The sequence below is a fragment of the Pezoporus flaviventris genome, unplaced genomic scaffold (assembly GCF_033815535.1).
Source record: "Pezoporus flaviventris isolate CSIRO_AGI_PZ_B2104156 unplaced genomic scaffold, CSIRO_AGI_Pfla_v1 ptg000001l, whole genome shotgun sequence".
NCBI lineage: Eukaryota > Metazoa > Chordata > Aves > Psittaciformes > Psittacidae > Pezoporus > Pezoporus flaviventris.
The window spans coordinates 53,420,830-53,709,187 of NW_026892549.1; the positions used below are offsets into that span (position 1 = coordinate 53,420,830).

At 39.2% G+C, this 288,358-nt stretch overlaps 1 protein-coding gene across 4 annotated transcripts; it reads right to left on the reverse strand.

The window, feature by feature from the left end:
• Positions 1 to 22,644: 22,644 nt before the first annotated feature.
• ZNF804A (zinc finger protein 804A) lies at positions 22,645 to 193,740 on the reverse strand. 4 transcript variants are annotated; one of them, XR_009744210.1, is made up of 5 exons: positions 193,049 to 193,738; positions 56,153 to 56,296; positions 30,581 to 30,711; positions 25,264 to 28,660; positions 22,645 to 24,253 (listed from the first exon to the last, which is right to left on the reverse strand). XR_009744210.1 is itself a non-coding variant. In XM_061457965.1 (4 exons), the coding sequence occupies exons 1-4, from the start codon at positions 193,157 to 193,159 to the stop codon at positions 25,399 to 25,401; spliced, it is 3,648 nt and encodes a 1,215-aa protein (XP_061313949.1). In that variant the 5' UTR covers positions 193,160 to 193,738; the 3' UTR covers positions 22,645 to 25,398. The 4 variants fall into 4 exon arrangements, 3 of the variants coding, with proteins under 3 accessions (XP_061313949.1, XP_061313965.1, XP_061313975.1); XM_061457965.1 differs by having other exon boundaries at positions 22,645 to 28,660; XM_061457981.1 differs by lacking the exon at positions 193,049 to 193,738 and adding an exon at positions 157,740 to 157,785 and having other exon boundaries at positions 22,645 to 28,660.
• Positions 193,741 to 288,358: the final 94,618 nt, after the last annotated feature.

Genomic DNA, 288,358 nt, shown 5'->3' on the forward strand with positions numbered 1-288,358 from the left:
TGATTTATGTGATCAAGTAAAATTGAGTAAATAGATGATGTCATTCTGATCAGCTCATTCACACCTTTGCATTTAGCACTCTAAGTACAAGGAACTATAGAACTGCATTTTTTTTTCATAGGGGACAAAATTCCTACTATAATTCATTCACCATTAAGACTTTTCATTCATACCATCTTCTTTTTAGGAGATCTCCTTGGAATCTAGTTATTTAACTTCTGTTATTTTAACTTGTTATTAAAAGGAAGATGATCATGCCTTAAACTAGTTGATCACAGGGGCCACAAATCAATATGTTTCTTGAAGATTAATGGAAATACTATCAAAGTCTGTTTTATTTCAAACTGTGAACAAATTCTAAATGGAGGAGCAGAAGGAAGATGCATTAAATGGCTTCACTGGGAAGCAACAATAGTGTAGGAAAAAAACCTGGATAAAGATTTGAAAGAAAAAAGAAGGCAACAGGAGAAAAGTGAGAGACCATAAATAAAATCATTATTTAGTTTACCTTGGGCATGTCCTAAGTTGACCTCTATCTAGTGCAAAATTGTGCTACATTTTAGTAGCTAGTAGTATTTAGTAGCTCTTGTATTTGTAGAAAATAAATGTTTATGAAAAGAAGGAGGTCATTTCATTTTCAAGATAGTTCCTGCAAAAGAATTTATTAAACATCTGCAAAGCCAAGGAGAAATATTTCAGGGCAGCACTGATGGATAAGCTCTGACTGAGAATTTGCAAACCATGTGTGAAACTATTTCAGAGGGGTCTTAATCACTAGCTTAAAAATCAGCAGGCTCTCTGGATGTCACTGGTATCAAGGTGAACATCACACATATTGCAAAAGATTTATTTTTTTTTAAGTGGCAATGCTTGAAATGCATTTGAGAGATTTTGTAAGTTATAATAAAGGTGCAGAAAATATATAAGTGATGAATGCTAATGCTGCACTCATTGCAGAGGTACCCTTTTGCAAAACATTTATTGAAACACTGGAAAATTTGCAGAATATTTTTTAACTGGAGGAGGGTAATAAAAATACTTTCAGAGTCAACCCTCTCCAAATTTGAAAAAAAACAAGTCTCCAAATGAAGAGAGAAAAGACACAGACAAAAAGGAAAAAGGAGACTAGAGCAATTTACAGTATTCTAAGACAATACAATAGAACTGTTTGTGACAGACTCCAAACAACCTCTATATTTCATAGAATACAGGATATAGAATAGCTGGGGCAGCAAGCTGTGTCCAGCCTGACCTTGAATGTTTCCAGGGATGGAGCACCTGGAAGGTGGTCATGATACAGAAGGTAATCCTTTCTGACCTTGAAAAACCTCTGGTGTAGAAGGTCCATCATCCACATTATCCACTGTCCGGCCTTCCACATCCCTTGTACCTGTTGTAGAAAGGCATCTGGGATGGTGACATGGATAAGGAGGAGATTCAGCTGCTGCCCTGAGTGTGGACTTGTCTCTATTCATTCCTTTCCTTTAAGCCGCTACCTTCTGCCTGGTGGGACAGGATACAGGATTCCCTTAAACTTTTGCTTTTTTTCTGGTTGCCATTCCTGTTTCTGCCTCAGGAAGGACAGCATGGTCCCACCAGTCTCTCTCTTTCTGACTCCATGATGCTCTCTAACTTTTCTACTTCCTCTCATAACTCTGCCACCAGGCTGATGATGAGGAGACCATCCACTTGGTTGCACCTCACAGAGTCCTTCCTGCTGCTGCCGGCCATCACCAAAGAAAGGCTCTGGCATGTCCCATGACCAGGATGGCTGCATGTGTTCCTGGGAGTTCTGTTTGGGTTGCCACATCTGTCCTGGTGAGAGCAGAGGATGTGGCTTTCTGCTGGGTTGACACCACCCCTAACTCTGTCTGGGAGAGCGAAGACCATCAGCTGAAGGGGCCTTTGGAGCTGCTGGCTCCTGGCAGATCTCCTGGCTGCTTCAGTGCTTCCTGCCTTGGGGAACCCTGAAGAACATTTCTTTCTCCAATACAAGCATGACAGACAATGGCCATGTTCCATGCCAGCTCAGAATCTCAGCACCTAAACGTATCAATACATTTGAATCAAGCATGGCTACTTCTGTTCAAAACCAGAATATTTCTTAAAATACTCCTGGAGAAGGCTCTGCTGGAATATCCTTATGAGTCTGACTGCTTGCTCCGGTTATAGACCATGAAGGCATCAGCTCTCTCCACGGAGCAGAGAGGCTTGCAGGGACCCAGCTCATATCCTCAAACAGCCACTAGAAGTTCAGTGTGAAATACCTGCTCAAAACAGAATGGCTTTCAAACGAAACAACCACTGATTGCTTTTGAAATAACACCAACTTTCCTTCAAGGACTTCTTACAACAAAAAGAAATCAATAAAATATTAAATGTAATTTCAGTTGTTAGGGTAAGGTGACTGGAGTTTTCTCTCTCCTTTCTTTCTCTTCTTCCTCTCTAAAAAAAAATAACTAGAATACAGAAAACACAAAATCTCAAATGATGTTCCTGTTTTTACAACTCAAAACATGAAAATGTTACCTCAAATACCAAAATGGGCATGATTCCTACTTAATATGTTTCATAGGAGTCCAGAACAGTCTTTGGGAAGAGTAACTAGTTGTATGTACAATTATGTGCAACGTGCAGAGCATTAGGATATCATTTATATTCATTAGACTTTGTGGTGTGCAATAAATCATTGTTTTCATTTGTAGAGCATTATTATAGGAGTGATATAACTGAGGAAATTCTTCCTTGTGGCCTACAGGAGTGAAAGGTTAATGGCATAATGAATTCCTATAAAACAAAGGGTAGACCTTTGTCATCCTTCAGCCAGCAGGTAGTAAATTAGCAGGTAATAAAGAGTGAATGCAATCTACATTCACGGGCCAATAATATCCAGGGGCTAGTTTTATCAGTTTTAGTTGACAGTGCATTACTGGGACTATATAGCTCAATCATGTCAAGGAAAGGTACAGAGAGCAAAAGGGAGCTGATTTTGCAGTAGCCTGACTTTTAGCACTGATATATGTCAGATATTAGCAGAGGCATATCCTGAATATTATAGCAATGCTCAGAAATTCCACATTGCTCTGTAATAAAGTATTGCTTCTACATGTGGCAAATATACATTCCTGTCGTCCCTTCAGCTTGTGACATTTGCTCTGGCATCCCATTAATACTGGTGGCATTTCGTTCTGGTAATGGAATAGCTGAATGAAAAAAACAATATGCAGCATCCTACTGAAGGCTACCCCCCCCCCCCCCAAATAATATGCTAGCTCTTGCTATGAAAGTTAAACATCTTATCAATGTATTTCTATGAATGGGCATTAATTATCCATTTAGTCTACATGACTTGTGCAATGTGTTGATGCTCTCTAGCTACAAGAAATACCGCTACATTGCAATGCAATTAAAATATTATTAAAAAAGGAATTTTATTTTTTTTCCCCTGCTGTGATTGTATTCTTTGCCCTAACCCGTCTCAGATTTCCTTATTCTTTCCAGTACTGGAGAACAGGCCTCCAGTTACTTCCTTGTTGCTGTTATTGATGGTTGCGTACTACACGAGTCAAGACACAAGGCTTGGGTATTGTAGTGAATCCCAATGCTGCGAGTAAACTCAGCAGCTTTGCTAAAGTTTGGTTTTGTTCTGTGTTTCCTGGGGAAAGAAGTATTTTCTGACAGGTAGATGAAGGTTTGGGATAATATCTGAAATCCTTTAAACTCTGAAGTGAAAAAAATAGGTCAGGTGTTTGAGTGTGTTTGGGTGTTGCTCTGTTCAGCCTGAACAGATCATGTAGAGACTTTTGAAAACCTCATTCTGAGTCCCATGTACCCTCTAATGTAACCAGCCTCAGAGACTTGTCTATGCTGTGAAATGAAAACTGCTAAATTAAGCCAAGTGGCACTAATTTTATAAGACTAAGGTCTCCTCAGGGCCCCAGAGTTCTAAAATATAATTACTGTTTGTGTTTTTTTTTCCTGGAAACTACCTGCAACACGAGGCCTGCACAGCAGCAGAGTAGGGCTGCTCTAGTTGCTGGAGGTGGCATAGGGAGCCAAGGCTGCAGGGGCAGCAGTGCTGGGGACCAGTGGGAAGAGCACAATGCCAGTGCTGAGCATCCTAGGGACACTGCCTGCAGTGGGGCACCCCAGAGTGCTCCCCAGAGTTCTTCTGTGTTCCATAAGGTTTATAGGTATCTGCTGAGAGACGACAAATTCATATTTAAGCTCTTAGCATTATCCCAAATGACATTCTTATTTGTGAGCTGATTAAAAAAACCCAAACAACAAAAAAACGCACAACCAACTAAACCAGACCAAAACCCAACATGTAATTAGGACCCCAAGTATGTTATTCCCAGATTTCAGTAAAACTTTGTATTAATAAATTTATATATATATATTAGAATATATATAGTAGAATATATACTGTTATTCTACTTACTATGGTGCTTGATAAGGACATGAAAAATTACATTTCTTGAAGTGACAAAAGCAAATAATGCCACCACAGCACTATCAATCATAAAATCATAGAATAGTTTGGGTTGGAAGGGACCTTTGGAGCTCATCTAGTCCAACCCCCATGCAATGAGCAGGGACATCCTCAACTATCAATGTAATGAAATTGCTGTTTCAGTGAGAATAACAACTGCCCTGTGCGACAACAGGCAGATAAAGGAATGCCTGAAGTTAATCCATACCTTGTTCATTTTCTTCCAATTTTAATTTGATTTTTCCAACACTCCAGCTTCACTTTCACGTTAAGCTTATAGCAGTTTAAGTAACCAAAATAGCTGTATCCAGAGTATGCAATACCTGGAAGTTGATCATGCTTTTTGTAAAGCAATAGTTACCCAAGGAAGTCAGGAGGAATTGTTACCTTCCACTCTCTAGTCTTGTCTTTGAATGGATGTCTCATTGCTTCCATACCCACATCAGTGCAGATACAGAATGAACAGTGGCTTTTTAAAGAGTATTTATCACTTTTAAATAGACAACAAATAGACTCAGCATGGGAGTTCAGGCCTTATATCAGGTGATAAAAAGGGACATTCAGGAGGTTGCTGGGTCACAGATAGGTCAACCATCTGAAAAAGAGGCTTCACTTCCAGTTTAAAAATGCATCATTGTTGTGACTGGTATAAAAACCAGACAGGTAGCTGTGGATTGCAATGCTGCTTTAATCTGGGACACTGCCTTTTCTGACAGGGCCATGCACAAGTTTGGGTGTCTAAATTTTCACGTAATTTGAAATGGTTAGACACCCCAACCCTTGCATTTAGCTTCTGTTTTTCACAACTCTTTGAGGCAGTTTCTAAGTTATCTTTTTTGCTATTGAGTAGTTTCCAGCTGTGTACAAGGCCAGAAAAAACATTTTAGAGAAAAAAAAAACAAAACTAACCAAAACAAAAATCATGGAAAAAAAAGAACACCCAACCTCAAACAACAACATATCCTGTTCATGATTTTCATGATTTTTAGGTAACGTCCACTTATTGTAGCACATGTGCTCCAAAAATATTACACAGATCATAACGGTTATGGTATCACACAGATATTAAGATCATACGTTGTTGGATGCAATTCTAAAACCTTCCTACATAACTATTATTATCCAGGCTGAAAAAAATTTATCAAGAGCAATGTAACTACACCATATTTTGAAACTAGGACTCACATCTTCAAATCTATCACAGAGCCTTTCAAACCAGAGCTGGGAGCTGAGGACAGGGAGCCATTTCGGTGCTGCTGGCTGGAAACCCTGCCCTTAGACACATGCACTTGGTGCTTGGACAAGATTTCCCCCGATAGCTTCCTGCACCCAGCCCATCTGCTGTGATGGCACAGTGCCCACTTGCCCAGGATGGTGCCAGGTTTGTTCCATGCCAAACAAAATGAGTTTAGATGGCCAGCTTGAGAGCACTGTCTCTTCTATAGCAAGTCCCTCCTCTGAAGGCACAGGCACAGAGGTGCCAAATGCCACTTTATACTTTATTGCATCTGCTGGTACTTATATGCCAAGAACAGAGCACCTAAATGGAGATGGTAACAAAGACAGAAATCTGCATTTATGCTTGCCAAAAGACTGCCTAAGCCATTAGAACAACATAGGGCATGAAAAACAATGCTGAATTAGAACATAGCCTGTTAAGGCTAATTCACAACTGATGGTCATATCAGGAAATAAACAAAACAAAAAACCCACAAGGGAGAAAAGGTCCAAACCGTAGTTTTGCACCTAGCTGAAGGACTATAAAGCACTTACATTACATTACATACACTTACAATACATTACATTATACAATCACAGACTGGTTTGGGTTGGAAAGGGCCTTAAAGCTCATCCAGTTCCAAACCCCTGCCATGGTAAGGGACACCTTCCACTAGACCAGGTTGCTCTAAGCCCCATCCAACCTGTCCTTGAACACTGCCAGAGATGGGACAGCCACAGCTTCTCTGGGCAATCTGTGCCAGCACCTCAGCACCCTCACAGGGAAGAATTTCTTCCTAATGTCTAATCTAAATCTCCCATCTTTCAGTTTAAAGCCATTCCCCCTTGTCCTGTCACTACATGCCCTTGTAAAAAGTCCCTCTCCAGATTTCTTGTTTGTTCTCCAATACATTCATGGTGGAAGAATTAAAGATGTTAAGACCAATTCAAATGCAAAGGTGCATTAAAAAATAATAAAATAAAGCAAAGCCTCACTAGAAATTCTTTACCTTGTATTCCATTTACCTGCTAGATGTTTGTGCCCTACTTACCCTTTTAATGGGCCAACATATTAAATTGCTGGCTGTTCCAGACCTCATAAGCAGAAAAACATCACTTTCTTTTTCTTCTAAAGCAGAAGATTCCAATAATTTAGACTCTCTTCAAAAGATGATAACTGTTAATTTTCTCCTGCAGCTTCCTCCTTGTCCTACCTCATTTACTGATAAACTTTTGGCATTTTTTTTTTACCCTCAGAGGCTATAAATCCTAATGGATTATAATTAAATGCTATCTTCTTGTATTGTTTGTACATCAAGAAGAGGTTTCTGTTGCATTAGGAACTGTACATGCACACTCGCATAAAGAGCAAAGCCGTCCTGTCTAGCCAAAGCTCAGAAAGGTGTCCTAGGTGCTGCTTATCAGCTCATTGTTCCCCCCTTCCTGAGATGGGGAAAAAAGACTAAGATGCTGCCTCAAGCTTGCTGCCTATTTACGAGGTCACAAAACCAGGAAATTCTTCTTGTGTTTGTGTGAAGAACAATACACAAAAATTTAATTACACTCAGAACAAACTAATCTCTTTTGGATGATTTGGCTGCAATAATCAAACTCTTCCCAATTCTTTCTCCCTTTCTGGCCCTTCTTGTCCATTTGTCTCTACTCTGTGACCCAGATCATGACGACTGCCGTACTGCATTATGGCAAATGCCCATCAGGTCTCTCTCTACCTGTCCTGGCAGGGCCTAAGCGGGCTCTTGGGGTAAATACAGATCAAGATGCTTTCTACAGTAGCTTACAGATGCTTTTTCTACATTATTAGTAATTAGTGATTCTATAGCTAAATCTTCCACAGAGCTTCAACTCTTTTGCTTCCTGTTTTGCTTGTTTGTTTTGCTGTTTAGGGTTTTTTTCTGTTTGTTAAGCTTTTCAGTCTAATTTTATTTAGCTAAGGTCTTCAAAAGTGATTTTTTAGGGATTTTTTCTGTTTGTTAAGCTTTTCAGTCTAATTTTATTTAGCTAAGGTCTTCAAAAGTGATTTTTCACAGCAACTGTTTTGTTTTAACAGAGGAACTGTATTGTTTTCTTAACACTTTGTAGTTCAAGAAGAAATCTTACTAAAATCTTTTTCCTTTAGGTGTCTGTAATATATCTAAAATATTTGCATCTTGTCTGAAAGAAGTGTTATCCTGTGGCAAGAACCTTATCAGGTGGCAAGAACCCACAGAGGCAACCAGAGCACATTCCTCATCATTTTCTCACCGAAACTGTTTAGGAAATGTGCATCTCAAGGAAGAGTAATCCATCTCCTGATGTTACTGCCAGGACACAGCAGGAGATGCACAGGCCGAAGTTGAACAAAGTCCCTGGCGGGGGTGGTTGGGGTCCCAGCTGTGCTGTTAGTGCCATTTGGGTACATTAGTGCCTCTCCTGGTCTTTTGGTTATGCTTTCTGCTCTGCTAGTACTGAATGCATTAGGCATTCATTCAGGAGAAATGTTTCTATTGCTCAGAGATTTCTGCAGCTTTACTGCCCTTTTCAGCAATTGTCTCAGGCGTTTTCCTGTGCTGATTCTGGAAATTCTTACATACATAAACAACCTTTGCATATCTAAGTAATTCCCCTGACTCCTCATAAATTTATCTTTCTTCTTCACTCTGTAATTAGGTGATTTTTACCCTCTCAACCTCAGGTGCACCCATCATGTTTCCAAAATAGCATTGATCAAGCCTGGTTTTAAAACCGGTTTCCACAACCACATTGCATCCGAGTCAACTGCTGTTCAACTGAATGGGAATAGAAGGAAAGATCTTACTGGTTATACCAGGAAATGAATCTTGTAATTGCTGAAACTCCCACTGCAACTAGCAAATATGTCAGTTCCTGGCAGCCCAGCCACATTTAAGGAATGCTTAAACATCAATCTTCTGCACTTTTATGCAAGTGTAGCAGTCCTATGAGCACATACTTACACTTAAGAATATGCCAAAATACTTTCCTGAGTCAGTAATATATATTACATCTGCTTTTAATTACAATAATTTGTAAATATGTCTTTTGCACTCCACTATCTATCACATGTTGGATTGCCAATAGCTACTAGTATTTTTTTACTTTCAGTATGCCGCTTATTCCATCAGCACAGACGCTTCTGTTATTTTTATACTCCAAAACAGCCTGACTTTATGATTCTATTCATTTCACACCTGGCAACACAGAAAATGCAGAAGTAATAGAGGGGAAATCTTTTAGCAATCAGTGAAAGGACTAGAACTGCAGTGGTGCTGTGTGTTAATTTCTCAAGCAGCAATAAAACGCATGTGAATTTTCAAGGGACTTACAAGTCATTGTTTGCTGTACTGACATGCTGGCATATGTTCCTCCTGTTATCATTTAATAATATGGAAGATAGCACTTACCAGAGCCATCACAGAGCAAAGTACCAGGGAGGTAGATGTTGCAATAAAAAGTAACTCAATGTGAAATATGTGAAACATGCTGTTGATGTTAGAAACTGATTTTATGTAGACATGTATGAAGACAGAAGCTCACAAACATACACAGGAACACAAAAACCATGCTCTTCTATTGTTTATAATAACCCTACCTGAAACATGGTGGAAACTTTAGGCTCTGTAAAAAAAGTCCAGTAATGACTTTGTAGGATTTCTTGTTTGTGGTTTCATGATGTTTACTTGGTCATAGTGTCTTCTACCTTAGTCTTCTCTAGTGATGACCCATTTCTTCCTGAGACTGGAAAGATAAACCGTATGCTTTCCAATAAGTATTAATAAGGAGAGAGGCTACTAAAAATGCTGTATCTGAACAAGACATTTTTTCCAGTATCTTCATCTGAGCAGTGGTTTATGTAGTCATCTTTATTCACTAAAAGTAAACAACCTACAATAGGAACCATGGGTTTGTATCATGAACCCAGATACAACTCATCTTCCTCATCTGTGGATGGCAGAGAAAATGAGAATCCAGAGGATGGGCCACACTCGGCCTCCCCAGGCTGAATTACTGTAAGATATGCAGCAGGAAATACCAGAAAACACATCTGAAACGTGCCAGCCTTTAGCTTAAACAGTCAGATGAAGACACATATGCAGGAAAAAATTCCCTAAGACAGAGCATATGGAATAAGAAGAGCATCACCACAACAGGGACTAGATCCCAGTCCCATGAAGGACAAAGCAAAAGCAACCAATACTTGGAAACTATTGTTCATAACTATTTTACTCACTCCTGACCTTATTTCAAATTAATTTTCTGAACTTTCTTCAAATAAATCTCTGTGTATTTCACTATAAATATACACTTTAAAAAAAACCCCTGGTGATTACAGAATTTGGAAATGTTGCCATTTTACTTATGCAAGCTAACTCTCTTTCTGAAAGTTTCATTTACTGTCGTAGTGAATATTGAGACTGGAATGAAACAGGAGCTCTTTCAGTCAAATACATGCTGAGGGATTGTTTCACAGCTAGTACAGGAAGTGTTAATGTAAAATAATATATAAAGAAGGTATTAAAATGCAGATTAAATGTTTAAGAAAGCATAAATAATAAACATTTAATAAACACCAAACTATGTTCATATATATTTAAGAGATTTTATTAAGCTTTAATAAATTTATTATTCAAATTTGATAATATTAAATAAATTAGTTCCCAAAGGCTCCAAAATCATCACACATATATGCAAGAATATAAAACTTATGGGATAAAATTTTTCGCTGTATTTTTCAAATAACAATCCCTGGCAGTGTTCAAGACCAGGTTGGATCAGGCCTTGGGTGATTTAGCGTAAGGTGTCCCTGCCCATGGCAGGGGGGTTGGAACTAGATGATCTTAAGGTCCTTTCCAACCCTAACTATTCTATGATTCTATGATTCTATGATCCCATTGTTTCTAGTAAAAGCTCTTGATTTAGAAACACCCTTCCAAAAATAGCACATGTAGAGAAAAAATGCATACTTTAATCACTTTATGCCTTATTTTTTTAGGGAAGGGCAAGACTGTAGGGGCCTTAGGGAAAGCAAGGAACAAATGTCATCTATCTTTCATGTGCTTTATGTGATCAAAATGAATACTTCATTTTCTCACATATTTAGCTGGAGGAACAGAAGGAATATGGAAAAAAAAAGCCCGAAGGGCAAATGATCTCAGTCACCTGGAAAAAAATGTGTGTGTTAATAGAATATTTTGTTAATTAAAGATTCTAAGATGTCCACCAAACCCATTTATTTCTGAATTCCCACCTCCTAGAGTTAAACAAGATCCCTGTTAAAATGTAATTAGAAACTCTATTTTTCCTCTGTCTCAGTTGTTCCTAAGTGCAATCAATTTGACAAATATCCCAAGAGTTACCTCAGCAGCAGATGGTCTATGCACCATCCCAAGCAGCACAGCACACCAAGAACAAAAAAGATAAAACAATTTTGTTCCTGTCGCTAGAGCTCCAAAGATACATGTTGCATTGAATTATCTTCAAAGTAAGCTCCTTACAGGCGGTGGAACACGAAACAGAGATTACTGCAGGAGACAAATAAATACTTATTTCTAAGACCTCAAGCACAATGAATTTCTTTTTTTTTTGGGGGGGGGGTGTGGTGGTAACGCTTAAAACATAGGTGATAGGGTTTCAGTTCACAGAATCAAGTAAGAGAAACTGGATGCAAAGATTAGTCCAGCAGTGGATACCTGACACCTGGGAATACTTCCCATTTCAACTATGTGGCAGCCAGTTACAAAACTTTTAGCTGATTATTTTTTCTTTAAAGAAAATAAAAACCTACTGTGTTCCATGTTGAGAAGCCTAATAACTGCTTTGTTTCATTTAAAAAAAGGGAACAAACACAAATGACTACCTTTCACTGACTGTAGTAATATGAAAAAGGGAGATAAGAAATCCACAGGTGGATTCAGGATCCTATTTAGGAAACCCCTGATTTCCAAAGCTTTCCAGGGGCTTTTTATGGTGCTATGGCAGGACAAAGAAAGAATTGTTCTTGTAGGAACCAGTCTGGTTTTGACGACTCCTGCCGCTGGCTGTAGTCCCAGGTTTAGCCTTTGATGCTCCCTGAGGCCAGAACCCTAAAGGATGGAAGTAAATTGTATTGCACAGCACCAGTGGAACTGTGGGTGAATTTTTTTTAAAGTCCACTTCCACATGCAAAATACAGTAGGAAGATAGAGTTAATAGCTTGCTCAGACAGTGAGGAACTGCATACTGCATGGGATGGTTGCTCCTACTGGATTCCTCCTGTATGGAGGAATGTGGCCAAAAACATCCCTCTAGTGAGGAATGTTTCCAGCTAGGGGGTTCTCTATTTTTAATGGAAAGCCATTGATCAAAGTGTTCAAAATGAAAATGTTTGCTTATAGGGTAGTCTCTTTGCAAATCAGAATTAAACTCACAACAGCTGTGACTACAATTACTCTTCTAATCCTCAAAAAACAATTAAGGTTGCTGCAAGGGAAAACTTTAATCACAATGGAGCAAAATTGATGAAGAGGAGAAGGCAATGGGCATGAAAAGCCTGCTCATATCTTATCAACTATGTAGCATGCCCAAACTGACAAGACGCTGCATATATCCTCTAAGAGCAGGTTGCAGCAGAAACATAATGATGCAGATGACCTCTGAGCTAAGCATTTATACACAGCTAGAAAATGTCTTTTCTCAAGGTATGCATTAAAGTGTTTGACACCTTTTCTGCATAAAGCCTATTTGCCTTTTAAGTATTGTACATGAAAGAAACTGGTAATGACAGAAAAAAAAATAAATAAACTCAAATGTACTACTTTCTATTAAGAAGCTTCCCTGTATGTACCATTCGTATGGTAACCATGTGTACTCCAACTCCAGCTGGGACAGCAAGATAAAGTCAAATTATGTATCGCATGATTGAACATACTTTCACATTCTTACAATATGACCTGATACAAATGCATTTACGGTTTTGACTATCATTTTTCAATCTGAAAGAAATTTCTACACAGCAGTGACCTATTGAATACTGTAGAAAATCACTGGTTGTCATGCTCACTAAAAAGTCTTGACCTAGAATCATAGAATCATATAATCATAGAACAGTTAGGGTTGGAAAGGACCTTAAGATCATCTAGTTCCAGCTCCCCTGCCATGGGCAGGGACACCTCACACTAAACTATGTCACCCAAGGCTCTGTTCAACCTAGCCTTGAACACCATCAGGGATGGAGCATTCACAACTTCCCTGAGCAACCCATTCCAGTGCCTCACCACCTTAACAGTAAAGAACTTCCTCCTTATATCCAAACTAAACTTCCCCTGTTTAAGTCTTCATAGCAACACTTTCCATTCAAATAATGTAGAAGTTGGTGGGACATAAATGTGCATTCAAAATTGTGCAATTACTTTCTTATTTGGTACTAGACCAAACAAGAATTAAAAAAAAAAAAAAAAAAAAAAGGTGACTTATCAAAAGCAAGGAACTGATCTTTTTTGTAAGATCAGATGATTCTGATATTTACATTGCCTGTTCAGCAGCAGAATGCAACACAGGTTTATCTCAAAGCCTGTTGTCAGCCTGTCTTCTCCTACACTGCACCTCCAAAAACACAGACTGAAAAGAAGCTATGGGTTACTGACTTCAGCAAAGTCAGTGCTGTCTTGCACACCCATCTTAGATCAATTAGCACTTTCCCAAGCAATTAGCAGTCACAGTTTTGTATTTTGGGCAATCTGAGGATCATCCCTTCCCTGTCTGCCCACACTCACCTTTCCTGGGGCAGTACAAGAGCCTTGCCTCCGGTCCAGCTGGTTTCAGCATCCAGAAACATCTGCAAGCCCATTTATTTCATTATATCCCAGTGAAATAAAATGCTCTGCTTATGAATTCTGCCCGTCTATTAGCTGCAAGGCAGTCTCCCTTGGTTGTTTTATTTTCTTAGTCTCACTAAACAGGATTTAGGATGAATCAACAACTCATCAGTTTTTTTGAATTTCTGCTAAGCAATCACAGACATAATTTAAGAACTAGATTTTGCATGTTTGTTTCCTCATTAAACCTATCATATGTGCATAGGGATCTGATGTTGTCTGATTTTGCTATTTTTTCCAGGTTGTTTTCCCAAACCAGTTTCCCTTGTTCCACTAAGAAAAAAAAAACATGAACTGACTGTAAGATATGGTGAGATCATCTATATACAGAAAAGAGAGTTATTGAGTTATTTACAGTTAGTGAGAGTGGAATAGGCTCTTACTTTGAAAAACTAAAAAATGGTCTTAAGTGTCTTCAGAAAACATATTAGATCAAAATTAAGCATTTTCTATGATAAGTGCATAGGCAAAATGATGACTGAATCATTTAAACACTAACTGAAACACAAGAGAAATACACGGTCCTGGATCATTCTTCAAGTCTTACGTGAAATGAGGAAAGTTTTCACATGTACATCATTTCCTTTCCATATACTTTATTACTCAGAGCAGCAACTAAGACCCAGGTTCTGAAAAACAGAAATACAGTTGGATTAGTAGCACTGGTGTACATTTTCATTCCAAACCTCTGCCATGTTTGTGGACTTTAGCCAGTGTTTATGGTCTCATTGGAATCTGGGACCAAATGGAGCTGTTGTAGGATGCCTCCCTGTTTGGTCCAATTACAAGGGCTATTTTCTGTATTCCTTTCAGAAATTATTTCAGTTTGTAAATTAAATGTAAGTTTGTAAATTCCTGAATACACTAGGGATTTACATCATGAAGTTTTCTGAAATTATTTCTCAATACCGAGTGAATTTGATAGTATTAAAAATACTGTATTTTCTCCTTTCCTAGCTGAAAACTTCATGAATCTTAGAAGTTAATAAAACATATTTCATCTTCTGATTAGCTGTAATAGAAAGTAAGTGTATTCACCCTACCTGAAGGTAATTACAATTGTTCCAGTTTCCCAAAGGAAGCAGAGAGAAATTATTTCTGTCCTAAGTCACACACCATGTTCGTGACTTAGATAAAAATCAAATTTATGACCCTTCATTTCTGTCATGTAGATTCTGCTCCCCACAATATAATAACCATTTCAGGATCTTGCATATGTTCTAGCATGAATACCCTGGGCTGTCTGACAAGAACAGTAATCCCTTCCTAACCCCAGAATGTAACCAAAATGTCATATACAGCAAGCCTCAGATGTATGCCAATAGTAAACAGGAAAGGTTTTCTTTTTCTTCCTCTGCATTTTGCAATGGAAAATCCCCAGAAAGAAAGGTGCGTTTTTAATCTTCCTTTTTGACAGCTCAGGTACCAACAGACAGCTTTAAAACACACTAATGTGACAAGGAACATCACAAGACAGAGAGTTGAGAGGAAACAAGAATTGTGTTTAAACCCTCAGAGAAGCAAAGGTTCTTTTTTTTTAGGATAAACAACAGTCACTCTCTGTTTGCATAACAGAGCAAGAATATCAAAATTCCTGGATGACTTGAAAGAAGAAAACCTATTATTGAATAGAAAATTAGTTCCTTGTGCCAAACAGCAAGAGAAAGGCAGCTCTCAAAATTTTCCCTGCTTGCAAGAGGAGTATGAATGTGCAAATTATTGCATAGAATTTAAAATGAAACGACATAGCCAGTGTTTTTAAAATGACAAAATTCAGTAACTCTAAGCAAAGTTTTGTATGATGAGAGTTTCCAGGAAAATAATTGGATAAGATCCCATTTTTGATTGTTAATACACAAATATGGTATGCTTGGTATGCTAAAAGTCCAACGAAGTGACTGAGTCCATGAGGCTGATGATGAGTGATAGGTTTGTGGGAAGAGCAGCCAGAACAATGTAATGGCTTCAGAAATCCATTGAAGCCACAAAAATGTCAAACGTAGGCCCAATTCAAAAGTATTCCCTGAATATCCCAGATTAAAAATCCAGACCTTGGCTTGAGATTTCTAAACTAAATCCTCATAGAACCAAAACCAGATTGACACAGACTAGTTCAGGCTACAAATACATATTCAGAGCCCCTCAAACAGATGAAGATTTCAAGTTAAACCAGCACCTCTTAATTACTGCTTCAAGTAGGATACTGAAAAGCAAAAGGCCCTTATCCTAGCATCACACAGCTGTTATCACACAGGAAAACTCACACATTGTTTACAAGAATCATTAATTCAGTTCTAGGGTAAGATGCATTTAAAAAATTTGTGAAGGGAAAAGGATTAATCATTAAATAGGGACAAGCAAAAATGATTTTAAGCTCAATTATAGCAGAATGAACACAAATATCTTTATCACAAAAAATAGTCTGACACAATGCTAAACAGAAATAGTTTGCATATATTATAGATATATGAAAACCAGAACTTATGTAAAATGTATCTCGGGACAGTTGGTACCTCAGTTGTTTCGGATGACCAGAAGCAATTGGTTGAAGGGGAGCACACACTGGGAGAGCACCAGTAGGACATGGCACTACCCAGCTGAATGAGCTCTCACTGTCATAAAGAATATTTCAAGTGCTGGGGTTTGAAAAATGAAATTGCAGTCACTATTGAGTCTAACATTATTACCCATTTCTAAGCAGGAAAGAAATTCTATCTTGTATTTTATTTTTAGACATATGAAAATAAACTGCTTAAATTAGCTAACGCGCAAAGGGAACAGATAATTTGCAACATTTCTCTGCAAGACTATTGAAGGTTCAGTCTGTAAGGTCCCATTTTTATTCCTCACCTTTTTTACCACCCCAGCAATGCACTACCAACATCTCCACACCTTGGTGGTCCTCAGTGGCAGTGACACTCTGATGATCATCTCTGATCTTAAACCTCAGAAGCTGCCTTCCATCCCACTCTGCCACCTAAATCCACTGAGGGACCCAACACCCAGCTGAGCAATCCCTAACTCTTTCTCATCTAACAACCAGGTTCAAGCAACCACCACCACAAAACTGAATTTTGATTCCCTATAAATTTAGGCCAGGATGATAACATTAAAATTCAGCCTGAGCGCTTACCTTCACCAGGGCCAGCCTTGAAGCCTATCAGGAATTCCTGATAATGTGAGCACTTGGCATTATGGCTTTGGGATAAAATATGGATCAATTTCGCACATTATTTAAATTACCTTACATTTTTTATTTCCACTGTTATTAAACTGTGATGAATTTATTTGTTTAGGGAAGTGTGCACTGCATGTGTAGTACTGTTCTATACAGCTGGATTTACAGCCAGACTCTGATTTCTATCCTAGACATCATTAAACAATTTATTTTCTGTGATAGGGGAATGTGCTCTTGGGCAAGAGCTCTCCATTAGTATGAATTATTAACAATATGTATATACTTGCATTACAGATTTAAAAGATTAAAAAAAAGGTTGCCAGTTATTCTATGGAGCTTTCTCTGTCTACAAGGCCGCTGAATTTCAGAGAGCTGTCTGCTGAACAGTCACAGACAAGAAATCCCTAATGACCACTATGATTTTGCTTTCCTGTTGCTAAAATTATAGAAAATGTAGAAAAAAATTACCTGGTTGGCAATAACTGCTTAGCCCTCCAGTACTTCTTCCCACCAATGTGAGGTAATTTTATGAACCAGCTGACAGTTCCCATATAGCAACACTCCTCAGAAAGGGGTCTCAGCATTGTTATCAAAATGCATACAGTTTTAATTCAAAATATCCTGCAAAGAAGGATATTTTTGTAACTGCAACATCTGAAAAAAATGTGTCACATTTAGATGCTCCTGCTGACGCATCTGCTTGTGATGTGTCAAATTGCATCTACCAGTGATGTTCAAAACCCTGCATAATGAAAAGCAATGGTAAGAAGCAGCTTTGATACCCACATCATACTGTAACACAGCAGCAGAAAGAGTCTAAAACATTGAAATCTCAAATAAAACCTCTTACATGTGCATCTGCCGTGGTCTCCATGTTTCTGTACAACTCTGTTTCTCTGTGAAAAACACTCCAGTAAGTGTTTACTCCTTCAGCCCTTCCAGGTGATCTGTTGCTGCAGAATTCTTACATCCCACTGCTCATGCTAATGCCACACAATGTTATGTCAGGAAATCCCATTGCTTGGTATCCCTGGGTTAGAAAGTAAAAGTACCCCCAAGGAGAACTGAATAAAAGGACGTAGGGTGTTCTAGAGATAAATTATCACCACTCTTTGCAGGCTCGGATAGAGTTTATTAAAGCTGTCTGTAAAAACCCTTGTAGCAGTGCACCCTCTCACCCAGCCTCCCTTGTCTATCTGCCGTGTCATTCATCTCCACAAATATCGCCAGGTTCAGTCCCTCTCAGCTCCCCTTCTTTTTCCTCCAAAAGTACCTGCATATTTTCCCCTAAACCCACTTTCTATTGTGCTCAAGACATTCTTCAGAGTGGCAAATACTGCTGCTCCTCTGAAGGCTGCTCTGTGTTTCACACTCAATAACCTACTGCCCAGAATCCAGCCATGCTCCCAGTACTGGACTGGTGATTGACAGGACTGATTTACATAGATATTATAGATCTCAGAATATTTTATACTGCATGTAAATAACAACAACAATAATAATTTTATAATTAATATATTTATTATTATGTTATTATTATTATTACTCTTGCTCATAATGAATTTCCCAACTTTGAGAATTCCCTTGTGACAGCTTTGTGATTTACATTCTTTATTTCATCCCAACACTTAAGTTTCTATTTACTCTGCTTTTTACAACCTGAATAGCATTTTGCCCTTTTTATTAACCAAGAACACATTTATTGCCCACATTGCTTTATGGAAAACAAACTATCCTACTATGGAAAAAAAATATCCTACATCCTAAATTAGGCTTCCACTTAATGCTCCAAGCCAGACTTAGTCCCACCACAAGAAGAGAGCCCTGGCTGACCTCTGCCACAAGTGGGCAATTGCTCCCCATTCAACAGACCCAAAGAAACCCAGTCAGAGATCTAAGTCTCCCCGCTAACCAAATACAGAGCTGGCAGACAGCTGGTGGGCACGTAACACATTTGCATCCATCCACTACTGATGGTTCAATGACCCAGTATCTCCTCATGCAGAAAGTGGAACACCAGCAACAGAACACAGGGAAGGTCCTCTATCCCATTCTACCAACCTATCCACTCAAATGGGTATAATCCAATGATTTTCCCTAGGAGCAAAGTGTAATTCACTTCCTTGCCCACCCAACCAGTGCTCAATTTCTTTTGAGAGTTCCCAAATATGGAAGTCTGCAGTGCAGAGAATTCAGCAAGTATAGAGCTGATGGGCATCTACTGAGACACTAAAGCATCTCAGTGAAATGCCTTATTCACTTAAACCACTTTGCCCTAGTGTTTCTCCTCTCATGCTTCTTTTAGCCTGGCTGCAATTCAATCTGAAGTAAGAACTGAAAAATAAATGCCCAGTGCTTGTGACACTCCTTTCACTTACAGTAACACATCTGCTGGGAAGAACATGGATAATCTTCCAACGTGCTCCTCTGCACCCAGTTCTGGGTAAACTGGTGGTGCTAGAAGACCTTCCTTTGTACTTCTTCTGCCTCTGGAGAATGACACATTAAGAGAAGGTGAGGAGTGCAGCCACAGGCAGTGGCAGAGAGAGCAATATCCTTGCTTTGCACACTGAAGGTTCATTCTAGTGAACAATTTCTTCAGAGAGAAAAGGGACTTTCTAAAGATGAAATTACATGCACATCTTCTCTTGCTATCCTGTCTTTTTTTGACACTAATGGACTAACAGACCAGCTGGAAAAGGCTTACTGAGGAAAACAGCACTTGCAATTTAAGTGGTAGAAAGACACAAAATACAGCCAGGTAAAGTAACTGAGCAACTTTCCTCCATCCTGGAGAGAAAAGGATGGGTTCATTATTTAATAATCACACTTTTTAAATAATTATGATTATTATTATTAAATATTTCTCCCTTCAACGGTCTTTTCTACTATGTACATTTCAAACAAGCTTAATTACAGATGCAAAATTACACCTAGAAAAACAGAATCCTCAACTAGTAGCCCATTATGTGCATGGCAACACGCACAGGCACACCTATATACGTACAAACACTAAAATTCAAGTAAACTTCTATGTCCAATTACAATTCCACAGGTAAAAAGTATTATTTAGGCATTGACAGATTCAGGTTTACCTCCTTTCAGTCTTTGCCTCCTTTTCATTTCAACAGGCATTACTCGACATGAGAGAAGAGATTGGATTTTACTGCTGTTCTTGCCAGCACTCCACTGACATAAAAGCCATGTATAAAAGAGCCTGTTACATGCACGAAGGTTTTGGGTCTGAATTACATTGCTAAATCTGAATTACATTGCAAGAAAAAAATTAGCTTTGCTTTCTCCATATTCACCATAGTGCAAATATATTAATTTAAATTAGTTTGATTTCTTACAATATAAAAAAGGATCTTGCCCCTTTGAGGTAGAACTTCCTATGTTTTACCCTAATTCTTCCCAGATTTCACCAGACTAAACCAAGATAAAACTGAACTAGAAATGCAAGATGTTTCTTTAGAAAAAGTGTTTTCTTTGAATGCACAATACTTACTTGCTGTTTCTCATCCCTGATAAAAGGGATGCAGGTTCTACCTATAGCTGATTTTAAAATATGCATTTCCGAAAGTATTTTCCTGTTACCTCCTTCTTTTGAAGAAAAAAAAGGAAAATAATTTATCTCTAAAAATCTCATTCATAGCAAACAAACACCACTACTGATTTAATAGTAACCTCCTTTAATTCACATAAATAATATTATATCCATTGTGGATTCACATTTGAAGCTTAATGTATTATTGTCATATTCTCTACATGAATTTGCACATTCTGATCTTATCCCATTAAAGACTACTGACACTTTATCTAAATACTGTATGAATTTAGTCACACTTACTAAATCTGTTTTTTTCTTTGGTATCAAATAGAAGGTGCATGTATACATTTCAAAACACTGATGATACAGAACAGAAATTTTAAGGACATACCCTTACGGTCATTAATTACAGAAATATTGTTACAATAAAAATAGATCAACAAAAGACTGATGTAAAATGGATCAATTTTTCCTTACTGGTCTGTGCTCCTCCTCATACTTTATGAAATTATTATTCAAGTGAAAGCAGTGAGTATAAGGGAGTTTTAATAAATAAAGTGCCCTAATGCCCCAGGACAAAATAAGTCCTCAGCAACGTTAATGGCAAAACTGTCTTAAGAATTCACTGGTTTCAGAATTTTACCAACAGGTCAAACTTCAGACTCAGAGTAGAAATTCTCCCAACCTTATACAATCCATAAAATGAAACAGAAGCTTGAAGCAAAAATAAGATAATTCTTAAAGTCGGTACACTAATTTTTGCAGTTAGAAGTAATAAAGAAGCCTGGTTCATATTCAGAAATAGATACATTACAATACATTCTGATAATCTTACAGAAAACCAGACAGCTTTATAGTGTTCCTGAAGTAAAGGGGAGAAGGAAGGACATAAAATAATATACAAAACCATGCCTACTGCAAGCATTCAGTGATCTATAAAATAACATACACATTTAGAGAGTAAGCCATGTTAATTTAAAAATATCAAATGATCTTTATACAGTAAAAAGGTCTTTACTTTCAATAGAGTTTAGATAGCTTTGTAAAATTGTACATCTGGAAGGCATATTGCATAAATATGTGCACTGCTACACATACACGAATCTTTAGGCAATGCACAGGAAGGGAAATCAGAAAATGAATGTGCGGTGTTTAGAACTTGTAGACCAGGAGCACCACAGTACAATATCCAGGAGATTAAAATTTACCTCCTTAGATATAAACAAATAACTGCCTTAAAAATACATTCACCTGGTCATAACTTATTGCCTTAACTGAGCAAGTTTACAAAATCCTTAACACTGCAACATGAGCGATTTTGGGTTGGTACAAATCAATGAAATTCCACTGAGGTCAGAAGTTGTGCATTGATTTACACTGATGAAGAGTTTGGCCAAATTATTCTTACAGCTGTATTTTAAATGCAGCACATGAAGTAAATATTATCACAACAAAAAAAAAAAACCAAGTACTTTGAGAAAAATGCACAGTCATAGAAAATTAACTTGACAAAAAAAAAAACTATAGCCATGTCGTGTGTTGTATAAGCAGCATATTATCATGTATAGTAGGATATTAAAGAAAAATGGATGTCCCAATGGCCTTTTAAAGCTTAGCCTGAATACATGAGCTACTACAAAGTTAACATGGCAAGCAAAGAAGATGTTGCTTCATTAATGATTTCATTGCTGTTTGATTACAGCAAATGATAAAAACATTATCACCCTGTAAAAGGTGGGGTTTTTATCAATGATTGTGGTCAACAGTTTCTCCATAAGTGACTACCCATCACTCACTCCTGTAGAATCTGAAATGTGGTGATTGCTCTGCAGTAATTCAAAACTTGCAGAGCTGCTAGTTTGCATACCAATACAAGACATTGTCTTGTATGTTCCTTAATGCCCAAAAGCTTCTCCAGAGCGTGACCCTGTGGGTCACATTACCTGAGCAATGGGACATCCCCAGGAAGATCATGGTCTGGGCAAATTGCAATTTTCAAAGGACCAAACAAAGGTACTCTTCTCACCTCAGCAGAACAGATTAACTTTCCAAGGAATTTCTCTGCAGAGCTGGTCTGGGAAATCACTTAACAAAATCTATAACCTTGTTTAGGTTAAGATCTGAAGGTTTAATTCCTTCCATTCTGTGTACCACTGCCTGTTTACACTAGGAAGACAGGCCAATAGTTCTACAAATTGGAAAACTGGCCGGAAGCATAGACACACTCAATCTGTGTAAATCTGAAAATTCAACCATAAATTCATTAGATTGAAAAAATTTTGTGGAATTTATTTAGACTGATAAAAATTCAGTAATTTAGTATTTGAAATATTCTGCCAAGTTATGGAAGAAAAATACACATTTAATCAAAAATATCAGATAGAACATGAATAAGAAGAGCTACCTTTATATAACTTACTAGAAGTTAGATCTTTAATAATAAAAGAAAAACTCAAAAGAATATTTCATTAGGTCATTTAATCTAGTATGCTCAATTTTAAATTTAACTTGTGATTTATTTTTATATTGGTTTTGCTTTTACAAATGAAGTCATATATATAAACAGCTGTAGCGATCCAAGCAATAGCATATGAGTACACTTGGTTCTTAGAGTTTTTAAGTAGTTTATGCACTTAAAGCAGTTACAGTAGATAACAAATAATTGTGCAATGTCTTCAAAGTTTAACAACTTAAAATAGGAAGAAAATTGTAAGGAATAAAGTAAAATTTAAAGCTATTGGAACATTTTGTTAAAAAAATGTGGACTTCTAAATTTAAAAGATGGGATTTTTCAATGAATATTGCAACTGAAAAACTGAAATTGGTGATTTTTCATCTCCTGCCAGATAAAAATGCATGGATCTGATAACATGCAATCATGATTTTCCTACATGACTTTTTTCAAGTGTACTCATAGAATTAGATGTTTTTTTTGTCTTTGTTGAGACATCAGAACCCAACGGACTGTCTGTGTTGGCTACTACACAGAAGGACAGAAATGCAGAAGTCAGCTAAGGGAGCTGGCATGAACCTTCCCACTTCAGATATTCCTGTGTTTAGCACCTGCTTGGTACCTACATATCACAGGCAGTAGTGGAGACATATAGATTATGTAGGCATGCTTGCAAAATAAAGGTGTATAAAGTCACTTCTATGCTATGTTTTTTCAGGTACCAGATAAATAGAAACAGGCATTCACCTGAAATTGCAAATAGAGAAAATATACCCTCTTTATGGCATTACAGGGACAGCAACATCCTGCTCATTGACACAGCCTCAGTCAGGAGATCCGAGTCGCTCTCCAGACCCTGATATCTCAACTGCTCTTTCTTATCAGCTTTTTGCTTATTGGCATACTTTAGCCCTTTGTAACTGCAAGACAGGGAAAACTCGCATTCCTTGAGTAGCTGACACTGTAATCATAGTGACAAGATGTCATTTGCTATAGTTTTAATGTAATATTATACAAAAACTTGCATTATTGACACAGGTAAGTTCTAATGCTATAGATGCAGGAAGTAATATCCATATATATGTCTTAAGATATAGTATTACTTTTCAAATGATTAATGTCTGTAGCTATTCATATGTAATGAATATTAATAATCTTCCAAAATTACTACTTTTTAAGTTCAACTTTATATAATTTTATTATACTACATAAAAAGGTGAAACTAAGTAATTAATTGGATTGCTAACACCTACCTTCCATTACAGAGGGCCTACTTCTAGCACTAAGGGTCATGCTGCAAATCCTTAGCTTCATTCACATGGTAACACTTCATTTTAACTCAAAAAGATGGTTCTATCTCAGAATGTCTTCGGTTTTGTTGTAGGTGTGGGCCTGATACATCCCAAACTAAAGCAAATGTGGAGATTTCACTGGCTAAAGCTGTTTATAGCTGCTAAAGCAATAAACAGACTGCAGAGGTAGGGAGAAGTCTCTGAAATAGAGTTAGAAGTAATGGCAGCATATTATTATTTTAGCTGATCTCTATTCAATGTTATTCTACTTTGGCAAACTGCTTCAGGAAAGAGAGGGTGAAAGTGAGGTGAGAATCTGTCTCAAACCCTGGTGGGTTTCCCCATGTGAACCTCCTCCTGACATCCCCTTCATACTCATGCATCCTTGTTATTGTCACACACTGCACAGGCAGGAAGGACCTCACCCAAACAGATCTGCCCCATCGAGGGCTGTGCACAGTCAGAGCACAACTGCTTGGTGGAGCCAAGATCTTCCCTGTGCTTCACCATTCCAGTGTAAGCAACATTCCCTTGAAGTCAAACTGGTGTTGATATTCCCCCCAGGCCATCATTGATGTCATTTTTGTTACATCATCATTTTGTGGTTTAGTACAAAAGGGATTAGCTCCAACAGTGAGCAGTTTGTGCACATACTACAAGTAGGCACAATTTGTCATGGTAACTTCAAGCTGCTAACACAAACACATCTATTAATCTTCCTCTCTTGCTCAGTGAGACAATACCTCAAGGTATTAGCCTCTGAGCCTCCTTGATAAATCACTGATGCATAGGAAACCTGATTATTCAAACAGAGTAGGGGCAGAGGATGCTATTCAGCTGCAGAAAACCATGGAAGAGCAACATCCATGAGGCTTATAACGAAAGATTTTTTTTATATACTTAAGTAGTTAACAAAAATTTATTGCAAGAGATAGTTTGTCACCAGATTTACAGTTTCAGAGGACATAGTACAAAACATAGTGCATCAGCTTTGTCTAAACATTAAATAGGTGCAAATACACAAAGATAAAAACAAAAAAGTGAATACAACATGTTATAGAACTATAAATATATTTTATTTATATTGTACATATTCTAAGACATGATTTTCACTTACATATAGAGAGTTCATATTAGCATCAGACTATTTAGTGCTTTTGTTATAGTACAGGTCTGACCTCAACATGAATGTTTGCATTATTGTACTTACAGTAAATGCTTCCCAAGGAACAAGGAATTTTAACCAGTTCATTTCACAGAACCATCCTGCAAAGTCGAGGGGGGGCTGTAGAAGCAGCAGGACCACTGAGCTGAGGGCTCCTTCCCCCAGCTCTGAGAACCCATCCTAAAAGAGGGGCTGCAGGGGGATGACAGTAGGGTGTGGGGACAGCAGGGATGGGAAGACGGTGTGCGGCAGCAGTGGGAATGCCGGCGGGCTTGGTGGCAGGACTGAGGGTGGCAGCAGTGGCAAGTGCGGTGCGGTGACAAAAGCTGTGTGAACCCCTGGGCAAAGCCTTGGTCCTACTGGCACATGAGGTAAAGGAGCTCGGGAAAGAGCCGGGACCTGTGAGAGAAACTGCTGGTGGGGCTGGAGAACCTTCAGTGAAGCAGCGGCATGCTGCTGTAGGACAGTGTGGTGGATGGTGGTGATGGAGGTAGAGCACAATGGCAGCTGCAGGGGTACAGGCTGCAGTGGGGAATTCGGGGGCTGGATTGCTGTGGGAGGGAAGGTGAACTTCACTTTGCTGGCCAGTATGTTCTGTGGCATGATCTGCTGATAGGCCTCAGACGGGAAATCTTTGAATTTGTCGTGTTTATCTGGAGGGAATATCAGTGTCTGATCAGGCGGGGTAAAAGGGGCTAGTAACTGCTCAGTAGTTAAAAAACTGTGACTGTTTACATGTGCTTCCTTGAATGGCAAGGGTGGTGGGCTGCTAAATATATCAGGATTACGCTGTACCCATTCACCAGTCACCTCATTTATTTTCTCATGTGGTAGAGACTCGGCCAATTCATAATGGCAAAGATTGGATCTAGGAGGAGCTTGTTCCAAATGTCTGTTGGGGAGGGGAGGTTTGTAATGAGCCTGATTTTCATGACTGTTGACCTCTTCTGTCTTCTTTTCATCTTGCAGAACACCCTGTGTGCTGGCAGCTGCTGGAGCGCGGTGCTCAGGAAGGGGCACAGTGACAACATCAGAAAATACACCCAGCGTGTTCTCCATCACTGTGCACACCCTTGGTTCATTGTGTTCTAACACGTGTGAAATGTCAGTGTCTAGAGATGACTTGCTTTCCTCCAGTTGTGTCATTTCATCTGTGTCTTTTGCATGATCAGCTTTGGGATCTGCACTAACTTCCTCTAGACTGTCTTGAGTCAAGAGGCCCCTCAAAACATTTAACGTAGAATTTGCAGAACTTTCTGTGGAAGGTCTGGAGTTCTCACTCCTTGCTTTCCTGTCAAGGAATATGCGATGGATTCTGGTTTTTCTTTTCCTTTGTTTCCCTTTTGTCCTGTGACGTGTACCTATAGTTTGAGCTTGCCTCAGATATTCCTCTGCTGATAATGTTTGTGTGTACGAGCTTTCTTCTGATGAAGAGGAACAGGTATGCTCTCTCCACTTGCAGTGGGATTTCTTTGTTTCTTCTGTCAGAACACTGTAACCTCTCTTTATGGACTGTTTTTGACTCAGACTCTTTTCCACACTGCAGTGTCCTAAACATTTATGCTCTGGGCTACAGCTTGACCTCCTGGCTTTCCAGCTACAACATGTTTTAGTGTACCTGAGGCTGTGCCTCCTGGAACTCAGAGCCAGCTGCTTTGCATATGCCTGAGAACTTGCTCTGCTCCTTCTGTGCCATCGCTTACAACCATGGTGTTGGTTATTGGTTGCACTCCAAACATCACACCAGGCTCTGTCTCCATGTACATGATGTGGTGCAGACATGACTCTCTTATGACAATTTTCAATACCAAGTTTTTGATGCGAATGCTGTAGCTCACCTGCATCTAGCCAGATATTCCCCACATCATATCTGCACTTCTCTGGATTATTTTGGAGGTGCTGATATTTGTTTTCATCTTGGTAACTGATTTCTTTTTCACTCATTGAGGACATCTCCATTTCTGCTGCTGTCATGTCCCCACAGTGATGATGATGACGACACAATTTTCTTTTCCTTTTCCATTTTCTACTTTTGTGTAGCCATTTTTCATGGCTTTCTTTGATCCAGATTTTGTTGTATTTCTCATCTATCACAGTGTTTTGTCGTAAGTGATTTTTAGAAAGGCGATACTTTTCTATTTTTCTAATCCTGAATGATTCATCCAAAGACACTTTATTTTGATTTTTTGCAAAATCACAATTTATGAGGAGGGAATTGTCACTTATAAGGGGTATTGTATAGTCACACACATCTTTATTGATTTCTGGTTCATAATCACCACACTCTGAAGTAGGTTTATTTGTAAAATTCAAGACTAAGCTATGGTTGGATTCACTTTTATGGTGCAAATGAGGTATGTTTGGCTGATGCTTGGGCTTTTCTTGGCTGTCAGTTGCTCTTGATAACTTGAAATCAAAATATAAAGGATTGCAGCTGTAAGAAATTGATGGGTCTGTACTTGTGTAAATTAACATTTCCGATGGCCACTGAAGAATATTTGATCCGTGTTTGCTAAGAACAGGAACAAAAGGTTCACAAGGTCTCTTGTGCACGTCCGGTTTGCTTTGTGGGGTTCCACCACTACCTTCTTCAGATGCTGATGGAACTGATACATCTGCAACCAGTCTTTTTATTTCAGTTTCAGTCATGGATGGATCACTGTTGCTATCTGTATTATTTTCCTTGGCAACATCCTGCAGAGATAAAGAGTCCTCCACAATTGCTTGTGCCAGAGCCCTGTTGGCCTGCAGCTCATACCCGCTGCAGTCCAGGGGCAGGACCCGAGCACTGTCCACAGCCATGGGCAGCATTTGGTCCACTACGTCTGCTGCATTCACATCAATGCCATAGCCACCCATGTCCAAGGAAACCAGATGCTTTGAATGGGATGCAGCAGGAGTTAAGATAGGAGACTCCAGCACACCGCTTTCTTCACCAGCTAGTTTTTCTGGCTCCTGAGCTTTAGGAGCTCCTGCTGTGCCTATGCATTTTTCCACCAGTGGGTGAAAACAGTTATGTTTCTCCTCAGGGCACAGGACTATTTCTGCCACTGAAGGAGACTGAATGTTACATGCTCCTGGAACAAACCTACTTCTTCTGCTAAATCCATGCTCTATAGATGTCTCGTCATTATATTCATAGAAAACAGCAGCTGAAGACTCCAGTTTGACCACTGCTTTCTTGGGAAAAGCAAAAGAGAAACCAACTCTATGACCTTGAGCTCCTTGAACCTGATCTCCACATTTGTTAGTGTCGGATTTATTACTACATGCATTTCCAGGAATGGAAGAAGTAACAGAAGCAACATCTTCACCATTCTGTGTATCATGCATTAAATCCTGACTGTTGGAAGAATCTGTGATGGCACTTTGGGGGTTATTACTGCAATGATCTCGCACAGTCACTGTAGTAGATTTGAACATAGGGCCGCTTCCAGGAGCACTAGGAAGGAAAACAAAACTCGGAGTCAGTACCTTTCTGCAGACAGAAATATGGAATTACATGGGTATCTACAACATTTTTTTTTTTTTAACAAAAGACAAAGAATCTGAGGATATGTAGACTTAGAATATGAAAAAAATGTCATCTTTTATACTAAGATCAGCTGACTAGAATAAAAAAAGAAAGTAGACGTTGTGCCTCCAGTTCCTTCATGTGAAGTCAGCAGCTGAAGGGCTCAGATCCCTATGAGGTAGTTCACTTTTCCTAGACACCCTGCCTGTCCCAATAAGAGACTATTCATTTATCTAAAAATGTTGCTTCTCCTCCCAGTAGATCATCATGATTACAAGACTGTTACTACAAACAGCATAAGTTTTACATGCTTTTGTGCTACAAAATTTACTAAACCACAGAGTGCCTCATGCACATGACTTCCACCTTAGTCAACATCCCAGTGACAGCAGCTCTGCCCATCGTCAGTCACCCAGCAGCTCCCATCCTATTCATGTTCACAGACTGAACAATTGCAATCTCAGCAGTTTCTTTCATGGAAAAATAATATCAAGGAGAGTATTTCAGCTGACAATAGTGCAGTAAGTGATTCATTCTTCCCAAGAAAAAAATTATCACTGTCTACTTCTGTTCTTTATTTCATGTCATCTTCCCATCTGTTCTACTTGACTTAATACAAAGCCAAGAGCAGAGCAAAAATTGTTGAAGCTGCCAAGTTTCCAGGATCCACAAGAACTGCTCAGCACTCGGAGTAATGGACCTATCTTACAACATTCTTTTTTTGTTTTTGTAACCAAATTATTCTGTCCTTCAGTGTAGAGCAGTACTAGATAACAAGTCATTGGGGAAACTTTCAAATGTTGTTTAGGACCCCTAGAAGTGCTGAGATAAAGAATGCTTAACTTATTCTACTGAGTCTAGAATTAAGGTAGAGGTTTCACGGAAAAGAATTTCTCATGAGAATTCTTGCCTTGTCCAGTTCTTCATAAATTTAAAATATATACTAAACCCCCCCCACAAATCCTTTCTTTACGCAATAAAATGGTGACTTCTGTAAAGCCAACCTAGAAAATACCAGTTTAAAAAACCCTGTGTGTCTGTCTGTATCACACCTCTAAGAAACATTCTGTTTACTACAAAGTGGCAGTAAACAGCAATTCTTAAATAGAGAAATAAGCTGAGAGATAAACTCTCCTTCATGACATTTGCATTTCAGCAGCTATTTTTTTTGCCTTTTCCCCACTGAGATTCCACTGCGAGAAATTGGTATGTATATTTTCAGTGGCTTGTTGGTGTCATAACTGTCATATTTAAGTGAGAACACAGTCACAATGAGCAAGCTCAATGTTAATTTCAACATTATCCCCAGATGCACCACTAAGATGTATGATTAGAAAGGAGTCACTTTTGTAGAGGGAGGTGAACACTCTGTTGAGCTGGGGAAAAGAAGCACTTACCTTTTAATATCAAAAATCCGGTTACTGAAATTTAATACAAGATTTCTGGATACTTTCCCAGGCGAGCAGTTTGAAAACGAAATGGCAGAGATCTGTTACATCCTAGAAAGACAGACTGTATTCCTCACCTCATCAATGAAGTAGTGTCAGTCTGCAAATGCATGTTCATGCAGCTTTCAACCAACGTGCCTGGTTTCATGAAATATATATGAAACTTTTTTTTTTTAAACTAAAAATACATGCCATTTTAGCTCCACTGAAAAACCAAGGGTAAACATTCATTTCTGCAGTGTGAATCAGATTATTGTATACATACCACTTCAAAAATACCATCCAAACAAATCCATGGGGCTCCAGTCAAGGGACTCCAATAGCCTTGCATCCCACAGCACCAGCTAACAGCAAAGGGTTTATTTGAAAGTATTTTTTGTTTCAGCAGTTATGCACTTACCACGTTCTCTCTTTCCTTAGCTCAGCCAGCTTGTGCAAACGTCGAAGGGCTTTCTCCTGTTTCTTTTCATCTTTCCATGACTTAGATGCTATGTTTCGAGCAAACTCCCTCTGTTTCAGCTCCTTCAGTCTCTGCAAGAAATAGTCATATAATGCACACAAAATAGGGATGATGAAGATTTGTAACAACCGTTATAGTGCTTTCTGGTAAGCACTCATGATATGATTAATTTTTTTTTTTTAACCTAAACAAAGTGACCCATTCAATAGATTTCTACATTTCTCATGAATAACCATAGCTTGTTTCCTGATCCTGCTCATGTCTGATGAAGCAGTTAAGCAAACACCGAGATTCAGTCCAGGATCTCATTCAATTTCATCTCCAGCCTGTTTCTTTGGGGGAAATTAAAATGCATAGCTCTGATGTTCCACACGAAAAGGGGATTTCGTTTTCTTATATCACAGACTGACAATACACAGAGACTTCCCTAATCCTCCATGTCAGCAAGAAGTCCTAAACCCTGTCAGTGTATTGCTCAGTTATTCAGTGGGTCCCCAGTATGGCTTGCAGTCAAATGACATTATTTTATGAGATTATAATCTCACAATTCCGGTAAGAATCCAGTAATTTGCCATTTAGTGGCTGAAGGTTAATGGCCAGCCACAAGCAGGGGCCATGTGGATTTGTAAGAGCAGCAATTCTAACTTCAAATTGTTTTAGCGGTATTGAAATCTCTTCATAACACTGGTGGCACCTAAGAAATACACATGAAGTAGAGTTTGCAGAACTCAGCAACGTTCTGATCCTTCTCAGTTTTTTATTTCACCCCTTTTGTGAACACTCCTCATATACTGTCATTTGCTTCTTCACTGAAAGGATGGTCAGTCACTGGAACAGGCTCCCCAGGGAAGTGGTCATAGCTCAAACCCTGTCAGAGCTGAAGAAGTATCTAGATGATGCTATGGTTTAGTTTCAGGTAGTCCTGCAATGAGCAGGGAGTTGGAACTGATGAGCCTTATGGGTCCTTTCCAACTTGAGATATTCTATAATTCTATGACTCATTTACACACTGAATATGTCTTTGCCATTTTGGGTGATGCTAATGCTACCCTGGCTGTGCATTTAATGCCAAGAGACATACATTTAGAAATATGCTGAGACAGCAAACAAACACATAAAAATGAGCCCCACTCTAAACTTTCGACTTTTGCACTATTTAGCAAATAACTGGATACCCATAATAGATACAGAGAAATAACTTAAAGGTAATTACGTTACTTTCTAGTTATCAAAATCTGTACTAATACTGTATAAGGTAATAAATACACTCAAAACTGGATGCATGGTAATTTTTTTTCCAAGAAAAAACGCTTGAAACATGAAGCATCCTTGTAGAATATTTCCTACCCCTGTTCACTCCTATTTTCCTGAAGATCATATGATTCTGACCCTGCTTCACACCAGTCACTCATGAAACCCAAAGTATTTCATTTCATAGATGACTTCTGAGTACTCAGAATACAAGAGAAGGGATGTAATTTGCTCCTTTCCCTCCACCCCCACCTCTTGACATTTAAAGACAGAATTTCATTCCATTTTGTGGAGCTTAATAATTTTAAAGGGTTTATTTTCCCCTCCAACACATGAAAAGAAGTATGTGGTAAAGCAGGAGAAGAAAAGAGAGATAAAAGGGTGCTTTTTCATAAGATTATAAAAAGAAGCTTGAGTGTACAAAAATCCATAATTAGCCTCCAGCAGCAACACTTTACTGTAATTACCAAGATTATTACAATTTGTGATTGATTCTGAACAGATTTTTGACCCTTTCAGTCTTACTGCTGAAAGTTATTCAGGACTCCCTGCCATCCCAGGATGCTAAAGTGAACACAACTCCATGTTTAAGGGAGTAAATAGGGTCTTGCGTAGAGTGAATTGGGAAAATGCTGTTAGAGGAAGTTTGACATGGTCTTGAAGGCATAGAAGGCACATTTCAAGCCCATCACTGCCAAGCAAACACCATTCTGAGCTTCTCGTCAGCCCCATCAGTCATTATCTGTTTTACACGTACCTGTTACAGAAGAACAATTCCCAATTTTTAAGTAAGTAAATTACTCTCCTTGATTACTACAAGACAGAGAAATCAGGCAGAAGTTTTGTGTGCACAGCCTTCATGTTGGACTGCCTGCTCTTCTCTTCTGGAGAACTTCTCATTTCAGAGCTCCCCTTCTATCAGACCTCCTGCCAAATACACCACCCCTTTGCCATTTGGAAAACTGGTCTTAAAAGAATATGAACTACTTATAAAAGGTGTCTGGTTTTTGTTTTGTTTTCTTACAACTGGTATCTCAGTCTTTTTCATGGAGAGCTTAAGCAATCTGTAAGGTGTGATCTAGTGAAGTGAAAAATGTGTGTTCCCATTTTTTTATAATGTAATTATTTTCCACCTGTCTTTATTTAGCCATCTAATAAACTATCATCACCTGCACTCCCTCACTGTCCTTGGTCATGCTAGCACTGCATTTATACTATGCTATATTTGTATTTTGTTTGTATTATGCAAATGAAAATGGTGTATTACCAAATTACACATAAAATACCATAACTCCATGAATTCTGAACATCACAAGCCCCCTCCTTTAGAATTGTTCAAAGTAAATGGCAGTAATAAAAAGCAAAGTGTGCCTTATTCCTAAAAAGTGTCTTTTTCTTAATGTGGCAGAGCTATTCACTAGTGGTAACTTCAATAGTTAGCTTAATGCCTGTTCCGAACATTTGTTTCCATGTATCAGTAATGTGCTAAACACATCAATGTATTGGCTTTCGCAAATCATAGGTGTGGTTATGTGGATATAACTGTACCAGTTTACAATAACAGAAACAAAGCTCGCTAAAGACACAAGGTTAGACAAGTTAAAAAGGGCTAGAACTCTTGAGCAAAAGAGTCACATAGCAAAAGAATTTGTACAGGTAAAAGAAAGAACGGGGGGGGGGGGGGGGGGGGGGCTTGAGAAAAGCTACTGCCTGAAAAACATAAAGTACTTTTTAGCTTAACTTAGGTTGTAGAAAGAGAACAATGTTTATGTTGTAAGTCTGTGGAATTTAGTGGCCCCACTAAACATGATTTAATTGTTTCACACTACTCTTCTAAAGTATCTTTAGTTTTAAAGAACAATATTTGTGTTGTAAGTCTGTGGTGAGATAACAGGATTTAGTGGCCCTACTAAACATGAATGAGTTATTTCACACCATCCTTCTCATTATCAGTTAGTTTAGAGACAGAGCCTCCCAGACATCTGCTAGCTCGGGATACTCCTTGTCTGCCCATCCTGCAATAAATTTTGCAGGAAGGTCACACTGTTTTAGATCTTTGCTAGTTATCAGAAGAATTACAGATACAGCTGGTTTCAGCTAGTTGTGTGATTACTGGGGCATTCAACTGTGCCAAAGGTGAAAAGTACATTGTGAGGAAGGCTGCTTACTTCATCTTGAAGACCCCTACTCACAAGAGGACGACTGCTTACTTCATCCTCAAGACCCCTGCCCACAATCACCAGAGAGCAGTGCGCAGATGCCAAGAGGAGAAGACTTATGATAATAAGTTCTTGGAGCTAGTTATAATATTCACTGCCTATATGTGGGAATTATGAATATGTATGTAAATAATGTAATAGTGAAAGTACATAAACCTGTAGCAAATACTAATCACTTGCGCCTCTGGCTACGGTCATGCGGCCAGTGCTGTTGCTTTTGCTTTATTGACTTTGTCCCTCAATAAAACCTTGTTATCTCGTTTACAGGAGTGAGTTTGTATTTCACAAGTAAATAATTACCAGGCAGTCACATCATATTTATATGATTGACTCCTTTATTTTGCTCTGCTTATGAACCAGTTCAAAGTATGTAAGTCCTAGGAAGCAGAGTTCAACAAACAGTTCACGATGAATAACTAAATGACCTTTCTCCAAAAGAATTAAATGCCTTCTTCATTATTCTGACACACTGTACTGCTACTTTGAGCATGCAGTACACGTACCACCATTGCTTTGCAAATTATTTCCCCCAGCCCAGAGCAATGGGAAGCCTGACCCTCATTCTCCAGCCTTGAAATAGGATCCTGCAACTGGGCTGCTTTCACTCAGGCAGAAGCTGGAGTATTTTAACAAATCTAACTGTAACACTGGGCCTGAAGCAGAGATATTCCACCTATTTCTAACAAACTGGAGCATAAATCTTACTGCACACCCATTACATCATGCTGAACTGAGGTATGAGAGTCCAGACGAAAAGGAGGACTTTTATCAAGTCCTATGTACCTATGCATAGATGAAACTACACATGAGAAACCCATATGAGGTCTAAAGTCATGTGCGGCTGCATTTCACTCTCAGGCATAGAGTGCAGGTGTCCCCAAGCTTGCCATGGAAGATACCCATCAAAAAAATCAAAGAAATCCTAAATGGACTTCCAACGGGACCCCGTTTCTGGTTACTTCACCCTCGTCTTCATTTCCCCACTTACCACATTCAACAGTTAATTTCAGCATGCCACTTCTTAAAAAGTTCATGAAGAGTTTTCCTAATTCTCTGCTGAATTTTTGTATTTACATTAGTAATACATTTACATTAATAAATACACCCAGGACATCACAAGCACATAGAGGCTGAATAGTGAAACACAATGTACCTGAACACTGTTGATACCAGGTGATAAAATGGGGGGGGGATAACAAAAAACCCACTCCAGACTCATATGACTTTGTACCTTGAAAAGTATAATTTAACGTTATCAGATAGAGCAGAGTCACAGCTATAGGTGTACATTACAGTGAGAAAACTGACACACTGCTGTGTCTATACCACACACAGAAAATACAAATTAACTGGCACAAGGACTCTGCTTTTGCTCCACTGTGCCTGCCAGTGACAGTAGCAGTAGTGTGAGACCATGAAGACATGGGATATTCAGCCCTTCAAAATCAAAAAGCTGATTACTTAAACATGGGGACCATGGGTTGGTAGTTCAGCACTGTTATGGAGGTTGCACAAGAGCGGCATTTGGTTTATTTAATTTTTTAAACATTTCTTCCCTCTGAATCTGTATATGACATAAAATATGTTTTTAATTGTTAATAGAGGTTTTTTTCAGCTTGTATTCAGTTCGTTTTTTTCTTTTCTAAAAATCTGATTATTGCTTAATATAGTGATTAAACGTGAGTATTTCTTGGCTGTTGGTGATTATTCTAGAAGTTGTGCATATTCCCCTTTCTCTGAATACTATATGACTGTTGTCAATATACTCCCTGTTAACTGAGATGGTTTATTGCTTCTTTATGTGAATTATGGTAGACAAACAGCAACAACATACTCATTAGATAAACACTTGTCACACTAAACCAGATTTAGTATTCTTTTCTAAACAGGATTGAGCCTAATCAAGTATAAATAATAACTGAATAGATCAGAGCTTCTGTGACATCTGTAAACACTCAAATGTGGAAACATGTCATTTAAAGCAGAAAAGGTTGCTTACTAAGATGTAAAATACACATAATTTCCTTCTGCCTTTGGTGGCTTGTGTGGGCATATATATTTTGCTGGTTTGCAACTGAAGAACCCTTCATACACAGTAGCATCTCTTCACTTGGGCTCTGGTCTGCAATTCTGCATACTTTTCAGAATGATATCTTTGATATTATTTAAAAAAACCCCAAATCACTCACCCTTTGTAAAGATTACAGAAAAAAATTAAAGCTCGAGGAATAAATACTACAATACAGGGAAAACTTACCCTGTTAGTGCCACAGGCCTTCCCCAGCATTAAACAAGGCAAGCTATTTCTACAGAAAGGAGAAATGTCAAGATTTCTCAATGAAATTGGTAAATCAACTACTCAAATAAGTAGGCCAAGCAAGAAATTAATAGACAATCATTATTTTTTTCCACGCTGCCAGCATGGAATTAATTGCTGTAATATGTTGCTGCAATAGAAGACGAACAGGAGGAATTTAACAACAGCCTACAACTGCTCGACAGTGAGTTGCACAGCAGATGGACTCACTTCTTGCTAGTGTCAGGGAAAACTTCCTGCCTTGGTGCTGCGGCACTGCAAGCAGTTACTAAGAGGGCTGTGGTACATACTATTCCTGTGAGGGTGGTGTGGTGCTGGCACAGGGTGCCCAGAGAAGCTGTGGCTGCCCCACCCCTGGCAGTGTTCAAGGCCAGGTTGGACAGGGCTTGGAGCAACCTGCTCTAGTGGGAGGTGTCCCTGGCCATGGCAGGATGTTGGGACTGGATGAGCTTTAAAAGGTTCCTTCCAAGTCAAACCAGCCTGTGATTTTATGATGTGGCTGAAGAAAGCCCCATTTTACTTGATGATCTCATGTTTCCTCTTGAGAGGAAAGCCAGCGAATCCTTCCAACCACCATTTTTACAACTTCTCTTCTGCAGTGAGTTATCTCCTCACTTTATCAGTATGGACTTCATTGGCCATTCAATTTGTCTTTAAGACACCTTTAATAAATAACATCAATCTCTTGCTGGCTTATGAATGACTTTCAGTTTGTTTCAAGTTATAAACTGCTTCTAACTGCCTCTGCCTATATCTGCATGCATCTTACTTTGAGCTGCAAAATTTAAACCTTTTCTGAAAAACTGAAAGCTTAACAAATTTGCAGCATTTTGTATGACCAGATATTAAGCCCTCCAGATGTTAGGGAACATATAGGTTGTAAATAACTCTTTTCCTCTCCTATTTCTACCATGAATTGCAGTCATACTCTCCTGATGGTCTTTTAATATTAGAAGAGATCTAACACACAGAGATACGTAGGATTTAAAAATAGCAAGTCCTTGGAGCCCACAATATTGCTGGATGGAAGTGAAACTGCGCTGCTTTCCAGCACTGTCATGAGCACTGTCATGAGCACCACCCCAGACCTGGGAGAAAATGGGAATCAATCAAGAGGAAGGGAAGACTGGGATTGTTCTAACTGCCCATCATGAGCCTGAAGGGAGGTGGGTGATAAGAAGCTGAGATTCTTCATGATTTGGAAGATTTTTATTAACATGAAATTAATTGATGCAATGCAAATGTTCACAAACAACTATAATTTGTCATGTGCGTACTTTGGCAATATGTGGTAGTTTGGTTTGTTCTGTAGCCTGCAAAGAAGAACTGTTGAACCAGCTTTTGCATTCAGATTCTAAAAATATATATTAAAGCATGTATTAATTTATACAGCTGAACATTCACTGTGGTACTTTCTATTTTTGTGATACAAAACCTGGAACGATTTTATAATGAAATATAATTAGTTTTTGAGACTATTCCATACTTGTATATGAAGCATCTTGAAAAGCTTCATGAGTTCAGTTTGAGTTTCCTATGCAAATTCATGGCAAAAAAACCCAAACAAACTCTTGACCTTAAAATGAAAACCAAAACCAAATGAAAATTTTACAGTTTTCAAAATCATAAGGAAAATCAGAACATTAAATATTTTGAACACTTGCACCTGTAATATACATGAAAGCTAGTTATGTTTGATGAAGAACTTACTAATTACTCTTGATTAAATGACTGCAAAAGATATGCACTGGAGCAACAGAAATGAAAATAAATCTTTCTTAGCTTTCTTCTTAACACTTTTGTTTCAGAAATTATCTGCCAGAAACAAACGCATTGAATCATAGAATCATAGAATAGTTAGGGTTGGAAAGGACCTTAAGACCATCTAGTTCCAACGCCCTTGCCATGGCCAGGGACACCTCACACTAAACCATGTCACCCAAGGCTCTGTCCAACCTGGCCTTGAACACTGCCAGAGATGGAACATTCACAGCTTCCCTGGGCAACCCATTCCAGTGCCTCACCACCCTTACAGTAAAGAAACTTCCTCCTTATATCCAATCTAAACTTCCCCTGTTTAAATTTTAACCAGTTACCCCTTGTCCTATCACTACAGTCCCTAATAAACAGTCCCTCCCCAGTATCCTTGTATGCCCCCTTCAGATACTGGAAGGCTGCTATGAGGTCTCCACGCAGCCTTCTCTTCTCCAGGCTGAACAGCCCCAACTTCCTCAGCCTGTCTTCATGCAGGAGGTGCTCCAGTCCCCTGATCATCCTCGTGACCCTCCTCTGGACTTGTTCCAACAGTTCCATGTCCTTTTTTATGCTGAGGACACCAGAACTGCACACAACACTCCAAGTGAGGTCTCACGAGAGCAGAGTAGAGGGGCAGGATCACTTCCTTCGACCTGCTGGTCATGCTCCTTTTAATGCAGCCCAGGATCAGCACTGCTGGCTCATGTTCATTTTCTCATCGACCAACAGCCCCAAGCCCTTCTCTGCAGGGCTGCTCTGAATCTCTGCCCAACCTGTAACTGTGCTGGGATTGCTCCAACCCAGGTGTAGGACCTTGCACTTGGCATGGTTAAACTTCATAAGTCTGGCATCAGCCTGTCTCACAAGCATGTCAAGGTCCCTCTGGATGGCATTCCTTCCCTCCAGCATATCAACCGAACCACACAGCTTGGTGCCCTCAGCACTCAATCCCACTGTCCATGTCACAACAAAGATGTTGAACAAGACAGGTCCCAACACCAATCCCTGAGGGACACCACTCATTACTAGTCTCCAGCTGGACATTTATTATGTGGTGATTAATGCCCTTTCAGCATAGTGAGCTCAATGTTTCATATGACATCATTTTAGTGCATACACATCAACTCCTATCCCATATCCCCCACTGTAGGATTCAGATAGCATTATGGCTTATCACTGAACAAGGTTCCAGGACTTTGACAAACAGGTTGTGGAGCATAAATTAAGATGTTTGTTGCTTTTGTTTTAAATAACTATGTTTTCTGAAGTTCACTAAATGGTCACTTGTGCAAAAACATTGTTTTAAGCCTACAGAATTTATGAGTGTTGCATGGTATTTCACTGCAATAGCTACTAACCACATGTATAACAGCCTTGTCTTATTGCAAGCTGTAGGATATTTCTTGTTAGCTTCAGCAAAAATCATCTGAATACTCCGTAAGTATTAAGGACAAGACCAAAGAAAACAGCATAGAAATACAGAATTAGCACCTTTCCTCTCAAATTAATTTTGCCAGATAATGAAAAGAACATAAACCTGACACACACTTGTTCATCCGCAAAGTGGATACATATGCTAGTCGCTAATTTAAAGGTATTTATTTTAGTGAATTCAGGCCTAATTCTGCTTCTCTGGAAGTCAGTGGAGTAACTCCCACTGAGCTTAGGGATAGCAGAGGTTTAAAATTCACCATGGAAATTTTCAGCAGCATTTAAGGAAGCTTCTTCAATCAGAAAGATTAAAGGCAAGATCGGTACCTGTACCTTCTTTAAGGATCACTTTACCTTCCTACCCACTCCTGCACCATTTAGGATTCTAATCCAAAAAAACATAAACAACATCTTAAATCCTGTCCAGAGATGGTTATTCCTGCTGCTATCAGAGGAAAGGGCAATTCTGTAGGGAAAAGGGCTCAAATCCACACCTCAGGAAAGACACAGGAGGTCTCAAATGTGGGGCTGCCCTGAGGCCACAGCTCCTCTTTGCTGCTTCAGAGGGACTGGAACCCAGTAGGAATTGCTTTAGACATCATGTGCCATTCCCTGGTCCCACAGCATTATCCCTACCTTCCTTTTAGTCCAGCAGTGCAGTTTAAGCATGCAGAATAATCTTGCTGAGCAGACACAGTACTTTCATGTTTGACAGTTCTGGTGCAACCAAAATACTGATTCAGGGAGGAACTTTCTCTTGACATTTTCCAGTGGGCACCATTCTCTGAGGGCTAAATGTTGAGTGCTTTATGCATGGGAAATTGTAACTGGCCAGAGAATAAAGTTGTCCCTTGCTCATTTTGGAGACCATTTTAGCTGTTTTCTACATGAATAACACATTTGGCAGCTCTGAGCTCTTTGAGACTTCATCTTTGAGACTTCATCCAACAGCTCTTCGTTCCAGTGCCCGCCAACACCTATTGGTGTCTGCTGTTACCTACCAGTTTTTCACCTGGTCAAGACAGTTCACTGGGTCTCCAGCACTGAAGTTCTCTGTAACATCATGCTGTTATTCTGATTCTTTCTTCTTTGTTAACAAAGGTGGACAAAAAAACCTTTCCACAAGCACATTAAAAAATGCAAGCAGAAACTTTTAGTCTGCTTTCCAGTTTCAGGTTCTTTGGTCACTGACATCTTAGGAAAGACTGACATGGAGACTGATGTGAACCTACCAAATCCTAAATCTTTCCAGTCTCTAAAATGTGCACAATGGCTGAAAATTAGGAATTAGTATTTACAGAATATCCTCTAAAGATTATTTTTCATAATCCTTGAAGGATACACTAACAACTGTGATAGGCTGAAGAAGATACATGAATTCCCACAAAGCAAGATCTTTATTTTAATTCTTTATGTCAGAGTTAAATCACAGTCCCTTTCTTATAAAAGTTTTATATTGGATCACTGAGCTGTTCAAAGCCTCTGCTCACAAATTGCTTCTCACCAGCAGGATCTGGGCCTTGCCAGAGATTATCCCAGGACCATGACAAGCTGCTTCAAAAAATATATAAATCTGACCAATGGAAATTGAGACAAGAATGAGCCTTTGCAAATTTTGATACATATCTCACAGCCTCAGCTAACTGGCACAGACAAAACCTATGTTATCCTTAAGCCGACCTTTAATACTAGTCACACAGACACCTCTGAAAAAAAAACAAGATTACAGAAAAACTTATTAAATATGAAGACTGCATCTCGCAAGGCAAAATTAATTAATACTGTAATTTGACACATTTTCATTTTCAACTATGCAGATGACATGTGTTGTAATTCTGGTAACATACCACTGACATTACCAGGAATAGCAGATGTTGGCAGCAAGCTTTTATGAGAGCATGTATCTGTGTTTATGTGTATCTTCTACTGCATCACTGCTTTTACAGACTGAAATATTAGTAACTCTAGAGCAAGGATGTATGTGTCACTACATTACACTGATAAAGTATTACTGAAGTTATCAGTAAACCACAGCTTGGAGGCTGCTGAGGGATATCAGGACTGTAACAGAGACCCCCAAAAGGACAAGCAAAAGATCAGAGCAGAGGCCTAAAAGTTGCAAAGAACGGAATGACAACAGGGTCCCAGAGCTATAACTTTTAACATAGAATCATAGAATAGTTAGGGCTGAAAAGGACCTTAAACAACACACTGGTGTTCAATTACTGCTTGCTAAAGGAATACAACTTTAAAATACAGATAAAAGTGAGTTTAGGGGTAAAAAGAAATGTGACATATCCATATCCATATCCATATTCAAGATATGTAAAACATACTACATGTACCAAATTTAACTACAATGTTGTGAAATATGAAAGAAAAATCAAATAAGCAAATATTTGTGCTAGTAAATGCATAAAAATGGACTTCAGAGTGAGAAGAAAGAAACCATCAACATTAACTTCACCTTCTTCCTGTCAAAAAGGAGGGGAAAACCATCGGTATCAACTTCATACTCCCCTACTTGAAGAACTCAGTGCTGACAACTTACAACAAAACCTCCCTTCTCCAGGAGGACCATATGACCAGACAAGGATCAGAGCTTGCATACATCAGTATCATTACTAGGAATGAGCTAGTAAAATCAGATAATTTGCATTGTAAGTGCTGGTATCATTATAATTGGCCCAATAATTATTTCAGTAGGCTGTTAGGATTTAAGCTGAGCTAACAACAAATCCTTGGCATTGCATGTTGGGTGTGTTTCTTTCCCCACATACCTGCAGAAGATGTTTGGTCAGAGAGCCCAGCCTCGAGAACTGGCTGAACATAGTATGGCAGAGCTGCAGATTGGTCAAGCAGGTCCAGCTTTCTGTTTTAATATAACCCAGAAGCAATTCACAGTAGCATTCCATTGCCTCAGTTAGATATGAACCTTTCAGGAGATAATTTGCCCTTGATTAAGAATCACTAGGAAATTAATAAAAACAGTAATTAACTAATAACATAAAACTCATTACTGAATGGAAATGTACCCAAATCTCAGTCTACACTCTTAGACACAGAAAGAAGTTCTCCAGGAAAACTGACAACATCCTTTTTTACCTTTCCTTTCCGATAACAACATTCAGGATAGAAATACATCCATTCTCACAACACAGGTTCTGATTAACTGGTGAGCATCCCACAAGGAACACAGCACAGAGCACTGTGCACCTATAGCACTGAACTCTGAAATGTGAACCACTATATGCTCAAGCTTTGATAAAAATAAGAAACAGAAGCCCATAAAAGGCTATCTATCTGACACATAAATAGCAGGGGCAATTAATTAGGTGGACCTGCCGTGTATCTCAGCAGAAGGTAGATTTAAAAGGTCTATACTCCTCATGGATAAAACATTGCCACAGAAAATGGAAAAGAAGAGCAGAAGCTTTATCATCTCAAGGTCAATGCAACTGTGTGTTTAGGGAAGTTAGCAAAAAAAAGTCCCTTCCTGTCTTTTCCTATAGCAAATTCAAAGAAACAAACAAAAGGACTCTGCAACTAAGAACTACCAATGAGACCTATGAAACTCTTGCCCACTCTTCTCACAAAGCCCAGGAAAAATAATTTTCTTCTGAGAACTCCCAGCCCTGCAAACAAACCTCTTTACCATCCTCAAGCACTACACAAGCATTGCTAAAGCACTCTGTAATTAATAACTATTTACAGACTCGATTCTCTACACAATATTTATACTATTTCTGCACAATATTTATACTATTCAGATGAAATGGGTGTCTTTGTTGGTCTTTAGTGCCTCTGGGCTGGGGTAGGAAAAAAAGCTGTAAGAAACTTGTTTTTCCTTGCCATACCCTCTCCTATTCTTATTTTTATTTTTATTTTTTTTTTATTTTTTTTCAAAATTGCCACAGATGATGCTTAGGAAAGGTTAGAAGAACACCTTACACAAGCAGCACTTTTTTTCCCCTTCCACACATCTTGGATATATTGTTGGAATTCTCTCTCTTAATGGCATCAAAGTGACTCATTGTTTATGAAAGTGTGAATCCATTCATCAAATTGCCAGCCCCCAGAACTGTTTCTTGCTTACTTGTGTAGGATGCAACTACATAGTCACAGAAATACTCAGAAAGCTTTAGAAAATTACTCAAGTTCCAAAGCTTAGACAGTTTGTGAACAGAACTTGTGCTCTTACCTCTACCGAATATACACATATTAAAATGTTCTCTAGTTACACGAAAAAGCACAATTCATATGACATTATTTCTATTATGCAGTACACAAGCTGAAAGACTACCATCCTTACCAGTGTGCCACAAAACTAGGCTACAGCAGCAAATGAATAATGGTACACTGGGTGGTGAGCACATTTGTAATTGATGGAAAGGATGACCAAACAGACTTCAAATAAAGACAATCAATCAGGAGACCCATACACCATCTCTAGCTCTGACTCAGAATAACTGTATAGCTCCAATTGCTAAAGAGAACAGCCTGTCCTTCAATCCTTTCCTGTAAAATGCAGTCAGTGTAAAGCAGCTGCCATGAAAAACATTGCACAGTAACAATACCTGATCTGACTTCTGATTTGAGTACATTTAGAAACAGTTGCAATCTGCATGACGAGATTCATGTTGTCTTATTACAGAGGCACAGACATTATTAGCAAAGTCACAGACCAGCACTAACTTAAAGCAGGAGAATGGTTCACAGTTTCATCATTCAAAACATTTCTTCAGATGGAGTGACAAACATGGGACTTTTTTTAGGACTATTTACCATTTTACCATTCTGCAAAGGCAGCACAAGAGCCCAGTTTGTGCTCCAAAACCTGCACCTGGACTTGGTAAGAACTTCCTAAATTTTGAAGAATCAGGTCCCTGGGCAAGCTGCTAGCAAAAACGTGAAGCTGTTTCTTGATCCCACTGCCCAAATTAGAGCTATTCGTATTAAAAGAAAAAACTTGTTAAAAGATCATTGAAGATGGAATTAAAGTCATAGCTACTTGGTTTTAATAAGTTGGTTACAAATTATATAGTGTTTTCCATTCTGATCAAGTTTTGTATCTCAAAGGCAGCAACTCCTGCAACATAATTATATTGCTCCAATCTCAACTCAAAGAAAAAAGTGCCACCTGTTGTAGTACCATCATGTGCTGTAGCACACAAATGTTAATTCCTGGTTTTCTTTTAGAAATTGCTAGATGCTCTAGTCCTCCACAGTGTGAAGTGTAATGAGAGCACCGTGGTATAGCTAATAAATCAGTTTACTGTATAACCTGATTTCCTTAATGAAGAGCAAACACCTGAGCCTTAGCAAAGCAGGAGCCCCAGGCATTCACTGCAGTCTGAAATAGTAGATTTGCTTTTGTGTGCTCTCTCTGAACCAGGGAGCACTGACCCACCACTAGTCATTGGAGACTGCTCCTGTCAGGGGCCAACACTAAGAGTCAGCTTTATGTCAGAGTTCAAAACCACAGAAGAGAGGAGTGGCAAGAGCATTATGGGAGAATAACAAATAGCCAGTAGAGGTATAGTTTTCGTAACGGAATAACTTTTAAAAAATAACAAAAGCTGTCAAGGTGTTAGGCCAGAAAAGCCAGCACAATTAACATACACTAGGCTTCAATCTACTGGGAGGGGAAAAAGCAGGATTTATTCTGACAATTACAAGTTAACAAGTGTAAGCATCAGCTCCTCTGTAAAGCACCTATGAAAGTGTACTGAAGGTCACAACCTCTTACAGCTTCTGTCACAGTAACAACACACTACCATTATTCTATATTTCAAGCAATTTTATTGTCAATGACAGCAGTTACAAATGCACAAGAAAATGTCCCTTAGCAGACTTCTAGGCTGTTTACTTGGCAGAAATCCTCTGTGCCCCAAGAAGTGACTAGTATTTTAGATTCTTATTATGAGCCCCTAATCAGGGCATCTGCCACGGCAGAGAGCCCAGCAGCCTCCTGCATAACTGGCAGCTGCTTCTCGCGGGAAGTGGAGCTCTCCTCTCACTGACCGCAGGGGCAGGCAGGTATCGCTCCCTCCCTGACCTCACTGCCTGCCCTTGTTTTCCTCACTCCGACTCCCCATTAAATCCAGACCTTGCATAGCATGCAGAGCCATTAACTTGCCTGTGTGAGGCTCGCTCCAACAGCTAACAGAGCTTGGAAATGGGCTTCTGCTTTTCTTTCCTTCCACTAAAATGAATAAATATACAGAACAAAAACTGGGTTTGCTTTGCCTTGGACAGGGCTTTGAGCAACCTGGTCTAGTGGAAGGTGTTCCTGCCCATGGCAGGGGGTTGGAACTGGATGAGGTTTAAGGTCTTTTCCAACCCAAACCAGTGATTCTATGATTCAATACGCAGACTACTTGAACCCTGTTATTCTCATCTGCCTACCTAACAATAAATGACAGATCAAATATCTCCAATTCAGATGGCAACTTGAGGGATTTGCAAAGATGTCAGTCTTCTCCATGCACGCCCATATAAGAAGGCACAGAAATCCCTTTGTCATGGTGAATCTCCATCGTACAATGACTAACCACTGAAGCTAAATTAAATGGGGACATAAACCTGGAATTTTACACTTTTCTTATGCTGAGAGAAGAAAAAGTTTCCAAACCCAGCACTTTTTAATACACAAACTTTCCTCTTCACTATTGCTTAATAAAAAGTACATTCATTTAGCCTCATTGATCTTCCTGTTAATTGAAGCAGTGCAATGAGTTGTTAGCTATTCTAGATTCGCTTTGTCCACAGCCAGGCATGTATGCAGAGCCAAAGCAAGACACCCAAACAGTGCTTGAAAAGAAAATCTGCTGCCTGCAGAATTATTTGTGAAGACTAGCTGTGTCCTGGGTTCAGCTGTAGCAGTCATTTTTCTCCTTCTTAGTAGCTGGTGCAGTGCTGTGTTTTCAACGTCAGCCTGAGAACAGTGCTGATAACACACTGATGCTTTGAGTTGTTGCTAAGTAATGCTTACTCTGATAAAGGACTTTTCAGTCTCATGCTTAGCCAGTGAGGAGGGGTATAGGAAGCCGGGAGGAAACAGAGACAGGACACCTGACCCAAAGTAGCCAAAGGGGTATTCCATACCACAGCACATCATGCCCAATATAGAAACTGGGGGGAGTTACCCAGAAGGCCCAGATTGCTGCTCGGGTCAGGCTGGGTATCTGGTGGGTGGTCAGCAACTGTATTCTCTCCCCTTGTTATTTCGCATATCATTATTATTATTGGTGGTAGCAGTAGTAGTTTTGTATTATACCGTAGTTACTGGACTGTTCTTATCTCAACCTGCGTGATTTACATTCTTTCATTTTTCCTCCCCATCCCTCCGGGAGCCAGGGGGGAAGACGAGGGTGGAGTGAGTGAGCAGATGTGTGGTTCTGAGTTACTGGCTGGGCTTAAACCATGACAGTTCTTTTTGGCACCCAATGTGAGGCACGAAAGGGTGAGATAATGACAGATCTGACCGGAGTGTGCCTACTTGTATTTGTCATAAGCATGCATTATTTTGGATTAATAGTCACTCATTATAATGTTGATTTATTTGCTCTCGGAGTTGTTGTACTTGATCTCAGAGTTTCAGCATGTCATACCTTGCTTGCAGTCAGTATGTGCTGTTTTAATGTTTATCGGCTTTGGGGCCTAGGCTAAGGTTCTTGCTTTGCTGTACTTCATGGTAATGACTTGTAATACAGTAGATTCCTTGATCATGGAACTGAGCTGGTATGTATTCTCAGCGTGGTCATCACCTCTATACTACGGGAGGCATGTAATGGGAATTTTTAACAATTACACATCATTTTCCTTCCCTCAGGGTTTCAACCTATGGAGGAGATATTCCCTCCTACCGCTCCCCCACCAGGTCAGTTATAGTAGGAGTCAATTCTGGAAAAGTTAAAGGTCAGTTATAGTAGGAGTCAATTCTGGAAAAGTTAAAGATCTTGAATATTCTTTCAATACCCTCTCTATGTTTTGCCTATGGTGTGACCACCCTGAGAACACTCGATCTTGTCCAATCTCAGAAGTTAAGCAGGGTATGGCTCGGGTGCTGTCTGTGGTTAAACAACTATCTAAGAATACTACCAGGAGATCATCCCCAAGGCAGGACAGTCATGAGGGGCAGGGTGGCTGGGAGCATATGGGAAAGCACTTAAGCCAGTGGGCGACTCCAGTGCTTTGGAGTTTCCCTCCTGAACAAATGAGGAATCCAGAAAAATCAGAACACTTAGACGAGGTGTGCGGTCGTCCCAGCAATACCACAGAGGGACAACTCACTGCAGGGTGCTGGGGCTTGGCCTGCACCTACAGAGCCCTGTTCTGTAAGGAGCAAGAAAAAGATGTCCATGGATCTGATGGCAAAGCAACAGGCAACACAGCTACTCAACCCCCAGTCACACCAACCCTGGCAACAGACACTGGCAGCCACTCCAAACCCAGTGACAGACACTGCAGATAAACCAAAGGACCAATCCATGCCAGTATCAGTTGCCCCTATAAGCAAGGGGAAAAGCAAACAACAGCCACAAAAAGAGCAATCTGTGCAGTGAAGAAAGATGAAGTCTCAATGAATGTACTAGAGGGGATACCATCTGAATGAGAATTATTACTACAGGAATCAGAGGAAGACAAAGAGGTAACTTCACGATCCCGGACCTCGACCAAGCTGCAGAATATGCAAAAAGATTTCAGCTGTCTTCCAGGGGAGCACATCGTCGCATGGTTGCTTTGATGCTGGGAAAATAGGGCTGACTGTCACGAGTTAGACAGTAGGGAAGCTAAGCAGCTGGGATCACTTGCTAGGGAAGGAGGAATTGACAAAGAGACTGCAAAAGAGCAATGAACCCTCAGCCTTTGGAGGTGGCTCCTGGCAGCTGTGAAGGAAAGGTTTCCCTACAAGGGTGATGTTATGTGTCGCTCAGGCACATGGACAGTGATAAAGGCATTCAGTCACTGAGGAAATCAGCCATTCTAGAGATCATCTGTTGTAGGTTGGATGCTGGGAATGGATCCATAGACCCAGGTGAAGTTGAAGGTATAGAAACCATGGGGCAGAAACTCACATGGAGAGCACCATCATCATCTGCCCACTCATTGGCATCAATGACCTGCAGCAAGGTAGCACCACCAACAGTGGATGAATTGTCAGCTCTGGGAATTCAAAGACAATCTCAACCCTTCCACCATTTCAGCTATGGAAAAACTCCTGACCCAGGAGTTCAAACAATTGAGAGATGATCTATCCTATCTATCCAGCTCCACTTGTACCAAGCCCTGTCTCAGCCATGAACAGAAGGCGCCCTGTTATCCAAGAGAGAAGATACAGGAGGTAGATGCCACAGGCCACCCTACAGTTTTATCTGCAGGATCACAGAGAAGACATGAGAAAGTGGGATGGAAAACCTACCTCAGCTCTGGAGGAATGGGTGTGTGAATTGAAGAGGAAAACAATGGTCAAGGATTATCCTCCCAAGAAAGTTGCTGCTCCAGTCTTCAGTGAGCAGCTTCCCAGATGGAGTGGAAGGGCTGATTTTACTCCAACTCCTGTGATAAGGAATTCTAATCCCTTTTATTTAAGATTTTACCTACCATTATTTAAGTAAAATACCCCCCAACTCATTGTCATAAGGCTCACCGTCTTAAGGCTGCCCAGCTCTCACCATTGCAAATCTTATTGCTCATCTGTTAAGACAGCTTTGCTTGGACAGCCTCTCCTTCTCACTCTGTTGGGCTTTTTTTTTATTTAAGAAAGAAAGAAAAAGGATCCCAAAATAGCCTTGGTTATAGCATATATGCCTTGCAGGAATCCTGGCATGGGGTGGATGGACATCTGTTTCAGGCCTGACCTACTTCTAAGCATCTGAACACCAAAATCTCCTTGCAAGTACTCCCTGTAGAGTGGTTTTTTTTTAGATGTTAATCCCCTGCTGATTTTGCCTTCCCCTCAGAAGCCTTCTTTTCTCCCTGAGATCTGAGCTAAACTCAGTTATATTGGGTTTGGCCATTTAAAGATGTTGGCAGTGTCACTAAGGAGTAACTCCAAGTAGAGCTTCTAACTGTGCAAACACCAAGTGCTTAATGAAGAGGATATAGCCTCCGTAGGCAAAGCACATGTGAGACAGGTGAGGAGCATATAACCCTAAGAGGTAGACTATAGTAATTTATCTTGGATAGTACTTTTAATATATGTATCATTATACAATATGTAACTTTTAACCATCCTTACATACTAGACTGATGCTAGGAAAACATACTAATTGGGGTATTTCTTAGAAATGCAGATCTTGTAACTATGGGCAGAAATTAGGGAAGAAAATAAAGCAACCCACATCAGCAGCATGTGTTGTACTAAAATCCAAAAAAAGGAAAACAAGAAAGATTCATTAAGCAAGAAATGAGTCTTGAGAAGCGACAGGAGAGGTGGTAGCAGCCTCTGTCTCATGAAACAGAAGGAAAACCATTCATGTTAGTTCAATGTTTGCTTAGCAAAAGAGAGTGAACACAACTAAGGATGATGCTTCAATCACTTAGTTTTTTTCCTCATTTGTTCCATTTGTGAGCTCATTTTCAAATCAACATAGCCTCTCATTTTTTATTATACCTAGTGACAGCAATGTTTCATACCACCTCTTTTGTCCATGATGCAAAGACTACTGATAAGGTGGAATATAAGGAAGAAAATCTTTATTGTGAGGGTGGTGAGGCACTGAAACAGGTTGTCCAAGGAAGTTGTGAATACTCCATCCCTGGCAGTTTTTAAGGCCAGTTTGGACGGAGTCTTGGGTGACATAGTTTAGTGTGTGGTGTCCCTGCCCATGGCCGGGAAGTTGGAACTAGATGATCTTAAGGTTTCCAACCCAAACTATTCTATGATTCTATTCTATGATTAGAATAACCTCAAGTGTCCTTAAACAAGTGTCCTGCTTTTGCAATGCTCACTGTAACCAGTGTGCCTCCACCAAAGCCCCATTTGACCAGGGGGACAAGTGGCTTTTTTTTCAGCCAGGAGAGGGAGAGCAGTCACTTTAAGGGAGGAAGATGCACACAGTTGAGAAAACCTGATCCTTAAGGGAGTCTAATAACGATCTCTAACCTCTGGTACTGCTGTAACCCTCTGTCAGTGTCCAAGTGGAGAAAACCCTAGTGCCAGACCCTGTTTTGCTCATGATCTCAAGAGTGACATAAAGACGCAAACAAGGTCAAGTACTGTAATCGGTTAGTTGGTTTATTACAGAAAGACAATTATTATAAGAAAGGAAAATTATTGTAGCAAGGATTCGAAGTGCAGAATGAGAGAGACAGTCACCACCACAGAACCAGCAGTGTCCCGGGGATGTGTTGTTGTCAGTGGTAGGAGTCTTTCAGGGTTCGTAGCTGCTATCGGAGCAATTGTCCCCCAGGAGTTCATATTAGAGGTGTTTGTCTTCGTGGAGGTGTCTTTCTGGAGCTGTCCCCTTGAAGGTACCCCTGGAGGTGCTCTGATGGAGATGCCCTCTGGGCAATGTCTCATGGAGGGTCCGTAGTAGTCATCAGTGGAGAGTGTCCTCACGGAGGTGTCCACCTGGGGTCATCCTCATGGCAATGGCTCCCTTCAAGACTACCTTTTCCCCCTTTTATAATGAGTTGGGGGGAGTACCTCTGTTCTTCATGTCACGTAATACACATTCCTGGTGAACCAGTTTCCCTGGTCTTCCAACCAACTCTTCAACTGCATGTGTCTGAAGCAATTTCTGGGATATCGGGCAGAAATTCCTCACACCAGTCCTCGAGGTAACAGATAAAAGAGTCTTATCTCAGCATTTTCTCATGCATCCTCCAGGCAATGGATGGTGGAGTCTCAGTTCAGCTCCTCACACCCTCCTCCCAGGCAGCAGATACTGGAGTCTTAATTCCTCTCACCCATCTCTGAGACAATGGATTGGTGGAATTCCATCTCAGCTTCTCATACAAATCTTTGAAACAGTGGACAGTGGAGTCTGATTTCAGATCAGTCTTTCACACCCTTCTCTTCCATGCTATTGCTGTGAGTCTCTTGTTTTTTCCCTAGCACTAATTAAAAGCAATTTGTAGGCAAATATATCTCTCTTTAGTTATAAATCATGCAATGCGATCCAGTACCAGATGTGAACATACAGCTGGCAGTGAAAGCAAGCACTTAACAGCTTTGCAAAAATTTACAAAAAAAGTTGGTTAAAAATAAACTAATAGAAATCAGAATTAAAGAAGGTGGAGGTTTTAATCTAATACATTTGTTTAATGATCTTGAATTTCAGTACTGGAAAAGGGAACGTAGGGCACAGGTGCAGAGCTAACTTTCTGTGTTCTCTCTTGGTATTATTAGGTATATCAAGACTGTGTATCAAGAAAATAGCAGTAAGTCATATGAGAGAAGTCTGGCATTTAAAAGCAGCAGCACTAATCATGAATTAACTTGAATCAATATTATTTATTTTTTATATTACAGTATACCATGGTTCTAATTTAAGAAAATTAGAAATTGTAGGTTCAAATTTAAGAAAAGATCCAAGATGATGTTGGAACAGAATTCAAGGAACAAGGATGCCTGGAAGAGGGAGTCACCATCACTAGACTGCCAGTATTTATACTACCTTCTGCAGATCGAATCGCATTAAAAAAATATGAAAGAAATCATTCAACCAAAAGACATCAACACTTGTAATCATTTCATGCTGAAGCACTGTATTTCTATCAAACATGGGGACTTTGGAAAGAACTGAAAGGTCCTTTACAGAATAATTCAGGTTTGTCACAAGGATGTTTGCCACAAACAAGCACAAGTGAAAGCTCAGTGAGGAGCTAGGAGGCATTAACAGAATAACAGTGCAAGGCATCCTTGCGGTGAAGGAAAAGGCTCAGCTGAATCCAAAATACAAACAAAAGCTGACCAGCTATAACCACCACAGTTCAAACCCCAGAAGCCAACCACAAACAGAAGGGGCTCTGCAGCTAAATGGTTCCAAGTCTTCATTGGCTGAATGTGGAAAATATCAGAAAACCACGAGTTCATATTTGAGACTGCTGAACGTTCCTAGAGAGCTTTTAGGAACCTGTAGATGTTTCTGTACAAGCTGCTACTGAGCTGCAGTTAAAATTACCGTTTCTAGAGTAGTGTTAGCCTGGGTTAAGAAACCATTGTCCTCTGCTCAAGGCATACTACCTCTCCTTAGACATATCATAAGCTCACCCCTGGCTCTGTAGAGGTCCCAAGGTCCTACTGCATGCAGCTTGAAGAGCCAATTATCTGGAAGAAAAATAGAATCTCTGGAGGGAAACCCACTACCACTTCTATATAGTAGGTATGTCTCATGGCACCTCTTCACAACAGGCAACGCAGATGGCAATGCTGTTTCATCAACAGGGTAAAGCCACCACTAAAAAAAGAACAAGTTTTTTTCTGAAACGAATGAAAGACAGGTTTTGCACTGATCAGCAAAGACTGCAATAATTACCATGAGCTGTACTGGGGCTTGTACTGAAAAGGTTGCACAGTTCTTTCCAGTGAAGAATGAATTCTCACATATAAACCAGCATGCACAAGCTGTAGGGCATAAGATATAATTATAGCATCGCTTCTAAGGAAAAAAAAAAATGCCTTGAAACTTTTTTTTGGTAGCAAATAGGAAGCTGTATGATGATTTTTGCAGCATCAGGCAGGGAGTACTAACCGCTCATATGCACCACTTAATTCTTTTTAGCAAATTAAATGATGCTAATGTCATAAAAAATTATTCACCTTGAGAGGTTAGTTAAATATATTACTAGCAACATATTATTTTCTCCTTTATTTTAAGAAAATATAAAACTTCACTGGAAATACCTTTTTTATTTTTCCCCTATGATCAATGACAGCTCAAAAACATGGATTAACAAAATGCTTTTCGTATTATCCATTAAATTAAGTCTAAGTAAATGACAATTTATATTCTACTTGATTACTTTCAGGACAGCTATGGAACTGCATTTGGAATTTCTGAAAACTATAGGAAAGGTATTCTCTTGATTGGGTTGAACCCTGCAGCAATAATAACACTTAAATTAACTTCATGAGATTGACGCTGTTAAAGAATGACTGATTTCTTCCAGATAACTGTCTAGTTGATCTATAGCCTAATGCAACAAAGATGTTAAAATGTTTAAAGTGTTTTAGTTTTCTTTTTTCCTATTTCAAAGAAGTTAAGAAAGGAAGCACAAAACCTATTGCAATGCTCTGCTTCCAGAACATGTAGTGACAGGAAAAGGGGGAATGGCTTCAAGCTAGAAGAGGGTAGATTTAAATTAGACATTAGGAAGAAGTTCTTCAGTATGAGGGTGGTGAGGCGCTGGCACAGGTTGTCCACAGAAGCTGTGGCTGTCCTGTCCCTGGCAGTTTTCAAGGCCAGGTTGAAGGAGGCTTTGAGCAACTGGGTCTAGTGGGAGGTGTCCCTGCCCATGACAGGGGGTTGGAACTGGATGAGCTTTAAGGTCCCTTCCAACACAAACCAGTCTGTGATTCCATGAACTGCTGGAAAACTTCTGCCACTGAGGTAGGAAGAGCATTCAACAGTAGTACCTGCAGATAGCTTTAGCTCACTCAGTAAAATCAGATTACTAAAAAAAAACCAAAAAAAACCCCATGATATGAAGTTCCCTGAAAAATTAAGCAATTCTGACTGAACACACAGGGCTGCACATGGCACCTACGCCCCTTTTCACCAAAATATGGGAAGAGGAATACTTTTTCTTTATAATATCAGTAGAAACAAACACACACATATAAAAAACCCCAAACCAAAAATCCAGGAGAGTTAAACTTCACGTTTCAATCTCAGGAATCAATAGTTTCATTTGCCAGTAACATTACTGAAAATTATTAGCTTACCCAAACAAGCATCCATTCCATATTTTCTACTGGAAAATTAGAAACTTTTGCATGATTTCCTACCAGGAGATTCGAGTTGTGGAGGTACAACGAGGAAGAGGATGGCTCTTTGTCCTGGGTTCTGAACCCAGGACACTCTTTCACTAAACACTAAACACTAAACACGCAAACATAGACACACTATCCCCTACACAGAAGATGGAGAGGTAGGACTTGGTGCCGTGCTCACCATCTCCTGTCTAAAGGCATCAGAAAACTAGAATAATTATATGAACCACTGGAAACAAGTCCCTGTTCAGTCTCACACCTGACCTCAGTTTCAAAATCAATTTTTCATCAGTATTGAGCAGACGAATGAACACTGCAGTGTTCAGATTCTCATTATTTAAAAGTGCTTCAGAGCAGTTAAAAAATAATAAATTACAATCCTAAGGGAATTCAAGTGCGGAAGACTCTGCCCATCACTTTTTTCTTGCCTTCCAGCAATGAAGTGCTGCTGTGTGAACGTAGCACTTGAAGCATCAGTTCCAGCTGTATTTTAACTAAAAATACTTGCATTTCATAATAAATATCTACAGGATGCAGTGAAGCTAGCTGCTAATTTCTTATCTAACGTATCTTTCCCTCCAGCTTCTCAGAGACTGCTATTGCTGCTAAGGTCCCCATCTCCATAGTTCTCAAAACTAAACGTAACACTCATGCTGACAAGTGTCAATTCTGGGCTAAATAAAACTATCAGTAACAGAGATGGAAGTGTTTCAGTGAAGAGTGCTGAAGGGAAGAAGAGCAGATTATTTGCTTAGATAATAGAGATATAAACACATGGAGCAACTCACCTATGTTCACTCTGAGCAGAGTTACAGGACAAGGGGAGATTCAATTAGAATGAAAAGCAATCAATCCAGACCAAGATTTCAAGAAACAGCATAATTACCAGCTAAGTGGACTAAGTAGAAATTTCCTGTACGCTTATCATGTATCTTTACATTATCATTATGTGTATCTACCTTGGAGTGAAGATGCATTGTCTTTTCTCCTGAATTATCTATATTATACATGGGAGCACTGCTTTCATGTTACCAAAGCAGAAAACACAACTTGGAGGTTGTGTGGCGAGAAAAGTGGTACTAAAACTGTAAATACCAACATTTTAAAGCTAACACTTCTTACTGTGAGCTGATGCAGAAACTTTTTACACCACAGGTTTTTTTAAATGCAATGCATTTATGTAAAATCACAGACCATTTCAGAAGTGTATCTGCACTGAAAGAAAAAGTACCAGAGTATGTCAGATTCCCTATCCACATCTGTCGCAACAAACGCTTCCCAGTAGGTCATCTCTTAAGTGTAACACAGTATTTATGTACATGCAAAATTAAACTGACAATGAAATTGCACATTTATAATTGTAATTTTCATCATGCCCTCTTCCTTTTTGCAACTGAACTGTTTACATTTCTCTTTCTTTCCATCTTAGAATTTTTGACTGTAAAACCTTCACACTGAGATTTGTTCCTAAGAAAACAGTGTGTTTTGCTTCCCAGAGCCTGAAATCTGGGCACAACTCAACTGTAATTTCCAAGTCATGTTACTTCATAATTCTACCTGAAACTAAGTTGGAGTAGTGAGCAGATTCCTCTTACCTGTTTGTGAGCATGATCATAAGAGTTAATGTGATTGTCAAACTCCTGGTGTTTATAGTACTGCTTGTCACAAAGTTCACAGTAGAAGTTGGCTTTAAGATCTTCCAGAGCTTTTGCTATCGTGTTTTTCTTTTCAGCATAATCCTGGAAGGGGATAGGAAAAAGGAATTTTAGTTTTGCCTTTGATGCTGCAAATGGATTTTGTGCTCTGAAGTTAATCATATTTGTCAATATTTACACACCTCTGTAACTAAAAGCCTTCACTATTTGCTGTGTTACACTGCACATATTTACTGTATCTGCTGGGAGGTTGAAGATTTGCACTCTCCAATTTGCTATACAGTTGCCATCTCCCCATACAGGCTCTGTTAGAGGCTAGAAGCATTTTCCCAGATTCTGTCTGCATACAAATATTTATCATGCTGAGGCTATTTTTGAGGTAATTTCTATTCAAGACCTGCTAGGTAATACATCCAAACAGAATAAGCATGAAGATACAAACTGCATTAAATTAGTTCTTAGGCTTTTACAAGAAAGTGCATTTACTAAAAAGAAAACAGAATTCAAGGAACCATCCTGGGTCCTTCTTGAACCCGTGGAGACATGAAAACCTGAGGAACACTTTCAAAGCTGAGACATAATAAGTATCTTCATCACTTTGTCATCAAGTATTAGAAGGACATACAACTCCATTTACCATACATTAGCAAAAGCATCACAACCTTGCTTATCGTTTTGAGCTAATTACATAAAAGTAATATATATTAATTACCTAAATACACTGATGATAACATGGCCTGTTCTGAAAGACTGTGGAAATGGTCTGTCATCTCAAATTAGTTTAATATCAGTTAAACACTGAACATGTATAACTTTAGTGCAACAACCCCTGCTTTTGATGAGTCTGTCTGGGACAGAATCACACCCTCAAACCCTAAATGCAGGAAATACTGTTTAAGAAGATAACACCCCTTTGACTTGTTTCACAAAATTTCATTGCTGCAAGCACTTTGGAACTGACCCCAAATTCTCCTTGTTTCTGTCTTCTTCCTTGTTCAGTTAGATTAAGATAAAATATGAACTCATAATCAGAACACTCAAAACTGAGATAATTTTGGGAAAAAAAGTCCCTATTTGCTAGAAGTTTTCAGAGCTTAGGACTAGTACACTTCCAATATATTCTAGGGAGTTTAACATGGAAAATTCAAGTTTATCAGCTTAGAATGTTTGCAGAACAATGATGTCTGTTAAAAGAAAAAGAGGTATCAATTAGAATTATATTCATCAATTAGAATTATATCAATTCAATATATCAATATATCAATATATCAATTAGAATTATATCCACAAAGCATTCATTTAAAATAGCACAGAGAGACCCTAAGGAGATACACACCCTTTAAACACTTTTAAAGTAATTTTTATAGTCTACAAAGCGATGCCACATGGATTTTTTTAAAACACACAAAAATCTGGATTTTGGTTGATTACCAGAACTCTGAAATATTATATATGACCTCTGTGAAGGACAAGAGCAAATGTGATGTATTCTAAGACAAGAACAGTGAATATTATTTTTTCTTTATATAAAACATCTCACACCATGCTGCTGGTTAATCCTCAAGCAAAACTTTGCAAGACTTACTAATGTAGCATAATGCCTTAAATAAAGTTACTTAACTTCACTGGTGTTCCTCTTGACATAAAGCACCATTTTGGAAGCAATATACTTATTATATAGCAGAACCTAACCTGAACACAAACATATTTGACATGCCAATGCATTCTAATGGAGCAGAGACAGTGAAACCCCAAGAACAACTTTACTGCAAAGTAATAAAATCTTATCATTATCTTGGGATTTCTACCACTAAAATCCTTCAGCTATAGGGCTTTTAGGAGTAGGCTCATTTTACATTACATTATTACATCACAGTTTCAGAGGCAAGTCATCACATAATCTAAATTAGACACAAATAAGGAGGATGAAATATAATAAATAATGTAGCTTGATCATGCATGGGCAAGGGGAAAACCAGGACTTTTAAATAACAAGAACCAAAAGTATTTGAGCTTAGGAACAAATGAATGGTTGTATTGGACCAGATGAACCTTTCAAACCTGCATAAGATTTTATTCTGTAGACCTAAGAGAAGTGACTTGACTTGCTTTGCAGCTGCGTTCTGCTAGTTTCAGTTGCTGCATACTGGAAAAGGTCATTAACACCCACTTTTTATTCCCTTTAACTGACTCATTCATAATTACATACACCCCCTATCACACTGTCTCTTTGGTATCTCTGTCTGAATGATATAGTTCTGGTTCATTCAGGCATTCCTTATATCAAGGCCACTGATCACCTCTGCTTGTTCTTTTCACAGCCTCCCAAAGAAGACATGATAACACAATATTCTATGGTGCCATGCAATAATATGTTAATATTCTCTATTTTGTACCTTATTCCTTTTTGTACTAAGTCTTAACATAGGAATTGTTTAAAATCACAATAAAGCAAAATCAACATTTTTATAGAACTCCTTTATCACATGTATCTTTTGCTGCTGCATAATATTTTGATGGCAGGAGATGTTTTTTTCCAACCACTAAACTTCACCTGACTTCAGAAACTTTATATTTCCTTAGTGGCACAAAGGCCACTAACAAACCTTATGGATAAGGTTTTGGCTTTGGGATCTAAGCAAGGGCAATAGCAATAGCATTTACTTGTGGCAGTGTAGCATTTAATAGCATTTCATTGTGGCAGTGTAGTATTGATCTTGTCAAGAATGTATCCACAGCAAAAATTTCTAAAGAAATAGTAGCAGAAGTGTGTATTTTTCACAAAATTTTGCATTGTACTGCACTTCAACCAATCATGCAAAACCAAACAGTTTCTTCATGTTAGCCCCTAAGACCACCAGATGAGCTGGAACAATTCTAATTTTTATCTTGTGGGAAAAGATACTGAATCACTTCTCCCACCGTCTTTGTTACTCTGTTCTAAAACTTCAGCTTACTGCATAGCACATGTATGCATTAAAAAAAAAACTTTAATAATACCCTTAAAGGAGGGTCTTCAAGAGATTCCCTGCAGCCATCTTCTGGGCTGACCTGGGATTGAAGATAAAGTCCTGTTGCTGGTTGCCATCAGAAGAGGAGGAAAAACTGATTTCAAGGATGAACAGTGAATGGAAATGGGAGAACACAGGCTGCTGCTTTCCTGCCTGCTAGGCTATTTCTATCAATTTTGCAGGGAGGACCACCTTGGAAAAGGAGGATTTATCAATTTTGATGAGGGATAACTGTGCAAAAACTGACAGTAAAAAATTACAGTCCCTGGACCTTGATAGTACTGGGCAATGGACTGCAGATGAAACTGCAGAAACTTACTGGAGAAGAATATTCCTGGAGTAAAGTACGAGTGAAAAAAATCACTTAAACTGGTTAAGCATGATCAAGCTTAGTCTCAATTTCATAAAGATTTGCAAACCATCCTGGAAGTTTTAAAAGAACTTTGAATTACCATTCAGCTTGGTAATGAAACTCGGAACTGAGTGTCACTTAGTTTCATTACTTTTTCCTGAAAGGCTTATTATCTGAAAGTCCACAGCTAATCTCCATAATTTATATGAAAGATCTCTAATAAGTGATCACATCTATCAGTTGGCTTTATTTCTCTAAATCCATCTTCTCCATCCTCCAAAGCTTTAAGCCTGGGAAAATGCCAGCGCAAACATCTGATAAACTGGAACAAGAGAGGGCTTCACCTGCAGAGGGGGTACCTGTCACTGACTAGACTGGACTTTCTCCTCCCAGTATATGAGAGAAAAAGAAAGAAGGAAACAGAAACATTAAACCCTTGGCACAGATGACTGGAGAGGGTTGTCTGTATGCCTCAATCTAGTGGATATTTTCATGGAGTGCACTTTATGCTCATACTTCTACTGTCTGCAGAAAGGCCAGCTAGAAAAAAACAAGTAGGAATATGAGATTAGAATACATTATCTACTCCATGTTGATTGCCAGTGTGAATATTCTTACTTGACAAAAAATGTGAGAAGTAAGCTATTTTGCATTTACTGTAGACTTAAAAGGGTCAGGCCTGCAGTCATTGCAAAGTAAAATGTGTTACAGAAATAAATCACTTCTTCCAGATAATTTATCCCAGAGAGGATTAGACTGTTGTGGTCTGATCCTCCGGATTAGATCCCTTTAGACCTGACAGATGTTCCAGTGAAACCTTGTTTCACAAAAAGCATTTAAAGCATTTTTTTTTCTGTTCCAAAAACCCCCCAAAAACCCAAACAAAAAAAAAACCACCCACCAAAACCCCACCTGACCCCCCTCAAAAATATATTCTGAACATTGTCAAAAACTTCATACTGACTGTACTTACAGAAAAGGATTTGTCTAAAAATATGCTGTTACCAAAAAAGAAAGAAAAAAAACATTATAAACCCCAAACCAAACAAGCCGGGAAAGAATTAGCCATCACTTAAGAGCACCCTTCTCTACAGTCAATTAACTGTGATACCTGTGGACATAATTTACAATAGGTTCCTTAATTTCTGGTATATTTACAGTTATTATAAAAACAGTCCAAAGAAGCAGATTTCACTGAACAAAATGTGCAATTTACAAACATCTCCGCTATTACCCATCTTGGTATTACCTGGCATATATAACTTTTTTTATCATCTTCATATATCACTTTTTTTCTCATGTAAGTGGTCTATGCAATATCCACTGGTGCACTTGAAGGAATAAATGAAAAATAGAACACATTAATAATACTAATGCAGTCTAGTACCAAATCTAATTATTTATAAGGTTCTTGTCCTTATCAGGGCAGTGAGAACAAAGCAAAAGGCAATTAGATACACTGATCAAATTACTCATCGATCTTAACAAATTCATTTCTAGGGAGTGGATAGTGAGTTTCAGTCTAATATCAAGGAGACTGGCTGGGAAAATAAATACCAAGAATACTGTCATACCTTTTTGATTACTATATTTGAAACTTTTGCATTAGCTGTGAGATGTGGCAGCAGCCTAAAATGTACAAGGCCATGAACATCAGATACTATACCCTTAATTTCTTCATCCCTTCTGACATTCTCCTTCCCGGGAAAGGAGCTTTATCCTCAGCAAGGATCCTAGCATTTCACTGCACTGGGTGAGAATAGGCCAAGGAAGTAGTGGTACCCTGAAGAACCCTACATTAATTGAACATTAGAGGCTGAAAAACACCCACCTTCCTTTCTTTTCTCTTTAAGATTACCCACAGACAACTAGTTCCAATCAAAACCACTTATTACATACAAGACAGCTCATCAGTATTCTGCTATGTGCGTACTTGAAAACGCTATCGAAGACATGCAAATTATTATAAAAATGGTTTCTCAGCTTCCTGATAAACACACAGACAGTATTTCACATTCAGATAAACACCATAATATTAGGATAAATAACACAGTGAAATTAGAAAGAAATAGTAAAATTTATTCCAATTAGTGCTGTCTGCTTCCTAATGCCATCCCCATTTTTTTTCAACACCAAATTTGTTAACAATACATCTCCTGATGCAAACAGCTGAATTTTGCACCCCTCTGCACTAAATGGAGTGAGACAGGAGTGAGGAGGAAGAAAGCTGAACTCAGTGGAGAGCAAAGCAATGCAGAACTGTGTCCTGCGATGTTAAGACTGAATTAACTTGAAAGGAAGCTTATGATGAGACAGCAATTTGTTATCAGATTTGTCTTTCTCAGTAAGTTACTTAAAGTACTTATGCTGTATAATTACTTTTAACTTGATTGGGGGTTTCTGCCATTAAAACTAACATGTGCATAGGTCTGCAGAACTCTGTTTATTCTACTGCTTTAAAACCTACTTTAGGGCTCATTTGGAGAGCTTTAAACTAGATTCGAAGGGGGATGGGCTTGTAGCTGGGCTTGCCCCAGTGGGGCAGCGCTCCAGAATTAATGAAGACTGGGAGGCCTCCTACAATCCTAGGGTGAAATCGGTGTGCTCAGCTCGCTCCCTGAAATGCCTGTACACCAATGCGCGCAGCATGGGGAATAAGCAGGAGGAGTTGGAAACCTGTGTTAACTCAGGAGATTATGATCTGGTGGCAATTACAGAGACGTGGTGGGACAGCTCACATGACTGGAATATAGTCATGGAGGGCTATGTCCTTTTCAGAAAAGACAGGCCAGCCAGGCGGGGTGGTGGGGTTGCTCTTTATGTGCGGGAGGAACTACAGTGCACCGAGTTCTGTCCAGGGACAGATGACGAGCGAGTTGAGAGTCTGTGGGTGAGAATTAAGGGGCAGGCTGGCAGGGGGGATACTGTTGTAGGTGTCTGTTACAGACCACCGGATCAGGGTGAGGAAGTTGACGAGGCCTTCTACAGGCAGCTGAGAGCGGCCTCACAGTCACAGGCCGTGGTCGTCGTGGGGGATTTTAACTTCCCTGATGTTTGCTGGAAGGACCACTTGGCAACCCAGCCACAGTCCAGGAGGTTCCTCCAGTGTATGGATGATAACTTCCTCCTGCAAATGGTGGATGAGCCGACCAGGAGAGGAGCGCTGCTGGATCTCATCCTCACTAACAAGGAGGATCTGGTTGAAGCAGTAAGGGTTGAGGGCTGCCTTGGTTGCAGCGACCACGAGATAGTGGAGTTCAGGATCTTGTGTGGCAGGACTAGTAGAATACCAAGTAGAATTGCAACCCTGGACTTTAGCAGGGCAAACTTTGGCCTTTTCAAGCAATTGCTAGGGAAATCCCATGGGCAGGGCTGCTTGAAGGTAAAGGGGCCCAAGATAGTTGGTTGACATTCAAGGACTGCTTTTTCCGTGCTCAAGATCGGAGCATCCCGACACGTAGGAAGTCAAGGAAGAGGGCCAAGAGACCTGCGTGGCTAAATAGGGAACTGCTGGGTATGCTCAAGTGGAAGAGGAGAGTTTACAGGTCATGGAAGGAGGGGCTGGCCACTTGGGAGGAATACAGGGCTGCTGCTAGAGGATGTAGGAAGGCAGCTAGGAGGACTAAGGCATCCTTAGAATTAAACCTGGCAAGAAGGGTCAAGGACAGCAAAAAGAGCTTTTTCAAATACATGGCAGACAAAACTAACACCAGAGGCAATGTAGGCCCACTGATGAACGGGATGGGTGCCCTGGTGACAGAAGATACAGAGATGGCAGAGTTACTGGATGCCTTCTTTGTCTCTGTCTACTCTGCTGCAGGCAGTCCTGAAGAGCCCTGTACCCCTGAGACCTTAGATGAAGTCAGGTCGACGGAGCGGTTTGCCTTAGTCGATGAGGAATGGGTTAGAGACCAGTTGAGCAATCTGGACATCCATAAATCCATGGGTCCAGATGGGATGCACCCGCGGGTGCTGAGGGAACTGGCGGAAGTCATTGCTAGACCACTCTCCATCATCTTTACCAAGTCTTGGGAAACGGGAGAGGTGCCTGAGGACTGGAGGAAAGCAAATGTCACTCCAGTCTTCAAAAAGGGCAAGGAGGACCCGGGTAACTATAGACCGGTCAGCCTCACCTCCATCCCTGGGAAAGTGATGGAACACCTTATCCTTGGTACCATCTTAAGGCATATCAAGGATAAGAAGGTTATGAGGGGCAGTCAACATGGCTTCACCAGGGGGAAATCATGTTTGACCAATCTCTTAGCCTTTTATGAGGAAATAACACGGTGGATGGATGATGGCAGAGCGGTGGATGTGGTCTACCTTGACTTCAGCAAAGCATTTGACACAGTCTCCCACAGCATCCTCGCGGCTAAAATGAGGAAGTGTGGACTGGATGATCAGGTAGTGAGGTGGACTGCGAACTGGCTGAAGGAGAGAGGCCAGAGAGTTGTAGTCTATAGGGCTGAGTCTAGTTGGAGGCCTGTAACTAGTGGAGTGCCTCAAGGGTCAGTACTGGGACCGGTATTATTTAATATATTCATCAATGATTTAGATGAGGGAATTGAGTGTACTATCAGCAAGTTTGCTGATGACACTAAGCTGGGAGGAGTGGCTGATACGCCAGAAGGCTGTGCTGCCATCCAGCGAGACCCGGATAGGCTGGAGAGTTGGGCAGGGAGTACCTTGATGAAATATAACAAGGGAAAGTGTAGAGTCCTGCATCTGGGCAGGAACAACCCCAGGTTCCAGTATAGGTTGGGGAACGACCTGTTAGAGAGCAGTGTAGGGGAGAGGGACCTGGGGGTCCTAGTGGACGACAGGATGACCATGAGCCAACACTGTGCCCTTGTGGCTAAGAAGGCCAATGGCATCCTGGGGTGTATTAGAAGGGGGGTGGTTAGTAGGTCGAGAGAGGTCCTCCTTCCCCTCTACTCTGCCCTGGTGAGACCACATCTAGAGTATTGTGTCCAGTTCTGGGCCCCTCAGTTCAAGAAGGACAGGGAGCTGCTGGAGAGAGTCCAGCGCAGGGCAACGAAGATGATTAAGGGAGTGGAACATCTCCCTTATGAGGAAAGACTGAGGGAGCTGGGTCTCTATAGTTTGGAGAAGAGGAGACTGAGGGGTGACCTTGTAAGTGTCTATAAATATATAAAGGGGGAGTGTCACGAGGACGGAGCCAGGCTCTACTCAGTGGCAAACAATGATAGGACAAGGGGTAATGGGTACAAACTGGAACACAAGAGGTTCCACTTAAACTTGAGAAGAAACTTCTTCTCAGTGAGGGTGACGGAACACTGGAACAGGCTGCCCAGGGAGGTTGTGGAGTCTCCTTCCCTGGAGACATTCAAAACCCGCCTGGACGCATTCCTGTGTAACATTATCTAGGTGTTCCTGCTCCGGCAGGGGGATTGGACTAGATGATCTTTCGAGGTCCCTTCCAATCTCTAACATACTGTGATACTGTGATACTGTGATACTTCAAGGCAGGGCATGCACTTACAAGATGACAGTCCTGGCAACAAATTTTTGATTGGGTATTAGTATTAAAAGGAGTAATTCTCATCACTGCTTGTGAAAAAGCTCAGGTCTGGTCATAACAGAGAAAAAATTACTTACCCGATCTCTACCACTTTTGATGTACAACCTGAAGGTGATTTTGCAGTGGCAAAGAAAGAAGAAAGAAGATTTGACCCTAGATAATATCTTCCTCACTGAATGTTCATCAGTGTTTGATGATAATCAAGGGAAAAAAGAGCCTGGTAGTAATCTTCTTTACTCTTCTACATTAAGTTGTCCAATCAAACACTTCAATTAGATCAGAGTTTTGATTCCAAAACATCCCGGGGTTGATTTTTGGTGTTTAATTTCCTTATAACAGACATGTAGAAATCCAAAATTTTCATGGCTACTTAATGTAATTTAATTGACATGTAAATGTCTAACATAATTAGACTCTTTGAGAAAATCAAGTTTTTCCTCCCAGCAACACACTAAACTAAATGAAGTGCCTTTTAACCGTGCAGAACTTGCAGCTCCAGAGATGGAGTGAAAATCCCTCTTGGGCATGAAAACCAAATGCTGGAACAGACGTCAGTGTTCATCCCCGACAGCCTGCCACCCAAGGGGTATGACCACTTTTTTCATGCAACCTGTCAGGACCGCAGGAAAGGAAAGGACAGGACAAGGGCAAGTTGTTTATTTACTTCACCTCAGGTTAAGCGATTGCCAACTGATCAGTTGCTATTAATTTGCATTAAAAAGTTGCCATAGAGCTCTTCAAGCTTTAAATCATTGGTGAAGTTAATTTTGGGTATAGTAAAAATCAGCAGTAAACTTGGCTGGGCATCAGGGAAACAGAAAACCAGTCCTCATCTGAATAAATACATTTAATTTTTAACATAGTATTGATCTATGGGACAACTTATTTACACAGGAAAATGTGCATACCTCTATTTTCAGCATGAGAGTTCTTGGTGATTCAGTTTCTCTAGCTTTGGCTGCTGTGCTTGACTGTACTATTTTTTTTTTCTGCAAGGTTTTTACGTGATCATCTATAGCGATTTTTTTTTCTAAGTTTCAAAACACTTTTTCTTCTATTTTTGTATTTCTGCTTCTATTTTTTCCAAACATTTTTCTTTTTTAAGGAAAATAAAAGGGAACGTAATAATCTTTGATTTGAAATAAAGATGGTTTTGTCTCACTTCATTCCTCTCAAGGCCACAGCTTCTCCATGACCAGTTAAAATTGCAATTTGTTTCAAACAAATCTGAAAATTTGTTACTTAAATAAAAACCACCATCTCAAAAATGTGAGCAATGTATTTGCCCTATTGAGGAAGTTTCAAGCTGCACTTTAAATTCAATAGGTCCATTGTGCTTTTACAGTTAGGTTCATTAGAAGCAGGGTGCTACTGAACTGTGTGGTGCCTGCTACAGGAAGTGATCCTGGAATCCCCCCTGCTAGGTCAGTGACTTTTGTTTACAGACCCTTTTACTGATTCCATTTTACTATGGATTTCCAGACCATTAAACCTTTTAATGCAAATTTACTAGCTTTTAATAGCTTCAGGAACACATCATGACTAGCCTTACATTATCTGCTTTGAAGTTATGTGCCACAAGCAGTTAAATACCCAGCCACTGAAGAAGAGACATTAGAAATAGGCCAGGTCTGAAATCCTCTTAGGCAGGTTTGTATGCCTGCCCAGTAAGTCCTGGACGCAGGTAGGAAACAATTGCAGCTGCAGACTAGAAGAACAGTCAATTCTGATATGTAGCTGATGGTCTGTATCAGATTATCCTGCTGTAAAGAAGTATCGCCTACATAGATATTTGGTTACTAAATGGACATATTCTGTAGGGCTGGACCAATGCACTTTTAGTTAAAAGAACCCACCATTACTACAAAAAACCCCAAACCCACTGGGAATTACTCTCCTGAGCTCCTTCAGTAGATAAATTGTGAACATGTACAAGCTTAAGATTTGTATCATGATGCAATATAATGCAGTAAAATATTTATTTTCCTAAAACTAATCCTCAGTATTACCAGTCAGAAGACCATCTGAACACACACAGAAAAAGTCTTTTTAAAAAAGCATAATTCCTTTTGGCATCTTTAAATAATGCAAATAAACCTTTTTACTCGGAAGCCCAGAGAAAAGGTTTGTCCTAATGGGAAATGGAATTAAGTTTAAATTTGCCACAGAGGAAACTTCTTGAAAAAGATCTTTCTAAAAATTTCTTCTTCCTCACAAGCAGTAATCAAGTGTGATCAGCCTAAGTGAAATGACAGTCACACTACCTAGACAAACAGAAATGAGACTATACGAACAGTGCTTTGTAAACACACACAGAGGTTTTGAAGATCCTGTTTTTTCATTTTGGAGATTGGTTTGTATGCTGCCAACGTGAGCTGAGTCCCTCAGGAGTCCTGATTTACTTTGGCAGATATGTGACTTCATTGCAGTCTTAAATCCAGACACAGCATCTTTAAGATAAATAAAGTAATCGATGACCCATGGAAAGTATCTTTTTTCCAATTACTTTCAATGATATTTTTCTTATTTTTTTTATTTGTGTGAGAAACAAATGGCAGATGGAGCATTTATCATTGCTATGACACTCAGATATAGAAAAAGTTATTTGAATAGATGCAATTCATAAGAACAGCTACTTTATGTGAATGATAATACTTAAGTTTTGAAGACTTTAGTCCATAAAGCCACATAATTGATTGTCCTGGGTTTAGCAGTAGCAGTCATTTTTCCCCTTCTTAGTAGCTGGTACAGTGCTGTCTTTTTGACTTTCAGCCTGGGAACAATGCTGATAACACTGATGTTTTTAGTTGTTGTTCAGCAATATTTACTCTGACCAAGAACTTTTCAGTCTCATGCTCTGCCAAGGAGGAGGGTAAGCCAGGAGGAAGCAGAGATGGGACACCTGACCCAAAGTAGCCAAAGGGGTATTCCATACCACAGCATGTCATGCCCTGTATAGAAACTGGGGGCAGTTACCCAGGAGGGATAGATCGCTGCTCAGGTCAGGCTGGCTATTGGTCGGTGGATGGTGAGTGGTTGTATTCTCTTCCCTTGTTACTTCCCTTATCATTATTATTATTGGTGGTAACAGTAGTGGTATTTTATTATACCTTAGTTACTGGAGTGTTCTTATCTCAACCTGTGGGAGTTGCATTCTTTTGATTTTCCTCCCCATCCCTTCGGAAGCGGAGGGAGGAAGAAAGGAAGGAGGGAGTGAGCGAGAGGCTGTGTGGTTCTGAGTTACCAGCTGGGCTTAAACCAAGACACTGATGGTCAATAATTTCAATAAAAAGGACAGTCAGAGGAAGCTTAATAAAAATACCACTTAAGGCTCCTAAGTGCATAGAAGCCCGGTTATAACTTCACCTCTTGTCCAGAGAGGAAAAGGAAAGATTTCTGTTGATCCGATACTTTTCACTCTTGTGTTGGAAAATGAGCAGAAAATGAAGGACCGTGGTACAGGCATGTCTCAAGATAGACTGCTGGGCAAATGCTTCTGAGACTGAGAGTGTCAAATATTGAAAAGGCTTGAGAAAGTAGTTTTATCAATCTCTTTGCTGTTTGCCTACCTAGGCATGGTCAGTAACAGCCAGCAAGCAGGACAGCCAAACTTGAATGTCTTATGTCCAGTATCTGTACATGAGCTGATGGAAAATACCTAAAAATGACTGGCCATTACCTCTAATGATACTTCCAAGGACATTCTTAACAGCCAACAGGCTTGGGACTGTGACCGCACCATGCTGCTCGCATGCTGGCAGTACTGCGAGTGACACCTTGCGCTGCGAGATGAACGCACAAAGATGAAGCAATTACTCGGCACTGCCCATGATCATTAACTGTGTTCAAATTGATGCAGAGAAAATGAGCTGCGTCCACAAAATAATTAAAGTTTCCTCAAAAAACATCATACTTACAACTCACATGTTAGCACAGGCGATACATTTAGACTGATCCTTAGCCACACTATTCCACTTCTCTCCCTGTTCTGTCCTGTTTTATGCAAAGCAAATTTTTCTAAAACAATCCCTGAAGTTCAGCAAAAATGCAGAAAATGACATGTTGTCATGCTGTCAGCTAAAGAAATGGGGTTTTAAATCCATTTTCAATATACACTCACAAAAGCTCAGCACCAGACTAGAAAATGAGAGCTAACTGAAATTCGAGGGAATGTTTCTACCGATTTGTCTCACACTGCAGTTTTCAGTCCAGCTTTCAGGGAGGGAGATGCTACATCACAAGCCTGGTGTGAGCAGCACTAATGCACTTGTCCTGACTTTTCCTCAGTAACCCTTCAGGTCCCGTTTGAAACTGGAATGACAAGTATTCCACATATCCCACTCTCCATTCCTATTAGAGCAGTATCTATAAGTTCTCACTGTTTCATGGACTCTGAACAGAATATAAAAGACAGTTTGAGTCCCCACAAGCTGAAGTGGCATCTTACAGATACCTCCTCCTCAATGGTAAGGCTTCTGCTCTATCCCTAGCTATCCTGCTTGGTGCCAGTACATGTGCTGCAGGAGTATGCAAGCTGATTGGAGTAAAAAATACTTCTTCAGAGGAAAAAAAATATGCTTAATTAAACACCAAATCAGTTCACATATCCAGTTAAGATATGTTCAGCTCCATCACTACCATGCCAGAACAAACAACAGGGTGGATGCAGAAGATGTGGAACAAGGGACAGAGCTGGTCAAGACCAATCAACTCCATCACAAGGGGAATCAAAGCTAATACCAAAAGCATAAGGTCCAAAAGAAATTAGTGCAACAAACAAAACTAAAACCAAAACCTCTTAATGTTGTGTACTCTGTCTGTTAAATGTGCACTTTTAGGTTTCCATAAAACTGTAGGCCCAAAGACCTTTTTTTAGTCTTCATGAAGAAATTGCTGCTCGTTTGTGAACAGCTCACCAGTGAGAGAAGCAGCATGACCTTGAGGCTCCAGGATCCTCTGATATAAGAAAAGCTTGGAAGGAGAAAATAATGGCACAGCACACTAGACAGAAATGTATACTGAGGAGATGCCAGGATTAATGGTGAGCTTAAGGCATTTGGTAAAAGAAACAGATTTTTTGCATATAAGTGCTGATTTTTTTTGAAGTCTTCACAGTCTTGGATTATCCAGTTCTTTCCTGGCCCTAAGCCATCCCTGCCCAGGCAAAAGTGTTCCCTTTTTGGCTCAAAGAACTCTAAACGCCTTAAGAAACAAACAACAGATAAATGTCCCACGCCACAGAAAGTGTTGGATGCACAACAGGCCTTTCCAGCAGGAATCATGGGTGGAATGCTTATACAGAATTAGCATTTCTGAACCTGTTAATCATTTTTTATAAAAAGCAACCCTATCTGCAGTATTGCTGATAGAGGAGTCAGATGAACAGGATTCCAGTTTAGCTGCAGTAAACTAATCAAGTTTAATATTGAAATAATATGGATACTTATGAATGAAACCAAAACTGATATTCCTGATACAGAGCTTAGCAAGGCCTACATAAAAAGCCTGATTCTTAAGTAGCAATGAGCATATATATATATATCTGAGTATACATATATATATATACACATTTATATGCACATATATTCCCAAACCTTAAGAAGTCTTTGGATCTTGGACTTTGTTCTTAAACAAAGCAGAGCTCAGCCATCAACTACAGCAGTGTCCTGATTTTCTCTGGACTTGAGTTTCAAGCATGGAACCTACAAGATGTATGAGTAATATCCCCAGGCTGTGGTCCATCTTCCTCTTCCATTATATCCTCCATCACTGCAATATCCATAAACCCTTGAGATCTTTGCTTTGCTGTTAATAATGTCAATTACACTGAAATCAGGGCAAACCAGGCACAGCTACAGGTTGGGCAGAGAAGAGATTCAGAGCAGCCCTGCAGAGAAGAACTTGGGGGTGTTGCTTGATGAGAAACTTAACGTGAGCTGGCTTCAGTGTGAGCTTGAATCCCAGAAAGCCAACTGCATCCTGGGCTGCATCAAAAGAGGCATGACCAGCAGGTCAAAGGAGGTGATCCTGCCCCTCTACTCTGCTCTTGTGAGACCCCACTTGAAGTATTATGTACAGTTCTGGCATCCCCAAAATAAAAAGGACATGGAACTGTTGGAGCAAGTCCAGAGGAGGCCACAAGGATGATCAGTGGACTGGAGCACCTCCTGTATTAAGATAGGCTGAGAAAGTTGGGGCTGTTCAGCCCAGAGTAGAGAAGGCTGCGTGGAGATCTCATAGCAGCCTTCCAGTACCTGAAGGGGGACTACAAGGATGGGGGCGAGGGACTCCTCCTTAGGGACTATAGTGATAGGACAAGGGGTAATGGGTTAAAACTTAAAAAGGGGAGGTTTAGGTTAGATATAAGGAAGAAGTTCTTTACTGTGAGGGTGGTGGGGCACTGGAAAAGGTTGCCCAAGGAAGTTGTGAATGCTCCATCCCTGGCAGTGTTCAAGGCCAGGCTGGATGGAGTCTTGGGTGACATGACTTAGTGTGTGGTCACACACACATGGGCACAGGGGTTGGAACTAGATCTTAAGGTCCTTTCCAACCCTAATTATTCTACGATTCTATGAAATGGGCTTTCCATTTTAATGTACATTAACAAGTATACATACAGATCATAATAGCATAAACCTAGCTTTGGAAAGCAGACTTAAGATATTCTATCTAAAGTGCATACCTGTAGTAACCAAAATGGACTTGGGAAACTATCAAACTAGGTTCAGTCTTACAAAGAAATGACCCATAAACCCCAGGTAAAACCAGTGTTAGAAAAAAATGTCAGCACAGTTGAGAGCCTTAGCCTGAAGTCTAAACTTCAGGTAGTTTTAGTCCTGACCATACCAGACAATCAGGACTGTCTTTCTTGCTTTTGGCTTTTCTGACAAATTCCAAGGCGGCTAGTGAAAAAGAGTAGACAGGTGGTGAGAGCTAGTGATGGTAATGCTGGTCCCAGCACAGCTCACCCTGCTCGCCCACCAACATTCAGCCCTTCACTGTCTCTCAGTGAAGGCGCAGACAGCCCTTTTGGATCAATATTCCTGTGGGATCTTAAAATATATTAATAAAGCAAGGGTTTATCACACAGAAAAAACTACATACTAACATCTTATTTCTTAAAATTGTGTTAACGATTACTTGCAGTTTTCTTGTTTATTATTATTATTACATATTTATTTTATGTATTTTGGGCATCCAGTGGAAAAAAAAAATCAATTTATGCAAACTGAATTCTAGTATATGTTAAAATACCTCTTGATGATTAAGTTAAGTTAAATTCTTTTAACTTTTCCAGACAAGCAATTTGTTTCTTCCAAAGAGGGTGGAAGAGTACTCAGCAGAGGATGATCATGTTGAAGTTTTGTGTAGACATGCTGCCAGGAGGTGTTAAATGAAGACAAAGCACTTCGCTTTCTTCTTCCAATTTCATACACAACAATGCAGATGTAGCTTCTATATATGCATATTTTAACTGCTTAATTTTAACCAGTTGTTTTATCCAAGTTTTTTATGTATATTTTGATCCTTTTGTATGTCATAAAATTCACAAACCAAAGTTTAAAACTGCATGTTTAAATATACACATATGCATACACATTACATCTATAACAATAAAGGAAGTGGTAACATAATTTATCATCATTAACCTTGTTTTTATACACAGCTTTTCAATCTATTTTATCTATACAACCACATTCAATCAAGTACTGATGCCACCCCTGCATACAATAAGACTGTGCCAATAGAAAGGAGCTCAGTCAGCTCTCATATATGAGTCAGCAATTGTTCTGTGATATCTTTAATTTGTTACAAGCTAAATCCTCTTAAGCGTGCCTGATGGAATCTAAAAGGTCAGGCAGGAAAGTGACAGAAAAATCAATACTGACAACTTCTGTCAGCCTGCACAATCTATATAGCTCTTTCTAAGCTAAATTACTTCTTTCTAATCTTTCTGATATTTGACTGCTTGAATCTGGGTTCTGTAACATTAAGAAAAAAAAAAAAAGAAAAAAAAGAAGGAATTACAATTGTGGTTTAACCCCAGCTGCAACGAAGCACCCCACAGCTGCTTGCTTACTTCCCTCCTGGTGGGATGGGGAGAAGAAGCAGAAAAAGGAAAAACCCACATGTTGAAATAAAAACAGTTTAATAATTTAAATAAAGTAAAATATATAAATATATAAATAAATAAAAATAGTTATCATAACGTAAAGGGAGACAAAAGAGGAAGAGAGATAAAACTCAAGAAATCCAAGTGATGCACAATACAGCAGCTCACCACCTGCTGACCCATACGCAGCCCAACCTGAGCAGATAGCAGTCCCTTCCACCTAACTCCCCCCAGTTTATATACTGAGCATGATGAGCTGCAGTATGGAATACCCCTTTGGCTAGTTTGTGTCAGGTGTCCTGTCTCTGCTCCCTCCTGTGTTCTTGTGCCCCTCCTCATGGCAGAGCATGAGACTGAAAAGACCTTGATCAAGGTAAATGCTACTGAGCAACAATGAAAACATTGGTGTGTTATCAGCACTATTCTCAAACTAAAGCCAAAACACAGCACTGCACTAGCTACTAGGAAGAAAATTAACTCTACCCCAGCTGAAGCCAGGACAATTACTTTCCTGAAATTTGTTGCTTTTAGCAACAAAATTCAGAACAAAGCTAGTTCTTGGATGGGGTTTGTGCAGATACTCTTGTGACTGAAGTTCCATTTTTATACAGAGGCTGTCCAAAACCATGACAACTGACTGCACTCAGGTATCAACCAGAACACTTCTGAAGAAGGTTAGCCTAAAATTTGAAAGACAGATTAATAGTAGTTGGGCCCATTAGATTTTCTTACAGCTCTTTAAAAAGTACAGTTCCTCTATTCACATGCCCATAAGGGTTAATATCAAAATAGAGTGAAACAAAAATTCCAGAAGGCTTTAGATCAAGCTTTATAAAGAGTTTTCTTGCCTACTGCATTTTAAATTATGAATAAATACCAGCACAAATAATCAATAAATGCAACACGGAGGAAAACACTCATTTTTCAAGGAAGGGATTTTAATATGAAGCAAAGAAAAGGTCATTCTAATGTAAACCAGATTAAAAGAAAAATAAATTAAACATCCCTTTAACTCTGATATAAAAAAATTAACAATTCCTGCAGCTCTTAGCAATCTTCTCTTATAAAAAAGATGTCTTAACAACAATAACAGAGAAAAACAGATTTTATCAATCAGGAAATGACAATTTCTGTCCTTGAAAAGAAAGCTGAACATGCATAATCAATAATTAATGCTCAGCAGTATCCTGGTTTTATTTGGAGTCTTTCCTTAAGAATGTGAGATATGTCTGATGATTCTGTTATTTTTTCTGCATCCTAAATGTGTGAGGGTTTCCAAACTTTTTTTTTCAGGACTGTGCTCTTGTCATTTTAAAATTGGGTTTTCTAGCTCATAATCACAAGTGAGCAAGTGATGAATGTGGAAAAGTTGTGGTGGTGGCCATTGCTTTGGCTTTTTAAGATAATTCTGTTAAATGTTTTCAAACAAGCTATTTAATTATTTATACTTGTCCTTATTAAAAGAAAAACTCATTGGGCAACTTGATAGCACATCTCTCTTCATGGAAACATAAGCCTTCAACAACTGAAGCAAGCAGAAATGAAGATCAAGCCTGAAATACCAACATCTCATCATATAGAAAAGAGCCCTTCAAGCCCAGGACCAGTGATGCTCCCCAATACTAGCACCAACCAACCAATCACCTGGCCTCCAGGTCACAATCAAACCACCTTGTTGAGCAAATGCCTTTCCAGTAGGAATGGGAGCTGAGATTCCTAGCTGATACAATGCACACAAAGCCCACACATGATGGCATGACACACAGGTAATCTGCATATTTTCCCTGGCTAACTTGCATTAGGAGATACCAAGTATTCAAAAACCTTCACAAACTGAATCTGACACTTTTAAGAGGTTAGTGCTGATGGCACATATATATATATATGCATATATAATTTCTACATATAGATTAATTTCATTTTGGAAATATCTTACCAAAAGATGTGGATCTAAAATTATTGCTGTGAATGACAGCTCCTGGAATAATTGTAGGAAGAAGTAAAAGTTTTCACTCCTTTCTCTTTCTTGGGCTCAGGTGTTCAACTCTACTTTAAATGGCAATTCAGCTGCTTTTAATTTTGACCTTGTAGGCTTAATTTTAAAGGCAACGAGAACATAACAATTTAATAGAAATTCATTGACCTTTTAAAAAGCTTTCCTACACCATTTTTCTCATAAACTGGTAAAATATTTACTAGCATGAAGCTTTTACTTTTTTCATTAACAAATATTTTCCCCGCTGTCTACTTGATTTGACTCATAATATCCTTTACTATATGCCACACAAATAATTATGAAATAAAGTATTTTTAAACTGCATTGAAAAGTAATAGAGTCACAATGAGAAATAGCAGGCAAAATAGTTCAAACAATAAGTGAAAATGCACATTCTGTTAATGTATATTTGAATGGCTATTTGCCTGGTCTCACAGCTCCCTGGTTTTAACACTGCTTGCTTCAGTCTTTATTCTGGGCAGCCAAAAATCCCAACAGATGTCACAGATCCCACACCCAAGTAAGCAACCCCAAGCAGCTCATCCACTATACCTGAGGGCCTAACCATGAATGAAGTAATATCTAATCACTTGCAAACAACTAGGCCACCACTTACGAGAAGACATCGTAACTAGTCATGATAACAGGAATCTAGTAAAGCAAATAAATAATGCTGGGAGAAGTTATCAGCAGAAAGTCAGGACTCGGCTCATCTCCAAAGGTCCATAGCTAGTGCCCATGGCAAGCAAATATTGACCTTAATATTTTTTTTCCTATCCTCTTTTTTTCTCTGTATCATCTGAAATCATGAAACACAAGTTCAAGTATTCATCCCAAACACATCATCCAATTTGAGGCAGCAGGGTCAGGACTGTTCTTGAAGAAAGACTTAAATAACATTTGCTGTCCAACAGAACACAACATTTCCTTCTTCAGTTCAAAAACTTTCTTACATAGAAAAGCTTTCGTCTGGATTTTTTATATTGCTGTTTTGGTTTTGTTCTCTATCTCGGTGTCCTGGGTTCAGCTGTAGCAGTCATTTTTCTCCTTCTTAGTAGCTGGTGCAGTGCTGTGTTTTTGACTTTAGCCTGAGAACAATGCTGACAACATCAATATTTTTAGTTGTTGCTAAGCAATGTTTACTCTGATCAAGGATTTTTTCAGTCTCATGCTCTACCAGTGAGGAGGGTCACAGGAAGCTGGGAGGAAGCAGAGACAGCACACCTGACCCAAAGTAGCCAAGGGGTATTCCATACCACAGCATGTCATGCCCAGTATAGAAACTTGAGGAAGTTACCCAGAAGGCTCAGATGGCTGCTCAGGTCTGGCTATGAGTTGGTGGGTGGTGATCAGTTGTATTTTCTCCCCTTGTTATTTCCCTTATCATTATTCTTACTGATGGTAGCAGTAGTAGATTTTATTATACCTTAGTTACTGGACTGTTCTTATCTCAACCTGTGAGAGTTACATTCTTTCCCCTCTGGGAGTGGGGGAAGGAAGAGGGGAGAGTGATTGAGCGGCTGCATGGTTCTGAGATACTGGCTGGGCTTAAACCATGACACTCTGGAATACTAAAATGATGTGTTAAAAAAATTCTCATTACCCAATACAGTTACACTGATGAAATTTAGGCTTTCAAGTCTTGGTTTTTTTTTCCTCCAAATGCAATACACATATCTATGATATATATATCATATATACATCCCTGGCAGTGTTCAAGGCTAGGTTGGACAGAGCCTTGGGTGGCATGGTTTAGTGGGAGGTGTCCCTGCCCATGGCAGGGGAGTTGGAACTGGATGATCTTAAGGTCCTTTCCAACCCTAATTATTCTATGATTCTATGATTGTACATGTATGTATCTGTATCTCTGGGTTTTAATTTCTATGGTTTGTTTTTTTTTCTACACTCAAACAGGTTGACTTTCGGTGATGAATTTTTGAACAGAGGATCACTGCACAGGTGTGTATTTGTTAATGCCAGAAAAGACCTCACTATTTTCCTGCAGGTTCTCTGTAAACTAACATATATATTTATATGCACATAACCATTGCACAGGAGGATGAGAAGGCAAAGTACTGTTGTACTTATTTTTTCTAGTGAGAAGGGACTAGCTCTTAATCTACTGCTGAATGTATTGACTTCACATATACAGAAATGTGACATCGGTATCATTAGCAGGCAAGATCAATGGAAAGGCGAATAAGTCAAACAATCCCACCTAAATACAAGATGACCACATTAAAGACACTGTAAAATCAAATAACACTTATTTGATTGGTCAGCACAGAGGAGAAAACATGATGTGTTGGGCCAACACTTAACTTGATAAATCAATCTAAAGCCATGCTTTTCAGATTATCAACATGACTGCTTGGAAACACACTTTATCACAAAAAGAGGTGTACAGTATCGCTACATTGCCATTTAATTAAAGCAAACACTGATCACTTGAAGCCAGAACTTCTGTCAAATACAACTTTATTGAACAATAAACTCAATTTCAAATTTGCTTATTATTTTTAAATTAAAGCATGCTGTATTACACACAGAGAGCTACATACTCTGAACACAAGCGGAAAGCATTCATTACAAAAGCAGTCATGCTTCAGTGACAGCAATTATCATCTTGCATTTGTTAAATGCCACGCAAAATGAGACTTGATTCAGATGGTTTAATTTCATCTCACGTGACCTGAATCAGACTAATGATGTACTGCAAAAGCTACACTTACACAGTAGCCAATATCATCAGCTGATTGCCATGTGGTATTTTTATATGCTTTAGCATGAAAACATCAGATACAGACATACAAATAACATCTTTGATTTTATGTTTAAAAAAGAAATCATCCATGCCTGCATTCATCAGGCAAAAGCAGTTTAGAGATGTCATTTCAACTGATGCAGCTTAGCATCATTTTAAGGACTCAGTTTCAGATCGGGCTTACTCCGGGTCTATGATACTGAATTACACATATTAACAGTTGATTATAAGTGGTATCTTTGAGATGAGAACATTTCCATATTTAAAATGTATAAATACCAACCTTACTAGTAACCAGAAAAAGGATTTGAACTTGCGCATATATAAGGACACTTAAAATAACATTTATCAAGTCTCCTGATAGCTTGAAGGCTAAATCATAGAATCATAGAATAGTTAGGGTTGGAAAGAACCTTAAGATCATCTAGTTCCAGCTCCCTACCATGGGCAGGGACACCTCACACTAAACCATCTCACCCAAGGCTCTGTCCAACCTGGACTTGAACCCTGCCAACGATGGAGCATTCACAGCTTCCCTGGGCAACCCATTCCAGTGCCTCACTACCCTTACAGTAAAGAACTTCCTCCTTATATCCAATCTAAACTTCCCCTGTTTAAGTTTCAACCCATTACCCCTTTTCCTATCACTACAGTGCCTAATGAAGTGTCCCACCCCAGCATCCCTATAGGCCCCCTTCAGATACTGGAAGGCTGCTATGAGGTCTCCATGCAGCCTTCTCTTCTCCAGGCCGAACAGCCCCAACTTTTTCAGCCTGTTTTCATGCAGGAGGTGCTCCAGTCCCCTGATCATCCTCATGGCCTCCTCTGGACTTGCTCCAACAGTTCCATGTCCTTTTTATGTTGAGGACACTACAACTGTACACAATACTCCAAGTGAGGTCTCACAAGAGCAAAGTAGAGGGGCAGGATCACCTCCTTCCACCTGCTGGTCACTCTCCTTTTGATGCAGCCCAGGATGCAGTTGGCTTTCTGGGCTGTAAGCATCCACTGACAGCTCACGTTAAGTTTCTCATTAAGCAACACCCCCAAGTTCTTCTCTGCAGGGCTGCTCTGTATCTCTTCCTTGCCCAACCTGTAGTTCTGCCTGGGATTGCTCCGACCCAGGTGTAATGGTTCTGAACATATGAAGCAATGGCTCTGAACAGATCCTTTTGATCTGGTTTAGCTATTTACATTATAGGCTGCAAAATGCTTTTTCCAAAAACAGGGGAAGAGAGTCTGAGGACTATCCTTGCTTGAAACATCAGTCACTTTTTCTGTCAAGGTGTTAGAAAAGCTCCAAGCATGCTACAGATTTCTTAGAAGACAACAAGGGAAAGCAACATGAATGAAAGGCCGATGAGATGACAAAACTCACCTGCAAAACAGCAGCTACCTTCCAGCTAGTTAAACCCCCCCAAACTCGATCTCTTTTCTGAAACACAAACCAACAATCTTTCTTCCCCCATTTCATATGTTTGTACAGCCCATTGAAGCTGATCCTTCCTTCCGATTTATATCCAGGTAATAGGAGAGAGCTAAGGGCTATTCTCTCCACACTACCTTTTACAATACTTTGGCAGAGCACAGGTTTTGCGCATTTTGAAAAGCAAAGCAAAGCTTCCCAAGAGAACAGTCTGAATTAGGGGAATAAAAGTGCTGATGAACTACAGATCCGGACACTTTCTTTAGCGTATGACAAATTTTCTCAAGAATGATAAAATCCATAATAAACAAAACCAAACCCTCTAACCTCTGTATGAGCAGGATGTGTTTGATTATAAAGCTTTTATAATGTTACCATCTTCCGTTCAGCTCTATCTGTTGAAATTCTATTTAGGAGTTTACATAACATGCTGGGAAGCAAGTTTTTTCTAAACGGCATCGACTAACAAAGAATCATGTCTCAGGTAATATTTGTTCTTTGAAGGTAAATACAGACATAATTCTCGTTTTCAAGTTCAATTTGTGGCTCATTTCCTAGTCTACATAAGAAGGAAATATCTGGAGAAAAACATTCCATTTCAAAAAGACTCCTCCAGTCCTAGCATTTTGGCCAGTAATTCTCCACTGCAACATGATGCTTGCAAGGCTCGCAAGACAGGTTAAGACTCTTAGGTGAATTTAGCTTTCTGAAAGCAGCCTTAAGACCCAATACACAGTCCCTTTTGCTGATTAAGATACGATATTACATAACTGGAAAAATAGCTGCTGTTTTGGGACCTTTAAGATTCCATACAAACAGAGCATCAGGCTATACTCTGTCAAAAGTAACAACTGATTTTGTTTCAGCAGATTTCTGTGTAAGCTCCCAGAGGGTCATGGAACCCTCTCAACAGTCTATTTTAAAAGACGTGGCTGTGTTAAAATGGTGGTATTTTTCTGAAATATTTCTGAAAGGGCATTTTGTGTTTCCATAAAAGTTCTGAATGTTTCTATTACTACAACACCAATATTTTTTTCATAAAAATTGCTGAATTAACTCTATTTTAAAAGAGCAAATTTGGACAATAAATGGCAGTTTTGCCATCCATGCCTCCACAGCTCTCCCTGGTCTGGGGATCTCAGATGAATGATCATCAGCTCAGATGAATAATCATCTGGCTAAAAACGTTTCTCTGTTTTTTTTCTTCTGCTCCCCTGACACCATGTGTCTCTTACACCTTAGTTATAATGCAACTAGGAGATTTGATATTAGACCACAATACAGCTAGAAATTGGTGCAGCACGCAATTTAGATCTGGTCATGCTGATGTCCCACTCCATTTGATGTGTTTGGCCTTGGTAAGAAACAAGCCAACTACCTACTGTCTTAACAATGGCATTGATGAAAGAAGGAGGACCTGCCGGATCCAAAATGTGTCAGTGTCAAGGTGTCAGAAGACAGATGCACGTAATCAGCTTTGGGCTATTTGCCTCAGCTACACCCGTGCTTCAGAAACTACTGCTCACCTTGGTCATTTATTCAATATTCAAATTTCTAACTAAAGCTGAAGAAAGACTAAGCAAGCATCTCGAAAGCTAAATCTAAATGAATAATTTACTGTAAGAACACTTTCTGCTCCACAGCAAACATTTTTTGAGATGCTTTGTGGCTGGCAAATTTAAGCTAAATCACAAACTTGGAAAGCAAATGGAAACGTGTAATATCTTCTCTGTCCCTTTCCAACATTTTTAAGAAGCACCATCACAGACAGCAAAGCCAAAGAGCAATGAAACAGATCCCACAGTCAAATGCGTCATCTTGGTTGACAATCAGAATGGCACAGAAAGTCAACAGGCCTTTCAAAGCATAATCCATTTCCTACAAGTGAGACTTAGAAAGGCACTGAGGACCCCAAAAAGAGATACTCTACACCTGTCACATTTTTTCGTGAACCATCAACTCAAAAGTGAATTTGACCTTTTTTTCAATAACTTAAATTAATAGAACCAAGCATGCCATACTAATGAAGTTACATATTTTATTGGCACCACTGCACTGTCTATTGCTTTCTGAACAAGCTTCAACCCCTGCTATTCAGCCAGGCCCTTCTTATCTGCCTTTATTTCACAGAGACAACAAGCTATCCCTGCTGGCTTCAACAGTTTAGGAACAAGCTGAGCAACTAATACATAAAGTGTAATTTGAGGCTAACGAAAAAAACATAGCACATCATCAAAACCTTCAATTTCTTTTTCCTTCATTCCAAGGAATGGATGGGCAAAATTTTTTCAGTTATTTGCTTCTGTAAAATTATAATATGCACATGATTTGTGCATTAAGAATGAAGTTTCATATCTGTTGAGAGACAACCAGAAAACTTTCTTTCTGACAGCTACTACTAGGAGCTGCAAATCAACTTTCTTAAATGAATGTCTTATGGCAAATGTTAAAATGCATTGTGGGCTGACTAGGTCTGCAAATTTTAAAGAAAAGTCTGCTACTTCATTCACTTTAATAATGCTAATAATTTACATTTATATTGATGTAACAACACAAATCCAGTAAGTTACATCCGCTGGGATGAGGAATGTACAATTATACAGGAGAGGACAGTCTGCCTTGAAGAGAGAGGTCTAAACAGACCATGGATTTTCCAGTGAGAAAATGACCTAAATCTTCAAGTACATGATAATGTAACAGTGAAGAATCAGAATAGTTTCTCAAGAAATAAGGGATACAATTAACTAATTCGCAATTTCTAGTCGTGTTTAAAAAATCTAGATAAAAACACTAGAAAAGGTCTGCTGTGCTGTATTATAAGTGATTCAATCAAGCTGTTTTTAAATTGCTTGTGGGTTTGCTGTTTGGTTTTGGGGATTTGGTTTAGTTTGGTTTTTAAATGTAAGTAGCTAAAAAACAACAGCAGTCCACACATAACAGAGGGAAACATCAGTTCCAGGCTGATAAACATCTTATACTCTCTTTTTTATCATTGTCCACAAACACTTCCTAGAGCCAAAACACACAAACAAACTAGGCTTTGTCCTGTAGGGTGTTTGCATTTGAAATTTCAGTCAAAGTATTTTCATCCTCAGAAAAAGCCCAACCACAGATTCTACCTTTGTCTCTGTAGAAAATCTACCTTCCTCTCTGTAGAAAATCTTCCTTTGTAGAAAACTAAGGAGCTTGGAAGCATTCTCCCTGTCTAATTTAAATATCTAAGCACAGAAATCGAAGGGAATTATTATAACTTTGTCATTGCAGTATAGGATTTTGGTCCACAAAGATTGACAGTCGCTTAATATAAAGTGTACGCACAATTGTCACATCAGCAAAGCAAAAGACCAAACAACCCAGGAATCATTCAGTACATCTGGGTGGGATGGGCCACATTCAGTCTTCCAAAAAGCAGTTGAAAAAGGGCTTAAGAAATCAGGACTGAAAGGTCCCACCTGCCAACACAGAATGTGTGTTGTTGGATTTAAGTTTGCTTTCCCTATAGTGCCTGGGATTCTGATACTATAACTGATACCATATAAAAGTCTCTTCACTAAAATATTTGTAAAATATCTAAATAAAAATAAGTTATAAAGTCTTGTCTTTCACTCTGATAGTGTGAAGAACCTAAGTTACATAGCTAAGATTCATCACAATGGCCACTGCTCATTTCCACCTTACACTGTTTCTGAAACGCACAAAAGCGAGTTCCCATTTGATTTTTTGAGATCAGCTTTTCCATACAACCATGTGAAATGAACCAGCCTGTGAATATCTGGCATACACAGAAAGAAGAAGGAATGTTATTCTTTTTCCCTGCAATGCTCACAACCCAGCAGGGAAATAGCCCTGAAATAGTTAAAATGCAAAGATTGTGTCTATGCTTCCCTAAGCATCTGTAAGAGTACAGTCAATGGTTAATGAGGTACAATCAGAATACAGGCTATGTGAAAAAATAAAACAAAAAAATACATATATATCTCTGGAAAAGGACACATCTGTCCCTGAACCGACTGTAAACTTAAGGCTTGAAGTTGTGGCTTTGTTAGGAAGAATTAGGGAAGGAAAAAGAAACCAAACAAATCCCAACAATTTTATTCAGTGTGCAAATGTATCAGCCTGGTGTTGGGGCTTGGGGTTATGTGGGGGAGAGAAGGAGTTGCCAAATAACTTACTTACTTTGAATAAGAACATGATTTTTCCAAATATAAACATTTGTTTGAATTAATTACGGTATCATAGCACAGTAGGTAGAGTATCCAGAATAGCTGAGTGGGTATGTTAATAATTTCTATCCATATGCATTCGCTGGCTTTAAATAGAGACACCAAAAAATTAGATCATAAATTCATATAAGGTTGAAATTCTTCTATGCAAAATGGGATGCATGTTGGTACAATAAATTTACTTGTGGGAACATTACAATTAATAATCACAACAGCTCTATTATAAAGTCTTATGGGAAAAATTAATAAAAAAGAATAGTAGCTCAATAAAAAAAGACATGAAGTACAGACAGAAGGAAGTAGATATTTCTCACTCTATAGGATTCCTAACCTTTAATCTTCTCCCAGATCAACCTACCACCTGGCAAGTAGGAGACATGAAATAAACAATCATGATACTACAGTAGCCAAATACTTCCATACTGGACAGAACCGCACATCTGAATTCCCCAGTGCTCTCCTAACAACATCCCACCATAACAGTGTTAATGAACTCAGTATCAGTTTCCATTCTTCCAAACACTTAACAAATTTACGGATGCATCTGGAGCATACAATGCCAGCCACTTCCATGGTCAGATGGAAGGAAAGGATATGGAACTACACAGATAACGTTTTGCATAATACACCTGGAAAACTTAGTGATTGTTTGAGTCATTTAACCACCTTCAGTGCTCTGGAGAAATCCAAATGCAGTATCGTCAGTTACTATTCAGTGAAGTCACTACAGCCCAAATGAAGAAGGATGCTATTAGTAGATACAGCATCAACAGCCCTGTACAGGACAAGAAAGAAGAAAAATAAATCCCATTTTTGCAGAAATAGAGACAATTCAAGCAAAGTAATTACAACTTTATGGCACTGGTAGAAATTATTGGGTTTCCTCACTTTTCATTTTCTTTTTTTTTTTTTTTTACAGGAACACCACAGAATTTGGGATGAATTTACTCTTCAAAACTAAACGGTTGAGGGTTTATGGTCCTGTATTTTGGAAATTGTCCCTTCCTTGGCTACTTTATGTAGTTACTGTAGCAATGCTATGACTGTTTTATTCCAGAATCGCATTTCAGCCTTTCCACTAACAATTCTCTAGTATGATAATCAAGAGTCAAGTTGTTCCTTAATACAAATACAAACCTGAAGTAACTTCAGTTGAGTTTCTCCAGCTTTACTCCATTTATTTTTTACAAATTACATTTTGAACTAAATATTTTAGACACTAGTTTTGGCTAAACCTGTTCATTTTCATTCAGTCAGCTGATCGGAGCTAGCCTAGCTAGAGCCACAGCCGGCACGCTTCAGCGACGCGAGGGTCAACGGAGATTAGGAAAATCAGAGGGGATAGCGCAGAGACATCGCGATTCCCGACATCTCCCGATCCCCGAAGCCCCAGCAGCCCTTGCGAGAGAGAGGCTGACGTGGAGGGGGGCGTTCCCACGGTGACGGCGACCACTCCCCTGCTGCTTGCCTTGAAAAAGCCTTTGAGAGGGCAGCGACCGGTCGCTGCCCGCCGGGCACAGGGAGGAACAAGCAGGTCGTGTTGCTGGTGTCCCAGACTGCGCACCAATATGGTTGCTTCCAGAAAGAGAGCTTGCAGTAAGGTGACTACAGCAACTCAGACAGAGACCCCGTCCCAGACCGTGGCTGTTCAGGTCTCTGGGTGCAGGGAGTGCCAGAGCCTGCTGCTGCCGGGGGAGGGAGGACAGCATTCCACCTGCGTGAGGTGTGAGCAGGTAGAAGATCTGCTTAGCCTGGTGGCAAGACTTAAGGAGGAGGTTGAGACACTGAGGACCATCAGGGAGTGTGAAAGGGAGATCGACTGGTGGAGTAACTCCCTGGCGGGCCAGTCAAAACGGTTCCAGGGAGATACCCCCCAAAAGGGGAAGGACCCCCTGCCTTCTCACACAGAGGGGGATGGCCTGAGGCAGCCCCTGCCCTGTAGCTGTTGCGCAGAGGTAGGGGACCAAAAAGACGACGAGGGTTGGAAGCGAGTTCCGGGTCGACGTCGTGGGAAACCCTCCCCCCTTCCTGCCCTGCTTCCCCAGGTGTCCCTCCATAATAGGTTCGAGGCCCTGGATCTTGAAGGAGATGTAGGTGAGAATGTGGGGCAAGGCCAGCCCACAAGGCCACATAGGAAAAGGGAGTCGACTTTGCACCTCAAGACTGCCTCTGTTAAGAAAGAAAGAAGGGTCATTGTAGTAGGGGATTCCCTTCTGAGAGGAACAGAGAGCCCGATATGCAGAGTTGACCCTCATCATAGGGAAGTGTGTAGTCTGCCTGGAGCCCGGATCAGGGATATCACCAGGGCGCTCCCCAACCTGGTGCACCCGACAGACTATTACCCGCTGCTGGTCTTCCAGACAGGTGGGGAGGAAGCTGCTTCCCGCAATCTGAGGGGGATGAAGAAAGACTACAGGGCCTTGGGGCGGATGGTGAAAGAGTCTGGGGCTCAAGTGATCTTCTCACTCCTTCCATCTTCCACTGATGATGTGGGAAGGAATGGGAAGATTCAGTTCATGAACAATTGGCTTCGAGACTGGTGCTACAGGCAGGGCTTTGGATTCTTTGATAACGGCTGGTTTTATAGGGCACCAGTCTGGACAATGACAAGTGAGAAAGGTTTGTCTCACAGAGGGAAAAGGATGCTGGGGCACGAATTAGCAGGGCTCATTTGGAGAGCTTTAAACTAGATTCGAAGGGGGATGGGGTTGTAGCTGGGCTTGCCCCAGTGGGGCAGCGCTCCAGAATTAATGAAGACTGGGAGGCCTCCTACAATCCTAGGGTGAAATCGGTGTGCTCAGCTCGCTCCCTGAAATGCCTGTACACCAATGCGCGCAGCATGGGAAATAAGCAGGAGGAGTTGGAAACCTGTGTTAAGTCAGGAGATTATGATCTGGTGGCAATTACAGAGACGTGGTGGGACAGCTCACATGACTGGAATATAGTCATGGAAGGCTATGTCCTTTTCAGGAAAGACAGGCCAGCCAGGCGGGGTGGTGGGGTTGCTCTTTATGTGCGGGAGGAACTACAGTGCAACGAGTTCTGTCCAGGGACAGATGATGAGCGAGTTGAGAGTCTGTGGGTGAGAATTAAGGGGCAGGCTGGCAGGGGGGATACTGTTGTAGGTGTCTGTTACAGACCCCCGGATCAGGGTGAGGAAGTTGACGAGGCCTTCTACAGGCAGCTGAGAGCGGCCTCACAGTCACAGGCCGTGGTCGTCGTGGGGGATTTTAACTTCCCTGATGTTTGCTGGAAGGACCACTCGGCAACCCAGCCGCAGTCCAGGAGGTTCCTCCAGTGTATGGATGATAACTTCCTCCTGCAAATGGTGGATGAGCCGACCAGGAGAGGAGCGCTGCTGGATCTCATCCTCACTAACAAGGAGGATCTGGTTGAAGCAGTAAGGGTTGAGGGCTGCCTTGGTTGCAGCGACCACGAGATGGTGGAGTTCAGGATCTTGTGTGGCAGGACTAGTAGAATACCAAGTAGAATTGCAACCCTGGACTTTAGCAGGGCAAACTTTGGCCTTTTCAAGCAATTGCTAGGGGAAATCCCATGGGCAGGGCTGCTTGAAGGTAAAGGGGCCCAAGATAGTTGGTTGACATTCAAGGACTGCTTTTTCCGTGCTCAAGATCGGAGCATCCCGACACGTAGGAAGTCAAGGAAGAGGGCCAAGAGACCTGCGTGGCTAAATAGGGAATTGCTGGGTATACTCAAGTGGAAGAGGAGAGTTTACAGGTCATGGAAGGAGGGGCTGGCCACTTGGGAGGAATATAAGGCTGCTGCTAGAGGATGTAGGAAGGCAGCTAGGAGGACTAAGGCATCCTTAGAATTAAACCTGGCAAGAAGGGTCAAGGACAGCAAAAAGAGCTTTTTCAAATACATGGCAGACAAAACTAACACCAGAGGCAATGTAGGCCCACTGATGAACGGGATGGGTGCCCTGGTGACAGAAGATAAAGAGATGGCAGAGTTACTGAATGCCTTCTTTGTCTCTGTCTACTCTGCTGCGGGCAGTCCTGAAGAGCCCTGTACCCCTGAGACCTTAGATGAAGTCAGGTCGACGGAGCGGTTTGCCTTAGTCGATGAGGAATGGGTTAGAGACCAGTTGAGCAATCTGGACATCCATAAATCCATGGGTCCAGATGGGATGCACCCGCGGGTGCTGAGGGAACTGGCGGAAGTCATTGCTAGACCACTCTCCATCATCTTTACCAAGTCTTGGGAAACGGGAGAGGTGCCTGAGGACTGGAGGAAAGCAAATGTCACTCCAGTCTTCAAAAAGGGCAAGAAGGAGGACCCGGGTAACTACAGACCGGTCAGCCTCACCTCCATCCCTGGGAAAGTGATGGAACACCTTATCCTTGGTACCATCTTAAGGCATATCAAGGATAAGAAGGTTATGAGGGGCAGTCAACATGGCTTCACCAGGGGGAAATCATGTTTGACCAATCTCTTAGCCTTTTATGAGGAAATAACACGGTGGATGGATGATGGCAGAGCGGTGGATGTGGTCTACCTTGACTTCAGCAAAGCATTTGACACGGTCTCCCACAGCATCCTCACGGCTAAAATGAGGAAGTGTGGACTGGATGATCAGGTAGTGAGGTGGACTGCGAACTGGCTGAAGGAGAGAAGCCAGAGAGTTGTAGTCTATGGGGCTGAGTCTAGTTGGAGGCCTGTAACTAGTGGAGTGCCTCAAGGGTCAGTACTGGGACCGGTATTATTTAATATATTCATCAATGATTTAGATGAGGGAATCGAGTGTACTATCAGCAAGTTTGCTGATGACACTAAGCTGGGAGGAGTGGCTGATACGCCAGAAGGCTGTGCTGCCATCCAGCGAGACCTGGATAGGCTGGAGAGTTGGGCAGGGAGTAACTTGATGAAATATAACAAGGGAAAGTGTAGAGTCCTGCATCTGGGCAGGAACAACCCCAGGTTCCAGTATAGGTTGGGGAATGACCTGTTAGAGAGCAGTGTAGGGGAGAGGGACCTGGGGGTCCTAGTGGACGACAGGATGACCATGAGCCAACACTGTGCCCTTGTGGCTAAGAAGGCCAATGGCATCCTGGGGTGTATTAGAAGGGCGGTGGTTAGTAGGTCGAGAGAGGTCCTCCTTCCCCTCTACTCTGCCCTGGTGAGACCGCATCTGGAGTATTGTGTCCAGTTCTGGGCCCCTCAGTTCAAGAAGGACAGGGAGCTGCTGGAGAGAGTCCAGCGCAGGGCAACTAAGATGATTAAGGGAGTGGAGCATCTCCCTTATGAGGAAAGACTGAGGGAGCTGGGTCTCTATAGTTTGGAGAAGAGGAGACTGAGGGGTGACCTTATCAGTGTCTATAAATATATAAAGGGGGAGTGTCACGAGGACGGAGCCAGGCTCTACTCAGTGGCAAACAATGATAGGACAAGGGGTAATGGGTACAAACTGGAACACAAGAGGTTCCACTTAAACTTGAGAAGAAACTTCTTCTCAGTGAGGGTGACGGAACACTGGAACAGGCTGCCCAGGGAGGTTGTGGAGTCTCCTTCCCTGGAGACATTCAAAACCCGCCTGGACGCATTCCTGTGTAACATTATCTAGGTGTTCCTGCTCCGGCAGGGGGATTGGACTAGATGATCTTTCGAGGTCCCTTCCAATCTCTAACATACTGTGATACTGTGATACTGTGTGATTTTAATCTGATTCCCCAAGAGAAAAGCAGTATCAGTAACATGATTAGAGCTACAAAGCTGTGTCATAGAATCATAGAATCATAGAATCATAGAATAGTTAGGGTTGGAAAGGACCTTAAGATCACCAAGTTCCAACTCCCCTGCCATGAGCAGGGACATTTCACACTAAATCATGCCACCCAAGGCTCTGTCCAACCTGGTCTTGAGCACCACGAGGGATGGAGCATTCACAACTTCCCCGGGCAACCCATTCCAGTGCCTCACTACCCTAACAGTAAATAACTTCTTGCTTATCTCCAATCTAAACTTCCCCTGTTTAAGTTTGAACCCATTACTCCTTGTCCTATCGGTACAGTCCCTAATGAAGAGTCCATTCCCAGCAACCCTATAGCCCCCCTTCAGATACTGGAAGGCTGCTATGAGGTCTCCACACAGCCTTCTCCAGGCTGAACAGCCCCAACTTTCTCAGCCTATCATCTTCATACGGGAGGTGCTCCAGTGTCAACATGCATTATGCTGCATTACTGGAAGATCTCAATAAAACCATTTTTAAACTAAGTAGACAGGCAGGCAGCTGCATTTCTAATAATATATTCTATATGCAAAGATGAAGGTCTTAGTGAACAACATATGCATAATTTACTCCACAGGAAAATAGGTTTTTTAGGTTACCTTGAAAACGCACAATTCTTTCCACTCCTACCTCCCCTTCCCCCTTTCCTTCACTCACTGAAGAATATTGAGCAATTAAGAGGGTTGTTATATTTCGTGTATCTAAACCTCAGAAGCTGATAACATAATGATTTTAATAACTACTTTAAATGTAACATAGTGGCAGGCTGACACTCGAGGTTTGCATCCCGCAATTTTATTTTTCCAGAATTCTTTTGTTATGCCTCTATTATTAGAAAAAAATTCTTGATAGTGCTTCTTAACTATTTTCCCCTTCCTTTTTCCCCATTATAAGCATCACAGATCTACAGTACAGGCTCTCTAGTAGGTATTAGAAGTTGACTCTTCTGCAAAGCTTCTTGCTACTTGCTTTATCGAAAGGAATGAACTAACATTACTAGAGGCATACAAATCACCAGGTAGTCAAACCCTCTGTGAAAATATGACCATTAATACAGGTTCAGTATAATGGTATTGTAGTATTTCAGAGCTATAATATCCATAAGGATCTCAAAAAGCACTTCCAGGAGGATTCTATGAACATCAGATTCTGTCTCCACTTACAACACCCAAAAACTCAGAAGGAAAAGAATTAACATGCCACTTTTTTCTAAGAAGAGCATGAAGCAAAATATTCTTGAGTGCTTTAGCCAACATGGAAGTGTTCAGTAGACCCATGTATATAAACTGGACTCGGACTCATATGCAAGCTGGCCTCATTTCTTGGTCAGGAAGAAGGTAACTACAAAAACAAGGGAAATGGTTCTTAGGAGTATGGAATACTTCATAAAAATACCAATCTCAGATGCTGTATATTGCTACAGCCCTCAAGTATGAATTTTATATATTATTTTTCATTTTTATATTTTACATATTACTTTCCCACAGGTTTTGTGCATTTTAATACAGCTTTGTATTTTGAAAACAGCTCTCAAAATTCTGTACACGTACTGAAAATAACTTTAATTGGAAGTGCAGTCTTCAGAGAATTGGTATTTAGCACATTTCTGTCATCTGCAACGATGTTTACAAAGTGTTTTTCATTGCTGCATTTTAGATAAGAATGAATAGACATAATAAATTCTGTATTTTATGAGTATTTTAGGGGAATCACTAAACAATATTCCCAACACAAACTTTATGTATCCCTCTTTGACATGTTACTGCCTCTGAACAGTGTTTTACAAGTCCTTAAAGCCCACACTCTTAGCTTGGATAACTCAGATGTGGAATTCGGTTTGCTCAAGACAAATCAAAGGAAGTTGAGTACTTTGGAATCACTCAGCACTGTTTAATGAAATGTCTGGTTTGCTATGATTTTATAATACAATTATGACCAAGAATGCTCATCTAGTCATCTATTTTTCAAGATAGATAAATCTTCATGGAATTTACAATGTTAAACTTTCTCACATACCAGATCACTACAATGTCAAGACTGTGTCATAAAAAATGCAGCCCATTCTGAAGGAATACAAATTATAATTAGTGCTTTTATGCCATTTTAATGTTTTATCAATGATTAACCAGGGCTCTTTTATATGCAGTACGTAATCTGAGAAATTACTAACACTCATATCAATTCAAATTACACAGGGAAAGTGCAGTCTCCAAAAAGTAGCATTTTCTAGCTGTGTATGATGAAACAGCTCTCCAGTTTAGATTATCTGCTTTCTCATATATTTTTCACATTTCCAAATAATGGTGGACTAAATTGCTGTACTAAAAATAGTAAGTCAGGCATTAATTATTGCCTTTAAATAGTGTTGTAATGAGGAGCTATGGAAAACACTTCAATAGGTCTTTGCTTCAAGAGAAAACTTAGTATTTTTTAACACATGGTGGGATTCAGTTGCCTAAGCCTAGAGATGAGTCCTTGACTCTCTACCATGTCTGTGACACAACAGGACCTACAATATACCCACAAATTTCTGGAGCAGTAAACTGCCAGCCAGACACAATATGTTAGAGCACTGAACACTTTAGATTTTCTATTTATAGACAACTAGATCTAACCACATTTCTAATTTTCACGTTGGAAATCAGTTAAAGATATTTCTGAAATGCATAAATCTGCTATTGACATACCAACATTAAAAGATTTGGAAGACAACAATTTGTTTCAGTAAAGGAACTGCAGCAAATTGTCCTGAAGTCCCTTGCAAATTAGGGTTATTCTTCTTCAACAGCTTGCTGAGCCTAGATGAATTTTTGCTGATGCTCTAGTAAAACCTCCAACTAGCAAATGCCCAGCCTTGCCAAGGGAAAAGCCTTCATACCTTATTTGAAAATTTTGCTTCAACATGCTCTCCAATTACCTTCTGCAGTAAATATGTTAATGCTCATATACAGAAAATACTTGGAGGTGTGCCTTTTTTTTTTATTTGTATATTTATCTTGGCTTATAAATGCAAAAATAACAACCACCTTCAATGACATTTTTAACAGGGGAAGTCTCAAGTATAAACTCACACCCCATGTTTTTGTCTCAGAACTGCAAATCTTGGCGGCCAGATGAATTTAGACTTTTTGCAGTAGTGTTTGCTTAAAAATGCTAACAATGGTTATGCAGCACTCAGACTGCTCAATGATTTTGCTCCCACAAAAACACAAATGTTCATCTCCTTCCAATGCCCTGCTCCTCACCAAGGTGCTCACCCCAACTGCATGAAAGAATACTCTTTCCATCAGGTAACAGCTACATTTCAAATCCCCATTTTTTGTCCTATTCAACCAGCTCCAGGATAAAACTATCAGATCAAATAAATTTTTCTGTTAGTATAAATAATACATCTAAACACTTAACACTGATTTCTCACCTACTGTAGAAGTGCCACAGGGTAGACTCGCAGCACATTTAAACATTGTGTTGAATTTATATCCAAGCATTTCAATGATATCCACTCTATTATCCATATAGCTAGTAAAATCTAACTGATCTCTCTATGCTTTAAAATGCTGTCACCTCCTTTCCCCAAATGAATAATGCAGGTCTACTATAAAAGTACAGGTTTGTATTAAAATCCCCTGCATGAATCAGAAAGAATGTGGGCTCGGAGTAAAAGTGTGAATGATAGTTCAGCCAAGAGCGTAGTGTTTCTGTGCTTCCCTAAATAGCACAGACTACAGAAACTATTAGGTATCTTGTAATCTCAGAACTCAGTCAGATTGTGCTGTTTGAAAGAAGTACAATATATAAAACCTCTCAATTTCAAACATATGAAAAGCAGATGTAAAGGTACTTAGAAGTATGGTTCTCCAGCTGAAAACCAAAGACCTTTATTTCTGTCCTCAACCAGTGTCCTGGGTTCAGCAGTAGCAGTCATGTTTTTCCTTTGTGTTAACTGGTGCAGTGCTGTGTTTTGACTTCTAGCTTGAGAACAGTGTTGGTGAAGCCGATGTTTTCGGTTGTTGCTAAGTGATGCTTACCCTGACCAAGGACTCTGTGAGGCTCATGCTCTGCCAGGGAGGAGGGGAAGCTGTGAGGAAGCAGAGACGGGGCGCCTGACCCGGGCTAGCCGGGGAGGTATTCCATACCACAGCACGTCATGCCCGGGGTGGGGGGGTAACTGGGAGTTACCCGGAAGGACAGGGGCTTCCGGGTGGAACTCGCTTTCTTGGCCGGTGGTATCGTATTCTCTTCCCTTGTTATTTTCCCTTATCATTGTTTTAGCTGATAGTAGCGGTGGTGATTTGTTGCTGGACTGTTCTTGTCTCAACCCGTAGGAGTTGCACTCTCTCGATCCTCCTCCGCGTTCCTCCGGGAGCGGGGAAGGGGAGAGCCCCGGTGCGGGGGGGGGGGGGGGGGGGTGGGAGACGGACACGGACCTCGATTGTTGTCAGCTCGGCACCACTCACTGGGAGTGAGTGAACAAGTTACCTGACTGGGTTTAAACCACGACAACCAGAATCACACTTGTGTATCTACTGATGTGCAAACACCACCTGCAACTGCATTACAGCCTGTCATAAGTCTGCTATGGATGAAGTAACCATCCACTCCTCTAATGCTCAAAATCATTAAGAGGGTATAAAAGGAGACGAGATACATAGTGGAACACTCAAAACACATGGCTAAAAGCAGTGTTTGGCAGTGCAAAGGAGATGCAAAGCCTCGCAATCGATGTGAAATGTTACAGGCATCCAGGGTTTAAATTAGAGCTCAGAAATTATATGACAGCTGAATTTCATCCAGGTAATCTAGCTGCAGCACTCTGAACTGCAACCTATTCAGACTCACATCATTCTATTTAATAGCAAGAGGCTGTGGCTGTGGCAGAGGTATGGATCAGCACCAGGTTCCTAAGGATTGCAAGACCCCTGGGACTGAGTCCTGCAAACGCCTGGACACCAATCTTAGTAAGATTATTCATGAGGTAGCACCATTTAGACGTTTGCAAGATCAGATCCACGGTGGCTGTAAGAATAGTCTGTGTCTAAAAAGAAATACAGTACCAATACAATTTAAAATACTCTAGGCTGCAGGTCTAATTATTATTTCAAAAGGTTTCAAAAAGAAGTATTTTGTCCTGCACAGCAGGGAGCATGCAGTTCATCTTTTTGCAGCTATGGATGAACACATTCAGCATATCTGGTTGCCACTGTCTATCAAATGTCTCTGTATAAATAAAAGAAATTACCACGCAGAGGAAAGAAATCACTACAAGTAAAAGATCCACCAATTAATTCACTTCCATCAATAAAATCTTGCTTATCTGAGTGCAGTGCAGAGAAATGGCTGAGTCATGGGAGCTTGAGCTTCAGGTGCTTCAGCTGCTTGGAGAACACAGAGATGAACAAATTTTATATATATATATATATATATATGTTAAAAAAAAATCGGCAAGAAGAATAGGTTTTACACTTTTTATATGCATTTATTTTCACCTTGGGCATTCTCCAAAGTGAAAATATGCCTCCTAATGCACAGCTCCAGAGCAGCATGACAGAAAGCCTTGTACTCGTACCACCTTGGCACAGACTTCTAAGGAGGTAGAAAAACACTATGAAATGTAATGTTTTTTTTCTACTGTTAAATCTTTAATTTCAAGGATTTAGAATCATGCAGGAATTAAAGAACATCATTATCACCAAAGACTGGGCCCTTCCCCCAAGCCTGGATTACTTAAAATATGCAAGGGAGGAAATTGTGTTTGCTTTCCTGTGTAAAGCTCATTAATTTGTTAAAAATTCAGGCCTTAAAACTCATCCTCACAAATAAATTTTATGGATAAGAAGAAGACTGCTTACAGAGTTTCTTAAATGCTTTAATTACAATGCTATGCCAAGCAACCAATCACATTAAGCATTTTTAACTAAAGGTACTGTATCTAGATGACAATTTCAAATTATAACTTTTAAAGTGAGCGTTACGTCAAAGGTTTAACTGAACTTTAAAGGAAATTCTGAGGATTTTATTTAGCCTAGACTGCACTGTGTGCAAGCTTTTGCAGAAAAAACAGGGTTTTTTGTTACAACTTCTGCCTTCTAGCATCACTCTCATTCTCTAGAATGCATTCTCGTTAAATGCTTTCTGTTAACAAAACATCCCCCAATTAAATATGAAGGAGTTGTTCAATGCCCAATTCTTCTTCTCAAACATTATATTTCAATAAATCACACCCAGATTTGTTGCTGATTCTAGTATTACTTACAGACACAAAAAGTATGTAATTGAAACTAACAAAACCAGCATAGGATTCAGGATCTACATTAAAAGTATATATTATATATTATAAAGTATATATTTACATATAGTCATACTTAAACTGTTTTACATGAGGCACTTGCAGACAAGATTAACCTGGGCCAACAGCTATGCTTTGAATGTTTAGGCACTCTGTGGGAGGAAAAGGCCATTCATACAACAAAAACAGCCTCATATTTCACCCTATCTTTGTCCCAAGACAAAGCTTCTTTAGTAAGACACTGTCCGGGGTTCAGCAGTAGCAGTCATTTTTCTCCTTCTTGGTAGCTGGTGCAGTGCTGTGTTTTGACTTTTGGCCTGGGAACAGAGCTGATAACAATGATGTTTTGGTTTGGCCAGGGACTTTGTGAGCCTCATGCTCTGCCAGGGAGGGGCGAAAGCCAGGAGGAAGCAGAGACAGGACACCCGACCTAAACTGACCAAAGAGGTATTCCATACCACAGCACATCATGCCCAGGATGTAACTGGGAGTTACCCAGAAGGGCTGGGACTGCAGGGTTGGAGGAGGTATTGGTCAGTGCTTGGTCAGGCTGGAGGGGGGCGAGTTATCGGTTGGCTGGTGGTGAGGTGATTCATTCTCTTCCCTTGTTATTTCCTTTATCATTATTATTATTAGTGGTAGCAGTAGTGATTTGTGTTATACCTTAGTTACTAAACTGTTCTCATCTCAACCCGTGGGAGTTGCATTCTTTTCGATTCTCCTCTCCGTCCCTCTGGGAGTAGGGGGAGGGCAAGAAGCGGCGGAAGTGAGTGAACAAGCTGTCTGTCTGGGTTTAAACCACCACAGACACTATTACTGTGGTGGTCTGCTTTGCATATATGAAGTTGGGTTAGGGACTGGAGAGTCTCTATTAAAGTAAACAGCTACAGAAAATAGTTGGGGAACATGAAAGAAGACACTCAGACCCTCTTTCTTGCATTTATACACTAGAGAAGTCATACCAACATGCCTAGAAACTGTCTGGGAAGCCCCTCCTTTCCTTTGCTGTGTAAGAGTAGAGGAAAACACAGACTGGATGGGACAGAGAATTCAGTCTTGTGCTCTGTCAAAACCAAAGCAATCCATACAGCAATAAAATGAGAAATGCTACGATGGCAGGTACCAGTTTGGTTTCAGAATTCTCAAGCACAATAAAAATAAAAGGATAGAAGACACAAATAGGAATGGGCAGGTTGGAAAAAAAAAAGGTATTACAGAAACAGAGAACAGGTGGAATAACTAACAGCAGAAGCATGGCAAAACACAGGACGCCATAGTCTGAAAGGAAGAAGAGGCAGCACAGTGAGCTTTCTGTTCAGCACTGAAATAGCAAAGGGATTCTCAGGATAAGGACCACTGGATGTTTGATGTATACCAGTAATAGATACAATGCAACCTCCTGTATCCCACACTGGGGCTCCCACACTGCATTTTGGAAAGTTTTCTTCCTTCTTCTCTAACAAAAGTTGACTGATCAAAGGTCTTCAAAACTGTGCAAACAGAAAAGGGAAGGCATCTTTTCTGTCCACTTCATCCTCTTCCAGTTAGCTCACAAATTGATCTGGCTTCCCTGCTTTTTTTTTTTAACAATATTGAGATAGAGAAAACTAGGAAGCTTCCCTGAGCTGAGTTAATGCCTTGGGAATTAGTGTATTTAATATGGACAGTTCAGTGAGTTTAGTAAGTCTCCACATAATTGCCTTCAGCAATGCTTCTAGCTCTTCTCTCCCAAGTCTTTAGCATTAAAAGCATAATTCTGTATTTTGATTTCTAAAGCAGTAGGCTCCTTTTTCTCCTGGTTTCCAGACACACATACGTCATCACTGTACTACTGAAGCAAATCCAAAAATTATAAAGCTAGGTTTGTCTTTTTTAAAAAATTCCAGCCAGCTATTAAAAATACATTAAAAGGTAATAGAAGAAAAAGGCTACATCTCCAAATATTGAGCACTGAATTTTTAATATATCAGTGTATTTTACTCCCTTCACAAACACCTGCAATATCCTTTGTTTTATGTTACAATTCCATATACTAAACCTCATCATTTAGCATGATTATAATTTCTTGCTGATTTATAACCATGACTAAACCAGCTTAGAACATTACATTTTTCTGACAAAAGCAGATGCCTTTCTTTGCATGAACATCCCAATACCGGTGATGTATTTATTTTTGGAAATGCTTTTGAAAACACTTTTCTGAAGAACTGTGTTTTCAGTTACTGTCCTGTAAAATATTTTAATCCATACTGTCCTGTAAAATATTTCCTTATTTGGTGGTCAGAGCCTCTGTAAGTGAAACCCAGAAAAATCTTACTGAATTACACTTAGAATTGCGCCTCAGAAATATCTGAGTTTGATCAGGTTAACATGCTACTAGAATTACATGAAACATGGAATTTTTAAACTCTGTATTTATTTGAAGATGTGTTCCCAGAATCTCTGTCATGACCACAGTATTAGAAAGCACTCTAAAAGCTGCACATTTCTAGTTTATACGTCAATAATCTATATAGGCATTGAGAAGTATTTACTGCACACTCCAAAGTTAAATGCAGGTATCCACCTTTTCTTGGTTGTAATTGCAAATGCTGTGAGATTTATACACTTTTTGACAATCCTCTAATTATCTCCCAAATAAATTAAGGGACAGAAGAATAATCAAATCAAGGCAGAACAAAGACATCTCTAATTTAATAGCTTGTTACTGATACTAACAGATCTTCTCAAAACCATTTCATTAAAGACACTGGAAAACTAACCATTTCTTAACAAAATTTCTTTCTTCTCTTACTCCCTGCCCCCTTCTCCCCCTTCTTTTTTTTTTTTGTAAATTTTGTAAAGAATGAGGGATTCTTGCTCCCTTCCATTTTTACATTTCATCTCCTGTAATTGCAGATCTAAAGAAAGATATGCTCTGATTTTTCTTTAATCATGCTCTTGGCTTCAGTGATATTCTGTCACACTGAATTATCCATGACATCAAGCTCCTTTTCTCGATTTTAGAAGTCATGTCCCTCAGTTTCAATGACTGTTCGCACAGTCATTGCTGGATCTGAACAGCTTTAAATCAGCCCTAATTACTGTAAATTGGAGGGGGGCAGTAGGAGCCCTCTTTATTTATGGTTAAGGGAACAGACTCTTTTGTTCCCTCTGCCTTTAACAAAAAGCACACAAAAGCCTTTTCATATCTAAAATTACTTTCAAACTTTTCTCACCTTGCACACATTTTTTTATAGACTCAAAAACTGTTTGTGAAAACCTTTTAGAGAAACCAGGACTTAAAATAAAACCAATATATGAGCAATGAGTTCAAATAATACACACTTAAAGTTGGTACTGGAGTTTTTACAGCAGTTCCTGCACAGCTGTAAATTTTGAAACTTGCAGAATTTAAAAATCTGTACTTCTGTTCATCTTAATGAGAAAATTACCATGTTTTCAATAAAAGCGTATCAACTTTCTGCATTTCCTTTGCTTATTTCTTCTCACAAACTCATGAAGTTATAAAAATGTTTTCAATATCATGAACCTCCATGAAAATATCTAGAGATCTTGTCCACCATGGGTTGTTTATGCATGTATTTAAACACACCATATCTGAGGATAAGGTACTTCAGAATAACTGATTTGCCCCAGACTGATTTTTACCATGTAACTTCTATTTACTTAGACCTAAAAATCTGCATGTCAATTAGTATAAATTAAAAGTGGGGAGGGGGAGGAATCTAAAAAATAGATGAAGCAAAATCAATTATTCAAAATTAATTAAGCAACTTCCATGTGTTTAGATAAGACCTATTTACAGCTCATTAAGACCTGAACTGACTTCAAAACTTCTTGTGTTTCCCATTTTTGCATAAAGCATTAATAAAAAATGATCAAGATCATGATGAGAAACGAATTGTTCAAAGTAGCTTTTAAGGTGGTTTTTCTAATGGAGAATATCACCTCACTCATATTCCAGTGGAATGCACTTGGACTTCCCATAAAAACTTGTGGGCAAGAAAAACACACAAAAATTTCTTGCAACACTGCCTAGCAACATCTTCATCGATCACAGCAGAGAGAAATTTAGGGGGTTTGCTTCTATTCTCTCCTCTCTCTGAATTCTGAACAGAACAGAAATTAATGTTTCCCGGAAGCTCTAACAACCAGCAAATATAAAGAAAAACTCTGATTTACTTTTAAGGAATGAATCCTTAGTAAGCAAGCCCAATAATTTATATGAGGAGATGGAGAAAACTGCAGTAAAAAGGGTCATTAAATTTTACCTCCATATGCACTAAGTACAAATCGTTATCTTCTAGACTTTGTACATTTATTTTTTTTTTTAATTGTAAAGGCTGCAAGAAAAAAATACTGCATCATGCTGTCAAAAACCACCAATAAAATTACAAAGAAACCATTTCTGAGAATTATGATGTATCACTTGACCATCCTAGATGCTGGACATGTCCATTAACTGGCACACCCAAAGAAATCAATAGAAGGACACAGCAGAGAGAAACACATGAAGAGGAATGAATAAAACCACGATTTTGCTGTCACCAAGCATCCTGACAGCCCTTTAATCTTCACCTATCATGCTGTCATACCTCATATCTGCACCCTTCTTTCTATCAGTAACCTTCGGATCTTAAGGCATTTATGTATATAACTGTGCTCTCAGTTCAACATCTGAACCAGATGTTTTTTAAGTAAATAAATGTTTTTTACCAGTAATCGGTCTTCATTATTTTTAGAAGAATACTGGGATGCATCATGGTCTAAGGAGGCAGTGCTGGGTAGTAAGTGCACAATGTCTCTGGTTCAGTACAAAATAAACCAGTGCCTATTTTCAAGGTGCATTGTTCTTTACTGTACACAGTCAAAAAAAATTAATTATTACACTGCTATCTATAAAGCTCTGAACTTACTAATTTCCTTCTACACAGCAAAATAACCTAGGTTCCTCTAGCTTTTCATCAATACTTTGTACCAAATGAGGCCCTATAGAAGCTCATTACATCAGCCAAATTTGTGGTATTATAGAATATATACCAAGCTAATTTGACAAGATCTGTTTTCCATATTACCCTTGTTTAACTCTTTATTAATTGAGTCCTTTAAAAACCATTCCATTATTTTGCCTGAGATCAATGTCAAGCTGACAGACTCATAATTATCTGGGTCTTTCCATTTAGCCTTTTATTGGCACAACATTAGATTTCTTCCATTGTCCAGAACTTCCCTGATATTTTGTGACTTACTAAAAATCATCAGTAATGACTCAGAGAATGACTCAAGCAGATTTTTTGAAACTCTCAAGAGACTTGTAATTCAAACCTGTTGACTGCAAAATGCCCGGCATTACTATCCACCATTAAGCATCCTTAGTTACTGTTATAATGAAATACTGTATGCTCTTCTGCTTACTTTTCCAAGCACAGAGTATCAGTGCTTCCCAGAGTTTCTGAATTGCTGCATTATCATTTGAAACACTTCTATTTTTCATTTCTATTCTGCTACTTAAAACCTTTCCATTTGCATTACTAATGAAGTAATCATACTCTATGATTACTTATTATTTTTCTATAGAATATTCTAGTGCAATTGAAAAAGAGTATTTTAGCTTTATATATGTTGATTTTACCTTACCGCTTATTTATTTATATACATATACAATAAATGTAACATATAGGTTTATATAAATACACACACACATTCCTCAGTAGCTTTTATGAATTTGTAGGTTCTGGTTTGTAATTGTTAACATTAACTTCCTCTTCATTTCCTTTTTTTTTTTGTTAATTTATTTTAGCTCCTCTCCCTTGCTCTCAGCGAGCTCTCCTTTTGATCACAAGTGTCACAACTGCTCTCAAAAGCTGTCCTCTTCAAGGCATTGAGCACACACACACAGATATACAGATATATAAGATATATATACAGATATATAAGTATATATATGCACACAAAGAGAGATTTTCTGAAGTTATTCTTGTGGCTCAGAATTTAGCTAACTCATGTTCTCTTGTACTTTGGTTAATTGCTCCCTTTGGTACTTAAGCCATCATTAATTTTGTCTTCATCTGTGAAGATAAGGCCAATTACAGAATTCTCTCAAAATCTGTCTTCATAGAAGGAAATTAATTATCTCCATTTATGTATATTAGATATATATATTTCTGCAGCAGTTTGAACAGTACTGTTAGAAGGCAGTATGACTCCAGTAACATCATACAAATGGAAGTCTCCCACACTAGCGAATTTTCCTCCTCCACATTACAAGAGGCTTTTAAGGAGCTGGCCATGTTGCTGTCTGCTGGTGGCCTATTGCACACAGGGAATTAGATCCCCAGTTTGCTAATTATATATTAGAAAGTGAAGCTGTGAGTTATTCATGAGAGTTACTTCATAAATAATTGTGAACACAGAATAATTCCACATATTTCAGTCACCACTTCTCCTTTTCTTCCCTCTCAGTGCTATTTAAGTATGGTTTCAGCGTTTCAATCATTTGAGTTTTCCCATTAGGCTATATTATTAGCAACCTGTTCAAATTTATTATAAATGAGGGATTTCATTACTTTTTATGTATTGCAGACACTTAACATTTGCACAGAGGCAAAGAATTCTTTCTTTTCATCTTCTTTGATGCATTGATTGATGTTGGTTTCCAGTACCTTGATTTTGTGCTAAATTAATGGGCTTTCTCCCTTTGCATACATTCTTTTCAGTGCATCCTTGGCCATATTCTCCCTTCTAAAAGACCAACTCTTCTTATAACAACATGCAGTAAAATAACTTCCACCAGAGACCAGCCCTACCACACACCTCAAACTCCTTATCTTAAAATATCTTAAAAGATTACAGTTCATGTCAAGATTCTCTCTTTACCCATTGTACAAAAGGTCAGTTGGGTGCTCCTTTCCATCATCCTTTTTCCATTTCTATTGTGGATTTGCTTAAGTGAATAATTCACCAACACAGTAAGATAAAGATAGAACACTTTTGGTATAGTAAAAGCCCCAGGAAGACAGAAGTTTAGGAAAGGAGCAGTTAACAGTTTTGAATGTGAATAACCAAGCAAGATAGATGAGGAAGAGAGAGCAGACAAAACAAATCACTGAAAGTGCATCATTAAAAATAATGTAACAACATAGAGAAGGACCAGCTGATGTCAACGGTGTCAGAAATATATTACAAGTGAAAAAAAAAAACCAAAAAAAAACCCAAAAAATCAGTTAGTGATATGTGGAATGGTTCATGGATACAAAATCAAAGGGGAAACTGAAGTTTGATGGAAAAGAGATCTATTTTTTTTTCATATGATGTGATAAGTTGATTGCAATTTCTTTCCCAAAAAAAGTAAAAAGCTAGTGAGTGGCAAAGTACAGGCATGAGACTGGAAGGCAGTAAAGGGGGACGTGGTAATAGTTTGGGCAAACAGAAATCTTAAATAAACTGAAAAGGAACATTAATCAAACTTTCCCTATGCCTGCATTAGTAAATCATGTGGTGCAACAGAAGCAGATTTCAGAAGGTCTTCCTTCAGATTAAAAGCAGTCTTCTCCCACCACTACAGGCTGCATGGTTCATGCAGACTAGGATGCACTCAAAGGGAGGTCACTTGAAAACTGCTCTGTAATGTTAACAGTAGTAGTCTGGCTAGTGGTGATGACCCAGAGATTGACTTCAAAACTGCACTCCTGGTCCATGCTAGAATACCTGACCATGCTGACTGAGCTAAAAGCTTCATATGCACACGTTGCCAAAATAGTCCAAACCTGTTGTGGTCAGGCATGTTTAACACCATCACAACCACGTTAATGTAAATCAATTTGTACTTCATAGATTTTAATTGTATGAAACTACTGAAAATAATAATTTGCATTCAGAGATGCTGACATTTTCGGTCCACTGCTAAGTCTTGCACTTTGACAGTGCAGTCAAGTGAATGATTGGTATTTGCAAGCAGGATACAAATGCCACAAAAAATTTACAGTGCCAGAAAACACATCAGTTTGTACAACACAAATTAAGCTGGATAAATCCACAACAACTCCTTGAACAGAGTTCTGCTACTTAACACCTTAAATGCTCACTATACTACCTTCCTCATCAACAGAGGGGTACCTTAAGGGTATCCATCTCATCTACTTCAAAGACTGCTCCTTTCAGACTAGAAATATATGTATTTATTGGAAAAGAAATAGCTTGAGTTTTCTTTAATACCTTTACAAAGCAAAGTTTATGATGTATGAAGAGATCAATATATGCAGTTTCTCTGCAAATTTCAGATGCTATTACATGACTGTCAAGCAGTCATTACTTATTAAGCAGCGTTGCTGAAAACTGTTTATTGCATTAGTGATCCTTCCTGAGATCTTGCACTTCTCACCAACTGCATCTATTTAAACACTTCATCTTTCCATAGAACATCACATCTTTATTATTGATGATAGTGCCAGATAGATTCCACCTTACAGCATTTTTAAAAAGTGAACATCCTTTAGACCTTTCTTTATACCCTTCTTCTTTACAAGATTTACTTGTTTTTTTTCCATAATTTTGTACAGTTCCATCAAGAACAGTGATAGAGCCACACAGGATTTTACTATTTTTTTCCATCATGCTAAATCATGGCATTGAAAAAGTTACCAAAATACCATGAGAACAAAAACTAGCATTATTCTTGCCTTTTTCCTACAAAACACTTGGTTGATCTGTAGAAAACACGCACACTGTACACAAAAGGAAGTGCAGGAAATTTCAGACATAGGCACAATCGTATCAAAGGACCAATCTCACCGATAATAAAACCAGGAGAGAGATTAGAAAACCAGCCCCAAACATGGCCTGCATTAAGTAAAATATATCTCAATGACTTGCGAAAGTTTTTGTGCTACAGTGTTATAGCTGGCTTTATGCCATGAGTTTCCTACTTTCCCAGCAAGCATAAAGAATAATGCATATATGTGAATTATTCCAATTTGGACAATAAGAGAATTCTAATGCCCAGCAGAAAACAATTATTTGGACATTAGCATAAGAGCAGTATCCTCCTCTCTTGTTATCAGTGTACCTGCTTCAAGCTTTCTCCAGGTATTCCAAAATGCCAGGGAAGCATTTTAATACCACAGAAGTCCATGTCAGAGAAGACGATGTTATCTCATATAACCAATGTTACATCAGATAACCAAAGATAGATTCACCTGCTTCATAAATTATCACATATCAAAGCAGGACGTTACCAAACAATTTTAAATTTAGCATATAGAGAGTAAAAATTATTTAGATAAAACCTAAGGCAGTCATAAATATAGTATTCCTGGGAAACTGGGGAATATTTTTATTAACACAGAGTTAGCCTCCAAGGTGTTGCAAAAGTTGTCTTTCTTCTTACACTGCTTTCTTGGATGCAAGCTAAGGGTATGCTTTGTCTTTCAACAGTTCGAGAAACTGATTACAAAAAAAAACATAAATAAATCTGGATGGCAGATCCTACATACTTCAACAGGAAAACTACACTAATTAATATAGCAACAAGATATTTCCTACAGACATTGCACAAATGCACTTGCTTATCCACTAAAAATAAACAGGATATGAAATCCAACAATTACTTCACTGTAGAAAAAGTCTACTTGGCCTCCAAGCTATACAGGTGTATGTCAAGGAACAAGGAGCAGTCACTCACAGGAACCAGTCATCAGTCAATGGCATTAACATTAGACCATTTTAAGACCAAAAAAAAAAAAGGAGGTAGTTCGCTACACAAGGTGCAGTTAAACCATCAGTGTACAGCTACAGGATGCTTTGGATACGAAGTATTAATGGAAGGAGATTTTAAAAACTGCTGTAAGAGAAATCTGCAAAGGCTTAAAAATCAGTGTGAACCATGTATGGCTTAGGCAGCAGCAGACCTGAAAAGAGTTAAAGTTGGACTTCAAAAATTGCATTGGGCCACTGCTAGGAACAGAATATTGAGCTGTGGATGACCCAGAGTACCCATTTATAGGGCTTTTTGGTGCTTATCCATTTTATGAAGCACTTGAGAAAGTTTATATCAAAACAGTTATGTATATACTATTATTATTATTATTACCCATAAGCAGTGAATAACAGTACATCACAAATGCCATTGATGCATCATCAGAAAAAAATGCCTCATTCAAAAAGATGAGTGGGAACAAACCTGAAGGAATCTTCGTCTTTTCTGATACAAATAGAACACCATAACCTGGGACTTACAAAGAATTATATGACAGCAATCATATATGACAAAATTCTTCTTGCTTCAATCCAGAGAGACATAAGCCTTCACAAACTTCCACAAACAAAGCTGAAAAATTGCAACACTGGTCAGAACTCATCAACAATTTCTCATTTCTTGAGACCTTTGGGACCAACTATTATTATTAATAAATTAATAAAATCTGAATTTTAGCTAAATCTAAATTCCAAGCTGAGACTGATCATTCAAAGCCAAAAAACTAGTAAGAAAAAAAAGGCTAATCTGTGCTTGAGCATTCACAGAATTGCACTACATCATACACCATATGTCATATGCTTTTCTCCGAATAAAAAAGAGGGAAAAATAATTCACTTTTAAATACCAATAGTATGCCAAAATTTACCTGCTTGCAATAAAAAGAAAATTATTCATCTGATTTTTAAATATACTTGATTTTTCTAATTTTTTTTTCAGATTTATTGCTAATCAGACTGTTTCTTCTGTACCAGTAGTGAACTTCACCTCAAATGTTACCTTTATGGAGTGCTGCTCTTTAAACCTCTCCTCCCTCATTGCTCACATGCAAAAATTCTAACAGGATTTAGTTAATACACTTCTGTGTACTTGTTACATATTCTGATTGAATATTGTGCAGTTTTTCTATTGGGCAAAGCTGCTATTACAATCACATTTGACTTTCACAGGTACTGAAAACTTTCATTTCTCCAGGTTAACGCTAACAAGAAAGAAAGTTTCTACATGATGATTCTCAACCAAAACCAAACTAGGTTTTAATTCTTCCCATTTCTGAGCCTTTCCCTGCAGTTAATGAAAAAATGAGACAGTTATCTCTTCTTAATGCATATGGCTGCATTATGTATTCTGAATGCACAAAATATTGAAGTTAATGAGCATAAAAAACTTGTTCTTCACTCAAAGGGTTGTCAAGCACTGCAAGAGGCTGCCAAGGCAGTGGTGGCAGATGTGCAGATGTACAGATGTGGCACTGGGGGACACGGTTTAGTGGTAGACTGGGCAGTGCTGGGTTAACGGTCAGGCCTGATGATCTTAAAGATCCTTTTCAACCTGAAGGATTCTATGATTCTATCACGTCTTACAAAATACAGCTCTCCGGCTTCTGGAGGTGGTAAGGGTTGGGTTTGGGTTTGTCTCAACACACGCCCTTTGCTCCTCTTTTCCTAAGTGACGCAACCAGTGCTCCAACTCCATTTTCAACTGACTAGTGGTAGTCCAGTATTTTGGTAGCTGATCATGACAATTTGGAAGCTCTTAGCTAGACACAAAAATGGCATCTCCATCTGAAACTAAGCAGTGGATGAGGATAATTCATGAAATGACTGTGAAATACAAAACGGGACAAAACAAGAACTGGCATAACATTGCAAGGAGAAGAAAATACCACATAAAATTAGATTTTGTAAAATCTGAAGTTTAAAAGCTTTTAGCTTTTATATTACTATCTATTGCACTTTTGCTGACTTTGAAGAAAGTAAAGCAAAATTTGATACAACATCTTTCAATTTTCCCTTGACTCATACAGCCATGATTAATTACTAACTACATTTCCTATAGTGAAACCTTTTCCACTTTTCTGCTGCAACTCTCAAGTACAAATCCTTCAGCTCAAGTGACACTCCTGCTCAGGTTTTCTGCCTTTGCTTTCTCCATTCTCTTTGACAGCTGCACCCTTTAAGGTAGCCTGAAATATTTCCAGCTTCAAGACACTTGAGTTTCCAAAGCACTGGCCTCACAGGTGTTAATATTTCCTTGCACTCCCTAACCTTAGAAGAGAGCTATTCACAGCTTTCTCACAGTATATGACACTTGTTCCTCTGCCGGCTGGCAGAAGGTCTGAAAGAAAAAAAATCCCAACAGCTCAGTCTCACCAAAGCCTGGGATGTCAACTGTCAGGGTGAAGAAAAGAAGACACTCAGCAGGGTGTGCTCTTCACAAAGTCCTTCAGTTCATATCATCTTCCCAAGACGAGCTGGTCAGCATCCAACTGCTACCTTCCAACCTTCCCATAGACACAGCAGCAAAACAGCACAGGGACAAGGCCAAGCTCATGGTCTTTATGATGGACAGCAAGGTAGGACTTGACCTTGAGAGAGGATGTGCTACACAGCCCCTTCAGAGTTGCATTTTTACTCTTTTTTAAGTGAACGGCAAAATAAGGCATCTTCTTGAAATTGTCTGAAGTGGATTGACATTTTTCAGTTGAAGACTGTTGTTGGTTTCACAGCAGGCTTCATTTTTAAATTTAATGTTTTAGCACATTTAAAAAAGAAAGCATCTCTGGGGGATAATAACTTTTAGCAATCGACTGCATATAGGTGCATTTTTGCAGGTAAATCTCTTTAAGGAGGCTGAAAAATAGGAAAATTATAGCTTACAGATGTACAGATTATCTGTGTTTGCAAAAAAACACTAACCTCGGGACTATTTGCTGATTCTTTTATAATAAATATGTCAGAATAAATAAAGCAGCAAATTGGTATCAGATCAGAACACATCACCTATTTTGTAATGTCACTTTAGGTGTTTTATTAGGGCTTTTTCTTCATTTTTGGTTTTGTTCCTGTAGCCACTTTTGAAGAAAACTATTTTTTAATTTAACTCAGAGAAAAAAAGTAAGATTGACCTAGACAATATTAACTACATAGCTCTATGCAGTCTACTGAAGTAATTTAAGATCCTATCAATACTACAGCAGTGAACACATCCCTGAACCGATCCTTTTTTCAGTTTTCATTAGGTCACTCACTTTGTCCTTCTTTTTCCTAAGCACATTATATTTGGTATACACATAAAGCAGCACACAGAGGAGAAGACATTAAAATTTAATGGTGATGCATAATAAAAACCTGTATCACAGTTTTTGTATAAAATACAGCCTCTCAGGTGGAAAAGGTTTTCCTGAAACCCATCTTCAGGTTTGTTTTTACATTACCTGAATATAATTTAGAATTGTTAAGAGAAATTAAATAGCCACTTTAAATTAAAAGTTTAATTAATTAAAATATAACAATGTAAAGAAATTAAAAGACATTAATAGTAACTTGTGTTACCATGTAATTGTTAAATATACTGTTATATGCAATTTATGAAATTTGGTCATTAGAAAAAAAATAAGCTGTTTTCTAATAACATTCACAAAAGTTTAGCATTGGTGAAAACTCAGGTTTCCATATACAGAGATGACGATGCATTCATAAAATCCCCATGATGCTGGCATAAATTTGGGCTTCAGTACTTTTTTTCAGGCACTTCTAGATTCAAATTAGAAAGAGTAAGCTCTAGTGAAAACCAAGGGACACAGAAATATGGAAGTCACCAGTGATGGATTTAAAATGAAACCTGCCCCTGTATCTTGCAGCCTACAAATAGGTAAATATGGGTATTGCTGTATGCCAGGGATGTATGTGAGAGATGATGCTGTAGCAATACAGCTACTCTTCTTTATGAAAAGAGGCTTTCAAGACAACTTGTTTGTAAACTAGTTATTGTGATGCATATTAGTCTGAAAGCAAGACTCAATTTTAGATTTCTATTCATGCACACAGTGGCTCATGCAATATAGGCAATATAAAAATCTTCAGAATGGCTGAGTTCACGGTGCAAATATAAGATTTGCATGTTTATAAGAAGATTCATAACAGTTTAATGTCAGGCCAGCCTCTTCCTCTTTACCTCCCAATATTTGTTTCTGTCACAACTGGCATGACCAAATATGTTCCTACTCACCTCTATACCTGCTGCTCTTAGCTAGCCTTATGAATAAAAAATAGGTGATAACATACTTGCACACGAGAAAGAAGACTTAAAGTTGCTCTAGCAGTACCCATGACATAAGACTGACAGCCAGAGTTCTAGATCAAATAGATGCACGTATAGGAAGATCTCAACCCAGACTTAAATCACAATCAATCAGTGAGATAAGTCTATGTTATTAAAAAGATATTGCATCTTTTTATTCAATTACTTAGTCACAAATACATGACATAAGAGATGAACTCGCATTTAAAAATTCAAGGTCCTGGACTATTTGAGCTTAATAAGGACAAAATAATCAGTTGCAGATGCTTTCACTTAACATTCAAAAACATCCCATGCGACACAAAAACTTAATTTTATGGTCATCTGTCATTTTAATGATGTGCTTGTTATAATGCAGAACATCTCTGTCCTACTTGGCTGTTATAAAAAACATACTGAGCTAAACTGGAAACATATTTAGCTGCAGTATTGCTACCTTGTATCATTAACATAATACATGACCATGGAATATGAATTACTAAGGAAAAAAAAATAACCCCTTGCTATTTAAGCATCATTTAAGCCTGTCAGTTGCTCTTATTTACATTTTTTTTTTTGCTTCCAATCTTGAATTTCATGCAACCTCAGCCATCTTATATATCTTTCACTTCTATCTTTCTAGTGCATTTCTTTCTATTTGGGATGTGATAAAATACAGAACTGTTCAGAGAACACATGTTTTGGCTGGAAGAGCATAAACTACTTCACTGTCAGTAAGCAAATTTACAAAGGTGAGCTTTTCACTTAGCACTATGTACAAGGCAACCTGTGGATCTTAAGTAGCTATAAAAGAAGCTATAAAAAAAAAAAGAAAAAATTAAAATTCATCTGCACAATATTACATATAAACTCCCTAATAGCGTCTGAAGATAGTAACGTAACCAAAGGGAATGAGCCAGGAAGATCCCTCCTAAGGGTTAGTTTTATGGACCGTTTCCTGTTTTCTTGCTAAAAGAAAAGATTAAGTTTTTATTATAATTTTTGTAACAGACCAAGACTATAGACAAAAAGACTTTTGTGAGAGGAAGGAAAAAAATGCATTTCCTGTTAATACTTAAATAACACTAGCCATATAATAACACTTAATTTGAAACTCAATAGTGACAATTCCCCACATCTTTCTCCAGGAAGAAATTAAGACAGGAAAGTCAATCTCTGTATATAAAATGGCCATTCCCTTCAGGATTTAAAAGTCCGGCTGGAATTACTGCTCTGGATTCTGGCTGGAATCCAGCCAAAGAAATGCAAATACCAAATCAGCTTATCACCAGAAGCATCAACATTAATACATATGATTGCTATGTCTAAACTTTGTATCGTTTAAAACTCCTGATACCATTTCTAAACTTTGTATCATTTAAAACTCATGATACCATTTCAAGTATTCTTTTTGTTTTGCTTAACTTTCCTCAAAGAAGCCATTCTGATGAAGATGAAAACTCTTTTCTTAAAAGATCTTTCACAGGTAAGAAAGAAATAACCAACATTTCCAGAAAACAGCTAATGAACTCTTACTTTTCTGCTTCTTTCTGTGTTAGAGATTGACCTTTAGGATTCAGAACATAAAGCTGTGATAGAGCAGATTGAAAAAGATCTAGAGTACACAGAATAGTGTCAACATTTTCCAAATACTCTGCGGCTTTAAGAACTTGGTGCCACTTACAAATAACCAAGTGCATTAGAGTAAACAACAAATTACTACAGTTCATACTGTTTTCCCTGTTATCATTACATCACTTTTTCACATACTAAGAAACAGACATTCAGAGAGACATGCTCAGATGGCCCAGGCCAGAAGAGACAATACAGCACTCAAGTCCCGATTCTTAGATCCCCATTCCAAAAGAATGACTTAAGGAAACATTTCCTTCCAACGATTCCTCTTCCCACTGAGATAAAGGTGGTATAGTTATTAACACTTTACATGTGTCCACATTACTTTTGAAGAGCCTCTTATGACAAACTGTACTGTGCTGCCTTCAAAGTGTAATCCGACAATACAAAAAGAAATTAATCTGCTCATATATAAATTACAATACAGAATCCCATACACTACAACTCATCACAAGGAGCTGCCTCAAAAAAGCATCAGTCTGGCACAAGCAGCAACAGTAATATCATCCAGATGTGAATTTGGGACAAAAAGCAAGGATTATTCCTATCGGCAGATCAGAGCTTGCATGCTTCCACTGAACTTGAACATTAAGATTCCTATTTTTCAACTGCAATGAAATTTTAATTTACCTGCTCCTAGGTAGTAAGACTTTAGTATAAACCTGTCTTTCTAACTAACATTTCTGTTCCATCCACATTACAGAATCCTGCTCAGTTTTACATCAGCAGCTTCAAATAAACTCACTCCTTGTAAAAAGTGGTAGCAAGTATTATTTACTCTACTACAATATGTTGTTGCTCCAGAGTTCTCTTTTCACTAGACCTGATGGTAGGCACAACAGAGAGCATTTCAACATTGCCATCTGTCTCCTTGGCACCCCATACCAAGTGAGTTGCTGCCACTTTGATGGTAAATTAGAATTTCCCACAAGATATATTAAGCCAGAGACTGCTGACAGGTTGTCCTATCTCCCCCAATGACTTCTTCCCTTAAATTTATTTTTGATACTTAAAAATCTGAGCATGTTAAGAATAAGCTTCTACATGACATGTATTAAATTGCAGTAATCATCAGTAAAAGAATAATATATGATTTGAAAAAGAATCCTTTTCCGAAGGACTTAAATCATCATTAAATTTATTTAGATAATAAATAAACACTTAGATTATGTTTTGGGCTTTATCACAAGAGATGGTCACAAAACAGTTAACGGTGATGCTTGGGAGGGAGAATAGACATGGTGACTGGTTAAATCAACTCACAGAGAAGCTGGAAACAGTAGTATGAAGATGAGTCTGTGACTGCTGCTGAAACGGCACTACTGTGTTTCAGCATGTTCTCTTAATTCTAGCTTCCCTCCAAGATAAATCACTATAGTGATGTTAAGATACAGTCCCAGTTACTCACCACTGATGATGCTCTTACACCCAAAACAATCTAATTCTTTATTTCAACTTCAATTTTCCTATTTTAAGGTCTGTGACTCAACACCTGAGCTCAGAGGAGAACTGCATACCTTCCACCTCAGTGCTTCAGGGAGGGTATGAGTAGGCACCTGGAGGGACCAGAAAATACCTTTTGGTGTTGCTACTGTTGCTGTTATGTGAGCAACAGAACATCCTGAAGGTCTACCCAGTTTAATACTGGTAGAAAACATATTTCCCAACACCTTTGAGAACAAAACATATTGCCCAACATTCTTCCAAACCCAGGCTTTTCAGATCAGATATTTTATTTGTCATGCCTAAACACCAGTCCCCAGGTAAGTCAGCAATTCAGATGACTTAATTACAGCAATTCAGTTGCCTAAAACAATAAGCTCATTTCAACTCCAACCAAAATATAGTGTAAGATTCCAAGTTACTTCAGGAGGGCGTGGACAAGTGATCAAGAAGTGAGTTAAAAAAAAAATCAACCATTCAGAATAAGTAGACACAATGAACATCGGAAGGACTGGGATATGCTCTCCAGTGAAGTCCTTCAGAACAGCCGTGCCAGACCTTGAACAGCACAGTGACAATCTGCACACTGAACTTCATTCATACGCAAGTGAGCTACAAAATAGCATTTACTATGTAATACTAAGCTACTTCAAGAGAAAACAGGACACAACACCAGTTCCTAGCCTGAAGCTGAGATAAATGCAAGGGAAGGATCAAACTAATACTATTACCAAAGGTTTCTGTTCCTGACAACAGACATAAATGAAAATTTCACAGTCTTTTATCAAAATACTATTTTTAGTCTTGCAATGTATTTTCCTGACTATCTTGTATTTCTTCCATCAAAAGACTCAGGCATATAAAAGTGTGATAATCCTGTTTCTGAACATGAAGAATGGCAGGGTCATATCTTAGCCTCATTTTGTTAAACTGATTCTGAATGGAGAATTCAGGGCACTGACAGATCTTACTGAACTGAAAATAAAAACAATTACAAATTTCTTGTCTGATTTCCACTTGGTACAAAGGGCACTTAGACCAGGTAAAGGCATTCTGTATATGTAGTTGTGAGACTCTAGGCAGGTAAACGACTCTGCACACATAAGTAATGAAACCCAAACAAAACCAAACACTAAACCACTGTTGACCTTTGCCATGTGTGGGCTGCCAGGAAGTCAGCTGTCTCCAAAAGATACCTCTCCCCTGACAAATACTCACTGCAATGATCAATGCAAGTATGCAGTGATGTTTATATTAAAATAACGATTATAATACTAACAGTCCTATAGGGTAAACAGCCTATGGAGTTGTTGATTTGCCCTGGGCTACAATTTACACATGTTTATTCTGAAATCAGTAAGGGCTTCTCTGGAAGATACTGAAGTTGTGGATTTACCTGAACACCAGAGACCACCCTAACTCGTCAACTCAAATTGAGTTGGATGTCTATTTAAGCTCGTTTGGCACATAATATAACAACCCCCATTATTCAGTATATCTGTAGAGCAGGGAATTTACTGTCCTGTGTTTACTACTCATCATTCAGTTAAGATTCTTTAAGAGGTTGCCTGATGATTTCACTCGGATACAGACTGTTGCAATACAGCCTTGCCAGCATTGCAAGGAAAAAAGGGCAGCTATCCCCGGAGACCTACTGCAGAGTATTCATGTTTATCATTATGTCTTTAGGGTACAAGGTCCTCTTTGACCTCTTCTCTAGATTTTCTTGTCCCAGTGACAGGGATAAGTGACATTCTTTATGCTTTCTCCCTGCAAAAGGAAAAAAAAACCACCTTCCCAGATTTTAAATAAATAAATAAATAAATTTACAGGGCTCAAATTTTTTTGCTTGTCAAAGACAAATACAAAATAAGTTTAACTTTAATTCTTCCTCAGCTGCTACAGTCCTGCTGTCCACCAACACTTCTGCCAGGAGACTCCAGAAATGTATTAAGCTCCTCTATGTCATAGGCTAAAATCACACAAGAAAATATAGGCAAAACACTGACATCCTCTGTTACAAGGTTTGCTTCCTTCTGATTTACAGCATTCATAAACTGAAAACATGAAGTGTTCCTCACAAGAACTTCATAAGACACAAACTTTTTACAATCATTGGGTCAGATTTGCATCAGAATCTGAACTGAATAAATTTGGTAACTAGGAACCTTGGGTTTGCTTTCCAATACGTTCGGTTTCAGTTAGTCTTTAATGCTGCTAAGGGAGCCAGGATAAACTCGAGAGAGAGATTAAAATAAAGAGGAGAAACTCTCCACAGTCCTTTTAAACAGCTACAAGATAAAGTGAAAACAATGTTTACTGTAATTCTTTATTAAAAAAATTTTTTTCCTCTTTCAATGAGAATAAATATTTTTATGTATAACTGAAGTTAAATAATAGTGGTCTTTGAATCAGCATGGTTTCAATACTTTGTACTGACTTCAGAATGAACGAATATGATTCTTTCCATCTTCATTGCTTTCAGCATTTTGAAATGAGTGTGCATTTTTCAGATTGCACTCTATCTTCATCCTCCACAACTGTCAAAAGCATTTTATTGTTATTAAATGGTGTTTATAAAGACTAATGGAAAATACTGGGTTTTTTTAATGGAAAGGTACATGACAATACCTATGAATCCCCTTTTACAGGTAAAAAAATCAGGGATTCATAACACAGAGCACTAGGTAACCCAGATGCTGGCAATCTGACAGCTGGTTCACTGTTTTAAAGGTGCTTTAATTAGTATCTGAAACCTCAACAAGGAACAAGGACAGATACCTTGTGATGAATCAAAAAAGCACCTAATACAAACTGTTAGCCCTATGTAGTAGAAGTCATCCAAATCTATCATTCAGTGATTAAAGCTACTCCACGGTTGTCATGGTTTAAAACCTAGCCAGACAGCTTGTTCACTCACTCCCAGTGAGTGGTGCTGGGCTGAGAGCAATTGAGCCCCCCCCGGGCTCTCCCCTTCCCTGCTCCCGGAGGAACGGGGAGGAGGATCAAAAGAGTGGAACTCCTACGGGTTGAGACAAGAACAGTCCAGCAACCAATGTACAACACAAATCACCACCGCTACTACCAACAACAACAATGATAAGAGAAAATAACAAAGGAAGAGAATACAATACCACCAGCCAAGAAACGAGTCCCACCCGGAAGCCCGTGTCCTTCCGGGTAACTCCCAGGTACCCCCCACCCCGGGCATGACATGCTGTGGTATGGAATACCTCCTTGGCTAGCCTGGGTCAGGCACCCCATCTCTGCTTCCTCACAGCTTCCCCTCCTCCGTGGCAGAGCATGAGCCTCACAAAGTCCTTGGTCAGGGTAAACATCACTTAGCAACAACCAAAAACATCGGTATCACCAACACTGTTCCCAGGCTGGAAGTCAAAACACAGCACTGCACCAGCTACCACAAAGGAGAAACATGACTGCTACTGCTGAACCCAGGACATTATCCACCCCTTATTCCACACCATTCATGTCATGCTCAGATCCCACATTTTCAATACACCATCGCTCTCTCACATATATACATCCATATACACACAGACCAAGAGAAAAAGATCATTTTCTTAGTGCATGGACCAATCCCTATAATGCTGCCAAGTCCATTCAGTCCATAATGTCAGGTTCCATCTCTTGTAACAATCTTTCAGGGCAGGAACGGCTGTGTGCAGTATTGGATCGTTGCCTGCTGATGCTCGTCGTTCCTTTACTGCGGAACTCATCCGGTTCTATCAAAGTTCATTCTCTGTTGGGATGATGGTTGGAGGGAAGTCAGGGCTAGTTGCTGGTGACCTGGAGACACCTAGTTGATGAGCTGTAAAAGTATTACACAGCAGGCAACAGCATACTATTAAGTTCATTGGCTGTTTTCCCCTAAAATCAAATCCCCTTGAGGTATACATCAGACTTCCCCTTCTTCCCACATTACCCACCAAGTATATCCAGGTCCCTGAGCAAAAGCAATCCCACGAGTGGGTTTGCCTTTACCTGAAGCAGGAATAACCCAGACTGTCTTCCCCAGCAAATTCTTCATATGCACCACGGGAACTTTGTCCCCCTCTACAATATGTAAAAATTCTGACTGAGCTGGGCCAGCCCTGTTGGCAGATCCTCTGGTGTTGACCAACCAGGTGGCCTTTGGTAAGTGTGTATCCCAATGCTTGAAAGTTCCCCCACCCATTGCTCTCAGTGTAGTTTTTAACAGCCCATTGTACCGTTAGATTTTCCCAGAGGCTGGTGCATGGTAGGGGATGTGATATACCCACTCATTGCCATGCTCTTTGGCCTAAATATCTATAAGGTTATTCCGGAAATGAGTCCCATTGTCTGACTCAGTTCTCTCTGGGGTGCCGTGTCGCCACAAAATCTGTTTCTCAAGGCCCAGGATAGTGTTCCGGGCAGTGGCATGGGGCACAGCATATGTTTCTAGCCACCCGGTGGTTGCTTCCACCATGGTAAGCACATGGCGCTTGCCTTGGCGGGTTGGTGGCAGTGTGATATAGTCAATCTGCCAAACCTCCCCATGCTTATACTTCAACCATAGTCCTCCATACCAAAGAGGCTTTAACCGTTTGGCTTGTTTAATTGCAGCACGTTTCACACTCATGAATAACCTGGGCAATAGTGTCCATTGCTAAGTCCACCCCTCGATCACGAGCCCATCTATATGTTGCATCTCTGCCCTGATGGCCTGAAGTGTCATGGGCCCACTGGGCCAAAAATAGTTCACGTTTATGTTGCCAATCTAAGTCCATCTGAGCCACTTCAATCTTAGCAGCTTTATCCACTTGTTGGTTATTCTGGTGTTCTTTAGTGGCCCGACTCTTGGGTACATGGGCATCTACATACGTACCTTCACCACCAGGTTCTGCACCTGGGCAGCAGCCCAGATGGGTTTACCTCTGCGTTGCCAGTTGCTCTGCTTCCATTGCTTCAACCATCCCCACAGGGCATTTGCCACCATCCGTGAGGCAGTATAGAGGTGAAGTACTGGCCACTTTTCTCATTCAGCAATGTCCAGGGCCAGCTGGATGGCTTTCACCTGGGCAAACTGACTTGATTCACCCTCTGCTTCAGCAGTTTCTGCAACTTGTCATCCAGGACTCCATACAGCTGCCTTCCATCTCTGAGGCTTTCCCACAATACAGCAAGAGCCATCAGTAAACAAGGCGTACTGCTTTTCACTTTCTGAAAGTTTATTATATGGTGGGGCCTCTTCAGCATGCACCACCTCCTCCTTTGGGGACATTCCGAAATCTTTGCCCTCTGGCCAGTCCATGATGACTTCTAGAATGCCTGGACGACTGAGATTTCCTATTCAAGTTTGTTGTGTAATTAGTGCAGCCCATTTACTCCATGTAGCATCAGTTGCATGATGTGTAGAGGAGACCCTGCCTTTGAACATCCAGCCCAGCACGGGCAACCGGGGTGCCAGGAGGAGCTGTGCTTCAGTGCCAATCACTTCCGAAGCAGCTCGAACCCCTTCACAGGCTGCCAGTATCTCTTTCTCAGTTGGGGTATAGCTGGCCTCAGATCCTTTGTATCCCCGACTCCAAAAGCCGAGGGGTCGACCTCGAGTCTCCCCTGGAGCTTTCTGCCAGAGGCTCCAGGTAGGACCGTTCTCCCCAGCTGCAGTGTACAGTACATTTTTTACATCTGGCCCCCTCTGGACAGGTCCAAGGGCTACTGCATGAACTATCTCACGTTTAATTTGCTCAAAGGCTTGTTGTTGCTCAGGGCCCCATTTAAAATCATTCTTCTTCTGGGTCACATGTTAGAGAGGGCTTACAACCAAACTGTAATTTGGGATGTGCATTCTCCAGAACCCCACAGCACCCAAGAAAGCTTGCGTTTCTTTCTTATTAGTTGGTGGAGACATTGCTGTTATCTTGTTGATCACATCTGTGGGGATCTGTCTATGTCCATCTTGCCATTTTATTCCCCAAAATTGAATCTCCTGTGCAGGTCCCTTGACCTTACTCTGTTTTATGGCAAAACCGGCTTTCAGCAGGATTTGGATTATTTTCCTCCCTTTCTCAAAGACTTCTTCCGCTGTATCGCCCCACACAATAATGTCATCAATGTATTGCAGGTGTTCTGGAGCTTGCCCCTGATCCAGTGCACTCTGGATCAGTCCATGGCAAATGGTAGGGCTGTGTTTCCACCCCTGGGGCAGTCGGTTCCAAGTGAACTGGGCACCCCTCCAAGTAAAAGCAAACTGTGGCCTGCACTCTGCTGCCAAAGGAATTGAGAAAAATGCATTGGCAATGTCAATCGTGGCATACCACTTGGCTGCCTTTGACTCTAGTTCATACTGAAGTTCTAGCATGTTCGGTACGGCAGCACTCTATGGTGGTGTGACCTCATTCATGCCACGATAGTCTACTGTTTGTCTCCATTCTCCATTAGACTTTTGCACTGGCCATATGGGGCTATTAAAAGGCGACCGGGTCCTGCTGATCACCCCCTGACTCTCCAGTCTACGGATCAGCTGATGGATGGGAATCAGGGAGTCTCGGTTGGTGCGATATTGCCGCCGGTGCACTGTTGTGGTCGCAATTGGCACTTGTTGTTCTTCAACTTTCAGCAACCCCACAGCAGAGGGATCTTCTGAGAGACCAGGCAAGGTGGACAGCTGCTCAACTTCCTCAGTCTCCAAAGAAGCAATACCAAAAGCCCATCGGTACCCTTTTGGTCTTTGAAGTACCCTCTCTTGAGGTAGTCTAAGCCGAGGATGCATGGAGCCTCTGGACCAGTCACAATAGGGTGCTTTTGCCATTCCCTCCCAGTCAGGCTGATATCAACCTCCAGCACAGTCAACTCTTGGGATCCTCCTGTCACTCCAGAAATATAGATGGGTTCCACCCCTTGACAGCTTGATGGCATCAGGGTACACTGTGCACCGGTATCTACTAGAGCCTTATACTTCTGTGGGACTGATGTGCCAGGCCATCTGATCCACACAGTCCAGTAAATCCGATTGTCCCCTACCTCCACCTGGCTGGAGGCAGGGCCCCTCTAATGGTCATCACAGCGTTGGACACTTAAGTCTTGGTGAAAGGGATTATACTTCGTTATCACAGGAGCTGGAGTAAAATCAGCTCTTCCACTCCACCTGGGAAACTGCTTACCAGAGACTGAAGCTGTAGCTCTCATGGGATGATCAGTCTTGGCCCTTGCTCCCCTCTTCAGTTCACTCACCCATTCCTCCAAAGCTGAAGGAGGTTTTCCATCCCACTTTGTCATGTCTTCTCTGTGATCCTGCAGGTAAAACCATAGGGTAGCCCGTGGCGTATACCTCCTGTATCTCCTCTCTAGAACAATAGGACGCCTTTTGTTAATAGCTGAGACGTGTGTTGGTACACGTGAGGAGCTGGATAAATCAGATAGATCGTCCCTCAATTGTTTGAGGTCCTGGGACAGTTTTTCCACAGCTGAGATGATAGAAGGGGTGAGACTGTCTTCAAACTCTCGGAGTTTATGAACCATTTCATCCACTGTTAGTGGTACTATGTCATTCCAGGTTACTGTTGCCAATGAATGGGCATATGATGACGGTGCAGTCTGTGTAAGTTTTCGCCACATGGGTCGTGTACATTCAACTTCATCTGGATCTATGGGTGAATCCCCGTTATTCGGCTTGATGTGATAGATCATCTCTACGATGGCTGATTCCCTCAGAGACTGGATGCCTTTGTCTATAGTAGTCCACTTGGCCGAACGACTCATAACATCGTCCTTGTTTGGAAACCTTTCACACCTGCCAAGAGCCGCCTCCAAAGGCAGAGGGACTTTTTCTCTCTTGCAATTGCTTTGTCAATTCCCCCTTCTCTAGCAAGTGATCCCAGCTGCTTGGCTTCTGTACCTTCTAGTTCGTGACCATCGGCCCCACTGTCCCAGCATTGGAGTAATCAGGGGATGATGTGCTCCCCTGGTTGACGGGTAAAATCTTTTCGCATATTCCGTAGCTCGGTTGAGGTCCGAGGTCGAGAAGTTACCTCTTCTTCTTCTTCTTCGTCATGTGATGATGACTCCTGATCAGATTCTGGACCGGGTGGTGAATTCATTATTTCTTCACCTTGCTTCACCCTTCCTGCCTCTTTTTTGCTTGCGTACAGTGGCAACTGATATTGGTACGAATTGGTCCTCTGGTTTGGCTGCAGTGATTATCACTGTGGTTTGAGTAGCGACTGTACTTGTTGCTGGGGGTGGTGAAGCTGCTGTGCCTGGAGCTGAAGTAGCTGCACTGACTGCTGCTTTGCCCTCAGATCCACCGACATTCTTTTCCTTTTGAAGGTGCTGGATAGTGTTGAACAAGGCCCTGTAAGCATAGGCCAAGCCCCAGCACGTTGCCATGATTTGTCCATCTCTGGTATGCCCAGAATGACCACACACCTCATTTAAGTGTTTTACTAATTCTTCTGGATTTTGCAGTTGTTCGGTGGTGAAATTCCAAAGTACTGGATGGGCCCACTGACCTAGATACTTGCCCATACTATCCCACACACCCTGCCACTCATGGCTGTCCAGCCTCAGGGAAATTCTCTTGGTCCTCCTACATCGTCGTTTGACCCCAGACAAGACCCAAACCAGACTCTGCTTAACTCCTGAAATCAGTCGTGGGCAAAACACACTCTGTATGCATGCTAGCATGGTGATTCCCATCACCATCAGCAAACAAGTCTCAACAGCATTAAAAGGCCATTCAAAAAATTCAAAACTCTCAAATGTAAATGGTCTGGGGGGACGACTGGGAGGGTAAAAGGATGTCTCCTTCACAGGTTGAGCACCTGAGGAGAAAAAAGATGTGTAATTGCTAAGCACTTCTATTATATACCTCCCAAAGTATAAAGGTGGTGACCACACTGGGAACATAAGCCAGATCAGCTTCATGATCAATGATTCTATTGTATTACAAGTCATTACCATAAAGTACAATGAGACAAAAACCTTAGCCCAAGCCCCACACTTGAAAAACACTAATACAGCCAATACCGGATGGAAGTAAGTTACGATATACTGAAACTGTGAGATCAAGAGGAACAACCTTGAGAGCCAATAAATCAGCATTGTAACGAGTGATTATTAATCCGGTCAGGTCTGTTATTATCTCAACCCCTCGTGCCCCACGTTGGGCGCCAAAAGAACTGTTGTGGTTTAAAGCCTAGCCAGACAGCTTGTTCACTCACTCCCAGTGAGTGGTGCCAGGCTGAGAGCAATTGAGCCCCCCCCCCCCCCCCCCCTCCCCAGGCTCTCCCCTTCCCCGCTCCCGGAGGAACGGGGAGGAGGATCAAAAGAGTGGAACTCCTACGGGTTGAGACAAGAACAGTCCAGCAACCAATGTACAACACAAATCACCACCGCTACTACCAACAACAACAATGGTAAGAGAAAATAACAAAGGAAGATAATACGATACCACCGGCCAAGAAATGAGTCCCACCCGGAAGCCCGTGTCCTTCCGGGTAACTCCCAGTTACCCCCCACCCCGGGCATGACGTGCTGTGGTATGGAATACCTCTTTGGCTAGCCTGGGTCAGGCACTCCATCTCTGCTTCCTCACAGCTTCCCCTCCTCCGTGGCAGAGCATGAGCCTCACAAAGTCCTTGGTCAGGGTAAACATCACTTAGCAACAACCAAAAACATTGGTATCACCAACACTGTTCCCAGGCTGGAAGTCAAAACACAGCACTGCACCAGCTACCATGAAGGAGAAACATGACTGCTACTGCTGAACCCAGGACAACGGTCATATTTTGGTGAGTCTATTTCCTCAACTGGACACTTCCATATTACAAACTGACAAAGCTCAGTGCCATGAATATTCACACCCATTAATATGAATCCCATCCTTCTCTCCATTTACAAATGTCCTATATCCTATACTGATTCGGTCTCAATTAGGAACTCTGGGAGGGTAATGACTCACTAATACAGTGAATGCATGAATATACAGAAGAGCAATAGTATTTTACTGTGAAATTACTTTTTCCAGTCTGTATTTCTTGTTATGATGTCTTCACAATTTTGCTATTCTCAAAGAGTATTGCTGTTTGCAGCCACCAATATTAACGTTTTTCTTGAAAAAAAGAATATTTTGGAAGTATTTTAGAAAATATTTTTGGTAAAACATCTTAAGAGAATCAACACGGTCTCTCATTCCTATTTTCTTAAAAATCAAGCACACACACACCCGCCACCCTATTTTCCTGCTGCCAGCTCCATGAATCATGCCCATCAGTAGAAAGAAGATTCACACAGTTCAGGATCTGCATTCAGCTCCAGGGGTCTTCAAAGCCTCTTCAATAAGCCAGCCAAGATGCAACATGAGGAAGCATTTACCATTGTAAATGTGAACCACCCCAAAATCACTAATGTTCAGAGAGCAGTTATAACCATCTTGCAATTGCTCTGAGCATATTTTAGTGTCCAAGGAACTCTCTCCTCCATGTGCTTCTGCTTATCCCTCTTAAGCAGAAGCAGCAGTACTGCTCTAAACTAATTACCCTTTTTGCTCACCCTTGCTGTCCTCTGACAGCATTAACATCCCTAGGCTGGGATTACATTTCATTGCCTTGTGTCATGATAAAGGAAAAGTGTGACAACAAACAGAAGAAATAGTGATTATTTGTGGTTGAAAACCATCTACAAAATTTGCTCGTTTGTTTGGGGTTTGTTTTTTTTTTCCTCTCTAAATGCAGGGTTGTGAATACTTTATTTGTTCATTTTCTATAAATAATCTAATCTCAGAACAAACAGGTGCTCCCCAAATTTAAAGTGTTTATTCAGACATAGCATCATGAAGCATGTACAGAAATTAGTTGCATTATTTAACAGACCTTGTGGAGCAATCTCCAAGCCAATTGCATTACACAAAACCCATGAACCCTGTTACTGCATTTCCCTCTTGTAACCAGGATGAAGACTAAGACTGAATGAGGGCAAAACTTCCACACGGAAACCAACCTGTTCAGACTGGGAAACAAAATCACATGGGGAAAGCAGGGGAAACCTTAAAAAACACTCAACCCTCACACACAAAAAAACCTCTACTTGACTTTTTCTGACTGACAATTATGTCAGCTCATTTAATAAGGCCCTGACATTTGCTTTCAGAACCGCGTGGGACGTGGAAATAAAGTTCAGTATCTAGCCTGCAGTCAGACCTATTATTACAGAAAACAGAGCCCATTTCTACATGTCATAGCAGAGTTTTCATATGCAGAGTCTCTCAGTAATCTGTTTTCTCCAGCATGCTGTTCAATATACACAACAACCTGGCAAAATATTTTCTAAACCACAGCAGATCATTGTAGATACATCTTCAGATAAGATACAATTATATCCTACAGAAAACAGGAGCAGGTAACTGACTCTGACCTACATAACAGCACCATGAAACAGGACAAAGGTGGAAAAGAGGATCTGCTACCTTCACTGATTAGGAACAGAAATAGTTAGGATACAAAGACTACGATTAAGTTACTTTCTGAATTGAAACCAATTTAATAGGATCCTTTTGACCCCAAGATGATGAAGTATAGGATTTAATGTCAATAAATGTAGGTGTTAAACATTTTGCCAGGCTTCTTCCTGACCATAATCACTGGATTTCAGACAGAAAGTTAGAGCTCTGCTTACCTACACAGAAATCAAAATGTAGGTTAGTAGTTTCGATGTAAGAATTAGATTATACATTCACCTAAATTAATATGACCTGAAAAAGGAACCACGGGGGGTTTGGCAGAATTTGAGAAGATCTGTTTTAAAAATCATGTTTATCCCTTATTTTATCAACTTTGCATATTGTTTCCAAACATTTTTCAGCTATGCATTCAGTTTAGAGCAAATCCTACTATTTTTCTTTTTTTTTTAGCATTACAAACCCACTGTTTGTGCCTCTATCAGTCTTCTACCCGGTATCTCTATTTATTATTGTCAGGCAATTAACAAAAATAAAGGTTGATGCTGGATTTTTATTCTCCAGGTGTATTAGAACATTAGCTGCCCAGTGAACTAAACACCCCTGTAGTGTTGGATTTTATGAATCACTGTAGTTATGAGCAGAAGCTCTCTCAGACATAGGGGAAGCTTCTGTAACCTCCTCCCCACTACCAAAACCTTGCCATGCAAACCATTCTAAACTGTCTGCAGCAAATTAAAAATGAAGAAACTTTAAAAGACTTTCTATAAAAAGTGAAAGACAACAACAAGAAGCTTCCTCTAAATTTCCATCAACAGTCCAGTAAATTTCCATCTGACCTGCAGCCATCCAAATCTGCTCCAAATTCCAGAGCAGTGGGGCATGCTCCAAGTGACTCTATGCCTGAACTCATAACCTCAGCTTTGAGGATTTGCAGCTGAAAGGCAGCACCATACTGATGGGACCTAACCTAGCATTTCAACATTTAAATGCTTCAGCATTTAAAACTCCATGTGGATACACCAACTGCATATATCTCTCATCACCTTGGCACACGCTCCAAAGTAGTTGGAACTACTTTGACAATTTTTGGTACTAAATTTCAAATAGCTACAAAAGTAGCTATTTAAAGTACCCCTATGAAGTAACAACAACAGAAGAATATTCTGTAGTTATCAGATTCAGCATGCAACTCTTGACGTTTTAGGACAAATTTTGCCCTCAGTTAAATCTATTACCTTGCTGATGCCAAAGCAGAACATACCAAACTCACACATCAGAACCATCTGTCATGATTGTTTGATGGTCTTGCAGGTGCACATTTTTCTTCTCTTCCCACCACCATCCTTTAGGTATTGGCTGGCCCTTTGTACCCAACACCAAGACTTCTACTAAACCCTGAAATGTCAAGAACAGTGGACACTGCCTGTTTAGTTAAATGTTTGGAGATGTCACTGTTTTTTCCTGAAGGAAATATTTATTCAAATAATTATGTGCTGTACCATGAAGCTATTAATACATACACCCATGACTGCCCTGACTGAGTTTTGGTGTTCAGACTTTTTTTCCCCATAACATATATATATATATATACTACTTGTGTAATGAATAGCATATTATTCCATTAAAAGTATCTTCTGTGGAATGCCTAAATGTGTTAGAAAGGTTAATATGGCATTTTATACCTCACAGGCTGGTGACAGAAAGTAAAAATGCTATTCTGAAAAGCAGAAATGTCAACACATCTCTAAAGACATAAAATGACACAAAATTAAATGTTACCAACTGCTGAGTCTGAAGAAAGGCTTATCGAAATTAAGGGATGAAATAAAAAAAAAAAGGCAGAACTCATACTCTAAAAGCATAGCAATCTACTTAATGAAACTTTATAGAATGTTTTTTGTGCACATAAGCTTCTAGAAATATCATTCACTTCCTTTCTACTGCAGTAATTTCAAACGGTTCAAATACAGAGGGGTCCACAAATGCCAACCACTAATCACTTAATTTTTTGTAACAATTTGTATCTGAGGTTCCATATCTTTTGGCAAATTATAAATGATTTAACGGAACTTTTTTTTTTTTTCCGGAAGTACATTTTGTAAAATGAATCATGACCCTACATTTAATTTCATAAATAGGGATGCATGTGTGTATAGATACAGACACACACATATATATATTCATGTCCATGACGTGTTGCGCTATGTATAAACACATAAATACTTCTAAAAACTACCCATCAATTTCACTGTGTGTGAGCATAAATCTGTAGATAGAAAGATTTACAAATATGTACTACCAGATATTCAAATCAAATTACACCCACTACATTTGCCTGCTGTAATCTTCCAAGCTTCAGGAGGAGGGCATGAGTTGTTCTTGAAGGAGGAAAGGAAAGTGGGGAGAGCATTACAGTTTTACTTATGAACTAGGATACAGGAATGAAAAGCATTTATTTAAAGAAACCACTTAGAAAAACTTAATCACCAACATCTAATTAGCCCACACAAAATTATGGGTTGAATGTATAATGAAGAGATCGGTTAACATCTTGGATTCCCCAGTACCAGGTTTCAAATTCCAAACCACTGGGAAGGTTTCGAAAAGTTATGGAATCAGAAGGGACATACACAGTGTCTGTACTTCATCAGCATCAGTCACCCGCAGTTGCACTAATACTGTTGTCCTTAACACCCTACTGATTTCTGAATTATCAGCATTAAATCTTGAGCTCCTCAGGTTTTTCACTTGGTGCTTTTAAACCACCATGTCCAAAGGCTAACATCTGCGGACAACAGCATAGCCCAAGGTGTAAGCCTGCAATGGAATGCAAAATGACGGCTTGTACTTCCAAATACTCCTGCAAAAAACCACTGGGAGCAGAAGCACAGCAATTAGCTTTTAGTGCAAGCTGTATTAGCATCTCTAAGCTGCCAGACTAGCCCTGGGAAAAAGCCAGGAGCAGAGCTCAGTATGGTTACCTGAGAGGCAGGAAGGTATTTAAGCAGCAGACGGATTTTACAGGGGAAATTTTAATTCTGCAAAGAAGCCCTGGTCCACTTTCTAATGCCAACTTTGAACAACATATTTCCAAGAAAAGTTATGCCTTGGTTAATTTTATTCATAATACAGATGTTTTTTTCTTCCAATTGGATGCACCAAGGCAGGCAGCAGCACTTACCAAGCCAGCTTTATCACTTTTTTTTTTCCTTGAGAAACTATGACTGAAAGATGGGCATCAACAGGACAAGATGAGCACAGTCTCAAGTCTCTTAATGAAATTCCTACAGAAAGTAAGTTCCTTTGCACTCTGATTCTGACACTATAATGACTATATTCCTAGCAGACATCCAGAAAACGTGGAAGCCAGTTTGGCTCTCTTCCTTTACGACTTCAAGTTAATCAACCCAAACTCTCAGCAAAAGGAACAGCCCAGTGAAGAAAGTTCATTGATCTCTCTTTGGAAGTGCTCATTTCAAAGCTTCAATAATGAGCACTATATGTTTATCATACCATGACAAAAATGGAAGCAGAAAGGAGGGGAAAAAGAAAAGCGGAAGCAGAAAGGAGGGGAAAAGAGAAACAATGATGAAGGTAATGTCTCTGCCAGATATTACTAGTCACTGTAATGGAAAATGATAACAAAACATTTGAAAGACAAATCCATCCTGAGATATTTAATCCAATTTTTCATTAGGTTGGACATTAGAGAAAATTTCATTTCTGCAAGGCAAATCCAGTGCGTGACAGTATTTTTAGAGGCAGACAGAATCAATTTGAAGGGATATGGATGAGTACAAACACAAATGTCTGTCCATGTTCCAGCATAGGAAGGGGATCTCCCCTATTTCCTACCAACGGCCACAATGCTCAACAGCCCTAGAGAGTAATAATTTTACTTCTCCTTCTAGAAAAGCACTGTGAGATGGCCCACTGAAGCACTGACAGACATTTAAAAAAGCATAATAAAAATTATTTTTTGCTTCTGTGTATTTCTTCTGTCAATAGTGGCTGGGCTAGACATCACAAGGGGGATGCTGGCAGTATTCCAGGCTGTTATTTTCATGGACAATGCTCAGATCTCGTTAGTATTTTTAACTTAAGAGTTTGCATGACAAGTTTTTTCTTCCTTTAAAAGCAATTTCCAAGTGTCCACCTCACACACCTCACAAGCAAATTGTAAAGGATTACAAAGTAAGACCAGCAGCCATCCAACACTATTTCTAACATGAAGCCAAGGGTGACTATACATACACAGCTACCTTTCTGCAAAGAATTTAACAAAAGCTTACTTCAGAATTCTCTAATTAATCAGAGTTGTTGTATACAGACGTAAATATATGCATCTTTAGTGGCCCATTCAGATTGTTATTAGCTTTAACAAACATTTACCTTCTAAAACAATAAATGATAAATGAGTGAAAGAAATCAGGAGCATATTACCAATAATATGAAAAGTTTCACAAGAACTTTTTCCAAATATGGCAGAAGTTGGATATATTAATTATTTGGGGAGGGGGACAGGATGGATGCCACACACACACAAAAAAAAAAAAACCACACAAAAAAAGCCCAAACAAAAAAAAACCCACCAACAAAAAAAAAAACAACCACACACCACCACTCCCTAAAAAAAAAAACCCACAAAAAAAATAAACAAAAATACAAAAACCAAACCAAACCAAACCAACAAACAAAAAAGCCATAACAAATGAAACCAGGAAAACCCAAACCCAAACCCAAACCCAACACCAAAACCATGAAGCACAGAGCACAGTCAGGTGCTAAATATGCTTCCTGGAAGGCTCACTGGATAGATCAGTTTAGTTTACTAAAAAAGTCTATTGTGAATGCATATATGATTTTGCTGTTGCTGAAGATTAAAAACCTACTACTATTACATTGGCACCATACATAAGTCTTTCTGAGTTATGTGGATGGATTTCTCCTAAAATTTCTGAACTGTTCACAAGTATGTGCATAGGTTTATGAAAAAAGTTAAAAAGTTGAAGATTATACTGCAGCCATCACTATATTCTGTAGAGAAGATGAGTCAGAGTCTTTTAGTTCACAGAGATTTTTACTTAGGTCAGAAGAAGTACTTTGGGCAGGTATCATAGCTTCAGTGTTTGAACCTGTACATTAATGGAACCTTCATGACCTCCAACAGATTAAAGCACTAACGACTTTAAATGCCAGGGTGACTCATGCTGCTTATAGTATGTGGAGATAGCAGCCAGCATAATCCAAATAACTATTCCAACTTTTCCAGGATGCTGCTTTATAGTCTTCAGCACCTGCACAGTCTTCGCATTAACTGGACACATTCCTGTTAAAACTCTGATTCATTCAGCAAGGATCTTTAAAGTCCCTTCCAATCCAAACCATTCTATGATTTCATCTATGATAACACTTTCTATCCCTAACTACTGGTCATGTGCAACTCCAGTCACAGGCAAATCTTGGTTTATCACATTAACACCAGGTTGGGAAATTCCAGCACAGCCATAACAGTTCCTAAGAATGGGGCCATGGACATTCTCCATCTTCCAACACAGCTGCAGCAGCTGGGAAAAGCACAGACTGAACATACTAAAGCCCAAATCAGCATCTGTTTTCCAAGACCCTTTTTCAGCTATGCAATCCTTGCAGAGTCAAGAGATCTTCTGCATATACACACCAAAGAAGTGGATAAGCAATTGCAAAAAAATTATCAATATTCTAATTAACAGAAAATTAAAGCTACACTTTCCTTCCTGCTAAAGATTTCTTCTAACAAAACTACCAACTCTGCCCTATAAATTAATCTTTCACTGCTCTTTTGTTTAGCTCTGTGCAATGCCAGCTGGTTTGCTTAGAGCAGTGAGCTGTTGAACTGATAACATATTTTTAATGTCAGTCCAGTACAGCAGTTTTGAATGGCTTCAGATGTCTAAATTGTCTGTAGAGTAATATTAATAGTAAGTGGTAAGAACAGGGACTTATGGTGCTGTTGAATCCACAAGTGGCAAATACACATTTCCCATTTAATTAGTCTTTTAATTAGTCCTAAATGAAATTGCACATTTGGATAGCATTAGGGATTATTCTAGACAAATTGCAAGTTAATAAGAACAAAGCATCCACCTGAACTCAGAGCTAAACTGAATGCACGAAGAGATGTTGTAATCCCTAGCTAGTGGTGAATAAGGAGAATTTGCTATAGAAGATAAAGCTTCCTAGACTTTTTACTCAGACTTTTACTGATCCCACAAAAGGAATCTAAGTCATAACCCTGTGGCAGCAGGTAAGCTTAGGAGTCCCACAGGCTCCAGGATGCCTCAAGAGTCCTACTAGTAAGACAACAAGACCTAAGGAGGAGAGGCTTTCAGATAAACAGGGGGTTTTATTGCTGCTCAGGCACCAAGTACCTGCAGTATGAAGCTACAGTGACATTCTTTATCATGAGGATAGTGAGATGCTTGCACAGCTTGCCCACAGAAGCTGTGGGTGCCCCATCCCTGGCAGTGTTCAAGGTCAGGTTGGACAGGGCTTGGAGCAACCTGGTCTAGTGAAAGGTGTCCCTGCCCATGGCAGGGGGTTGGAACTAGATGAGCTTTAAAGTCCTTTCCAAACCAAACCATTCTCTATGATGATTCTATGATATTCAGGAGTACTGTGGAAACAAATGAGTCCATTACTCAGGACTTAGGTAAGAAATGTGCTTGGGGAACTCTGCAGGACTAGAATGGCCTCACCATGCCCCCAGAGCAGAGGGTCCATCTGGTAGCCCTTGTGCAGACTTACTAGCTCAGAAATGCAGCAAACCTGGGTCAAAAGCCTTTACCAAAAGCAACTGGAGATGCTGCATGTGACATGTAGCCTCCCAAAAAACAGCATATCAAAATGATTTCTTTAAATAGTTGACATTTTTCTGTTGAACTTTTCACAAAGTTTTCATTGTTTTTCAGGCAGGGTGCTAGTTACATTCTTTTTATGATTAAAAATTTAGTTTGCATTTATATAAAGAAACACTTCCAGGGAAGACAGGGTTACTTTTAAAGCTGCAAGTGCTTTGGGATGTATTATAAAAAATAAATAACCATAAAAAATTAAAAGAATCAATGAAAATCCAATCAAGAAAATTGCTTTTTCGGAGGAAAGAATATGCATGACATAGAAATCAATGAAGTATTTATTCACTAAAATAAGATTTCTTTTATAGTGCAGTACTTGAAAAATAAATTTAAAGCTTAACTAACAAAACACAGAAAAATACAACAAACACAATTTTTAGATTAATCTACGTAGTATTTTACAGTTCAATAAACTTTAACAAAAAACAACTTGTTTCCAGCAGCTGGGCAGGTTTATGGCATTTGCTGACATAACAAGCAATGCCATTTGTATATTTTTTTTTTTTTTTAAAGAGAACGTTATCAAGCCTGCTAGGTATCATACAGCATGCATTAGGTTACTTACTAACCTCACAGTTTCTAACCACAAGAATCATCTCCACAAAGGCAATCCTCTTTGCACCTTGCTTTGTTACCTTAGCTTCACCAAACTGTCCAATTCCTAAAGCATTTTTGCAATACAAGCTGTGCAAGCAATCCTCATCTCTATGCCAGCTGGCTCCAGAGGAGAACTCCAGGATCTCTGCTAGCTGTGTTACTCTCCAGCCATTCAGTATTATACACTTTGAGAAATACATCCTGATTTTCTAAAACTTGAGTCTACTTTTAGACCCCACTGTCCCAGTATATTGGGCTGTTCTTGCTTTCCTTTGACTACAATGAACAGAACACTGGGTTTGCTCTAACACATGCTCTTAATAAAGTCAACAGGAAAATCAGATCTTGGGATCCTGGTGGTCACCAAGCTGCCCAGCAGCCAGTGACGTGCTCTCATGCCAAATTTGGTCAGCAGTATCCTGTGTTGCATCAGGAAGAGTGATGTCAGAGGGCGGGCAGAGGATTGCAGGAGGTCCCTACCAACCTCAGACATTCTGTCATTCGCTTCCAGAACTGATCAGCTTCCAAAAGAATCATTGTATTAAACTCTGTGCCACAGCTGTAAACTCCAAAATTAATAATGGTTAAGTAATTGAAATAAAAATCTACTCCGTCAGCTTCTGTAAGGGGAAAAGCCAATTCTGATTTACAGGCTATGACGCGTGGATGCTAAGTGGGTACAACATACCGCTTGACCTTAGGAACTTCAGGTAACACACTATGAAAACAGAGAAGACATTCTTTTACAGAAAAGGCAAGGAAAGAAATGACAGTATTGAAGCCTTTGGTTAGAAGACAAATCCTTGTCTCCCTAGATTTGATGGAAGAATTGAAACTGAAGGAGGTTATTAGGCTTGCAACAAAAAGCTCTTCAAGAAAATTTATTTCACAATATGCAAAAATATCTTCAAGTATACAACCCACCTGGAGCAGATTCCAGGTGCATCAAAACAATTTCAAAGGATTATAAGAATCAATGTACTATGACCTACCGCACTCTTGAAATACTCATCCTTCTTCTCTAAGAATGTCAGTATTAATTTTGTTGATCAAGTTTAGACCATAATATGACTCTGCCAAAAGCTTAAAATAACTCTTATCTTTAGAATATTTAATGTACATTAAAAATACAAAATGTAATAATTAAGGTAGAAATCACAGATTTTCTTTAAAGTAGTTTTTATATCAAGTAACAAAGTTTAAAAGCTCAATCAAGACATTTATTTATTTCCCTCATGCTGCTAAACCTTAAAACCAGCTCCTGAGGGAGCCTGGAATTGAAGAAAGTGGAGATTAAGGAATAAACCCATGACTGAAAGAATAATAATGGAAGAGAGAAACAACTTCTATTTCCTGTACTTAATAAAAATTCAAATAAAAAAATAACTTCAGAGCAACACAGACCTATTGATCAAATCAAAATATTGTTTAGCTGGGCTAAAGTCTTGGAAATATGCTAGAATGGCACAGAAGCTCATAAAACTACCAACTGAGAGACAAATAAATTGTTTTTAAGAGAAGATGATCTTGGGGAAATAATAGTTTACTAATCCTTAGCTATTGGTCACACCGATGGCTCTCAGCTCCAGGGTATCTAAAATTCAAATAAAACTAGGAAGTCTTTGTCCTGTGTGATGTTTTTCCCCCATCTCAGACGAGATTTAGTAGACATGACTTTGAAGATGCTCAGCACTTGAAATACTGTTATTAGTAAATTTGACATTTATCAGACTTTATCAACTGATCCTCCAATAACTTAAATAGCACTAAAAATTTAAATCATCATCCTTAGCCATTGCAGTTCACCTAAACCCCATTTGTGCTTTATTTTAAGCTGTAAGAAAAACATTCAGGTATATCCATAAGTATCTGGATTTCAGACTTGTTACAGAAATGGAACCAAATCCATAGGGATTATCCACTGCACTAAAACCAAGATATTCTATGTGCATTGGGGGTGGGTGTCAGGGCTGGGAGGGAGGGAACATTTTTAAACACTCTGCTTACAACAGTGTACCTCTAAAAATGAACTCAACAAGTAATATTGTTAAGCATGTCAGAATAAGAACTTTCATAGACATTTTCAAGTCTAGCTTCTAAAATCACCCTTGCAAAATGCCATGGATACCAGCTCCAGAAATGCAGCACAGATGAAGAGAAGGAATTATCAAAGAATGAAATAACCTTTAGTCTGTTACCAAATTCTGCCTAATCTTTAGAAATGCAGATGTGCGGATGAGGTGATACCATGTTCATTTTTGTTCTTGCTTATCACTTACTTTTAAAGCACACTGTCTAGCAGTTCTGTATTATAAATAATTCAAAGGAAGCCAAGTTTCAAACCCCTTGTGTTTTGAGTTCAAAATAGCCAAGTTCAAAAATAGGCTTGCTTTTTAATACTGCCAAGTCTTCACACACAAATGCACACAACCACCCACCACCCTATTCTCACAGTTCTCCTGGCAAAAAACAACACGGAGCATCCCTAGGTGTGCTATGTATATGCAACCAGTATTACAGAAACCCTTTTAAATGTGTCCAGTTCAAAACAATCTGAAGAGTTTTAATTGTAAATTCAGCTTTGAACTATTTTACAATTACTTATATTTCCTTTTTTTTTTTCTGCACAACTATTTTAATCTTATGGAGTTATATATATGTCTATCAATATCATAATCTATTTTAAATTTCTATTGAAATCTGCTCCACAATAGAAATTGCAACAGGAAAAACCCAAGCTTACAAATCACTAATAAACCCAATAAAGGTATTGAAATTAACACCTGCAATTTTTGTTTTTTGAAGGGTGTAGGTGAGCAAGAAACATTTTCATAATAACTTTCTGGGCAATAGGAGGGCAGTCATCCAAACGAAATATAATGAGATGGTATTTTCATACAGGAAGACCAATGATGTTGTACAAGAACCTAAGACGGAAAAAAGGAAAATCCTTCTTTATTCCCACAGCCCCTTGTAGTACATTTGGTTGAATAAAAAAAACACACAAGAATCTTATCTCTGAACTAAAGCTTTCTTTGCAGATTTCACACATTTTAGTAATTAGCCAGTACATCGCTATTTTAATATATATATAAGATTATTTTTTAATCTTTGTGTTAAACCCAACAGCAAGACACACATCCTGTTTTGCTGTCAGTTTTAGTGGTTGTGGCAATTGACCTCACTAGAGAGAGAGACAGATCTGGTCCATGGAATGAAGTCACAATACACAGCCATGGAGAGCGGAGCCCAGAAGTTCTATCCACATCAATCCATTCTTACAGACAGGGAACTCAACACAGAAGGACTTACTCTAACCTTTTTAGTGAAGTTGCCTATCATATCATGAAATGCTTAGACTTTAAAGTGAGAAAAGAGGAAAATACTTAGTGTGCAGAATTTAGGTAAGCCTTAATTTTAAAATATTGTCCATAAATCTGATAAGCTTTGTTGCAGTTGGTGAGCCAGACATAAAAAGTCTGAATCATCTCCTCAAGCACCCCAGTAGTTTTTTCCTGCCCCCAAATTTCATTTCAGGATATAAAGAGATACGAAAAAGATAAACAGAAGAAACAGTTCAATTAGATGCCATTAAAATATCTGTAACAAAAGTCCACTTATTTTGCAGGACTTGGTTGATATATTTATCACTGCATATTGTTTATATTTCTACTAGCATTCAGTGTGCTACTCAAAACATGTAATTATGTACCAGGACTATAATTTGCACATGTCTTTACTTCAATGAACACAAATAAATTAATTGCCCTTTTCCTAAAGAGGATAAAAACTTCACACACAGGTCTTTGAGCAACCCTCGTATGTTAATAACGTTACCAATACAATATTACACAAAATTATACTAGCGGTAAAGTTTCCACTTCACACTAAAAACAAATGAGAAGACTGCCAATACAATTAAGTAGTCTCATATATTCAGCCATAGTTAGTGTCTTTCCATAATAAATCTACCAAAAATATTCAGTTTTTTGCACTATTAGCGGTACTCTAACTCCATCTACAATGTCGTTTAAACTTTGTACTGTTCAGAAACTTAGAGTGGCTGACTCTGCAAAATCCTCTCATGGGCAGATTCTGACATCTGAGGCTTTACTTGAACTGTACCAGAATCCAAGATTTGCCCAGTGTTTAAAAAAAACTTGACTTCTCATATTTCAAGCTAGCCCATTACATCCAGGCTCAGTGCTGAGTGTGATGAAGTAATTTGAAAGTTTGGCATCAGTGTGGAACATCAACACCTTCATTTCAGGACAGGACATACACAGACTCCTGGAGGAGCTGTCCCTCCATCAAGTCTCTTTTACTTCTCCTTATTTCAGGTACTTAGCAATTGGCTTACTTTCCTGTTTGCAAGGGAAAGTACACATTTAGCAGCTTCTTCTTGGCTGCCATGGATCGCTTGGAATATTTCCCCAAGAAATAACAGACTGAAGTGCTTGCAGCTCTTCTCCATTACCTCTGAGTTTTTCTCACATTTCTTGACCCCTCAGAGAATTCATCTTCTTCCTAGATTCACAGGAGAACCTGGCCATGGTAGTTCCAGAAGAACCCAGCCACTGTAGTTCTAGAAGAACCCAGCCATGGAAGTCTCTCCAGTCTTTCTGCAGTCTCCCCTTTTCAGCCATGTTACACAGATCACTTTCATCTCAGTTACATGATCCTACTCCTGACCCTGCAACTGGTCAAATACAATGGCAAATCGGATTACAGCCCTAAACTGAAGGTGCAGCAACTTTATTTGATTTCATTTCCATTTCTGAATTACAAAGGACAAAGCAATTTAACCTGCTTTTACACAAGTGATGCTCCTAATTTTTCTGTCATCTTAACTAGTCCATAATACAGGAAGTATTTAAGAAAATAACTATTTAGTGAAAAATTTTTGTTAAATTTAAGCTATCGCTAGCTACCAAAACCTATACACAGGCTGTGAGATGCTTAATACACTAATCTACACATATAAGGAAAGACAACTGACCTCAACATGACAGGTACCAATGGTTACGTTTGGGCTTTTGTTATGGCCAAGATTGAACACACTGATTATTTGGCTCACAAGGATTAATTTGGCATTAACCAGAGGTCTGGAGGTTTTCTTTTTTGAAGGTATGTCATTTAGCTTTAGTTTATACTGCCACTCTGAGAAACTAATGCTAACTGCACAAACAACAGGCTCAAACAGGAAACAGCCACCAGTAAGCAACAAAGATCACTTCCAAGCGATAAAGACCACTTCCCAGTTTCCATCAGTAATACCTCCCAAGTACCTCAGGTGCAGTCTTTGGACACAGTCATTCAATCGTTATTCAGTCCTGACAGCACTGCACAACTTTTCTCTGTTATGCCAAAACTACTGAAGAATTAACAAACTCTCTTCTCTTCTGCCTGTCTCACCACTGGCAGGTATTTCGGTACAGGGTCACATCCAAGATGTCACAAACTGCTGCCGTCTCTGCTCACATTATGTACACCAGGACAGGAGAGTCTTTGGATCATCTTTATCCTTCCCCCTGGAGGGCACCTGACCCTAAACACCCCAGCAAGTAAGTTGCAAGGAATCACTTGGCAATCCTCCGGCTCATCAGGGTCCCGCTCTGAGGAACCTCACTCTTCCTACTTATGAAATCGGAGGCTCCAGGACCACCTCAGGTGACAGAGGCACAAGAAAATTAGCTTCTGCAATGCTGTGTGTGATGCTTGGCCCCAGGATTTAACCTTGGTGCCTCCATTCCAGTCTATAAAAGGCAAATTACTTCCATAACGTCCAACCACACTGTAAGTTGATGCTTTGTTGTGCAAGAATATACCACATTTCAGTTTCTTTCTGTGGACAAAGTGATTCTTTATTCTGAAATAAGTTACTACTTCCTATGAGCAGAAGTACCATGATCTACTAGCCCTGCTCCTAGTCTGCCAGCACAGTTCCTCTAAGGAGGAATCATTATTCATCCTAGATGAGGACATATTGACTCAAACAGCTCTTACAATTATTTTACCTCTTCACAGTGAGTAAGGAAATGCTTTCAAATACGGATCTGTGGTAGCAGGAAGGTTGTTAAATGGACATTTTCCCTTTTGCCATTTTTCTGTAGTGAGCTCAGACTACAGATGTAGCATTGAAAAAAAAAACCCACCAAAAACCAACAAACCAAAACCACAAAACAACCTTATGCAACATTTATTAGGTTTGTATTTTATACTTTCATCCTCACTCCATTAATGCTTTAGCTCTATTTTTCTGGAAGCAGGCTATAAAGGTTGTCACTTGCACTAAGATACAGAAAAACACTGGAGATTAGCCTTGCTTTATTCCAGTGACTTGTGGTTTCCAAATACCTTCTTTCCAGTAGCCACAGACAGCAGCATAAACATGAATAAGAACAAAATAATTTGAAGGAAGAAAGGTCTTTATCATGAAATGAGATCTGAACACACTGAGAAGAACAAAAACAAAAAACCAACAAACCAACAACAAATCACAATCAAAGTACAGAAGTCTGGTTAGAAATCTCCATTTTCATACAGCAGAACACATGCTTTCGGATAAACTGTTTCCCAAAGAATGAATTTTGAGCAAGAAGTAATCTGTCACTCCTGATGTTTAGGCTCTGCATATGTGAACCCAGCTGAATGCCAGGTAAGCCGACCAGTTAGCCAACCGAAAACCAGCAGAACAGCCAATGGAAAACAAGCTGGTTGCAAACTCTTGTTTAGTTGCTCCAACATTTTACATTATTTTCCCCCACAAACACTTTTTCTTGCTAATGCTTAGGACAGAGAGAATCTTGCGGAAAGCTGCAGCAGGAATGTTTTTGAGAGACACAAACAACTATTTTTGCAAACAAAGCTAGAAAGAAGTAAGTTATTTTGTCCACATAAAAATAATTATTCGATTTCTTTCACTGGGAAACTCTAGCCACTTTACAGTTTAGGACCGTAACCCAACCTCTACAAAGAGCATAGCCCAGTGTTAAGATGTGCTTTTTGTGCTTCCGTGAAATTTTAAAAAAGGGAAAAAAAACAACCCACAAATGAAAGCACACACACACAACTGCCTATTTCATGTAAGTTTCTTATATGCTCATTGATATCAGCAGCTAATTGTCTGGAGTTGCCTTTTACAGTGCATACATACATATGGTAACATCGTGATGACAGATTTTTGTTTGAAAAAGAACACTAGAGAGAAAACAAAAATGGTGAGGAAGTCTTCAATTTACATCTTAGCTCTTAATTCCTGCAACAAAGCAACATACTGCTAAAGAACTTATTGGAGAATGACTGACTGCAATCCTGCCTCACTGCTGGGGCTGAACAGGGAGTGGGAAGAAGCATTTTGTCATGAGCATCTTCCAGGAGAAAGATTGTAGGCTTATACAAAACACCTCAGCCTGACATGCAGAGAGGTCTGAGGTTACCTCAGGTACATTGAGCCTGGCAGGTACTGTCAAGACTTCATGTTTATTTGCCTTGCATTTGAAAGCCATGATTTCACCCAACAGACAGGGCTAAGTGTGTAAGAGGATGCTGATGAAAAGGACCCAAGTCTGTAAGAGAATTCCTTCCGTGATCAGGCAAGGCAGCATGGATTTTCCTGCACCATGGGAAGAAAGGGCCTTTGGTACTTCTGGATGATGGGAAAGGCTGTGCTGCAAATTTCATTCTGCTAACCTCCACTTTTGGGCTAAGTACAGTTTAAGGCTCTTGGCACAAAAATAGGAGGGTAAGAAATTAGCCTTTACAGCTCTTGGCTTAACTTAAGCACATTCTTTCAATGGACCAAGGCTAAAAACTCCATAAGTAGCCTTTTTTTTATGTCAAGTTATTGCTTTAAAATCTGCCCAGTCTCCATAATCAAGTTTCTTTCACCTTCCTTTTTCTGAAAACAAAGCTCTGAGATGTGGAAGACACCCCAGCAGACAGACCTTCTATAGCTACTGCTGCAGCAGAGTGTACATCTAACAGCTTCTAGCCCTTATTCAGCACCAAGCTGTTGTGCAATTCAGAGATAATACTGACAGTGCTTTGAGAATATGTAAAGGCATCTCTTCTTACAATATTTATATTTTTTTATAGTTTATTTATATTTATAGTTTTAGTATGTTCTTAACTGTTCAAAGCAGAGGTGGCTTTGGGTGGATTCACCACCAATCTCTGCGCAGTTAACGCATCCCTGGGAAATTCAATAAAACTGACATTTGGTACCAGCAATGCAGACAGAAGTCAAAAGCTGTGAATTCTCTAAATTTACTGCAAGATATGATGGGGAGATCAAGTAGTGATGATAAATCTCAAGGGCTGCCACAGAACACCTGTCAGATGTGGAAAGCTATAAACTTACGGAGAGGGCAACTCAAGTATTCTTTCTGGGGTCAGTGGCATTCACAGGAGCTACTGCAGCTTTACCTACCTGCAGGCACAGCAGGGCCCAGCAGATCCCTTCGGGCTCGTGCCTGGGATGAAGCTCTCCAGGTATCCTTTGCAAGGCTGCAGCTCATTCAAGCACAGGGTGCTAGTCCTGAGGATGCTGCAAGTCTCACCACAGTAAAAGGCAAGATGTTTCTCACACAAACAGGAAGCACTGACTTGGTATGTGTAACATCCTGTTACAACTAATTGCCATGTACAAAACAAAATAATTCAGTGCTTTGCAGCAGTTCTCACAGGGTAACAGCTATACCCCTTCACGTTCTCTCTGCCTTCTAAAACCACATTTTCCCATCCAGCTTTATTTTAAAAAGGATGAAATTAATTACATCTGAAGCAATTAGAAATTTAAGATCCTTTAATTAATTTCTCTCAGACATGAAGCTTTAGAATATATTAAGATGATGATAGGTCTAATACTCTCCTCAGAAACCTAAGAGACTAATTTATTTTGATGGAAGGCACACACGCCTCTGAAAGCAAATACAGCCATTAATCCCTGTCCATATACAAATGATCTATTTTGTTATTTAACTACTGACTTGTTAAAATGAGGAGTAAGAAAGATTCCAATATCCTCAAACCCACAGACGGAAGAGGTGCAGACTAAAAGCCTGCCTTGCCCTAATGTGCTCCTTACACCCCCTTCACCCTTCAACGTTTACAGCCCTGTCTGGAAACTCTTCTGTGGTCTGGCTGAGCACTGTCCCAACAGACTGAACCCTGCCCTGGCATAAGTATTACTGGAGACCTTCACTCAATGTGCCAAGAGAAATGGGGCACATTGTATTAAAAAACAATAGGCTTGAAACGTCTCATTGACCACAGGTTTCCTGCATTGTGTCTGTTTACAGAAATACTAACTTTAAATGTGATTTATGTACTTATTGCTGAATGAAGGCACATTGGAATATGATGCATTCACTCCTTAATCATAAGAACATAAGAACTCACGTCACAAAAGAAGTAGCAAATACACTGATAACATCACACTACGATGCTGAATTAAACCGGTGTTAAATTCCAGCCTCAGCAGCAACTGGCAAGATAATACAGTGAACAAGCTTAATTGCTGATCATGACACAAGAAGACATACTGCAATGCACAGTGCAGCACTCAGAGGAAGACACTGAGAACACAGGCTTTTGCATCTGGGTGTTTCACACCAGACCCATTCCCTCTGCATCCTGGCTGCATTAGATGGTTTGGCCTGACAGCTGTGTACAGTCTAATGGTCACAGTCTATTCTCCTAATCTAGCAGATTAACAATACACCCCAATGACTAAGGAAGCATAATAATTTTTTCTCATACTGTAAGTGCTATCTGACACAATAGCCTGCAGTAGGTAACTTGACAATAACCTAGATAAATATTAAGTAATATTTAAAAGATAACATATATAAATATTAAATAATATCAAAATCTGTGTGCAAATACACAGGCTGCAAAACAAATGGGAGATGGACAAGTCAGAAAAAGTATTTTGGAGAGGAAGTTTTGGTACATCAGTAAAGTTATCATTTATGGAAAGAACTGTAATATTCCCATACCCAAGCACTAAATTTCAAAGGAGCACTCGCAGTGTGCTGAATTGGATCAGCCCTCAATAAATATTTATCTCACAAGTCACCTACAAAAAGCTTATAATGATTTTTTTTTTCTAGAACTTTAACATGAATGACCGGTAAGTGTTTAAATGAGTTTTTTAAAGCAATGCAAAGCAGACAAAGAAGCCTCAAGATGAGGAAAATCTGAAGGTACGAGGGAAAGGCTTTAGTAGCCTAAAGATTAAGGGCTTGTTACGTTGCAAAGCAGTTAATACACTTGAACTTACTCAGGGGATAATTTCTTCCAGATGAGTTAGTGAGGTGGACAGAAGACTCATGATTAATAATTATCCTAATCTACTTTCACCATTCCTGCACTGAGGCTTTTAACTGAATGGGATTTAGAAGCAAAGCAGAAGAATTTGAGCCTGTGTGCAGGGGATGACAGTGGGAAGGTTTTCACTACACATATTCCATCAGGGCTGTCTCGTTAAAGCTCATTAAAGATAAACTCCCCTTTCCATAAACATCCTTCAGCATCCCTTGCTGGCACCCACCCGCATGAAAGAAACATGCTAGGTTCTGAAACCATTTGGCAAAGCACTAGAGGGTGGGTTTTAAATGTCACATCTAATCCGCAACACATGGCACTGGCAAGACACTATTAGTAGGTTACCTGGAAAAGACTGTAAAACTTGAACTGTTTCAACAGCATTCAGAAAAAGGGATGATACTCATAGCAAAAAAACACCCAAGACCTTTTTTTGCGAACAAGCTTGAGAAGCTCTCTTCCAACTAATGAATATAAGCAGAAGAACAGGATGTGTAGGAAAAGTGAGATTTATAGGGAATATCCCATTTTGAGACCCTGCATCATTCTCTGCCCTGAAGGCAGCATGCTACAGGGTGGTATTATGTTCTTTGTAGCCTGAACTTCCACACTACATTATATATTATATTCTACTGTCCTGTATTATATTACCATATTTGTAATTGTTCAACACTATGCAGTAACCACCACACCATTCTGTCCCAAACTGTGTCACAGTTCTGATGCTGAAACTGAGACTAGTAACCTGGAAAATGCCCGCAGTCTGTTTTGCTGGGTTGAGTGGTGAAACAGCCATCTTGGTGCAGAGTTCGTGATGCTGTTAAAGGCTCAAGCACATCTTAAGAAAACTGCAACAAAGACCTGTATTCAAATGGAAAAAATAAAAATGCCCTGAAAGATAGGTACTCAGCCCAACCCCATGGCAGACGTAGCAGCAATCCCCTCATGTACACTGACTATAGAAGACACAAAGGACAATGTGCAAAAAGACACATAGGACTGTGGAAAAAAAACCTGTCACAGCTGGAGAAGGGGAGTCAAATTAGAAAAGTCATGCTGAGTTAAGAGAAAATGGGAAGAAATGAAAAATGAGAAGAGTGAACAAATGGTGTATTCCTGAAAAATTTTAAGTAACATTTGAAAATAATCCAAATACGGGTATTTGATAAACAAGAGATCCATTTTCATAAACCAAATCCATGAGCACAATTATTTTGAAGGTTTGGTACCTAAATGCCAGCAAATAATGTCCTTCCCTTTCCCACAGCACAGCAAAGAGGGAACTCCAGAAAATGAGTTGGATTACAAAACCTTCATTTCCTATTTTTGCATCCTTGGAAAGATAAATATTCATGAAAAACTTAGACATTACCTTTTTGATGGATTATGTACACTGTACTTTCTACTTTTATACTTACACATAAAAAAGCCCATAGGTAAACCAGAATTCCATATGTGAAGTGCAGGAAACTAAAGTATTCAAATAACTCAAGCATACACATAATGAAAAACCCCATGAGAATCAAACCTCTAAAAGATACACCGTATGCATATCTTCTTTCTGTGAGCTGTCTTACTATCAGCATCTACATCTTGGTACTTAATATTCAAAGAAGCTGACAAACTTTGCAAATTCTTTGGGCTCTGCACAGTGATCTGCCATGAAAAACAGCTTGCAAGTACCTGACATACTTAGTATCCAGCAGATCTCCATACTTAAATGGGTGGAATCCAGAAGAAATACAAAAAACAAGGATAAACAAATGCAGAACAGGGTCAAGTCTAAATGTGCTATTTATATGAAGGCTTTCTGATACTTCAGAACGCTGGTCTTCCCTTAGTGACTAAAGAGATTGCTTTAACATAACACTGTTGGAGGTAGTATTGCATCAGAATAAAACGGGGAAGAGTGGATGCACAGATAGAAAATCAGAATTAAAAATAGTAAGATATTGTACCTCTATCATAAAAAGACAAAGAAGCAACAGATGGAAAATAGGTCACTGTCTAGAAGAGTAAAAAAACTTGAGCAGCAGATTTTCAGAGATAAGGACTCCTCAACTGGGCTTCCTTCTTCTGCACAGTTGCACAGGACAGAGATTGCCTTTCTCCCTGTTTCTCCCTGACATGCCACCCCCTGGTCCATGGTTGGAACACACAAATATTTTACCCTTCGTACTACAGTTTATACAATATACTGTCTATAAGGGAATGGATTAGTGCTAAAAGACAAGGAACACAACATAAAATACATGAAAACCCCAATACCTATTACCAGTTAATAATACAACAGCTTTTCGCAGCTAGTCCCACCCCCCCATGTCCATCCCTGAAAGGGGTTCCACCTGGTGTTTTCTGCTAGCTGGCTAGCAAGGTTTTTCAACTTTTGTATTTATGCATGTATTGAACTGGAGTGGTCACTTAAATTCATGCAACATAATTTGGCAAAGTCTTCACACCCATGCTTATGTACTAAAAGCAAAAAAAACTCAATCACTGCCATATTTTGTTTTGCACGATCCAAGGCGGCGAGCACTTTGGATTCGGTTCTTTGCAAATTGGTAACAAGTCTCTAGATGATATGGAGGAAAAGCAAAGCAAAGCAGTGATGTCCAGGACCCAAAACCAAGGTTTCTCCAATGCATTAGTCAGATATACTGGGAGTCTTGGGAACCTGAAGATAGATGCTGTTACTTCCAAAGACACGGTCCTTGGCTTTCTTTATCTCCTCTGCTTAAGGAATCTTAAATCACACAAGAGCAGCTTCTTGACATTAGCCTTTGAGAACAGAAGATTCAATAGTTACTTATGCTAACTTTTGTGGTGTGCTTTTTTTTTTTGTTTGGTTGTTTTTTTACTGTGAGGATGAAACCTGCTTTAGATGACCCTGCACGAGCAGGGGATTTGGACTAGATCATCTCTCATGCCAACCACAGGCTGCTTGGCCTGCCCTTCCCTCCTGGATGAACCTGTTATAACAGGAGAGGCCATCCCTCACATCAAGGTCTGGCATGGCATGTGTCCCCACCGCTCAACACCTGCTGGGCTGCAGCCAACAGCAGAGCTAAAGGTTCTTCTTCATGGCAAACGCAGAGGCCAACCCACTCTTATCCTTGACTGTGGTAGGAGGCATTTGGCCAGCCTCAGTTCTTGCACCTCGTTGTCAAGGCTGAGTTTCACCTGCCTCATTCAGTAATAAGTCGCTACTATGGCAAAGCACACACAGATTTACATTAGCAGTATAACTACTATAGGGTGTAGCAGTATGTTGAAGATGCTGCTGGCAGTGGGGGACCAGCCAAAGAAAACTTCCCACCAGTGGGGTTCTCCCACCCTCTTAAGTTGTTCCATTACCTGCTTTATAACACTACCATCATATTAGAATCTTTCTAGCTTCTGCCTTAGGATTTTCTAGCAGCTGCTGTAAATTTGCATGCTCTAAAATCTCTTTTGCAAGTGACAAATCCATATGATACAAGGTGTAGTTTTTTATTAGCAACTGGCTAGTAAATATAGGTGGTTTATACACAAAATCACAGCCTCTAATAATAGCTATGTTGCAAGTACACATATTCAAGGCATTACTTTTCAGTTGCCCCCAGGTGATGTTTGGCAAATCATTCCTTTTTCTCTTTCTCTGTCTCATTTCGCTTGGAGGCTTCAAGGTCAGCTCCTGCAGCTGAGGCACTGAGTTCTTCAACTTGTCTGTCCAGCTCATGGTATGGCTTGACAAACTTTGCAGGCAGCCACCACAGATCTGTAGGTAGGAGGACACAAACATACCCCCTCCCCCAGGTTATCAGTTCCACTGACCCTTCCCATTTCTGTGGGCCAAAAGGATCACAATACCACATTTGCCTTTAAGCCACAGGGATTTAAACTCACGGCAAATGAAGATTGAGGTTTTGACTGACAGTCAGGGCAAGACTTGAAAAAATCTGCTTTGCTTGAGGAGAAGACAGGTTAAACTGTCTCCTTAAAGCAGAGGCATTCTAATGAAAAAAGGAATGTGAAGCAGCTGCAGAAGTAAACTGCACAGTGTTAACGGTCAAGGAGTCAGCTATGTTATTACCCACAGTTAAAGGGCCAGGCAGGTTGGAATGTGACTTAATACGACCAATAATAACAGCATAATTAAGCAGTAGTCAATACAGGAGCCCTACGAGCCTTTGCTCCAACATCCCAAAATGCTCCAACAAACTTGACAACGTCTGTAATTTTTTTCCTCTGACTGGGGCTAGTGCAGCCCCACAATCCCCACCTGCACCCTCATTGCTAGCAAAATAAGAGTGCATGAGCAGCCCCATGACCATCAGTCTGCCTTTGTATACATAGGGCTCCTGAGAGCCCCATCCCCTGATCCAAGCACTTGCCTCCAGGCCTGAACAGCCACACAGGTGGTCCGCAGGAAAAGCAAAGGGTTTCGATCTGAGCTATAAAGCCAAACAGAAACCACATCAATCACAGTGACTGTCTTCAGTCACTATAAATTTCCCTTCTATAAAAAAATCACACCTCAGGCTGTTTCCCAGCCTGACCTTGCACCCATGCACACAAACACTTCCTGGCCTGCTCCAGACTTAGGTGCACTAGCAGCAATTCTTCTTCTTTAATTATCCACATAGCTGGAACAGGATGGCTTGCAGTTCCCACATATCCCCCTTTCCTACTCTCCTCTGGTCCTGAGCTGCTTTGTCCAAGCCCAGTCCTGGTAAATCCCCTAACTGGCTTAGCTTTTCACTCAGTTGTTCAGTGGGGTTTCCTTGTTCGGATAGTAGTATGGGGGTTTTCGCATCCACCCTATCTGCTCCTTCCTCCATGAGACAAACAGGCCAGTTCTGGGGTTTCTCAACTGGCCTCTGCTTGTATTTATCCAATAAATTACTAATCTCCTCGGGACTACAGTCTGTCAATTCGTCTGTTCTTAGTTGTTTGTTTGCCCCGGTAATCATTTTACATTTAAACCTAGGAGCTGCACAGGCTCCTTCCTTTTTCAAGTCTACCTTGTCTTCAGTATTTGATTCTGACTCACTGGTAACCCAAATATCTCAATTCCATGTCTCTGGGTCCCAATCAGGATCAGACACAAGGGCACGGGCCTGTGGCCTTGCTGTCTTTGCATCCTTCTTATTGCTCCGTTTGTTTTTGTTGTTGTTGTTTGGGTTTTTTTCTCCTAAGTCTCTCACCCTGCTCTGCAGCAGCTACAAATTCCTGCCTCTGCAACAGCACTCCTGCTTTAACCCCTTCTAGCTTGGAATGTAGATCTGCTACTTGCTGCTCCAACTCTGTATTCTTACCTACCCATGCCTTTGTAGACAGGCAGCAAACAGCCTACCATGCATCCAGCACGGCTCAGTCGCTCCTTTGAGCGGGTATGAGGGGTTTCTACAAACTTACCCGAATACTTTAACGCTCCAATGGGGTCCTTAGCTCCCCATGGTTCAGGTCCTACGTTAGTGCAAGTCTCTGTTTTATCTCGCAACGTGCTCCACGGTTCCTGCGTCCTCCCTGGTCATTCCACAGGAGGAGCCATGTCCCGAGGCTCTTTCCACATCTTTCTGCCGTTCATTTCCATCCTCCTCACTATCTGAGGTACTCCAAATGTCTTCATCCCATGTTTTGGGATCCCAGTCTGGTTGGATTACTACTGCCTGTACCCATGGTCCCATATCCACACCAGGCTTTGGGCATCTCCACCGCTGCCACACAGTCCGCACAGCATACGATGTTGCTAATTCCTCTAGGTTTTTTTTTCCTGACACCTTGATGCTGCTTGGGTGGCGGCTAATAAAGCTTGTGGTTGCATTACCCCTCTCGCTTTTTCAGTTGGCAGTTCTTGTTTCAATTGATCTACCTGTTCCTCCAGCTCTTGGAGTCGCCCACATGTTACTTTAAACACTAAGTAGGGCTCCTCCCATACGCCCAGCATGTTGCAGGCTCTCTTTGGGCTTCGTTTGTGGTATCTCCACAAACTGACCCCAGTACTTCCACAGATCAAGAGGGCATTTTTCACTCCATGGCTCTGGCCCCACCTGAGTACAAGTTTTCCACCTATCCCACAACATAATCCATGGCTCAGGGGTCCATCCTGGCCTTTCCACTAGCATACTGCACAACCCGGCAGCCGTGCACTCTGCTACCCAGCCCCACTAATTCTTGTTATACCCAAGTATTTCTCTCACGCTCTCTCAGACTCGGAATCCTACCCTCGTCACCAATTATGTTCCAGAGTTTGAGGATCCCACATTAAGAGAAATGCAACTCAATAAAGAATATCTAGTTTATTAATACAGGGAAAATATAGAGGTAACAAAAGATACAGTAAAGGATATTTCTGATGTTTGGTTATCTTACCAACCCCAAAGACCATGTAATGACAACCAGGAAACCAGCTCCAAGAAACACCATTGCAATGTGAGGTGGCACACACAACCCTAGTGGGCGTCATTGCAGAGGCAACACTGACATGGGTGGTATGAGGTTCTGCCTCCTTGTATCGCCTGGGGCTCGGGCTTTTATATTAGTAAAAATGCATGCTCATTCTGATGTAGGGAGCCAGCCTACTTCGGAAGAAGTGGCCAGCTATATCTACAAAGGTCTCCCACGGTCACAACTTTTCGGGGAGGAGCCAAAGCGGGACCTTCCACGGAGGAGCCAAAGCGGGACCTTCTGGGGAGGGGCCAAAGCAGGACTTTATGGGGAGGAGCTACCTCCTAGAAATAGTACTCTTCATGTGTTCCACCAAGGACCATTATCTAGTGTCACTGACACACTCCCTTTCACCATAAATCAAACAACAGGATGCCTTTACAACAGTCAAAACTTCAGCATGTGGCTGGGCCTCATGCATGTGAATGTACCTGGCTGAAAAGAGAAAAACCTCCACTGAAAACAGTTCGGATTGACACTCATACACAGACCGCTCCAAAGATCAGGTCCCTGCAAGAATGTGTAGAATTTGCCATGGCCCCTGCGGGTAAAGAAACTTGAAGATCACTAACTTGAGTAGCTTTCCTGTAATAAAGAAAATTCATTAAGGCATTGTGCTTGCCAAATGCAAACTCCTAACTAAAAGGATAAGAATCCACCAAAACAAGTTTGGACTAAAAACACTGTTGAGCTTATCCAAGATGCTTCATTTTGTCACTGCACTGAAAACATACCTGAAGAAAAAAAAATGGATTAAAAACCTGCAGCACCAAAATCTATTTTGTTATCAACTTATTTTCAGACTAGTGTTAACAGTTTTGGTTTTCATAAAATAGATTCACTCTACAATTTTAGAAAACTGTAAGGAATCTTATATGGCAAAACTTCATGAGCATTCATAATAAACATACAGATACTTGGCTGTAATTTTACTTTGTTTAATTGGTCTTAATGCTTTACTCTAGAGAATGGGGCAAATTCCTCATGACTACCAAAATAAACTGCAGCCTCAAGCAAATGAACAGTTCTGAAACACAGCTTTTTACCAAAAAAAGGATTTTAGGGTTTCTGTTTCTCTGTTTAGAAAGCTCTGCAATATAATCTACAAACAAGCACATAATGAAACAGAAAATTATGAAAACATAATACAGTAATGTTTTTAAGCTACACAGTAGAAGAATCAGTGTGGCAAAATACATAGACAAGAGCTAAGCTGGACTCTGAACAAAGCTGGAAGTTAATCAACTTCCACATGATTAATACAACACCACAAACTATATTGGGGCCTCTAAAATGTTCATAAAAAAAATTGATTTTTAATGAAAACTGGCTTAAGTCAATGAAAAACTATATATGCAGGCAAAGTCTTCATGTGAAAACAAAGCCTTGTAACCCAGGCTTTAAGTGAACTGTGGCAAAGAAGGAAGTTAAATAAAACTGGAATTGCACACAATGTAAACTGAGAATTGAACAGTGTGCTACTAAATGGCTTTTCTGTAGTGCTTAATGCTAGTACATTAACCCTCACATCATTCCTCAGGTGTGATGTTTATCCCAGTTTGCTGACAGGAAATTGAAGTACAGAAAGATTAAGACAAATAGCATAAACCCAAAAGAAAACACACAGGAAAAAAACACAAACAAACAAATGAACAAACAAAAAAGGCCACTAGTTATTGGAGTACCCAAATACACACGCTTAAACATTGATTTTCAGTTTTTACCCCTTGGAAGTGTAAACTACTTACAACAGTCATGACTACCACATTCGGTATGTATTTGTACCGTAAATACAAGCATATTCCTACAGAAATATTTGTTGCCCTTCTTCTTTAATTAGAAATTGTTTTTGTTTTTATGCATAGGAACCAGCACTGCTGTCACCCACACATTGTGCCACCAACCCAGGATTCTTCTGAAATGACGCAATGACTGAAATGAAGAGCAAAAGATCCATGGTGTACTTGAGGAACATGCTATATGTCTATACGTCTGTGGACCCCAATACTACACTTCCAGTTCAAAACTTTTGATGAAACTAAGAATTCACCATTTAAAACAAACAAACAAAAAGCCTAAACACCCCTAAACCCCCCCAAAAAGCATACAAACAAAACATCATTGCCAAATACAACCTACACCGGAAGGTTTGGTCTTTTGTGCTGCTTTACGAAGACTCTTGGGAATAAAATCCGCACTAAATTCACTTACAAAGATCAAGATGTTCAAGACACTGCCTCTGAATTTTTAATTAAAAATCTATCTCAGTAATCCCAAGTATCTGCATGGATTTTCTTTATGATTTTGCATATTATGAAATTACATAGAGAAGGTGAAGAGGAATGAGTGTTTAGTTTCTTTCACTGGAAAAAATTAGAAAGCCTGTAATAAAATCATAAGCCTGAAGCAGCTAGTTTAAGACCATGTGCAAGTATGCTGTAGCACTGTGTCACACAACATTTTGGGTACTACAAATCTCGTAGCTTTTAAACCAGCTAGAAAATAGAAAATAGGGGGGGCAGAAAATTAATCAGTGGTGGGTTTTAAATGAAGATCTGTCATGCTTGGAAGGAACAAGTTATGTGGAGATCACCTATCCAAAGAGAACTTTTTGGAGGCTCAGAACATGTTCATGACAGATAACACATACTAAATTCAGAAAGCATGCACAGAAACCAATATGGCTACCGAAGACAACAGCAGTGAAGACTGAACCATCTGAACCACCACTTTTCCCCAAGTAAACACACTCATCCTATAACTAATCCAAGCAGAATCCACCTTGCTGAAAAATTTGCATCATCTTTCCTATACTTAGATATGTGTGACCAATGCTTAAACATCTGCTTGGTGAGGACAGCACCAGACACTACAAGTTTGGAGATTTTAGTTCTTCAGACCAAAAGTCTCCTCCCTACACCATCCTTACATGCAGCTATTGATATTTCCTCAGCGAGTGAACCCTCCAAGCTGGACCCAACAGCTAAACCATCCAGGAGAAGGAGTTGTAGAATAATAGGTTGAAGGGGACCTAAAGGATCATCTGGTCCAACCTTTCTAGGCAAAGCATGACCTAGACTCCCAGCACCCTGTACAGCCAAATCTTAAGTGTCCAGTGTTGAGGAATCCACTACTTCCATGAGGAGATTATTCCGATGGCTGATTGTTATCAGTGTGAAAAAAATTCCTCAGTCAGAATCTCCCCAGGCATAACTTGTGCCCATCACCTCTCATCTTTTCCAGTTATAAGGAGCAAGCTAAAAATTTTGAGTCTTGGGCCTGTTGTTCTTCCATTCATCCTCTAGAGTTTTGGGGATTTTTACATCTACAGAGTTCATTGAGTTAATCTTGCTCTATTTATGGCAGATTAGCATCAAACCCTGAAATACTGCTATCTAATTTCCAAGCCTCTCCAGTGCACACACAGCAATCTGAAGTGTAAAAACATCCTCATTGATTTAATCCTTCATAAAGGCATATATTGTCTCTGCATGTATAATTATAGTACTTGACACACAACTCCCACTAAGACAACAAGGTCATCTCCCCACTGAGGACTACTAGACGTGAACATCTGTCACTTAAACAAGTGTCACTGAGTATATCAACCTGAAGGCTTCACTTATCCACTCAGAATGGGAAAAAAGAGTTATATTCTCAGGTTTATGGGGTGACATCTGTTTGAGTGACAGATACCTGTGCACAAGAGTGCTGAACACAGTGTTTTATTGAGGAATCACCTCCAAAAGACTTTACCCAGCAAACTAAACCTTCCTTCTCTTCTGATAAGCAATTTCCATACTTTTAAAATCCCATTTACCAAGGATTGAAGTTGCAAAATTTAAAAAAAGCTGCATATGTTAAAGTAAGGCAGCCTAAAGCATTTAGAGACACCATGTTATTTGTGCCTAAGCCTAAATCTTGGTGTTTAGATCTCATTATCCTGGTTTGACCATGAGTCATGCAAATTTGTTAAACATTCAGCAAAATTTGTATGAGAATTAAGGAGTGCTTTGGGTATGTACAGCTTTGGGATATTTATTTTTACTGCTGAATGCTACACTAATCTGCAACAGAATTGATCATTGTATTGAATTAGCTATTATTTGATGATTATCTCAAGCAGAACAGAACAACCCCAAAGTAGCAGGGAGACTTACCCTAAAAACAAAATCACACAGATTAAAACAGGAAAACACAGCTTTATACTTTGGTAAGTAATACTTTTAATTTTGTTTTGTTAGAATTTAAACACCTGTTGGGGAGGCTCCTTATTACTGATAGGGTGCTTTAACACCTGTGAAATATTTTATCAAGGATTTTGTTCTTTATTAAATTATCTGGACTGATTGAACAAAGGTCTACAACAATCTGTTGTTTCAATGTCTTTCCTATTATACAGCATTTCTATAGGACGCATACGTAAGTAAATTGTGTAGTCTCTTACTTAAACAATCATTACCAAAAAAAAGCCACAGCCTGAGAAGAAAGATCAGAAGATTTGGCAAAATGGAAACCAAAGCTGTCTATGCAAAGTACCCATGGGGCAGCTGAGTCAAATGCAGGTTCCCCTTTAGAAGATACAGCACAGCTTTTAGTGACTTCAGCATCACATTGAGTCTCCTGGCAGAAAATGAACTTTCTGTAACCTCTATGAGAAAGATAGATTTTTTTTTACTTTTTTATTTATTTATTTTCTTCATAGCAGCTGGTATGGGGCTGAGTTTTGGATTTGTGCTGGAAACGGTGTTGACAACACAGGGATGTTTTTGTTACTGCTCAGCAGTGCTTACACAGAGACAAATAATATTTTGCAAAATGGCTGCAAAACGGAGCCCTTTACAGAGGCCCCATAGGAGAGACTTCTCCATGACAATATACTCTCCAAAATATTTGGGAAAATAAACTTGAAGAAAAACAAGTGACAGCTGTCTATATCTCTGCTCTTTTCCACTCAAAACAGATGATTTCCCAGATGCTTACAATTTAAGTCTTATTTTTAAGATAAATTTAGCACATTTATTCTTCCTTCATTGTCCAGGGTTCAGCAGTAGCAGTCATTTTTCTCCTTCTTCGTAGCTGGTGCAGTGCTGTGGTTTTGACTCTCAGCCTGACAACAATGCTGGTAACACTGATGTTTTTAGTTACTGCTCAAATGTTTAGTCTGACCAAGGACTTTCTGAGCCTTATGCTCTGCCAGGGAGGAGGGGAAGCTGGGAGGAAGCAGAGACAGGACACCTCTAGCCAGAGGTATTCAATACCACAACACATCATGCCCAGGATGTAACTGAGAGTTAACCAGAAGGGCTAGATCACTGCTCGGTAGGGCTGGGTATCGGTGGGTGGTATTGTATTCTCTTCCCTTGTTATTTCCCTTATCATTATTATTATTGGTGGTAGCAGTAGTGATTTGTGTTATACCTTAGTTACTGGACTGTTCTTATCTCAACCTGTGGGAGTTACATTCTTTCAATTCTCCTTCCCATGCCTCCAGGAGCAGGGGGAGGAAAAGGAGGAGGGAGTAGACTGCGTAGTTCTGATTTATGGCCTGGGCTTAAACCCTGACATTCATAAATAATTTTTTAAATCTTTGAAATAAAAAAGATAAGAGGGGAAAAATGGTTCATGCTTACCAGTAGACATTTATGTGCAATCACACAGATTTTTTTTGTGATAGATGCTAAAAATGTGAGAACTAACACAAGTCATCCTTCAGATTACAGTTAAATCCTCTGGTTGACAAAAACAGCTACAGAACTTTCTAATTTCTCATTAAATTATTTTACAGTATATTTAATATTTTTTAAAAAGATGCATAACTTAAGTATGAAAAACTATATTGCTGCAGTATGATATTTAGTATATGCAGCAGACAGGATAGGGCTACCTCAAGTCAACAGACAAAAATTCTTCCACTAATCTTTACATCAATGTGCCACAGTTTATTTGCCCAAACATGTAAGACAAAACAATGATACTTAAATAAATAAAAATGTAGCCATTAATTGTGTTCACATCCAAAGTTTTTTTAGCTTCCCTGCTCAAGGTCAAGGATAATTTCATGAGCTCTATTCAGATCTCCTGCATCCAGATTAAGTCACTAAGCCAAAAAAATCGAAGCCAAAATCCTCACTGAAGCAGAGAGCAGCATTACATGGCCAAAAGCCCAAAGGGGCTGTTACAAGGCTGGCATGTTCTTTCATTCTGGGCTGCTACAACACAGTTCCCATATGTATCTATCATACTAAAAATTGGTATCAGAAGAATTATATCAGAATAAAACTTGACCATATGCCTTAATGACCAAGTACTGTCTTTTAAGACAGAATAATAAAACATAAAAGACCTGATAAAAAGTTCAGTAGCACCTTAGCATGAAATCAGCATTACAACTATGATAAGTATTTTTGATGTTGACACGGCTATCCTAACTTTTGAAGAAGTAATACTGAAAGAACTGTTTTCCGTAATCCCCATCTTTCAACTTTATAGACTAAGCTGACATACGGGTAAAAGTAATTTAATTATCTGTGTAGCTCTAAAACACTTCTAAGATCTTCAGAATAAAATAAAAATATTTCACTATAAATGCTAAACTGTAAAAATGGAAGAGTAACTTCACTTAACTTCTCTGCTTTACAGTCAAATCAGTCCAAACTGCTATGGTTACAAGAGTTACCTATTTTAAGTATGTTGCTGCTGAAAGCAACTTGAGTAGTATTTCCCTCCCCCTCTCCCATTTGTCTGTCCTTATCATTGTTTTCATATTATTTCATGTTTTTCTTAGTTATGTATATTTCACATTCTTTCTCAAGTATTGTGGCATTAAAACATACTTCAAAGTATTTTGAATTACTAGAATATAAAAATGTATGCAGCCAATCAGCTTACTACTATAAAAAGAAATGTGAACTCAAGGCAAACTAAATTAAATCAAGACCAAACTGATGGATTTTTAAAAGGTGTATTTCATGTTAATGATGTCAATATATCCTAAAGCAGTCAGGCCACCCCTGTATTGTGCCCAAGAGCATCCTGTCTCAACCAGCTGCCAGCAGACTCCATCACACATTGCACTCTGAGCGCAGATGAAGACTGTCCTGGCTAGACCCACCATATACAAGCTTCAGGTATTTGCCTTCTTCCTCTTATCCTGAGCATCTTTCTGTCTCGGCCAACAAAACTCACACTATGACACACATCAACTGTCTCATCCTGCAAACATCTTAAAGTTGTACTCTTTTCATTAAAATTAGGGTGAAATTACACTCTTCCCTTTGCAAACATTAGTTTATACAATTTCTCTGCTTCCTCTCTATGCTCTGTTCCTCCTGTTTTCTTCCTTGTAAGATACATCCCTCTGTTTTGCGATGGGAATTCTGTGGGATTCAAGCCCATATGAATATAAGAAGCCTAGCTTCTTAAATTCTTGGCATATAAAGTTCAGCCTGGGGAAAGTCACTGCTTGGTATTGGATTTAGTCTTGTACAAAAATAATTGTGGAGATTTCTCTCCTACCTCTTTTCATAGTTGTTGGCACAAAATACCACACACAGCAGTTTTGCATGTTCAGCTCATTGGCATGTTCAACCATCAAAGTCTTTCCCAACTTAAAAAGAGCCTGTTAGGAGCTGTAATGACTAACATTCAGAAACCTTCCAAATAAAATAAGGCACAAGCAGACCTACTTTGTCCAAGCGTGGTACTAAAACTATTTTTCTTTTATCTTTCAGCAGTGATTTTTCTTCAGCCAAAAAGATATTAAAGAAAATAACAATTTAAAAAAACATGGTCATTTTGATAAGAAAAAAAAAAAATCAGAAGATACTTCATGATTAATTTGTTTTCGAGGCATAATCCTTGAAAAAATATAGCTGGCAACAGTAGAAATTGGGATTAAGAAAAAAACAACAAAAAACAACCCCAAACACTTCTAATGAGAATTTTATTTCAGTTATCTTAAAGAGAAACAATTAAACTAATACGCAAGAATTGACACAAGAGTTCCAGGAGTTACGAGCTTGAATCATCTAAACCATAAACCAATTAAGAATTTATAACAAGAAGGCAATATTTACTGAGGCACTGGTCTAAAAATCAGTACTGTTGGCATTATGAGAAATCCAAAAGTACTGTTCAACTCAACTGATTGAATACTAACATTCTGAATGCTAAAATTATTTTTGCTGTAAGCAGAGGAACAAACATTAGCACCAGCACACGAGTACTGTGTAGAAAAGGAGGGAGAAGATTTTTTGTGTGTGACAAGTTGTATACTATGAAATATGTAAAAGATACAATCATTTTTCATTTAAAATGAAAGTCATTTTTCTCATTCCTTCTGCCACGGCTCTACCAACTTTGGAAGACCCCATAGAAAAGCCTGCCAAGGTTCAGTTTGGCTTACTATTGGGAAAGATTTATTCATTGTGAAGAAATATAAGACTACCGCTTTTCTTATTACCAACTGTCTTTGTAAAGCTAAGCTGGGCTGTTAGTTTTCCCTGTGCATTTTGAAAAGTGTGCTCCTCCAGGGAATTTATGTGTGTGTGTGTTATGCTTACAGTAGAGTGTTTGTGCTCACATGTTGATCTTGCAGTCCTTTTCTTCTTTTTCTGTTCTTATTTAAAACAGTTGTGTACTATGTGAATAAAATTCAAACTGTCTCATCCTGTATTTTAAATAGAAAACTAGTCTCTCAATATACCCATGGCAGATTTATGCCTTTATCAGAAAACCTGGGATTTAACATTTCATTTGGTTCACAGAGTAAAAACTCCAATTTGAGTAGTGAGATTATCCAGTTCCCCAAAGCCATACCAAACAATTCATTGCTGAGGTGTTGAATACATACGTACACTTATACAGTAGAAACTATTATATTTAACACACACCAGCAGAAAAACAAAGGTGAAAACTGACTTCAAAAGCTCTGTGCTCATCAGGATGCTGCTGCAAAACTGACCACTGTTTGATCCCCACCACGCAACACGTCAGGGTAAAATACCAGAGTGTTTCGGGCTGAAAGGAGGCAAAGAGAGAGAACCATCAGCTGCTTCATAACCATCCTTCACAAAAGTCTTAAGACGATTTCAAGTGAATTACAGACCACGTTAATCCCAGCTTCACGCCTGACTGCTTCAGTGACCACCATAATGGATTAGAATAGATTGGCAAGGTGTCTGCTGACACAGGACCCGAGCATGGAGCAGGTGCCTCCAGTCCCCCTTATACTCAGTGGTATGCAGAAATAGCACAAACCTCTGATTTCTGTGTCTCTTGATGTTCCATGTACTGGCCAAGGATTTGACCCTAAACAAATAAAAAAAAGGGAATGCTGTAATACACACTGAAAAAAGCCAACCTCCCTTCAAAAAAGTAATAAATCCCAAAACAAATAAAAAGTCCTCCCCATTAAAAAGAAACAGGAAAAAAAGAAAGAAAAAAATGAAGAAAAAAGGAAGGTAAAAAGAAGAAAAAAAAAGAGGGAAAAATAAAAAAGGAAGAAAAAAGAAAACAAGAAGGAGAAAACGGAGTAAACAAAGAAGGAGAAAACAAAAAAGAAGGAGGAAACAAAGAATGAGTGTCCTGGGTTCAGCAGTAGCAGTCATTTTTCTCCTTCTTAGTAGCTGGTGCAGTACTGTGTTTTTTGACTCTCAGCCTGGGAACAATGCTGATAACACCGATATTTTTAGTTGCTGCTCAGTAATGTTTACTCTGGCCAAGGACTTTCTCAGTCTCATGCTCTGCCAGGAAGGAGGGGAAGCTGGGAGGAAGCAGAGACAGGACACTTGACCCAAACTAGCTAAACAGGTATTCTATACCACAGCACATCATGCCCAGGATGTAGAACTGGGGGCAGTTACCCAGGAGGGCTAGATCACTGCTCGGGTCGGGCTGGGTATCGGTCAGTGGGTGGTGAGTGGTTGTATTCTCTTCCCTTGTTATTTCCCTTATCATTATTACTATTGGTGGTAGCAGTAGTGGTTTGTGTTATACCTTAGTTACTGGACTGTTTTTATCTGAACCCGTGGGAGTTACATTCTTTTGATTATCCTCCCCATCCCTCTGGGAGCAGGGGGAGGAAGGGGAGGGAGTGAGTGAGCAGCTGCATGGTTCTGGATTACTGGCTGGGCTTAAACCACGACAATAAGAAATAAAAAAAAAAAAGAGAGAAAAAGAGAAAAAAAAAAAGGCACTTTTAAGGAAAAAAAAAACAAAACAAACCCTGAAATTCAGTCAATGAAGGTCAGGTCAACACAAATATAGAGAAAATATGCTGCTGAGTTTATACAGAGTATCCAAGTATCCAAGCTTTGAGATTGTTTTCAATGTCTTAAAAAAAAAAAATAATTGTATTTTCAAAGGATCCACACAATAGTTACAGACACTTCCATAGTTCCGTAGTTACAATGTTTAATCCCATCAGGAGGACCGCATGGTTTGCAACAAAAAAGAGCTTCGTAAAGTTGGTAAAACAACTGAAATAAAACTATTCTGTAAAACTAAATTTTTCACGATTTCACATGTGTGATTTGGGGAGCGGTTACCAATTTTATTCACTTCTACATTCACTAATAAACCTGAGTTCATCTACATGACATACTGGAAAGACAAATTTAAGTCTATTCCAGAAAATCTCACCTTGGAATTGAGCAGCCTTATCCAATTCATCCTTGAGATGGGGCTGAAGGATGTAGTGCACCCCACAGGCATCATGTATTTTAGAGAAAACACACATTCCTTTTACTTCTGTACCCTTGCCATGGTCTTCCAAGGAAACCAAGCATCAGACAAGTTTCCAAAAGATGTTTAATGACCTCAATTATTACTGTTTTTAAAAATAAATATTGACTCGAACATTTCTCCTCAGGACACTGGTCCAAGGCAATGCAACACAAGTGTGGGGATATAATACTGTAGGTCACAGACAAGGTTAAAAGCATAAGTGTAAGGAAGAAGAGGTGGGGAGAAAAAAAAGCAAGTATCAAGAGTCTGGCCAACCGCTCATAAAGAACAACTTTGCTCATGTATTTAGAGTCACTCTCGGGTAGAAATAGCAAAGCATTTGCATGAGAGCTGAGATGCGATTAATGAAGCTACTGTCTACCACAGAACCCCCGGAAGGAACCAGGGTTGAGATTCCTGGCAGGGTAACTCAGGATCTGCCAGAAGCTGCAGGATTCAGATGAATCAGACCCTCAAACAAATGTCCAAGTGGCAGAAAAAAAGAGAAAAATTCTGCAATGTGAATGCCACCCTGCTTGTGCAACTAACTACACTGAAATAAATTTTAATAGCCACAGGACATTTTAGTGGTGTTTTTTAAAAGCAGCTGTGAAGAGCAACATCTGTTTCCTAAAAATACAGCCCATCTCTTCAGCAGAGCTCTCCACCACTAGGTCACAAACCACTGTGCATACATTCAGTATCTATCCCTCAGCTCAAGAGACTGATAGTAGCAGACTTGTGGGAGGATACAACTTGCCCAATGCCAAACAAAATGACATGAAAAGGATACAAAACAAAGACACATGGGAAGTTATTATGAATAAAAAAAATTATTAGTGACTAAAATAATACAACTTATTGCTGCTAGCCTTATAGTCAACAGCCTTCTCTAGGAATTTTTAATTACAACCTTTCCTACAATGGAAATATGCAAACTGAGTCAATAAAATTACATAAGTAAGGAAAATACCAAATTTTCTTGCAAAATATTACTTTTTTATTACTAATGCACTTGTGTCACAGACCTTATCTACTTTCTTGAAAAAGCAAACAAATTAATATAGAGAAACAGAGTGCTTGCCTGCTTACTCAGAATAAGAATAAACAGCCCTCCTGGATATGAACCAAACCAAGCACTGCATCTGTGAAGGTATTACTGGCCCATATTCATAATATGAGGCACTGACTGGCCATGCAGAATAGACAAGAATAAATTATGTCCACATAGAACTGGAATTTTAGGTCTTCAGACTTAAAAAAAAACTCCACAGTATCACAGTAAAAGGTGCTTTATTTTGTGACATAATTTTGTGACACAGAATTACAACCATTAGGTAGGTTACACTATTATAAAATAATTCCAATATAATATGTTTATCTCCCTGAAATTGTCTTTGTAGATAGTCTCCTAGTAAAATATTTTTTGCAATAAAGTAATTTAGCAGGAGACAAATTGCTTTGCTCCCGTTACAGTTTCTTCTTTACCTATTTTATTTTTGCCTTGACAACGTATTTTAAAGGCAGTAAAGCAGAAAGCAGTAAAAGAAGCAGCAATGAAGGAAGAGACACACAAAGTGATCCTTAATGGATCGTCAGCTCATGAAGGCAATTCACAAGCTGGAGCAAAATTAGTTCTATGCACAAAAGAAATCAATACTCATTATAGCATCCTTCCTGCTACACTGCAATTTATCAGCTAAGGAGAATACTGTCACATTTCATAGGCCTCAGAAAACTAGCTGCTCACAGAAGCAGTATTTATTCTCTGCAAGTTTCACCCCAGCTGAATTGGAACCATGTACAGCACTCGCTGGCTGACTCCTCAAAGAACAAGGCAGCTTCTTAGCAACCAACACCAAGGAGGTGCCTCTATAATCTGCGCTGGAGAGCCACACGTGACGCAAAACACCCCTGGAGTGCTGTCTACCACTTTTACTGCTGCTAATGTCCGTTTAGTTACCTGATCAGTAGTTACACAAGTAAATATACCATAACTTTAATTAACTTAAAACTAGGTACATATTAAAAGAACCTGAAGTTTGCACCATGCAATGTGTTTTAAAGATCCTAAGGTCCTTTTCAACCCTAATCATTCTATGATTCTATGATTAAAGACAGCCAGTAAAACAGGAAACAGTTCCTTAAAAAATAAATAAATAAATAAACAAGGGACCATTCATATATTTACATTTATGAATCTAAACATTTTGGAAGTTGGAAAGAACAGTAAGAATTTTGCCCTGGGCAACACTCATAGTAATAATAACACTACTGCATCTAGCCTTGAAATGAGTAAATACTTCCCAAGTCCTAAAATTTGTCCTCACTTACTCACAAGCCTGAAACTTTTCAAATGCAATTCAGCTTCAGAGGCATATAGCCCTGCAAACCTATTAATGTGGCTGGAATAAATAAGACTACAGAACTGAGCAATACAAAGGTCACAAACTCACCGTTTACCTAATGGAGAATATTCCTGCATTTCAGATTATCTGAAGTCCTTTAATGAAACATAATGGCACTAAATACAATAACCTCCCCATTAAAGAAGGGCTCACATCAATTCACTGCTGTAAGAAGCATCCTCAGTGCAGGCTTCGGTGGGGTGCAAGTGGTGCCAGTGATTTGCAGTGATGCAAATCAGGACTGAGAGGGCAGATACCATTTTCCTGGAAAGCAATGAATGATGCTGAACCACCTGCTCTTCCATGGGGCAGACCAGAAGTTTGTTCAAAATTGTGGATAAGTGTTTTGAGATTGGTTTTGAGTTGCTCAGAGGTCGAACTATAAGTTTTCAATTGATAACTTGAAATCTTGCTCCTGGGAAGTTTTAGGGTGCCTGTTCCCCTTCCTCCAAACTGCATGGACAGTATTTAAGACACTTTTGGCACAGGCACAATAACTACATTGTCCATTTCACTGATAGCTTCATAGGAAAAAGTAGCATGAAGAAAAGAACTGAAATGGAAAGAGAAGCACACCATTCTGTTTCATCCAGCTCCTCTATGCACACAAAGCAGCCTGGATATTTGTCAGACATTAAAATATGGGCAGTAATGACAAGATCAGCTCTTGAAGACCTGCTCACTTCCCCAGAAAGGTAACATTTACTGCTTCTTCTGAAAATAATACAATCAACTCAAAGGTAATCACTCAAAACCACAGTCATTTTGTGCTTCCCAATGCCAGCCATAAAATTCCACAGCCAAAAACTCCAATCTTAATTGTAAATATCCGTGACAGTATAACAAAACCACTCTTTCAATTGTGTATTGTCATTGGCACACAGGAAATCCCATAAAATCTATATATATAAAAAAAAAAAGAACAACTAACAAACCCACTCAAATGCATTTTCAGAAAAAAAAGCCTTTTTTTTTTTTTTATCTTTCTCCTTCTTTTTATTAGCAACAGCAGTACCAAACCATGATTCAGAACTGAGGAGTAATAGTGAAGCTATATGTTTTAAAGCCTTTCCCCTAACCGAACAGGCATATTCCACAGCAGATGTTCTTTTACCAACAGCTTGCCTCCCTTTCGCTAAGAATGGGGAGATTTTGGTAAGAAGATTTAAGAAACTCCTACAGTTGAGCAAATCAGAAAAGGAAAAAACTCTTGGGAAGATGCTGAATACTATTCTGGTAATCCTGGCCATTTGTTTTTTTAGAAGATGTCCCAATAATTACAATGGAACTTTACTAAGAGTAAAATTTTAGTTCATGCAGGTAAGAGACTAAAATCCAGGTCTCATCAGCAAACAGTTCTCAAACTGAAAACCAAACAAGTCTACCACAAAATCTTCTGTTGAACTTCTACCATCTAAATAGACTTGGAGCACCACACATTAACATCAGGAAGGCCGTAGGAATTAAATAGTATGTGAGAGTGAATGTGAGAGCATGAGAAAGACGGAGGGCATATGAAAGATATTGCCTCTTCAAATTAAGAGGGAAAATCATAGAATAGTTTGTGTTGGAAGGGACCTTCAAAGGTAATCTAGTCCAGCCCCCGTGCAATTAGCAGGGACATCTTCAACTAGATCAGGTTGCTTATAACCACATTCAGCCTGGCCTGGAATGTCTCCAGGGATGGGGCATCCACCACCTCTCTGGGCAACCTGCACCAGTGCTTTACCAGCCTCATTATAAACAATTTTGTCCTCACATCCAGCCTGAATCTCCCCTCTTTTCGTTTAAAACCATCACCCCCATCCTGCTGCATTTTCCCATCTTTCTTATAGGCCCCTTTTAAGTACTGAAAGGCTGCAATAACGTCTCCCTTGAGGCTTCTCTTCTCCGGGCAAAGCAATCCCAACCCTCTCAGCCTTCCTTCATAGGAGAGGTGCTCCATTCCTCTGATCATTTTTGTGGTCCTCCTCTGCATTGTCTCCAATAGGTCCATGCCTTTCTTATACTGAGGACTCCAGAAATGGACACAGGACTGCAGGTGGGGTCTCATCAGAGCAGAACAGAGGAGTAGAATCACCTCCCTTGACCTTTGGCCAAGCTCCTTTGGATGCAGCCCTAGGTACAACTGGCCACCTGGGCTGCAAGTACACATTGTCAACTCATGTTCAATATCTCATCCACCAGTAAAAAAACACTTGAATAAACATCATGAACATGGTTATGTTTTTTTTTCTTAAGAAGCTTCCATATAAAAATGCAGCAGACTGACATCTTTTCCTAAATTATCAGTTTAGCATCACTTCGACATATACAGACTCCTGGAAGATTTGTTTGGCAAAATAGTTTGACCTAATACACACATACCTAAGAATTTAGTGCAAAGGGGAAAAAAAGACCACTGACTATCAGAAGTTGCCACAGGCAGCAGCAGATGCTACTGAGCTATGCTGCAGAGAGAGAGTTATGAAAACACCTAGAGAGCCCCAGACACAGAACTGCTAACCCCATTAAAGGGAAAAAAATAAAAACACAATTAAAACATCAGTGTTAATAGATATTAAGTTTCAAAAATAGATGGTGAACACAAAACCCTGAAAAAAATAAAGGGACTTTACAGAGGAACTTGCTGGAGCTTTGGATTTATTTCTAAAAGACTTACCCTAAGAGCAATAGGATCATAGAATCATAGAATCATAGAATAGTTTGGGTTGGAAAGGACCTTAAGATCATCTAGTTCCGACCCCCCTGCCATGGGCAGGGACACCTCACACTAAACCATAAGAAACCAGACATTGAGCCATTGACCACAACTCTTTGCGTGCGGCCATCCAGCCAGTTCTTTATCCACCGAGTATTCCATCCATCAAATTGATGTCTCTCCAATTTAGAGACAAGGATGTCATGTGGGACAGTGTCGAATGCTTTACACAAGTCCACGTAGATGACATCAACTGCTCTACCCCTGTCCATCAGTTCTGTAGCCCAGTCATAGAAGGCCACCAGATTGGTCAGGCAGGATTTCCCCTTAGTGAAGCCATGCTGGCTGTCACCAAGCACCTTGTTGTTTTTCATGTGCATGCCTTCCAGGAGAATCTGCTCCAAGATTTTGCCAGGCACAGAGATGAGACTGACTGGTCTGTAGTTCCCTGGGTCACCCATTTTCCCCTTCTTGAAAATGGGGGTTATATTTCCGTTTTTCCAGTTGTCGGGAACTTCACCTGACTGCCATGATTTCTCAAATATGATGGCCAGTGGCTTAGCAACTTCATTCACCAGCTCCTTCAGGACCTGCAGATGGATCTCATCAGGACCCATGGACTTGTGCACGTTCAGATTTTTAAGATGGTCTCGAACCAGTTCCTCTCCTACAGTGGGCACAAGGTCTTCATTCTCATAGTCCCTGTATCTGCCTTCCAAGACTTGGGTGGTGTGGTCAGAGCCTTTGCAGTGAAGACTGAGGCAAAGAAGTCATTCAGAACCTCAGCCTTCTCCAAATCCTGTGTAGCCAGTTCTCCCGAGAGCTTCCTGAGGGGGTCTATGTTTTCCCTTGTCTGTTTCTTATTTGCTATGTACCTGTAGAATCCCTTCCTGTTATCCTTAATACCACTAGCCAAGTTTAATTCTAACTGGGCCTTACCTTTCCTAACCTGGTCCCTAGCTTCCCGGACAACATCTCTGTATTCTTCCCAGGCCGCCTGTCCTTGCTTCCACTTATTATAAGCCTCTTTTTTCATTTGAATTTTCCTCAGGAGCTCCTTATCCATCGAAGGAGGACGAATATCCAAGGATGAACAAGAGACATTCATTATGAATATGCTGTTACCAGTTTAAATAGTGGCCTTTGGACTTAGAAACAGTTGGACTTGGAAATATTTCTCTGCACATCTCAAGTTTCTAAGGGACCTTTCAGTTCCAGAGCACTGGGTGGAAGGCTTGGCCAGAGCCATCCATACTCAGTAATAACTGCTTGTAAACCTATTTTTATGAAGATCTGTTCATTATTTGGCGCTTCCTACCTACTGCTGGTAAGTCTCCATACAAACAATGAAAAAAATTAATTGGCTGATTAGGGAAAAAAAAGACTTCCCCTTCACAAGTCAGTAGTTTTAGAATAACATTAAACCACCCATGCACCTCTTCACCCTTTCCCCACTAACCTCTACCACTCCCACCTTTAAACCACTGCATCCCGGAAATACATCTTAACCCATACCATCTGCACACAACGCCACTGCCGATATATAAAACTCACAGGAAAAAAAAACAAAATTTAGCACACACACTATTTCTATTGTTCACAGTGCATCAGACAGGCTGAAGGTCACCGCTTAGGACTTACAGCAGCAGAAAATTAAATGTTAAAATGTTATATAACCATTGGATGAGCAGAGACGTTTTTCTGTCTGATTTATTTTCATTAGGAAAAAAGAAAGTCACATTTAGCAGGAAGAATAAATACCTTAGTCATTTCAATGTAACTGTAGCTTACTGACAGTCCTGGCTTAAAAGCAATGAGGAAGTTTTCCTCCCAGCATTACTATATTTTTAAAGGGCTTGACACATACGAAATAAGGCTGACAGAATACATGTACCAATATGTTGGTAGGCTGACAGAAATACATGTATTTGTGCAAATAGTTTAGTGGACCTAAACGAAGGAACTGAATTTTAGAAGTTGAGCAGGAAACCTGCACATATTTAAATAACAGACATATACATACATATACACCTAGATATATTTTATATACACACAAGCACACACAGAGTACGTACAGATAAATGATAATCAATGGCCAATGTATGTGGCCATTGGACTGAAAAAATATGCTGTAATTCTCTCTGTAATTACAACCAGGAATGGATAACTCATCCTTACTTAGTACAAGATTTTCGGCAGTCACTTAAAGGCTATTTAAATGATTTTTAATAGAAATAGCCGCATCACCTACTAGTAGCCAATTATGTTACATACTTTTAGAGATAATACTAATTCTGCTGATGTGTGCATGTATGTATTTATTTATTTATTGACTTCAATATCACTATTATTCCATCTTCAGCACCAAGTCTGGTAAATGCAGTACATAGTCTCAATATTTTGAGGCCAAAACCTGTTCAATGCGCCCATGTAATATATAGGTTTTGTCAGACATACCTACAGGCTGACAGTTCAGAAGAATTTCTACCTTGAAAAAAACATAAATTTTATTAGAAATAAGTTGGGCCTCTCACCAAGACATGCAGAGATTAATTAGTTTACCTGTATTACTACATTTTTTCCTGTGTTTGCACTACATTCTTCTCAATAACATTCTAGCCAGATGCTTTAGTTCTACTAGGTCAGACTTCTTCCTGGCTCTTTGCCACAAACACAATGTATATGTACAAAAATCAGAACTTGATATATGGAAATATGAAATTACTTGTCTCCTCTCTGTGACAGACCTATACCAGAAGTCACCATTTCAGGCCAATGACATACACAGCCATGTACATCGGAAGAAGATGTACAAGTACCAAACCAAGACCACAGACAGCAAGTGTAGCGCTGCCTTTCCAAAACTGGAAAAAGAACAGTAGGTTACTTTCCCTCTGGTTATCAGGAGGCTTAGTAGAGCCTCATCACTCAAAAGATACCCGTCTTCCGTCTACAGACACTCCAAGCATACTTTACATGTGAACTTTCAGACTGTCACTCATTTTCACTCCTTTATCAACCTTATTTACTTCCACTGCATGACCAAACCTATCAGCTGAGAAAACATCAGGGGTAATTATGAAGTTTCCAAAAGGAATTATCACAGATTATAACAAAATTGTCACCTTAATGGGATTTGTCACACTATATTTCAAGTTAAAACATTAGATCTACAGAGGATAACAGTTACTGTAAAATATAAGGACCCAAACCTGAAGCAGTCATTAGGTACCTAATGAACTCTATCAATTCACATGTAAATCCCACGCAGAATGCTCAGGAGCCTGGGTTTGCATGCTTAAGACAGAAAGCACATGTTGCAAAATACTTCACGCAAGTCTTTTTTTTTCTTATGCAATTATTTAAATTATTTAAATAATATTATAGAAGTTTTTCTTGTAGCAAGTCATCTACCACACTGTAAAGGCCTGTAATCTGCTCTTGGCTCTTTTTGGGGAAACGACATCTCCTTTTCTCCATTAAAATCAGTTCTAGAAAGATCAAAATAGTGGGTTAATCTCAAATAAATACTTTATCAGTCTAACAGAATGCTAACCCTGGCTAAAAATAGTAATGAAAAAATATGTATGCAACACTCTTGCATATATTATATACACCATATAATACCCTGGCTCTTTCTCAGTGAGGTTTGGGACTTAAGCAAGAGGAATGACTGAGCATCTGGATAGCTTTAGAGCCTACAGTACATTAACCATCTACCAGGTTCCTGCCACATTTGATCTAAACATTCAATGCAAGGAAGCCCACAGCTGTCACCAAGAGGATTTTGTATCCCTGAAAACAATATGGGGGCAGGAGGGCTAAAATAAATTTTTAATGCCTGTAACCCCGTTCCAACCACAGGTTATAGTGAGAAAATCACCTTTTTGACATCAGGAAACCAAAAAGGTAGGGAAAGGGCCAACTTAAACACAGAGGTGTCATCAGTGGATAAGCAAACATGGCTAATTTACTACATGTATAGTTACAAAATGCTTTTCAAAATGTGTATGAGAACACTAGAGGCGAAGATGCAGACAGGAGCATCAGTTGGCAACACGTTTCTTCTTTAACCTTTTTTCCTCTTCATACACACCAACCCAAGCAGTTAACAGCTGCTACTTAATCCAAATCAGAAGATGCATACAACTGAGTTTGTCTCTAAAGAAACCACACGAAGGCAATCGTAATCAATTGCTAATCTCCTCAAGAATGCCAAATACATAACACTTGTGATATGAGACTGGAGCTCAGACAACCTATGATTGCTAACTGCTGCCCCAGTGTGGTGTGTGTTTTAACAGAAGTAACTGGATTTCCAAGAAAAAAAAATGATCCTGCTTAACACTTTTCTCATTTTCCTTTACTCTGTCAGGTTTTCCTTTAAATCTCTACATAACTAATAGTGTGCTTACTGAAGATTGTTACATGTCAGACTTCCTCTGTACTGGAAGAGAAAGACCCAAACATACATTACTTTTATTTCCCAGGTCAAATGTTCATTAATTTTATCTTAGGCATGTCAAGCCAGATACATAGCCAGCTTTACATCTTTATTATAATTATTAAAATAATTATTAAAATTATTAACATTGTAAGCATGTAAGTTATGGACATAAAACTAGAGTAATTATGGATCTCTAACACAAAAATCTTTCCCAGTTCCCAGAAAAATCTGCATATCTTATGACTTCATCACATCCGTTAGTTGGCCACATACAGATGAAGATAAACTGAGAAAAAAAGAGCCTTCAAGGACAAAGCTCCTACTTCCAATCTTCCCAAAAATTAACCCTCTACTTTACTCCCTTACATATTCTGTAAACTAACAATGGCACCACAGATCCTATCCAGAGCAGACAACCAAGGCTCCATTCACATGTGTTTAGGGATGCTACCAGGTTGCTTCAGGAGCTCAAGCCTGGGTTAGGTCAGATACAAAAGCATATCTGAAATGGAGTTTATGCTGGATTTGTGCTGTTGACAAGACAGACAACAGCAGCTCTAGCTTAACGCTAACATAGACAGGCTACATGTGATTCAGGGTAAAGTCTACTGGCTGAGACCCTTTCATATTCAAATAAAGAGCAAGATCCGTGCTACATCCAAATATTTTTCTAAGTTTGGCAGTGAATTCAAAGGAAGGGTACATAAATTGGAAAGAAAAAGAGAGCTGTGCCATACTCCACCCAACAACAGCAAAATTCTGGATTTTGTTTATTTGCCGAAGTTGACTTTCCTATACCTATATTCTCCTGGACTGGAAATGTCTACCTTCTGGTCTATTATTCATCCCTACTGGGCTCCAAAGAAACTGCATTTAAATAGACACATCAACACTCAGAAAGACCATGCGTGTAGTCAAACCAGAAGGATTAGTGATTCTCTACAGGTGAATTCTGTGAGGTGTCTATACATTCTAGATATGTGAATGTCTACACATTCATTATGTCTATATGTTAATTATTTAGGAATAAAAGATGGGAATGTAAAACACAAATATCTATTTTAAATTTCTCTGTTGTGGATGAATGGAACGATGTTCATGTAGCAGGTTTCCTGGAATACTTTAAACTTGCTAAGTAGATTTCTAAGATTGCGTGGTTTCCAGGCTGATTTCTTTGTAAACTGTCAATAAGTTATAAATGTAAACTATTCACTATTATCTTAGCAATACCTAATGATTACACTTCCATCCTTAGCAGACCTCAACAAAATCATTGCGATTTTATCTGTATTTCTCTTATTAGGCTTATTCCCAAGGGAATGTACGATGGTAGAAGTTGCAAAACCAGATTTTTTAAATAGGAGCAAAGTAATAACCTTCTTGACTAAACTACTGTGCCTGGAAAAACTCTAGATAGAATAATCTATCCTTGTAATTACTGAGGGATATAGGGGGAGGGAAAAAAGATAGTGCCATAATTTTAAGCTAATTTATATAAACACTATGTGCCCTAAACTCCACATAGTTTTTTTATTTAAAGCATACACAAAGCAGAAGGAGAAAACAAACAAAACCAACCAACCATGGGAGTGACCTGTGAACACCAAAACTGGCCAAAACAAGTGAAAATCCCCAGCAGAAGGGAAAAGCAGAGCTCACCCTCTGACAAGCCTCCCTGCACTCACAGGAAAAAAGGAAAATTCTCCAATGCTCCAGCTGACAAGCTCTCGTGCTTCTCACTACTATCCTCTGGAAACATAACATGTAATGGACCATGGTGGGTTTTGGTTGTTTGGGGCTTTTTGGCGTTCTTTTTTTTGTTTTTGTTTGTTTGTTTGTTTTGTTTGAGGGAAAAGGGAGAGGTATTGGTTTTTGGTGTTTTATATAATTACTTTTGATTCTTCTACCCCTAAAAAACACTGACCTGTGTTCCCATGGGACTATAGATGTGAGCACCTGGGCTGGAGATGTGTCAAGAGTTTGGGACCAAACTGATACAGAACACGAACATCTTCCCTTTCAACTCTAATAAACAGTGAAATCACAGTTTAGAAACTAAGTACAATAATAATGATTTTATTACAGCTTTGCAGCTTTTAAATCATCATGGGAAACAGAAAATTTCTGTTTGTTTTTCATACTGACCTGCCTGCTTGTGGGCTCTATTGCTCTTCCATCCAGCCAGGAAGACAAATATTTTGCAGCACTTCACAGAGCAAGAGGAAGCTCTGTCTCCTCTGCATGCACTTACTGCATAAACCCCAGGCAACTCTGCAGATTATGTGCCCAGAGCTGCTGCTCAGGTTCTGGGAATTTCCATTATCTCAAATAAATTCCTGGTATTTAAATTTGTAAGAGAGGAAGATGCAAAGAAAATTAAGCTGCAGTCTGTTTCTTAAATATATCCTGTACCTTCCATGTATCTGCATGCCCTAACCAAAATTTGTAGTAAAAGACTAAAGTCCATTCAATTGGTAGAAAAGCTTATCTTTTATATTGAGAATTATCTCAAATTATTGAAAAAAAAACCCTATATAAAGAAATCTCATAAGATATTTGCATCTTTGAAATGAAAGAGGAGAGCAGGAGAGAAGAGGGCAGCAGGGAAGAAAATACTTATTGTATATTTTTTCCAAAGTAAGATCATCAAAAAATACAAAGCAACCAACTTGAGTACTTTTCCTCTAATTATCTCCTCTACCACCCCACCCCCCTGCTTTTCAACCTAAACATCAAACAGATGTATTCAAGATACATGCTAATGTTACTTTATTTCAATTACAGGACATTCCTAGGGGAATCACAAAAGTACAAAAAATACCCTACTTTTAATAAACGACTTTTTGGCAAAGAAAATCAGATCAGCTCAAGGTTTCACCAATGTCATGCAACAAAGATGCTGCAACACCCTCCCATCCTGCCTGGGAGTCATCTGATTCCTGCTCTTGCCTGCCAGGACATGGCTAATGGTTATTTCCAGGCTTTGGCTTCCTATTCCTGTACCCAGCTGTGCTGAACTGCTCTTGTCCTTATGCTCTCTTTGAGTAGGAGCCAAATAATCCTGCTCAGATGTACCTGGCAAAAGCAAGTCCAGCCACGAATCTTTTTCCATCAAAATCTAAAACTAGAAACAGAAAAGGTGAAAAAAGCCCCAAGCCCCAGGTTTTCAGAACACCTAAACCAAGTTGCAAAAAAAGGGATGAGTGGTCATACTTTTATTCAGTTATTCTGAAATATAAAGCATTACCCATGGCTTCACACTGGAAATGGGGATTTATGCCCCACACAATATTTACTGAAGCCAAAAGGACTTAAGAGTTGGGTTTTGAGTTTGGTTTAGCTGTTTTTAAAGAATGAGCAAGACCTGCAATTATAGCTCATGTGACATTCTCAAAACTCAATATTTTTCCCTCCTCTATCTGCATTATTGGTTCATAAGTGACTGTTTTTAGCTACGCCACTATTAAACTTCAAGTTCAGGTCAAAATCTGCATATTATTCTTTTACCTTATACCATCTATTTGAAAATTAGCTCCACCACACTTCTTTACAACTGAGAAAATCCATTATATATTTCCCCTTAACTTTACCAACACAGATAATATTATTGAGCAAATGAACAACAGTAAATGTTGGAGGTAAAATAAGGAAGGTAGTTGGTAGGGATTTTAAAAATACCACTACATGCCCATATATTCAACTCAGTTTTTATTGAACAATTTCTAGGTGGGCAAAATGCCAGCTGAACAGAAGGACCCAGCACAAGCTGGTAGCAGTCACCCCATTTAGGGCTATTACGTCCAGTTGTTAAGGAGACATGTCAGCTCAGGTTATAGATCCGTAACAACAGGAAAATACACTACCAACCTAGCTACCTTGTAATCTAGAACATACACAAGTGAAAAGATAAGTGACCTGCCTGTATCTCATTTCATTGGAACATGGTATAATTTAAACTCTGTGCAAAATACTTTATATACCCAGAGCACACTCGGCCACTTACTGCTTTTCTTTGAAAAAGTCAGGAATCTACAGATATATTAGACTTCCTCATTTTCACAAATATGAATCTCTTATGTATAAAACATGAATATTCTAACAATTATTGTAGCCTTTTATATACAACTCAGCTTTATATACATCTCAGCTGCACCAGTAGTGAGCAATGATGTTCCAAAAGTTCATGTAGTACACATTTCATCTCTACTGAAAAAAACTGCACATATTTTACATAATCAGGCAAAAAAATTCTCATACATTTAACACTGCACAAAAGGAGCTCCAACATTAAGCTCAACAGGCATTTTGCCACCAGCCTGGATGAGAAGCCTTTGCTGTTCAGGTTACAAAAGTGAGGAGACTCTCAGAAACAGTATTGCACAGCAGAAAGGTAATACTCACTCCTTTGGCCACATCAGGAGCTCTGCAGACAAGAGAGTTTTGGCCTTGTCCCACCGCAGGGGACTGCCATATCACCAGCACAAGACACAGCAAGAGCAAACAAGCTTTCCAGACATCCTGAGATGTCCACCAGAGTCCCCATCACAGAGAGACAGAACAGAACAGAACAGAACTGTCTCCAATTTATATTTTTTTAAATCCTTAAGCTAGATCAGTTTTCCCCCATGCTCTTTCAGCGGTCTGGATCTAAGCAAGGTGACTAGGGAAGGCTCAGCAGAAGCACTAAGTTATTTTGACACAGTGATATAGGACCAACTGCTTAAGAGATGCAAGAGGGTAACTGCTGCACTGGTGCCAAGCTACTCTTCCATATATGAAGCATGGCACTTGATTTTACTTCATTACTGAACTTCTGCAGCAAATTCTGCCTGGTGTCAGATGAGAGTATATAAGGTTTTAACTATTTTTAAATAACTTTTCCAAATATTGTACCTTGTTTTCCTGGCCTGGTTGACAAAATCCTAAATTGAAAGAAACTAGAATTAAATGTACATGATGCAAAAATCACCAGTTTTGTTTTGTGAAATATAAAGGATAAGCTACTTAAAGATGCAATCATTGAGAGAAAAAATGGAGAATGTGTGGGGGGAGATAGCAAAGGTATAGCTTATTCCACTGATACTCTTACTCCCAAAGAAGACATAAAGGAGCAATCCAAGGGGAAAACAGATGGAGGGACTGTGAGAGACTGACCTGAAATCAGATTCCACTGTTCATTGTCTCAAAGATTGCTATGAGAAGTTGAGATGGGATTCCACCAATCCATTGCCTCAAAGACTGGTGTGAGAAGCTGAGACAGGATTCCACTGACCATTGTCTCAGAGATGGGCAGGAGTTGTTGAGACAAGACTCCAATACCCATTGCCTAAGAGATGGGTGGGAAGAGCTGAGATAAGACTCTTCTGTCCATTATCTTGAGGACTGGGGTCTGCCCATTATCCCAAGAACTGTTGCAGACACCTACAGTTGAAGAGCTAGCTGCAAGACAAGCAAAACTGGTCCACCAGGAGCATGTAGTACATGACATGAAGAGCAGAGGTACTCCCCCCAACTCATTATAAATGAGGGAAAAGGTAATCACCAAAAGAGACATTGCCATGAGGACCACTCCATGAGGACTACTCCATGAGGACTACTCCATGAAGGACACACCCCATAGGGTACCTTCAAGGGGACAACTCCATAAGTGCACCTTCAAAAGGACACTCACCTCTGACAACTGGGGATACTCTGCTCTGATAATGACTACAAACTCTGAAGGACTTTCACCACCTCCGATACTGACTATGGACCCTGGAGGGCTCCCACCAACAATGACGACAGATCCCTGGGACACTGCTGGATCCACGGTGTTGACTGTCTCTCTCTCTCTGCACTCTGAATCCTTGCTTCTTTTCAATTTTTTTTCCAATTTGTCATATTGCTATTTCCTTAACTACAATAATTTCCATTTTTATAATAATTGTCCTTTCATAATAAACCGACAGATCGATTACCGTTGGCCTCGTTTGCATCTTAATCGCACTCTTGGGATCACAAAAGAAACAGGGTCTGTCAGTGAGGTTTTCTCCAATCAGACACTGACAGGGACATGGCACTGATTCAGCCCTGTAACACTCAGAAAGAGCTTGAACTTTTCTTGTAATCTTAGTTCGTTGGTTTTTACTTAAATGGTATCTTCACTGATTTTAATGATGAGCAGACCAATTAATTTCAAGGGACACATGAATATTCTGCTGGAGAAAATTAATAAAAACAGTAAAAACATGGGCTTTCATAAACATAGCATTAACCTCCCCTATACTTTTATCTCTCACCTGAAAAAAAAAAACTGAATATAATTCTAGTAAATGTTTGACGGAAGTGAGTATATGAGCAGATGTGTCTGCATTAGTACTTCAGTTCCCAAAGACTGTGCCTCTGGACATCCCAACCACTCTCATTTACTGTGATGTGACACACACTATGGAGAAGTCCTGGAGCACACAGGTGAAACTGCAAGATGTACTCAAGGACTTTCCTAATGCATTTCTTTACTAATGGATTTTTAGTCCACCACAGGAGATCAGAGCTAGGAGGAAGAAAAAGCCCTCAAGTCCACCCAATGCACACACTGGAGTTTTGATGCTCTTGCTCTAAAGACGTGCTTTACTTCTGTCTCCTTACTTGGTAAAACAAACATGGCCAGCCACATGGGGAAGAAATTTTGTGAGCATCTGTGCAAGAGGGGATGTTTGCATGCAAGCAAATGATACACAAATTGGAAATACTGTCTTCTTGCCTTGCTTTATCACCTCATACACTGCAAATGAAACAGTCTAACTGTAATATCTAATTACACTTTCATATTTTATATTAAAATGATGATTATGGAAATAGCTCAATCTACATTATATGCAGACATATGGCTTAACATGTATTTTGGTAGCCCAGGGTGGGGAGTTTCATTTTCTCCAGAAGTGATCTGGTTCACCTGTCCCATCACCACCATGCATATCACACCCATGCATGGTGAAGGAGCAAAGGCAGTTCACATCACAACTACAGCATCTCCCTCAAACGAATTATAAGGCAGGCACTGGCAAAACTAACTTTACAGAATTTAAGCCACTTCAGTGCATCTCCTAAGGCTCAAATGGGCAAGGCCAGCTTCTCACTAGGTTGCGTGTTTCAGCTGGCCTCACTCCTGCCCTTAACCATGAGCAGTGTAAGGTGATTCAACCTAGCTTAGACTAGGAGGAAGGAAGCTAAGCCGAACTGATTTACTCATTGTTTCTTAGGCCAAAGCATGCTCAAATTACACAGGGTAATGTTTCTAAGCCATGGTAATGTGATCATTCCTGTACCCATTATCTAGGTGTTCCTGCTCCGGTAGGGGGATTGGACTAGATGATCTTTCAAGGTCCCTTCCAATCTCTAGCATACTGTGATACTGTGATACCCCCTTGATTGATTTAAACATTCTCCGGTTATTGCTGTACGAGTTATAAGTAGCTCTCTTCTAATTCCTACTCATTGGCGTGATCACAGAAGGCCATGTGGAGATGGGTAGAAATGTGAGCAATGTTCAGGCTATTCAGCAGGTCAGATATACATAAAATACCCAAACGCATGTATATATTAAACAGTAACATCAGAAAAAACACATGATTCAGGTTACAAAGCAGATAAAGCAAACCATACAAGATCTCTCATTCACAGTGTATTAGTGGAAAAGCAGGACATGATCCTATTTTAAAAGCTGTCACCTACTGACAACTTGTAATATATGGCTACAAACATTGAAAATGAATGAGACAGATACTTTTCTTCGGGAAGAATGAGATGAGAACAAGTGGCACATGTCTTGGTCTCAACACGTAAAACTTAAAAAGTCTAATAAAAAAATGCTTCCTAGACTAACAACAAAAGTTTGACAGAGGACTGAAAGCGTGTATGAACTTACCATGGGATTAATTTCATTTACCTCTGAAACGCAGGCAACACTAAAGGAAAGTCTATCGCATACATGAGGACATTAAATATAACAGTGAAAATTAACATTTAATATAGGTTAAACAAGCAAAACATAGAATCATAGAATCATAGAATAGTTAGGGTTGGAAAGGACCTTAAGATCATGAAGTTCCAACCCGCCCTGCCTTGGGCAGGGACACCTCACACTAAACCATGTCACCCAAGGCTCTGTCCAACCTGGCCTTGAACACTGCCAGGGATGGAGCATTCACAACTTCCCTGGGCAACCCATTCCAATGCCTCACCACCCTTACAGTAAAAAAACTTCCTCCTTATATCCAATTTAAACTTCCCCTGTTTAAGTTTGAACCTGTTACCCCTTGTCCTGTCACTACAACCCCTAATGAAGAGTCCCTTTTCAGCATCCTTATAGCCCCCCTTCAGATACTGGAAGGCTGCTATAAGGTCTCCACGCAGCCTTCTCTTCTCCAGGCTGAACAGCCCCAACTTTCTCAGCCTATCTTCATATGGGAGGTGCTCCAGCCCCCTGATCGTCCTCGTGGCTCTCATCTGGACTTGTTCCGACAGTTCCATGTCCTTTTCATGTTCAGGATACCAGAACTGCACACAATGCTCCAAGTGAGGTCTCATGAGAGCAGAGTAGAGGGGCAGGATCACCTCCTTTGACCTGCTGATCACACTCCTTTTGATGCAGCCCAGGATATGGTTGGCCTTCTGGGCTGCGAGCGCACACTGCTGGCTGATGTTAAGTTTCTCATTGATCAACACCCTCAAGTCCTTCTCCGCAGGGCTGCTCTGAGTCTCTTCTCTGCCTAACCTGTAGGAGTGCCATGTTCAAGTGCTAGAGAGACTCATGAGCCCTGCCTGCCCAGCAACTTGGACCCAATAAGTTATTACTCTAACATGCTTAATGCAGTGCAATGAAGTCAGTTCTCTTCTGACATCTGACACCTTTAAACAATTAATATTCTTCAGTACAAGCTGTATTTCCAGGTAGGAAATAGATCTGAGTATAAAATAATGAAGAGATGTTTTTCCCATCAATCTGTTGAGACATTATAACATTAAAAGACAGTAATGTCATTGCATGGGAGCCACTCAGCTTTTCCCTAAATGATACTGGTCAAATCAAAAAGATTTCAGGAAGTTGCCTTTTCAGGCTTTGAGTGGCACTAAATATTTTTGAAGATGTTACCTCCTCACTGGCTGTTTCATTAAGTGGCCTTTTTTAACAAGATCACTGCTTTCCAGCCATTTAGCTTTTATACACACTCCAAACACCAGTCTGACCAATGGTGTGTAGAGGTGCCTGATTCCTTATGGATCCATGCACATCCACAGATCAGCAAGCAAACAAGTGTGCATGAACAGGTCACACTTAATTATTACCATCCATAGGTTTATCAGGGTATTTGATTATTATGTCATCTGGAGAGACTGTTCTTGTGGGAGATGAGCTGGAGAAAGCTGAAGGAAAACTACACAAGACAGCTTCAAAGAGGTCTGACAGTTCAGGGGAGTTACAAAATTCACCATCTTGTTTTAAACATTCCTCTATGCCTTTCAAAAAAAAAAAAACGTTTCAGCCATGTGAAGTTTTCAGTATATGCTTTTTTGATATTTTCTTGACTTTCTGACTCTATGTAGCTCACAAGAACAACAGAAGGAACAATTGACAACATAGGTTGTTACATACCTGAGCAAAGCTACATGGTACCACAGGTCCTTGAGTTCTGCTCAAGAAATGGCAAGAGGGTCCCAGACTTCTCTGGAAAATCCATCTTTCTGCCAGTATGAACAGCTTCCAGCAGTTCCCCAGCTACCAGCAGTTGAGCCCACCTCAGCATTTCTAGTAATGCTGTTGAAACAATCTATATGCTTTGTGACCAGCCAAGTCCCCTTCCACTTCTTCACCCCCTCCCCATTTCTCCAAAATCATTTCTTCACTACTTCTTCACATCTTTTTTTGTTATGAACAACAGCTCAGGTCTTTATTTTCCAGACCTGAGTTGAATTCACATCAGATTAAGTGTTCATTATCATGATGGACAATTTTAAAACAACAGACTTCAGTTTTACCATTATCTCCTTGTCTAAGAAGGCCATAACAACACTATTACAAGAAAAAATTACAAGAATTCTCGTTGTTTTCGTGTGGTTACACCCTCCTTGACCATGTCTACCCAAATACAGCCTTCATCATAATATAAAAGCAATGGTGCCCCCAAAACCACATTTTATAGACGTACACTTATGTGTGTGCATGCACATACTCACCCTGGTGTCCTAGTTTGGCTTTATCAAAAGAAATAATAGTAATTACCACATGCAGAGAATGTAGTAATTACTACAGAGAATTCTGAATTCTGTCTAGTCAGGCTTTATGAAGATTTTTCTCACTTGCAACTGCTCACAATAACAAATGTGGAGCATTGCAAGCACAAAAAGGGAGAAGCATAAACCACTTTCATCATTTTCTCACTTGCAATAACTGAAACACAAGTGTCGTATTTTTCCAATCAGCTAAATGCCAGCTGCAACAGCGTCATTAAATCTGTACCAGTTCTACCAAAGTAACGAGCAAAGCAATTAAGACTGTATTAGAGACCTTATCCTTACAACATAATCAAAAATGCTTCTTTGCTTCTAAAAAAAAAAATAAAAAAAATTCAAAACAAAAGCTCAGAGCTTGAATTCTCATTTTCTGATTGACCTGTTAAACTAATTCTAAAATGGCAGCTGATTTTGAAAAATAATTTGCAAAGATTTGGGATATGAAATGGAACAAAGCTCAAAAAATACAAAAAAGAAAGCAAGCTGCATTAGCAAGGTTTAGGCAGAAAGGAAAAATATGGAAAAAAGAGCACACGAGAAAGAAAAGAAAAGCAGGAACATGGGACAGTGTTGTGGTTTAAGCCCAGTCAGCAACTCAGCCACACAGCCCTTGCTCACTACCTCCCCCTATTCCCCCGCCTCCTGGAGGAATGGGAGGGAGAATCAAAAAAATGTAACTTCCACGTGTTGATAAGAACAATCCAGTAACTAAGGTATAACACAAACCACTACTGCTACCACCAAAAACAATAATGATAAGGGAAATAACAAGGGAAGAGAACACAACTGCTCACCACCTGCTGACCAATACCCCGCCCGCCCAAGCAGTGATCTAGCCCTTCCGGGTAACTGCCCCCAGTTCTACATCCTGGGCATGACGCTCTGTGGTATGGAATACTTCTTTGGCTAGTTTGAGTCAGGTGTCCTGTCTCTACTTCCTCCCGGCTTCCCCTCCTCCCTGGCAGAGCATGAGACTGAGAAAGTCCTTGGTCAGAGTAAACATTCTGACCAGCAACTAAAAACATCGGTGTTATCAGCGTTGTTCCCAGGCTGAAAGTCAAACCCACAGCACTACATCAGCTACTGAGAAGGAGAAAAATGACTGCTACTGCTGAACCTAGAACAGACAGACATTAAAAAGGACAGAGCTTGTAACAGAGAATTGCATTTAGCAAATCATCATTTCAATTACAAGTACTGTAGTCATAGGTAGTCCCCACCCCCTACCCCCAAATGATGGATATAAAAGAAATGGAACAGGGGGATAGGAAAATGCAGCAAGAAACAAAGTACTATAGTTTAATGCATGGTCGGGGAAAAAAAAAAAAAAAGGTGTTGGGTAATGTCAAGGAAAATAATCACCAAATCTGTTTATTTTCTTCAAGTATTTCTCAAATCCAAAGATTTGTTATGAAAATGATTGCTCATCAGACAATCCTAGCATCCCAAGATTTTATTTCATGTTTTCAAGTGTTCAAGCACACATATTAACTTGTCAGTGTGGCACTAGGAATTTTTATGATGTTTTCTTGCCTTCCTTTCATTGCCAAATTCAGTACTTAAGCCAGAGTGGAAACAAGGCAGCCATGTAACCCCGTTTCCCAGCACAGGGGAGGAAGGACAGCAGGACAGCTCAGTCACTACAAAGCAAATCAACATCTAATCACAGCAAGTTCCATCCTGCGCTCCTCTGCAGTGATGAAGGGTGAAAGAGACCAGACAAATGTAAGAGCTAATCTTGTTATGAGACCGTTGACAATAATGGGTATTTCTGCAGCTTAGCAGTCTAGGGCATCACCGGGAAATGGATGTTGCAAAAGCAGTATGGTGCTTCAGACTAAATAAGTGCCCACATTGATGGCTCTCATGTTTTGTTACAAGTAAAAATTAACATGGGGTACTGGTGACTAGTATTTGCCTGATGTGAAGCTCAACTTCATTCAGTTTTTGTCTGTCATTTTAAAAACTCAGTCTATGAAGAAATGATGCAAGAACCTGAAATTGCTGTAAATGATAAGTGATGATAATACCAATCTAGTGAGGATGGTAAAACTGAGAAAATGTAATTGTACAACTGTGTAAGAACCAGCAGTGAGACACAAGTTCAACACAATTCAGGTATTTCCAAATACTTTCAGGGAAAGGAACAAATATGATGATTTTTACTGAAAGAAAACCTCAGTGGATTCAGATCATCCCACTAAGCAGAAAAAGCACTTAAGAAGAGTCAACTGAAGTGGACAGGGAGGGCAAAGAGCAGTGACGGAAAATGGACGTATCCACTGAGGTGAGGTTTGCACAGAGCAAGACAGCAGAAAAATGCTACCCAAGCTGGGCAAATTTTCCACAGATGGGGAGGAGAAAAAAAATAAAACCAACCACCAAACATGGGATAAAAATAAGACAAATATCAAAAGACAAAGAGGTCAGAAATAAAAATTATGTCTTGAGTATGAAATATTCCTACACAGTTCACTTCTGCTCTTTCACAAGGAAAAGAAAAAATATATACTCACACATCTACAAATTTAAGCAATTAATAGTGCAGAAGGAAATAAATGTCAGGTCCTGGCAAGCATCACATTACTCTCATAAAATACAAATGAGTCTGTCTTGCAAGTGTTAGAATTGGAAATTTATCAAAGCACCTTCCTGAGATATTTGATGTATTGGAGGCAATGGAAAAGTCATATCACAACTAAGACTCCTTGAAACCAAGAACTACCCATGGCCAAAAACTGCATTTGCAGCAAGGAGTTTTGAGGAGGGGAGGAGGGAATTAAGGAAGTGATAAGAATAGGATGAAGTGAGCTATCTCAATGATGCTAGGGAGACTATGTATAGAATAAGCACATGCCACTATAAATACAGACTGCACAATCCACCCCCAAGCATCTACACATCAAGGAACCTCTAGAAACATCCAAAGAATTCTAATTTCACCTTTTATATGGACTACTGGGAACCCTTTTGTTAGATTTATGTTGAAAGGCTGGAGCAAGTTCAAAAAAAACACCAAAATCAAAAAGCCACAGCAAAACCAGGACTAGAGGAACTGATATGTGAATAAAGAGGAAAACAGTCAAGCATTCCAAGCTTACAGAAGATGCAAATAACGAGGATTCCTACAGCTTATGAATTTCTGAAGAATGTAAGCACTGAGAAGAGGCAGTAATTAGTCAGAACATAATGAGTTTACTTCAAATAATGCAGAGGAAACACAACTGCAAAATAGTAACAGTATCAGGAAATGCTCTCTGAAAGAAAACAGCTCTTTTAAAGCATAGAACATCCTCTATAGATGTGCATATTAGATCATCTTACATGGTAAGTATAATCATGGTCCTAACTAGATGGCTGCAGCCATAGTGGTCAACCAAAGAGCCTTTGACTGTTCTTTGGATGATGATGCCTTGTATTCCAACCCAAACTGCACAAAAGCTTTTGTATGGGTGTAGAACTGTATTGAGTACTTATGGCTATTCATTTAAATGAGAATTTTGGCATGATCACAGCTAATAAACATGCTATTTCTGAGCCTCTGATATTATGATTCTGATAGACCATATGGTTTCAGTGTATTTATACTGCAATAAGCTCCTTAGAGCCTTTTTGCCTTTGAGCTGTGACTAGGGTTTAGCTGGGGCACAGGGCAGGTTTCGGTGGTGAAGGGATTTGGGGGATTATGGGGAGAACCGCAATGCACCCCATGGTCATGACACCACTGTGATATGCACAACCCACACCAAGCTTCACCACAGCCAAATTTAAGGAAGTGCTTCCTCAATGTAAGCCTGCTTTCCCAACACCAATACACAAATCAGTAATCAAAAGTTGGTGTTAATTAGCAATGAATTAAATCCAGTGAAATTCCTTGTGTTGCAACTGTTTTGCCACCAACAGGAACAGATGTTTTTCAGAGGTCAGTGTTCTATTCACTAAGACCCCATTCACTTGCTAACAGCAATGAGCAAGATCAAGACCTTCTGTGTCATTGGGAAAGTCACAGCTGCTCTGAGTCTCACATAGGTAAACAAAAAACATTACTGAATAACACAAGATACCACTAAGTTCTTGCGCTAACATCGTAACTTCTTTCACTAACATCAGTCTATTCTTTAGATGGACAAAAGAACCTCTGACGAAAAGGGTCACAAAGTATTTTTTTTCTACAGGTCACTGAGATATTAGTGATAAAAAGATATTTTTTACTTCTTTTCACTCTGTTCCCATAGTTATGTCACAAGACAGAAGCACAGTCACATGAACCCTACTGTAATCCTGCCATTCAGTTGAAAATGTGGCTTATCAGTAATTAATCTTCTAACCAGAGGTAAGAACAGCACTCTGCACCAGTTAGCACCACTGCTCTGCACCGATAGCACCGATAGCACTGCTCATCCTGCATTTACAGCTCATACAAGGACCCTTGACAGGGGAGAGAGAAGCAGGGGAATGTGTTAGCTACTGCAGAAAGGAGATAGAAGTTACTGATTTTGTAACCTGTAATTCACCAAAAGCTTTTTCTTCATTTTTTCTGCAATTAAACACATACTTCAAGAGACAAAAGGTCTATTTTGTTTTCCTCTTGATGCACACACGTAATGCTCTGTTGAAAAGACAGGAAACTGTAAAGATTTTACATTTGCAGGAAAACAGTCAAAGAAACAATTTCTTGTGTGTCTCGCTGATGAAGAGATGAAGAAATAATAGATGAGTCACTATACATTATGATTCAAAATTCTTAAAATAGAAAAGATAAATACACTGATTTCTGTACGGGTCATATTCATGTAAGGGACTCTTTCTAAGAATCTAATTTGAACCTTCAAGTGTAGTCTTGGTTCTAATTACCTACCTCTGAGAATAAATCATGGTCTCTGAATTGTAATTATACAGATTTGTTGCTGTAATTCAATTTGGCAGGTGTAAAATACGAGTGTAATTTCCTCTATCCCCCACCCCCCCCCAGTCTTCAAAGAGACACTGAACTTGAGTCATTTGATAATTTATGCCATATTTTAGCTTTCACATTTACTATGCATCAAACTTCTGACAGATTTTTTTAGAAGGTGATTATACATAGCTCCAGTTACTCTACTAACTGGTTTGAAAATGAATTCATCTCTTGACTACAAGATGCACCTACCTAGCCTGCAGTGACCAGGGCACTTCAATCTCATTATTTCTTCTGCCTGTGATGGGGATGAGGAAGAACAGGGTCTTCACATGCACAGATTTGCTCTATGGGGACCTCTCCAAGGTTGGTCATCTGCTCAGTCCCATTCGATTTCCTGGAAGCTCTGTTTGCATCAACTAGGCCCCTCTTACAGAAGAGGGAGATTCAGCCACTCCCAAAGAGCTTCTGCACTGCCTTCCTGCAGAGTATTATTTGCTCTACTTAAATCATGAACAGTAAGAAATTAGTATGATGCCACATTACTATGTTAAATACAGGTGCAAATATAAAGAACGTATCTTAAGACTATAAGAAATGAAACATTGTATATGAGAAAATATATAAATATTATTTATAATATTATATAAAAACTAAGTATATAAACATGCCAAATCCAAACAAAATCAAGCACTAAAAGCATACCATACCCATTGTACAAAAAGATGTAAAATACCTGACCAATTTCTTGGAAATACTCAAACAATGGAAGTATATACTGTCCATCTCACAGTGCAAGAGCTCTGGAGGCTGAAGAAGATAAGCTTTACGGCTTGCTCCTTACTTCTCCCCTCTTTGCAACAATCTCCACCTCAAGTAATGCAGAAGTGTAGCATATAATGCCTTTAGAAAATGCTCAGCTTGAGTTTTTCTGGCCTATGCATGATGCTGTTCTAATGACAACAAATCAATTCCTCTATCAGTAATGCTCCTGAATACCTTTTAAAAGTCTTTCCAGCAATGTTTAATATGAAAAAGTGCTATCAATAAAATACTGCTGATTACGCATATGTTTTGTAGAGAGTGAGAGCTAAATATGAATTAGTTCTGGAAAAGTTCCAAGCCCAGCATCTTTTCAATTACAAGTTTGGTCCCTGACTATATGAACTGCATGACTCAGCTCAGGAATCCCTAAAAAGAAATCCTAAGTTGATTCAATGCTTGCATTTGATTTATTTGATACTTGGAGTTGAAACAAGCACTGCATTTTGGATCTCTGACAGATTAGGAGATCCCCAGAGAAAGTTTGTTGAGACACCACTCCTGCCAGCTAGCCATCATTTGGGGCAAGGTGAGCCACAGGCACCCAGTGGTCCCACAAGGTCATGACACTGACCTGCCTCGCTCCCCAAGGAACCTCATTACAGAAGATTAAATTAAAAGCTGCTCTCCTATAGATAAATCACAGAACCATAACATTGACTGAGGATAAAAGGGACATTTAGTCCCACACACTGATTAAAAGCAAAGCCAAGTAGATTGCTCAGTCAAGTTTTGAACGTTTCCAAGGATGCAGATCCCACAGTCTCTCTGGCAACCTCTCCCAGTGCTTGACCACCTTCAGTTTTTTCCTTAACCTTTCTTTCTCCCTGATTACAATTTTCCATCTCAGCTTGAGCTTGGTGCCTCCCACCATGTACTTCCAAAAGGATTCTGGATGACCAAAAATACTCCAAGTCTGCCTGGTCTCTCAAGGTAAGAACCTGCAAACAAGGCAGATACTGCCACTGTCACCACAACTATGCTGACAGTGATAGGCAAACTTTTGTCATGGTCTTTCTCCATTTCCCTCTCATCATTAGTCACTATAATTGCTTGCTATCATATGGTAACTCTTCCTTTTCTTTCTATGAAACAGCTTGGATATTTTTATTTCCCTCACATAACTACCTGCAGTTTCCCTACAAATACCAGCACACTGGAAAACTCCACTCCTCTTTTTTTCTTCTCAGCTATTTATAAAGCAGGTCCACTCCTGGGCACACTCTATCACACCAATTGCCAACACAATGCTACCAGGTTCCACCAGACTTTTTCTAATTACATTGCCCTAACACTTCCCACGAGCACTCAAAGGTATTTCATAAAGAAACTCTCAACTATTTGTGACATCCTATTGGTAGCAAGCTCTTCTCTTGGCTCAGCAGGCCATTAGAATCCCAACTCCATCAGTGCTTGGAACTGGTCTTTTAAAACTGTTTTAATCTCTTTCTAATCCTTAATTCTACCAGCTAGCTCACACACATTTGCTTATTTGCCGAACAAACAGGTGTGAGATGATTTAATGGTTCATTTGCACAGCAGAAGGACAAGCAAATATTATCCTGACTTTTCTCCCTTGTGAAAGAGTATTTTCTTTAAAACTCCAGAAAAATCACCATTGCTACTAGAAAATTCAGCACAAAGAACCAACACAATTAAAATCTATTCAGCAGTATATTCCACATCTAACCTCAGTGTATTCTAAAGCATCAACTCTAACTTAAGAAAGTATCATAAATAAGCAGCATAAAAGATATTTTGCTTTAAAACCATTGTCTATCAGCAACACAGTTTTATTTGTATAAACATTTACTGCTCATATAAAAGAGTGTAAAGTTCTTTATGTAATTATTTTAACTTTCCAGAGTCTTATTTTTAAGCAAACCTAAACTATATATCACCACCTTTAACAATAAAGAATACTTCGCAAAAATACAATAGTTTAAAAAAAAAATAAAAAATACTGGGGACTACAGTCTAATTTTTCTATGGTACAAGTACATAAGAAGCATGAGATCTCAGGTGTAATGTTATTTGTACCAATTCTTTGTCCTTTCTTTTTTATTCAGAAACCAAATAAAGTGACTGCTTAACATCTAGATATATATCTTCCTGTGCTATTAACACTGGAGTAGAGATTTTGCACTGATGGAAAGGGTAAGTCATTCTTTGTGTCTCCTATGAGCTTCTTTGTTTTGCTCAGTATTAACACTTAGGGGTATAAAAAGCTATCCAAACACGTGAAAAATAATAACATGCAATAAATGCTTTGATTAAAAGCTATCCTTGACGATCAATTCAAGTCTGTTGGTCCAGCAAAGCTTATTACTTTAATCAGAAACACATTTTAACTCCCCTGCCTTTTCCAAAGGCCGAAGACACACTTGGTCTTTGCCCACTGGGAGCAGAGAGGCAGCATGCCACCCTCATATGCACCCTCAGCAGTAGCTCCAAATCAGAAGCTGCCCCACTTTAAAGCTGCTGCACATGGGACTCTGGCTACTACTATTTTTTGCATTTGCAGATGATGCATTTACCCAGAGCCTGATGGACATGGGAGCACTGCATCCCAGCGTACCAGACCTGCAACCTCTCAGACCTGCTTTAGAAATGCACTTTAAATGATCATAGCCTCCTGCTTGCTCAGGCCATTTCAATGACCCTGTTAATGATGCTTTGAATCAGTATGACTACCAATAGCCTTATAATAAATAAATAACTAAATAAATAAAAAGGTGCAGAGTTGACACAAATAGACCCTAAAAGTAGAATACAGGTATGATATTATTGCTATTTCCATTTTACCAAATTATTCTGTCATCTTCTGAGTGATTGTTTTTCAATCATGATTGAAATGACACTGATTAACTATTCAAAACAAATTAGGTAGAATTTGTTTTGTCATTTTAATATTTTAATGTGTCAGAGCTATTTGGCTTCTCTTACAGAAAGGATGTGAATATTTTCAAGTTCCAAACTCAGGTCATGAGAACATTGAAATGCCAAAGACATCAGCAGATCCATGGGGGACAAAACACTGATAACAGTAACGGTGATTTTTTTCTCCCTTAACCAATATAACTCTAGCCTAACAACTCTACCCTAAATATTCTGCAATGCTAAAGATGAAAAACAATGCACTGCAATGGTTTTATTAAATTTGGCTTGTGTAAGATTTAATCTTAAAATTACCCTCAGCTACTGGCAATATATGATAAGGCAAATAGAATTGTGGGACCTGCTTTTACCTGTTTTTAAAATAAACCTATGATAAATACTGGTTTTTTACATACGTATTAGGTGGCTGGACATTTCCACTTGATCATGCGGAAGTATGGCAGCTTCAGTATTATTCATCAGGAAGACAGTTTTTTCAGGTAGTTTACTGCTTTCTTACTGTAGTAAGGTATGGATGTTTGTGACAGAGGTTCTCATAAAACAGATTTTTATGTCCACGACAACATATTTACTGTAGTTGATCTGGAAATACAAAAATATTCTTCTAAATGTAAAATAACTAGACAGAGGCACCCTGAACAATAGATGACATTTTCAGCAGACACTAGTGTACCAGTATCTGAACCCCATGGAGTTTTATAAAAGCAGAACTAAGCTCTAGGACTTCTAAAAGAAGTTGTAAGTATTTATAAACATGTATATGCACACACACATATATAAATAAAAATTGAAAGCAGTTTTGTCCAATAAACCTGAGGCAAGACAGATGATGGTACAAGCAAATGAATTATTAAAAAATGGTCGAAATGGACATCCAACAGCTTTTTAGATGGAACCTGTACCTCCACTGTATTTTAAAGGTCAACATGCACTCCTTGCGCTCATATCCAAGCTGACTGGGAGGCATGAAGCTGCATTACATGGGCAGTAGCCATCTGAAGTTCACATGACGGTCCTCTCAGCAGGGCTTACCACACTGAGTTCAGAGTCTGATGGCAGTTTGAGATAATTTGTGCCTGACTCCCTTGGAGTTGAGGACTATTTTAATTCTATCCCTGAAGTAAGTCCTCTGCTTATCTGTAACCAAACTATAAACCTATATATGTTTATATACATATAGAGCAGTTATTGTTATACACAATAATAGACTTCTGTGTTTGGTACATTTGAAACTACAGTCCTTTAACTCCTTGCCAGGAAATTTTTATGTTACCTACTTTCTAACAGTATCAAAGCAACACTTAGAATTACAGTAGCAATTTATAGCGTACAAAGGTCTAAACTTTCCACTGACCTCCTTGGGCAAGTAATAGGATCTTACTCATTTTGGTCACCTATGGAGAAAATGTACTGTTCCAATCAATAGAAGTGAATGAGCCCTACAGGGCCAGTTCTCCATCACTGTAAATTGCGATGGAAACAGATACAGAGCCATTTACACAAGTGAAATAGCAGATACCCAGTCATCACCCATGTACCAGCTACTCAGAAGACCAACCAGTCAGTTCTCTTGCTGAGCAACCAGAAATCGTACACATAACTAGGATGATGCCTTAAAAAGTTTTGGTTTATATTCCAAAAGAAATTTTCAGGATTTAGCAAATCCCATCATTGTGACTCCAAAGAACTGATTTCACCCTCCAGAGACCTACTTTTTCATACATGTTTCAATACCTTCTGAGATCATAAGCTGCCAGACAGCAGCCACAACAAAGAACATGAATTACAGAGAAAGACTGGTGCATTTTGAAGTAATAACATAAGGCATAAAAAAAATAACATAGTAACTGCATGAAAACTTCAGGAGAACCATGGAAAAGAGAAAGAGTTTGTATTAAACAGATTTCTATAAACTGCTACAGCTAAAAAGAACAGTCACAGGAAAAGCTTCAAGGTATCAGGTATGAAATGGCCAAGCCACCAGGCCTATATTAGTTCATTAAAACACCCAGGTATAAACAATAGTACATAAAAATGCAGAAAGAGCATCAGAAATTTGCAACATCATTGTGCATTACTGACCCATGTGTCAAGTTTTGAGTTTTGTATTCATAAAACATCGCCAAGCAAAGACCAGACAGCAAGTTGGTTCACTTGGACAGTTCTCCACCAACAGAAAGTCCCTTTCAAAGGGCTGACACAGGGCACTCCAGTAGTAGATTAGCTATTGTTTTGACATCACGTATATTTGAAAGATATCTAGACAGAAGAAATGCTAGTGAGAGAGAAAAAAGCTTTATCCAACAGCCCAAATACCACTAATTTCTTTTAACCAAACCACTGCATTTTCTAAAGGAATTTTAAGAGTTTGCATGCCATTCTTCCACATGAGCTGAGCCTGCTTCCCACCAGCTCATAATTGAGGCTTATTTTCCTGGTAAGAAGCAGCAAGTTACAACTGTGTAACGACACCCACACTGAACAGCTATGCGGTGGGCCTGAGGAAGTGCACGTACTGTGCATTGTGCAAAGCTGTGCCATCAGATGCCCAGAACTGCACGTAGATACACATTCCTCCATTTTTTGCACCATTTCTCTGAAACTTCATAAAGCTTTAAATGACTAACGCTGTGTGAACCAGGACAGTGGCTGAGGATGAACACATAAGGATTACCAGCAGGGACAAACATTCAGAGAAAGTGTTTCTCTCTGACCTCTGTTGGAAAGCAGGGCAAAAAACTATGAGTGAATACTGTGCCACCCCTGAGTGAGACAGCAGCCAAAAGCTCTAAGGACCTACCTCTCCTGAAACCTAAACAGAGCTGGGTTCCGGGTTCGAAGATAGGCTGTGTGAAATCATCTTGAAACCGTAAGTTCATCATTGGACCAGGACCAGCACTTTCCTGTTTACTATGAAAGTCTACTGCAGTGTCTACAGTCATCTATCTGTCTAGATGGAGCATGGTGGCAGAACTCTTTTAAGAGAAGCAAAGCTTAACAAAAAGTATAAGTTTTGCACAGAAGCAATTCCACACAGTACAAGCAGAGGCGGTTTTCAGGTTCTTCTCAGTTTAGGTGGAAGCAGTGATTACAGAAAGCTTGGAGTACAGATGAAGACAGACTGAAACCTTTACAGCAAAATAGGAAGATATATACAAGCCAGAACAGCTCCAAAATATTCCTGGATTTTAGGTTTACTCATTACTGCTTCCCCTAGTCTTATTCTAGGATGGAACAAGCCAAGAGCATATTAAAAGGCTGCATTCTCCTCAGAATATCTAAAGTCATATTCTACTTTGTATTAACAAAGGTTTTAATCTTTTCAGGTCTAAAAGCCTGTTTACAGTGAAAGTGACCAATCCTCCAACATGATGCAACATTTGATTTTCCAATGGAAGCTGGCACTTTGGTGCCTCAGAATTATTAGTCAGAACTAACCCATCACCCTGTATTGCAAGTTAATGTTATGTTAACCTCCTTTAAATTAAAAAAAAAATCCCACTCAAACATCAATTAAAGTCTTGATGTCTGCATCTAACCTGTTTATTTCACAGGGAAGAATTTCACTCTGCTGTGTGTGGAGTCAACACCAAGAACTCTCCCTTTTTAACTCAGCAAAAACTTTGAGAGTTAACACTGCTCACTGCCCTCAGCAAAAGGCTTTAAAGGTTTCTCATAGCAAATCCACGACCAACACTAGCTTTTATCCCACTGATGAGTAGGGTTGAGTTAAGCTGATTTTCAGAGTAAGAGCATTTAAAAGCCTACACCATACATCCATTTGAATTTTAAGTTAACAACATTTCCCAAACAAATTTTGGCCACTAATGATTTAACCAGCAAATAAAAGTCAGGAATGTTGAGAATAGAGAGCTGCCTTTTTTTTTTTTTCTCTCTTTTTTTTTTCCAAGAGGAAAAAAAATTTAAAAAAGCAAAAGTAAAATGCTATTGAAGGAGAATCAATTATGAATTGCAAGACAGAACACAGTCCAAAAGTTGCATCAGAGTATCCTCAGTCCTGCCAAATGCATCTTTACTGAAATTGTTCAGCAGAAGGGAGGTGATGTATCATGCAATTATTTGAAGCGTACCAAAAATTGCTATGATAGTTCTTGGGTTTGCTACTGTAACAGTGAAATATCACATGCATATTGCCATCTCATGGATCCTACAAATACTTGTTTAAGATTTCAAGAACACTCTTCCTAACAGAAAAATATGCAGAATCCACATCAAATAAAACTGTGGTAAGATTTATAAAGTGAAAGCAGAAACTTTATATTTGAAAGAGATAAAAAAAGAAATAAAAATCTGCCTCAGATTCTCTTGTAGTTACTATTTTTACGACTTGGCTCAGACTTGCCTTAATCTCTTTATTTAGGGAGAAACTGCAAGGTTGCCAGCTCTAGCAAATGTTAAGTAGTTTGGTAAATTCTCCATCAGTACAGGTCGTGTATTCGAGGGAACAAGGATGTGGTGCGTAAGTTCTGCTCCCTCTCCTCCAAAGGGGATTTCGTAATAAGACAGTGGTGGGAGAGGGAGCGATAAACAAGGTGGCTAAAACTCCTCTTTCAGTTCCGCTGTCCATACATCTGTCCAAGCTTTGCTGTGTCGTGATTGGGGTGTTGGGAGATGCAGCTTGCCTAGCCTGCTGTCACCCTACATCCGTTCTATCTGATCAGCCAAGAAAGCACATGTATCGCCGATACTACTGTATCCTAACTCTTCCATTCAAGTTCAGTAATAGCAGAGAAGCAAGTCCAAACAAGTCAGCAAAAATTCATAGGAAACCCAGAAGATGTAGATGAAAGTATGGGGTGTGTGTACATATATATTTATACGAACAGTTTCGATAGCCTATACAGAGTACTTAACCACATCGCCTAAACTCAATTACCTCCAAACCCAGAGCTCTGCTTTTAAAAAACTTGGCAGCCAACAAACACAAAGGTACGTACAAATGTACGCTGCTTCCGACGCTATCCTCCAACAACTGAATACCCCTACCCAAACACCTCAGACCCCAATTAACCAAGTTGCGGCGCCTCTCCGCACTTCGCCAAGCTGTCCTCGACCCCGGAGGTGACCCTGGGACACCATCACCACCACCGCCGAGGGCCCCCCCCGTCTTCCCGCCGGCTCGCCGTTCCGGGCTTTCCCATCGCAGCCTCGCCACGACCAGTCAGCTTGGGAAGAACGCGCAAGCATGTCCCGGACCGCGGCACAGCGAGCCCGGCCGGCGGGAGCCGAGGGCACCGCATCTCCGCGGCGGGAGAGGCGCCAGCGGCTGCCAGCAGCGCCCGCCACGCACCCGCAGCGGCGGCTTTCAGTTAGCGGAGACGCGGCTGGGAAAAGGAGGGAAAGGACGGGAGGGAAGGAATCAAGAGAAGCCATTACCAGAGTTTTGTTTCCGTTCTTGCTAAGGGGGCCTCGGAAAACTCCCTTGATGTTGCGAAAGTGCCCGTTGCTGAGATGCGCGGAGCTGATGACAATGTAGTAGCACTCCATGAGGTCGGGAATGGGGCCGGGGCCGCCTCCCGGCAGCCCGCGGGGTGCTCAGGCCGGCCTCCCTCGGCTCTGCTTGGCGGGGCGGGGAGGGCCGGGGCCGGCGGCATGTGCCGGTGTGTGTGAGAGGAGGTGTGTGCGGCCCCTCCGGCGGGGAGCGGGCTGCCGGGGGAGGAGCAGGCCGGGCGCGCCGAAGCCGTCTGAGCTGCCGCCTCTGCTGGGCACAGTGCTGTTATAGCGAGCTGCCTTGCCGGTCGGCTGCACCGAGCCAATGGCAGGGAGCCACTGGGCTGATACCGAGAGCTGTCAGAGGAGGACATCTGTCACACGCCACCTTAACCGCCATCCCACAGCCTTCGCTGCCCCCTCCGCAGCCGGGCCGCCGGCAGGGAAAGGCGGAGGGACGACCACGAGGGTGGGGGGCAGACCGGTCACCCCGACAGGCGCTGCAGCCCCTCATGGGGGGTGTGTCCGGGGTCTCTCTTCCCACGGAGGGCGCAGGAGTGCGGGTTCTCAGGGGTTTGGGGTTGCTGCGAGAGAGCCTGGGGCTACACCGCCCCCAGCCCGAAGCTCCAGCCCCTCCTCCTCCCCGAGTAGCTTCCGCGCTCCGCCACCGCACCCTATTTTATTTCATATATATATTTTTTTTAACGCCTAACCCAGCGGGCGTCTTAACCTTCCGACGGTGGAGTAGCCTCCCCCCTCCCCCCCCCCCCCCCCGCCCGCTCCCGGGCCCGGCTCGGCCGCAGGACACGGATTGCTGCCGCCGTCCCTGCCCGCCGCGTTCGACTCTTTTGGCCTGTAACCGGGGGGAAACGGGTCATTCCTCACCCCGCCGAGGGCGAGCTCCATACCGCCCTTCGTTGCGCTGCCGCCGGTACAGCATCTCTGCATCCGGCCGTCGCCCAACCCCGCTGCTGTACAGCATCTCTGCATCCCGCCATCCATCCCGCCCGGCTGTCTTGAAAACCGGGAGTGTGCTGGCAGAATTTCTGGGTCACAGCGGTTTTGGGGTGAGGAGGGGAGGGGAGTCGCTAAGAAAACCTGCGGCTCCATCCCTCCAGGTGCCTGCCGCCGCTTACCCACCGACCGAGCAAGGAGCCGAGCACCGAGCGGGCATCTACCGGCTCCCGCTGTTACTCACGGCTTCCCCGGCCTCGCAGGGCTTCGGCGGCAGTGGGGAAAACGGGAACCACCGCTGTTTGCTGCCGGCTCCGGCGCTGCGCTGCCGTCCTCGCCCTCAGCCTTAATGTGAAAAGTACTCTCTCCGTTTTATGAAGCCCAGAGCAAAGTGGGGGATGAAAACCCTTAGATACATCAACATAAGGCAACTGTAATATACACCATGCCCCTTCGCCATCGTAAGTGTTCCTTTCTCTTAGCAGCATGCAAACCAGAACTTGCTGCCAGAACCAGAATTTGTCAAAGACATGTTTAATAGAGATGCTCAAGTCCCTTCCCCAATACACACCAGGAAATCTACGATTTTCAGCTTTATCACATAAGACTTGAAACACGCTTTGCTGGCTCATCTTCCAGCCTGCTTTACCTTTATTCTCGATTGCTAAAAATCAAGATTTATGGGGAGAAATTCCAGTGCCAAAAGAGCCCAAAATCATGATGTAACAGCTGAAAATGTCTCTTGGTCAGCATGTACTAATGCCACCACCCAAACACCTTGTCCTCCACAATAAAGAAACCACTTCCAAAAAAAGGGGGGGGGGGGCGGGGGGGGGAGGAGGGAGGAGGGAAGGAAAACACTTCCCTAGAAGAAATTCCTGTCTTTGCAGTTTTATCCTTGAGGAAGGAAGCCCCAGTTCATGAGAAGTGCCTTCCTCTTCCTCTGATATGCATCTTCTATTGCTACTTCCCTTGGTAGACAGTGAATAGCAAATTTTGACAGCTGTCACTCATCCTTCAGCATTTTCAGCACTTCTGAAAGAATCATGGAAATGGAAGAAGTGAAAAGTTTTGACAGCTGAGGCACAGGTGAGAGGTGGGAATTTGCTGCATCTTGTTACAGAAAGAAAAAAAAATAGGGTGAAAAGGTGCAAACACATAGTAACACTATTTTTCAGCATTTACAGATGGACATCTGCATCTGAAAATAACCAGCAAGTTTATTACAGTGTACAAATGAAGTCAATATTATAAATATTGCACAGATTTAACACCACAGCATCCTTAAGGCCCAGTTCCCATTTCAGACTGGATCACAGATGTGATTCTCTTTCAAAAACATCAGAAATTCAGGTAGGGCAGAGTAATGAAAAGACATAATGCAAGAAATAAAACTGTGCAGCTCCTTTCTGGGAATAAATGTATTCCAACTCAGACTAGAACATCTTTTTCCACCTTATAAATACATTACTGGTACGTGAGGACCCTTCTGCCTGGAAGTGAAAATCTTCACAGGCCATCTGCTCCACACATCCACCATTTCAAAGAATTGGACCATTTTCCTCTGAAATCCATGCACTGACCACTTAATTACACATTGCTGGCATGTTTCATTACACCTGCTGCAGCAATAGGTAGGTCCTTTTATGCTGTATGGCTGCTCTCTGGCCTGGCATGCTCCTGTGGGAGTCCAAGGACTTGGGAAATGCCTTGTTGTAGCAACAGAGAAATAATTCACTTCTGTAGCTCAAGTTTGAAACAAATGAGTGTGCCCAAAATGGTTTTAGGAGTTAGTATAGCTTCTGCTAATTAAAGTTGTTGTCCTCTATTAACAGAGAGAAAAAAAAAACATGACTAAAGACCACTTGATTCTGACAAAGCACTCTATAAAGGAATGACAAGTTGTACTAAATATCACCTAATAAGAAAAATATACATTTTTCTTCTCTTACTTATTCTGATTGGCATCTTTTATTACTTTTTGGCTGCTTCTCTGCTTCTTTGTCATCTCCAGTTTTTCTTATATGTCTTTCTTTAATCCTTCACTGTACTTTTCTTGCCTCATTCTGTTTATTGTGATCACACAGGCTCAAGATGCTGCTTCCTTCTCAAATCTTGCTTTGTTTTGGTTTAAATCTTACTAAACTGCTAATTCCATCAGTCCTTCACCCCATGGCTCTTACATACCACCAGTCTTACCCATTTCTGTCTCTGTCATGTTTCCCTGTGCAAGTATCTGGGGTTTGAGCTGTGCATGCTGCGATTTATTCACATCTCTGCCATAAAATAATAAGCAGTGCTACTGATTTACTCATTCTCTTATTCTCCCTGGTACTTACTATTTAGAAAAATCTTCAAGGAGCTGTTCCTGTATAAAACTGCAGATACCAACTCAAGAAACAGTCTATGAATCTGAAAGACTTTCTGGAAAACTTGGGAACTAGAAACCAGTGAACAAATTACACTAATTCTCATACATTATACTGCTTTTCTGCCTGTGACAATACTCAGAATTCTGCGTTGTAATACTTAATAATATTTATAATTCAAGAAATTGTCCTGGTATAATCCAGAAAAAATATTCAAAAATATAAAAAGTGACCTTTTGGTTAGCAGTCATTAAAGCATGGCACAGAGTATGTGTTACCAAGTACATGTACCCCGAGAAATCATTTGCTCATGACTGAAACGCACTCATCAGTGACAGAAATATCTGTGCTGTAAATCACAAGAAACTCAATGCCACTCCCACAACATTTCTTACTGAATTCAATTCAGTTTATCCTTAGAATATCTCCCTGTAAATAATCTGCTGTGAGACACATCTTTTTACCATTTTCAGTCTCCTTGTATTGCTCTCTCCCGCCTGCCCCCCCCCCCCCCCCCCTTTTCTTTTCACTTAGCCTTAGGTGTTTTTCCCTGTTTCAGATGTTTGTCATCCTTGCATTACGTGGAAGGAAAAAGAGAGTATCCTGTAACATTTTAAGCTCATTATGGTGTTATGGTGTAATACACATTATAACACTATATTACAACTGCATTCATTCATCAGCTATGGGGGTGGTGCAACTAGAGGAAAGGAAACTGGGACACTCTGGTAGCCTAGTTCCGCAGCACATCCTTCACCATACATGAAGAGTATCCAAGTGGGTTCCCTATTTCAGCATATGAGCCAAGTGGAGCACTGGTACCACAAAAGCCAGGGAGAGGCAATAGTGACCTAAAGCCCCATGGCAGGCAGTCAAATTGTAGGCTGTACCCTGAAGTCCTCCAAAGTCACAGGAAGAGAACTGCAAAGACAAACTAGTATTTCTGCTTGATATCAAAAGTAGCATCAAAGATTTATAAAACACTGTATTTTTTTTCCTTTGCTTTGCTCTTTCAGCCTTCCAAAGCACACAGTTTTATACCCTGGTCTTGCACAACAGTTCCAGGAAGAAGCCATCTGGCAAGAATTGCCTCCTCCCTCTTTTCAGATATCCACATAGCATCTATATCTAGCTCTGTACAAATTCTTGTAGGTGCAAGGTGCTAATGCCTTTCCATCCCTTCACTTCCAAATTTATAATACTACCACTGTCTACTTTAGAGTACTATTGGGAAAAAACCCTTTCTGTTGTTGTTGAATCAAATACTCTGTTCTTTCTATCTTCCTTTAGTAATGTCTCTGCTGCAGAATTTCCCCAGCAGCTCATGTGTGCTCCTTTTTTTTTTACCTTCCCTAACAAACAAAAAAAAAAAAGAAAATGAAATTTGCAAATAACACTCTGAATATCAGCTGACATCAACAAGTAACTGATGTACAGCAAGAGCATTAAATCAGAGACTTTTACAATGGCCTGAAAGCACCTGCTGATGCAGCCAAGGTGAAAAAACCCTCTGCAAAAGCAACTATTGCCTATTTCAAACACTGAAAACACAATTCACTCTATGTTAAACATTCTCTTATAAGCAAATCCTCCATCACACATGCTTGAAGAATGATTCTAAATGAAAAGTAAATGGAGCCAGCAACTGGCAAATGAATCCTGAGAACAATCTGTGATGGGATTAGAGTTTCCCAACATCCACTCAAACCAAACATCCCAGTCTTTTGACTGCATTGGTTTTCCAAACAGAACAAATGAAATCAAACTATGAAAAATCATATGACAAAAAATTGAGTCATATGATCTCAGTAAGGCAATACCTCAATTTTTCACAGTAAGGCAATACCTCAATTTTTCACAAGTTACTACTTATAGAAAATCCTCTTCAGCTTCACTGCTATAATAATCTAGCACAACAGTGCAAAGAACAATCTTTCCAGGGACAAAGTGTAAAAACTCAGTGTAAAAAAAAAAAAAATCAAACCAAAAAAATAAACCACAACCACATAGCCCTCCATAAATCAAGAAGCAAATGCAGTGAGACCACATATGGGTGCAATTCCACAGAGTCACCGACCAAAACTCCCAAAATCTGGCAGACAGGTTACACAGCTAGCACAGTATTGAAGCCAATGACACATTCACTCCATAAGCAATATGCAAAGAGGTTTCCAGCAGCCCTTCATTGTCTTGTATAATATATATTCTGGAAAGGGAGTTGAAGCATAAGCAGCACCCAGTTTTAGTTTTGACCAAGTAATATTTTTTCTTAATTTAAACCAGTTAATATTTGTTTTGTTAAAGAATACAACACTTCAAAGATACTTAAGGAATGAAAGGCTTTTAACCAAAATAAACGAACCATTCAGAGAAAACATGGCAAGCAAAAGAAAACTTGTGAATTAAATAGGAAAAGAGTTCATTTTGACATCCAGGATAGCAGATGGGTTATGGCCATTTATCCAAAACAGATTATTTTCCTTGCAAATATTCACACAGCTTTTTCCAGAATTAAAAGATCTGAAGTCTAAATAATTGATCAAAAGTCTTCACAGTCAACAGGAAGCTTCACATTCAATGGTCTTGGACTCATTTACCAAAGCAGGAGGTATTTCCATAGAAAGAAGTCCTGAACTTCATTGTCAGGAGTTGGCATTACTGCCAAGCTTTTCCACTGGGTGGTGGTAATGAGATCAAGTTAAGGAGACCTGGTAACAGGGAACTCAGAACATTCCTTCATTCTGTCTCTTTCCATATACACATAGCTATTTTTGCATGTGTGTGAACATAGATACCTACCTATGTGTGCATACACAACACTAGAAATGTAGTGCCACAGTAATGAAAGGATGAATAAAACAGTTTCTAAAATCTTTCAAGGGATGATAGAAAACACTTAAAGCATTTAATTTCAAAGGGCTAGCCTCCAAAACAATTTTTAACACTATTTTCTTCTTTAGCATTCAGTTTGATACATAACTGTAGAAGCTAAAGAGAGCTGGTATGAAATTGATGACAGATCAGAAAGTAGCACTATGTTATTCCTGAATAAGCCAATATAAATTAGAGATCCACTGGGGAAAATAGTCCAGTGATTAATATTTTAATACATTTCATTGAGTTCAATATATGACATGCTATTATGGCTTCCTTTTTCATGAAATTCTGTAAGAGCAAGTATGTGTTACTTTGCGTGTAATAGCCACAGAAAAGAATGGAAATGAAATTAAAAATTACACGTTTACTTTCCTAATATTACACATCAGTGAGATCCAATTTTTAGAATGGCAATGTTTGGCATCATCTGAAAATCAAAGCTCTTTACAATATTTATGGTTACAACCTCCAAGTTTAAGACACCAGTCATTAATTGGTTCACTTTCACCGGGCACTTGTTCTAACAATACCAAAACACAGGAGAATGTTAAGTATGTGCTGGGGAAGGATATTTCTAACACTGCATAATACGACATGTTGCCATGTAAAATTTAGCTCGTATCTCTTTACACCACAGCTTATATAAGGAGTAGGAAATAGTTACTTTTGATTATAATTGAAGAGTTCACTTTAGCCCTTCAGCACCAGTGAGGCTGGTCATGACTTTTGCCTCATCGACCCTGGCATTAGAGCACACAACAAGTGCTGCCAATAGCACTGCAAAGCTTCCTTTGGAAGCAAGATGCAGAAGGCTGTCAGAACTTCACATCTGCACTAATTTACTGTTCTACACCCAATTTTATCTCCTGATTTTATCTGAATAGACTTTTATGGTTCATTTAAAATTCTTGCTGTATAGCTTAATATGGTTGTAGAACTCCTTGCAAGAATATGTTTGAGCTGCATAATCATCATGATAATAATTTTAAACCCTCACAATTATTATGAATTATGATCTAAATATAGGTAGATACATGCAGTACAGTAACAGGCCTGAAGAATGCATTATGGTCCTCCTGAGTGGTGCTTAAACCTCTCAACTTACTGTGTGAAAGGCCCCATGTACGCATTTGAAAAATTTTTTTTTCCCCTAACAGCTAATGACTTACCAATCAGCCTGGTGTAGAGAAGGAATGTACTTACAAATAGGCATATTAAAAATACTAGCAAAATAATTTAATCCAACTTTCAAACTATTCATAACTTACATGCTTAAAGACAGCCATATTAAAATATCCATGAGCATACTATAGATCACTATCCTGAAAAAATTTCGTTAGAAGAAACAAAGTCAGTATTGCTCTAAAAATAGAAAGGATTTCCAAAGCCCAGTTTATCTGTTTTGGCATTTTGACAATTAAAAAATGTCTACATAATTAATTTAATTAAGTAAAAACTTACTAATTAGCTCAAGCTACATAAATAATGCTACGTTTTATCCAAATGCACATTTTCTTGGGTATCTGTAAAACCTGTGTAATCAGAATACAAGGCAAAATTCTATTAATCACAACATCAAGACAACTGCTGCAATGGGTAAGCTGAAAATCTGTGCCCAAGCAGCAACATGAGCAGTTGTTTTTCCATCCAAGTTTTTAGTTGCTTTGGAGTTATGTTGCTCCTGTTCTGCTGAACTCTGAATTAAGAGTCCTTCTTTTCTCCAAGATGGGAGGATGAAGGATTGTTACTTTTAATGACTACACATTAATTAAAATAATACGCATTCTGACCTCATTTCTTTGAGTGAGAAAAGATAATTCCAAGATCTTTCTGCTCTACATCTAGGTTCACTTGGCCCCTTAGACCAACAGTTCCTGGTGTGAAGTACATAGATAGGGCCTCCAGTTTTTAAAGACCATTTTCCATTTTCTTCTCTGCATAACTATGACACGGTGCATGCATATACATAAAGTTAGGAGCCTAAATTTCCACTTTCACTGTTGCTATGTACACTCCCATGTCACTTGACATAATTCCAAAACTGTGTGTTACACTTTCTCCACACAAACTGGAATTTAACACAGGATATCTATTATCTATATCTACAAACACTCAAAGTGTTACTCAAAGTAACACATATTTGCTTTTATAGAATTTCAACACTGATACCTCCTAAATAACTAACCTTAACACTGGCATTCCCATTAGAACCAAAGATCGTAATGCATCTGATATATAAAAAGTCAGAGGAAAAGAAAGTACAAAATGTTTTACAAGTCAAACCAAAACTCAACTATTCCCTAGCAACTGGTGTTCTCTATAATTCCTACAGGAAAATATATTTACTGTAAAACAAAAACATTAAAACAAACCAAACATGCAGACAAAAAAATGAAAAACAAACGAAAAAAAGAAAACCCAGCTGCACTCAAATTCTTCCAACTCTATAAGAAATAAGAAATGTTTATATCTGCTGATCTGGGGTTAGAAAAAAAACAATCCAAACCAAACCAATCACACAACAAAGAAACCCCAACCTTGATTACTTCTTTTGAAGCAGATTTTGAGGTTTGTACCTTGTATTTAAGAAGACTGAGCCTGACAGGTGCATCCACTGCCAGGATGGCCCCTCACCCCTTAGGTTTTCTAAACTTACCACTTTCAAATATATTCACTGCTACAGTTTTGTCAGCTTGAAATGGCCATCCATTCTGTAACCTAACACTGAAATCAAATAACCTTCAAGGTTTTTTCTTCCTCTTTACAAATACTTATTAATTACTGTAAGACACTGAAGTCTTTGTATCCCTGCTTCTTCTTTTTTTCTGCCTACCAGCTTTATTGTTGTTACTTTAATTCTCAAACATAAATTGATTCCTTGAGCTTTCAAGTCATTTTTGTACATCTTCTCTAAATTCCCTCCATTCACTTTCCAGAGTAGAAAATTCTGTTATAAACGTATACTTATATCCAAATGACCACAAGCGTACTCTACTCGCAGACAGATTCTATGCAAAGATCATCTCTTAAAGACAGCAATTTAAGTTCTTTGGTTGGGTATTCATCTCCGTTATGTGCTCCATGTTGTTTTCAGAAAGCAAAACATGGATTAGCTTCATAATAACACCATAAAAGTTGAAAAGCAGGAGCTGTATCAAAATTGTCTCATTGAGCGGCTTTGAGAATAAAAATTACAGTCAGGGAATGTCACTGCAAAATGGGATGGAACATAAATACACAGGGCACACATCTAACTGTAGGTCAGTGCTTCTTGATAGTCCCTTTATTGTTCTTGCTTTGTACTTGTGGAAAGTCCCTAGTAAGGGCTGACGCTAGTACTCCAGCCTCCCTTCAAGGCTGGCAAGACCATGCTGTCTTTTGTGTCATCATTGCAGATGCCTCACATCCACAGTTTGTTTTTCTCATTGCTTAATTTTCAGTACAGTCAATTCCTTGACTCTAACTGATGCTTCATTTCGTAAAATATGTTTTCTTGTCATTTCTCATCTGCAGCTTACTCATCCTTCATATGAGGGTCTAATAAGAAATCTGAGAGAAACCTAAACACTATTTGTATTAATTTATTAATGGGAAACCAATTTTTGCTCAATATTGCAGCTAGGTATTTTGGATTTAACAGAACATTCCACAAACTGAAGCCTAGCAGCAAAGTAAGTGGATTTTCGTTAAAGCATTTTCTGACCTATGAAAACAGCAGCAGGAAACCAACTCCAGTGGTCAAAATTGGGTTATAAAGATGAAAAACCGCATGTGTTTCTGGTCTTTAAATTGCTACTCTACAGAGTGATAAGAGACATCATATACAACCCTATCAGGATTTAATTTCCTAACAGAAATGAGAAAGGAATGTGCAAACCCCCTCTTACATGATCTAACATTAGATTACAGTACGTAATAAAAATATTTTAACAACAGGCATATACCTAAGGCAGATAAAATTCCATCTCTTCTTCGTGAAGATGCCTTCTATATACAAACCCATTTAAAAATAGCATATTTCTACTTTGCATGCATGACTGTCTTGTTCAGGAAATGCTTTTTGGCAAAATCAGCTCACAGTTACTGTATCTTTTTAGTGCTTCTGTAATGATCTCTCATAAAATGCTCTTTATGAGAGATCTAGATGAGATTTATGAATGAAACCTTCAAAGTATACATAGTAAAAAGCATTGTTGATAATTTCCTTTGCAATTTAATTCTTAACAGTAGTCTAACTGTATCATAAAGGGTCTATACTACAAGGTACCAACACTATATCAAATATCTGGTTTGTGTTTTGTAGTTTTTATGTACATCTTTTCTGGGTCAATCTTTTCTGGGTCATTCTGCATCTTCTCAATGACTCTTGTATCCTAAAATGTATCTAAAATATCCTACGCTCTATCAACTACAAAATTATTTACAGATCAACTCAGATTTCAAAAGGGTTCACTGTGAGCAATGTTGTCCTTTTGATCAAGAAAGTGAGAGTTTTAACCTAATTGAATTCTGAGATTAAAATCTAAAATCATTGTTACAACAGTCAGAATGGGATTATTTACTACTGTAAGTACACTGTACTGTAACATATGCTGTTCTCATTTACAGCACTACCAGTACCATCAAAGGGAACAGTTTTCTATGGTCACCTTATATTTTTGTTAGGTAAATTAAAAAAGGCTAATTATTTATAAAATGCAGTATCATATGTATTCCTGAACATACTAAGGCTGTGTCTATCCTGTCTTGTTTTAGAATTTCTGAGTCCCTCCTGTCATACTTCCAAAAAAATTTTTCACAGAAAGCACTTATATTCTATATTCATCACATTGCTTCCTAAAAATGTCTCGGAGAAGGGTTTGTTGGGGTTTTGGGTTGGTTTTCTTTTTCCCCTCTTCACATCTATTAGATGATGAAGCAGATAGGATTTCCCACATTTATCTCCAGTATGTCTTCGGCGTCAACCTGTTATGTGACTCTGCAAAGCACAGTATATATCTTGGTTGTGTGCCAGGTCTGCTGGGAAACCAGACTTTCAACCAGCTCTTCATGCCACAGCCACAATTACCCGACCTTATAAAAATACACAGCAGACTATACTATTAAATACATTTTGGCATGAAAAAGCATCAGCTACAAAAGTTTCAGCAAAACCTGACCTTTCCTCGGACATACTTCAAGACTTACTGTAACATTATGTTCCAATAATAGAAACTCCCCAAATGAATAAGCAAATATTTAAATTTTACAGATATCACCCTAAGGAAAATTTTTAGTTAAACATAAATGGCACGATTACCTACTGGGCATAAGCAAAATGTTAGGAAAGTGGAATGTTTGGGTAAAATAGCAATGATTAATTTTCCATTTAATTTTTTCTCAAATATAACATGCTTCTGGAGAACATACTTAGTGAACATACTCATGGTTCTGGACCCACACAGTATTTTAATTCCATAAGGTACGTGGGAGGCTTTTTTAAATCCACATAATTTTGTGGATTTTTTTTCCCTCACATGTTAAATTATTATCATCAGATGGAGGGGAAATTAAACATTCTGAATGTGTTAAAAGCCTTGGTCTTCTTGACTCCTATTACCAACTGCTAACTGCTGTTAAAACTCATCCATTTTTGGAACATGAACAACCTTGATAGCATCAGATGAAGACAAAATAAAAATAGAGCTTTGGCAAAGCCTGTGAATTGAATTCCAGTATTTCAGAACACCATGTAAAGCTCTTGATTCCCTTTGCAAATGCAACTCACTACATTGATACTGAAGCTAACTCATTTTCTAACTTTCCAAAGAGCAGACAGAACTATAGTCATGCTTGAAATGAGAAGAACTAACTAAAATCCAGGCTATGTAAGAAACTGTGATTTGATTTTTCCTGGAGAAGGTCTCTTGAAAACCTTTCCAAAAAAGTTTTTGTGAAAATTATTTCTAAACAACCTTATATCTATGTTTCCTTTATTTTTGGTACATTGTATGTGTTAAGTTTCCCCCTCTTTCCTTTCTTCTGAGTGAGGATGATAAAAGCAATCTTTTTCATCACCTTAATTATTTGACTTTTAAGATGTCTGGAATTGAAAGCATCCTTTATGTTTTCTTTCTTCACAAAGTATTTTGACATATAGTCCTGTATACAGCATTTGGATTCTTTCAGTGTTCAGACATGCAGTAATAAAAATGTTTAATGAGCAGCAAGCTTGTTTTTTGCTGCCTGGGTCCTGTTTACATGATATGACAGTGCATCTTCTGCATTGAGCAGAGATCCCTCCACAGCAGGGGGAACCCTGAGTTGCTGAATAGGTCGGCACTGTCTTGACCTTGCATGTCTTTGCAGGGCATATCAATACATGCAAAGTGGCAACTATGCCTTTTTGCAATCCCTCCAGCAGTATTCAGAGCGAACGTCCACAGCCTTTCAGTAGGACAACATAATTACCATCACCTTCACATCACCAACCAGGAGGCTGAAAAACTCTGCTTCACAGTCATGTCTGGCTGAGCTTGAAACCTTCTGCTCCAGATATTTGAGGTCCTGACTTCATTGCCTGCATCTGTCTGTCTGCTTGCTTGTCTGCTACAGCTGATAAAGACTACCAGGCCATGAGCTCATAAGGATGCTCCAATGAGACAAGTATGTAGGCACTCTATGGCATCTCACCATGGTGCAATGTCATGGTGGTCATGCCATCAGGAGATAGGTATATATGACTGCTTTTTCTGCCTTCCATGCTGGTGGGTGGTGGGAGAAGCAATGTCCCTGCAAGAAGTCACGCTGGGACAATGTGATGGACTCCAGCCAGTGAGCAGCATTGCCTGGACCAGTGCAAGCATCTCCATCGTACAGCCACAGCTGTCTGACCTGCTTCCCAATGTCCAGTTGAAAAATAGCCACAGATGCTCTGGCTGCCCTCAGGCCCCATTGGCTCTTTTGTGACTGCCACAGCCTGGCAGCAAGCACATGGCTCCTCAGCCCATCAAAGCTCCTCAGCTGCATCCTTAGATATAAGCATGTTAAGAACAGTGAACATCAGGAACATCAGGGAAAGGCAGATGCAGATTTGTATGGAGAGGAGAGGAATTTATGCTGATATAGGTACAATAAAAAACATTCTGGAATGTGTTTTATGTAAAATCCTTTACTAGCCAAAATCCTATAAGGTCTAGAACAGCAAGTGCATGGTGTCAAAGGGTCCATTTCCTAGACGTGGTGCTTCACACAGTGAAGCTGCAGCCACAATCCATGATTAGGATGGAAAGACACAAAGTAAAATTCTGCTTCCTACCGCTGTGGAAAACAGGGCAGTGATCCAAAGAGGCATTTGTTATCCCTTCCTCCATCCTCTTGGATTATTTTTGCTGATTTATCTGTGTCCATGGGGTGTGGGTGTACTGAAGTGATCCTGCTGATGAAGGGAACTGTGCAATGTGTCTGTGGCAACTGCAAACACAGTCAGTGCAGGACAAGGAACTGCAGTGGCTGGGACTCCGTATGGAGAACTTACAGGAATGAGCTTGTACAGTGCGTACATAAAACAGATCAGTTGTGACAATGCATCCAGAGCATGGTTACACTCAATTCATGCTACAAAGAACCAAGCATAAAAAACAGGTGATAACAAGGCGCTGTCTTGACCGTCAAAAATGCTTCTGAACTCCAACCAGATACAACACAGGCTCTGTTGTAGACAGACCAGCAGCACACTTGTGATTTTCCTGCCTTCAAATTCCTCTATCACATTAATTTTACAATGCTTAATCTCATACCTTGAGAGGAGTCCCATAGAGAACAGTTGTTCAGCTCTTAGTAAACATACCAAGAGAAATTAAATTCATATCTCAACTTACATGTTTCTAAAGTCATAATCATTGAATCAATTCCCATTTAGGGCACTTTACTAGTAGTTTTTATTTGGTATAACTCCATATAAGTCTTTTTGCTACAAGGTAAGAAGAGATAACAGATAATTTTTAAAAACATGGAATACTTTAAACAGGAAGAACCACCAAAGACCCTGAATTAATTCCATTTCAGATTTTTAAAAAGTCCCAAATGCCAGGTGTCTTCACTGCCATTATGACTATCTGGAAGTTGTGTAATTATTTAATGTTTTCCTCTGTTCGTAAGCCTTTTACAACAGAAGCACATTCTCCAGTAATCATTGGCTTACTGTGTACCTAAGGAAATTAAGCTAAAGTTGAATTATGGTAAATATATTTCATCCCCCCTAGGAATGAGTAGGTAGGTGAAAGTGCTTAAGTTTAAATAGAAGCTAAATTAAAAATAATGAAAAAGTTATTTAACCCCTAACATATATGGTAAGATCCTTACAAAGCTTTGCAAGAACACGTTCCCACAACCCATGTAGAAAACAAAGTATATAGAGCACGTATATTTATTTTTGTTATGGATTTAAACTATTTTCAAATCCTATCACTGTAAAATCATCTTCCATTCAATACCCATGTATTCGCAGAAGTTTTTTCAATAATCAATATAAAAATTAAAATAAGCGATATGCAGCATTTACTGGTATCAATCTGTACCCTTGTATTATGACACAAAGCATGAGGTATGATTTAGCAACAAAAGAGATCCTTTCATTGCAGCTGGGTAAACGTACAGTGCTTTGGGTACAGCCTTTACATTCCCTTTGCCTATTTAATTTCACCATAATTTTGGTGGAGTTCCCAGATGTGTCTGATTTTGTTGGGGTTTTGTTTCGGTTTAGATTTTTTTGGTTTTGTTGTTTTTTTTTTTTTTAATCCTATAAGGTCTAATAGGAACTAAATTTTTCACATTGTTTTTAAAGCTCTACAACCTTTTGAGCATTACAGTAGGAATAGTTCAGTTGTTGCTGGTTTTGTCTTCAGCTATGTTGCAATTTAATGATTAATTTAAAGATTTTGAGGCCATACTTCTGGAAAGGGTTCTCACATTCTTAAATGCACAGCAGTGAGTGGTCCTAATGCAGTCAACGAGAGCACCAATCTACACCAAATGAGGTAAGTCAGTCTTAAAAACTCAAAACGGGGTTTGCTGAAAGATACATAAATGCAAATCTAATGTTAATAAACAGAATCAGAAACTTGAGAGCTAAATGGCTTCGCTGACTGCTTTAAAATCAAAATTAAATCAGAGGTCGTCTAAGAAAAGGAAACCTGCCTCATTGACAGAATATGGTATATCAGAAAGCAATTAAATCGAAGGACTTTGAGTGTATTTTTGTTTAAAATGCAGTCAGTACCAGCCATTGACCAATTAATAGTTATTTAAATAGCAAGCAAGCAAGCAGTGTCAATCTTGGACAAGAAAAATGACCCAGCAGAGATTAGGACATGCACTGTAGTGAGAAGACAGCTAAGCACAGGCATCAGTTATTTAAGGATTCTGCCATGCTTGCTGCTCACAACAACAGAAACAAACGCATTCACTGTATTTTCAGAAATGAGCCATCTGCCAACATTACCACAGTAGCTGAAAACTTAGTTAAAGATTTCAGCTTTGTTACTATGATATTCCTCCAAGCCTGGCTGAGTATTAACCTCTCGACAAAAGACTGATCCACGGCTCTATAACTGGGTGTCCAGCATCTTTGCTTCTGGATGTGAAAAGCTCCAGTCAAGCAGCTGAAATGTTGAAAAGCCCCACCACTGCTCTTCAGTCTTCTTCCAGTTCAGATGCTCTCTCAGGCCACAGACAGCAACCTAATATTTCTTATGATCTGTGCTGGGATCTTACAAGTCCTTAAAAAGCCTCTTGCTCAATGACACTATCACACATTTGTTGCATCCTCCTGCACTCAGAGTTAATCACAACTACAGCAAATGTTTCTATAAGAAGGGAGCCTCTGCTATTTAGATGAGAAACATATATATGTTCTTCATACATATATATGATACATATATAGATATAGCTAACAATTACAGGATTCCCACCCCCAGGGAACGCATAAAATATTAATACTTGTATAAAGTATCACTGGATTGTAGTGTATAGTTTTATAAAGTATTATATTATGATTATCATACTAAAAAATTATAGACATGAGAAACTGAGGCATAAAAAGGTATAGTCATTCAGTGTTACAGAACAGCTCTCATTTTATACCACACAACAGATCCGAAATAATACACAGGCCCCTGCAAACATAGGCAGGAAAAGAACTAGAGCACTTTTGAGCAGCATAGGGATAAACTGCTGCTCAAGGAACTCCCTACTTATGCTGGTAATTTCCCATCATGTTCTCCATGATTGATTTTCACAAGTAGGAGTGAAAGAGAACCATGCAAGCTGTGACACTGCCATAAATCTTTGAGTTCAATTGACAAAATGAATCAAACAGCAATATCATCAGGACCACAGTACAGCTTAGGTCACCTTCCCAAAGAGAAGGAGAATTTACTCAGGAGCAAAACTCAAAGAAAAGCAGTTACTGTTGGCAAAAATGTGGTTTCAATACTGTATCAACTTAAACCCCAACAAGGTGCTGGAACAATAAATAGCTGTCCTGGGTTCAGCAGTAGCAGTCATTTTTTTCTCCTTAGTAGATGTTGCAGTGCTGTGTTTTTGACTTTCAGCCTGGGAACAATGCTGATAACACTGATGTTTTTAGCTGCTGCTCAGAATGTTTACTCTGACCAAGGACTTTCTCAGTCTCATGCTCTGCCAGGGAGGAGGGGAAGCCAGGAGGAAACAGAGACAGGACATTTGACCCAAACTAGCCAAAGGTCATATTCCATACCGCAGCATGTCATACCCAGTATATAAACTGGGGGCAGTTACCCAGAAGGGCTAAGATCACTGCTCAGGTTAGGCTGGGTATCGGTCGGCAGGTGGTGAGCAGTTGTATTCTCTTCCCTTGTTATTTCCTTTATCATTATTATTATTGGTGGTAGCAGTAGTGGTTTGTGTTATACCTTAGTTACTGCACTGCTCTTATCTCAACCCGTGGGAGTTACATTCTTTCGATTCTCCTCCCCATCTCTCCGGGAAGGGGGGAGGAAGGGGGGAAGAAGGGGGGAGGAAGTGGGAGGTGGGGGGGAAGTGAGTGAGTGGCTGTGTGGTTCTGGCTTGCCAGCTGGGCTTAAACCAAGACAGTTCTTTGTGGCACTCAACAAGGGGCACGAAGGGTTGAGGCAACGACTGATCTGACCAGAGTGTGTCTAATTGCATTTGTGATAAGCATTCATTGTTTTGGATTAATAGTCACTTGTCACAATGCTAATTTATTGGCTCTCAAAGTTGTTGCTCCTGATCTCAGAGTTTCAGCATGTCGTACTTTACTTACAGCTGGTATTTGCTGTTTTAGTGTTTATCAGCTGAGGGGCTTGGGCTAAGGTTCTTGTTTCACTGTACCTTATGGTAATGACTTGTAATACAATAGACTCATTGATCATGAAACTGATCTAGTTTGCATTCTCAGTGTGGTCATCACCTCTATACTTTGGGAGGTATATAATAGAAGTGTTTAGCAATTACACGTCTTTTTTCCCCTCCTCAGGTGGTCAACCTATGAAGGAGATATTCCCTTACGTTCCCAGCCCCCCTCACCAGACTATTTACAGCATCATTTGAGAGTTCTGAAGGTTCTGAATGGCCTTTGGATACCCTTGAAACCTTCCTGCTGACTGTGATAGGGATCACAATGTTGGCACACATACAGAGTGTGTTTTACCCATAACCATTTCATCTGATCTCGAAAGTTAAGCAAAGTTGGGCTTGGGTCTTGTCTAGAATTAGATGACAATATAGGAGGACCAAGAGATTTTCCCTGAGGCTGGACAGTCGTGAGTGGCAGTATGTGTGGAACAGTATGGGCAAGTATCTAGGCCAGTGGGCCTCTCCAGTGCCTTGGAACTTCACCACTGAGCAAGTGCAAAATCCAGAAAAATTAGTAAAACACTTAAACTAGGTGGGTTATCATCCTGGTCGTACCAGAGAGGGACAAACCATGGCAATGTGCTGTGGCTTGGCCTGTGCTTACAGAGCCCTGTTCAACAGTATCCAGCACCTTCAAAGGGAAAAAATGTGGATCTGATGGCAAAGCAACAGACAACGCAGCTACTCCAGCTCCAAGCACAGCAACTACACCAGCCCCAGTGACAAGTACAGCAGCTACACAAACTCTGACTACAACAGACAACGCAGCTAATCCAAATCCAAGCACAGCAACTACACCAATCCCAGCAGCAAGTACAGCAGCTACCCAAACCCTGACAGCAACAGACAACACAGCTGCTGGTGCTACTCAAACCCCAAGCAAGTGGCTGCACCAACCCCAACAACAGATACTGCAGCCACTCCAACCACAGTGATAATCACTGCAGCTAAATTAGAGGACCAATTCGTTCCAATGCCGGTTGCCCCTGTATGCAAGGGCAAAAGCAAAAAAAGAGGCAAGAAAGATGAAGAAGAAAGATGAAGAAACAGTGCACCGGTGGCAATATTGCACCAACCAAGACTCCCTGATTCCCATCCATAAGCTGATCCGCAGACTGGAGAGCCAAAGAGTGATCAGTAGGACTCGCTCACCCTTTAATAGCCCCATATGGCCCCAGTGCAAAAGTCTAACGGAGAGTGGAGACTAACAGTAGACTATCGTGGCCTGAATGAAGTCACACCCCCACTGAGTGCTGCCGGACATGCTAGAACTTCAGTATGAGCTAGAGTCAAAGGCAGCCAAGTGGTATGCCACGATTGATATTGCCAATGCATTTTTCTCAATTCCTTTGGCAGCAGAGTGCAGGCCACACTTTGCTTTTACTTGGAGGGGTGCCCAGTACACTTGGAAGCGACTGCCCCAGGAGTGGAAACACAGCCCTACCATTTGCCATGGACTGATCCAGACTGCACTGGAACAGGGGCAAGCTCCAGAACACCTGCAATACATTGATGACATTATTGTGTGGGGCGATACAGCGGAAGAAGTCTTTGAGAAAGGGAGGAAAATAATCCAAATCCTGCTAAAAGCTGGTTTTGCCATAAAACGGAGTAAGGTCAAGGGACCTGCACAGGAGATTCAATTTTGGGGGATACAATGGCAAGATGGATATTGCCAGATCCCCACAGATGTGACCAATAAGATAGCAGTAACGTCTCCACCAACTAATAAGAAAGAAATGCAAGTTTTCTTGGGTGCTGTGGGGTTCTGGAGAATGCAATCCCAAATTACAGTTTGATTGTAAGCCCTCTCTATCATGTGACCCAGAAGAAGAATGATTTTAAATGGGGCCCTGAGCAACAGCAAGCCTCTGAGAAAATTAGAGAGATAGTTCATGCAGTAGCCAGACTGGGCCAAATGTAAAACTGTACTCTACACTGCAGCCAGGGAGAATGGACCTACCTGGAACCTCTGGCAGAAAGCTCCAGGGGAGACTTGAGGTTGACCCCTCAGCTTTTGGAGTCGGGGATACAAAGGATCTGAGGCCAGACAAACCCCAACTGAAAAAGAGGCACTGGTAGATTATGAAGGGGTTCGAGCTGCTTCAGAAGTGATTGGCACTGAAGCACAGCTCCTCCTGGCACCCCGACTGCCCATGCTGGGCTTGATGTTCAAAGGCAGGGTCTCCTCTACACATCATGCAACTGATGCTACATGGAGTAAGTGGGCTGCACTAATTACACAATGAGCTCGAACAGGAAATCCCACAACATCTGTGGATAGGAATAACCACATTTTTCCTAAAAACCATGACAGTAACTCCGGGAGACTGAAAAGTCTTCTTTATACACTACTGAAATCCAATGGAAGTAAAGGAAAGGCAAATGGGTTACAAACAGGTTAGAAACATATCTGAAAAGGAAATTTAATGAGTGAAAATCACTCTTCCTTTACCTTTCACCACTTCTTGCCAGTTCATTGTTCACATCTTTCTGTAAACGGCCGTGATCTTCTACACTCTCTTAACAACTGCCCTTTGTTGGCTAATTTTAATGAAGAACTTTCTTAGTTATCACAAGGCTTATTTTCCATATAAAATTAAACTGAATGGCTAGTCAATACTTAGAAGTAGCAAAACAACTCTACATGTGAAGAGAAAGTTATTGTTCTGACTTCACCTGTGGTCCACCCTTTGTTTTTAATAAACAGTAATAGCTTGCACTGCTCTTCCACAGGTCCTTACAAGCAGGCAAAATCCCTCCAAGATCATCTCCTAATGTTTAAGTATAGGAAGTTTGCTAATAGTAAATAGACTTAATGGAGAATGAACAATATCCCAGTGAACATCTAAACATGACACTTCATTCACAGGTCTCAGTGTTATTGCAATGTTTGTCATTGCAATTACAGAGTTGTAAATGTATTTACAAGCAAACATGTTCCAACCGGTCACATTTGTGTTACATGGTGCTATTGGAGTAACACAACATACAACCAAGCTAAAAGTTAAAAACAATCTGCCACACACCTAAAACATCATACACTGCTAATGCAGAAATAGACATTCAACTTTTTCACCCCTTTTTTTCCATTATGTTCTGTCAAAGTAATTCCCTTGTCTGCTTCTTCTAACATACAAGTCTATTTCCCAGTCTCAGGGCCTCACATTGCAAGACAGACTACAACTTGTTCATGCTAAGTCTGCATCCCAAATCTTATATGCAAGAGGTGTTTAGGGGGAGAACAGAGACAGCTGAAGGGGCAAATGTGCAGTCTTTGCCCCAGTTTCATACACTCTGGATGAAATTTCTACAGAGTAGAGAAACTACTGAGAACACTAATGAAAAGGATGAGAAGCAAGGGAGGGTTAAATGTTTTTTTGTTGTTGTTGTGTTGTTTTTTTTGTTGTGTATCTAGGTGAACACCTTAAAGGAAAGGCAGCCTTAAAAGCCAAAGCATTACATACAATTTTTCCAGGCAATTCGTTCTGAAATCTGCCTTCACTCGTTTCCAGTAATTTCACAGAAAAATCATGTGCATCCAGAATGAATAATCAAAAGTTACAAATGGGGGATGGAGTCAGATGAGTCACTTTTTTTTGCAAGAATTAGTGCCAGATAAAGGAGCTGCAGAAGCACTCTCAGCAATCAAGTCTCCAATTTCTGACCTGGAAACCGGCAACTTAGATCTTTCTCCTTTTAATGTAAAGAAAGCTAGTGTAAAAACAAAGATGTTTTAATAACAGATTTCCATCCCTTCTCTTAAGCAGGGAAATCTGAACAACTCTGAAACACCATGTAAGAGGTCTCATGTACAGAAAGCTGCTATAGAGGTCCATATAGAGAAAGCCTTGTTCTATAGTTCTCAGGATCATTTGGTAAATTTGGATTAACAGCCATTTTTTTGTCTGTCCCAACAAGTCAGAGTCAGGACTCACACGCTCAGCCTAAACTCATCCACCCATAACTGTGTCCCAGGTCCATAGAACTAAGCTATTAGCTGACTCAGTCAAATTTCTGTGAAACCTGCTTTTCTCCTTGAGGGATCATACATTTCAGTATAGTCACCCTTTGTCCATATCTCTATTTTCTCCATTTAAGCAGGGCCGTCTTACCTAAAACAGGCATCCTGTCTTTGACTTTCAACAGAATCATATTCAGCAATAACTTACAAAGTGAGGCTTATAAAGCAATTGTTTTGACTATACAATTTTTGACATCAGAAGTTACAACAATTTCTTCTACCCATTCCCTGTCTTCTCACTATAGAAGTCTGAATCTACATCCTTTATAAAGATAAATTTTCCTGCAGGATTATCCGGAGTGAGTTTCCTTCCTTCTGGCAGCCACTCTGCCATCTGAGACTTGCTATTGCCTAGCCTCTGCAAGATCTCATTCCTATTGCTATCACAGATACTCTGTGTTATGCGAGACATCCTCTTGTAACACTCTACTTGTCCAAATAGCCTTCAAGTACTGTAGATGCACACAGCAACTACCAGTACCTGAATTCCATGTTTACCCAGCGCAGTGCTCTGATATCATCTGGGAGCACTGCCCCACAGCAAGATTCAAGCCAAATGGAAAATACGGGGCTTTTTTAGTAATGATCAATAACTTTTGCTTTCTATTTGCAACAAAAGCACATAGACTACATTTCATGTTGAATGCAACAGTTTTTCCTTCTGCTCAGTGAATGGGTCATAAATCATCTGTAAACCTTTACAGCCAGCAGATGTAAGTGTGCTTTCTCTCTGACTGAGCTATATCTGCATGCCATTAAAGTACAACCTGTTCTCCTCCTATCTCTCACAAATCTTGAAAATAAAGTGGTATCATCTGCTTCAGAGCAAACAACAACAGCATTCATTTTCCCTCAGAGAAATATAACCTGTACACTGCTAATAATGTTTGTCCACTTTTTCTATCCTATTGTCATCTCTCAGCATAAAAGAATCTCAAATGCGATATGGATAACGTAGGAGGGAAGAAGTACCCATCACCCCCTACCAGTGGAGAAAAAGGTAAGGAGAAGAGGCTAAATGCTTGAAAGCATCACAGATCAGCCTACACTTAGGTTGAAAAGAAAGGAAAAAAAAAAAAAACAAAACACTTGAAATCCCTTCTCAGACTAATTTCTCTCCATCCCAAGGGTTTTGTCTACCACAAATGCCCACACACAGAAACCAAAATTTTCTGCACTTTCTGTCACTGCTTATTGGATTAAAGTCAGCACCATCCTAACAGCTCCCCACACTCCAGGGCAGGCAGCAGCCAGCACTTGGCATACTATTCTGCAGCTGTCAGTGCATCCCAAAAATAAAAGCAGAAGAATGAATCAGCTGGTTTAGACTTATAGCATACCTTTGCCATTAGCAGAATAAAACTACAGGAGGTAGTGCTGATTAATGTGCTCATCCTTTTTCTGCTTCTCAGTTAAGCTTACAAAGGTTTGCCCGTTAACCTCCATTCTTTTAAATCCCAGCATACATGGAGCTTCTTATAATTCTCAAAATGGAATTTAAAAAGAATTTTTCTTGCTCTTCAACATCAACTGTATTTGTAGAGGCTATTATAGCCCAGGGAAGGGGGAAAATAATAGATCTGTGACAGCAAGGACAGCATTGAAATAACAGTGTTCTCATAAGCAATAACAGTTTTATTTTCCTTAGCAAAGATGATATAAATTTGTACCATAGGTATTCAAAGGAGCTTGAAGAAAGAGGGACCAAAACATTTCTTCTCCCTCTCTTAAGACCACGAAGGTGTCTCTGATTTTAGGGGATCAGTGTGGGTTGCAGCATGACTACTGTTCACCCAGTCCCAATGCCAAAATGGAAAGCACTAAATGTGTTACCTGCTGTGACCTCTCCTTGTCTTCTTCAGGTATGGGTGAGGCTGCCAGCAACCCTCAGAGCAACCACAGGCCAGATACAACTGAAGTAGGTTTAGAGAGGAGCAGGTTTGGTGGCAGGGGGGATTAGGCACTAAGCTCCACTGGCTGCAAATGCATAATTAGGACGACTCATGCTGAGGAAGAACCATGGTTTCTGGTGACTCACATGATGGCTAGTTTGGAGCTTAAGCTCTGAGTTCAATCCTTAGCCAGCAATCCCTTAAATAATCTTTTAATACGAATTTAGTTCATATAGAGGGCCAGCAAAGCTTCCTTTTTGAAAATTAATTGGAAATGGATTGTGCAAAGCCACTGACATTAATCACCATGAACAGTAAAAAAAATTAAAAAAAAAAAAATATACTTCTTAGGCTGTTTCGAGCTTTTTTTTTTTTTTTTCCCATTATGTCTTTCTAAAGCTTATCAGAAGACCTGCTAACCCAAGTCAGTGAAAATCACTCAGAACAAGCAAAAGCTTTTTGTAAGTCTTTGTAAGCACACAGCATCCCTGCATTGCTGGAGACACCAGCATCCCAACTGAGGCATCCTGAAAGAGCAATTCATCCCCCATTCTGGTGAGGCTTTTCTGCCTCCCCACAACAAAGCCAGATGGCTTCAAAAATGTGTGGAGTGTAACATTTTAATTATAGATCACCTGCAGGTAGACCATGAGAGATCTTTCTGAAGAACAGAGAGGAACAATTAAAAAAACAAAACAAAAAATAGAAGCTGGTTTCTAATTTTCTTTTTTCTCAGATTGTATGGTGAGGAACAGGAGCAGGGAGCAGACCTAAAAACAGGCCAATTAAAGGTGTTGTTCTGGCTGGTCTGGCAATGGCAGTGAGCCCGTTTTTGATGCTCCTGGCATCTTCTTTGTGTCCTACAGCACTCTCCATCCGAGGAGACGTGTCTCCTGCATCACTGCAGAGCCAGCTCTGGGCTCCAGCCAGCATGTGCGGTCTTCAAGTTTGGCATTTGCTTCAGCACCTTGCTTGACTCCAAATCATTCTCCACTCTGACCAACGAAAAGGAGCTGGCTGGAAAGGTGCATCCACAGCTGATACCAAACCCAATTCCAGTGCACTAGTAGAGCTAGCAGGATTCTGAAGCTCTCTGTGGCCACAGCTAACCTTGTATATAACAGCTCTCACAGTGGGTGTGAGACCACATCAGTTTAAAAGTTTGAATTTTGCAAAGATCTATTTTGCACTTTCAGTTCAATTGGCATTATCTTATTATTTCAATCCATACAGGTTTTGATATTACCAGTAGGTAGTTTTATTTTTGTATGACACAGTTATTTCAGTTCTAAATTGCTGTTGATCAATCAGCTTAATTCCTTTAATAACAATCTAATAAATGAACTTTAATCTTGCAATAATGAATACTACTAGCAGCTTACTCTGGAGTAGCCTTCAATTAAAGCAATTTAGGCTCAGCACTGATCCCAGCTGAATGATAGCCTGCACCACTGAGGGTTTAAACTTGAGATCCTGTAGCTCAAGACTTCAGAGCAAGCCATGTGAGTAGAAAGAAATTTTTCTGTGGACTGAAGTGGGAAACTACTCTCAAAGGCTTGTGCATGCCATCTTGCTCCAGATTATAGCAAAAAGCAGAGAACACTAACAAGTACAGCCAGCTTTTGGGGCTGCCCTATGCAAGGTAACTGTATTGGAAGTTTTGCAGCGTTGAACCCTTGGCTGTCCATGTCCCCCCTTTCTTTCTGCCCTGCCCAGTGTTCCCTACAGCTGAGGGGCTTTTCTCCTCATTATTGGATGATGTTAAATAGTTCGTGAATGTATGAATAACCAAAGTTCTGAAAGATCTCTTTAGCCATGACATGATACTGAAACCAAGACAGGCCAGACACTTTTGGTTTTAAACATATTGTTAGGCCTTTTGGTTTTTTTAACTGAGGTTTGGGGATCAGAAAACAAAATAGTTCTCCGTCACAGACACCGGTACAGGCTTAATAAATAGTACAAGGGAGCAAAATGTTTCTGTTTGCTGAATGTTTTCCTGGATTTCATCTGTTACTCAAAAGGGACAGTGTTTTCAAACATAACTGATTCCAAACAGTGGCAAGAATTAAATATTCCCCTTTTTTCCTCCCTTTCTCAAGTGTTCTGCATGTAACAGACAATGTCACAGTTTATTGTACTCTTTTAAGGTCCAAGATTTCTTGCTCCCTCATCTTCAGAGTGATCATTTTCTCTATTACCTATTTTAAATATCTTTAACAAACATGACACTGTAAAAGAAGGATGCAGATTGCAGTGGTGGTGTGGGCAGCCTTCATCAGCCTAAAGAAGTGACTGCTCTACGACAACCTGAACACTTCCAGCACAAATGCTCCACAAGCCTGGGAGAAGACAGATGCTGCCATTTTATTAATATCATCTATAAATGAAGCTTGTCATTAAATCCAGGAAAAAAAAAAACAAGGACTGGTACAATGTGAAAAATGAAAAGACATGAAGCGTTTTGGGGAAAGCAACTTGCAATGAACATATAGCTGTTGTAAAATCTCAAGCTAAGGTAAAAATACAGTTAGACTTAAGATGATACACAGAAAAACCTTAATACTTCCCTCAAGGACACAAATACCAAAATTTTCTTGACTGATGCTATATTTAAACAATGTTAAGTGATCAGACAGTAAAATATTCAATCATTTAACTTCTTTGAAACACTTCCTACACAGAGAAAAGCAATGCTGAGCTGTAATAACAACTCTCATTTTTAAACTGATAAATTAAATACTGTAGACATTTCAATTTCATAGTACAGCATAAGAACAGAACTGTTAACATCCACATCCTTCTATCATGAAAGTGCTAAATTTTTCAAATCAATATTCCCATGGCAACTTTGTTACCACCAACGACTACGAGACAATGTCACACACCAGGTGTGTAAGATACCAGAAAGGGTATAACAGAAAGAATAGATGTAACCCTGCAGCAAGGAAAATGTTCACTGTATACCAGGGACCCCTTTGCATCCATTGACATACCCTAGAAAAGGTTACTTGGAGGCTATGGAATAATCACTTCCATTGGATTTTTAAATTTGAGAAGATAGCCATCTGTCCGGAATTGTCTAGGTACAGGGTAATCTCACATGACACTAGTGTCATAGGCTAGACAATGCATCTCCAATTTTACGATGCTAAATTACTTGGGCCTCTTGCATCTTGCCCCGCCCGTGCCTGCAGACTTTAAAAATAGAAAAATAAAAGAACAAGTAACTTGATGCATTACTCAACCTTCTTCACGTGTATGTTTTATGGATCTATAATGCTTGCAAGAACATTTTAGGAGATTTTAGAAAATAAAATTAAGATCATATTATTAATCAGCATTTTCAGATTTTTCTTTTGTTGTAATATTTCCATTTCTTCAAGATATTGCCAAGCAGCCAACTTTCTTTTGTGTTAGTAAAAGTCTTTCTTTTGATCTTAATCAAATTAACTTTCTGTTTCCCACGTTACTATGAATCCATTTCCCTTGAGACTCAAACATAGTTGCCTCATGCTGTAAACCTGAGACTTCAGCAATAAAATAATGAACTTCATTCATTGTCTGGGGATAGGTGCAGGTATCTACTTCCAGAATGTTCGTACTTTAGCAAATGTCTATGTAGGAAAGATCACAAAACCTGCAGCATTTATTCCCTGCTTATGTGTCTATACACAAAAGGTAATATTTTGATCCAATGAAAGCATTTTTTATTATTAAAGAACAATAACAAGCCAATAGTAGATTAAATTCAGCTAAATCCTTGAAGAAACTTGTTAGAAAATAGGAATGGAATTGTTGGATAATTGATTGGACTCAAGAGGAAAATTTTTCATACTGAGAACAACCAGCCAGTGGAATAATCACCCCAGGGAAGTGGTGCACTCCCCAGTGTCAGACTCTTCTAAGATTCGTCTGGACAGTGTGCTGGGACATCTCGTCTAAGTCCTGGTTTGTCAAGAAAGGTTGGACCACATGATTGTTGATGTACCTTCCAACCTGGGATTTTGTGAATCTATGATTCCTCTGTCAGATACAGAAAATAAAGATACAATAAAGAAATAAAATCCAGCATCAACCTATACCAATGCAAATTCAATTGCACTTGTAAGAATATACATAATCCTTCTCACTTTCCTTGTGAATACTTTCTGGGTATCCTCCTCCTTTTCTCCTGTACTGAAAAAAAAAAATATAAAAAAAATTCTATTCTCATACCTTATTCAGTGTTTTGAATCCTGATATAAAGGGTTATCATTATGCCATTATGCGTCATTGTTATGGTGATAATGGGAGTAGTTCTAACAGAATGAAGCTTGCCTGTTATGGTTTTATATTAATGTACATTGCATAGTCAAGAAAGGAAGTATTGTCTTATTGTAAAATATTTCATTCAATAACTTTATGAAATTTCTCACTTTCAATGAAAACCCAGACAAATTGGTTTTATACCCAGAATAGTTGCTACCCATTTACAATGGTATTCCAGATTCCCCAGAACATTAAGTGCCCTTTATTTGTTCACCTTTCCTGCCCCCTGTAGAGTTAAATGTCATCACATTTCCACATGTGAAAGCTCTTGTTTGTAGTACTCCAGTACCTTACGAAATTAGAATTTATGCCAGGAAAAGTTTCACATTTATATACAATATTGCACTCCAGTGAGGCTCTTAGTGTTTTGTATTTTAAAATATGATGCTTTACAATCCAGCTCCTCACAAAGCGGATAATAACAGTGCTTTGCACTTCCAAGATTACTCCTGACTTTTCCTTACTGAAAAGCCAGTTCTGCACACTTTTTAACTTCTTTGGCTGCTTCTGCAGCTATCGGCAGGGTGAAGTGTTGTGCACATCTTCCTGTATTATACTTTCATGGTGTGAAGCAATTGGTTTTGGGGCATTCTCCAGCACCTCTCTGTCTCTCCTAACGAGCAGGGTGATTTTTTAATAGAGAACAGGCTACAAGAGGGTTGCAGCAATGTAAGATTTTTATTTTTTTTTTCCCCTACAGTAATATGCCTATATTCTTTTTCTTACACATCCATGTGAAAATCACTGACTCTTTTTTTTGGTCAGTACTTTGCTGTTTTGTTTCCCATTGTTTTGAGACATTTATCCAAAGCGTTACATTTCATGCATGTCTAGTGGGCCTTTCCTAATCAGGAATACAACAGGAAAATGAGAGCAGAAACAGGGAAAAATAGTCTTGGAGGCAACAATTCCAATGTTATGGACCAGATGAAGTTAGCAGAATGACAGCAGTTTTCACATTTCCATGAGGACAGTATTTGTAATGTTTTTCAGAATTCTACTATAATTTAAAGGCTTGCTGTGCTGTACCAAAAACACCCAACAGTTTCTGATACAAACAGAAGAGGGTGTCTATCCTCTGTGCTTCACAAAAAATCAGCAAAACAGGGAGCAATCATCTGAATTGCTTTATTTCTTTATGGTACAGTTTTGGTGAAAAAGAAAAATTTAAAGGCAGAATGTAATAAGCACACTATAAAGGCAGAAATATCTTGCTTATTTTTGCATTGTGTGTTTTTTTTTTTCTTTTTTAATATAAGGCTTATGTAGGTCAAATCGGTATTAAAATAACTTATTTGTAAAGATGATTTTGCTAATAACTGCCAAGATTAATTACAGTGACATCCTCTCTATTAGACTTCAGACTACTTGCATTTGTATATTTATCTGGTTTTGCACTTAGGCAGACCTTCTCATTAAGGAGAAAGATCAGTTTGATTCCTACATTCTTATTTAAAAAAAAAAAAAAAAGAAAAAAAATCCCCACCTTTAACATTTAGATACCCTACACTGTAAAATAAAAATTCAAATTACTGTCACAAAATCTAATGAGATCACATCATTTAAATTCACTGAAAAACTAAGGTCACACTGCTCAGCCAATAAAGGTATAAAGAAGGAACACGAAAAGAAATAAAGCAGAACAAAAATGGGGAGTAAAACATTTCGAGGAGAAATATGGATTGGTTTCTTTTTTCTTTACTTAGAAGACAGAGGTGGCTGTAGGGCACATAGAAAAGGTGGTCAGGATGGGATCAACCCCAGGGACTTTCTATTGGCTTCAGCAGAAGGAAATTATGGTACCAGTGAATGGAAAAATCCTCCTCAATACACAAGAGCTGTCTTTATCTCCTGACTTCCCTTTGGGCTAAGAAGATAAAGAAAAAAATATCATAGGAAAGGAAAATGGAAAAAAGGAACAAGACTGCTCTCCCATTAAGGAACAAGACTGCTCTCCCATTAAGACAGAGTCCCTTCTAAACAGCTCAGCCAAGGACAATACTTGCTTGCAAATATTTCCTGTAGAAATGCTGATTTTGCACTCCAAGACAAGTGATACCCAACAGTCTCAATGAATCAATAAAACACTCAGGCTGCCTGCTCTAGTTCTAGGCATTAAGACCCTCCTAAGCACTGTACTTCTGGAACATCACATCTGCAGCAACCTGAACGATCACCAGCTACTGCCCTGTCACTGCTGGTCAAAGTCCAGCATCCCCAGGCCCCTCAAAGTCAGGAAATTGAGTATTGCATTTGATAGTCTCAGTTTAATAGCCATGAGAAGGAAATGTGGTCTTCCCAGGTAGTACTCTCACTCAAAGCTGTCAGTTCCCTGTCAGCACTTACAGCAGAGAGTAGCGTTGCATTGCTGGTCAATGGTGAAAGATTGCCTAATTCTTCCCTAGTTTGTCCACATCTATCTGCAGAATGCAATATATGAGTGACAAGAGACAAAGAATCAAAGTGTTTTAAAATAATAGTTCATCCTGCAGTAAACAGCACTTCACCTGATCGTCTTAGGGGCTGAAAGACTATGATCCAGGGGACAGAAATAAATTATCAACATCCTGGCAGAAATGAGGTTTAACAAAAACAATAGCTTCAGCATTTCCTTACTTTAGAAGCAACAATAGTGTTGTCATGTACCTTTCCCAAATAGTTGCAGCTCTTCGTTTACGCAGACACTAAAGGGCTCATTCCATTTTGAACATTTCATTAAGGAGTTATTCCACTGAGGAGCTTGATAATATCTAATTCCTCCTATGCTTTCAAAGGAAGAGCTATCAAGCTATTTCTGCAAATCAGCCACAGTTAGAATACTTCCAATGTGTTTTCAATGTGCCATGTCAGGTGATAAATATCTCATTTTATCTCTATTAAGTCAGAAAAGAAGCCAAAGACTTCAAGGAGACTGCCTGATATTTGCAATCTTTGAAAAAAGGGACAACACATAAATCATAACTAAATAGAAAAATACAGCTATACAGATAAAACACGTTAATGTCAAGATGTATCACTAAAAATTGCCAAACTTTTATTTCCTGAAAAAATAAAGCTTTCTCAGCTTCTCATTATCTTGGGTTGGTTTTAGGTGGAAATCATTTTGTCTAATGTGGCGGACTGTAAACAAATATAATGAGTGGAATTTTTCAAATGACAGTATCCCTTCTCCTATTTATAAAATCACTTACAGAGACATGAGCAAATCAAGAACAGCAGCAAAAACTCTTACAGTAGCTGGGGTGCACCTGTGTAATGTAACAGCAAAATTGACTGTTCTATTTTTCACACTGTCTGCATTGTCTTGTACAGTAAATTCTTATATACTCTGATTAATGCATGAATTGACCAAAATAATTTAAAATGTAAGGGAAAGGGAACAGAGTATTCAAGCTTAAAAATAAATTTCTCCTGAGCCATATTTACTTTCCACATTAATTTTGGGGGGATCACATTATAATCAACCCTCAAATAGTATATATTAAATTTGAATGCAAGAAGGCTGATGAATTTCAAATATTACGTTTATCAATAATATGTGAACAACCTGAACTATTAAATCAGCTCACCTAGGACAGGACAAATCTGAACCTGCCAATGAGCTTCAATACATCCCTATCAGGATATCATGTTAAACTTTAGCTTCCGCAGGGAGTTGTTACTGGTTTCTGTGTAATAGCTGAGCAGAACAGCAAATTTAAAGCTGGAACATTATTTCTTCAGCTCTCCAATAATGACCCACATCTCTTTATCATCATTATCATCATCCACAGAGAAAAGCCTTTCGAATACACTACACTCAAGAACTATGTGGGCTGTTTATTCTGGTTTTTCATGTGACCTAGCTTTATTGTTCAGTTGCAGTGCATCAGTGGCTGCCTAATTAAATTACTATGCCTTTCAATAACCCAAATACAGTAATAGTATTTCTTAAAAACACACTTCATAATTCATAATTAATTGACTATGGAAAAATTATTCAATTCCTTTGAGTTTTCAAAACTCATCTTCAGACTTCTCTTTTTCTGTAGTACTCAGTGCCTTGATTACTTTCAAACCATTCGTTCACGTGGCCTGCAGCCTGCAGATAAAGTATAGGCTTGGAATGATCAGAGCAGCCTGGTCTTATTCAGATTATATCAAGAGTAGTCTGAAAAACTATACAATTTCTCATTGAAAAGTTTGCTTGCTTGTTTAAGAAATTTGTAGGACTAGTTAAAACCAATCTTTTCCTTCCCCACAGATCTGCTATCCTTATTCAAGCATTCACGTCTGAATGTCAATGCTGTTTTTCTGCTATGGTAACAGGCTGTATTAGATGGATGTGCACTGATCCCTCAGACAAATTCATGGCATGTTCCCATTAGCAGAAGCCATGTATGCCTTTGTTAGACAGACAGACATACAATAAAAATTCAATACTGACAAGAATCTAAATTGCTGCAATTAAATTTTAGATATTTCTGTTTACTAAGTAGTGATGCAGAGAATGCCCTGAACAATAAGCCAATAAAATCTACATGTGATCTTATCAGTATGGGACAGGAAAAATACAACCGCATCATGCAGTATCTCATGTAACCTAATTAGATCTGCTGCAAACAATTCAATTTGGTGCACTGCAGCTGAAACCCAACATACAGCTTCTGGGCTTGAGCTGGCAGAGGACAGTTACAGCATGGAGCAGGGTAGGAAGCAGCGTCTTTCTTTGAGTGTAGAGGGCCATGGCTTACCTGCTGGGCAGTCATACTGCACACAGATGAAATCTACCTAGGGCTTAGGATGTCACATTAAAAGTAAAGTAGCTCATTAACTAGTTAGTTTACAAAGGCAACCAGACCTGGGAATTCAAACTGTGGGAGAGGTAAATGTGAAGGTCCTATCTGGAGTTCCCACTCCTCAGCTTCTGAAAATAGCTTACTTTTTAGCATGGGAAGATGTTTCATACTTTAGTGAATGAATAACTGTTTCAAGAAAGAAACTAGGGATAAATAAGAAACAGCTAGTAACAGAAAACATTAGTCACCAGAACTAAAATGCAAGTCCCATAAGTCATAACTTGCTGGGATAATGGATAAATGCACAGAGCCATACTGATCTGGATAGCATACAGGGCTGAAGAAGGGGTGCATGTGAGGCTCTGTAGCTGAATATTTCTGTAAGACATACATCAAAGAAAGGAGAAACTTTTTCTGCCTACTAGGCATAGGATAAATCATGTTGTGAAAAATAAGGCATTTGCTTCAAATTTCAATAGGGTCAAGATGATGATCTCAGGAAAAAAAGCAGGTGAAATAATGGAAATACAGGACAACTAGAAAAGAATATTATTTCAACTGAATGATGAAAAAAATGCAGATCATGTTAAATCCAAGAATCTAAGGATAAGAATACAGATAAAAATACAGAAGTGAAGGGTTTTTAAAAAAAAATTTATGAAAATTTATGAGAAAATTGAGAAATTTTCATGAGAAAATATCAAAACTGTGAGAATGAAGACCTTAGGCCCACTGTAGGAGAGGATCAGGTTCAAGACCATCTTAAGAACCTGAAAGTGCAGAAGTCCATGGGACATGATGAAATCCATCCGCGGGTCCTGAAGGAGCTGGCAAATGAAGTTGCTAAGCCGCTGGCCATCACATTTGAAAAATCATGGCAGTCAGGTGGAGTTCCCGACAACTGGAAAAAGGGAAATATAACCCCCATTTTCAAGAAGGGGAAAATGGATGACCCGGGAAGTTACAGACCAGTCAGTCTCACCTCTGTGCCTGGCAAAATCTTGGAGCAGATTCTCCTGGAAGGCATGCTAAGGCACATGAAAATCAACAAGGTGGTTGGTGACAGCCAGCATGGCTTCACTAAGGGGAAATCCTGCCTGACCAATCTGGTGGCCTTCTCTGATGGGGCTACAGAACTGATGGACAGGGATAGAGCAGTTGACGTCATCTACCTGGACTTGTGCAAAACCATCCAGAGGGACCTCGACACGCTTGTGAGGTGGGCTGATGCCAACCTCATGAAGTTCAACCATGACAAGTGCAAGGTCCTACACCTGGGTCAGAGCAATCCCAGGCACAGCTACAGGTTGGGCAGAGAAGAGATTCAGAGCTGTCCTGCAGAGAAGGACTTGGGGGTGCTGGTCGATGAGAAAATGAACATGAGCCAGCAGTGTGCGCTTGCAGCCCAAAAAGCCAACCGTATCCTGGGCTGCATCAAAAGGAGCGTGACCAGCAGGTCGAAGGAGGTGATCCTGCCCCTCTACTCTGCTCTCATGAGACTTCACCTGGAGTACTGTGTGCAGTTCTGGTGTCCTCAACATAAAAAGGACATGGAACTGTTGGAACAAGTCCAGAGGAGGGCCATGAGGATGATCAGGGGACTGGAGCACCTCCTGCATAAAGACAGGCTGAGAAAGTTGGGCCTGTTCAGCCTGGAGAAGAGAAGGCTGCGTGGAGACCTCATAGCAGTCTTCCAGTATCTGAAGGGGGGCTACAAGGACGCTGGAAAGGGACTCTTCATTAGGGACTGTAGTGATAGGACAAGGGGTAACAGGTTAAAACTTAAAGAGGAAGTTTAGATTGGATATAAGGAAGAAGTTTGTTGACGCGGGAGTCACAGACAACGCAGAGACGATCAATGTGATCAAGCGATTGCCAAATTTATTACAAAGCCTTAACTCCTTATATACTATTTCTTACATGCACTTACAGTGATTTGGCATATTATGATTGGATACATGTCTTGAAGACCCTTAGTGACTAACATATAATTGGTTAAGCACAGGTGTGAGAACTCGACCTCGAAAGCTTGCCAACAGTCCACAGTTCTAATTAACTCAGTGAATTCCAGCCTCTTATCTTGCTTGCTTAAGCTTCTTCGGGCCTCTCATGGCCTTGCTGTATCTTTCAGGATTATTCAGAGTTTATGTACTAATTATGCATTCTTCCACGAGAACACTGTCTCCACATCTCCCCCTTTATGTTTTATATATGGTTTGGGTGACCCTACTTGAGCAGGGGATTTGGGCTAGATTATATCTCCAACACATGCCAACTACAGGCTGCTGGGCCTGCCCCTTTTTTCTGCTGTATGGCTCTCTGATAACAGGGGAGGCCATCCTTCACATCAAGGTCTGGCATGGCATGTGTCCCCACTGCTCCACGCCTGCTGGGTTGCAGCCAACAGCGGAGCTAAAGGTTCTTCTTGGTGGCAAACACAGAGGCCAACCCAGTCTTGCCCTTGATTGTGGTAGCAGGCATTTTGTCAGCCTCAGTCCTTGCACCTTGTTGTCAATGCAGTTTCACCTGCTTCATCCAGTAACAAGTCACTACTACAGCAAGGCACATGCAAATTTACATTAGCAGAGTAACTATTACAGGGTGCAGCAGCAGTTGAAGATGCTGATGGCAGTGAGGGACTAGCCAAAGAAATTTCTTACCAGTGGAATTCTCCCCCCCTCTTAATTTGTTCCATCACCTGCTTTATAAGACTACCATTGTATTAGAATCTTTCCAGCTTTTGCCTTAGCATTTTCTAGCAGCTACTGCAAATTTCCATACTCTAACATCTCTTTTACAAGTGACAAATCTATACAATACAAGGTGTAGTTCCTCGTTAGCAACTAGCTAGTAAATACAGGTGGTTTTATACACAAAGTCACAGCCTCTAATAATAGCTACTTTACAAGCACGCATATTCAGGATGTTACTTTGCAGTTGCCCCCAAGTGATGTTTTGCAGTCATTCGTTTTTCTCTTCCTCTATCTCATTCTGCTTGGGGTATTCACAGTCAGCTCCTGTAGCTGAGGCATCAGGTTTTTCCATTCGTCTGTCCAGCTCATGGCAAGACTTGACAAACTTTGCAGGCAGTTGCCATGGACCTGTAGGCAGGAGGACACAAATATACCCCCTCCCCCAGGTTATCAGTTCTTGAGAAGCAGACAGGTTAAACTGCACATTGATAACAGTTGAGGAGTTTGCTGCATCACTGCCTCATTTTTTTATTTTTTTTTTTTCTGCCACCCTGATGCTGCTTAGGTGACGGCCCATAAAGCTTGTGGTTGCACTACCCCTCTTGCTTTTTCAATTAGCAGTTCTTATTTCAACCAATCTATCTATTCCTCCAAGTCTTGGATTCACCCCCTGGTTACCTTAAACATACTAAGCAAGGCTCCTACCACACACCCACTGTGTTGCAGGCGCTCTTTAGGCTTTGTCTGTGGTGTCTCTACAAACTGCCTCAATACCTCAATAGACTGAGAGGTTGGGTTTTGTTTGGGGTTTTTTTGTTTGTTTTGTTTTGGGTTTTTTTTTGTGGAAGGAGAACAGGAAACACATATGAAGTTATCGACCAAAATTGTATTTGAAGACAACATTGAGGTTTCTCCAAATTGTTCAGTTTCTCAGTGCTTTCTGTTATTTTCTCATTGGAGCAAAGTCAAATGCATGTGGTTGCTGGTGCTCACAGCGCTGCTGCTCTCCACCACCCAAAATGAAATGCAGTTAAACAGAAGGAATGTGTATTTACATGAAATTTTACAAGAACAGACTATTTTTGACTCAGAAATGGATGATCCAGTCTTAGATAAAATAAACAGTGATTTTTTTCTGTCACATCAAGAAGGTATTTTTAGTAACTGCTGTTCGTTTACCACTAAGAATTTTAGATAAGCTCTGTAAAAGACTGGAATAACACTGTAAATTTGAAATTTCAGTGTAGATGGATACCAAAATTAGCCATGGGCTTTTGTTTTGTCACCTAAAGTTCATGAAAAATGTGACAGATCTGCACATTGATATTCAGCTGCTGTACTTCATAGATACTTTTAGTGAAATAGAAATACATAAACTCGTGTGGTTTTTGTGCTCAAATATGAGGTGTTGCTTACTATATATTTTTATTAAGAAGAATTAAATGAAACTGAAAAAAAGAATTATCCTGACTTAACAAAATAACAAATTAGGCTGTTTGGGCTGTGAATCTCAACTAAGCTTTCCCTCCCCTCAGCCTGAATAAGCAGTGCTGACAGTTTTGCTACAGTGGCATTTGTGACTAGCTCTAGGATCAAGTTTTTTTATCGCTGAAGCTGATGTGGCAGATTTAACCTGAGACATGATAAGTTAAAATAAACAGGGTGTGATGAAGCTGACAAAACAGGCATCTGGAAAAAACATCAAGATCCTAATGAAAATGATATTATTCAATACAAACCTTCAAAAAGACTATGTTTTTCATAGAGTATGTATTGATAAATTTTCCCTTTACTGGTTAAACTAATTTACTGGTATTGAAAAAGAGTTTTAATATTTAAAATTAGATTTAGCTATGACTGGTGCTCTTTGAATCCAGCCATTCCTACCAGTGTTTCCTCTGTACAGTATAAAACAGAAAGTCAAAAGTACATTATTCAAATGGTTGGAATTGCTTTGAAATTCCCATAACAGATAAAGTCTAAATTCTGCTTTTGCCCTTTCAGTGCTTAAAAGGGGCCTATAAGAAAGATGGGAAAAGCCTTTTTAGCAGGGCCTGTTGTGACAAGATGAGGGGTGCTGGATTTTAATCTAAACGAGGAGAGATGCAGGCTGGACATGAGAAAGAAACTTTTTACCATGAGAGTGGTAAAATCCTCACACAAGTTGCCTGGAGAGGTGGTGGATGCACCTGGAAACATTCAAAGCCAGGCTGGATGTGGTTCTGGGCAACCTGATCTAGTTGAAGATGTCCCTGCTCATTGCAGGGGGGTTGGACTATATGAGTTTTGAAAGTTCCTTCCAATCCAAATTATTCTATAATTCACTGCAATTTGCAGCTTAAGAGTCTTAGGAAGTTTGGGAGTTCTGGTGGTTTTGGTGGAAATCCTGTTTCTAAAAAGCATGATCTCCATAAAATCATGAATGTGAGAAAACATATACTGTAACGTGGACAGATCAGGACCACCTGACGCTCCTCTATCTTGATTTGCATTTTCCTAGCTCAAGGTGATGCTTTGTTACTGGCATTGATGACTCAAAGACCAGAAACAAGTATTATTAAGCAGCAGTTGAAAGACAGACACATTAGAGATGCAGCTGTCTAATAAGAATTTCAAGATAACTGAATCTTTTTTTTCAATTGCATTGTAACATTTCTATCAGATCTTTTACAGCTGAAGTCTTACAGTCAATGGTAGATTCTTTAGTTGCTTGCTTCATCTGTTATAGTAAAGGAAGCAACAAAAATAGCAGGCATGTGGATAAACCTGCTATCTTGCAATATTTTTCTGAATTTATTTGATAGCACCTCTTTAATACCAGATTGAGTTTGGCCTTATGACTATTTAAGACAAGAGAGAAAAAGAACTTCCCCTCATGTAGCCATATGGGAGTCTCCAGAGCCATAGCTCCAAGCTCACACGGAAGGTTAAGGTGTAGAGCAACTCGGCTTTAGCACAGCAGGCGGGTGGTGAAAGGAGAAAAATTGCTGGAGGCTAAGGTTCTGCAAAAGGAAACACTAAAAATCTTTTCACTTCTCAAATGCTGCAAACGGCAGTCATCCACGTTCCGAGACTCAGAGTCTTACTTTAGATACATCTTTACTTCAAGACAGGGATCCAACAGTGTTAGAATTAATTCACAAGCCATGCCCCTTCCATGTAAATCCTCTAACCTATATCACAACAGAGTTTAATGTCAACACAAGCACCCAGTAATTACAATAGGCTCCACACTGGAAGGAAGAGCAAATGTCCTTCCAGACAGATTCAAATGGAAACAAGCACTGCTGGCCAATGCCACACTTCAGCGCCCATAAGTAATACACAGATATCCACATGCTGCATTGTTGTCAAGGAAAGCAGATGTACTCCTTGAGCTGGGAGTTCCAAGGACTTTTCCCAGATTTGCCAACTGTTCTTTCCAGTCTAACGTCATGCCACCCATGCCTCAGACTTGCCTTGCACTTGACAGCTCATCTCATGAGCCAACTGGACACCATCAGAGGCACAAACACACCACAACCACATTAATGCTTCCATAATTTTCAGGAAGCGTAGTCCCTGGCAGGGGGGGATTTGTTGCCCAAAACTCAGAAGGAAATGTTCAAGAGGATCAGTGTATCTCCGATAAGCGCATGCGTGTGTTCCAAACTACTCACTGGTGGGGTCGGGTGAGGAGCAGAAAGGGCCTTGGCTCTGTGTAAGCACTGCTCAGCAGTAGCTAAAACATTGCTCTGGTACTACGTTTTTTTCATCCTAAATCCAAAACTCAGCACTATACCAGCTACTAGGAAGAAAATTAACTGTATCCAGTAGCCTAAATCAGGATGCCACTATAGTCTGCAAATGAATTGCAGGACTGCATCCATGTTAATCACACAATTGCCAATACAAAAGACATTGGAAATTTTAAAGAAATATAATAAATACTACATTCTTCTTAATTTTCAACAACTCATCTTCCTCCTTGGGCTTAACTACCTACAGAGGTTTGTAGTGTAATTCCCTCATTGCAGATGGAAATATTAATACCATGTGTAGCTCCAGCAAAGAGAAGATTTAGGTTTTGTTTTAGCTGGAAGTATTAATCTGCTTCAGCAGATTCAGTAACAGACATCCTGCTCAGGCCTGAGTCATGGACAACAAAATTATTCATTGTAAAAAGCTCTGGTTGCAAATGAGAGGTGCAAATACAGATTCATTATGCAATTAATAACCCAGAACAACTGTAGCAAATAAGATGCGTGCATGATTGGTGGTGTGTAAGTGAAGAACCCCCTCCCAGCACTGCTGGCACTTCTGTCTCTGAACATTCTGGAGCATCAGCCAGAACAAGAGCACAGCTACAAGAGAGACATCTCTCTTCATGTCTTAACTGTTCATCGACAAGTTATCTATAAAATAAGGTGACCCAGGAGAATGAAGTCAGAGAGAGCATCTAGATATCCTTATGTTGATAGATGAAGATAAGACGCTATTAAAATGGCCTAACACATTTAACACACAGCCAGCCTTTCAATGGTGTCCTCATGTGAGGCCTTTCCTACCAGCCCTTTCGATCCATCTTCCACCAGAAGCACTTAACTCCAGGTGTTACAATTGGTTCATATTCAGTCCTAACTCAAAAGGCATTAAAATAAACCATTCAAATAAAAAAAAAAAAAAAAAAAAAAAAGGTCAGGAAGGATAACTTGAAACACTACAAATTACACCTCTAGTTACAGTGACTTCCTTCCCACCACCAAGGCAACAAGCTTTTCTGCTTTCCTTTTCCCTTTCCCCAACTCAAGGGTCAGTTTCCTGATTTCACAACGCCTTTGATTTAACATGCCTTTAAAAGAAAACTCATCTCCCCCACTGCTGCGACATGCTTTTGCTACACAATCATGTGGCTGCATTTCAGCTTTGGATGAGATAAACCTGTTCATTCTCTAAAGCCACCATATGGCTGTGGTGGTGTAAACACTCCATGTTGCATCTCTCTCCATGTAGGTTGCTATCCCAGATTAAAAAGATCATGTTCAACTTTCTAGCTAAGGGTATTCATTTACCGTATATGCTGGTGAACACCAAGATCTGTATTTCCCCATGTGGAGCATTGTTACAGTATCTGTGCATACAGATGGATGTCTTAACACCTATGCCTTCCAGTTCTGCTTCTCATCTCTAGACCTCAAAGCATCTTCAAGTGACATAACCACTAACATTCTTTTGCTTATTCTATCACCAGAAAAGCTGTTACCAGGCAGGAAAGTGACCCATTCAACTGTTTAAAGACTGAGGTGGAAATACAGCTCAGATCTCTACAATGTGAATGCCCTACCCGCATTTCGAAAGAGAGGAAAAGGGAGCATGTGATATTCCAGGTGCCCTTTTCATTGCACTGCATGGATTCAGTGATGATCTGGCAGGTTAACTTGTCTTCACAATCTCTCCCATCAGCACAGACCTCTTCACCTCAGTGGAGCTTCACTGACTGCAGAGAAATTTCATGAAGGCAGCATCTTATAAAAACAAGGGTGTTATTAAAAGCAAGTGTACTTGACCGAGAGTAAGTACAGATTTCATGACAACACAGCACTATCTAAAGAACATTTTTTACTTCTCTCTTTTTCAGAAGAAGGGTATTATTTGTTTTATAATGTAGCTCCAAATACCTCTTTAAAATCCATAAGATACTATGGAAGCTGACATGTTTGCAATGAATATCTTTGCCTTCAGATTATTTTCTGGCTTATTCTCCAAGTGGAGCACATGGCAGCAAGCTTTATATAAAAGTAAGCTAAAAGTAGAAGCTTTTAAAATAAGGTACGTTGTCCTGCACAGCTCTGAAGGAATTGTAAGTCTATTTACTAGCTATAGAGAGGTGGGATTTAAATGAAAATAAAACCCCAAACTGCAGTGTATCAGGAATATTTCTGAAGGATAAGTACTATATGTAGTTAAATAGGTGAGTGACATCCCTCCTTTCCAAACCAAAATAACAGAATCAGTTGTGTCAAGTTTTGGACTTACATTCATGCTCTTGAGTATTTTTTAAAATGAAGGCCAGTTTCAAGTCATATTCAGTTAAACATTTTAAAACGTAATAATAAAATGGCCATATTCCACTTTATAAACTGTGTTTTAAGAGATCACTTATTCCCCCTTAAAAGACAATAATTGGAACAGAAAAACCATGCCTATAACTCACAGTGAATTCTTGCCACTGAGTTTCATAAACCCCCTGAAACCAGTCTAAGGAGAGATGCTGACTCCAATATTGGAGAGTTTCCTTCAGCATATAATACAGTTTTATTCACCTACATTGCTAAATCCTGATGGACTTCAAGACAACTTTAGGAACTTGATTGTGTTGGTCTCCAGAGTAACTATATTTTAAAGATCTCTTTATTTTCATGATCAAGTGCTCATTATTTTTATTAATCTTGTTGTCAATAATATTATCAATCTTTATCAAGGCTTATTACTACTGCATCACTAAGATATTATTATTTTTTATTATTAATTTTAAAGGGATAACAAAGACTCAAACAAGCTGCATCAATGAAGAGAAGCTCCCTAAAAACTCCCCTGAAAAGGTCATTCTTAGCAGAAATTCCTCTATATACTTAAAACTGATTGTGGCATTCAGCAAGTTTCATTTTTCATCTAAGTTATTCAACACCTGCAGGAAGAAATTCTGAAAGCTTTTTTCACAGCATGTGATGAAACAGAAGTGGCACATGGATAAATATTAGAAATGACAAAGTCACTAGGCATCTGAATATCCAGCCAAAATTAGTGCCAAAAAGAAAAACAGCTGGCAAAACTCAGGGAAAAGTCAAGAAAAGCAGGCTTAGTTAGAAGACAAATAACCTTCAAGAGATGTATCAACTACTACTACTGTATCAAATACTACTGTTTTCAAGGGCACTTCTCCTGCAGTAATTGTTGCTGTACTTCCTCTCCTCCAAAACATGTCATAGGTAACTCAGTAAATCCCCTAGACCCCATTTAAACAGCATCCATGCTCAGGATGTCACTCCAGTTTCTCTTGGGCACAGATGCTATGCAATGACATTAAAGAATGAGACCGAACAGAGTAGTCACATCACTTACAGCATTTCTTGGAGGCTTTCAGAGGTGCCAATGGGAGATGAACATCTGAGAGAAGCAATATTCCCTATCATCTGCTTAATGGGGAATTCCAAATTCAAATGGAAGTTTCCTTAAAAAGAAGTATGGCTCATATAACTAAAGAAGTAAAATAGAAATACCTCTGTAGTAGAATATTTCTTGTTGAAATTATGTACACATAACACTGTTTACAAGTGTGAACTCAAATATAGTCTTAGATGCTTGCCATAATAAAATTAAGTTGCTCTACATGGTAGACTAGATAACCTGAATAAACTGGATGGGATCTTTTTGCCATGAAAAAAAAATAATCTTAGTTATTAATAGTTTAATTTCCTTTACATTAGGTTTTAAAATACAGCAATACTCAGAAAACAAACACACACACACAATTCAAGGCAAACCAACCCCCAAAACCAACCACAACACCAAACCTAAACTGGAAAACACTGCCACAAATGACAGGTATATACAGACACAAAATCAAACTCTGGCCTAGCTTATGTTGTGTTATCTCAACAAGGGAACAAGGAGGGGAAAATTATATACCTAGACATATTAAATCTTCAAATTTCACTAAACAAGCAAAAGAGATTTCTACAATTTAACACTGCTGTCATATATTCATTGACTTCCTTTTTGAGTTCCTATGAAAAAATGGAGAGATAAAAGATCAGCTAGTGTTCTGCAAATCACTATAGTGCAGATAAGTGAGGATCATAAGAATTATATTTGGCTTTGTAGGAAATAAGAGTACCTGAACCTTTTAAAAAGTACCTGTTAGTCTATAAAAGGCAGGACTGTAGATATTCTAGTCAGACTTTTAAGAAGTTATCTGATAAAAATATACCACAATAAAATACAATACACTGTAACAAAATTAGTTTCAATTTATATACCTGTCTTAAAAAAAAAAAACAAACGAAAAACCCCACCAAAATTTGGTGTTACATCCATAAACATAGGTACTGTGGCTTAAAAAACTGAGGAATGAAAAAAAGGCATTTTATCCAAATGAATAATAAACTTTCCTCAGAAAATTAATGTGCTGCTTTTATTCTTATCAGCTGACCTTTATAAAACCTCCCTATACTCCATAATGCAACTGTGAGCTTCTGCACTAAAAACAGAAGGAAAACTCACTGAATAATTGAACCTTACAGAAATTACAAAATAATTTTTAAATTAAAAGTAGAACTTGATAACCTCCAATTATTTAATTTTTGCACCAACTATTATCTTGGATTCTGCTCCAATGACCATTTTGCTCATAATATTTTTATGCAATGTGTATTACCAGTAAATTATTAACTGGATAAAAATATGCAAAGTATTAACAAATTTTCAAGTGTAAAATTAGAAAACATTTTGCTTTCCTCAATGTAAGAAAGTCAATTCAGAAGTAATTTTCCATTTCATTTTCTTAAAAAAAATGTTTTAAGTAGCAATTATAAATAGGAATTATGTTATAAAGGACAAAACCCAGATCATTATGCAGGCAAATATTTTAATTCACTTAGATAACTAACGATTTTTTATCTCATATTAATTTTTCTTAATAAATGCTCAGCTATGGAAAAGGAAAATAAAGAATTTTTCTTTATTTATAAAATTGATTTGATACTTTCAAAAGGTTATGTTATTTGTTGACAGGCACTAATACACATAGGAGTGCTTCTGTATTACAGCTCTGATGGGCACTGGAGCTATGCCAGGCAAAACATTCTGGAGCAGTACAGCCTGAGGTATTTATGGCACAACCTTAAACAGAAGACACTGGGAAGTTCATTGGAAGTCACATCCTCGTAAAGTTTACTGTAAAATGTTGGAGACCTAAGATTGTCAAGCACTTCAAATGTTTTGCCACCATCTTGGCTTCTTCTAAAACAGTTTAACTATTTTAAGGGTGTTTTGGTACTTTGCCCCATAGCCCAGGGAGTCTTAATGACACTCAATAGCAAAACCTGCAAAGGATCCCAGTGTTTTTGCTAGATTAAACCACAGCATAGTACAAATTCATCAACTCAAGTTTTGCTGCTGGTGCAATGCCTCACCAGATCAAATCCTTCAGAGCAGTTTGTAAGTTCATTGCAAGGAAATTAGCAAAATATAAAACTCCACACCAACAAAATCTCCCCTGTTTTCTGTGACTTGGCCTGCTCCATCAGCTATACTGCTTCTCCTAAGGTTCAGTCCCTACCACCTCTTACTCTCACCATTTGCTATGCCCCTGAATTCTCTCCTCTGTCACCTGTGATCAGCAGCATCATCAGGCTATTCTTGCTACCTGCACAGCATTCTAAACAGGAGTATATCAGACACAACATCTCTCTTTCTATCTTATTACCAGATTATTCCACCTATACCCTAAAACAGCTCAGCCATCCTTTCTGTGACTGTATCACACTTTCCTGTCTCCTGTGTTTTTTCCATTCAACTGTCCCCAGCAGCTTCTGCTTTGCTGTTCAAACAAGGACACAAGTGTGTCCGCTGCTTAAATCACTGGTTCCCAGTTCCACTGAACTCATTAGATCCAGGCTTCAGAGTCATATTTCTGTTCATACCACACAGGTCCCCCAAAATTGGCACTCAGTTGACAGGACTGCCGCACTGCCTTAAGACAGACCTACTAAGCCACCTCGTTTGAGAATTTACTGCTGTGAGAGCTGGTTGTTCCTTACTTACTCTTTTCAAAAACTGTCTTGCTGGAAGACTTAAACTATCTGTAAAACCTGCCTGTAGAGAATGTGCTTTAGGCAGTGGCTCCCAAAGGTCTAATTGCGGGACAGTTAACAGGACTGCAAACACCAAGGCTCATCCCAACACTATTAACATGTACTTCCTGAGAGTCTCTGCAGAAAACAAAAACAAAAAAAAATAGATGAAATAAACCCAAAATCCCTACACTGCTACCATATGGCCAGAAAGCTAATGAGCACCACTACAAGGAAAAGCAAAGCGGGAGGAAGCGAGTGGCCAAGCAGCTGAAACAGGGAAAACATTAATTAACCATCTTTTCTCTAAAAAAAACAACAAAACAACACAACAACAACAACAAAAAACACAACCAAACCCCAACCAAACCCACAGAACTTTGTTATTGAACTATTCTCTCAGGTATAACTCAACATCAATTATCAAAACTTAAAGCCATTTGTTGTGAGGTAAGACTCTACAGTAAGAGAAGAATGAAGATGTTAACATACCCAGCTTGCAATTCCTGTGCTTTATGGGAATTTATTTGATTCTTACAGGCTTAGACACAACTTTCCATTGCAGTTTATATCTCAGCCCTGTTTGGAATAAGATGTAATCAGCAGTAGGAGTATTTCAAAGCGAATGCTTCATTTAGACATGTTTCTAACTTTCAACACAATATGACCACTGAAGTGCAGTACTGCAGGGCATGTGGCTGTCTGGCTACTCAATGCACTCAAGCAACGATGGCAACAGGCTGGTTCATTCCTGGCAGGTAATAAAAAGAAGCTGCCATTCTACATGATCATTGCAGTAGTATCCACACATCTTGTTATAAACTTGATAAGGAGATATTTTGGATTAGTTATTTCACAAGGCCATTAAACCCCAAATGATCCAGTATTATTAAAAGGAGCTCCAAGTCTATTTTATCCTCTTCATTATTCCTGTGACAAGTCAGGACAATATATCCAGTATTCAGAGATCATCCTAGGAGCTCCTGTTAACAAAATGAATTTGCAAGGCACAGGGCAGCATTATGCTGAACAGTCACAGCCCCTTTGGGAGTGTGGATCAGAGCTTTACTGAGAGGGAGAGGGGGAAAGCCCAGTCTACCACCACAGCATCTGACAGAATCTCTCTCTCCTAGAATACATCTCAGTCACTGCATAGCACTTGATTTGGTGTCAAGCAGAGGACTCAGAAACTGCTCTTTTTCCCCCAGTTCTAGCCATCAAGAAAATGGAGAACGCTGGTGGCTCAAAATATGCATTTTCTTTTCCTTAATTAAGCTGTCAGATGCCAATTGTAATCTATCAGCTAGTGTTATTTTAGTATAATCTTTCTCTGACATTTTCAGTAAGAAATACCACCCCCAAAGAATCAAGAAAGGCAAAGGCATGAACTGCAAGCATAATTATAATTTCCTTAATTTAAAATGATAAAATGTAAGGGCATTCAAAATTTCCAAGTCCTTTAAAATGAGCTCCTATTTCAGCATTGGAACAGAACCGCCTGTTAGGGACATTGACACATGCCATTTAGAGGTATAATCTGAAAGCCCCATGCTTTTATTTCATAAAATTTTAAACATCAAATCATACACTGCAGCAAAAAGCATACCAGCTTTTACAGATGGTTTCCTGTATATAAAAGCTATTAATGGGTAATATTAATTGCATTACCTTATTCCATAACAGGTAACTTGATCTCGCTATTTTTAACACATCTGCACTATAAATTTGCATGAATGAAATACACCAGAAGTGTTTAATGTTGGCACCTCTAGCCTTTTTGGAGGTTCTCTTACTGCTATCACTTTATTCATTATTTCCTAATTTCTTCTGAAGTAGTGATGTTGACATTTGTCTTCTAACATGTTTAAATATTAAACACCACTTCCCATGTGTAATTAGAAACTAAAGTTGCTGAGAATAAAAAAATATGCCAACCTCAGAAACATCTGTCCTGTTCACCTAGTGAAACCAAGTACTCTGGATAAGGTAGAAATGGATAAACTCAGGGTAAAGAACTGAAATAACAATAATATTAAATACTTGGATCTGAAAAGACAAGGGCATTTTTCAAAGTGCTTTCTGGAATCTAAGCATATATTTTCTTTGCTTTCTTTTTCTAAAAATATTTCCCATTGTTCTTACAACAATGGAATAATGACAGTGAGAATAACATATTCAGAGAGAGAATGTTTCAGTTTCTAAGTTCTTTGAATCTCTGCATGAATAATTTTTTTTTCAGTGCTTTAATAGCAAACATATCAAGATACTGAAGGAATTAAGAAATTCTATCTCTTTCTCTTCCTCTTCCCTAATTTAAACACAGAAATAAAGCATTTCATTTATCAGTTGGAAAACTACTAAGAAATATTAAAAGCTGCTGTTATTATTTTATACTTGGTACACTGAAGCAAAAGAGGTTAAAGCTTACACCACACTGCCCAAGATATATTTATTTATGATATAATTATTTATCTATTTATGGATATGCCATATCCAGCAGAGAGATTCACATCACCAGGGGTATCTCATCTGAGAAGTACCTAGTAATTAAACCCATGCTCTTGGAGCAGCTACAGTGCCAAGCATGGCATTTGCCCGCATAAATCCAAGACTACTACTGGAATTCATACCTTGAAAAACATTCTGGGAGACAAGGCTGAAGATCACAGGGATTCACAAGTTCAATATTTCCATTTAATTTGAGAAAGAAATCTCAATAAGCCTAAAAAATGTGCAACCTGATGCCCTCAAAACCATTCCACCTGGTGGAATAAGACCAAATTAGCAAGAGAAACGTTCCAAAACTTCCACGTTTCCTTAGGAGTATTTCCTGTTAGTTAACCATAAGACAGATAATTTCTTGCTTGCTCTTTCTTTATCCTCACAGATCTTGCATTCCTGAGAGTATGCATATTCAACAAGGAGGATGGAAGGACTCCCATAAGATGTAGCTCTACAGTCTGCAGACCAAAAAAATGTCACCAAAAGGAACAGCTGTAGAGACAGACACACTCAGGGTACCAAGAAACCAGTACTCAATCAATGCATAAGTACTCTACCATCAGACAAAAGGTAACTGTTAAACTCCATAACTAGGCAGAGAGATTTGAATACTGAGAGGACACAGGTTTTATTCAGGTATTTTTATCACTTTTTCAATCAATAGATGAAAACACTGTCAGTGACACTACACTGAATTCAGGTTTGCATTCAGAGACAAATGGCTCAAGCTAGTTATAGCTCTGCTTTTGTGGGGGGAGCTGGAGTGAAACTATCCTTAACTTGCATCTGCTCTGTGAACCAACCAACTCACCCCGATTTACAGTCAGAGTCAATACATAAATCAAGGAGTCCAAGCTTTGCAAGAGGCTTTGCAAGAACAGACATGACTGACCTTCTCTGGATCATTCAAGTGAGACTTGCGCCTTCCAGGTAGCTCTGTCAGTAGGTAAGACGGGCACTAGCAGCAATTAAGTGGTACAGTTCCTCATGTCTTACGTGAAAGGCATCGCAAGAAGTCCACAACCCTGGCACCAACCAGTGCTGTCTCTGCAAATAGAAGGTGGTTGTTTTGTTTTTCTTAACTACTGAAAAAAAAAGTCAGTAATTTACTTCCACTTAATGAACCAGCTCCTTGCACACTTACAGCAGCTCTCTAGCAAAAGCCATCAAAATATCAATACAGCCAGTGTAACCACATCACAAAAAACAAGTTGAAGATGATGGCTAAGAGCTAAAGCAGCAAAGAGATGTTAATTCCTAAGCAGCACCAAAATACTACTTTTGTACTTAATCATGAAGCTGTCTGTGCTTTTGCCAGGGTAAATAAGGACAGTTGTGAGGTGCCTCCAGTCTAAACCAGCAACCTCCAGAAGGTGGTGTAATCACTGAAGAGAGGTAGGTAAGAAGGTGTGAGCAGTCACACAAAGCTTGAATCACAGAATGTCAGGTTGGAAGGGACCTCAAGGACCATCTGGTCCAACCTTTCTAGGCAAAGCATAATCTAGATGAGATGTCCCAGCACCATGTCCAGCCCAGTCTTAGAAGAGTCCAACACTGGGGAATCCACCACTTCCCTCGGGAGATTATTCCAGTGGCTGGCTGTTCTCAGTGTGAAAAATTTTCCTCTTGTGTCCAGTCAGAATCTCCCCAGGAGTAACTTGTGCCCATCACCCCTCATCTTTTTCCACATGATTCCTTGTAAAAAGGGAGTCTCCATCTTCTTTGCAGCCACCCTTTAAATACTGGAACATGGTGATAAGGTCTCCCCTGAGACTTCTTTTCTCAAGACTGAACAAAACCACCTCTCTCAGCCTTTCTTCAAGTGGCTTTGCAGTCCTTGGATCATCTTTGGACTACCTTTAGCCTGTTCACATCTTTCTTGCATAGGGGGGAACCAAAACTGAACATAGTATTCCTGGTGTAGCCTGACAAGCACTCAGTAGCATGAGATAATGATATCTTTATCTCTGCTGGTGATGCCCTTGGTGATGTAACCCAGCATCCTGTCTGACAGTTGATGTAACCCAGCTTGGTTTAGGAGCTGCTCATGACATTTAGATTTTGAAACTTCAAAGGATGTCTGCTTGGCTGTTTCACTAGCTTTTTGATAGCTTTGTAATAAGATCACACAGAAGCTATTTGCAATTATGGGATTAATAGGGGCATTCTAAAGCTATTATCAGGATTGAGATGTTCTGTACAATGCTGTGTGCTGTTTAGGATGCTATTCAAGAATTTTCTCTATCCTACATAACTTCAGATGTACTTGCATCATATTCACAATAAGAATTTTAACTCTTAAAGAGATGGTATTTTCATGCTGATTATTAAAGGGACCACTCCAGCAGCTTCTGAAAAGCTAAAATTCCTTCATAGCATGCAATTTCTACTCTAGAACATGCACTTAAGGGACATATATCACCTGGAATTTAAATCCTGCTTTGGAAAAGCAATATTGACAAAAAATAGCAAATTGTCTGTGTTGATGAAAACACAGACAATAAAGTAATGGAAAAGCAACATTATATTTCTTGAAAGAATTGTCAGTGCGATCCAAACTTAAAATTTTCAGGAGTTAAAATACATGTTTAATATGACTAAAAGCTCAGAGTATCTTCAGATAAGTAGGTTTGATGGTAGCTAGTTTTAGGTTTTTTCATGTGTGTATGAAAAAGATTTTTCTGTGTTTTTAGTTTTGAGTATATAGGAAAAAACATACAGATATAGACATTTATAAAATAAAGGTGACATTTAACTTTACACACGACATTCAAATTACATCTCACTAGAAGTACCACAGAAGTTTATCTAGAACAGAGTTATAATAAACTCTATTATGTGAGCGTGCTTAGGATAGAAAATGTGCCTGAGGAAGATTTAAAAGTGGAATTTCTGAGTTGGATGGAAATGGGCAAGACAGTGCTGGAACAAATCCTCATCACCTCAGATTTACACCTTAGTTCTGTATCAGATTACTATAGATAAGCGTCCGCACTCCTGAAGCAGGAACTTTTTTGCAACTGCTTTACCCTCTGAAAACTTTTTCATAACTTTTTTGCTATTAAATATGGTAAATCAGAAATGTATTTCTTACCAGCAGTTCTCCAGTTCTAAAGGTAAAAGCAAAGGCTGCCTACAGCGTGGTCAATATTTAAAGAGCTATTAAGTTCCTTTCCACTAGCTTTGTAAGAATGCGGATAGATAGATACCAGGGCTTCATATTTCACAGCCCTCCCCCTGGGCCACTTTCCTGAGACAAGAGATATTGTCAAGATGAGGTGCCAAAGAATAATTTCATGCCTTAGAGTAAGAAGACCCAAAGATAAACATTCAAAGATGTGGATACTTCCTAAAATACAGTACTAGTTTCAAAAACCAGACAGGAGAATAGAAAAGCAAAGGAATTAAAAAAGTGAAGAAAGGCAGGGCAGGAATAGAACACGGCAAGATGCTGAAAACCAACATAAGGTAGTAAATTATACAAATTCCACTTGCTGTAGCTTTGCAGCATGGTACAGTTTACTTTCCATCCTCTGAAAGACCTCAGCTAAGCCCTAGTGCTGCAAGGTCAATTCTATGGCATATAATCATGCAAGTGCTTATACTACTAGGAAGATGCTTACTGTAACTGTGAGCACTAGGATACACAAAATATTTAGATGAGTGCTTCCTATTAAATGCTATAAAATTTTAAAAAGACCAGCATTAGATCAGGAAATCTTTAAGCCATGACTTGCTGGTATAACATGGTATAACATTTATCATGTTCCTAGTGCCTATATACTAAATGCCACAAAGAAAAAGAGCACAAGAAAGAACAGAATAACATTTTTTATAATCATAACATTCAAACCTCATATTTCCTTTTTTAATATATTTTCTTGTAAGTCAACATGATAGATTAGTAGCTCAATGTAATACTAAATATCCTTATGATCATTATAGTGTATTTCTGTGTAATTTAGGGAATCTATACTATCAGTCTTCAGTATAAAGACCAAAAACACTCCTCTGAAGTAATATAGCAGCAACTGCCTGTTGTACAACTTCAAAATCTGAAGATTTAACTAAGGTTTTACTAAGCACAAAGATACGAGCTCATAGCCAGCCAGCAGATGATGTTTAGCCTTCTGTTCAGCACCTGGAGAGATGAGGCCTCAGCACTTATTTACACTCTACATTTTATCAGTTCTTTCTCTTTACTATTAGAAATAGCATTTCAGAGCACTGGCAAGGTATTCCATCTCTTAGATTGAGATATCATTTCATACATAAAAAGAATACTGCGATTATAAAATGTAAGTAAGGCAAATACTGTGAGCATTCTGCAGGGAAGCACAACGAAGAGTAGTTTAGCATGAAAATAAGATATTTTATTCTCTAGCCATGCTAGAACTTGAGCTGTAACATGAGGCAGACCTTTGAGACTTCTTGCATTTCATTCTTTCTGCCCCCCCAATAATTACCTTTTGACCAAAATTTATTTTTCTTTTATTCCCCCTTTACTTACACATATATGTTCCCACTGATTCAAAAGCATTATTGAGCTGTGAATCAACTGCAACCAGTGGAAGTCGTGAACTAAATAAACAGGAAAAATATGAACCCTGTTGTGGTAACTTTCTGAATTTTGGTCTTCGTGACCAGCACAATGCAATGAAGATAGAAAACAAGTAAGTAAAAAACATCTGCCTCTTAGAAAATTAACTCATCCATGAATTTTTCTTTAAAATGATTTTGAAATAACATTCATTACTATAAATTTGAGAGACTATTAAGTGGGTAGAAGTATTCTACAGAATTCTTTTTTCTTAAACATAGGAAAACAGAGAACAGCACAGTCACAACCACTGACTTGTTGGGAAGAACCATGTGAATGAATACTTTAAAAGAGATAGTCACAGTACTTTGCTCCAGCAAATCATTTAAGTGGACATATTCCTATTCTTTGTACACTTAAGCAATCTCATTGAATGCTTATATATGCCTGTCCTAAACTTTAAGCTTAAATACTCATCTTTCATTCATGTTATATCGTTTTTTATTATACCAAAGGTAGTTTTAAGCTCCTTGTGAAAGAGTTGAACCACATCAGAAAGACATTTAACTATCTTGACTTTTACTATAAATTTTTAACTGTTGCTATTGACCATTATGTTTCTAATGAGTAAAACAAAATAAGCTTTGGCCATCAAGTACCAGCCACTAGAACTCAAGTACCAGAATCCACTCATAAAGGCATTTCTATTTTTCAGCATCCTTGCTCTGATCTTCACCTACGAAGCAATCTAATATTCACTGGAAAGAAACTGGTATTTTCTGTTATTATTGTACAAGCAGGTATTGTACTCCAGATGAAAGGCTTGTATTTCACTGTAAAGACCCTTGACCTTCATTAGTGCTTCACGGAGCTTGAAAGTCAGATGGGATAACAAAAAAGTCAATAAAACAGAGTAGTACATATTTTTATGTCTTTCTGAAGCACTGGGGAAATAATAATGTTGGGTTTAAAGATTAATTTGGAATTATATGCTTACAGGCAAATAGATATGATAATTGCATTAAATCATATACTGCCTGTTTTTAAAAGACATAGAATCTTATAATTAAAATCAATAGTTAGATCATGTTTTCAGTTATATCATTTTAATTACTCTATTAAAAAAGGAGTTTGCAAATAAATAAGGGAGCAATTAGATATTGTAATTTAATCAATATTTCATTTTGATGTTAAAAAAGATAATGAAGGTTTAAAGTAAGATTTTTAGACATTCACAGACCAATTATATTCATATGTATTATGACTGTGAAGATTTTAATATCTACACGGCACAGGAACTACTTGCTCTATTTTGTTATACTAGGTTTTGGGATCTTCATATAATTTATATGTCACATAGATTTACCAAGCAAATAAGTTTCATATGTACAGACAGCATTGTCCACCTGGAATGACTAACTAAAACCCTGGATGATTAAAGTAGTATCTCTGCTTCAGACTCCATTCTGATATCCCTTTTCTGCTTAGACAGTAATTGGCAGGTAATTAACCCAGTGGCATAAAAATGACCACTTTTTATTCTGGATTTGAATGAATATTAAGATATATCTGGAAATTATAACAACAAATTAAGTCTTCCTCAACTTGATGAGGAAAAAGAGTAAGATAATTTCCATAAGTAGTAATAAATCCCTCCAAACCCCAACACTTCCACTAGCACATTCCAGATGTATATATACACACACAAAGACACACATATATAAGAATTCACAATCCATTTTGAACTGCTGGCAGAATCAACATATTTTTATTAAACTTATGCTTTCTACCAAGGAAATAAAAATTTTTTTAGTAGTGCTAAATTCCTGTACCAATGTTTCCAGGACCACAACAACCCCTGCATAGAAAAATACTTAGAAAAAAATACCCATCCTATTAGTTCAGCAGATCACCTGCCCTGAGCCCATGAAACACAAACCTTTCCTGGGCCTCCTAAAGAGAATATAGGAAGTTCCTGTGGCTACAATCTGAACTCTAACGATTCTCTTTTTGCCCTTATACCTTATTTCCAAGTAGGATTACAAACTGTTTTACAGGAACATTTTTATATGCAGTCTGGCTAATGCTCACAACCCATTAAAAATTCCCTGGATTAAAAGGCACAACCTCCTAAGAGCTCTTCACAGTATTTGAATAACAAAAATTTTGGAAGAAGCAGCATTTTTCCCTAGACTAAATCAAAACCAAACCACTTTGCTGTTATGTTAAAGTCATGTCAATAAAGAGAAAGATGTTTGCTGTAGTTAAATTCATTTAAAACCCAATGTTGAAACAGGAATTTTAAATACTTTTTTTAAGTTTCAGTAACGCATCTTTCTTCTACTAAGTTAGGCAAGTTTTGAATATTCAAAATACACATTAATTCATAACTTTAATTTCCTTATCCATATTTATCAAATGTTCCATACTTGGCTGCAACGGCTTTTTTACAGTTGTTACAAGCTGTTTTAATATGTGCCTAATAACTCACTTTTAGATACTTCTGTGATATGCACTAAATATTTCTGTTAAGAACTGCAGGGAACAGTTAACAGGGGAGTGGACAGAAGACCAAGTTTTAGTTTGGAATTCTAAAGAACACCTTTTTTTAAAGTTTTCCAACTTCTGAAAGGACATGTATGACCTTTTGAGGCTATTTATTTCTCAGACAAATTCTCTTTAACAAATACAAAGATGCATTTTCTGCGCTGGTATTAGAATGGAAAAACTTGTGTCAAAAAATCAATAATTTCTACTAAATTCACAATTTAATCTGCATATTTATTTTGGTTCAAGTATGAGAAATTGCATGTAAAAAACAATGCTGAAAGAATGACAACAATGGTCTTTGATTTTGATATGCATTGGGGAATAATGTCACCTAATTTAAAAAATACTATAATAAAATAAATAATGTATAAAAACATGGTAAAAGGTGTTCATATCGCAAAAGTAGTGATTTATACAGGACCACATTCTATTAACTGCTAAATAAAACTCCATAAAGGCAAGATCACTTCTTGTTTCCTTCTGTAACATTTTGACATTAATTATATTTTGTATTATTGGTTAGTTCTTTTAGTATATGCCTGCAGAATAGCAGAGATTTGCATACAAATAGGGGCTGTGCAGTCATATTTTGTTCTAATTTCCCATATATGTCCCTAAACAGCCTAGGGTATATGAATTATTGTATCATTTAGGTAACAATCTTTGATGGCTATGTGTAAAAATATAATCTTTCCAAGATTTAATTAAGCAAATTCCGAACATGGAAATTAGAAGTAAGGAGCCACTAGAGAAGGATAAATTTAAAGAGTTGCCCTCCATTCTTAAGCTTTTATAATTTTATTACCTTTACTAAGAATGAGGAGGAAATTCAAGAAAAGAGTTATACAGGTAGTGTTTACCTAATTTTTTTTTCAAGACAGAGAAGAAAGACTTTGCTCCTAGTGTCCCACCCTTCTCTGACATATGTATCATGATGATGCCATCTGACAGTCGATGGGACTCTACAGACCTTGTAAACAGTACAAAATTGAGATTCCACATGTAGAATATTTCCTTCTGCTCACATTTCTGTAGCACAAGCTCAGCAGAAAATTTCCCTTTAATAAAAAACACCATGTTTTTTGGTATTTGTAGTCCATTTATCTATATAAAACAGTTAAATAAAAATTAACTTTACCATAAAAAGAAATATCCATATATCCTTTTATTGGAGTAAAACCCATGTTATTTTGGGGGCTTGAACTGTCAAAGAGAAATCTTTTGTTCTGATTTTACATGTGATGCTTTACATGCTTATTATGTCGACATCAGGAAGACACAGATGACACAGAAATATCTACCTGCAATGTGTCCCACAGTAAAACACCTATTCTGGAAACTGAGAGGTAAAAATCAAATGAAATTATTTTACCCATAATACCACTATTTTTAATACTTAAAACTTTAATATATGCACTCCATTTAACCACCTTCTCTTAGAAACTGCAATTTTGTTTGCGTTACCACATCATTTATTGGCTGGGCTTATACATCATGTGGGGTTTGTGGGTCTGTTTTGGGTTTCCCCTCTTCCCTCGCCATTCCCCCCCAGCTATATTTTAAATAGGATTTATAGGAAGATTGGTATTCTGGAATAATCTTCCTTTAAATATTGTACAAGAAAGTGATCAAGGGAAATCTGCTTTGAAATTCTTTGCATACAGCTAGGACTCTTCATCTATGTTGTTACAGATATTTAATTCCCTCAAACAATCAGTTGTCATGAGTTTAGATATGTTTACTACAACATTGATAAGTACTTAATGCAATGTAGATCAAGCCTGATCTTGCATGGGATTTTGCTTCAAGTGGATAAATCCATTGATTTAATTTATTTCTGTTTACTGTGCATTTCTGTCAGTCATTTTGACAGTGACTCTTTCTTAATGCATCACAACAAAAAGAAATTCAGAAACCATTTTACAGAACAGGCCAATGCAATGTTGTGTTTGGTTTTTTTTTCTGATGAACTGAGTTAGGTAGGTCCAGTTCTGAGGTTACTAAAAAGCCCAAAAACTTTCTTAGTCCTTATGCCTAGGAAAAGATTCTTCATGCAGCAATTTGCATGGAACTTAATAATTATTCTCTTTTAACTCTTGAATAAAAATTATCAGCGTTGTTAAGATCTTCAAAATGAAAGTAAGCAGGAAACATTGTGGAGGGGTGGGGGAGAGGAGAGACCATAAAATACCAGCAAGAAAGTAAATTAACTTCTTCAGCACCATATTAATAACTAGAGATCAAGGACTCCATAGATTTGCAACTTGTGCATGAGTCCTCTTGTGTACCTTCCAACCTCCATGGTTTTCCATTAGTATCCTATTTCACTGTTCTTTTATTAATCAGTATTGCTAGGAGGCTGGAGTAATTTTGTAGTTCGGAGGGCAGCCTTCCTCCCAGGTACTTTTAGAACTTATTTCAATAGATCTGGGGTATACTTCATATTACATGCTGATTTCTAGGTACATATGCATCATCATCTACAAACACATTAGCCTTTCATATGTGCAAAGATAATGGGATTATAGACTGTATCTCAATTATTTTCTCAAGATACCAGCATCAGACCGAACCTGTTGAGTAGATATTAATCAAAGTGGCTTTGTCATCTAAATTAGTCAGTCTTTCTACATTCAGCAAGCCATTAGGATACACAACACTGTTCATAATGCTGTGGTTGAGACGGGGAATGAAAAGTTCTGGAACATAGAGTTATAGAGTAAGGACAGCACAATGATTCCAAGAGGTTATGTATTGAGGTTTAACTGGCAAGACTGTAAAATGATGAAACAACCCAGAGTGAATAGTTCTGGGCAAATGCTGTGTAAAAATGTTTACAAATCCCTTGAGACAAATTTTACAGATTACATATAAAATTTTTGTTTCATATTTTTATTTTCTCTCCCATGTTCTATATCTATAATACTGTAACATAAGACTTTTCTAGACAGTATTTCAATGACAGGAGATAAGGCTATCTGTAGAAAGAAAAAAAAATATATCTTTCAAACTTGAGGAATCTGCATTCACATTCATTTTTTGCATAAGCAAACTAAAAAGGCCTTGATAAAAAACTGCAGAAGAATAAATATCATAAGAATCTAAAGAGAAAAAATCTAGATGGCCATAAATGACATAATAATATTCCAATAGCAACATAAAAAGATCTTTTGAATATTCTGTGCAATTCATGACTTGATTTTCCTATTAGAAAAGATCTTCATTGTCATTTATTTTTTGAAAATAATCAGGAATGTTGCAGTTTCAGAAGCACCTACACATGTCGGGGAGTACTGTGCATTTGCATCATTCCAATTTTGCTCAACAAAGGGGAAAAATCTCCATCATTTATTTCAAGCATCTGTTTATTGAGTCAGAATTTACTAGAACAACTGTCTTCAGATACACTTGTTATTTCACACATATCTTAAAGAAAATATATGAACGAGACATCTGTTGCTTTAGAGAGGTTGATTTTGTTTAATTTCTTAAGTTAAATTTTTATCTGGACCAAAATAACCTGATACTTCTAACAGAAGCAGTGAGCAGCTCAAAATTATTTTTTCATAGTTTAGATATAATGAGGTATGTTTAGTTCATAAGAATATTTCCATATTTATATAACCTTTCTGTGTGTAAGTTCTTGAAAGAAAGGAAATAATCTCAATAATTCTACTGAAAGGTTAAGGAAAAATACCTTTCTTCTACCGCAGTTTAGCTTAAACAGGGAAATGTTAATTTTAGAGTTTATAATGCAGGACAGAACTGCAAGCTAACAAAATATCCAAAATTCTGATTTTCCCCATTACAAACACAGATAGTTCTTTTGTTTGGGATTTTGTTGTTGTAGTTGTTTGGCTGGTGTTTTGGGGGGGGGGGGGAGGGTGTTTGTTTTTATCTCTCAATATCCAATGCCATCTTTGCAAGCATGAAGGGTACCCTCACGGCACACAGCAGAGCAGTGAATGAGCTCACTGTAGCTATTCTGAACACCTGCACTCTCTTTCCAAGCATCAAATTCTCTCAAATTTCATGTTCACTCTGACAAACCCTGACAACAGACATTGCCCGATATCATGTGTATTGAGAACAGGGCTATCTATCCCGCTCTGTCAGGAAGACAGAGTTGGTCATGACTTATACATTTGCTCTTTTTCCTCCATATTGTTAACCAAAAGAGAAAGATGGATGAACATTGTTCTTAAAAGCTTATAGTGATGAGAACTGCCACATAGTGTCCAAACACATTTGGTTAAACTACTTCTGTACCTCCAACAGTGGATGCTGAGGAAAACAATACAAGAGGAAAAAAGGATGGTTTCTCCTTTATTTCTTAAAGCATTCAAGGGATGGTTTCTCCTTTATTCCTTAAGGTATTCACCTTTTTTTCTGGGTATCAGCAGGTGTAGGCTTAAACTTTATCAGTGCTGCAATGTAGTATCTGTTCTCATAGCAACGCTCTTCACATGGAATCATGATCCATTCTATAAATCCCATGTTGCTAACAACGGAGAGAGATTTGGTTTGGATCAAATGGCAACAATCCAGGGGGCTTCAGCAGAAAGATCTGACCCTGTCTTTGTTAACATAAACCAGCAACAGTCTAGTAATGTGACGCAGCATGACGTATTTCATAAATCAAGAGCAAAATGCCTTAATTTCCTGCTGCATGTTAAACTCCTAGTGCCTGAATGCAAGGTGAAATCCTGATCATACTGAATTTAATAAAAATATTCCTATTGACTTCAAGGATCCAAGCTGTCACTTCCTGAAGCCCCAGGTTTTTTGAAACACTGGTTTTGGCATACAGAGAAATCCAGTAGCAATTTCATATATTCAGCTTTTCTTTTACAGTAATTATAAGTTATAGTTATAAGCATAGTTATAAGTTTTTTTTTCTTAGTAGCAAGTATAGTCTCTCCTGCTTCCCTTAACTACTATTATGTGATGGATGTATTTTTTCATGTAATATACATAGAATCGCACACCTATTTATTGACAATGTGCTGTTAGGTACCTTTTAAGCAATTCTCCAGCTAAAAAGACCAACTGTTAACAGACTGAACTCCAGACATCTCAATACCACAGGCTGTTATCATTTTGAATGTAAGTGTACAGATTAATCAGATGATCACTAATCCCTGAAACCCCTAACTGCAATATTGGCAGATCATTTTAAGAAGTATTTCCAAGCTTGCATGACTATTGTTGCATCTACTTAAGGAATCATTCATCACATAAATGGCTAGTTAGGAAAATGAACTCATTAACAGGGAAGTTTAATGGAGAAACAAATCAAGCTCAGCACTGCTGAAATGTTGTCATGCTTCCCCATCCAAAGCTGCTAGAAAGGCTTATACTTAAATATTGATGTATTTTCAAAACCTTTTACACATGTGTGATGCGTACTACTTCATCCATTCTCTATTACACTATACTAAACAACGATTTCATTTATTATTGTAGAATACATGCATAACGCTACAAAATACAGTTCTTTAAGTCTGAGCCCCATTTTTCCCCTTGCTTTCTACTTGAAATTCTTAGTTTGCCCTTTAAGTTCATTTTGAGAACTGTTTTTGTGCATGTTTTTGGACTATTTTGTTACTATATTGTTGAAATGTACCTTTGAGAGTTACAGATCTTTAGATCAGTGTTTAATTTCTATTAATGTTTGTTCTAACTCTTCTGTATTATCTAATCACAGTGGATATATACATATTTTAAACTCCCTCAGTATTTTGATTAGTAGTGTTCTACAGAACATTTGAAATCAGTTTCACTTTTTAAGCTAAAACTAGCACTGCAATTGCTTCCATTTCCTGTTCTGTTAAGAAATGAATCTTGTTGAAAATAAAAACGAAACAGATGGACATTTTGTTAAAGTGTGCAGCTCAATAATTTGTTGATAATATATTTTCAACCTCTAATACTTCGACTACTTTATATAGAAATAACTTACAGTTTTTTTTCTTTTCCACACATAAAAAAGGACTGACAAGCTCGCTCAGTAGCCTTATGGCAGAACTCAGAACTGAATCTTTTCCTCTCAAGTTTCAGTCCAAACATCTGAACTGGAAAGCCATGTAAAGATATAGTGCTCCTATTGAGAACTGCTATAGAAAATCCCCCTTCCCAGCACCCTAGTTCTGTAAAAGCATAAACCACAAATTTATCTTCCTAGACCTGAGCAGATTATCTATGATTTACCTCATGATGCATCAAACATATTAATGGTGTTTTAACCGACATGATGTGGGAGTTAGAATAACACTACCCAGCATTTAGACCACTAATGGTTTCTTAATTACAAAACTGTTGTAGGCTGCATGGCTAGCTGCACCATAATGTTCATGGCCCCTCTTATGTCACTTTAGCTTTTCAGTATTAATGACTGGTTTAATTTTGCAATTCCTTTGTTCAGTTCTTTCTTTGGCAATTTCTTAGTTACTTATTTTGAGCATCTCAGTGTTGATATTCATACTAACTGGTCTCTTCTGCAGTTTCATCTGCAGTTTCAGTTTGGAGCTAATTCAGGAAAAGGCCACAAAATCACTGCACCACTGTTTCCATAAATTTCTGCTACAGAGGGTGCATATAACTCAGCTTCTGAGCTATTAAAGGTGCATCTTTAAAGCCTCTCACTGTCATTTTGGGGAAAAGAACATGAATCTCAAGCAACAGTTGTGTTCATGATGTACAAACTCTTCTGTTTCCTCCCTCTGTTTCTATGATCTCGCACTATTTCTTCCTCATAATTGTGACAAGAGAAAACTGCAAAGTTCAAAGGAAATAAAACCAAGATATTGATTACTTTGATTTAATATCTTGTATCTATCTAGTTTGCTTTCTGGACCACTATCTTCTGATACAGATATCATCCCTAAAACATCATGACCTGCTTATTCTTTTTCTCAATCTCTCCTTTTTCAGTGATGTAAATCAAAACATTTCAACCCAAGTCAAGTGAGTTCCTCTTCTATAAAAGCATGATAAGAATCTCAAAAAACAATAACCACCTCAAATATCTATTTCTTCAATTCAGGAAACAGGTAAGATCGCAGATAACACAGTATAACAAATACTGGCAATTTGGCTGATAGAAGCATATTCAAGCACTTGAAACCAATAAAAGCAGCAAAATCAAGAGATAGTTTACCTTTGGTTTTCCACAGCAGCAGTATTCAGGACTAGGAGCCATCAATAAAAATCTCACAGCTGTCACGCATATGAACAGGAGCAGAAAAAGGTAACAAACAAAAGGACTTATCAATAGAAATCAGTGTTTTGTTTCACAATCACAAGTGGACAGAAAATCACCCCAATGCCAGCGCTAGCTCAAGGTAAGTAGTTGTGTCCAGTAGGCAAAGCTGAACACATAGTAGGTATCTATTCCAGCTTTAAAGGCCTATGTATCTGTGTGTGGTTCAAAATACACCCAACAGTTCCCATAGCAAGCACTAATTTTCAACTTTTGTCATATTGATGCAGAGGGTTGACCAATATACAGAGGGGTTGTACAAGGGGGTTGTGAAAGGGGGGTTAAAGGAATTTTGCTTGCTTAACAGAAAGTACTGTTTGCAAATACCTATCATGCTTGCCATGCAGTACCAGGACAATAAGCTACTGACAAAGGGAGAAACAGACTGATAAGGGGGAGAAACAGTTACTTAGTTCCAGTGAAAACAGCTTTGCGGTTTGGACTTTGACCAGACTCCGAAAGAGCATGGGTGATAGCTAGAGGTGAAAAGTTCAGGCTCGAGGAAGACTCATTTACTTCATCTTGGAGACCCCTACTCAAAAGAGGAAGACTCATAAGACTCATTTACTTTATATTGAGACCCTCGCCCATGACCCGGGGGGGGGGGGGGGGGGGCACTGCACAGGCGCAAAGGACCTTCTAGATCATTGTAATACGAAGCGGGGATAGGACATGAATATGTATAGGCATATTGTGTAACCTTATGAATATGTATTACTTTAGAGAATAAATGAAGAGGGAAATAACACTGAGGCACGCATGACTTTGGAAGAGCTATCCCCCAATGCATCTCAGCTGAATAAAGCATACATACTTTACAGCTTTAACGAGTTGTGGAGTCTATCCGCATATCAATATGTCATTTCTGTTATTTTGTTCTGTAATTACATCAAGTATGCATCTGACAAAGTGAATTTACTGTTCACCCTGAGATGCAAACCCAATAATTTTCACTATTTGTACTTCTCCACAGAGTTATAGGTCTGCTTTCTGTGCTGCTGTGGGAAAGGTTACAGTATTCTGCAGGCCCTCACTCCTATAAAATAATCAAGATTATATGAGGCAACAATTTATTGTTCTGGTCCTTTGAGTTCACCAATAGTTGCCTACAAGGACAGAAAGTTCCCTGCTATTGATTTCAAATCAAACCTACTACAGATGAAACGAAAAACTTGCTCACTATCCCCATTGATTGCAACATATTCTTGGTGATGTGTTCCCATCAGGTCGTCGAATTCTGACAGCTTACAACTTTGCATTCAAGTTTAACCTTTTGTGTATGTCCTAGAGTGCAAACTGAGACCATTGGACCATTGTTTTAATACTTAATGATTACCTTAGCATAACAACAAGAGATGGCATAGAAAAAAGTCAACCCAAAGGGAACTATACAATGCTAATGTTGGCTAAACAAAGGAGTTTTGGTAGGAGCAAGTCATCCCACAAATAAGCCACTCCAGGTTCCTGAAGTACCAGAGTGCATACTGGAGATACTGTTTTGCTGGTACAATCTGAAAGTTTAAGGATGTGTTTAAAAAGATACTTCAAACTTCTGATATCCCTTCACAGAATCACAGAATCCCAAGGGTTGGAAGGGACCTCAAAAGATCATCTAGTCCAACCCCCCTGCAAGAGCAGGGTAACCTAGAGTACATCACACAGGAATTTGTCCAGGCGGGCCTTGAATATCTCCAACGTAGGAGACTCCACAACCCCCCTGGGCAACCTGTTCCAGTGCTCTGTCACTGTCACAGTAAAGAAATTTTTCCTGATGTTCACATGGAACCTCCTATGCTCCGGTTTACACCCATTGCCCCTTGTCCTAGGCTCCCTTAACTAGCTTTCACGTACAAAATAGGCTGCCTAAATGACTGGGAGGGGATTGTTTAGAGGACTGCTTAGACATAAGCTAACAGGGTACCAATTCACTATGAAAAAGCCTGAACAGAAACATTCACTGCCAATTTGGCAGATTTTTCAAATGTGTATGAATTAAATACCAAAGCATGAAGAGCTCATCTGGGTCTGTGTCAGCAGCAGAATGTGATGATAGCAGAAAACTATTGCTATGGGGAAAGGAACTGTCTTTCTGTGCTGTTCAGAGCTCTCATCCACAACATAATGTAGGCCTTGCTATTTTAGAAGTCTTGGACAAGAGGACCAAGTTACTTTTTCCTATCTACTGAAGCAAATTCACATTAGTAGCACTAAAAAAACTATATTAATGTTAATCTTGCATACTTAGGCTAAAGAAGTTTGTTTCTAACACCTTGACATGGCTGAAGTCAGTCTAACAAAGAATTGCATTCTCTGTGGCAGCTTCATCTTCCCTTCACCGTTTTTTAAAATACTATTTTAATCATAGGTTTAGAAATCTGCATCCTGTCCAGAAGGGTTGAAAACAGTAAACAAGAATATGGTTCCCAAAAGGCTTTCTAGACAGGAATTTTTCAGTATCTGTACTCTGCTAATTTTTTAATAACTATTTACACATACATTTTTACTTCTCCCAGGTGTCACAACAGGAAAATGCAAGAAACTTCAGAGAGATATTACAGCACATTTACTTAATCCGATTGAATCCAATCCTCCTTTAGCTAGCACTCCCTAATAGAAATCAATCCATTTTGCTGACACCTGACTGCTATGAACAACATAACATGTTATTGTGGCTGTCATTTAACTATCCTGCTACTTAAAATGCTGCATGTCAAATGCTACAAAATGCAGAGCTTCTTACAGAGATGACACAGCTTTCATGCAGGCTTCCCCTTTAATTAAATGCAAAGCTTGCACCCAGCTCTGCAATGCACTCCCCTCTCCTATTAGCCCAGCAGCAGCTTGCTGAATGTAAAATTCTCTCAATAGTTTTGCTTGAAAATTGTCTTCATGTAAAACATTAGTTCTGTTGTAAATGTTGAAACTCCAGTTCCAGGGCACAAAGATCATTTTGGGTCTATTATATGCTTCCTGAATGTTTCTCTCACCATCTCTCCTAAGTCAATTCAGTGCCCATCAAAGGTGCCAGATTGACTGAGACTTACAGTTGCTCTTTATCCCCCAGGAGCTCAAGAAGAGGTAATGGCATTTCAAACTCCTACCTACAGGTGCCAAACTGTGTCCATCATGACCTGATGAAAACTAAGAAGTTGCTAAGGGTGGTTTAGGCGGCATGAACACAGGACCATTAGGCTTTCTGTAGTGATGGCTACAATGTGTCAGCTGTACTGACAGCTGGAGTAAACCAACCCATTTTTAGCACACAGGCCATACAACATAACTCTATCATTTTGGAATGAGGCAGGTAACCAGGAGCGAAAGGCTTTTTATTCTGCTACAAACTCTCTGAACTACCCTGGTCACTTGCAGCAACCTTTGGCCAGCTTTCCTGAATCACACAGCTTGGAAAAAGCGGTCAGCTGGGTCTTTTTTCTGTAATGCGAGTTGGCCTTAACCAGCCTTCGGATGCATAGAACACCAGCAGGCACTGCTCTGCTCAAGGGATTCATAGTTTATCCATGAGGCATTGCCTGCTAAACATGCACAAGTTTGCAAACAGCTTTTACTGCAGTGAAAAATCTGCATACAGCACATTGCTGTCACAGCATGTGCTGTTGAGGGATCATTTGCAAATCATAGTGAATAAAACAAGCTTTTCTTAATGCAGGCTACTTTGTTATGTTTTACACTAAAGCCTTCATGTTACACCTTACGTAGTTCATCCACTATTGGATACTTGGGTACTGGATAAATGCTCAGCAACTGATGCTTTTCAGAGTCAAGACCAGTGGTTTTGCTTGTTCCTATGAAGCCCTTGCATATATTGCACCTCTCATAAATAAATAAATTGATACACAAATAAGGAAAGGGAAAACTTCACCTTTTCACTTTCTGGAATGGAACAGTAATTAAGTGGTCCAAGGACCACTTAGTTAAAAAAATGGTCTCCCAAATGTTTTTGGAAAATAAACAAGCAAACATTATTTATGTCCATTTTTACTACCAGTAATAAAAAATTTCAAAACTATTTTAATAAATTAATGGTAATTTGGTTTTCCCAAATGTGAGCAAAAAAGAGAAATTATCTTCATGAGCACAGGCCCATCAAAATCCAACTCAGTAATACCAGCAACTATATATTGATATGAATTTGTTTCAAAGGTGACCTAAACAATGAAGCAAGTATAATGAAATTGGAAACAGCTAATTCAATAAAGTCAAAAGTGATAATTAGAGGAAATTTTAGTGCATCACTTACCTCCAGAAAGGATCACTTTGAAACAATAATATGCTTATGTAAGGAAACTTACAATACAAAATGACTGACTGGTTGATTGAAAAATAATACAAAAAGGAGTTTTATTTTAGCAGATTACAAAACAAGTAGGGGAAATAAAGAAACAAGATTGCTATCATTAATATAGAATCATAGAATCATAGAACCATAGAATAGTTAGGGTTGGAAAGGACCTTAAGATCATCAAGTTCCAACCCCCCTGCCATGGGCAGGGACACCTCACACGAAACCATATCACCCAAGGCCTCGTCCAACCTGGTCTTGAGCACTGCCAGGGATGGAGCATTCACAACCTCCCTGGGCAACCTATTCCAGTGCCTCACCACCCTAACAGGAAAGAATTTCCTCCTTATATCCAATCTAAACTTCCCCTGTTTAAGTTTGAACCTGTTACCCCTTGTCCTATCACTGCAGTCCCTAATGAAGAGTCCCTCTCCAGCATCCCTATAGGCCCCCTTCAGATACTGGAAGGCTTCTATGAGGTCTCCACGCAGCCTTCTCTTCTGCAGGTGGAACAGCCCCAACTTTCTCAGCCTGTCTTCATATGGGAGGTGCTCCAGTCCCCTGATCATCCTCGTGGCCCTCCTCTGGACTTGTTCCAACAGTTCCATGTCCTTTTTATGCTGAGGACACCAGAACTGCACACAATACTCCAGGTGAGGTCTCACAAGAGCAGAGTAGAGGGGCAGGATCACCACCTTTGACCTGCTGGTCACGCTCCTTTTGATGCAGCCCAGGATGTGGTTGGCTTTCAGGGCTGCAAGCGCACACTGCCTGCTCATGTTCATTTTCTCATCAACCAACACGCCCAAGTCCTTCTCCGCAGGGCTGCTCTGAATCTCTTCTTTGCCCAGCCTGTAGCTGTGTATGACAGTACACATGTGTATGACACTACTGGTTTCAGTGGAAAAAAGAAAGCCTATAGAACTTGATAAAAATATACGCATTTATCTTCCAGGGGTTAAATACAATTAAGTTTTACCCAACTTGAGCTTTAAAAAGAATGCTTGTTTAAATTCGTAATATGTTTTCCAGAAGATAACTGTTGCTGCATGGGCATTCAGTGGAGAGCATCAGTCATTCCCACTGTGCATGAGAAGAGGGAGAACTGAGCTAGGGCATAAGACTAGATTTCATCCGCTCACAGGTTAAGCCTCCCAACACATCTCTCACTTGTTTCCGTAGAAAATCAAGACTAGTTTAATATTAATTTAGTCTCTTGATTCTCTGGTCTAGTGCCCTTATTGAGCTGAGAACAGTATGAATAAAATATCCAGTGTAGCTCTACAGCAAAGGTCATGCAATTTTGACCACTCTTTAACCACAAAGGTTTCAATCAACTTTCGACTGATTCAAGACAAATCTCATGCCTTTCCCATCCAAATGTAAGGTGTGTGGCCCAAACTTTTCCTTGTATAAAAAATTTTGAGATACTTTGAAATACAAACAAAATTAAAACTATCAAAATAAATTGCTGTCCTGCATGAAGATTTCTCCCAGAGGGAAACTATAAGAGAGAGCATGAACAAACCAACAAGACTTTTCACACTAGTTATTGAGCAAGAGCCCCACTCATGAAATTTATCCAGGTTTGAAACACTACCAACAGTTCTCTCTGAAAAAATAAGCAACAGTTTCATATGATAAATACATGCACAGACAGAGGAGAAATATTCCTCTAACTAACACTAACTCCATTTCTTCCAGGTGAGCTCCATGTTCAAAGCCCTTTGCAGGTGCTTCAGAAGCATTTGGCTTTCCCAGATGCAAACACTTCCCAGACATTCATCCCCCTCATCTGCTCCAAACATGGGTCTGTGGCCTGGAGGGAAGCATCCTCCAGGATGAGGATCTAGTCCAAGACCATCTTAAAAATCTGAACGTGCACAAGTCCATGGGTCATGATGAAATCCATCCACGAGTCCTGAAGGAGCTGGCAAATGAAATTGCTAAGCTGCTGGCCATCATATTTGAAAAATCATGGCAGTCATGTGAAGTTCCCGACAACTGGAAAAAGGGAAATATAACCCCCATTTTCAAGAAGAGGAAAACCGATGACCTGGGGAACTACAGACCACTCAGTCTCACCTCTGTGCCTGCCAAAATCTTGGAGCAGATTCTCCTGGAAGGCATGCTAAGGCACATGAAAATCAACAAGGTGCTTGGTGACAGCCAGCATGGCTTCTCTAAGGGGAAATCCTGCCTGACCAATTTGGTGGCCTTCTGTGATGGTGGGGCTACAGAACTGATGGACAGGGGTAGAGCAGTTGATGTCATCTCCCTGGACTTGTGCAAAGCGCTTGACACTGTCCCACACGACATCCTTGTCTCTAAATTGGAGAGACATCAATTTGACAGATGGACCACTTGGTGGATAAAGAACTGGCTGGATGGCCTTGTGCAAACAGTTGTGGTCAACGGCTCAATGTCCAGCTGGAGACCAGTAACGGGTGGTGTCCCTCAGGGATCGGTGTTGGGACCAGTCTTTTTCAACATCTTTGTCAGTGACATGGACAGTGGGATTGAGTGTGCCCTCAGCAAGTTTTCTGATGACACCAAGCTGTGTGGTTCAGTTGATAAAGCTGGTGTCCTCAGCATAAAAAGGACATGGAACTGTTGGAACAAGTCCAGAGGAGGGCCATGAGGATGATCAGGGTACTGCAGCACCTCCTATATGAAAACAGGCTGAGAAAGTTGGGGCTGTTTAGCCTGGAGAAGAGAAGGCTGCGTGGAGACCTCATAGCGGCTTTCCAGTATCTGAAGGGGGTCTATAGGGATGCTGGGGAGGGACTCTTCATTAGGGACTGTAGTGATAGTGATGTGGACTATTGTACAAGGGGGTTAGGCAAATTGTACAGGGGGGTTGTAACAAGGGAGTATTGCTTAAGTTATATAGCTTGCTTAACAGATATATTACTCAGCAAATACCTATCATGCTTTACCAGGCAGTACCAGAACATAACCTCCTAATAAGGAAAACAGTTACTTAAGTTTCAGCAAAAACCATTTGGACATAGACCAGACTCATCCAGGCTTCTAAAGAGCATGCGTGAGGACCAAGAGTGAAAAGTTCAGGCCTGAGGAAGACTCGTTTACTTCATCTGAAGACCCCTGCCCATGACCACCAGGAGGCACTGCGATGAGCAGAAGACCTTTGAGCTCATTAAAATACAAAGCGGGGATAGGACATAAATATGTATAGGCATATTGTGTAACCTAATGCATATGTAGTACTTTAGAGGATAAATGTAGAGGAAAACGACACTGAGGCGCGCATGCCTTTGGAGGAGTAGTCTTCAGCTGAATAAACGCATACCTACTTTACAACTTTAACGAGTTATGGAGTCTATTCTGATATCAATTGGACAAGGGGTAATGGGTTCAAACTTAAACAGAGGAAATTTGGATATAAGGAGGAAGTTCTTTACTGTGAGGGTGGTGAGGCACTGGAATGGGTTGCCCAAGGAAGGTGTGAATGCTCCATCCCTAGCAGTGTTCAAGGCCAGGTTGGATGGAGTCTTCAGTAACATGGTTTAGTGTGAGGTGTCCCTGCCCATGGCAGGGGGGCTGGAACTAGATGATCTTAAGGTCCTTTCCAACCCTATCTGTTCTATGATTCTATGATCCTGTGGGCAGGTTTAGGGCTGCCACCTGGACCAGGAGGCTTTATTGCACTTCTGAAAAGCAGTCAGATAGTACAGCAGTAACCCCACCAAGCGTTATGAGGAGAAGCCTATATCCTAACACATCAATTATTCTCCTTCAGTCTTTGACCTTAAACCACAAGCCACTCAGGTGACTTGCGAGCTTGGCACTCCTCTGGATCTGTAACAGATTTCATTCCCAAGCCCCCTCTCAGCAAGTTTTATTTCTGACTTGTGATATTTCACAACAGGGACTCAAGTTGATGCAGAGACTCAAATCCTCATTTATTACCACAAAGCCCTTTTTATCCCCTTGTTCAGTACTTTCCCAACCTTCACATACATAGAACTTTCAATCTCATTGGCCCCTCTAAAACTCTCCAGGTAAATAGTCCAATCACAATGCTACAGACCTCTCACAACTCTCACATCCTCTGGCCTTCAATGCCCCAGCTTATCGCCCCAGGGCTTATCAAAGCACCAAGGCCTCAGAGGTCATTCCCAAACTGTTCTTCATGCAAATCTTATCACCTTCACTCCCCACACTGACTTATTAAACTGCTCCCCAACTGTGCTTAATCTCAGATGACAAGGTTCTATCTTCTAGTCAACAGCCTGCGCAGGTTTCTAATCAGATTCCTGCTCTCCACACCTTATTGTCTGCTCCACTTCTAGTCACCCTCCACCTTTATAACAGAAAAGTAGGAGAAAGGGGAGAAAAAGCAACAAATGGTGAAAAGAAAAACCAATTTAAAAGTAAGTGGCTGAACTATCTGTTAAGAAAGATGTTACATATTTGGCCTGTTCTAAGTCTGAAGCTATCACAAAGTTACAGTCCCAGAGGATGAATACAATGCACTATTCTAATCAAGGATTAGTATAAATCAGGAAAGGTAGACGAACACTGGTGTAAACTATATAGAGCCCACAAAGAAGCACTTTTGTGTTTAAAAAAAGAGAGAAACTGAGCTGGATTTTGCCTTGTGGATCATAGGTAACCATCTTGATTCTGAAAGCCAGCACCATGAGCAATGCAAGAAGATGAAGAAATGCTGCAGCTTGATTTTCAGTTCCTACACTGAGCTGAAACGCAGTTGAAACAAAATCACTGATTGACTTGTCAGCTGACCCAATTTGATCTGGGAGTCCCAGGGGAAAACACTGGAAGCCCACAGTATCATTTTTCCAGAGTCACTTTTTCTGACTACAATTACACTTTGATTTGTCAGTCAGAGACTCTTAGTCTCACATAGATTTTGTTTCCCTGGAGACAAGTCTTTTAAATAGCAGCTCCAAACACCAACCAGATTGAGAGAGGAGTTCAATTAAAGACAAAAACATTTTGTTGCACTGGGAGTCTGTCCTACTAAAACCTTCTGGAACATGGATTTCTAGTTTCCCTAGACACATGTCTGGGCTTTTTATTTGTTATTTCTTACCCCCTTTTTTATTATAAGCATGGATTAATAAAATACAATTTTTGCTGATAATTTGATTATACTGATGTTTATTTTTTATTGGCTAATAACTTTGATTAAATACTATTTTTCAACCTTTATGTGATTTAAAATATTCAGTCATTTATTGATAATTTTCTGGCAATGGTTTTATTTATATAATGTTGTTTCTGCTATCTGAATGAGAAACTTTTACAAGACAACAAAGCTAAAGAATAGTTCATCTTACTGCCATGTTTTGTAGACCAAACTCAGCTGAAGAATACTGTTGGACTAGAGTAATCTAGTTCAGCATCAACTCTCATGAGGCCTCACTTGGAGTATTGTGTACAGTTCTGGTGTCCTCAGCATAAAAAGGACATGGAACTATTGGAACAAGTCCAGAGGAGGGCCATGAGGATGATCAGGGGCTAGAACACCTCCCATATGAAGACAGGCTGAGAAAGTTGGGGCTGTTCAGCTGAAGAAGAGAAGGCTGTGTGGAGACCTAGCAGCCTTCCAGTATCTGAAGGGGGCCTATAAGGACGCTGGGGAGGGACTCTTCACTAGGGACTGTAGTGATAGGACAAGGGGTAATGGGTTCAAACTTAAACAGGGGAGATTTAGGTTAGATATAAGGAAGAAGTTCTTTACCGTGAGGGTGGTGAGGCACTGGAATGGGTTGCCCAAGGAAGCTGTGAATGCTCCATCCCTGGCGGTGTTCAAGGCCAGGTTGGATGGAGTCTTGGGTAACATGGTTTAGTGTGAGGTGTCCCTGCCTATGCCTGGGGGGTTGGAACTAGACGATCTTAAGGTCCTTTCCAACCATAACTATTCTATGATTCTATCAACCCATGTTGGATCTATAGATCCCCAACCCACACAATTCACTCTCAGAAATTCCCTGAATGAGAAATTTCAAGAAAATTAGAGATTTCTTATCATGTGATGCAACTCAAACATAACTCTTGCAAGCATATAACTTCCATACATAGATACCATTCCCAATGAACTGTACCAGCTACTATGAAGAAAAATTAACTCTATCCAATATGAAACCAGGACAAACCTTTAAAGTTTGTTTTGTTTTGTTTTTGTTTTTTGTTAGTTTGCTTGTTTTTGTGTGGGGTTTTTGTTTGGTTGGTTTAGTGGGGTTGTTTGGGTTTTTTTTTTAGTTGGGATTTGTTGCTTTTTGGGGGGAGGGTGGGTTGTTGGTTTTTTGTGATGGAAAAGATGGATATGCTCATATTTGAGAAACAGCTCTTTGGAATTTGAATCCACATTAATAAAAACTCAGTTTTTCACTTCCAATCAGCTGTACAGCAGTTACTGATGGAAAGAAAACCATAAATCGCTTCCAGCACTTCCAGGCACAATTACTTTGAGCAGTGATAGGCTGTTTCTAAAAGCTAAACTTCAATCATAATAAAAGCAAGTGTAATTAAACCTCCATTTTCTTCACACATTCAAGCACAATTTTCTCCTCTACCTGTAATCAATTTTGGTGCCAATTTCCCAAGCAGATTTACAACAAACACACCTTACCCATCCTTAGAAATAGAAAATAGTTTTCAAAAATAAAATAAAATGGAAAGCCAAATATTTCTTTTGCTCTGCACCACAGTATATCATACACTGAGGAAACATACTGCCTCAGTGGCTTTTCAGAAGTAGAAAGAAATACTATTACATGGCTTTGTTAATGCCACTATTTAGACGAAGATGAGACAAGTAAGGAGTGATTTCCTTCAAAGACACTGTCAAGACAGCAGGAAAGATTTAGAACCTGATCTTGCAAAGAAAAAAAATATATATATTTAATACCAGCTTAATAACTTCTTTATATGACTGAGCTACAAGTTTTCAAAGAAAAGTTAGAGAAATGATACATTAAAACTTTGTACCTAGCACAAAGTGCCTAACACAAAGCAAATTACAGATACAGTATGAACTGAGATACTGTTCAGTTTGAATTGCTAAAATGAAGCATTTGATATCCTGAATAATATAGAGAAAAAGGTGTAATGATGACAACAGTGTTATGCTAAAAATTTTGTATGGAACAAAATATATAATGCAAATAATTTCTGTCTAGTAATTGCAATACCATTATTACATTTGTTATTATGAACATTATGTTCACCCACATGCAGCTGAAAGTTTGTTACATATAAGATCAATGAGATCAATGTCTTCACCATTTAAAACAGCATTTTTGTAACTGAATAAGTTCTACTATTTTTATCATACAAAGTATGTCAAATTATTCTTGAAAACATTAAACTTACTTCAAAGTATTGGATGAGGTGTTCTGCTGTGTTTTTAACTGAACATAATGGGTATAACATACTCTTTATGGTTAAGACCTAACAGATTTTTCAATGAGAGCAGCGGTGAGCAGCACAGTAACAAAGATAACTTCAAATGGTGGGACCTGATCTAACATAAGGCAAGAACTGGATGCTTTAATAGATCTCTCCAGTGAACATAATGGGGTTTCCAGAAAGCCTCCTCCAGCAAAATAGGTCTGATTCTTTATAATGTATGTTTATTCCTACTTCTTCTGACAACAAAAGCATGAGAACATGCTAGAATGAGACCTTGCTAGAATGACCTAAAATGAAACCAGCATTCTCCCTGACTGGATTCCCTCCCTTCCTTCAGGCTTCACACCATGTGGGAAAGGAGATAGCGGCATAGCAACATATTCAAAAGCAGTCGCTGTCTCTAAAGTGACCTGCTGGGTTTAAAACAAAGGCAACACAACTGTAAATATTCCCAGTTTTGAAGTGGAACAGCGCTTCCCAGCAATGCTGGGAATTTCTGTTGCTGCCCATTTTTCTCATGTGTTGTAGTCCTAGGGAAACAGGCAAATAAAATACAAAAGCAAGAGATTAAGTTGCAATTCCTCCATTTAGATTCACACCCACTCACTTGGTCATTGCTACCTTTCCCATGTAAAAGATACATAGCTTTCATTGTGCCACTAGGAAAGCAGAAATGTGGTTATGCATCAACACGTTGATATTTGTTTCCAGAAATCCAAGCTCACCTCTGATAGGTTTACATGAGATGATAATTAATAAAATAAGCTGTAAGTTATTGTTTTTTGATGCATGCTGGTTGACATGGTATGATAATGCTCTGTAATGCACTAGGCAGAGATACAAAGAATCAGGCTAACAGAAAATATTTTCAGACCAACTACTAAGTGAAGAACGGTACATTTTTTTTCTTTTAAATCATTTTATATATATAAAATCATAAAATGTGTCCTTTTAAATGTGTCTTTTACTATAAAACAATAAAGGATATTATTTCAATTATACAGATTTATTACATATGCAGGCTGACCCTGTTCAGGTGAGGGAACAGTGCTGAAAAATGAGATATCGTCAAGAAGGGTGACCTGAATCAATGGGTAGCCTGGAAGTCAAACTGGAATTGTTAAGAAAATAATCCTTATGCAAGGTTTCCTGTACAGTCTTCAGCTCACTAAGTTTAGATGCAGAAATCTATTCCTCTGGCCTTTATTCTCTGAAAATCCACATATATGGGCCCTGAAATTCACTTGTAGCTCACTGAACCCTGTGAGCTGCATTAGCATGAGGATCAGCATCTTTCCTCCAGGTGACTGCATAAGAAGCTGTTGAGAGAAGCACTCTCCCTCCTGGTAATAATTGATTTTGGAGTACATTTATTTTTTCAAGGAAGACACCAATTGCTGCTACAAAAAAAAACAGCAATCTGTCTTAATATCTAAAAGTTGTGATCAAAAGTAAAAGCTTGATTTTTTAACTTTCCCCAGAACTGTTTCAGTTATCTAAAAATGCAATGCAACTTACATAGGTGATGTTACCCTTTATTCCAACTTCATTGACCATGTAAATTGTTTAAATATCCTGCTACAAGGAGAGAAAGAAATTACAGAGAAGTATGTAGGGCATAAAATCTGAAGACAAAATCTCTATTTATCATTACTTAAGCAGGTGATTTTTACTGGGTGGAAAATGAAAATTCTAATAATTATAGGTTCTGATAATCTGCTAGTATTTTATGCTCTACTGTAACTTTTTAAATGGCTAAAGTCATAATTTATACATCCTGACTTTACTCAAAAGTGCTAGATGTAGCAATGTACAGGTTTTTATATATATATAAATATATATATATATATAATTTTTTTTTTTTTTGACCCAAAGAGTTTAAATAAATGCCATGCTCCATCTGGAAATAAGTACTTTGCTATTTTTACCTTTAAAAAAATCATGGGAAAAATGTAAAACATTTAGTATTAAGAACAGCATTGACCATTTAGATCTAAAAAAAATTGTTTAGTACCACCACAGAACTGCAAAAAGAGAACTCTCGTACTATTCTCTGGAAACAAGAAAAAGTTTCTCTTAATCTATATAGGCTGAGGATCATTGGATTAAAAAAATCGTGAATCAATATCTACCATTTTGAATGATCTTTACCAACCTGAACAACAGTGAGACTCAATTCTGACTTCCAGTGACATCTAAAATTTATGCTAGCAATGTTCTGGCATAATCTTTAAGCTGTTGAACAAACATGCCCTAAAACAGGTCCTGAGAGACATCCATTCAGGGAAGAATAATCTTTCTTTTAGCAAAAGCTAAAGAAGCAATGGGTTTGGGGGATGGGGTGTTTCTTGTCATTGCTGCCCTTACAAGAGTCTCTTGTAATTCTTTTTGAATTACAAACCTGCTCTCATGTGCTCAACTTGTAAATTTGGCAGATTTGAGGGAGGAGATTCCTCAGACCTGCCTGTCATTTTCCCACAACACTAACCTTTACATTCTTCCACACTGAGACTGATCAGCATCATAAAAGCTTTTTCAGACCTTTGAAAGCATACTTTCAGATACATGGTGAACTATATGGATCCTGGGGGAGTACCTAACTTTTTGGCTTGCACTGGCAGAGACCTTCTGTGGTATATTTAGAATACACAGAAGATCAGCATCTCTATTAGGTGAAAAACAACCAACCCAAACACACAAACCACATACACACACACACACACAACCAGCAGTCCCAACACAACAGGACAATAAAAAAACTGAAGAAATAGCAAACTGAGACAGTGGATATACTCCTGTTTCTCTGAAGAGAAATCCAAAGCAGAACCCTCACTTAGGTACCATACATCATCCTCAAAGGAAACCTTTCTCACTTCGTTGAACATAAAAGAGTCTAGACAGATTATTTCAGGAGATTAGCCTAAAATGAGGCAGAAAGAATACCACCCTCAGGGAATTTGTAAAAACTACTAAATATACTGTCCCCACAGAAAAGGAAAGAAGACACATTTAAGTCACACACTTTAACAACTGGGTTGGGTTTTTTTCCCATTTACAGAGGGATAAAACACTTAAGAACTGTTTAGTAGAAATTTTTCATCTTTGAAGTTGCCAGAAAAGGTTAATATCAACTACTTGCAAGGAAGAAAAATTCTCAAGAGATTAGATAAACAATGGCAACAATAACATGCTTGTATCTCCACAGAATTTTATCCTTTAAAATATATCTGCAATGAGAATTATTATTGTTACCATAATTACTGGATAAAAACGTGATGATAATATAAGGAACAGTATTCCCTCAGAGAGTAATAAGAAAAAAAAATGTCTTCTCTGTGTATTACTGGGTCAGGGGAATCTGAAAATCAGGGAAGAAAAGGAAGAGTTGCATCTAGTTTGATTTATGCCTGCTCTTCTTTTTATATGCAACCTGGGGTGCCTCATGATGGTATTTAATGAGTCAGGGTGAAATATGTATCAATAAATTCACTGCCAATTTGTGAAGACTCTTTAAAGCATCTTTTTTTTATACACACCATTCCAAATTACATTTTCTGGGGGGAAAATGCGAGACATCAAGAACAGACAGAGTTGACATAGTAAGAAAAATCTTCACTTTTTTCCCCACCATTGCTTTTCTTATCTTTGCTTTTGCTTTTTCCTTTCACCCTCCTTTCTTTTTTTTTTTTTCTGATTTTGTGATTTTTAGGGTTTGTTGGTGTTGGTTTTTTTTTTTTTTTGCTGGGTTGGTAGGTTTGTTTGTTTGTTGGTTTTTTTTAAGAAAACTGTTGTCCTATATTTCATCCTGGTGCAATAATAAAGAAACATGCATTAAGCATGAAGAAACGAGTAGCATGAAGAAACAAACAAGTAGCATACTTTCTCCTCCCTATATCTAGGGAACTCCATAGGGTAAATGCAGTGTTAGTTTTACTGGCAAAGAGCAGAATATCTTTCCCTCCTGTTCTTCTTTTCCCTTCTCCTTCTTCATTTTGTTTTCCTAGAATATTTGATGTGAGAGTTCAGGCAGCTCTTTCACTGGCCAAAGGAAGTAAGTAATACTCTAAACAACATTCTTCATTTATGGAAAAGGGGTAAAAAGAACCCACAACAACCACCAAGCAGTGGTTCTAAAACTAACTTCTATCCAAGAAACAGAATGACCCTGAATACTTTCTCTGCCTTCAAGTGCCCTTAATTACAAAGGGTAGCAGAACTGCAAGTTTCCTAAGTTACGTTAAATTGCCGTTCGATCATATAGTCATCTAAGGCAGCCAATCCAACACTTTTTTACTAAGACAAATTAATATCACCAATAAAAATTGAGAAATATTCATCCACCCTTTTTTTTTAATTTTATATTTTTCCATTCCCCAATCCTCACTTATGTAAAACCAAAAAAATATCTGGAAGACCTTGCAATGCCAGCTTGAGTTATAATGTGCTGTAATTATGTCCCCAGAAAAAAAAAAAAAAACACAATCCCTTCTCCTTCACAATGTTGAGATTTAAAATGTGTTCTTTATGTAGATTTCTTTTTATTTTTTGGAGTTCTGCTTTCCAAATCTGTTCCTTCCAATCATTAGGAAATTTTTAATAATTTACAAGGCTCACAGAAGAGTGGTTTCAAGAACCAAAAGCAGTATTATGAAATCCAAAATAAAATGACCAAAGCTGTCTCTTACAAAGGGGTGTGTGTGCATACATGCAACAGCATTGTTTTGCTACATGAAATCTTACATATGACTAATAATTTTCAGTTTGTGATGCAAAAAATATCAGTTATGATGCCAATAACTGGCAGGTGAGAGTACAATGTCACTAATTCCTAGGAGTTCAGTAGCTCCTTGTCGTGGTTTAAACCCAGTCAGGTAACTTGTTCACTCACTCCCAGTGAGTGGTGCCGAGCTGACAACAATCGAGGTCCGTGTCCGCCCCCCCACCCCCGCACCGGGGCTCTCCCCTTCCCCGCTCCCGGAGGAACGGGCAGGAGGATCGAGAGAGTGCAACTCCTACGGGTTGAGACAAGAACAGTCCAGCAACAAATCACCACCGCTACTATCAGCTAAAACAATGATAAGGGAAAATAACAAGAGAAGAGAATACGATACCACCGGCCAAGAAAACGAGTTCCACCCGGAAGCCCCTGTCCTTCCGGGTAACTCCCAGTTACCCCCCCCACCCCGGGCATGACGTGCTGTGGTATGGAATACCTCCCCGGCTAGCCCGGGTCAGGCGCCCCGTCTCTGCTTCCTCACAGCTTCCCCTCTTCCCTGGCAGAGCATGAGCCTCACAGAGTCCTTGGTCAGGGTAAACATCACTTAGCAACAACCGAAAACATCGGCTTCACCAACACTGTTCTCAAGCTAGAAGTCAAAACACAGCACTGCACCAGTTAACACAGAGGAAAAACATGACTGCTACTGCTGAACCCAGGACACTCCTTTATTAGAAATTGATTTCAAGCTACCAGTTTACAGATTTATCACTCTAGGGCATCCTACCCAAATTCCAGCCTTCATTAACTACTCTGTGAAGTTCAAAATGAAATAAAGCAAGCTAAAATTCTATCACAATGTTGCTGCAATTGTTGCTATGCACAGGAGATCACACACCTGAAATACTTTTATTTCTACGTGAACTTAATATGCATTTTCTTAGAAGGTTGCTAGGAGTTGCTTGAACAGAAAATCAAAATCAACTGTTTTTGTTTTTTTTTAAATTAATCACATGTTGCTTATCTCAGAAATTTTCATTATCTAAGGAAATGAGAACAAGCAGCCTTTGGGAGGGTAAGTACCTGCTTGGCTAATGTATTAGAAACATGATTCATTTTAACTGATAACAGTCACTAATACATCATCATTACCCAGAAGTAAAAGGCATCACCCTCTGTGAAAAGAAGCACCTTCCTTTGAGCTCATTGTTTTATCTTTTTATAAATGTCTCTTCTGTCCTTCTGTATTTATCACCCAAGGAAGAGGAGACCACTATCTGCAATAGCATTCGATTCCTCTGACACTATTATGAATTGCACCTCCTTTGTCTTACATCTCTTGTCTCTTTCACCACCCTCATGCTTTGGGTAGAATTTATCAAACGAAGTTGGAAATTACCAGCGTCTCAATTTTGTTTTTCATCTGATTCATGAAGCACTTTTCATATTGTGAAACACAGTTCATGAGTTGTGAACTGTCAACTGGTGGAGAGCCAACAGAAGAATAGTAGTGCATCTGTTTCCATATACCATTACCTCGTAGACACTTGATAACTTATAACAACGAATCCTCATCTGGAAACAGAGGTCCTGCTGGCAATATACACAGTTATCTACCTCTTTAAACACAATGAAATACAATTTCAAAACTATTTGAGAAGTACAACTTTTAAGTCACTAAGATGCACCTCACTTTGACCCACAACAAAAGCACGGATTAGGCATGGAGCTTTGGCAGACAATCAGCAGCATTTTAATACTATCAGGCAGTTTTTTCACCCCTTTATAAAGCAGGAAAAGAGAAAAAGAAGACAAATGTAAAAGGCAGTTTTAAGAAGGTGTGAATATCATAGAACTCCCCACATTTAAAATGTACAGAGATAAGACATAAACCATACCTAAAATAAAGATTATTTCTATAATTACATTTTAAATCAGCATATTTACAAGAAAAAGCCTGTTAGTCATCTTCTCAATTTACAAGGGTTTGCCTGCCTGTTAATATTGGCTGGTTTTGCATTTCATCATCTGTTATTTAGAAAGGTTTTACCCAGAGATTACCACAGATGACTGAGTTTAAGTTTCCTTTAGACAAAAAGAAAAAATATTGCATATTCTTCAAAAGTTACTGATTTAAAACCTCTATCTTACAAAAGTAAATATCAAAGAAATGGGTTTGTGTGAGATTCTGTTGCAATTTTCCTCTCCTATCCCAGTCAAACAACAAAACTGTTCACAGTATTTTGCCAATATTTCTTGTACTTTAATTTCACAGGTGTAATGTTTTCCTAGGATAGCTCTAACAAAAAAAAAAAAAAAAGTAAAAATCTCCTTTTTGAAATGTTTTTTGAAAGAAAAACAAAGATATTTATAACTCAGTCTGTGCAGGGAAAGTTTTACCCAGTGAATAGAGAAAAATCTTAGTTTCAGGAGAAAGCAGAATTGCGGATTGTGAAAGAAACATTTATTTCTTTTTAGCTTACTTGGTTGAGTGCAACCATTTATAATGTAAGTGCTGTGAGGACACACTATGGCAAAGCTGCTCCTGCTCAGCTACTTCACTTTGTGTGCATGATCCTTAATTTTGAATTTAATTGTAGTTTGAATGACAATTTAAAGAGACGGAGAAAATGTAAGTGTTACATGGGATGAGCAAAACATTCAGAGACCATGTAGAAGAAAAGCAGCACTAGCACAGAAAGGAAGAACACAGATCCCATGCATTTGTCCTTTTCCTGTGTCTAAAGGAGTGCAATTGGCACTCACTGACTGGCATATACAAATTATTCCAGGTTATTTTGTTGGTTTCTTTATAGAATGCTAAATATTCGTCATTAACAAGTAGCGTATCATCAACACACCTTCCTTGAATGTACTGTTAACCTCCCAGGGATGTTTAACCCTGACACATCCTTTGGGCTATCACTGTTTGAAGCCCCACTGCTGTAGGGGGACCACCTCCATTTCAGAAGGCTGAAACCTGTTTACAAGCACCATCCTGAAACACTGACTTAATACCAGCCTTTTTCCTTGCAAACTTCAGTTTTTCACGTTAACAAGTTTACTGCCTGTTAAAAACAGCCATCTCCAATCCTGGTACTGAGCAAATTAACAGAATTATATATTCAGTTACAAATAATGTGTTGTATCTGCTAAAGAGTGAAATTCATTATGGATGTCCCTACTCAGTATAAATTCATTAAATTGAATGTGAAAAGTACATACAGTTTAATTTCAACATATGGAAACAGGTTTTTTTTCTATGACTCTGCTATTGCATATACTTACATTCTATATTCTAATTTCCATTTTAACTTTTCCTTTACTGTTAGCTTCTCAAATGTCAATTTCTGTTTCTGAAACTTTTACAGCAAAATTCATTTAGTTATAAATGTACATGTAGATATACACACACCACCCTAAAAAATAATTCTTTAATTATCCAGGAAACTCTACCAAAACAAATTTCATGGCTTACATTAGCAGCAACATGTTACCAAATGACAGACTTTGAGCAATTGACTCTATTTTAGGGAGATACCAAAGAAAATTTTTGTTTTGAAACTCAGTTCTCAGCATCACTTAAAAGCAGCAGACTACAGACCAAGCTTGTGGGTAAGACCCATTCTCTAAATATAACAAAGTGAAGATACTATGTAACTGGATAAAAGAAGCAGCAAGGCATTTTGGAAATCTGGGCTTTTCTGAAAATAACTACCTTTAATAAGATGCTTGCACACAGATGCAGATCTAAGGCTGTTTCTACAGAAGTTAGGCACAGATGGGAATGATAAAAAATAATTATTAAAAACATAAATCCCTAAAACATCAACACAAGCTAGTTCCAACTTTAGCCACCAGATTGCTCTGGTGTGTATGGTACTTCACATTTCCAACTCACAATGAACACATAACTTTATCAGGACAGCTAACCAAATAACCCAACCCAGAGCAGTAATCACTTTCAGGCAGTGGCTATACCAAGTAGCAACTGCAAATTCTGATCTCAGGCTCATGTCCCAGGCATAAATTTTCTCCTTTTACTAACTACCCAAAACTTGTAATACTGACAGTGTTTGCCCTCATTCTACATTTCAGTACATCAGTCTCTAAAAGTATTGTTACAGAAGTATACATGACCTACAAAATGGGACAGAGGGGAATAGCAGTAGGCAAGGTACCTGAGCTCATAGCTGGGACCATGGACAATCTGATATAGTTCCAAGAGACTAAAAATTCCTGAAATTAAGCTAGCAACTTTTCAAAGTTAAAATATATTCAGAGGGTGATGATTCTACTATTAAATTCAGCTTAATTGCAAACAATGCATTCCTGTGAGGTTTGTAAGCAGCACTGCTCACTGAATAAGCATTGAAATACTGAGATTTTTTTTTTTTTTACCCTGAGAGATCTTGTTGAAACATAAACCAATACAATTTATAAACACTCCTAACAGCTGAGTCTGCAGAATGGTTATAGCTGAGTATATGCTATCAAGAAATGAAACGAAATGGATTGTATTTATGAGACAAAGCAGCCTCCCCACACTTTTATTGAAACTACTTGTTCATGGCTTAGAAGCCTTTGTAGATGTTGTGATAAAGTAAGTGCCAGTATAGGCACTTACTTTATAGGGAGCAGTCACGCATGTGATAGGAAAATTCACTAGCGTGACAAGGGAATATATAGGAATGCTTGCATTTGCTTGTTTGTTTGTTCATATTTTTTACAGCATAAAGACTTATTAGGCTGGATGTTCTGAAACACTTCTAAAATATGTAAGATTTTACAAAATATCTTTGTAATTATAAAGAAGAAATGTTCTGCTTTCTTTTAAGAGTGATTACGCGAATTTGGCTGTGGCAATTTAATACTCCGTGTTATGTGGCTTCATCTCTCCCATTCTCTGCTAAGCTGCTGGAAAAGGTTGCTGTTGATTTATGCTTTTGCTTGTGAATTACACTGTATAGTATCAGAAGCAATAAGAGCTAGAAAATTGCTTCTTACAGTCAATGACCTCTTTGTAGCTTACATCCTTATTTTATCATAATAGAGGCATTCATATGATGGAGATTTCCTTACCAAAGCAAAAACTCTGATCCTTAATTACAATGGTTTTTTACCTGCTCAAGCAGGCTCTGTTCTTAGTGACAGCCAGCTTTGAACAGAGATTTAAATAGGATTTCTTATTTAGTGATAAAAGCGCAGTCTGTTGAAATAACTACTGTTGTTAAGAAAACAATAGTTTATCCTCTAGATTACAGTACTTCTCATATAAGCTTTCATTTCTCTTCGCTGGATAATTAATCTTCTAAACAGGACCAGCATTGCTTGATCACTGCTGTTTAGGCCATTTATTTGTACCTCAGACTGAAATAGAAGCCTAATAAAGGCCCAAAGACTACCAAAATCAGGGGGAGCCTTTTCCTCCCCTCCAGAAGAATCTGATTAATCTCTATATAGACAGAATAATTCTATTTTTCAGATAGGGCTGCCTTCCCCTATCACTGATTCTCATATAAATGAGGATTAACAGTTGAGCTAATAGAATTACATTACTATGTGGAATCATAAAATTGCTGAGGTTGGAAAAGACCTTTAAGATCATTGAGTTCAACTGTTAATCCAGCACTGCCAAGCCACTAAACCATGTCCTTAAGCACCATATCAGGCACTCAGCAGAGGCACTTTCTAAGTAAAGGCTGAAGATCAGCCTGTGAAAAGATGACATACAGATGCCTAACATCACATCTTTTGTCAGCGTAAACAATTATTACTAATGACAGACTGGGTGCTGTAATGCACACAGAGATGTAGTCAACTAGTTGGGATCAAATTGAGCATTATGAATATGGCTCAGTCATTTAGCGTTATTGATTGTTCACAAATGCAATATTTCTAGAAAACAGCATGAACCTACTACAGAAGGAAGTTTCATTTCCTACGGCCATCTCAGGATTCCCTCCTTCCAAAGGAAACAGAACATACAAATTCCAATTATCCATTATTCTCCACTCTGTAATTTTCCGAACATCAAACTTCTCATCTATGCCTAGGAGTCAAGGTCAACCTTATTTGACGCTGGGGTAGAAGTACCACAGGCATTAAGCTCCCAGGTTGTCAAAAGAGCTGGCATGAGACGACCAAGGAGAGAGACAGACTAATACTCCCACTGAAGAAGTGTTTACAGAGCAGATTCAACCATTATTACAGATTCCATGGGACAGATTTTTCCCTGGAGAAAATCAAGCATCATGCGTTCTGCCACTCACAGCGATAATTGTTAATAGGATGCAGAATAGTCATTAATGAAGATAGCACATAAAGGTATTATTCTGCTCTAAGGTTTGATTTGACTCTGCAAGAGCATTTCCATCTATCTCAGGCTGCTATTTCTTTTTACAGAATTTCTTTGATGCTATTTTCTTTTAAGACGTTTTGTTCTGTTACCTTGATGATATGGCAGTGGAATGAGTTTTCTCCTAGGTTTCTCAACAAATTTCAGTCCCTAAAAAATACCCAGCTGAAGTTGAAAAGTCAGTTTTGTCTTCCTTTCTATGCCACTCCAATTAAAGCCTCCCGCTGTTGATGAGTTCTTGCTTGTCTCATCTTGTTAGATGTTAATAGCCTTTTTGTTAAACATTTTTATATGCAAATTTTTGATGTCTCCTTAATTTAAATAACTATTTTCTCCCAGCAAATTTAATAATCTATTATTCAGTCATGTTCATGCTTGTTTTATTCAAATTTTTGTATCTTGTTTTGCAAATAACCGCAGATAGCATAAAAAGATGGACTACAGTAAAAGCAAACGTTCCATTTTTGTGGTTTGTTTTTTGGGGGTTTTTTTTTTTTTTATGGTTTTGTTTGGTTATTTTTTTAATTAATAAATATGAATTTGCTGTATATGACAGAATAAAAAGAACAAGAAAAGTTCCACTCCTCCGCCCCTAACCTAGGCCACCAGGTGAATCTGATAAATGTGTATTAATTACTGCATAAAATAAGATACATACACACAGGGCTGACGAGTTTACCCTCTGGTTATGGCCCCCAGATTCAATTAGTAGCTAATCCCTGTAAGTCTTGAATGACCGAAAAATGGCAGTGACCCAGCAAATGCCCAATCTGAGAAATGACATTCAAAAAGTTTCAATAGAAGGGAAGAAAAATACTCACACCACAAAAAAAATTTAGATCCTGGATGTTCAGAAAATGTCTTATGAGACGCAGGTTGTAATTCTTAGAATCCCCATAGGAGCAGAAGTCAGGTACCCCACTCCAAAAGCACATGGCCACCATGAAATACCATGCTCAACAAGACCAGCACCCCCAAGTCCTTCTCTGCAGGACAGCTCTGAATCTCTTCTCTGCCCAACCTGTAGCTGTGCCTGGGATTGCTCTGACCCAGGTGTAGGACCTGGCACTTGTCATGGTTAAACTTCATGAGGCTGGCATCTGCCCACCTCACAAGTGTTCCAAGGTCCCTCTGGATGGCATTCCTTCCCTCCAGTGTATCAACCGAACCACACAGCTTGGTGTCATCAGAAAACTAGCTGAGGGCGCACTCAATCCCACTGTCCATGTCACTGACAAAGATGTTGAAGAAGACTGGTCCCAACACCGATCCCTGAGGGACACCACTCGTTATTGGTCTCCAGCTGGACATTGAGCCGTTGACCACAACTCTGTGTGTGCATGCGGCCATCCAGGCAGTTCTTTATCCACTGAGTGGTCCATCTGTCAAATCGATGTCTCTCCAATTTAGAGACAAGGATGTCGTGTGGGACAGTGTCAAACGCTTTGCACAAGTCCAGGGAGATGATGTCAACTGCTCTACCCCTGTCCATCAGTTCTGTAGCCCCATCACAGAAGGCCACCAGATTGGTCAGGCAGGATTTCCCCTTAGTGAAGCCATGCTGGCTGTCACCAAGCACCTTGTTGATTTTCATGTGCCTTAGCATGCCTTCCAGGAGAATCTGCTCCAAGATTTTGGCAGGCACAGAGGTGAGACTGACTGGTCTGTAGTTCCCCAGGTCATCAGTTTTCCCTTTCTTGAAAATGGGGGTTATATTTCCCTTTTTCCAGTTGTCGGGAACTTCACCTGACTGCCATGATTTTTCAAATATGATGGCCAGCAGCTTAGCAACTTCATTCGCCAGCTCTTTCAGGACCCGCAGATGGATTTCATCAGGTCCCATGGACTTGTGCATGTTCAGATTTTTAAGATGGTCTCAAACCTGATCCTCTCCTACAGTGGGCCCGAGGTCTTCATTCTTACAGTCCCTGTGTCTACCTTTCAAGACTTGGGTGGTGCAGTCAGAGCCTTTGCCAGTGAAGACCGAGGCAAAGAAGTCATTCAGAACCTCAGCCTTCTCCAAATCCTCTGCAGCTAGTTCTCCCGAGAGCTTCCAGAAGGGGCCTACATTGTCCCTAGTCTGTTTTTTATTTGCTACATACCTGTAGAATCCCTTCCTGTTATCCTTAACATCCCTAGCCAAGTTTAATTCTTCTGATGTACATTGTTACCTCCTACCCATTTTCCTTTTGAACATCAAGGTTTTCTGTTGGACCCAGCCAGAGATTACTGTTATCTCAGGACCAGTGTTCCAAATGAGAAGAAAACCTCAAAGAGATCAAACATATTCAACAAGATAAAAGTTTTCTGAGTCCCTCTTCCACCTTAATCATGAATTTTCCAAGAAGTTGCCACACTTCTGTGGAAAGGAATGCGGAGAGGCAAAAGACAGCAAAATTGAAGCAGAAAGGAATGTAAAATCACAAGAGCATTTATGCTATTACAATGATACAACTAGATCACTACCACTACCACACTCACAGCAATGGGCTCATACTAGGCATACCAGTTTTACAGGACTATTTTTCCAATTATTAAGTTTCCTGCTATAAAGAAGAGGAAATTATGTTTACACTATCAATAACGTAATCAATTGCAACATGTTAGATTAGAATTTTTTTCAGGACTTGCTGCTAATTACCTTCCAGAAGCTTTATCATTCAGTATAACTCAAAGGAATTCATTGCATTTAATATAGGGCAGAGGTAAACCACAGGTTTAGATCAGGAGCTGTGTCCATGGCAATAACCAGAAATTAAAGTAATTTAGTCTATGAGATCTCTTTCTGAAACAATAATACTTTTGTCTGCCTTCTTTCTTTCATTACCAAGCAGTTATTTTTAAAGCCACTTCCATTTTAAATACATAAACATTTCTTACTTGCTCTTGTTATTTTCTCTTGTACTCCTGTAAACTGTTTCATGCTCCAGCAGCAGAGTATTTCATTTTCAGTCTTTTTCTGAGCAGAATAAAGCCAATCTTGAGAATTCTCTCTTCTTATTTATAGCAACTAGTGATTACATATATATAAAAATGTTATTGATATCCTTCTGTAATGCATAGCTATCCAAGTCAGTTAAGTTGCATCACAATTTTCAAATTGCTACGATTTTGAAGTTGTTTTGCCACCAAAAGGATAGCAAGATTTTTGTTATGTTTCTTTCACTGCTCTTTGTATCTTTTTTGAGATAAATATTAAGACAGACAGAAGCATTTCATGTTCTTATTGTAAACCTTCCTTTTATTCTGAGGCAGTCTGTTTTTCAAGGAAAGGAAATGAACATATCTATGAGGTATTACAGCCATCCGGCCAGGCTTCTACAACACAAAATATTAGGACATTGACAACATTTTGTAAAATGTGGCAATATGGCATACATTTTTGTTTCTCACAAACAGCATTTAATTCAGCTAGTGCTCTACCAGTGGACAGTAGGTGTCTGGGCTTTCAGGAAAAACAAGGAAAATGCAATCTGGATAGTTTTAAATGTAACTTTGTTTAATTCTATCTATTTTCTATCAAAAGCAGCCTGGAAGGAACCTGAACAGTGTTCAAGAAGACAATCTACTTTTAGAAATGTCTTGCCCAACACAGAAGACAAGGAAGCTTTTGCTGAAAGCAGACAGAAACCAGAAAATTTTCCCTGCAGCACATCTTCCTACAAAGATATGTATACATCTGACATACATCCTTGCTGTCGAGAAAAGGTCATCTCCCACAAGCCTGATTGCCACTGCTTTCAGCTTCCTGATGTATGCTGCCTACTGTTGTGAGGGATCATAACCCAAACTTCCATTAAGAGCTGCAAGCATAACTCTCACATCCCTTCAGCATCTTTCATACCTCATGCAAGGAATGGGTGAAACAAAGACATCTTTGCTTAAAAAATCATAATAATTACATTTCATGAGTGACACATCAATGTTCTGTCAGTGATTCATCAACCACCTCTGACAATTCTTGCTTTATTCAAATTACCTTTTTTTTCCAGTTTTGTTCCCTTAATTGTTCTCCCCTACTGAGAGGGGGATTTGCTGCTGTAGAGGATAAGTTCCACTTAGTACTATGGAGTTCATTGCAGCTTAGGTCACATGCAGTCAGAAGCAGATGGAGCATGTTGTGCCCTGGCTTCCCATCAATACAAATTTAGGTCTCACATCTGCCATCTCCTTCTCATCTCTGACAATTTCTGTTTTAATCCTCCTTCCTGGCTTATCCATCCCAATGGCTAATTCTTCTTTACTGTTCCTAAAATGACAGAAGGATGGGAACAGCCACAGCAAAGTATACAGATGTTTTGCCAGTTTTATGCCAAGAGCAAGATTCCCCAGTCAGCAGTTTTGCCTGCTACATAGTCACTTCACACTTTTCCAACAGCATAAAGATGTCACAGAAAATCAGAAGTTCAGGCCTTCAACAGCTGTATGACAGCAAAAATTTATAAGGCTGTATTAAATTTACTGAATTAAATACTTCATGACATCAAATAAAACTCCTGCACATAAAAAGTATTCAGAAAGATGAGCTTCAGCTTAGCTGTCCCTGTCTCCATTCCCTCTCAAGACAACAGAATTCCTCTAGGCAAAGGGCTCCTCCAGGAAAGGTTTTATAGTTGAAGCTACTCTAATGGCTTTTAACTTCAGCTACCCTTTCTTAATTCAGTAAGCAGGAAAATTCAGGTGATAAGTTTTCTCAAAGTTAGCTGTGGAGAATAACGTCTCCCACCTCCACTTGCAAACTAAAGCATAATGGAATTTATGTTCCAAAACATCTTTGGAAACTATGCTTTTCATTTCAATATTATGTACTACAGTTCCACATGTATGAATGTCGCTAAAATATACAATTCCTCTTGGATTTTTCTTGGTCTTCTGAAGTCCTACTGTTGTCAGACATCTTAAGACCAAGATTTTTTAATATTGCCAGTAACTGTTGAATATAAATCTTATTTTACTCATATGCAAATCTATACAAGTTTCTGGATTATGCACTGTGTATGCTGTGATGGTCTGATTTCAGGGGCAGCGGCTACTGATTTTAATGCCTTTTGGAAGTCACTGTATCATGCAAGTCCAGGGAATTTATTTTTTTCTTTGTGTTTCAGCTTTCCCTTCTGTAAAATATAACATTATAATAATGACATTTTTCACTTTCCTTATACAGGAGTAAAGAACCTTGTCAATTACTACGCACTATTACTAAACTGATATTCATATTACTGAAAGAAAGCAGTACTAAAAAGGTAATTTACTTTCTTAGAGATTAGTGGGGTTTCTTGATGCGTATTTACCATAGTTTCTAACATCATAGCCTAATTACCGAGACTTTACTTTATTATTGAACAGCGCAGAAATGTTCAACATTCATCTCACTTCAAGTCCTAAATCACCAAAGACTAGAAGTGATAAACAGCTAGGAGACTTTGCATGCGGTCTGTTACAGCTATTAAAACATATTATTATATACTGGAACTTTATTAAGCTACTTTGTATTTACAAAATTCATTCTTTCTGAGAACATAAAGCACCCCATTTTCCTAAGGAAAAACAAAACAAAACAAACCCATGGGAAAAAGGTTAATCTAAAGAAAATAATGCATCTGCTCGGTTGAGTGGCATAGTTGCCTCTAACCTGTGTTAACCAGTTGCACAGATATGATGCGGTGCCTCTATCATAATCATAACCTTATGGGAAGGAAACTTATCCCTGGTAGACAAATCCTACAGGCAAATTTGAGAAGACCGAGGTATTCCTGCTGCTGAGATGGTGTTCACAGAGACATTTTCTCCCTATATGGTAGATGTGTCAGGCTGATCTCCCAGGAAATAAGTAAGTAAGTATTCTCCTGGGAACACAAGAGGTAGATGTTAAAATTTGAAAACCAGCAATTGCTGCTTTCTGCCACACAATATTATTTAAATCATGAACCTCAGTTCCCAAATTTGCCTCCTTTCCAAAGGTGTAACACTGCAAGACACAGGGATCAGTACAGTTACAGGCAGTTATAGTAATAAACGTTATCTAAAAATAGAAAGGTAACTCTCAAAGGACTCTATTTACCATCAGAACATGTATTCCCATAGATTTTCTTGCAATTCCTAGCCTGGTGATATGCTTGCAGATCAACAAGGTCACTGAGGTCTTCAGGAAAAAATAATTGTATATTAAACTAGAAACATCATGAAAACCATAGTCAATGACGAAGGAAAAAAAAAAAATTCAGAACAACAAACAGCCATATTTCTGCTGAAATTCACCATTGCTGCTGAGGGACTTTGCAAACACTGCATCCAAGTAGCACACTGCATTCAAGATATTAATTCCAGGGGCCTCATGATTTGCAAACATTCTTCAAAAATACTTTAAAGCAGCTTATCTCTTGTTCACATAGAGATATTCATGTCTCATGTCTAACAGAAAACACCTTAAATATGAAAGATTTCTTCAAATGTGTCTAAGCAGTTCAGGTAATTGCTTCAAACAGTGCTCCCTGTTTGAGAAAGGCGGTACAGACCTCCCCACTCCATGGTAGCCTACAAGTTTTGATGTAAAGCAATTAAAAATAAGTGGTACCTTGTCTTATTCATCACCATTTTCCTCTCCCCCTCCCCCTGCCCCAACCTGTGCCAGGGCCTCACCACCTTCACAGTAAAGAACTTCTTCTTCATATCTAACTTAAATCTCCTTTCTTTCAGTTTAAAACCATTCCCCTTGTCCTGTCAATACATGTCCTTGTAAAGTCCCTCTCCAGATTTCCTGTAGGTCCTCTTTAGGCACTGGAAGCTGCTCCAAGGTCCCCCAGAACAAGCCTAGCTCTCTCAACTATGCTTATATTAAAATACAAATCTGAAAATTAAAAGCTGTCCAAAGCTTGGATTAATGTGCAGATTGAAGCCTAAATGGCCTATCATTGCAGAAACCAGGAAAATTACAGACTGTAAATGACAGTGTTGCTAAACCCCAGAGGTGTGGAAGCTTTTCAAAAAAACACTGAAGGGATGTGTATTATGCCAGTTTCGTCACTCATTTGCCTATCCAAATTTGTTTTAAAGAGTCTTCACAGAATAAAAGCAAGCAAAATGAGGAAAAAATTTTAAGGGAGAACATACCAGCTTTTGGGTTTGCAGATGTCCTATCACATGCAGTTAATGTGCAAATTTAGTTACTCATAATCAGTGAGGTACCTAGTTTTGCATACTGTAAAGCCTTAAAATGTAATAGAAGTATAGTCAGACACCCTGACTAAAAAATTCAATACCCTATAAGGGTACAGAACTGCATCCAGTACCAAAATCAAAAGGAAAAAGTCTTTTCTACATCATGGGGGGGGGAAGGGGGGGGGGGGGGGGCCATGCAGTGGAGAGTGGGAGAAGAGTGTAACTGCCTCTTGTGTAAAGTAGGTTACAGCAATTTTATTAAGACCATGTGCTTATCGTTTGCTTCTGTAAATCCTATAGAGAACTACATACAAATCTTCACCAAAATCTTACTACATCTGCTACTTTACCCTAACCTCATACCCTTTTCATGTAAGCATTTTATGAGCAGTCAGAGGTATGATTTACTCTTGACAGTCCACTGTTCTCAGTTTCTAGATATGTACATATGGATCATTTAATTTTACATGATCTTTGCATTTTGTAATTAAGCTAACTGTTTAATAGTTTCTGAAACACTCTGCATTCCATCTGTCTTTGGAAATAATGGTTATTTTGGGTCTTCTTTATTTCTCTGGGGTTTTATCCATTTTCAAGCACAGGCATTTCTTTAGTTAGTTCTGAAACTCCCCAGAGTGAAATTCATCAGACCCCATTGAGTCAAAAGCATCTAATTGATGTAAGAGTTCTTTGAGTTGTCCTTTATTCTGTTCCTGTTCCCTGCTGTGTTTTAATAATTGTATTAAAAATAATCAACCTTTTAATGGAAAATCTGAATCAGAATGGGCAGTTTATATTCTGTTTCTTCTGCTGTTTACTTGCCTTTCTCAAGAAGTCATTATTCACTAGTTCAACAGTAATGTACTTTAAATCCTTCCCTAAATTAAACGACCACAGATTCATATATTCTATTCTACATGGTAATGAAATATTTTTTCTAACCATCCAGGTTCAAGGATAAATTATAATAAATTTTTATAATAAATTGCAATTCAGTAGAACATGGAAACATTTGCTGCCATTGAACTTCACAACACCAAATATAACCAGGAACATAAAATCTATCCAGCCTATGAGTTTTTGCACAGTAAAGACCTATATGGAAAAGACTGACACACACCATTGCATGAAATCTGTATATATGCCCAGAATGTCTCAATTAACATCAGCAAGTCTAGGGGCATGGATATAAGTCAAGGAGATAATTCTTAACAAAAAACATTTATTTCAAATAAACAACTAGCAGTTCTTTTTGTTAAGACTGGAGTTTTACCAACAGTGATAAACAACACTGGACACAAAAACTAGAACATTCGAGTTTTTTAATTCAGCCACTGAATCACCTGTGAATTCATAGAATGGTTTGGGTTGGAAGGGACCTTAAAGATCATGTAGTAATACAGCAATCCTTTTATAGTGGCTCATGCAGTAATACAGCAATCCTTTTATAGTGGCTCATGCATGAAACCTAACTTTGCTATCGATTAAGCAGGAACACTTCTCAATGGCTACTTTTGCATCTCTTCAAATAATGGAGCGTCAACTGCTAAAAACCTTTGTTACATACCAGATATTGCCTCCTAATAAACATCACACATCTCTTTTATAGTGCCAAAGACAGATCCATAACATTAGTACTGTTACCTTCAGAAGCAGACCTAGCTTTCTGTGTATCCATATAAAAAGTACTGAAATCTCAGACTTTACTCGGACCTCGTTTCAGGTGATAACATCTCTGTTCACAGTTGCTCACTGACAACTCAATAATCTACCTTGGGTTTTGCCATGTATGACTGTAGTGAATATCTCGAGTTATATACTTCACTGTACATCCCTTAGTGCTGCAGTTTGCATGTATGACAATGTTCTCCTGTATCTATTGTCCTAGACATACCTCTGAAATGGAGGATGGAAGACAGTATTTTATTATTAGCATTAGATAAGAAAAACGTAGAACTATAAAAAGCCAATCTTCAACACAAAATTAATGTTTCATTTTGATGAAGAAAAATTCCTTGTCTGTACTCATTAACAAGATGTTTTCAGGAAGCACCCTGAACAAACAGCTATTAGGGTCTTTTTCGCAGGGATCTGGTTTTCATCCAGCAAAAATCAAAATGGATCTACTGATTTCCAGATTCGAAAGTATTTAAGCAGATGTTTTGCCTAATGAAGACTCAAAGACAATGGTATCAAAAGCTACCATCAAACATCATACCTGGGCTGAAAGAATGATCAAACATCTTTCCTTTAATCTGCAAAGAATGAAGGGCTCAGAGCTCTGCATTTCACTTCAGCTTAACCTTGCAACTGTAAAGTTAAATATTTAGTGATTTTAAAACCCCATTAGGACAACCTTTCTACTAAAAAAAAAAAAAATGCCCTTTTATAAATTAATTCAAGGAGTGGAAACATGAACATTTTCTACGTGGCCAGAAAGACGTAGATGTTACTTCCCATGCAGCAATGAAATGTCTTTATCTCCCCAGTACACAGTCTTACCAGAGGAATTACTAGTGTTTGGACTATACCAATCCTAATCTACAGTTTGAAACACACCAGTGCCATAGAAAGAAGTGATGTAACAACTTCCTAGATTACACATTGGAGCAACCAGCCCTAAAGCAGGTCAGTAACATCAATGGTCTGAGATGGAGGGTAAATAAAACCTCATGTTGGTAACAGGTTAATTGTGTTTAAAGCTGTTTATGCCAGTGATAAAAATTTGGTAAGACTGAAGATTTCTATGGTTTGTTGGTTGGTTTTTAGTTTTGTTTTCTCGTGGGTTTTTCTGTTGTTATGGCTAAACTAGAGGTCTAAGCGTAGCCCACAACTCAATTAGAAAACAAAACCAAAGATTTTAATCTTATGAAGTGTGATCCTCACTCTGCTACAGTGACAAGCCAATGTTTCATTCTGCAAACACAAGATCAGCAGCAGAAGGCTGTTCTGCTTTGCCAGTTTAATTTAACATAAGTTTTTCAATTAAAAACAGAGTTTCCTTAAAAGATAGCAGGAGCCAGGATCTGACCTCAACAAAGCTGCTTCTGCACCTTGGTGATCTTCAGCACCTGACAAGAGATCGTTTAATTTTTTCTAACCATAAAAAAAATCCGTTAAATATATGGACTATGTCTTTGTTGGTTTTGGTTGGTTTGGGTTTTTTTCTCCAAGTTGTACTAAGCTACTCAGTTCAAAATTGTGCATTATTAAATGATCAAGCAATATAGGTGCAACCAACACAAGCAATAAAATGCTTCCTTTAACACAGTATATTGACATTCACATTTCATCTTTCAGATTTACTCTGCATTATGGAAAGTCTTCTAAACAAATATTCT

Coding starts and splice junctions, on each gene's coding strand:
- ZNF804A (XM_061457965.1), bottom strand. CDS start 193,159: ATGGAGTGCTACTACATTGTCATCAGCTCCGCGCATCTCAGCAACGGG. Junction 30,712..56,152: donor ATGATCATGCTCACAAACAG/GTAAGAGGAATC, acceptor TATTTCTTGCAG/AGACTGAAGGAGCTGAAACA. Junction 28,661..30,580: donor CTAAGGAAAGAGAGAACGTG/GTAAGTGCATAA, acceptor TTTCCTTCCTAG/TGCTCCTGGAAGCGGCCCTA.